This window comes from Coregonus lavaretus, assembly GCF_964263955.1.
Source record: "Coregonus lavaretus genome assembly, chromosome: 1".
NCBI lineage: Eukaryota > Metazoa > Chordata > Actinopteri > Salmoniformes > Salmonidae > Coregonus > Coregonus lavaretus.
The window spans coordinates 69,667,598-69,955,955 of record NC_139988.1 but is presented as its reverse complement, the minus strand read 5'-3'; the positions used below and the strand labels follow the sequence as shown (position 1 = coordinate 69,955,955).

The 288,358-nt window shown below is 42.9% G+C and overlaps 3 protein-coding genes across 3 annotated transcripts; 1 reads left to right on the top strand and 2 right to left on the bottom strand.

Moving 5' to 3' along the window:
• Positions 1 to 11,159: 11,159 nt before the first annotated feature.
• Positions 11,160 to 12,631, bottom strand: LOC311149104 (putative nuclease HARBI1). The gene is made up of 4 exons (XM_084186213.1): positions 12,419 to 12,631; positions 12,234 to 12,349; positions 12,026 to 12,137; positions 11,160 to 11,931 (listed from the first exon to the last, which is right to left on the bottom strand). The coding sequence occupies exons 1-4, from the start codon at positions 12,618 to 12,620 to the stop codon at positions 11,561 to 11,563; spliced, it is 801 nt and encodes a 266-aa protein (XP_084042339.1). The 5' UTR covers positions 12,621 to 12,631; the 3' UTR covers positions 11,160 to 11,560.
• Positions 12,632 to 75,407: 62,776 nt separating this feature from the next.
• Positions 75,408 to 84,135, top strand: tectb (tectorin beta; the record flags this gene model as incomplete). The annotated part of the gene is made up of 10 exons (XM_084183214.1): positions 75,408 to 75,477; positions 75,590 to 75,780; positions 75,939 to 76,090; positions 76,199 to 76,271; positions 76,565 to 76,668; positions 78,949 to 79,032; positions 79,230 to 79,392; positions 83,303 to 83,381; positions 83,703 to 83,735; positions 84,062 to 84,135. Exons 1-10 carry the CDS (start codon positions 75,411 to 75,413, stop codon positions 84,133 to 84,135), a joined length of 1,020 nt encoding a protein of 339 aa, XP_084039340.1. The 5' UTR covers positions 75,408 to 75,410.
• Positions 84,136 to 89,678: 5,543 nt separating this feature from the next.
• gucy2g (guanylate cyclase 2g) lies at positions 89,679 to 249,997 on the bottom strand (the record flags this gene model as incomplete). The annotated part of the gene is made up of 22 exons (XM_084167484.1): positions 89,679 to 89,957; positions 91,540 to 91,647; positions 99,086 to 99,177; positions 99,543 to 99,641; positions 110,460 to 110,634; positions 117,828 to 118,020; positions 118,239 to 118,379; positions 127,155 to 127,332; positions 127,584 to 127,739; positions 128,236 to 128,404; positions 128,499 to 128,570; positions 129,615 to 129,719; positions 132,785 to 132,868; positions 133,174 to 133,317; positions 133,430 to 133,596; positions 152,030 to 152,133; positions 152,291 to 152,426; positions 155,031 to 155,175; positions 159,652 to 159,834; positions 167,879 to 167,988; positions 204,391 to 204,739; positions 249,725 to 249,997. 22 exons carry the CDS (start codon positions 249,995 to 249,997, stop codon positions 89,679 to 89,681), a joined length of 3,462 nt encoding a protein of 1,153 aa, XP_084023610.1.
• Between the last annotated feature and the right edge of the window lie 38,361 nt (positions 249,998 to 288,358).

Genomic DNA, 288,358 nt, shown 5'->3' with positions numbered 1-288,358 from the left:
CGTGCATTATCATGCTGAAACAATACACATGTAATTACATTTGTGCACACATTTTGAGATAAATAAGCTTTTTGTGCATATGGAAAATGTATGGGATATTTTATTTCAGCTCATGAAACATGGGACCAGCACTTTACATGTTGCCTTCATATTTTTGTTCAGTATAATTGACTCCCTAAATGAGGTGGGAGGCAGTAAGCTCTGGTGCACCAAAGACTGCAGATTTAGTGATGTTATCCATTTAGTGCTAAATGGCCAAACACAAGCATGCTGAGTGTCCCTCATTAATTGCCACCTCCAATACCAGACCATATGAGGAAATATCAACTGCACTGTCTCTAGAAGATGGAACGATGGGGAAAGACAAGAGGGTAGAGAAAGAGAAAGCGGGACAGGGACAGGGAGAGTACGGGGAGTCAGGATGAGAGGAAATATCTCTGCTCTATGCTGTAAAGGGTATAGTAAATATTGAGTATAGTAATCATGTTATAGTCAAGTTCATGCCAAACACTGTATTCCAGTCTGTCCAAATACGTGAGTAAAGTTGTGACAGATATGTGAGTAACACATAGATTGATACTGTCACCCACAGAGCGGACAACATATTCAGCAACATCTGCATCTGTGAGCTTAGATAACCAGACTTGGGCCCTGGCATAAAACTGAAAAGCCAAAAAAAGACGTGACTCAAGAAAAGTCCAGATGTTAGAGAAACAGACAGCAACTCACTCCAGGTAGCCATGCTGCAAAGAACATTCATGAACATTCCTGCATCAAAAGTCAAGAAAGGGAACCTGTAAGACGGATTTTTTTTTGTAAACAGACAAAGAAAATACTTTTATTAATTCAAAATACACATATATTAAAATGTCAGACTTTTTCCAAATAGAGGGCTTAAGGTTGGACACACAACATCTTTAGCTGCCCATAATTGCTAAGAGATAGTGAATCAAATATGTCACACTTCATTGTCATGGCTCTTCCGAGCTACACATTTTTTTTATTATCAGAGGGGTGAAATACTTTTTATGTCGAATACCTATAAGTATTTGAAGGTGTGCTTGATTGAGCTATTGAAACAAAACAAGTATTAGAAAATATTTTTGATGATTTTGACAGGTGTGGTCATTATACATGAGAGTTTGGCCTCTATCGTGCAAGGCCAAAACCATAACTGCCCATCATCTTTAAGGCATTTAGTAGTACCCAAAACTGTGACAACAAAGGAAAGAGCTTCACAGGAGACCTCTTTTTATTTTTGTTTGTCAGTTGCTTCTTTATTTGGGATAATTAGAATCAACAATATTGTTTTGATCAAGTTTGATCATATACCTCCTGTAGCTCAATTGGTAGAGCATGGCGCTTACAACGCCAGGGTTGTGGGTTCGTTTCCCACGGGGGGCCTGTATGAAAAATGTATGCACTCACTAACTGTAAGTTGCTCTGGATAAGAGCATCTGCTAAATTACTAAAATGTAAATATACAATAACCAAATTAGTATGATTAGTGTCCTCACTCTGGAAATGTGGAAAAAGTTAGGAGGAAAACATAAGAGGAACAAAATCTATTAAATGGCAGCTTGAGAAAGCAAGCTGTCCCCCCAGTTCCAAGGAGTTTGATTCTCATCCCCACCCCACTGACAATAATGACGTTTAATGAGATATGGGGGACGTCTGCAGTGTGCACTGAAGCAAATTATTCCCAGGGGGGGGGACTGGGGACCAAGCGGCTTGTTTTTGTCCAGCACAGAGGGCCACTAGCCAAGGTCAACCGCATTGGCCTGTGGGGCTGCCACTCAGCGACCCAGGCCATGAGTCTGTGACATGTCGTGTCTGTCTGCTTTTGTATTCACACTCCCCACCTTGATTGTCTGAGTGAGATAAGCCTTGGAGGTGCCTGTCTTGCTCCATTGTGTGGCCCCTGTTGTCAATGTTGTCAACCCATCAAGCCCATTATCCCACCCCTGGACCAACACCCCTACTCTCCCCCTTTCTGCCTCCGCAGCTGATAATTTTGCCATCATTTTCTGGTCATAGGGGGTGTCTCAGTCAATTTTGTTAAGCCATTAACCACTAATTGTCTCCTCCCACATTGTGGCATGAACAAACAGCATAGCAGGGGGGAGAGAGAGGGGCCTCCAGGGCCTTTATAAGCCATGGGGCACAAGAGGAGCTTGATAGCAACCACTCCTGCCTGGACTGTACACACAGGACATCTATACTGGCTGAGACCCTCAGTTTTGAAAACTCTCTTCACTCTCTGTCTCAATACTTCTGCAACTCCAAACCCTCTCTATCTCACTCTCTACCAGTAAGGCATTCGGGCAAGCTCCTTTTTTCTCTCTTCCTCTGTCATTCTCTCTTTCTCTATGTCAACCAGGATTCTGTGGCTCCTGTCTCTCTGTCTGTGTATGCCCTTGGCCCAGGGCCGTATCTGGGCCTGGATGCTCAACATGCCCCACAGTCCCCCCAAGAAAGGAACCATGGCTCTAAGGGACAGCACCCCTCCAGCCAACACCAAAGGATCCACGGTAAGACACAGACCATCCTTTTTATGAGTTTGAAAGCATCTTGTTTGCTAAAACAGGTTTTGTCCTATTGACCTGTTCTGAAATGTTTCTGAATTTGATAATTGCTGATGTGATAATCTCTTGCTGTTTTACCTGAGCTTGAATTGACACACGTATATCTGCTTTTGCAGTATTTTCACATGGTCAATCTGGTCAAGAATGCAATATCCTAAAAGTATCTGTTGTCCAGCTAATAAAACACACACATATAAAGATTCAGGAAGTAGTTTAGTCAAGCATAAAGGCTGGATCTATTCAGTAGTAGCTCAACCATCGTCAATACTCCAGAGTTGTAAATAGACATTTGCATGTTAGTGTGGTGTGAATGGTGTGTTAGCATTACGCTAACAATTCATTAGTGACGGCGCTACTCTATTCCAGTAGCTTTCTCTGTTTGTATTGTGTTGTAAGTGGTAGAAGAAATTAGGACTTTAGAGCACCAATCTTCTACTGACAATAGCTCTAAATCACAGCAGCAGTAAATGGGCAGCAACACTGTGAATGGTATCATCATTGATCTTCCTTGGTTTCCTTTCTTGGTTTTCCTCATTGGTTTCAACTAGCTCAAATCCAGTTAAGCAAACTTAAATGTAGAATCAGCGCGACGTAGTTGCATGCATTAAGTAAACATAATATTGGGTCAATTTCCGCAACATCTAACAGCATTGAAGCCTGAGGCTAAACTTCTCAGCTGTTTTGCTCCCATAACTAACACGCTTTCGCATGTGCAATTACTCTGCGTGACTGAGTGAGAGCGGTCTTGACTCGCTCTCATCTCAATATCTGCGGTGCTGCTCATTGCAACAGCATCTCGCTCAGTCTGTAATAACACAACTTATTTTCACTTTATTTCCCATAAAACAAGACAATTACCGTTATTTTAATATTTGTTTCAAGAGAGTATATGTTCTACAAGATGTGAATGCAATGATTTGCTTATGAGTGTGTGTCATCATTATCCCAGTTTCTAAGCTCTTGCTCTGTTTTTCAGGGTGTATGTGATCATGACCGCGCCTGTGGTCGAAGCTTATTCTGTGACCGTCACTTTGGGCTTTGTTTCCCTCTTCGTGGGGACGGGCAGTACTGCAGGAGGGACGCCCAGTGTGTCCGAGGACTCAGCTGCATGTTCGGGAATTGCCACCACCGCATTCCTGAGGGACAAGAGGGTAGGCTAAGGGACAAGGGCATAGGACTCACTTCAACATTTGTGGGGGACACCGTACATTTTATTTAAGTAAATGTACCTCATGGTGCAAAAAAAATGTTTGTGCTACTTTCTTTGCTGTACTGAGTGCTGGCACTAAGGGAGGGTGTCTAGAGACCTGTCTGCTTTTAAAATAATAATACAAGAGATACATGTTTCAAGATGACCACTGGGTGACAGGATGTTTACTGACTAATTGATAAAGTAGGGATTTGTATAATTAATTAATTAACTAATTCATTAATTAAATTATTCACTTTCATTAAATTATTCACTTTTGGCTCTGTCTTGTCTAGGTGCTAGGTGTAAAGTGGACAGGGACTGCGGCGAGTCTATGTGCTGTGCCCGTTACCATGGTGAGCAGTTGTGTAAGCGGCGTCTGATGCGAGGCGTGGGCTGCTTTGTGCCCGAAGGCGGCCTAGCATTCAGCATCAACCAGATCTGCCCATGTGATGAAGGCCTGCTGTGTCGTGGCGCTGTTGAGCCCAAATGGAGAGAGTGAGCATACAATAAATGACTTAAGAATGACAGCAGAGCACAGGAGGCTGGTGGTACCTTAATTGGGGAGAACGGGCTTGTGGTAATGACTGGAGCGGAATGAGTGGAATGGTATCAAATACATCAAACACATGGTTTCCATTCCATTTGCTCCGTTCCAGACGTTATTATGAACTGTTCTCCCCTCAGCAGCCTCCTGTGCAGCAGAGGTCTATCTAAATCATAACAACATTAATAGTCATACAGTAACAATAAAACCCATGATCTATATCATTTATGGCATGATGTTAGACAGATTCTGACCACATTTTTCTTTGTTTCTCCAGGGAGGAGTTTGTCTACCACCCGGACACTACAAGTTGGACCTGTCAAGCCCCTAAGCCTTGATGAACGCTTTGATCAATGAATCAGTTATTTATTATGTCATTATCATGTGTATACCGATATGACTGTATATACTATAATGTAAATATCAACAAATAGGCAATATATTTTTTTTTTTACATTTGTTGCCAGTTTGTATTTTTTGACAAATGCACTATTTAGCTAGGCCAATAACTGTCATACTTTTCTTGTCAAAGGAAATCGTTACTAAAATCGAGTTCATGTCATCTGGTCATGTTAGAAAATGTCTGCTCCCCATGAATGATAAAATAAACGCTCAAATAAAAGCTGTTAAGTTGTATGGGTGATTTGTTTGCTTTTTCTCTGATGGTCACACTACACAGCTCTTACACTTACACTATCCATATTAGGACACCCTTAGAGTACACATATCCATTAAAGTTGACAAGACATAACCGTTCACAACCTGCTACAATGCCATTATGTAGAGTACATAAGAAGCCTATGATAATCATTTGGGGTTTTTAATACTTACATCATAATGGGCTTATTTGGGAGGTTTATATTTTTATTATATCCTTTGTAAAGTTTACTGCATCTAGCTTTGAGATATTTGTATGTTGTTAGTGGTACAGTTAAATGGATGACTGAGGATCATCAACAATGGGCTGAGACAGCAGATAGGAACAGACATTGTGAAAGAGAGACTTTGCCGCTCTCTAGTGGAGAGCAAATGTAGTTAGAGTGATGGTCTAGAGCAGGGTTCTCCACCATTTTCTTAAAGAGCTACTTAAAAAAAGAAAAATAATCCCGACCTACTATATTTTTTCTAGCTTTCAAATAGGCACATTCTTCTCTTCTCATCTCCCCTGCAACTCTTCCCCAGGTCCTTGATGTGTTGATATATCAGTCTGCTAATACAGGACTAATAAAGGCCCAGTGCACATTTTGTTTCAATTTTCGATTTTTCAGGGGATGCTGCAGCACCCTCAGCACCCTACTTCCCGCTGCATACTGATTGATACAAATAATCATAATATAACTCTGCCAGGTAGTCTTTCTGTCTACCATCTAACTGGCTACACAAAATGATCGATAAATGGCACACCACATTGACAGACCGGGGCAATATTGCTGGAAATGTATTGGCAGATATTGTGTTAAGTTTGGCTTTTTAAGCCAATTGTCGCTTACCAGGGGTGTGATAATGTTAATGTTATTTTGATTGGATAGTAGCTTGGAGCATACAGTGTCTGATACTTGTGAGATTTGTTCATGACAGTTTGTGTGTTTGGCGAGCTACTCATAGGTGGGCTGTGAGCACCTGGTAATTTTCGATCGACCTGTTGGAGAAACTTGGTCTAGAGCAGTGGTCACCAACCTTATCTGAGTCAAGATCACTTTCGCAGTCAAAAAGCAAGCCAAGCTTTACCACTCAGAATTTTTTTTTTTACCATTAACTAATAAAAACAGTTCTGTAAATAATAATAAGCCATTTAGCAGACACTTTTATCCAAAGCGACTTACAGTCATGCGTGCATACATTTTTGTGTATGGGTGGTCCTGGGGCTCGAACCCACTACCTTGGCGTTTCAAGCGCCGTGCTCTACCAGTTGAGCTACAGAGGACCACATAGGAATGAGGTTTGTGCATGAGGCCTAATACATTATCACCACATAATGGCTATATGCCTGGCCTGCCAATATTGTTCTTATCAGACCATATTATACCATAACCATATTATATTTCAAGCATTATTATGAGATAAGATCACGTTATTATGAAATAATAAATATATAATTATAATGAAATAATCCATGATCTCGTTATTACAATAAAATATTATTATTACAATAAATACATCATCATTGCAATAACAATATTGTTATTAAGAGAAATATATCATTATTACGATAAAGATCACATTATTAGGCTATAGCCTAGCAATTCAATAGGCTATTGATCGGACAATCGGACTGATGAACAACGTTAATCTCATCCAAGTGAAGGAGGCTAATAGGGTTTATCAGTTTCTGGTGGGTTATGGTAGCATTCAGGGCATAAACAAAAACATAATTTAGGTTCTTAGGGATGTTCAGGTACATGGAGTAGGTCCCAATATAGCAACTTTAACCAATTGGGAGAATGACGGCAGCAAAGACCCACCTGTTCTGCAATCGGAAATTACCCTCCCTGGGAAAAGAGAGGAAACATTGATTGAAATAAGAAAAACATCTGGTTAACTGGTAAGGTTATAGGTCCAGGACTGGCACTAAAAGCCCAATGCTAATAGGGCCTATAACTAACTATTAAGTAGCCTAACAATATATCATAACTGAATAAGACCTACATGTCCATGATGCAATCATGCAAATTCAGACATGCGAATTTCAGAGATTTTGCGAGCCTCTTCTTCCCGCTACCGTCAGTCATTCATGTATAAAGGCAGGCCATAAATCCAGTAAAACATGGCACCAGTAGAGCCAGGGTGTGTTCCAATTTTCAGGTATCTCCAGAGATGTTCGATCGGGTTCAAGTCCGGGCTCTGGCTGGGCCACTCAAGGACATTCAGAGACTTGTCCCGAAGCCACTCCTGCATTGTCTTTGCTGTGTGCTTACGGTCGTTGTCCTGTTGGAAGGTGAACCTTCGCCCCAGTCTGAGGTCCTAAGCGCTCTGGAGCAGGTTTTCATCAAGGATCTCTCTGTACTTTGCTCCACTCATCTTTCCCTCGATACTGACTAGTCCCCCAGTCCCTGCCACTGAAAAACATCCCCACAGCATGATGCTGCCACCACCATGCTTCACCGTAGGGATGGTGCCAGGTTTCCTCCAGACGTAACGCTTGGCATTCAGGCCAAAGAGTTCAATCTTGGTTTCATCAGACCAGAGCATCTTGTTGGTCTGAGAGTCCTTAAGGTGCCTTTTGGCAAACTCCAAGCAGGCTGTCATGTGCCTTTTACTGAGGAGTGGCTTCCGTTTGGCCAATCTACCATAAAGGCCTGATTGGTGGAGTACTGCAGAGATGGTTGTCCTTCTGGAAGGTTCTCCCATCTCCACAGAGGAACTCTGGAGCTCTGTCAGAGTGACCATCGGGTTCTTGGTCACCTCCATGACCAAGGCCCTTCTCCCCTGATTGCTCAGTTTGTCCGGGCGGCCAGCTCTAGGAAGAGTAATGGTGGTTCCAAACTTCTTCCATTTAAGAATTTTTTATTTTTTTTATTTCACCTTTATTTAACCAGGTAAGCCAGTTGAGAACAAGTTCTCATTTACAACTGCGACCTGGCATGATGGAGGCCACTATGTTCTTGGGGACCTTCAATGCTGCAGACATTTTTTGGTGCCCTTCCCCAGATCTGTGCCTCGACACAATCCTGTCTCTGAGCTCTACGGACAATTCCTTTGACCTCATGGCTTGGTTTTTGGGACCTTATATAGACAGGTGTGTGCCTTTCCAAATCATGTCCAATCAATTGAATTTACCACAGGTGGAATCCAATCTAGTTGTAGAAACATCTCAAGGATAATCAATGGAAACAGGATGCACCTGACTGTGAAGCAACACAAACATAGACACATGCATACAAACACACGATAACATACGCACTATACACAGGTACACATGGATTTTGTGTTATAGTTATGTGGTAGTAGAATAGAGGCCTGAGGGCACACACTTAATATGTTGTGAAATCTGTTATGAATGTATTGTAATGTTTTTAAAATGTTGCTGGACCCCAGGGAGAGTAGCTGCTGCCTTGGCTAATGGGGATCCATAAAAAAACAAATACAAATACCTGAGCTTAATTTCGAGTCTCATAGCAAAGAGTCTGAATACTTTGTCATTATGGGGTATTGTGTGTAGATTGATTACATTCTTTTTTTCTGATCAATTTTAGAATAAGGCTGTAACATAACAAAATGTGGAAAGGGGGAAGGGGTAGAATACTTTCCAAATGCACTGTACATTACACATAAAACAAAAGATAAAACAGTACATCATATAACATTATTACACCACTACATATCTACAATTCAAAATATAATACTACCATACAACGTTATTTCAATGTACATGTGTGTAGAGTGCTAGCGTTTGTGTGTGTATGCGTGTCTGTACCTGTGTGTCTGTCTCTTCACAGTTCCGCTGTTCCATAAGGTGTATTTTTATCTGGTTTTTAAATCTGATTCTGCTGCTTGCATCAGTTACCTGATGTGGAATTGAGTTCCATGTAGTCATGGCTCTATGTAGTACTGTGCGCCTCCCATAGTCTGTTCTGGACTTGGGGATTGTGAAGAGACCTCTGGTGGCATGTCTTGTGGGGTATGCATGGGTGTCCGAGCTGTGTGCTAGTAGTTTAAACAGACAGCTTGGTGCATTCAGTTTCTCAACAATTCTTACAAAAACAAGTACTGATGAAGTCAATCTCTCCTCCACTTTGAGCCATGAGAGATTGACATACACATCTTTAATTTTAGCTCCCTGTGTACATTTAAGGTCCAGCCGTGCTGCCCTGTTCTGAGACAATTGTAATTTTCCTAAGTCCATCGTTGTGGCACCTGACCACACAACTGGAAGGTAGTCCAGGTGCGACAAAACTAGGGCCTGTAGGACCTGCCTTGTTGATAGTGTTGTTAAGAAGGCAGAGCAGCGCTTTATTACTTGCGTTTCACTTTTTGCACATCTTTGCTAGATAGCTAGCATGCTAGCTACCCAGCTCACCCCTGTCCTGTGCAGTTAGTCTGCTCCACGTGGTGGTTCCATGGGCGCGTGTCTCATTTCAGCACCAAGCTTTTTTAGCCTCATGCTAGTTTGTTCTCTTTATTTCAGCTGCTTACTATATATTGAGGACTAATCTGATTGAGGTGAGTTGTTTATTTAGCCAAATTATACCTGCATTTTCGACTTGTGGTTGTTGCTTTTAGATAAATATTGTGGCCATTGCTAGTCTAGCTAACTGCGTTTCCAACTCGCTTTATCACCAGTTCATTTTGTCGGTCTTGTAAGACTGCTCCTAGAACATGACAACATAATATAGTGACTATCTGGAATTATGAGTGTATTTTACTGGACTAATTAGGCTGTGTCCATATTTCGGGACAGTGAATGCGAGTTGAATGGGCGGCAGGTAGCTTAGTGGGTAAGAGCGTTGTGCCAGTAACCGAAAGGTTGCTGGTTCTAATCCCCGAGCCGACTAGGTGAAAAAATCTGTCAATGTGCCCTTAAGCAAGGTACTTAACCCTAATTGCTCCTGTAAGTCGCTCTGGATAAGAGCGTCTGCTAAAATGTAAATAGTCTGTTTGCTGTAGTTTGGGACCTGCTTCAAGTAATATCAGACAAGTTGTGGTCATGATCCAATATTTTCATAATATACTTTGAAATTAGCATTGCTAATTTGTAGTCATCCTTATAATGTGTCATGATTGAAATACAAATGTAATGCTTTTTCATTCATTTTGGCCTTAACTCGTACAATTAACAGCTTTCAGACCTAGTCATGCTGATCAGGGTGAAATTCAACGGTGAACAAAAATATGTCAAGATCATTGACCTGACACTTGAAAACCTTATGCTTGGAGGTAAACTTTTAAATTTGTGATTGGAAATAAATGTATTGTTTTCATACATTTACAAGTCAGTCTGATTACTCTTACCATTACGATTGCAATTGTAATTGTAGGTTGTTGATTTAATGTTTGTCACAGCTTTCCTGAAATTTGAGATCCCACTTACTAGTTTATCAGAGGCAAAGCTGTATGATGGGTCTCGAACTGAAGTTGATGGGGATGTGTTTGAGGAGGTGGTGAAACGGCCAGGGGCCTGTTGCACAAAACTAGGATAAGGGATTAAGCCAGGATATCTTGGTGATCCTGGCTCAATTGATCCGTAATCCGGTTGCACTAAAGATGGATAGGGGGCAGGAGGATATGTTATGGTATAAATTACCATGGAGATTTATTCTGTGGAGCTAGCCTGCTCCAGACCAGGCTAAATTCCAGGATCTATTTAATCTCATCCCTAATGTCAGTCAGCAGTCACCACAAATGGAAACCAATAGTTATTTTACTGCTCACTATACATTGTTATCACATATAACTAGACCCACTGTCATTATTTAAACGTTTGTGATCATTAATTTCAATGATTTTGGATAAAAAATGATTTTTAGATGATGTTGCTATCATTAGATCATTTACAGTTTCCCATAGACTATAAGGCTATATATAAAATGATAGAATATTAGGGCCACAGAGGGGAAAAAAACACAAGTCATAATATTGTAACCAGTTGTTTTAAAGGAGGACAGTTGTTAAAATGACAGATGTGGGGCATTTCGTGAAATTGTACTTCAGTATGGTTTCATAAACAAAGACATGCTGATGTGCCAGAATATTAAGTATCACATTGTCATAAGTATCAAAACTGTAAAAACAATATGTAGCTTTTCTGCAGAAAGAACCAGCCTCATAAATTTATGACTTTATCCTTTTTCTTCAGTGTGGCCCTAGTACTCTGTCATATAAACAAATACACATTCCATATGAATATAAAAACACAATGTGTAACATTATGTTCCTTTATTGAATAAGGACAAAACAAAGCAGGTAAACCATCAGCTCCTTTCGAAACTGAAGTCACAGTGACTCTACAAGATGGAAAGCACAGAATCCAAGCATATTATACAAAATGATACATACACATTCAAAGGTCTGTATATAACACACCCTGCATGTCTGCACACTAAAATAAATGCAGGACAAATCCATACACATCAACTGAACAGACAAATGAATGGATGCAGTAGCCTCCCTGCAGCCTTGTATTACACACAGTATACCGCACAAACATCATAAGAGGCCAAATTCGTAAAAAAACGAACCCAAAAAAACCCAAATTCCTCTGCCACCGCAGGACATATTTAACCAAAATTGAAAGCACACATACTAACTAAAATAATTCAACACATATTGGTCCCTCAGCAGCCGACCACTGTCGTCATCAGGGAAGATTGCCGGATTGTCCCAGTCCATGGCTGGTGGCACTCTGGGGGCCCTCTCCTTCCTCAGGCAGGCCACATTGTGGAGGACAGCACAAGCCACAGTAATATCACATGCCCTAACAGGGCTGACCCTTAATTTGTGAAGGCAGTGAAAGCGTGCCTTCAGGAGGCCAAAGGTCATTTCAACTCTGGCCCTGGTCCTGGCATGGGCATGGTTGTAGGCCTGCTGTGCTTCCTGGGGGTCTGTGAAAGGTGTCAGGAGAAAAGGCTGGCAGCCATACCCCCTGTCTCCCAGCAACACACCAGAGAATTCACCTGTCAACACAAAATCTCATCATTACTACCTCATAAACACAGTGATATTCTTGACACAGCCATGATGGTTATAAATAGGGGTTGTGTGGCTTACCTTGTGATAGGCACTGATAGATTTCAGAGGCCCGAAAGATTCTGGAGTCATGGACTGAGCCAGGCCATTTTGCCACAACATTGCTGATCACACAGTCAGCATTGCAGACCATCTGAAATCATAAGATGAGGAATATTACACCAATCAATGCACATCACTGGCAATGCAGAGTGTTCGTCAATGGACAATATCAAAAAGTTATGTTCACCTGAACATTAATGCTGTGAAAGGATTTCCTATTCACAAAATCGGCCTCATGGGCACCTGAGGGGGCTTTTATCCTTATGTGTGTGCAGTCCACTGCACCAATGACATTGGGGAAACCTGTCACACAAAGTAATGAGTATCCTACTATGTGTTAACAGTTGTCCTGTAATTTGTAGATCCTCTTACCTGCAATCCTATAGAACTCCTCTTTGATGTCACAGAGTCTTCTGTGGCCAGGGAAGGAGATGAAGACATCTGCTAATGCTTTGATAGCCAGACACACACTCCTTATTGTGCGGCAAATTGTGGCCTTGTTCAGCTGTTCTGCATCCCCCACTGAGTACAGGAAGGCTCCACTAGCAAAAAAGCGCAAGGCCACACAAACCATTTGCTCCACACTCAGTGCATGGCTCCGTGCAGTGCGGTGCTTAATCCTGGGACCCAGTAGTCTGCATAGATACCTGATGCCATCTGCAGAAAACCTGTATCTTTCATATAGATGGTCATCAGGGAAGGCCAGTGGGTCCAACCGGTCCCTGAAGACCCTTTCTCGCCTGAAGGCTCTCCTCAGCACAAGTGCTTCTTCATCCACCACATCTCGCACGAATGGGCATGCCATTGTCAGAGCAGAAAGGAACACACAATTTTGGGCCTTCATACAGGCTAGTGGCCACACCTGGTGCTGGGGGGGTGGGCAAAAGAGGGCGATGCCTTATAACGATGACTTGGTTGTACTGATTGCTGGGAAAATAAAAAAAACCTTAGAAAGATGCCACCGTCCTGTGTGCTCACAATAAGAGCTCATATGTCATGGCTCACTTGACTTTACGAGAATATACCTAATTTTTATTTTGAGCTGTGTCATCTTCTTGGAGCTGGGGGAGGAAAGAAAAATAATGATTAATACATTTGTGTTACAGTTAGCATACAGTGTACATTGAAGGCATATCTCACCTCCCTCTCAAGTTTTTTTATTTCAAGGTCCAGTTTCCTAATTGTCCTCTTTTTTATTTCGGACTCCAGTGCAAGATTTTCCATCTTTTTCTTCTTGTACTGAATGTCTATGTCTGCCAGTTCTATTTGGCGCCAGAGGTGGTTGCCATACAACTTTCTGATAGCTTGTGAGCTCTGTGAACACAATACAATTAGCGCAGCTGGAATTTGGCAGGATGTGGTGTCCTTTTATTAATACGCACTATGTTGCCAGGCTGGTTTTCCCACTGTATAGCATCTGGGTCCTGTAAAATAAATTAGATTTTTTGATTTTGATGAGGACTCCTCACCATTGTAGAGTAAATAGTACTTTCACAGTCTTAACATGATACCTCATGCCTTCTGGAATCCAGAGAGATGGTCTCCTCCTCATCATCGTCTCCATCATGTGCTGTTGCTGCTGCACTGGGGCCTTCACCCTATCACATTTAATCGGATTCATATTGAAGCTAGTAGACAAGACATGCCAGGCCTACAGTATGCCTTTGATGGAGTACTCACTGGATCAGCATCGTCTGGTGCTTGTGCTGGTGGCTCTAACAGGAACACAGTGCTGCCAGACACTGCAAGGCAATAGGTAAACCAAAGTCAGACAGTCCAAATTGATTCAATATGAATGTGGTTGTATCCCATGTAGAGATGGAAGGACATACCTTGAATGAAGCGGGTGGCATCTTGGGAGGAACCTATGCTCGTCTCTTTCCCCCCAGGGATCCCCTCTAAGACGGGCCTGCCTTTATTTAGCTCCAAGGCCATGTCCTCTGCTGGGGTAAGGTCAGCCTTTGGTGACCCACCACCCGTGCCTTGTCTGTGGGTATTCTTTTTCACTGCTAAAACAGTACAGACAATGTGTGAGCAGGCACCTTCTGGGTACAATATATGCTTGTGCTTTGTTAAATATTAGTCAGGGACCATACCATTCTGCAGAATGTTCTTGTATTTGATTTTGACCTGCTGCCATGTCCGTTTTGGCCCGTTCATGTTTAATCTACACACACACACACACACACACACATTTAATGGAGTCACACTGCAAAAAATTACTTGGTATTTTTGTCTTGTTTTCAGTAAAAATATCAAAAAATTTATCATAGCTTTATACAGTGTGATGGAGTTACTTTACACAATTTCACTCATATCTGCAGTGCATTTCAATTACAAATTTAACCGTTTCATAATTACAGTACAACTGCATTTTTGGAGATGTGAATTAAATATTTGAATTGTAATTGTGATGTTTCAGCGGAGCGGTGAGTGTGTAATTGTGCACTACTTACGCATTCAGGCGGTCTGCAATACTTTGCCACGCTTTTTCTCTTTGCTTTATCACTGTGGCGGTGTTGCCTTTCTTCTTAATTATATCTTTTACCTCCTCGTATGCCTCCATGAGGATTTGTGCTTCCGACGGGGAAAAGTACGCGGCTCTAGTTGCCATGGTAAATCAGTTAATCTGTGATCTGTGGCGGGGTCTATTTGAGTGAGCCGTGAGCGCGCACCTATCCAGGATTGGTTTCACCTGGCTTAATGAATCCGTGTCTGCTCATCCTGGCTTGGTCTTTGTGCAACCAATTAAGCCTGGACGCACATGTTTTGGCTTCATTGAGCTCAGCTGAGTCATTTATCCCGGATGTCTTAATTCTACTTTTGTGCAACAGGCCCCAGATCTTGGTGTTTTCAAGCTCACACTGAACAATGATGCTAAAGGTATGTGCTGGTTTTCAAGTCTTGGTTACTTGTGGCATCACTTTCAATATAACCATACATTTAACATGCCTGTACTGTCATCTTTGTGTATTTCAGAATATTCCCTGATGAGTCCTGTCTCTGACAGTTCTGTGATGGGTGGCTCAGACCATGAGTCGGATGATACAATCATTTTGTGCGAGGATGGAAGCCCCTCACAAAAGCGTCAAAGATCTGATGACGAAGCAGAACATATACGTTTGTAATTTATTCTTCAATTCACTTGCCATCAAATTGATTTTTCACTGCTGTTTTTTGCAGCTTATAGAGTGGAAAGGTTGTCATCAAGGAATACTCCAAAACCAAAAGCCTGACTGACTGCACCAGACGAAAGATGATCAACATTCTTGTTTCGGCGATGACTCACGGGTAAGTTTAAAGGAAAGATTCATAATGAAAATGGTTGAGCATTACCTGCTCCCATATCTGCTGAATGTTAAAAATGACTTCTGTATCAGTATCTCAGTCACATAATTGGTTAGGCTACTGCTGACCATCCACTGTTATTTGTAGAAGATTTATCTTGCATCAAACTCGATGGGCATGATACCGCTTCAAAAATCACTCCTGATATTTAGCTGACTGGGGACCAATACTGCTTGTGGAGATTCTGATTGCCGCCTAAACATAACAGTATATTCTTGTCAGGACATCACCACCGTGCAGTGTGAGAGAAACATTTGCACAAGGCATCGTCTCCTTGTTCCCATACCTGAAGGATCCCTACACCGCAAATGGATATGTAAGTATACATTACAACTGATAAAGGGAATCTGCATTTAATTTGTCTGGTATGGTATCTGAGCAAATGGGACTTGGTTATTTGTTTTTCTTTCAAGATTAGCAACCATGTTCATTTTCTTAAGGAACATTATTATGACCCTAATAGTGGAGAAGGGTTCCTCTCGTATAGAATCAAAACCGTTCAGAGGAACTTTGCTTCCTCTGAGAAACGGCCCACTCAACTATACTCTGGAGGGCCAACTGCTGAGAGGGGGTCCAGTCCATCCACGTTGGTTACCCTGAGTGAAGACCAGTGCAGAGAGGCCATTTCTCTTATGAAGCATTCTTCTGATGATGAAACAGTCAAACAGCAGATGAAATTGACCTTTGAGTACAGGAAGAAGATGACCCACGACCCGAGTAAATGCTCCACCAACCTATCCGAATGTCCATGCTTTCTGGATGTGAAGGTCTTGGTAAGACTTTTTTTTAAGAACAGTTTTAAGTTGTATAAATTGCGTTTAATCTCTAGATGCCAATTCAGGTTGTCCAGTAAATGTAAACAAAAACAACACTTCCGTAATAGTAATTAAATTAATGTGTATGCTGGTGATTTACTCAATCTCTGTTTTGGAGGTTAAAGTGGAATGTTTTGTGAGAAAGAAATTGACTTGCATGAAACAAATGTTTTGTTGTCTTATTTGCTTCAGATTGAACAGGATTTTGTGCTGCTGTTTGGAGAGGAAACATCAGCCAAGTTTTTGGAGAGGTGGGCAACTACATTCAAGCAAAATATCATTGTGCTAAGCAAGAACCTAAGCAAGGCCACTCAGGGAGCTGAACTTCAGGAGCTGATCCAGATAGCAGAATCTGCAGTTGATGAGGGAGCTGACACGAATGCTGACGGTTAGATTATCATAATTTATCATTTATATTTCAAATAGCTCTGAAATGTTAATGTCACTGATGATGGAATTTACCATTTTAATCAGGATCTATTCTTTGTTTAGGATGGGACGGTGACCTTTCCTCCATCCTTCTCTTGCTCCATTTGATTCCTCCATCACAAGGCCACAAAAGACCAGGCAAGATGTCTGCATCCCCAGCTGAACAGCATCTTGTGATATTCCAAAAGGTTTGTATTGGCATTCTTATTCTTGGACAGTGCTGCAGCCGTTATGATGAACTAATGATGGTGTTCGTTTTTGTAGTCTTCAGGCAGGAACCAGTATCCAGGAGCACGTTGATGCGATTGACCAGAGCTGCCAACCATATCTTCTTGCAGTTGGGACCAGGAAGAGCAGCGTCCATGCTTACTTCATCATCCTGGACAAGCGAGCATTGCCGTGCAAGTCAATGAGTGCTCTTGGTGCCTTCGATGAGCTTTTCAAGACTCACTTTGTTTTTGGTACTGCTGACAATACAACGCTGCGCAACATGTACACCTTCATACAGACAACTGTGTACAACATAGACATTGGGAAGGTTAAGGAGACTCCAAGGGTTTCTGAGCTCAGAGCTAGACTCCTGCACTAATGCCGATTAAGTTAAGATGATATGTTTTGTTTGCCATGCTAGTCATGGAAGTACAACTTGCTCGTAAATTTATTACTATTATTGAAGAGACATCCTGTCTTTTCCAAAGAGATAAATGCATTCCAAATTCAACTTCTTTATGACGACTTTGAAACTGCTAATCCATTGGGATCAAAAATGGGTATTCACAAGTGGGAAGATATATACTTTACTTTGAGAAATTGTCCCCAAAAGTTTTATTCAATTTTGGTAAATATTCACTTATGTGCACTCTTCCATACCCAGGACCTTAAAACTTTTGGATTTGATTCCATTCTTGAGCCAATAGTAAGTGATTTGAAAGTGCTTGAGACTGAGGGTATTGAAGTTTCCTTCTTCAGTGGTCGTATACATGGCAGTACTGACCAAGTAACTGGAGATAAGGAGATAATCTTGGTATACATTGCCTGTTTGGTTTTGTGGAATCATTTAGTGCTCGTTATTGTTGCCGTTTTTGCCTCAATGAGAAAGTGGATTTTCAAACCGTGTTCTCTGAGGATGACCCAAGAGTGACTTTACAATCAAAACACGCACTCAGACCATTGTCAAACTCTTCAGTCAAACCCAACACTACCTCATGTGTATGGTGTGAAGCATGCTTGCTTATTGAACTCTCTGCAGTACTTCAATACTACAGACAATTTTCTGTTGATATAATGCATGACATTTTAGAAGGAGTTGCACAATTTCAGGTAAAACTTGTGTAACAGTATATACAAGCCAACTTTGTGACTGCTAAAGATGTGTACGGTAGAGTTCATTCATTTAACTATGGCTACACAGAGAGGAGGAATCATCCACCTGCAGTCAAATTGGATGATGGGCGCAATGATTTGGGTCTAAATGCTATTCAGTCTTGGTGTCTTCTCTGTAATTTGCCATTGATATTTGGTGATCTGGTACAGAAAGATGATAAATACTGTCAGCTGCTTCTGTTACTACTACAAATTGTAAATATTGTGTTTTCTCCTATACTAACAGAGGGCATGACTATCTACCTGAAGCACTTAATTGCTGAACATCATAGGCTTTTCAAGTATTTGTTTCCTGATAGAAATCTGTCACCGAAATATCACTTCATGATACATTATCCTCATCGTATAAGGAATATGGTGCCCATTCATCACTCGTGGTGTATGCACTACGAGGCAAAACGTAATTTCTTTAAAAAACAACTGAACAGTTTTAAGAAGGTCAGTATGACCTTAGCCAAGAAACACCAAAATTACATGTCATATAATTTGGGAAACGTTCAGCCAGGATAGACTAGCTATAGGTCCAGGAAAGATGTCAAGGCTCAATGACCTGAAAGAAGGCCATGAGATTGCTGCCAATTTGAACGTCTCAGTGCGCACAAATGTTTAGTCAGTTAAATGGGTAAAGCACCATGGTACAGAATACCGTCTTGATTTGGTCATATGTGGTGAAGTAATCATTGAAATGCCAGTATTTTACAAAATTAAGGCTATTGTTCTGAAAGAGGAAAATGTTTTTTGGGGTTGGGTCAGCTCTTGAAACCGTATGTTTTGATGATCATTTGCATGCATTTAAAGTTGTTTTGAAGCAAAGTCCACCATGCAAGGAATTTCATGTAAATGACATCATGTACCACAAACCTTTTGATTTGCTCATGTCATATGGAGCAAAGGATTTTCTTGACTACATTGTCCCCTACTGTCACTTGATAACAGTTTAAGCCAGGGCTGAGACTTATGGTTAGGTTGTGAGAAACATATTTGTTTTTAATGTAAATGTCATAATTTTCCAACAAACCTATTGATTTGCTCATGTCATATGGAGCAAGGGATTATTTTGACTACATTGTACTGTCACTTGATAACAGTTTAAGCCAGGGCTGAGACTTATGGTTTGGTCATAATAAACATATTTGAATGTTGAAACAGCTTTGCTTGAGTTGATTGTGAAATTCCAAGTGCTTTTACAAAATATAATTTCCATTTACATGGGGGAAGAGTAAATACATTAACACTGAATAGAGTAAACACATTCTTACTCTAATAGGAGTCACCCTAGATCAACACTAGTGAGTGTCACTATAACACTCAAAGTGTTGATCAACACCGGCCAGTGTAGTGCAGTGTTAACTTTTTGCACTCCTCAGTGTTAAATCATCACTAGAAATGTAACACTTTGATCAGTGTACTTTTTACTCTGTGTAGAGTGGGACCATATGTACTCAGTGACAATGTTACATTTAACATTTAAAGTGTTGATTTAACACTTTAAAATTTACTGTGTATCCATTTCCCAGAATTATTTACATATAAAAATATAAATATAGCTACGTGGTGTGATGTATATTTGCATCGATGTCCACAGAGGGGTAGAGGGGGAGCATTGAGGGTGGGGACACTGAATTAATGGGCATCTGTGCTGTGGGTGTGGGTGAGGTTGCAGTGTTCAACATAGACACTCTGCTGCTCACCGCTACTGTCACAGTGGGAGAGGGAGAGAGAACTGTTAGTAAGAGTCAACCTTCAAATTATACCTACATCAAATTACATTTAGAAGCAGTTTTGAATTATGTTGGAAATGTATTGAAACCATGTTCAGCATTAAGGAAAAGGATGGGGGACAGAACACTCTCCCTACTTTTTGTTAATAAAATAATAAGGAAAGTGAAGAACCAGCTTCTACAGTAACTGCTCACATACCTGCCATGATGTCGTCCAGCGGGTCTGTGACGGTCTGTGTGGGAAGGCCACTATGAGTATGTCGGGGGCTTGGGTGAGAAGGCCCGGTCCCAGGCCTGTCAACTGCAGCCCCAACATCTACTGCTGGCTCACCATCAGCCTCAGCATGTCAGGGCAGGAGCTGTCAGGGTAGTCTGCTGTACTCAAATCTAGAATGCTGGGTGGCCAAGGTAAGAAGCTTGGCTACAGGGGCAGGAACTGCCCTGGGTCATCCTTCAGGCCCTTGGCCTTCATGTACTCTTTGGTGAACTGCTCCTTGAGGATCTTCTTCTTCTGCAGCTCTGCCTTCTCTATGGCTGAGATCCTTTGGCTCAACAGATTCAGCTTGCTCTCCATCTCTTCCACAGTGCACTCAAGGGGGTGGTACAGGTAGAAGGGGGCAGCAGGTCTGGACTGTCTGCAGCGAGGGGGTTACCCTGTAAGGGGCTCAGCCTCTGCTTGGAGCCGCCCTGAGACAACCAGACAGGACAACACAACCAGTTAGCTACAAGGTTGTACAATACAATATTACAGTAATCATTATTACGCTTTCATGGTGTCTAGTTGTCTTCTTGGTTAGGGAATTAACGAAGTTAGAGCTGTATTTACAGTTCGACAGACCTTTTGTGATGACATGTGAAGGTGTTGTGATGTTGGAGGTTACTCTGTCTGGCTCTTGGGTAGGCACTACCATGGCTAGGGCTTGGAATGGAAGTCGTGGAGCCTGTTTGGGTTAGGGACGATATTACCAAAGTATATTTGGTATCAATATTTGGTATCAACTTATAAAAATTACATATCAATACAACTACATCCAGACAAATAAACATACATGTTTGTAGAAGTACAGTAGTTGTTTTTCTGTTAGTGGGCCAGCAGTCCCTACCTGAGAGGTGTCATCAGAGGGGGGTGAGAGCTGAGATAAGTCTGGCGCAGGGACCGAAAGGATGTTGTTGGGGTAGTCGAGGAGGTAGGACACCACAATGGCGTGACCACCCTTAGCACCTCCTTTTCCTCTTTGCTCTCCTTTCCTTCCTTGTCCTCCTCGTTGCTGCTGGAACATTCTAAGATCTCGCTCATGTCCATCTTCCAACTATCAGGGACCACCTTTATTTTGAGGAAATGCACTGCCCCATCCAACCCAGGGATTAGCCCGAACAAGTCAAGAGTTAGAGATAAATTGTAACTCAATTCAGTTGAATAAGACATTTCTCCATAAGAATGCCTATTCAGTTCCTGAACTAACTGGAATTGTGAGTGTAGAGCTCCCTAGGTGAGCCACCCTTACCTTTCCTTGACTAGAACTCAGGCTTAGAGATGCTGTCCTTGTTCACTTCATGGATCTCCTTTCTTAAATTCTTACATTTTAGTCATTTAGCAGACGCTCTTATCCAGAGCAACTTACAGTTAGTGAGTGCATACATTTTTTTTCATACTGGAATCGAACCCACAACCCTGGCGTTGCAAATGCCATGCTCTACCAACTGAGCTACATCCCTGCCGGCCATTCCCTCCCCTACCCTGGACGACGCTGGGCCAATTGTGCGCCGCCCCATGGGTCTCCCAGTCACGGCCGGCTATGACAGAGCCTGGATTCGAACCAGGATCTCTAGTGGCACAGCTAGCACTGCGATGCAGTGCCTTAGACCACTGCGCCACTCCCACAGTGTGACTGAAAAAACAACAACACACAAAAATATCTAAATGCATGTGCATTTTATTTAGCAATTGTGAGAATACTGTATTAGCAAAAAGACATGCCTATTTACATTGCCCTTGGCTATAACATGTATGACATGACAATATTTGTAAACTAAACCGAAAATCCTTATAACTTTATGACACAAAAGTAGGATGAACAATGCTTACAATTTGGTGTCTAAAAAATGACCTCACTAAACATTGGTCCTTCTTGACTTTCATTAGAGGGGTTCTGTCCCCCTCCAATTCATGTTTCTGCAAGACAAACAGAAAGACCGGAGTGAATAAAACGGACGCATGGAAACACATGAGCCTATTCAAGCAGTCATGCATCTAAACAACACCCAGTCTGCACCCTAAATGGTACTCTATTCCCTATAAAGTGCCCTACTTTTGACAAGAGCCCTATGGGCCCTGGTAAATATGGTGCCATTCTGGAAGCACACCCACATTTATGTAAATGTATGAACAACTCATGCTAAAAGGCTGTGTATTGACATGATCTGTGTTTCCCAGAGATGAGGCCAGGCTATAGGGTTAGGGAGAGGTCTCACCAGGTCAACCCCCGTCTGCAGCAGCACGTCAGCCATGTCTGTGTGTCTGCTCTCACATGGCATGCGTCAGCGCCGTGTCTCCCGTCTCCGTGGCTCCTGAGTATAAAACATTGGCTCCTGAGTACAAGAACACATGTGTAAATTATACCCCGAGGGTTGTGTGTGTGATCTGGATAGCAAAGAAAACTTGAGGAAATGTTGGTTTTGGTGATAGCCAAGTGAATTTCCATAATGAATGAATTGAGGATGAGATAATCTCAAACAGAGGTTGGTGGAGTTTGGTTTGAGAGAACCAAACTGAAAGGCTGTCCAGTTAGAAGAGGTTCTGCTCAGGCAGGGCCGTCTCCTGGGTCTCCTCTGTCTGAGTGTTGATGTTGGCACCTGCAGACAACAGAGACTACACTCTTAGAACAAAAAGTGTTATCTAGACCCTAAAAGGGTTGTCCCCATAAGAGAACCCTTTTTGGTTCTAAGTAGAACCCTTTTGGTTCCAGGTAGAACCCTTTTGGGTTGCATGTAGATCCCTTTCCATAGAGGGTATTACATGGTACGCAAAAGGGTTCTACTTGGGGAAAAATAGGGTTATCCTATGGGGACAACAGAATAACTATTTTAGAACCCTTTTTTCTAAGAGTGTACAGAGAGAGGATTGAAGATGGCATTGCTGGGAATGCACTTACTAAAGGGGTACTAATCTATTCACACTGTTGGCTAGTGAAAAATGATTTCAATTTGTTTTGGAACAGCCAGCTTGTCTCTTTTGCATCAACTCAACAAGATCATGAGCTTAAAACTGAATATAATCATATCACTTGATAATTTTGTTTCCAAAAGAGGGGTTTCGTATTTTGCCTCAATAATGAGCTTAGACGGTCAATATGGTAGGTAACATCTCGAAACAGAAGCACTAGTTTAATTCAAACCCAGAGAGAGAGCCCATACCTTGTGCCAAAAGCATCGCCACCATGTCCTCTTGGCCGTCTTATGCAGCCTCTATGAGTGGAGTGTATCCCTCATCATTGACCTCCTCCAGGTTGGTGCCCCTCTCGATCAGCAGGGCAGCCAGCTCTGCATGTCCCCTTCAGGGCACCAGCATCAGGGGAGACTCAAACGAGTTAGGAGGCATGTTGACCTGTGCCCCGCTGTCCAATAACTGAGTTTGGCCCGAGTTCTGGTGCTAGCTGGGCTCTGTTACAGATGAGCTAGCATGTAAGTCCGTAAGAACAAATACAATTTGATAGCTTCGCCGGGAGTAGTGGGTGGATGCAGATTGTTCTCTGCCACTGCAAGGCATGAAATGTCAAAAACAGTCTCATGATAAGGGTATTGACCTCTCTGAAGGCATTCCTCTCTACAAGCCTGTATTTGTTGTTGAGAGACTCCTTTCAGGTGATCCCTGGCCCCTTACAGCTGTGGATGGCTGTACATAAGCAGAGGACAGCCATTAGGAGCTACAGCGTTTCTGCAGGGGCTGATTCTGTGAGTGTTCCAGAGGTGAAAAACGTTCTACAATTCTTCATATAAGATAAAAAACACAAGGAAAAAATTATTTGGTTAGTCACAATATTTCAATAAATATACCTTTCCTGCCTTAGTTAAGGGTAAACTGTGATGGTTAGTTGTGAATTATTAATCTATAATTTTGGCATAAGTATAGCTGTGCAGATAGGAATCATCCTTTTATTCTATTCAACCCACATAATCATTATTTTTAGACTGACAAATTATTGAAAAGCTTTTGGTGAAATATGCCCTTCTTTGACCAATAATGTATTGACAATATGTCTGGACCCATTTTAAGGGACCCATTTTGGCTTATGAGCTCCCACAGAGGCAAATCTTACACATAACAGTATAATTTCTAATCGATAGAATCCGGCTTTGCGTTCCGGTAATCCCAAAATTGCTGCCTATAGGCTATTATTCTATTGCCTCTGTGTGAGGCCTCTCTTATTAACCTGTGGTTCCGGGATCTGCAAACAATGGTCATTTCGATTAATGATGGTGTTGCCTGTATAGGCCCATTGAATAGCAAAGTGTAGAAGGTTTATTTCTCCATATTTCTCCATAATTAATAAATAACATACATTTGGAAAACTATAGGCTTTCAATTTGCCCTTTATAATGAAGTATGGGTTACACTTTATATGGATAGTCCCTATGATCTACAGATGCTCAAACTACAGATGCTCAAACTATTAACTGCAACTGTTGATATGCAACAGTTTGGTGGGGTTATGGTTAAGGGTTAGGGTAAGGGTAAGGGTTAGAATAAGGATGAACGTTATAGAGTTAGAGCTAGGTTATAAGGTTAGTGGATAGTTGACATTTTGTTGACTGTTACTTGAACATAATTTCCCTTACCTCAACTATTTGTTCAACTATTTGTAAAATTATTGTCCACAAAGTCACCAAAAAATGGTCTGAGTCAAATCTTAAAATCTGTTCATCCAGTACTGAGCATGGTGTTTCCTTAAAAATACCCACCAGCTCTCAATCTGCTGGTTGTGGTTGCTGGAGCCATATATATGGCATTTTCTAGCGAATTCGTCCCCATTGTCATGTCTCAAAAACAACTGCATCTGCTCCATACAACTGTTTTCTGTTCCCAGGTCAGATCGAATTCGAGTAGCAGTTCCCATCCTGGATCCCACCTCATCCGTAACCAGCGATAACTTTTGGATTGCTATTGGTAGAATAGGAATGGAGTCAAATAACCATTTGAGAGAACCCATCAATTGCGCCATTACTACAAATGCCATATGGCTTCAGTTTATCATAGGAGTCATCATGCCACAAAAAAATTAGGACCTGGATTCCTGTAAGGATGTCGTCTAAGGTGATTCTTGCATCTCTGTTGCACTCCATAGGGGTCTAGAATATGAAGTAAACGCCTGATTGTGTTTTGAGTCACCACATATCCCGATTGCATGCATTTAACATGCATTAATTTGTATCCACTAATCGTTCCATGTAGGCTCAGTTGATCAAGAAGGAATAACGCTATGTCAAGGAGGTCTGATTGTTTTTTCCGTCTGTAGAGCCTTAGAGAACTCAGAATTATCCGTAATGTACGTAAGCTAATGACACCATCTATATTGCTCAATGACACTAATATCTCCCAATACCTCAAACCAAGGGGAAAATAAAAGTTGATAAACTCAAGCAAACCGGCCATATTGTCAACCTGTGCATGAGAGGAAGCAATGCTTGCCAAGTAGCCTATGTACGGTGGCATATTGGTGCGCTATATTGGGACCTACTCCATGTACCTGAAAATCCCTAAGAACTTAAATTATGTTTTTGTTTATGCCCTGAATGCTACCATAACCCACCAGAAACTGATAAAGCCTATTAGCCTCCTTCACTTGGATGAGATTAACGTTGTTCCTTAGTCCGATCAATAGTATTGAAATGCTAGGCTATAGCCTAATAATGTGTTCTTTATCGTAATAATTATATATTTCTCATAATAACTATATTTTTATTGTAATAATGATATTATATTGTAATAACAAGATAATGTATTATTTTATTATAATAATAAATTAAATTATTTAGTGGCAGCAATACAATTATTATTGAGTGGCAGCAATACGCCACCGTACAAAATAGATCCGTTGGTACAGCACTTGCTAGGCACAGCTGAGCATGAATTGAAATCATTTGCAAATCATTTGCTTTTTTATTTTACTGGAATGATGGTACCTGCATCTGATGGTCATGGTGCTTTCAAGACAACTGGGAACTCGAAAAGAAAACGAGGTCAAATCATGACGTCAGTGATCTTCAGGTCAGAAAGCCGGAGCTCTAGAAAGTTCCCGACTTGGAATTCCAAGTTGGATGACCGTTCAAAAAGATTTGTCGGATCTTGTTTATTTCGTGTTCCGACTTCCCAGTTGTTTTGAACACGGTATTGGTCTCAGCGGGGAGGGCGAAAGCAGCAGAGGGTCCGCCTCTCACGGTCCCTGCTCTTCCCTTCCTTTCCTCAGGTGAGACTGATGGTGAAACTGGAGTTGCACCGCATCTGCCTCATGCACAAATGCTTGTTGTTCTTATGACCAAAGAAAGTGAACCATTCCTCAATATAAAAATAGACACGATGAGCTGCTAATAATGATAAAAACGCAGGGCTATCAACAGTGGTGGAAAAGTACCCAATTGTCATACTTGAGTAAAGTAAAGGTACCTTAATAGAAAATTACTCAAGTAAAAGTGAAAGTCACCTAGTAAAAGTCTAAAAGTATTTGGTTTTAAATATACCTAAGTATCAAAAGTAAATGTAATTGCTAAAATATACTTACAGTGAGGGAAAAAAGTATTTGATCACCTGCTGAATTTGTACGTTTGTCCACTGACAAAGACATGATCAGTCTATAATTTTAATGGTAGGTTTATTTGAACAGTGAGAGACAGAATAACAACAAAAAGATCCAGAAAAACGCATGTAAAAAATGTTGTAAATTGATTTGCATTTTAATGAGGGAAATAAGTATTTGACCCCTCTGCAAAACATGACTTAGTACTTGGTGGCAAAACCCTTGTTGGCAATCACAGAGGTCAGACGTTTCTTGTAGTTGGCCACCAGGTTTGCACACATCTCAGGAGGGATTTTGTTCCACTCCTCTTTGCAGATCTTCTCCAAGTCATTAAGGTTTCGAGGCTGACGTTTGGCAACTCGAACCTTCAGATACCTCCACAGATTTTATATGGGATTAAGGTCTGGAGACTGGCTAGGCCACTCCAGGACCTTAATGTGCTTCTTTGTTGCCTTGGCCGTGTGTTTTGGGTCATTGTCATGCTGGAATACCCATCCACGACCCATTTTCACCCAAGATTTGACATTACATTGCCCTGTCCATCGTCCCTTTGATGCGGTGAAGTTGTCCTGTCCCCTTAGCAGAAAAACACCCCCAAAGCATAATGTTTCCACCTCCTTGTTTGACAGTGGGGATGGTGTTCTTGGGGTCATAGGCAGCATTCCTCCTCCTCCAAACACGGCGAGTTGAGTTGATGCCAAAGAGCTCGATTTTGGTCTCATCTGACCACAACACTTTCACCCAGTTCTCCTCTGAATCATTCAGATGTTCATTGGCAAACTTCAGACGGGCCTGTATATGTGCTTTCTTGAGCAGGGGGACCTTGCGGGCGCTGCAGGATTTCAGTCCTTCACGGCGTAGTGTTTTACCAATTGTTTTCTTGGTGACTATGGTCCCAGCTGCCTTGAGATCATTGACAAGATCCTCCCGTGTAGTTCTGGGCTGATTCCTCACCGTTCTCATGATCATTGCAACTCCACAAGGTGAGATCTTGCATGGAGCCCCAGGCCGAGGGAGATTGACTGTTATTTTGTGTTTCTTCCATTTGCGAATAATCGCCACAACTGTTGTCACCTTCTCACCAAGCTGCTTGGCGATGGTCTTGTAGCCCATTCCAGCCTTGTGTAGGTCTACAATCTTGTCCCTGACATCCTTGGAGAGCTCTTTGGTCTTGGCCATGGTGGAGAGTTTGGAATCTGATTTATTGCTTCTGTGGACAGGTGTCTTTTATACAGGTAACAAGCTGAGATTAGGAGCAATCCCTTTAAGAGTGTGCTCCTAATCTCATCTCGTTACCTGTATAAAAGACACCTGGGAGCCAGAAATCTTTCTGATTGAGAGGGGGTCAAATACTTATTTCCCTCATTAAAATGCAAATCAATTTATTAAATTTTTAGACATGTGTTTTTCTGGATTTTTTTGTTGTTATTCTGTCTCTCACTGTTCAAATAAACCTACCATTAAAATTATAGACTGATCATTTGTTTGTCAGTGGGCAAACATACAAAATCAGCAGGGGATCAAATACTTTTTTCCCTCACTGTAAGTATTGAAAGTAAAAGTATAAACCATTTCAATCAATCAATCAATCAATCACATTTTATTTATGAAGCCCTTTTTACATCAACAGATGTCACAAAGTGCTGTACAGAAACCCAGCCTAAAACCCCAAACAGCAAGCAATGCAGATGTAGAAGCATGGTGGCTAGGAAAAACTCCCTAGAAAGGCAGAAACCTAGGAAGAAACCTAGAGAGGAACCAGGCTCTGAGGGGTGGCCAGTCCCCTTCTAGCTGTGCCGGGTGGAGATTATAACAGTACATGGCCATTAAGGCCAGATTTTTCTCCAAGATGTTCAGACGTTCATAAATGACCAGCAGGGTCAAATAATAATCACAGTGGTTGTAGAGGTTGCAACAGGTCAGTACATCAGGAGTAAATGTCACTTGGCTTTTCATAGCCGGGCATTTAGAGGTTGAAATAGCAGGTGCGGTAGAGAGAAAGAGTTGGAAACAGCAGGTCTGGGACAAGGTAGCACGTCCGGTGAACAGGTCAGGGTTCCATAGCTGCAGGCAGAAGAGTGGATCAGGTGGACTGGGGACAGCAAGGAGTCATCAGGCCAGGTAGTCCTGAGGCATTGTCCTAGGGCTCAGCTCCTCCGGGATGGGAGGGAGAGAGAGAGAGAATTAGAGGGAGCATACTTAAATTCACACAGGACACCAGATAAGACAGGAGAATAACACCAGATATAACAGACTGACATCACATCAGTGACTCAACCCACTCAAGTGATGCACCCCTCCTAGGGACGGCATGGAAAGCACCAGTAAGCCAGTGACTCAGCCCCCGTAATAGGGTCAGAGGCAGAGAATCTCAATAGAGAGACAGGCACCGTCCAGGCAGAGACAGCAAGGGCGGTATGTCGCTCCAGTGCCTTTCTGTTCACCTTCGCATCCCTGGCCAGACTACACTCAATCATAGGACCTACTGAAGAGATTAGTCTTCAGTAAAGATTTAAAGGTTGAGACCGAGTCTGCATCTCTCACATGGATAGGCAGACCATTCCATAAAAATTGAGCTCTATAGGAGAAAGCCCTGCCTCCAGGTGTTTTCTTAAAAATTCTAGGGACAATAAGGAGGCCTGCATCTTGTGACCGTAGCGTACATGTAGGTATGTACGGCAGGACCAAATCGGAGAGATAGGTAGGAGCAAGCCCATGTAATGCTTTGTAGGTTAGCAGTAAAACCTGATGTCACGCCCTGGCTCTGGGGACTCTAGTATGTTGAGCCAGGGTGTGAGTTTTCATTTGTGTTTGTTCTAGTTGTTGTATTTCTATGTTGGCCAGGGTGGCTCCCAATCAGAGACGGCTGTAGCTCGACTGTACAACCATCAAGATTAATTAGGTTCGTTAACTGATTTTTGTACTCCGACGTCCTTGAGTAAGTGGAGGGAGTTAGGAAGGGCCTCTAGGAATCTTTGGGTTGTCCGAGAATTTATAGCATGGCTTTTGATGGTCCTTGGTTGGGGTCCGAGCAGATTATTTGCTGCATACATAATAAGATGGTGGTCCGATAGTCCAGGGTTATGAGGGAAAACATTTAGATTATTTCAAATTACCTATATTAAACAAACCAGATGGCACCATTTTCTTGTTTTTTTTATTTACGGATAACCAGGGGCACACTCCAACACTCAGACATAATTTACAAACAAAGCATTTGTGTTTAGTGAGTCCACCAGATCAGAGACAATAAGGACGACCAGGGATGTCCTCTTGATAAGTGTGTGAATTGGACCATTTTCCTTTCCTGCTAGCCATTCAAAATGTAACTAGTATTTTTTGGGTGTCAGGGAAAATGTATGGAGTAAAAAGTACATTATTTTCTTTAGGAATGTAGTGAAGTAAAAGTAAAAGTTGTCAAAAATATAAATAGTATAGTACAGATCCACAAAAAACTACTGAAGTAGTACTTTAAAGTGCTTTTACTTAAGTACTTAAGTACCACTGGCTATCAATACACTTGGCTACTCATTCATTGCAGCTGCAGCGGGAGTAGGGAGAAGCGAGTTTAATAAAAACAGTGTAGACAGTGCTGAATAAAAACGTAGACATGAACTCATAAAAATAGCAGCTCTTTGCTAGATTCATTGACAGTCTCTCTCTAGTCATGGTTTAAAAAGTTATGACATTTAATGTAGGCTAGTTTTAAACTTTGCTGTGGCCTGGGTCGTGGAAGCTGTAGGCCCAGTGATTTGAGCTACCTGAACGGCCAGTGCAGTAGGTGCAGTTGATTTAGCCACAGATCTCCAGGTTATCCAGGTAGGCGGAGTTAGTCTTTTCAGACAAATTAAATGGTTGAAAATGGGAACACTTTGCCTACCCGGTGTGAAGGGCTTCTGCATCAAGTGCACCTACCTCCAACAACGCAATAAAAAAAAGAAGAAAAAAAGGAGCGCAAGCCTTTATGCAAGGTTTATTCAACTCTTACCCTACAAGGTCTGGAGCCTACTGGTTTTCTATTCTACCCAGGTCTATGTCAGTCCCTGATTAGAGGGGAACAATAAAAAAATGCAGTGGAATTGGCTTCGAGGTCCAGAGTTGAGTTTGAAGGCTTTATGCCTTTATCTTTGGCTTTTCTACAGAAGTGTTTGTGAATTGACTAGGAATGCCTTGAAGATCGGCCAGTCGATTACGATTGACCGGTTGGTGACCACTGGTCTAGAGGTACAGTGGGGAAAAAAAGTATTTAGTCAGCCACCAATTGTGCAAGTTCTCCCATTTAAAAAGATGAGAGAGGCCTGTAATTTTCATCATAGGTACACGTCAACTATGACAGCCAAAATGAGGAAAAAAAATCCAGAAAATCACATTGTAGGATTTTTAATGAATTTATTTGCAAATTATGGTGGAAAATAAGTATTTGGTCAATGACAAAAGTTTGTCAATACTTTGTTATATACCATTTGTTGGCAATGACACAGGTCAAACGTTTTCTGTAAGTCTTCACAAGGTTTTCACACACTGTTGCTGGTATTTTGGCCCATTCCTCCATGCAGATCTCCTCTAGAGCAGTGATGTTTTGGGGCTGTCGCTGGGCAACATGGACTTTCAACTCCCTCCAAATATTTTCTATGGAGTTGAGATCTGGAGACTGGCTAGGCCACTCCAGGACCTTGAAATGCTTCTTACGAAGCCACTCCTTCGTTGCCCGGGCGGTGTGTTTGGGATCATTGTCATGCTGAAAGACCCAGCCACGTTTCATCTTCAATGCCCTTGCTGATGGAAGGAGGTTTTCACTAAAAATCTCACGATACATGACCCATTCATTCTTTCCTTTACACGGATCAGTCGTCCTGGTCCCTTTGCAGAAAAACAGCCCCAAAGCATGATGTTTCCACCCCCATGCTTCACAGTAGGTATGGTGTTCTTTGGATGCAACTCAGCATTCTTTGTCCTCCAAACACGACGAGTTGAGTTTTTACCAAAAAGTTCTATTTTGGTTTCATCTGACTATATGACATTCTCCCAATCCTCTTCTGGATCATCCAAATGCACTCTAGCAAACTTCAGACGGGCCTGGACATGTACTGGCTTAAGCAGGGGGACACCTCTTTCACTGCAGGATTTGAGTCCCTGGCGGCGTAGTGTGTTACTGATGGTAGGCTTTGTTACTTTGGTCCCAGCTCTCTGCAGGTCATTCACTAGGTCCCCCCGTGTGGTTTTGGGATTTTTGCTCACCATTCTTGTGATCATTTTGACCCCACGGGGTGAGATCTTGCGTGGAGCCCCAGATCGAGGGACATTATGAGTGGTCTTGTATGTCTTCCATTTCCTAATAATTGCTCCCATAGTTGATTTCTTCAAACCAAGCTGCTTACCTATTGCAGATTCAGTCTTCCCAGCCTGGTGCAGGTCTACAATTTTGTTTCTGGTGTCCTTTGACAGCTCTTTGGTCTTGGCCATAGTGGAGTTTGGAGTGTGACTGTTTGAGGTTGTGGACAGGTGTCTTTTATACTGATAACATGTTCAAACAGGTGCCATTAATACAGGTAACGAGTGGAGGACAGAGGAGCCTCTTAAAGAAGAAGTTACAGGTCTGTGAGAGCCAGAAATCTTGCTTGTTTGTAGGTGACCAAATACTTATTTTCCACCATAATTTGCAAATAAATTCATTAAAAATCCTACAATGTGATTTTCTGGATTATTTTTTCTCATTTTGTCTGTCATAGTTGACGTGTACCTATGATGAAAATTACAGGCCTCTCTCATCTTTTTAAGTCGGAGAACTTGCACAATTGGTGGCTGACTAAATACTTTTTTCCCCACTGTATGCTGAGAGAGACGTAGACGGCATGTGAGGCAGGGGCAACTGCGCCTGATCTAGACAGAGGAAAACACAGTCATTTCACTCAGTCTAAGTAGACGCAGAAGCAGTTGCGCCTCCATTGCATGCCACCTGCCTCACTTGGGACAACTTTAGAGATTCCTTTTTTTCTACAGTCAAAAGACTACAATAGATTTACCGCCCCCCCCCCTGCTGCACTGACAGATGCTGTTGATAATATTGCTGAATATTTAAATCCTTAGTTATTTTAGGAGATTTTACCTGGATTGGTTTACCCCAGCCTCTGATCATTAGAATAATATTTGTCATGACTTTAACCTGACTCAACTAATCTCCAAACCTACAGTAGAATGATTAATTTAAGAAAACCAGCAAACTCCTCACTGATTGAAGTAAGTTTGACAAATAGTCCCCACAAGTACTTATTGCGTGTTATACAACGGGTTGGTCTAATCCTGGATGCCGGTTGGTTAAAACCGTATTCCAGCCGGTGTCTAATCCACAAGTTACCACCGGCTAAATCTATGATGTTGAAATGCCTATTTACTCTGTTCCATCTGACTGCACAATCCACTGTCGCATCAGCTCAGCCAGGCAATTTAAATAATAGATCCACACTTTAAAAAGCATCTAGACATTATCTCCCATTTCCTTAAGACTAGCATTGGGTTTTCAAAAGCAGAGATTTGTAATAACCTTGCTCTCTGTCTCTCCGACATTTGAAACATTGTTTCAATATTAAAATTCGATCTCCAATTGTCCTATGGTAATGAATGTGTCAATGAGTCGGGACGAGACAGGCTGGCAGCTTTTCTCAGCCAGTCGAAATCATGAATCAGCATAATGTTTATGGATATATACAAAGAAATGTCAATGTAAAAACACGACATACAGCTAGTTTGTTGTCAATCCAGCTTCAGTTTGAAGTGATTGTGTTAGCTGTGTAGTTGGCTATCTCTTCTGAACAGTGGCCTAGCAAGAGAGTAAATGTTCTATGCCAGGCAAAATCATTAGCTCATTGTTATGGATATATCAACAAATAAATCACTAGAAAACAGCTTGAACAAACGCAAATGCAACTCCTTTGCTGTTATTCTGGCTGCACTGTTTGACATGTCTGTGTTATCCAAAATTGGCTAGCTAGCAAGCAAGGGATTATGGATAATTTTCTAGTACATACAGTGGGGAAAAAAAGTATTTAGTCAGCCACCAATTGTGCAAGTTCTCCCACTTAAAAAGATGAGAGAGGCCTGTAATTTTCATCATAGGTACGCGTCAACCATGACAGACAAATTGAAAAAAGAAAAATCTAGAAAATCACATTGTAGGATTTTTAATGAATTTATTTGCAAATTATGGTGGAAAATAAGTATTTGGTCACCTACAAACAAGCAAGATTTCTGGCTCTCACAGACCTGTAACTTCTTCTTTAAGAGGCTCCTCTGTCCTCCACTCGTTATCTGTATTAATGGCACCTGTTTGAACTTGTTATCAGTATAAAAGAAACCTGTCCACAACCTCAAACAGTCACACTCCAAACTCCACTATGGCCAAGACCAAAGAGCTGTCAAAGGACACCAGAAACAAAATTGTTGACCTGCACCAGGCTGGGAAGACTGAATCTGCAATAGGTAAGCAGCTTGGTTTGAAGAAATCAACTGTGGGAGCAATTATTAGGACATGGAAGACATACAAGACCACTGAAAATCTCCCTCGATCTGGGGCTCCACGCAAGATCTCACCCCGTGGGGTCAAAATGATCACAAGAACGGTGAGCAAAAATCCCAGAACCACACGGGGGGACCTAGTGAATGACCTGCAGAGAGCTGGGACCAAAGTAACAAAGCCTACCATCAGTAACACACTACGCCGCCAGGGACTCAAATCCTGCAGTGCCAGACGTGTCCCCCTGCTTAAGCCAGTACATGTCCAGGCCCGTCTGAAGTTTGTTAGAGTGCATTTGGATGATCCAGAAGAGGATTGGGAGAATGTCATATGGTCAGATGAAACCAAAATATAACTTTTTGGTAAAAACCCAACTCGTCGTGTTTGGAGGACAAAGAATGCTGAGTTGCATCCAAAGAACACCATACCTACTGTGAAGCATGGGAGTGGAAACATCATGCTTTGGGGCGGTTTTTCTGCAAAGGGACCAGGACGACTGATCCGTGTAAAGGAAAGAATGAATGGGGCCATGTATCGTGAGATTTTGAGTGAAAACCTCCTTCCATCAGCAAGGGCATTGAAGATGAAACATGGCTGGGTCTTTCAGCATGACAATGATCCCAAACACACCGCCCGGGCAACGAAGGAGTGGCTTCGTAAGAAGCATTTCAAGGTCCTGGAGTGGCCTAGCCAGTCTCCAGATCTCAACCCCATAGAAAATCTTTGGAGGGAGTTGAAAGTCTGTGTTGCCCAGCGACAACCCCAAAACATCACTGCTCTAGAGGAGATCTGCATGGAGGAATGGGCCAAAATACCAGCAACAGTGTGTGAAAACCTTGTGAAGACTTACAGAAAACATTTGACCTGTGTCATTGCCAACAAAGGGTATATAACAAAGTATTGAGAAACTTTTGTTATTGACCAAATACTTATGTTCCACCATAATTTGCAAATAAATTCATTTTAAAAATCCTACAATGTGATTTTCTGGATTTTTTTTCTCATTTTGTCTGTCATAGTTGACGTGTACCTATGATGAAAATTACAGGCCTCTCTCATCTTTTTAAGTGGGAGAACTTGCACAATTGGTGGCTGACTAAATACTTTTTTTCCCCACTGTATATATATATATATATATATATATATATATATATATATATATATATATATATATATATATATATATATCATTGCAGACACTGGAATGTAGTCCAGTACACTGCATCTCCTCAGCAGTGTCGACTTTCAATGCAACGTCGATGATGGAATCTGAACATTTCCACACCTTCCTTGTTCCACTTCCTTCAGTCCATTCATATTGTCCATGTTTGAGTATTTGAATCCCACTCTACACATCCACATATACTTCTGGAAGAAAATAAAACACCAACTAGTATCTTTTGCAAAACAACACATGCATATTAAACATCAATATAAAAAATAATATAAAAATGATATATAAAAATGAATCACATTCCATTTCCCCCCTTTGATTCATAAGAAAACACTAAATCTCACAACAACATGCAAAGAAATGTGAAAATTATCTCTCAATCAGATATTCAAAATTTCCTAGAGTTACTTCAACCCTAGTTTTCGTAACATTTTGGTCTGACATTTTTCCCCAATTTTTATTTTTATTTTTTAGAAATCAATTTCACTGATTTATCCACTAAACTCTTTCCCATTATCTAAGGATTTTCGATCGGGAAGTCCCCACCTGCTTATGACTTCTTTACACAAGAACTTAGCAACCGACTGAGCATATATTCGCTTAGTTGGTTAGTTGGTATGCACCTCTTGGTGTTGGGATGTAACCAGGAATAACAGTCACACCCCTGCGAACATTATTTTTTTTGACAGATTTTGCACCTGCCTATGACATAGTCAACATGTTCAAGCAAATATGGTGCCCAAAAACCATACTCCTTTGTGATCTTTCTCCTAACCTCCCCCCTTGCAACATGAGCTAACCCATGTGCCTCCTGAATCATCAGACCTAATAGGTCTAGAGGCGCTACTATCAACCCCTCATGGTTTCTCCAAAGACCAGTAGCATCTTTGACGGCACATCTGTCTAGCCATAACTGTTTGTCGATCGTAGAAGCAGCTTAGAAGCAGCTTCCTGCATCAAAATCATCCTTAAGCGTAATTTTGTCTTCCAAGTCCACTCCATGAGTGACCAGAAAAACTTTGCCCAATTTGTCCGCTCCTGTGACGGCTTTTGCAGCAGCTTCATCAGCAGCTTTGTTCCCTTGTGTGACTTTTGACACATCGGTTTTATGAGCTGCACACTTAGCTATCGCTATCTCTTTAGGCTTCATCATAGCATGCAACAATTTCATTATTTGCGCATGATGTTGTATTGGAGAACCATCCGTTTTCTTAAACCCTCGACCTTTCCACACTGCTCCAAACAAATGACATACACTATGTGCATATGCTGAATCAGTGTATATCGTCACTCGCTTTCCTTCTGCTAACAAGCCCCACAAGTTCAGCAAGTTGTGCAGACGCAGGCTGTGGTATTACTTCAGCCTTTTCAACAACAAATCCAGTTCCTTGGGCTTTAACTTCTGCATAGCCAGTACACAATTTATCTCCCACACGATAACAAGACCCATCAGTCCAATACTCCAGGTCTGCCTCACGTAATGGAAAGGCTTGCAAATCTGATCTAAGCCTCAAGTATTTCTCTGCTTCTTGAACACAATCATGTGGCTCACCATCCTCTGAAGTTGGCAAATTCTCGGCTGGATTCACCGTATCACACTTCACTTGGGTGACATCTTCCTGCTCTAAGAGCCTATGATAGTCTCTGAGCCTATGCATAGTCATTGTATATTTCCCATAGTTCAGAAGATTTCTGAGACTATGATGGGTAAGAATTGTTACTGGGTAACCCATCGTAACAGATGATGCTTTGTCATACATTGAATATACTCCCACCATTGCTATATAGCACAGTGGTAGCCCTAGTTCTACTTCTGAATAGGCAGTAGAGTAGTAGGAAATAGGCTGAGGATTCATCCCTGTACCTGTCGGCTGACAAAGAACTGCACATGCATATTTACCTCCAGTAGAAGTAGACACAAATAGCAAAACATTCTTAGAGTAGTCTGGTAGTGTGAGTGCAGGTGCCTCCTGTAACCTCTGTTTGATCGTTTCAAATGCCACAAGGCCTTCCTGTGTCCAGGAAAGATTGCTATGGAGTTGACCACTCCCAGTATCTTTAACCATAGCTCTCAAAGGTCCCTACTTCATTCACTGCTCTCAAATCATGAACCATTCAAAGGCAACAAAGGCGTGTTACTCTGAGGATTTTTTGTTGTCCTCAAAACACCTGCTTTCGAAAGTCCTTCAATTTGTGGTTCAATCCCTTGGATTGCTTCATCTTTCAATGGATACTGATTCTTCCAAGGAGGTCTGGCTCCTGGTCGAAGTTCAACTTTCACCGGTTGGGCAGATTTCACAAGTCCAATATCGGTACTGTGTTGAGACCACAAACCTTCTGGAACTTGTTGCAACATCTCCTCTTTCATAGGGTCTGAATCCATCTTCGCACTGCAAATAGATTAATGTGTCATCCGTACAGCTTGTGGCTGTCCTTGTTCTTGAGATGAAATCATGATTTTGAGAAATCGCTGATCTTCACTCCTCCAAATCGCCAAATTCTCTTTCATCGGTACAAAAACAGCTTTCTCTGCTTCTGTCATCATTTCTCCTATTTGCTTCTGCTCATAGCCTTCAGAAACCAACAGGGTCACATGTGGCACACTCTTCTCAATCTCAAATTCTTCATCCAGATAATCGTCTGTGTTTATTTTCATAGCTGCTCCTTGTGGTCCTAAAATTATGCAACATGAGCTGAGTTTAACTTTCTTTGGTTGATGACTCAACCATTCCTCTGAGTTCGATTGGGCAGCATTCTTGAAATACTTGAGCGTACAATGAAATGGATATTCTGGAAGCCTCGCACCTGGCATGTTTGCCACAATGAATTTCTCCCATGTCTTAGCCTGCTTCAAAAAATCTGCACTGAGATTTCCAATCCAAAATACTGAAGAAGAATCCATCTCTGTCTTCATCAGCAATTGGTAAACCTTTTCTTTTGGCACTTCTACCAGACAGCCGTCTGGCGTACATTTTATTGTACAGTTCAATCTACACAATGCATCTCTTCCCAACAATGCAATAGGTGTATGTTCCGATACCAGTATGGGTATTGTAATTTTCTGATTTTTATAGCAGAGCTCAATTGGTTCCGTAAGAGGAATCAGCTGTTTCACTCCCTCAAATCCGATTGTCCTAATTAGTTGATTGGACATAGGGAGATGTGTAGCATCTTTAGGCCGAACACAGGTGAAAGCAGCTCCGCTATCCGCCATCACCTCCAATGGTCGGTTGTTTACTTTCACCTCAATTGTTGGATATTTTTCCGGTCCTGACGCTACCAGCTGACATCCCCCTTTCGGATCTTCTGGGCACCTCTAGAATCCTTGCTCCGGGCCCCTAATAGGGTTCACCGGTCCTCCAGATGATCTTGACTGGCCCCTGTATCTTCCTCTGAATTTCCCTCTGGTGTTTCCTCCAGGCCCATTACACTCACGGGCAAAGTGACCAACCTGTCCACAATTATAACACACTTCTGAAGATTGCTGGAAATATGGCATACATCTTTCTCCTCTTCCTCTTCCTAAACCTTCTCGTCCTCTTCCTCTCCAATTCTGTGTCTGTCCAGAAACTTGCTGTGGATATGAAACAACTGGTCCCACTAGTGGTGGCTGGTACAATTGCAGTTGGACCTGGCTCGGTTAAAGCTGTGGCAGTGATTAATGATTTGGTGAACACTGATTCTGCATAACCAAAGCCTGTTTCTTCTCCTTCTTATTCTCCACCAGTTGTATTTGATTGAGTTTTCTGAGAGTTTCTTGGTCCTGTTCTTTCTGGTTGTGTTCCTTTTTCCGGTACAGATCCACTTGATGGGCTATATGATCTGTATAGACACCTTTTGTCATGCTTCCAAGTCTAACCACCTCTGCCAGTTTGCTCCTTACTGGTGAGGGCAGTCCCATCTGCAGTTTAGCTCGCAATATTGACTGCTCTATTTGACTCACATCTGGATCATTTCCGGTAATATTTCTCCACACTTGATGAACTCTTGACACATAGGCTCTCTGATTTTCTTGTTGTCCTAGTGGGTCAATCAGAATGTTGTCAGGATGCACATTTGTTGGAAACGTATCTTTCAGTGCTCTCCACAGCCGATTTCTACTTGCAGCTAACAACTCAGGATCATTCACCGCAGTCCCCACATATCGATGAAGTCCAGCTCTCTGAAAAATGTCTTCCATACCTGGAATCCCAAGGAGATTAGCCAAAAGTCTCTTAATGTCTCCTATGGCAGACTGTGTTCCCACCGTAATTTCTTCCAACTTTGAAATCCAAGGATATGCTCCATCTTGAAGAGTAGGCAGCTTCTCAAGTATATCTGACATATCGGTATTCTGCAAAGGCTTATACTCCAGGTTCTGTCCTCGAATTATCACTGGCATCATCTTCTTACTTGTGTTCCCTTTTCTTGGCCTCAATATGTATTTCCTCTCCAATTTTTGAGATTATTTTACAGCAGTTTTTCCTTCTGTATCTTCAGCTTTTTTAGTTGTTCTTCCAATCTTCTTACTTCTTCTAAATTATTCGCCTTATCCAAGCATGATATGCATCAATCTATATCTCTTTCTATTTCTTCTGTGCTAGTCATTGTAGGATAAAATCCTCTTGAACATGAAGCACCTTTAATCTCCAAATCTTCATCACTGTCTTCATCTTGACTTTCATCAGAGCTCGGATCTCTTGTATCCTTCTCCTTCCAACTTCCATCACCCCTTCTTTCCGCTCTGGCCAACCTCTGTCTGATCACAGGGTCATATCCACCCATGATCTTTTCTGAATCACTCTGATCATCATCATCATCATCTTCAAATTCCATCCTTCTTAACCTCACTCTACCCTTAGTTTCCAGACATGTCGTTTTCTTCTTACTTTTGGAGTTTGGATTCATCTTTATGGTCGTTTCTGCTTGTCCTCTCTCTATTATTCATTCATCTTCATCTCTGATGCAATAATCACCCTCCTGAATGATCATTGGAAGCTGAGGATAGACGTCCTTAAACTCTACTTTTTCCTCATGAGGTGGGGGCCTTTTTGCTGATCCGTATGTGAGAAAGGTGTATTGACTTCTGCCATTAGTTTTTCTGTTACCTTCACCTCTTTTGCCATTTTTCTATATATCTGTCTCTTTTATCTTTTGTATCTTTTATCAGTTTTTGTTCCTCATTTTCAAACAACTTAAGAACCCCCAGCTCTCTTTGTCTCTTTTCTTTATGTTGTTCCCCTTTTTCCCCCTTCCTTTGATCTGCCTTATACGTCGACACAAGCACTTGCATTATCTTGATGATGTCTGGGTTAAGAGTCCCTTCCACTGGCCATGGTTGTTCAATGTCAGGCCAACGTTTATTCCATTTTCCAGATAACCTTGCAATACCATTAACTAGAGGATTACTATTTTGTACTACATCAACAGGAGTAATTACTTTCATAGTTTTGATGTCCTTTTTCTCCATTGTAACAACTCTTTTATATTCATTTAGTGTGAATTATTTTATTATTATTATTATTATTTTAAACCAATTAATTAGTAAACCCAAAAAACTTTAAGCTATGTAGCTTATCATTCCCTCCTTTTATTTTTTAAAATTAATTATTCTAATTTTAATTTTTATTTTTATTTTTTATTATTCTACCAAGTTATTGATTAGTGGCAATCTTACCACATCCGATCAGGAAAAGTAAAGGAAACTAGTCAACTTCAGAGCAATCAAAAAAGAAAGACCTGCAATCCAGCAACACTACAGCACCCACAAACCAATTGTTTAATAAGCACCCAATCACCTTAATTTTACAGAATAATCTCAGTGCTGGATTTCCAACACAACTCTAATCAAAACAACTCATGCACAAAAATGCACAAAATGCATAAAAATGCAATTCTCAATTACATCAATTGATCAGTCTGTTGCCAAGTCCCTGCTAAATGGTCACAACATGAAATATTCTATGCATACACAATGTATCTATTACAGTGGGGAAAAAAGTATTTAGTAATTGTGCAAGGAATATTATAAATAGCGCAATAATATTTTTATATTTTTTTATTTTTTAATCCGTCAACATAACTCTTATTTATAAATTCAATGGATCTCAATCAAATAGTTTCATAATTAAGCAACAGCCACTTAACAAACAGAATACTTTACTCGTGTGTATTCAGTCTCCCCCTTTCTTTTTTTCAGCTCTAAGTCTGCGTGTCACAGCAGCGCTAAGTCTGCTGTGGCAGGTAGCTTAGTGGGTAAGAGCGTTGTGCCAGTAACCGAAAGGTCGCTGGTTCTAATCCCCGAGCCGACTAGGTGAAAAATCTGTCGATGTGCCCTTAAGCAAGGCACTTAACCCTAATTGCTCCTGTAAGTCGCTCTGGATAAGAGCGTCTGCTAAATGATGTAAAAAAAAAAGAAGAAAAAAACAGCAGCTCAGTGCAGGCAGGGGAGTGGCACACTCACTCCGCGCAACTCTAAATTACTAAAATCCCACACATGCGCAGCTCATTCACCAGTGCGATTTCATGGTGAGAGGAGCTCTCCCACAGTAACTTTTCTCTAAGTCAGACAGCAGACAGACCAGCTGTCCCTCCGTTTTCTCCAAAACAGACAAACAGTAACACTGAACAAAACGCACAAACCAACACAAAACATAGAACACAAATCCTACTTAGAAGTTTCTTAACTTTATTATCTTCACTTTTTCTACTCTAATCTGCAGATGTATAGTTATTTTCTTATCCATTACAAATCATCTCTATACAATCATAACGTCCTCCCGGGGGCTCATATATTTTTAACAATTCTGGAAACGTTCTATCAAATGGAGACTCATAAGGTTTTAACCGTAATTAACATATTTCCTTACAAAAAAACTAAAACCCCTGTTCTCAACCAAAACATATATATGTATATATCTCTAACATAAAATCTTATCATAGCATGAGTCGAGCATATAACTCTCTGCACAATCCAAACAGCTCAAACACAGCAGAGACATCTTTGTTTGCGCACACACACACATGAAAACCATTCAATCAACAAGGATGCATCCATTCATACAATTCCAAAAGCATGCTTACGTCGCTCCTATTTCCTTTATATTCCTTCCTAGATTTATGCTACCTTGAGTTGCAGATATTCAATGAGAGGCTACTTCGGACATATACCTCGTCAACTATATTCCGAGAGGTAATATGCAATTGAATGTGTATTCTACAATCTCACAGTTCCCAGAACTGACCCGAAAGTCAACCTAGTGACTTTCCTAGGATTTGCGGCCCATCTTAATGATCGCCTCATTTGAGGGCTTCCGTAGATCAGCGACGTCTTAACAGTATACTTTTTCCTTATTTCCTTGTCTTATTCCTTCATTCTATTCCTGGACACTCTTTTAATTTTATTCAAGCCAAATATCCCTGTGCCCAGTGTTATCAATTCCTATAGACACTCCCCCCTGTTTGCGTTGTTTTCAATGCAAACACATTTAGAAATTTAGAACGGATTGTCATTCCACAGCAAATAACAGCAAGGCGCACACACAAGTTCTTTAACGGTACATCCCCTCAACGCACACACACAGCCACACGAACTGACCAGCGCCCAAAGTTGTGAGAAAGCTCACCTTATCTGTCGGCCTCTTTAGCGGGAGTCAGCTCGTAGCCCATGAATGAAACGCTGAGAACAGACGCAACTCGTCCCAAATCCTCGTCGCCAATTAATGTGGTGTCGAGACAACGATGCTGATATGCTGTGTAGACAAGGAATCCGCTGACACTGTACTTGATTATAAAGATTTATTATATCAAAGGTTCCAGCATCAATTTACAGATTTCTGCAGAAATCCGGAGAACAACTAACCCAATCTAAAAATGATTATTCTCCCAGTCCTTTGTTCAAACATGGTATTTATCCTATGTAACATAATATGGGTGTTTTGAATAGACCAATCCCTGGCTTCCACATATCCAAGTCTCCTCTGTTTCAGGGGGCCCCTATAATAATGCTTTCCAGATGTTTCAGCAAGGCAAAGTAAAGTTAATCTAACACACCATTTGAAAACGTCAGCCAAAATTATAAACTGTTCAGATACTACAGTTGTATAAGCATGACTATGCATGTTGTGTAAGCATGAAACTGTATAAAAGGAGAGCTCCAAGTCAGGGCAGGCAGTTTCTCCATGGACCAGCTCGGCTTTGTTACGTTGTAATAAAGTTTATTCTGAATTCACAGGCTCCGGAATCTGAGAGATATTATTGAGTTAAATATTTCTTCCACCGGATAAGAACGTTGCCAGCCAGCATGGCTACGAAACATTTAGAACGATCGACTGGGTTGTGTCCTTAGATTTAGAACAAAAATACTTAACAACTGGGTTAGGTCTCTTGCAGCCGAACCGATAGGATGAACGACCAGCTGGCTTGGGTAGCAACCCTAGATTTGTGTCGGGACTACACTACCATTTAAAAGTTTGGACACACCTACTCATTCCAAGGTTTTTCTTGATTTTTAAAATGTTTTACATTGTAGAATAATAGAGAAGACATCAAAACTATGAAATAACACATATGGAATCATGTAGTATACAAAAAAGTTTTAAACAAATCAAATATATTTTATATTTTAGATACTTCAAATAGCAACCCTTTGCCTTGATGACAGCGTTGCACACTCTTGGTATTCTCTCAACCAGCTTCACCTGGAATGCTTTTCCAACAGAAGGAGTTCCCACATATGCTGAGCACTTGTTGGCTGCTTTTCCTTCACTCTGCCGTCCGACTCATCCCAAACCATCTCAATTTGGTTGAGGTCGGGGGATTGTGGAGGCCAGGTCATCTGATGCAGCACTCCATCACTCTTCTTCTTGGTAAAATAGCCCTTACACACCCTGGAGGTGTGTTGGGTCATTGTCCTGTTGAAAAACAAATGATAGTCCCACTAAGCCCAAACAAGATGGGATGGCGTATTGCTGCAGAATGCTGTGGTAGCCATGCTGGTTAAGTGTGCCTTGAATTCTAAATAAATCACATACATTGTCACCAGCAAAGCACCCCCACACCATCACACCTCCTCCTAAATGCTTTATGGGGGGAAATACACATGCAGAGATCTTCCATTCACCCACACCGCTTCTCACAAAGACACGGCGGTTGGAACCAAAAATCTCAAATTTGGACACATTTCCACTGGTCCAATGTCCATTGCTCGTGTTTCTTGGCCAAAGCAGGTCTCTTCTTCTTATTGGTGTCCTTTAGTAGTGGTTTCTTTGCAGCAATTCGACCATGAATGCCTGATTCACACAGTGTCCTCTGAACAGTTGATGTTGAGATGTGTCTGTTACTTGAACTCAGTGAAGCATTTATTTGGGCTGCAATTTCTGAGGCTGGTAGCTAATGAACTTTTTCTCTGCAGCAGAGGTAACTCTGGGTCTACCATTCCTGTGGCGGTCCTCATGAGAACCAGTTTCATCATAGTGCTTGATGGTTTTTGCGACTGCACTTGAAGAAATGTTCAAAGTTCTTGAAATGTTCCGGATTGACTGACCTTCGTGTCTTAAAGTAATGATGGACTGTCATTTCTCTTTGCTTATTTGAGCTGTTCTTGCCATAATATGGACTTGGTCTTTTACCAAATAGGGCTATCTTCTGTATACCCCGCCCTACCTTGTCACAACACAACTGATTGGCTCAAACGCATTAAGAAGGAAATAAATTCCACAAATGAACTTCTAAGAAGGCACACCTGTTAATTGAAATCAATTCCAGGTGACTACATCATAAAGCTGGTTGAGAAAATGCCAAGAGTGTGCAAAGCTGTCATCAAGGCAAAGGTTGGCTATTTGAAGAATCTCAAATATGAATTATATTTTGTTTAACACTTTTTTGGTTACTACATGATTCAATATGTGTTATTTCATAGTTTTGATGTCTTCACTATTATTCTACAATGTAGAAAATATTACAATTAAAGAAAAGCCCTGGAAGGGTAGGTGTGTCCAAACTTTTGACTGGTACTGTATATCTCGTGGAAGGATGAAATAGTATAAATATATTGATGAAAATAAATAAAAATATGGAAATATGTCAGTCATTATTTGAATATATTCGTAACCCATTGTATAAAAGTGATAATGCCCTCGAAGCTGGTGTTTGGAGGATATATTGGCACGGTTTGCCAACACCCGTGCCAATATTTTCTCTAAACACCGGCAACTTTGCCATTATCACTTAAGTGTCTTTGGTGATGACAACAGTGATCACTGTCCTATTGCATCTATTATGCATCTATTCTCCTTTCCCCCTTCTGATAACCAGGTGGCGAATCGCATCTCTGCATGTCTGGCAGACATATCAGTGTGGATGTCGGATCACCACCTCAAGCTTCCTCCCGGGGAAGGACTGCCCGCTCCATGATCTCGCCATCACGGTTGACAACTCCATTGTGTCCTCCTCCCAGAGTGCAAAGAACCTTGGCGTGACCCTGGACACCACCCTGTCATTCTCTGCTAACATCAAAGCAGTGACCTGATCCTGTAGGTTCATGCTCTACAACATTCGCAGAGTACGACCCTACCTTACACAGGAAGCGGCACAGGTCCTAATCCAGGCACTTGTCATCTCCCGTCTGGATTCCTGCAACTCGCTGTTGGCTGGGCTCCCTGCCTGTGCCATTAAACCCCTACAACTCATCCAGAACGCTGCAGCCCGTCTGGTGTTCAACCTTCCCAAGTTCTCTCATGTCACCCCGCTCCTCCGTACACTCCACTGGCTTCCAGTTGAAGCTTGCATCTGCTACAAGACCATGGTGCTTGCCTACGGAGCTGTGAGGGGAACGGCACCTCCTTACCTTCAGGCTCTGATCAGTCCCTACACCCAAACGAGGGCATTGCATTCTTCCACCTCTGGCCTGCTGGTCCCCCTACCTCTGCGGAAGCACAGTTCCCGCTCAGCCCAGTCAAAACTGTTCGCTGCTCTGGCACCCCAATGGTGGAACAAGCTCCCTCACGACGCCAGGACAGCGGAGTCACTGACCACCTTCCGGAGACACTTGAAACCCTACCTCTATAAGGAATACCTGGGATAGTATAAAACTAATAATTCTACACCCACCCCCCCACCCACCCAAAAAAAAAACATATATACACTGCTCAAAAAAATAAAGGGAACACTTAAACAACACAATGTAACTCCAAGTCAATCACACTTCTGTGAAATCAAACTGTCCACTTAGGAAGCAACAGTGATTGACACATTTCACATGCTGTTGTGCAAATGGAATAGACAACAGGTGGAAATTATAGGCAATTAGCAAGACACCCCCAATAAAGGACTGGTTTTGCAGGTGGTGACCACAGACCACTTCTCAGTTCCTATGCTTCCTGGCTGATGTTTTGGTCACTTTTGAATGCTGGCGGTGCTTTCACTCTAGTGGTAGCATGAGACAGAGTCTACAACCCACACAAGTGGCTCAGGTAGTGCAGCTCATCCAGGATGGCACATCAATGCGAGCTGTGGCAAGAAGGTTTGCTGTGTCTGTCAGCGTAGTGTCCAGAGCATGGAGGCGCTACCAGGAGACAGGCCAGTACATTAGGAGACGTGGAGGAGGCCGTAGGAGGGCAACAACCCAGCAGCAGGACTGCTACCTCCGCCTTTGTGCAAGGAGGAGCAGGAGGAGCACTGCCAGAGCCCTGCAAAATGACCTCCAGCAGGCCACAAATGTGCATGTGTCTGCTCAAACGGTCAGAAACAGACTCCATGAGGATGGTATGAGGGCCCGACGTCCACAGGTGGGGGTTGTGACATTTCTTTGGGGGGCCGCACAGCCCTCCATGTGCTCGCCAGAGGTAGCCTGACTGCCATTAGGTACCGAGATGAGATCCTCAGACCCCTTGTGAGACCATATGCTGGTGCGGTTGGCCCTAGGTTCCTCCTAATGCAAGACAATGCTAGACCTCATGTGGCTGGAGTGTGTCAGCAGTTCCTGCAAGAGGAAGGCATTGATGCTATGGACCGCCCATTCCCCAGACCTGAATCCAATTGAGCACATCTGGGACATCATGTCTCGCTCCATCCACCAATGCCACGTTGCACCACAGACTGTCCAGGAGTTGGTGGATGCTTTTGTCCAGGTCTGGGAGGAGATCCCTCAGGAGACCAACCGCCACCTCATCAGGAGCATGCCCAGGCGTTGTAGGGAGGTCATACAGGCACGTGGACGCCACACACACTACTGAGCCTCATTTTGACTTGTTTTAAGGACATTACTTCAAAGTTGGATCAGCCTGTAGTGTGGTTTTCCACTTTAATTTTGAGGGTGACTCCAAATCCAGACCTCCATGGGTTGATAAATTTGATTTCCATTGATAATTTTTGTGTGATTTTGTTGTCAGAACATTCAACTATGTAAAGAAAAAAGTATTTAATAAGATTATTTCATTCATTCAGATCTAGGATGTGTTATTTTAGTGTTCCCTTTATTTTTTTGAGCAGCGTATATATATATATATATATACAGTGGGGAGAAAAAGTATTTGATACATTGCCGATTTTGCAGGTTTTTCTACTTACAAAACATGTAGAGGTCTGTCATTTTTATCATAGGTACACTTCAACTGTGAGAGACGGAATCTAAAACAAAAATCCAGAAAATCACATTGTATGATTTTTAAGTAATTAATTTGCATTTTATTGCATGACATAAGTATTTGATACATCAGAAAAGCAGAATTTAATATTTGGTACAGAAACCTTTGTTTGCAATTACAGAGATCATACGTTTCCTGTAGGTCTTGACCAGGTTTGCACACACTGCAGCAGGGATTTTGGCCCACTCCTCCATACAGACCTTCTCCAGATCCTTCAGGTTTCGGGGCTGTCGCTGGGCAATACGGACTTTCAGCTCCCTCCCAAAGATTTTATATAGGGTTCAGGTCTGGAGACTGGCTAGTCCCCTCCAGGACCTTGAGATGCTTCTTACGGAGCCACTCCTTAGTTGCCCTGGCTGTGTGTTTCGGGTCGTTGTCATGCTGGAAGACCCAGCCACGACCCATCTTCAATGCTCTTACTGAGGGAAGGAGGTTGTTGGCCAAGATCTCGCGATACATGGCCCCATCCATCCTCCCCTCAATACGGTGCAGTCGTCCTGTCCCCTAAGCAGAAAAGCATCCCCAAAGAATGATGTTTCCACCTTCATGCTTCACGGTTGGGATGGTGTTCTTGGGGTTGTACTCATCCTTCTTCTTCCTCCAAACACGGCGAGTGGAGTTTAGACCAAAAAGCTCTATTTTTGTCTCATCAGACCACATGACCTTCTCCCATTCCTCCTCTGGATCATCCAGATGGTCATTGGCAAACTTCAGACGGGCCTGGACATGCGCTGGCTTGAGCAGGGGGACCTTGCGTGCGCTGCAGGATTTTAATCCATGACGGCATAGTGTGTTACTAATTGTTTTCTTTGAGACTGTGGTCCCAGCTCTCTTCAGGTCATTGACCAGGTCCTGCCGTGTAGTTCTGGGCTGATCCCTCACCTTCCTCATGATCATTTATGCCCCACGAGGTGAGATCTTGCATGGAGCCCCAGATCGAGGGTATTTTTCCGTCATCTTGAACTTCTTCCATTTTCTAATAATTGTGCCAACAGTTGTTGCCTTCTCACCAAGCTGCTTGCCTATTGTCCTGTAGCCCATCCCAGCCTTGTGCAGGTCTACAATTTTATCCCTGATGTTCTTACACAGCTCTCTGGTCTTGGCCATTGTGGAGAGGTTGGAGTCTGTTTGATTGAGTGTGTGGACAGGTGTCTTTTATACAGGTAACGAGTTCAAACAGGTGCAGTTAATACAGGTAATGAGTGGAGAACAGGAGGGCTTCTTAAAGAAAAACTAACAGGTCTGTGAGAGCCGGAATTCTTACTGGTTGGTAAGTGATCAAATACTTATGTCATTCAATAAAATGCAAATTAATTACTTAAAAATCATACAATGTGATTTTCTGAATTTTTGTTTTAGATTCTGTCTCTCACAGTTGAAGTCTACCTATGATAAAAATTACAGACCTCTACATGCTTTGTAAGTAGGAAAACCTGCAAAATCGGCAGTGTATCAAATACTTGTTCTCCCCACTGTATATATATCACACACATATTATTATACATACAGTATATAGTTTGACACATATTTAACCCCTTATTTTTGTTTGCACAAAACTACCTCCATACTTCCCTTCATTTGTATGGGTTACCTTCAGACGACTTCCGTGACACTTGTGGGGGTCGTAGAGCAAAACGGAGAACACCATCGAGAGTGCGTAGAGAATGTACATGTTCGTGACAGTCTCATCATTCCATAGAGTGGTCATATTAGTTTATAGTTCAAACCGTTCGGATGCTACAGACGTTTTTGTGAGAAGACTGTCTCCTGGTCTGACAAACAGCGTTGAAGTTCTGCCACTTTCCACCACCGATGCGGAAGGGTGACATAGGCGGATGTGGTGGATTGAGACGCAGCCCATGCAAACAGTTCTCTAGCTTAAACAAACACATTTTAATGGGGATTTTTTTAACTATTAGATTGACTCACGGGTGCTTCAATAGACTCTTAAGGATTTAATATGTGTCATAAATGTAGAATTTCCTCACTACACACAAATACGAGCTTTTCTGCATCTTACTGGTAGAAACGGACCAGCTACATTTCCTGGTTGTAAGCAAACCACAATATCCAGAATTCATAGCAATTTCTGGATGCGGAGGACCGCCCCGTGGAAGTATATCCAATTGATGTGAGAAATATCAAAATGTCTGTGTTTGTAGCCAGCAATTTCAGCCAGAGGATTCTCAACTGATGGGGAATGTCGTCACAAGTTAAAAAATTATGGTACAGTAATCCATCAATTTTCCCCTTCACTTCAAAGTGGAAGGCATCCGATCAGTCAACATCAGCGCAGCATAAAATAAGTCAAACTGAAGTAACATACACTGGGCAAAAATGGTCAATATCAGGGGATAACTTTATCTATATATTTCCGGATATCTGACATTTTATTAGATTTAAGGAGTAGATATGCTCCAGATACGCATGTCTTTAATTTCATATACGGAGATATGATATTCTCCATAATGGGACAGTTTCTACATGCATCCAATCCGGACCTCAGAAATCTCCCTGCTACCGTATGAGTCCAGGGAGAAATTTGGGGTGAGATATGTTCATGACACGCACCTGATGTGCGTGCACCTTCTTACATATTTGTAGAATATTCTAACAACCAAAAGGGTACTGCAATGAATACTCAGGGAGAAAAAGGTGTAGATTCACACGTAGAGCGCGGCAGGTGTTTATTTCACCTTCGCAGAAGGCAGGAATCGTGGTCACAGGCAGGCAATGGTCATACACAGGTAGGCAAACAGGCAGGTGAATCAAAACTAGGACTGAAGGCTATAACTGGTTCTCACAAACGAGCTAGGAAAAGGCTTAGTAGAGTCAAAATGAATAATACCTCACAAGGCACAAACAGAATGAACTGAACTAAATAAGGAGCGGATGAGACCAGGTGAGTAACTAACACAGGTGAAATCAATGAACAAAAATGAAAGACAGGGCTACATTCAAAACCACAAAGAAACAGGGCTACGTTCAAGAACACAAGGTGAACTAAGACAATAAATACAGAACCTTACAGGTATGTGTCAACATGCTGACATATCTAAGCCCTTATACTTAGGCATGAACGAATCCACATATTTTCAGACATGTATCATATCTGTAGTCATTACCTGATCATATATGTATCCGTATAAAAAAATTATAATCATAATTTCAATAGATATCCTTACATGATATGTAATATTCATCCTGGTATGTCTGATCGAAAATGGGCTAAATCCGACTCATGAAATTTCCAACAGCCAAATTATTTTACCTGATCATGCGTCGAATCATTGTGCTTCTTTACATGAAGGTGACATATCTGAGCTTATGTGTGAACCACCACCTGGATCCGGTCCTATGTAGCAAAATTAGATGTATTTTTTTTATTTTTTACATTGGATAAAAGTAAAGACTCAGAGCTAGAAACTGGTATATCATACACTGCAGTTGAGGAACAATGGGAAGGTAATTCTGCTTTGAAAGTTAATAAACTTGAAACCCCACTTTTGAGAAAATGGCCCGCGATTGTTTTGGTACACCTACTGGAGAGCTCTTCTTTGTCTACACCCATTCAGCATTATTCACACCCTATTAGGCCTTAGCCCCACCCATCTCTTTAAGGATTCACATGTGAGGCCATGTGCTAAACAGAGTGAATAACGTAGTGTAGTAAAGAACCAAAGGTTTCAAGACTAAACGTGGTGAAAGTAGTAGCAAAAAGTAAAAGTAAAAATACACTTTATCTATTCCTTGGCCTATATTATAATCTAACTTTGGTGCAGGTCATGTTGTTCTTCACATTAGTGTCTCTGGTAAACACACACTATATCAAATATAATAAAAGTTTATTTGTCACATGAACTGGATACAGAAGGTGTAAATGGTACAGTGAAATGGTTACTTGCATAGTTGTACTTGTTTAGACATATAGCTTGCTAGCTAGCTAGCTAAACAATGATCCATTACCCCAACTCATACTACCATGCACCATGCATGGTCTGCAGGTAGCTAAAGCTAACCAACTAGGTTCAATATTAGCTAGCTAACATTAGGCTATAACTAGCAATGCAAATGGCTTCCTGTGTTAAGAATAATATTACTACACAGATCATACACGTAACGTTAGCTAGCGAGCCAGACAGCTAACGTTAGCTAGCTAGCTAACAGTACGCTTTAAAACGACTTTCTGACCAAATTAGAAAAGTATAATATCTGAAAATGTAGCTAGACTCTTACCCTTATACATGGATGAACACTTCTCCATCTGTCATGGATGCCATGGTTGCCCTTAGTTTGAAGATGTAATCCGGAGACAGGTGTTTTATACAACAGCTTTCTGTGTTCTCTTTTCGACTCTCTCTGCATTTGGCAATCATCTCTCTGCTTCCACCAGGCATTCCACTGATTTGAAAACTCGGTCAACTTCTTCCGTGACAACACTGTTGATAGCTGTTTCTTCCCCATCACTTTCATCAGAAGACTCTACAATGTCTGGTTCAATGAAAATGTTTTTCCCAAAAACAAGGATTTCCTCATCGTCTGATTCATTTTCAGAGTCAAAGAGAGTCAGCATGGCACGATCGTCCTCCAGAAAGTGGAGCACCGTAGCAACACTTTTGCAGTTCTTCGTGATATCTTTTAAAAATAGCTGCTATAGAAATGATTACCTACACATACTGAGCAGCTCATGTTATAGACAGAAGCATGCTACATGGCAGACCAATCCGAACTCATCTCACGGCATGTCCAGCCCATCCATTATCTCAGTCAATCATGGCTAGCGGGAAGGTTTCTGTCTTTTTCCCTGGCTAAACCAACTAGGCTCGGAATTTAACAATTTAATTCATATTTACAGATGGCATTTAATAAAGTTCACATGTTCCAGAAGGCATTTCTGCCAGAAAACGTATTTTGATTAAATATAAATGTTTACGTTCAAATGCCTCTCCTGTGAAGTAGTGACATGGGACATATGCCTAGTTTCCTGAAACTAGTCACATATTGATGTGTATACAGGGCTCATCTGTAAAAGAGACATTGGTCTCAGCATGACTCCCTGTCAAAAAAAAGGTTAAATCAATCAATAAAATAAAAATAATAATTATTTTCACCATGATTTAACTTCTAAGTGGTCCGTCTGTGAAATTAGGAAATCGTATTGTGCCGCGTCATCACAATAAGGTACTATCACATTTCATAACGCTTTTAAAACAATTACCTGCACTTCCAATCACCAAATCAGCCAATAGATGGTGTAACCCTATTTATTTGACTTAATTATCTATCACCTTCTCCGAAGGGCCCTCAGTGGGTTCGATGATAAAGAGTCGGGTTACAATCAAGTTCCTTTCTATAGTTTAATCCGTCCAAGTAACAGCAGCACAAACATTAGTGGAACAACAGGTTACATCTCCATCACATCACTTCTCTGTCACTCACATCACTCATGTGAATCTCTTCTCAGGCGCAGGTCAGTATGGGAAGGGTATTTTCAGAATAAGAGACCCAACATAAGTTCAATATGGCGATGCCATAATAAAAGTATCTGATATACCTTACATATAATGAACAAAATTATAGTGTTGGTCCCATGTTTCATGAGCTGAAATAAAAGATCCCAGAAATGTTCCATACACACAAAAAGCTTATTTCTCTCCAATTTTGTGCACAAATTTGTTTACATCCCTGTTAGTGAGCATTTCTCCTTTGCCAAGATAATCCATCCACCTGACAGGTGCGGCATATCAATAAGCTGATTAAACAGCATGATCATTACACAGGTGCACCTTGTGCTGCGAATAATAAAAGGCCACTCTAAAATGTGCAGTTTTGTCACACAACACAGGGCCACAGATGTCAAAAATGTTGAGGGTGTGTGCAATTGGCATGCTGACTGCAGAAATGTCCACCAGAGCAGTTGCCAGAGAATTGTATGTTCATTTCTCTACCATAAGCCACCTCCAACTGTCACGCCTGCTCCCGCTCCCCATCCCTGGCGCTTGAGGGCGCCAGGCTGCCCATCATTACGCACACCTGTCACCATCGTTACGCGCATCAGCGCTTCATTGGACTCACCTGAACTGTTTAATTACCTTCCCTATATCTGTCTGTTCCTCTGTTTGATCCCTGTGTCTGCATTGATGTTGTTTTGTTTCTCTCGTCCAGATGCTGTTCTTGCTTTGTTTAGATTTACATTTTACATTTTAGTCATGTTTCATGTCTATTTATTATTAAATCCTCACCCTGTACTTGCTTCCTGTCTCCCAGCTTCTGTCATTACACCAACGCCGTTTTAGAGAATATGGCAGTACGTCCAACCGGCCTCACAACCGCTGACCACGTGTAACCACATCAGCCCAGGACCTTCACTTCCGGCTTCTTCACCTGCGGGATCAACTGAGACCAGCCACCCAGACAGCTGATGACACTGTGGAGTATTTCTGTCTGTAATAAATCCCTTTTGTAGGGAAAAACTCATTTTGATTGGCTGGGCCTGGCTCCACAGTGGGTGGGCCTATGCCCTCCCAGGCCCACCCATGGCTGCGCCCCTGCCCAGTCATTTAAAATCCATAGATTAGGGCCTAATGAATTTATTTAAATTGACTTATTTCCTTATATGAACTTTAACTCAGTAAAATCGTTTAAATTGTTGCATGTTGCATTTATATTTTTGTTCAGTATAGTTCTGATTGCTAAGCATATATTTCTGAATCCAAAACTATGGCTGCAGTCATCCCCCCCTACAAAATTAAACGTCGCTGTTTCAATTTCCCTATACAGAAGAAATAGCTAGGCTGTGTACTGGTGAAATAACTGCAGTGATGGAAACTCGAGTCTGAGACTCGGACTCGAGTCGCACTTAAGTCGCACTTAGACTCGTGATCAATTCACTTGAGACTTGACTTGGACTCTAGATGAGAGACTCGTGAACAATGCAAGTCAGTACTGGGATAAGTTTTTGTTGTGCATTCTGTCAGATATCATGGAACAGGCGGCATTGTAACACAGAGAAAGTAGTTTAATACAGAGGGCTGAAAAGCATTCTAGAACGTCTGTATTATTTGTACGTCACTGTAGTACTACAGCTAAACAGTCGTAATCAGCAACAATGTCATCAGGTGGTGAGGCTTTCGTTGTTCAATTTGGTTACAAGAACCTGCAGTATAATGCCAGTGGCAAAAAAACGAAATGCTGTTTGCTAAACGTGTGGAATTAACATTAAAGATGCTGGCGCAACTACATCTAACTTCATCCAACATTTGAAAACTCAGAAAGGTCAGTTAGGCTAGCTAGCTAACAACGTTACAATGTGGTTAGACTAATAATAGCTTGTTTAGCAGATTCCAGCTTGATATAGCTAGCTTTCTTGTATGTCATCTTTTATCTAACAGGAAATGTATTATTGTCTAATATTTCTTGAAAGGTTAGGGGTGGGTTGTCAGAAAGCTAGGCCTACTTGTTAGCAGAGATTATTAAGTTACATCTCGGCGATATGCATATCACTCTGAGATTGAATATACTTTCTGTTGTAGCCTGGTCCTAGGAAGTAACTTAGTATAAAACAAGAGTTCAAACATGCAACTTCTTGGACATTTCTGCTGAAAAATCCCATAGACCATGTATATTTGTTTGTGTCCTTGTACTTCCATCTCAAGTCAACAACAACTATCCATCATGTTGTTCATCTGCAGGTTCACTGAATTCTGCAAAGCAAAGGTGACCAGCACAGGGACAGCAGGACAGAGCAGCATTGACTCATTCTTGACCACCACAGGTGTCCGTGTGTACAGCCAGGGCCACCCCAGGCAGAAGGCCATAACAGAGGCTATACCGCAAGACCTGATAATTTCCTCCAACCTACCTATGTCCTTAGTGGACAACCCTCACTTTAGGCATTTCATATCAGTGGTAGATGACAAATATAGACCAGTAAGTAGGCCCACGTTGACCAGGCACCTGCATGACTTAACACTGAACAAAAAGGCTACAATCAAAAGTGCACTAGAGAAGACAGAATCAGTGTCTGTCACTGTAGATAAATGGATTGACAGGACCATGAGGTGCTTCATGAGAGTAACGGCCCATTACATGGCCATGGAAGAGAAACAAACTCCCAGACTGGAGTCAGTTCTGTTGAGCTGTGATAGATTCACAGGGTCACACACAGGGGAAAGAATCAGTGATACATTTGAAGTAATATGTGATAATGTTGGCATAAAACATAAATTAGATGATATCATATGTGGTAACTCTGCAAATATGAAAAAGGCCTTCACAGTTTGTTTCCCCAAAGCAAGCAATGATCATGATGATGATGTGGATAACCCCAGCCTATGGGAAGAATTTTGTGAAGAGTACAATGCTGAAGCTATCCAAACCAACTGCAGGCAACAGCGCTTACAGTGCTTTGCCCATTTATTACAACTGGTGATTAGAGATGGACGAAAGGAAACAAAAATCATAAACAGTGTGATGGCTAAGGTAACTAAACTTTGCAGCTTACTATATACTACCTGTGGTCTGAAAGAAGCATTTGAAGCTGAGTTTGGAGCTAATCGTAGTATCCCTGCGGCTGTGTCTAACAGATAAAATATCATCCTCCGGCTTGTTAAAGCAGTCACCAATCTGAATCAACAAAGTCTCAATACTCTACTTGAGGCCCAAGGACACAAGGTGCTCTGCTTATCACCAAGGCAATGGAGCCAGCTATTGGAGTTATTGGACATTTTGGACCCTTTTGTCCAGGCCACGACCTAACTCAGGGGGAGAACGTGGTGACTCTCAGTGATGCCCATCCTTGTGTACTGTCACTCAACTATCATCTGCAAAGTATACTGAGCACAAGTCGTCACCTAGTCAGTCTAGTAAAAGCACTGCAGCAGTCACTCAAACGCAGATTCCAGGGGGTGTTTGTGAATGTCAGAATGGAGCACTCGGATGAACAGTCAACAAAACTTCCATTTGGTGACAATATATACATAATGGCTACACTGTTGGATCCATCTTTCTGCCTGTTCTGGCTTGATCATGATGTCCTCATGCCACATGAAGATAAAGCTGAATTGAAGGAGAGTCTGATTGGTAGGGACAATGCATTGCAACATGCAATGTTTTCTATGTCACTTGCATTCAAATTATAATGATTTGTTGTCATGTATAATGTATACTGATATAGTCTTGATTATTTACATAATTGTATGATTATTTTTTTTGGACCTTGTTTTGGCTGAGACATGGAAAGTCACCGTTACGGAGAGCAGTAGTGGATAAGAAGAAGAACAACCACCTGCCAAACCCTCCAGACTGTTCTCTGGCTACCGCAACAAGTTCAGCAAGAAGAAAGGAGACATAAAGTCATCTGTAAGAGCAGAGATTATTCGCTACATTCAAGTATCTTCTGATGAAAATGAAGTTGATTGCTTGGATTTTTGGAGAATCCATGCAAAATACTTTCCAAGGCTCAAGCATATTTTAGGGATAAAGGTCTTTACGTTTGATATATTGGACACTTTAGTAGTGCAGTAATTGAACAGTTGTCAGTCAATTTAGTTTACATTGATACTTGTCATTTATCTTCCCTCACCTCCAGATTTTCTGTTTGTGTGACAGAATTAAGTGAAATATAGACAGTGTCTGCCACAAAATACCATGCACTTTCAAATGTTATGTTTGCTTTTTTCCATATCCAGTACAGTTACTTTTATTAATGTAAACTGTCTACACTTGAAATTTCTTTTTTTTTTTAAATAGTGCCTGATGTGCTTTCTTTCATACAAGTATAAACTAATGAACAAGGGAGTCTCTTCAAATAATTTACAAGGTTTATAGACAGCAGGCAGAAAGCCATTGCCAAAAGGGACTTGAGACTTGACTTAGACTTGACCCTAAAATACTTGAGACTTGACTTAGACTTGGCCCTAAAAGACTTGAGACTTGACTTGGACTCTAACTCAAAGACTTGTGAACATCTCTGAATAACTGTCTACTAGGTGAAAGGTAAACAACATGAAAACAGTAATAAACATTTTATAACAACAAGTGTGAAATAGGCATGTAATTAGGTACAGTAAGCATGTAGTATCTGAGGTTTTCATATTGTTGGTTAGATGAACTTTACTCTACTTTGCTGAAACATCTGGAAAGTGTTAATATAGGGGCCCCCTAACACAGTGGACATTGGGCTATGTGGAGGCCAGGGATTGGTCTATTCAAAACACGCCATCTTATGTTACATAGGGCATAGGATATATATATATACCATGTTTGAACAAAGGAAGGAGAGAGTGATCATATTTGAGATTGGGTTTGTTGCTCTCCAGATTCTGCAGAATCTGTAAATTGATGCTGAAATCTTTGATATAATAAACCTTTATAATCAAAGTACAGTGTCAGCGGATTTCTTATCAACACATCATCGCAGCATCATGGTTCGGACACCACAGAAATTGCCAAAGAGGATTTTGGGACAAGTTGCGTCTGTTTCAGCGTTGCATCATGGGCTCCAAACTGACTCCCGCTCCAGAGGCCGGCAGATAAGGTGAGCTTTCTCACAACTTTGGGCGCTGATCAGTTCGTGTGGCTGTGTGTGCGTTGAGGGGATGCACCATGAAGAACCTGTGTGTGCCATGCTGTGATTGCTGTGTGATGAGATTCCGTTCTAAATTTCTAAATGTTGTTTGCGTTGGAAACAACGCAAACAGGGGGGAGTGTGAATATAATACAAGATCTAAGAAAAAAAGGAATTGATAACACTGGGCCCAGGTTTACAGTTACACAGAACGAATATGCCACTCCCCTGCCTGCACTGAGCTGCTGTGACACGCAGACTTAGAGCTGCAAAAAGAAGGAGGGGGAGACTTTGAGTACACACAAATAAAGTATTCTGTTTGTTAATCGGCTGTTGCTTAACTATGAAGCTATTTGATTGAGATCCATTGAATTTATAAATGAGAGCTATGTTGACGGATTAAAAATAAAAATAAAGAAATAAAGAAAATAAATTGTTATTGCTCTATTTATAATATTCCTGAGTTAAGCTGTTTGCTTATTTCTTAGCGCGAATGTGAACATAGGTATGTCTAAAAGGGTATTTTATGGTTGAAATAACCCAGTGAGTACATAAAATACTAAATTGTTGTCTGTTTCTTTTGTTCTCCTGTGGTGTGAGAGACGAGAAGGAGGAGACAGACAGAGAGAGAGGAGGTGCTGACCAGTGCGTCACGCGATAGTGTGTGCTGTCCCGGATCCAGTCCAATTAAGGCCAGTACTGTTCTATCCACAAACTTACTTTCCCTTACAGGATATTATAGATGAAGGGCATTTACAGTGGGGAGAACAAGTATTTGATACACTGCCGATTTTGCAGGTTTTCCTACTTACAAAGCATGTAGAGGTCTGTCATTTTTATAATAGGTACACTTCAAATGTGAGAGACGGAATCTAAAACAAAAATCCAGAAGATCACATTGTATGATTTTTAAGTAATTAATTTGCATTTTATTGAATGACATAAGTATTTGATTACCTACCAACCAGTAAGAATTCCGGCTCTCAAAGACATGTTAGTTTTTCTTTAAGAAGCATTCCTGTTCTCCACTCATTACCTGTATTAACTGCACCTGTTTGAACTCGTTACCTGTATAAAAGACACCTGTCCACACACTCAATCAAACAGACTCCAACCTCTCCACAATGGCCAAGACCAGAGAGCTGTGTAAGGACATCAGGGATAAAATTGTAGACCTGCACAAGGCTGGGATGGGCTACAGGCCAATAGGCAAGCAGCTTGGTGAGAAGGCAACAACTGTTGGCGCAATTACTAGAAAATGGAAGAAGTTCAAGATGACGGTCAATCATCCTCGGTCTGGGGCTCCATGCAAGATCTCACCTCGTGGGGCATCAATGATCATGATGAAGGTGAGGGATCAGCCCAGAACTACACGGCAGGACCTGGTCAATGACCTGAAGAGAGCTGGGACCACAGTCTCAAAGAAAACCATTAGTAACACACTACCCCGTCATGGATTAAAATCCTGCAGCGCACGCAAGGTCCCCCTGCTCAAGCCAGCGCATGTCCAGGCCCGTCTGAAGTTTGCCAATGACCATCTGGATGATCCAGAGGAGGAATGGGAGAAGGTCATGTGGTCTGATAAGACAAAAATAGAGCTTTTTGGTCTAAACTCCACTCGCCGTGTTTGGAGGAAGAAGAAGGATGAGTACAACCCCAAGAACACCATCCCAACCGTGAAGCATGGAGGTGGAAACATCATTCTTTGGGGATGATTTTCTGCAAAGGGGACAGGACGAATGCACCGTATTGAGGGGAGGATGGATGGGGCCATGTATCGCGAGATCTTGGCCAACAACCTCCTTCCCTCAGTAAGAGCATTGAAGATGGGTCGTGGCTGGGTCTTCTATCATGACAACGACACGAAACACACAGCAAGGGCAACTAAGGAGTGGCTCCGTAAGAAGCATCTCAAGGTCCTGGAGTGGCCTAACCAGTCTCCAGACCTGAACCCAATAGAACATCTTTTGGAGGGATAAATATTACAGACCTCTACATGCTTTGTAAGTAGGAAAACCTGCAAAATCGGCAGTGTATCAAATACTTGTTCTCCCCACTGTATCTGTTTGTGTATGCCTAAAATATTTCATGTTGTGACCATTTAGCAGGGACTTGGCAACAGACTGATCAATTGATGAAATTGAGAATTGCACATTGAAGTTTTCTTTGTGCATGGGTTGTTTTGATTAGAGTTGTTTTGGAAATCCAGCGCTGAGATTATTCTGTAAAATTAAGGTGATTTGGTGCTTATTAAGCAATTGGTTTGTGGGTGCTGTAGTGTTGCTGGATTACAAGTCTTTCTTTTTTGATTGCTCTGAAGTTGACTAGTTTCCTTTACTTGTCTTTATCGGATGTGGTAAGATTGCCACTAATCAATAATTTGGTAGAAATAAAATAAAATAATAATAATAAAAATTATAAAAAATAGGAGGGAAAGATAAGCTACATAGCTTAAAGTATTTTTTGGTTTACAAATTAATTAGTTTAAAATAATAATAATAATAAAATAATTCACAATAAAGGAATATAAAAGAGTTGTTAAAATGCGGAAAAAGGACATCGAAACTACGAGAGTAATTACTCCTGTTGATGTAGTACGAAATAGTAACCCTAGTTAATGGTATTGCAAAGTTATCTGGAAAATGGCATAAACGTTGGCCTGACATTGAACAACCATGGCCAGTGGAAGGGACTCTTAACCCAGACGTAATTAAAATAATGCAAGTGCTTGTGTCTACGTATAAGGCAGATCAAAAGAAGGGGAAAAAAGCGGAACAACGTCAAGAAAAGAGACAAAGAGAGCTGGGTGTTCTAAAGTTGTTTGAAAATGAGGGTCAAAAACTGATAAAAGATACAAAAGATAAAAGAGACAGAGGTATAGAGAAAATGACAAAAAAAGGCGAAGGTAACAGAAAAACGAATGGCAGAAGTCAATACACCTTTCTCACATACGGATTCAGCAAAAAGACCCCCACCTTACGAGGAAGAAGTAGATTTTAAGGACGTCTATCCTCAGCTTCCAGTGATCATTCAGGAGGGTGATTATTGCATCAGAGATGAAGATGATCGAATAATAGAGAGAGGACAAACAGAAACGACCATAAAGATGAACCCAAACTCCAAAAGTAAGAAGAAAACGACATGTCTGGAAACTAAGGGTAGAGTGAGGTTCAGGAGGATGGAATTTGAAGATGATGATGATGATCAGAGTGATTCAGAAGAGATCATGTGTGGATATGACCCTGTGATCAGACGGAGGTTGGTCAGAGCGGAAAGAAGGGGTGATGGAAGTTGGCAGAAGAAGGATACAAGAGATTCGACCACTGATGAAAGTGAAGATGGAGACAGCAATGAAGATTTGGAGATGAAAGGTGCTTCATGTTCAAGAGGATTTTATCCTGCAATGACTAGCACAGAAGAAATAGAAAGAGATATGGATCTATGCATATCATGCTTGGATAAGTCGAATAATTTAGAAGAAGTAAGAGAATTGGAAGAACAACTCAAGAAGCTGAAGATACAGAAGGAAAAACTGCTGAAAAAATAATCCCAAAATTGGAGAGGAAGTATACATTGCGGCCAAGAAAAGGGAGCACAAGTGAGAAGATGATGCCAGTGATAATTCGAGGACAGAACCTGGAGTATAAGCCTTTGCAGAATACCGATATGTCAGATATACTTGAGAAGCTGCCTACTCTTCAAGATGGAGCATATCCTTGGATTTCAAAGTTGGAAGAAATTACAGTGGGAACACAGTCTGCCATAGGAGACATTAAGAGACTTTTGGCTAATCTCCTTGGGATTCCAGGTATGGAAGACATTTTTCAGAGAGCTGGACTTAATCGATATATGGGGACTGTGGTGAATGATCCTGAGTTGTTAGGTGCAAGTAGAAATCAGCTGTGGAGAGCACTGAAAGATATGTTTCCAACAAATGTGCATCCTGACAACATTCTGATTGACCCACTAGGACTCAATAGAAATCAGAGAGCCTATGTGTCAAGAGCTCATCAAGTGTGGAGAAATATTACCGGAAATGATCCAGATGTGAGTCAAATAGAGCAGTCAATTTTGCGAGCTAAACTGCAGATGGGGCTGCCCTCACCAGTAAGAGCAAACTGGCAGAGGTGGTTGGACTTGGAAGCATGGCAAAAGGTGTCTATACAGATCATATAGCCCATCAAGTGGATCTATACAGGAAAAAGGAACACAACCAGAAAGAACAGGACCAATAAACTCTCAGAAAACTCAATCAAATACAACTGGTGGAGAATAAGACGGAGAAGAAACAGGCTATGGTTATGTAGAATCAGTGTTCACCAAATCAACAATCACTGCCACAGCTTCAACCGAACCAGGTCCAACCGCAATTGTCCCAGCCACCACTAGTGGGACCAGTTGTTTCATATCCACAGCCAGTTTCCGGACAGACACAGAATTGGAGAGGAAGAGGACGAGAAGGTTTAGGAAGAGGAAGAGGAGGAAGATTTAATCCATACTTCCAGCAATCTTCAGAAGTGTGTTATAATTGTGGACAGGTTGGTCACTTTGCCCGTGAGTGTAATGGGCCAGGAGGAAACACCAGAGGAAATTTCAGAGGAAGATACAGGGGCCAGTCAAGATCATTTGGAGGACCGGTGAACCCTTATAGGGGCCCGGAGCCAGGATTCTAGAGGTGCCCAGAAGATCCGAAAGGGGGGTGTCAGCTGGTAGCATCAGGACCGGAAAAAGATCCAACAATTGAGGTGAAAGTAAACAACCGACCATTGGAAGTGATGGCGGATAGCGGAGCTGCTTTCTCCTGTGTTCGGCCCGAAGATGCTACACATTTCAATCAACTGATTCGGACAATCGGATTTGAGGGAGTGAAACAGCTGATTCCTCTTACGGAACCAATTGAGCTCTGCTATAAAAATCAGAAAACTACAATACTCATACTGGTATCGGAACATACACCTATTGCATTGTTGGGAAGAGATGCATTGTGTAGATTGAATTGTACAATAAAATGTATGCCAGACGGCTGTCTGGTAGAAGTGCCAAAAGAAACGGTTTACCAATTGTTGATGACGACAGAGATTGACTCTTCTTCAGTATTTAAGCCGGCTAAGATATGGGAGAAATTCATTGTGGCAAACATGCCAGATGCTAGACTTCCGGAATATCAATTTCATTGTACGCTCAAGTATTTCAAGAATGCTGCCCAATCAAACTCAGAGGAATGGTTGAGTCATCAACCAAAGAAAGTTCAACTCAGCTCATGTTGCATAATTTTAGGACCACAAGGTGCAGCTATGAAGATAAACACAGACGATTGTCTGGATAAAGAATTTTAGTTGAGAAGAGTGTGCCACATGTGACCTTGTTGGTTTCTGAAGACTATGAGCAGATTCATATAGGAGAAATGATGACAGAAGCAGAGAAAGCTGTTTTTGTACCGATGAAAGAGAATTTGGCGATTTGGAGGAGTGAAGATCAGCGATTTCTCAAAATCATGATTTCGGCTCAAGGACAAGGACAGCCACAAGCTGTACGGATGACACATGAATCTATTTGCAGTGCGAAGATGGATTCAGACCCTATGAAAGAGGAGATGTTGCAACAAGTTCCAGAATGTTTGTGGTCTCAACACAGTACCGATATTGGACTTGTGAAATCAGCCCAACCGGTGAAAGTTGAACTTCGACCAGGAGCCAGACCTCCTTGGAAGAATCAGTATCCATTGAAAGATGAAGCAATCCAAGGGATCGAACCACAAATTGAAGGACTTTCGAAAGCAGGTGTTTTGAAGACAATAAAAAATCCTCAGAGTAACACGCCTTTGTTGCCTTTGAAGAAACCCGATGAGACTTATCGTATGGTTCATGATTTGAGAGCAGTGAATGAAGTAGTTACTGATTTTCCAGCACACGATTTGGTAGGGATAGATCAGATATTGTAAAGCACTGTCATTCAGTATGTGGATGATATAATTATCTGTTCACAGAATGAGGAAACATGTCATAAAGACTCAATTAAATTGCTACAGATATTGGCAGAAAAGGGGCATAAGTTTCACAGAAAAAGTTGCAATATTGCCAGGAGAAGGTCGTTTATTTGGGTCAGAAAATAACGCATGGACACAGAAGCATTCCTGGCAGTCAATTGGAAGCTATTCGTAAGGCTCTGAAGCCTAGAATTGTCAGAGAGATGATGACATTTCTTGGTATTGCTGGTTATTCTTCAGCCTGGGTTGAGGGCTATGCTAGTTTGACGGGACCTTTGAGAGCTATGGATAAAGATACTGGGAATGGTCAACTCCATAGCTATCTTTCCTGGACACAGGAAGGCCTTGTAGCATTTGAAACGATCAAACAGAGGTTACAAGAGGCACCAGCACTCAAACTACCAGACTACTCTAAGAATTTCTTGCTATATGTGTCTACATCTACTGGAGGTAAATATGTATGTGCAGTTCTTTGTCAGCCGACACGTACAGGGACGAATCCTCAACCTATTTCCTACTACTCTACTGCCTATTCAGAAGTAGAACTAGGGCTACCACTGTGCTACAGAGCAATGGTGGGAGTGTATTTAATGTATGACAAAGCATAATCTGTTATGATGGGTTACCCAGTAACAATTCTTACCCATCATAGTCTCAGAAATCTTCTGAACTATGGAAAATATACATTGACTATGCCTAGGCTCAGAGATTATCATAGGCTCTTAGAGCAGGAAGATGTCACCCTAGTGAGGTGTGATACAGTGAATCCAGCCGAGAATTTGCCAACTTCAGAGGATGGTGAGCCACATGATTGTGTTCAAGAAGCAGAGAAATACTTGAGGCTTAGATCAGATTTGCAAGCCCTTCCATTACGTGAGGCAGACCTGGAGTATTGGACTGATGGGTCTTGTTATCGTGTGGGAGATAAATTGTGTGCTGGCTATGCAGTAGTTAAAGCCCAAGGAACTGGATTTGTTGTTGAAAAGGCTGAAGTAATACCACAGCCTGCGTCCGCACAACTTGCTGAACTTGTGGGGCTAACAGAAGCGTGTTTGTTAGCAGAAGGAAAGCGAATGACGATATATACTGATTCTGCATATGCACATAGTGTATGTTATTTTTTTGGAGCAGTGTGGAAAGGTCGAGGGTTTAAGAAATCAGATGGATCTCCGATACAACATCAAGCGCAAATAATGAAACTGTTGCATGCTATGATGAAGCCTAAAGAGATAGCGATAGCTAAGTGTGCAGCTCATAAAACAGATGTGTCAAAAGTCACACAAGGGAACAAAGCTGCTGATGAAGCTGCAAAAGCCGTCACAGGAGCGGACAAATTGGGCAAGGTTTTTCTGGTCACTCATGGAGTGGACTTGGAAGACAAAATTACGCTTAAGGATGTGATTTTGATGCAGGAAGCTGCGTCTACGATTGACAAACAGTTATGGCTAGACCGAGGTGACGTCAAAGATCCTACGGGTCTTTGGAGAAACCATGAGGGGTTGATAGTAGCGCCTCTAGACCTATTAGGTCTGATGATTAAGGAAGCACATGGGTTAGCTCTTGTTGCAAGGGGGGAGGATAGGAGAAAGATCTCAAAGGAGTATGGTTTTTGGGCACCATATTTGCTTGAACAGGTTGACTATGTCATAGGCAGGTGCACAATCTGTCTGAAAAATAATGTTCGCAGAGGTGTGACTGTTCTTCCTGGTCACATTCCAACACCGAGAGGTCCTATGCGTGCCTATCGACTTTGTTGATATGATAAAACCAATTGAAGGGAAAAGATACATGCTGGTGGTTGTGGATAGATTTTCACGATGGCCGGAGGCCTGTCCAACCAAGCGAAAAGACGCTCAGTCGGTTGCTAAGTTCTTGTGTAAAGAAGTAATAAGCAGGTGGGCACTTCCCGATCGAATATCCTCAGATAATGGGAAAGAATTTGTGGATAAATCAGTGAAATTGATTTTGCAAAAATTGGGAATTAAGCAAGGTCTAGGAGCAGTTTACCACCGCAAAGTCAAGGGATTTGTGAAAAAAGAATGGCGTTTTGAAAAATCGCATTGTCAAAATTTGCCAGCATACGGGTCTAAACTGGATAGCGGCGCTCCTTTTAGCATTAATGGTGTGTCACTCAAGTGAGTTGCGTGATCTACGTATGACACCCCATGAACTGGTCACAGGAAGAAGGATGCCTATGCCTTGTTTGCGAACAAGCGGAAAGGGTCCAAGTTTGGCTCTTTTGGAAGATGAAATGAGAGCGTATGTTACATACAGTGGGGGGGAAAAGTATTTAGTCAGCCACCAATTGTGCAAGTTCTCCCACTTAAAAAGATGAAAGAGGCCTGTAATTTTCATCATAGGTACACGTCAACTATGACAGACAAATTGAGAAAAAAAATTCCAGGAAATCACATTGTAGGATTTTTTATGAATTTATTTGCAAATTATGGTGGAAAATAAGTATTTGGTCACCTACAAACAAGCAAGATTTCTGGCTCTCACAGACCTGTAACTTCTTCTTTAAGAGGCTCCTCTGTCCTCCACTCGTAACCTGTATTAATGGCACCTGTTTGAACTTGTTATCAGTATAAAAGACACCTGTCCACAATCTCAAACAGTCACACTGCAAACTCCACTATGGCCAAGACCAAAGAGCTGTCAAAGGACACCAGAAACAAAATTGTAGACCTGCACCAGGCTGGGAAGACTGAATCTGCAATAGGTAAGCAGCTTGGTTTGAAGAAATCAACTGTGGGAGCAATTATTAGGAAATGGAAGACATACAAGACCACTGATAATCTCCCTCGATCTGGGGCTCCACGCAAGATCTCACCCCGTGGGGTCAAAATTATCACAAGAACGGTGAGCAAAAATCCCAGAACCACACGGGGGGACCTAGTGAATGACCTGCAGAGAGCTGGGACCAAAGTAACAAAGCCTACCATCAGTAACACACTACGCCGCCAGGGACTCAAATCCTGCAGTGCCAGACGTGTCCCCCTGCTTAAGCCAGTACATGTCCAGGCCCGTCTGAAGTTTGCTAGAGTGCATTTGGATGATCCAGAAGAGGATTGGGAGAATGTCATATGGTCAGATGAAACCAAAATATAACTTTTTGGTAAAAACTCAACTCGTCGTGTTTGGAGGACAAAGAATGCTGAGTTGCATCCAAAGAACACCATACCTACTGTGAAGCATGGGGGTGGAAACATCATGCTTTGGGGCAGTTTTTCTGCAAAGGGAATGGGGCCATGTATCGTGAGATTTTGATTGAAAACCTCCTTCCATCAGCAAGGGCATTGAAGATGAAACGTGGCTGGGTCTTTCAGCATGACAATGATCCCAAACACACCGCCCGGGCAACGAAGGAGTGGCTTCGTAAGAAGCATTTCAAGGTCCTGGAGTGGCCTAGCCAGTCTCCAGATCCCAATTATTCACCCCCCTTGGCATTTTTCCTGTTTTGTTACCTTGCAACCTGGAATTAAAATTGATTTTTTTTGGGGGGGGTTGTATCATTTGATTTACACAACATGCCTACCACTTTGAAGATGCAAAATATTTTTTCTTGTGAAACAAACCAGAAATAAGACCAAAAAAATGAAAACTTGAGCATGCATAACTATTCACCCCCCCAAAGTCAATACTTCGTAGAGCCACCTTTTGCAGCAATTACAGCTGCAAGTCTCTTGGGGTATGTCTCTATAAGCTTGGCACATCTAGTCACTGGGATTTTTGCCCATTCTTCAAGGCAAAACTGCTCCAGCTCCTTCAAGTTGGATGGGTTCCACTGGTGTACAGCAATCTTTAAGTCACACCACAGATTCTCAATTGGATTGAGGTCTGGGCTTTGACTAGGCCATTCCAAGACATTTAAATGTTTCCCCTTAAACCACTCAAGTGTTGCTTTAGCAGTATGCTTAGGGTCATTGTCCTGCTGGAAGGTGAACCTCCGTCCCAGTCTCAAATCTCTGGAAGACTGAAATAGGTTTCCCTCAAGAATTCCCCTGTATTTAACGCCATCCATCATTCCTTCAATTCTGACCAGTTTCCCAGTCCCTGCCTATGAAAAATATCCCCACAGCATGATGCTGCCACCACCATGCTTCACTGTGGGGACTGTGTTCTCGGGGTGATGAGAGGTGTTGGGTTTGCGCCAGACATAATGTTTTCCTTGATGGCCAAAAAGCTCATTTTTTGTCTCATCTGACCAGAGTACCTTCTTCCATATGTTTGGGGAGTCTCCCACATGCCTTTTGGTAAACACCAAATGTGTTTGCTTTTTTTTTTCTTTAAGCAATGGCTTTTATCTGGCCACTCTTCCGTAAAGCCCAGCTCTGTGGAGTGTACGGCTTAAAGTGGTCCTATGGACAGATACTCCAATCTTCGCTGTGGAGCTTTGCAGCTCCTTCAGGTTTATCTTTGGTCTCTTTGTTGCCTCTCTGATCAATGCCCTCCTTGCCTGGTCCATGAGTTTTGGTGAGCGGCCCTCTCTTGGCAGGTTTGTTGTGGTGCCATATTCTTTCAATTTTTTAATAATGGATTTAATGGTGCTCCGTGGGATGTTCAAAGTTTAGGATATTTTGTTATAACCCAACCCTGATCTGTACTTCTCCACAACTTTGTCACTGACCTGTTTGGAGAGCTCCTTGGTCTTCATGGTGCCGCTTGCTTGGTGGTGCCCCTTGCTTAGTGGTGTTGCAGACTCTGGGGCCTTTCAGAACAGGTGTATATATACTGAGATCATGTGACACTTAGATTGCAAACAGGTGGACTTTATTTAACTAATTATGTGACTTATTTTTTGGTTGCTCCAGATCTTATTTAGGGGTTTCATAGTAAAGGGGATGAACACATATGCACGCACCACTTTTCCGTTATTAATTTTTTCATAATTTTTTGAAACAAGTTATTTTTTTCATTTCACTTCACCAATTTCGACTATTTTGTGTATGTCCATTACACGAAATCCAAATAAAAATAAATTTAAATTACAGGTTGTAATGCCACAAAATAGGAAAAACGCCAAGGGGAATGAATACTTTTGCAAGGCACTGTACTTTAAAAGCTGGTTATAAATGTCTGAATAACTAGCTTTCTAATATTTACAAATGTGGGAGTAATGATTAATAAATATTGAATAAAATACAGTATTTACTAATCCATTATAAATGCTTTATTACAAGGTGTTATTATAAAGTGCTACCATTAAATCATATGAAATAATATAAATAAATAAATTTGCTCTTTTGTAGCTATGGCAAATATATGTGTGTGTTTTCTATCCCAGTTCGCCCCTCTCCCTGTAGGCTTTACAGACACTCCCCACCCCTTGGCTACAACCCTTCTAATTTGTCAATCACTTTCAAAAGAAGGTTGACGACATCCACTCCTCATTCACTCAACATATTGAGTCCACTGGTCTCACTCACACAGAACTACCCTACGCCTTGACCTCTTTCTCCCCTCTTTCTCCAAATGAAATCCTGCGACTAGTGAGGTCCGGCAGCCGGCAACCTGCCCGCCCGACCCCATCCCCTACTCCCTTCTCCAGACCATCTCTGGAGACCTTCTCCCATTGCTCACTTCCCTCATCAACTCATCCCTGACCACTGGCTGCGTCCCCTCTGACTTCAAAATTGCCCGAGTCGCTCTCTTCCTCAAGAAACCAACACTCGACCCTTCTGACGTCAAAAACTACAGACCGGTATCGCTGCTTTATTTTCTTTCCAAAACATTTGAGTGTGCTGTCTCTGACCAACTCTCTCGCTGTCTCTCTCAGAACGATCTTCTTGACCCTAACCAGTCAGGCTTCAAGATGGGTCACTCAACCGAGACTGCTCTTCTTTGTGTCACGTACTCTCACTACTAGTGTCCCCCAGGGATCAGTTCTAGGCCCTCTTCTCTCTATACACACAGTCACTTGGCTCCATCATATCCTCACAAGGTCTCTCCTATCATTGCTATGCGGATGACACTACTTTCTCTTTCCCCCCTTCTGACACCCAGGTGGCGACACGCATTTCTGCATGCCTGGCAGATATCTCAGCTTGGATGTCGGCCCACCACCTCAAGCACAACCTCGATAAGACGGAGCTGCTCTTCCTCCCGGGGAAGGCCTGCCCACAACAAGACCTCTCCATCTCGGTTGACAACTTCACGGTGTCCCCCTTCCAGAGTGCAAAGAACCTTGGTGTGACACAGGACAACACCCTGTCATTCTCTGTACAACTCCCTGTTGTTTTCCCCACACACTCCACTGGCTTTCAGTTGAAGTGCACATCCACTACAATACCATGGTACTTGCCTACGGAGCAGCAAGAGGACCTGCCCCTCCCTACCTTCAGGCTCTGCTCAAACCCTACACCCCAAGCTGAGTATTTAGTTCTGCAACCTCTGGTCACTTGGTCCTCCCACCCCTTACAGGAGGGCATCTCCCACTCAGCCCAGTCCAAGCTCTTCTCTGTCCTGGCACCCCATTGGTGGAACCAGCTTCCCTGTGAGTCCCTGCCCATCTTCCGAAAAACATCTGAAACCATACCTCTTCAAAGAGTATCTTAAATAATCCCCCCCCCCCCCCCAAAAAAAAAAAAAAAATGCTTTTTGTGAACTAACACTCGCACTTCACCCTTATTAGCTCTGACTTTGCTGATAGCTTTGCTGATAGCTACTTTATTGAGGACAATTTGACTTACTATGACAGTGATATGTGGTTGTCCCAACTAGTTATCTTAAGATGAATGAACTAACTGTAAGTCGCTCTGAATAAGAACATCTGCTAAATGACTCAAATGTAAAAATGTAAAATAAGTATACCTGAACAAGTATACCTGAACTTTGAAACATGCTTCTCTTTGTTGGGCTATTGGCTACGGCTGATGACTTCTACCTTAGCACATGGCACGTGGTAATTTCCTGCAATTCACACCTCCCGTGTAGAGGGCAATAACAAGCATTACACTCTGAGCTGGAGTTTGTAGAGAAACGTTTCTGCTTAAGCCAGGCAGTGGAGAGCTACTACAGCGCTGTGCAGGGCACGGCCATTTCAGCGACACAGGCAGTGGAGAGCCACTACAGCGCTGTGCAGGGCACGGCCATTTCAGCGACACAGGCAGTGACGCTATGACAGCTGGGACACTTTTTTTGGCTATGAACCCAGCATGAACCGGCAGAAGTCCACCCATTGGTTGATGCAATCCAATGCCTGAGCAGGGGAGCACGGCCATAGTGTTCCAGGCGGCCGGCCACAGAAAGTAATGCAGTCCGTAGGCATTGTGGATCCTTTGTGCAGCGCTAACATAGCAGCTTTGTTTGGTGAGAGCACATTGCAAATGGAGTTTGTGCTTAGTTGAATAATGAAACAAAATGTCCACCTGCCTGCTAGCTGTGCCACTTCCTGTGTCCCTTTTTGTTTTCTGTGTAATTTGTATGTTTGAGATTTTAACTTGCATGGTTTTTAAAGTAAAAGCCGAATGGCAATAGAGTAACTGATAAAAGTGAAAGCAAAGGCTGCAGAACTAACTAAACATTGGTGTGTTTGCCTCTACTTCATGCTGCCTGCTCAATCCAGATCCACCATTTCACAAAGTATGGTTCCCATACAGCCCTGTGTTACAGGACCTGAATTACCATTGACTCTGGAATGTACCCATTTATTTTCGACCCATGCAAATAACGTTTATTTGATGTGATCATAGATTTAATGGAACATATTGTACATACTGCATACATGAGGAAGTCAAAGTACAGACCTTTCAGCATTCCTGTCAAGTCACCGACTCGGACAGACTGATAGTGATCAGTACCTCTCAAGGGAACAAACACAAGAAAAGCAGGGACCGCCACACAATAATGACATCTTCATTACTTGACCAATCTTTAAAAGGTATCAGGAATAGAACACCATCTTAGTGGTGCAACACTGCAAACAGGCATGTATGGATATCCCTGAACTGCGATGGAGGCTCTGATAAGACAAGACACACTACCAATGAGTGTTTCAAAGTGGAGATGAGATGGGCGACTGTGTTTCACAGACATTTCACATCATTCAGAAATATAGGGTTTCACAGAGCCCAGTGGGATACAATGAGATAGAGGCAGCTTTTGTCCCTGGTCTGGTGTCCCTTTCTTTTATGTATGAGGACAGAGGGAGTGGGGGAAAGTGTCCTAGTTGACCCCTCTCTCCATTCATATTTAGTCAGCCATGATGACGGCCCATATCATGCTCCTTACAGGGTTTGACATTCCAATTAAATTCTTGAAGTCACTCATGAAGTGGACAATTTACGATGAATTACATTTTAATTAATGGAATTGAAATTGAAATTAGACTGTTAGAATTGGAATTGCATTGGATTTGCAAAAACATTTAATCTTTGGAATTGAATGTTTGTAACAAGGTGAGTAGGATGGAGCCAGGCGCAGGAGGTGTGAATCAAAGGATAGGGTTTATTTGGCCAATACAGCAGTCCGTAGCAACGCGTAAACCAATTACAGTGCGACTTAAATTCATACTAGGAAAACAAAACACACGGGTGAATATCCGGCGATAAAAGTAACATAATGCTCAACACGAGCTAGCGACACCTCCACATGGAACAATAACACACAAAGAAATGGGGGAGCAGAGGGAATAATTATACAGAGACTGATGAGGAGATATGTACCAGGTGTGTGTGAAAAACAAGACAAAACAAATGGAATGATGAAAAGAGGAGCGGCGGTGGCTAGAAGGCCGGTGATGACGAATGCCGAAGCCTGCCCGAACAAGGAGATGAGGCAGCTTTGGAGGGAGTCATGACAATGGTATTGGAATTCAATATTTATGCATTTCCCAGTTAATGGAATTAATGCATTTAGTATAAAAAATTCACTGCATGATTTGTTTAAAATAATTTCAACTTGAATTTCTATATTTCCAGCTAGGCTGTCTCAACAGTGACATGATCAGCCTGAAAGTCTGAGGGAATTGAATTGGAATTGGAATATGTGAAATTGTTGGGGATAATATTGAATTGGGAATTGAATTCTTGGAATTTACCTAACATTGGAATTGAGAGGAATTGAATTATCGCTGAATTTAAAGACTGACCTGCAATTTGAATTTAATTGAATGGAATTTACAGTGAGCGGGAATTGAATTAGAATGAATTTGTAGAATTAACCCCAACCCTGGTCATAACATTGTTTGTCAAATGTTTTTAGACCTCAGAAGCAGTCTAATGTCAAATTGGTAAAGGTCCTGTATGGCTCACTTGATAGAGCACAGCGCTTGCAACACCAGGATGGTGGGTTCAATTCCCGGGTCCACCCATTCGCAAAATGTATGCATGAATGCCTGTAAGTTGCTTTGGATAAAAGCATCTGCTAAATGGCATTTATTATATGATTATATATAATGTGGGATCGAGACGTAGCTGGATCCACACAACCGATGGCTTGGGACGTGGACTCGAAATGAGATGACTACATGATAGACAATGTCCTTTTTACCCATGGTAACGAAACGCTACATCTATTAAAAATCCTGTTCTGAACAACTGTCGTCTGGTGTGACAGAATAGGCAATTACCACTAAACAAGTGTAAAATGATAGGAGCAGATGAAGACACTGATGTCATTCATATACCAGTTTGGGAAACATTACAGCGCTATTGAAGAGGCAAAGATGGCTGCATAGCGTTAGCATTAGCATCAGAATAGAGCATTGGGGAATTCTTGGAGGGGGATCCATGGAAGATACAAATCAGAGGAAGGGTCAGGGGACAGGTAGCGTTACAGCTATTTAGCCATGCTAACAATGAGAAGCCCCCAGATTCCATCATGTTATGTAAGGTTGGCGTCCCACACTTCCAGTCGCAAAACCATGCTAGGTGATCTACAAAGAGCTAGGAAGAGTGACAGTGTGTGTGTGTGCGCGAGTGAGGGAACCTCTCCATTGCAGAGCATCAAACTTGCATAGAATCTTTAAGCTGATAGCATGCTTAGAACCATCACAATACTGATTCAAATATGTCACTGGACACAACACAGTCATGCTCAAGCCTTGATTATCGAATATCATTTTGAAGTATCAGAATAGAGTAAGACATAAAAGGAATGTTAAAGACTAATGCAATGTTGAGTGTGCTGCAGTGATCCCCTGAGAGGTTTGTCATTTGAAAGTCAATGTCGTTTCCTTCACAGAGAGCTTTTGTGAGTAGCTCCACAATGGGGTTACCAATTTGCCACTGCCAAGTAGGGGACTTGAGGAGAGAGGACAGGTGAGTGAGGTGGGGGGTTCCTCTTACCTGTAAAAGTATAAAATCCACCCCCTTGGCTGTCCAGCTGTCAGTGGTGGCTAAAGTTCCCAGTCAGTCTATACAGACCATGAAGACCCTCTGACGGAAACCTAGCCAGACTAGAACTAGCCGTCTACCCTTCATGAAACATCTATGGTAAGGTTAAAGAGATTTTACCTTATTTTGGCCTTACCTAGGGTGTTGTCGTTTCATTCCATTTTTAAGTCTCTTAGCTTGTTTAAAAAAAAAAAAACATCCAACATCTCCCTGCGAGCATTTTTAGACCATGTAGAAATGCTAATGTAAACGGACGTTATCAGCTAATGCCAATTAATACTAGAACTGTGTATTAGTCATGTGTGTCTGTGACTGTGCAGTGGTTGTGAAGGAGTGGCTGGTTATTAAACCATGATTAAACCAAACAATGGCTTGGGACCTGACTCCCTTGGCTGCTATCGCGATCCCCCCTCCGTTCAGAGACCAACGATGCTTCCTCCCGCCATTCAAGTCCCGAACTGTTTTAATCAACATTTCAATCAACTTAATTTCCCCCTAAAATCTTCTTATTTTTCTTTCCTTTTTGTCTGTATACTGTAATTCAGCTATTAGCTGTGCATGTGTCCAAGCTTAAATAAACCTTACTATATATGGGGAGATTATACGATTTTAAGTTCTTATTGACTTAGCATAGCAATGTGTTACAATTGAATTCTGATATTTATTTTCAGCCTTTGACAATGGCTGCTGTAAGCGCTCTACTACTTCTACTGCCTGTAGCATGGACTTGTGCCCCCCAGAAAGCAGGTGAATATTTTTTTCCTTAAGGAGAGTGGAATCCCTATCCATATGACACCATGGAACAGGTTCCATCAGCATCCTCTAAGATTGGCTTTTCTCTGTGCTTGTTGTTCATCAGACTATGTGATGGTGTCATGTTTCCCCAATGCCATCATTGCTAACGTCCCAGAGTGTCCCTACGGCTGGGAGATCGGCCAGCTGTCCCTGGGAGGGCTGTGTTACAGCGGTGTCAACAGCCCAGGATACTTTCGCTTCACCATCCCTGACCTGACACCCAAAAACAACTCATACTGTGGCACTCACGCCGAGGTGATATACTGAACATAGCTTTAATGGAGGGGGTAAGCTTGCCTGAGACCTGAAGAGTTGCAGGTCTGAGCAAGGTATTCCAGCTAAATGCAAAGTGATAGGCCTAAAGAGTCAACAACCCATCCTCATTCTTTGGCGTGTCTGCTATTTTTTCCCAGTATATTGGTGGTAAAGACCCCAAGTATGTCTTCTACAACTCCATTGTGTCCAATGACACTTCACTAACAGTCAGAAACCAGCCGGTCAACTACACGTTCAGCTGCACATACCGGGCCGCCTACTTGGTCAACAACGCCGTCTTCAGCCAAAGGTAAGCACCAATCCTGGCATTTAGGTCACCGCTGGTACCTTCTGGAGAGCGTTTGCATTCTAACCCAATGACTTGCAGTGTTTTTACTAAACCCTTTGCTTCTTTCAGAGTGGCTACAGTTTTTGTCAACAACGGGAGTTTAGGCACTTTTAGTTCACAGTTGTCTATGAACGTGTTCACTGTGAGTACCTCAAGGTTTGGTTCTTATCAACTTCCTGGACAAAGATTAAGCCTAGTCTAGGACATTAAATGGATATTCTCCATAAAGCATGCTTTTTAGTCCATGACTAGGCTTAGTCTGGGCCTGGAGAAATAGGTTATTAGCTGCTTGAGTGTAAAATGTAATACTAACATTAGTTTAGTAATATTATGGAGATAATAATTTGTCCATTACTTGTAAGGATCACTCAAGTCGTAAAAGTAAACTCAATGTGAATATACATATAACTGACTAACCTGTGTTCATGTCTTTAGAATTCCAAGTTCCTGTATGCCAAAGACGCCCCCTATGTGATTGACACATCAGAGATTGGCTCTGAAGTGTTCATTGGGATTGAAGCCAAAGGACTCAGCAACAGGTACTCACAACAGACAGTATATTTGTATATATAGTTTGCACATTTGTATGTCTACTGAACAAAAATATAAAAACAACATGCAACAATTTCAAAAATGTTACTGAGTTACAGTTATGTAAGGAAATCGGTCAATTGAAATAAATTCATTAGGCCCTAATCTATGGATTTCAAATGACTGGGCAGGGGCGCAGACATGGGTGGGCCTGGGAAGGAATAGGCCCACCTGCTGGGGAGCCAGGCCCAGGCAATCAGAATGAGTTTTTCCGCACAAAAGGGCTTTATTACAGACAGAAATACTCCTCAGTTTCATCAGCTGTCCGGGTGGCTGGTCTCAGATGATCCCGCTGGTGAAGAAGCCGGATGTAGAGGTCCTGAGCTGGTGTGGTTACATGTGGTCTGCGGTTGTGAGGCCGGTTGGAGGAACTGCCAAATTCTCTACAACGACGTTGGAGGCGGCTTATGGTAGAGAAATTAACATAAAATTATCTGGCATCAGCTCTGGTGGACATTCCTGCAGTCAGTATTCCAATTGCATGCTCCCTCAAAACTTGAGACATCTGTGGCATTGTGTTGTGTGACAAAACTGTACATTTTAGAGTGCCTTTTATTGTCCCCAGCACAATGTGCCCCTGTATAATGATCATGCTGTTTAATCAGCTTCTTGATATGCCACACCTGTCAGGTGGATGGATTATCTTGTCAAAGTAGAAATGCTCACTAACAGGAATGTAATCAAATTTGTGCACAAAATTGGAGCGAAATAAGCTTTTTGTGCATATGGAACATTTCTGGGATCTTTTATTTCAGCTCATGAAACATGGGACCAACACTTTACATGTTGTGTTTATATTTTTGTTCAGTATAGATATTCCTCACCCTGCATAAAGCAAATACACGTGACCAAATATGACAAGATGCGAAAGTGGGGGAAAAAACATAGGTGTTGGAGACAAACAGTGCCTTCAGAAAGTATTCATACCCCTTGACTTACTCCACATTTTGTCGTGTTACAGCCTGAATTCAAAATGGATTAAATGCATTTATTTTCTCTCACCCATCTACACACAATACCCCATAATGACAAAATTAAAATATGTTTTTAGAAATGTTGGCAAAAGTTATTGAAAATGAAATACAGAAATACAGTATCTCATTTACATAAGTATTCACACCCCTGAGCCAATACATGTTAGAATCAACTTTGGGCGCGATTACAGCTGTGCGTCTTTCTGGGTAAGTCTTGAAGAGCTTTGCACACCTGGATTGCACAATGTTTGCACATTATTATTTTTTTAATTCTTCAACCTCTGTCAAATTGGTTGTTGATCATTGCTAGACATCATTTTCAAGTCTTGCCATAGATTTTCAAGTTGATTTAAGTCAAAACTGGAACATTCAATGTTGTCTTGATAAACAACTCCAGTGTATATTCGGCCTTGTGTTTTTGTTTATTGTCCTGCTGAAAGGTGAATGAATCTTTCAGTGCCTGGTGGAAAGCAGACTGAACCAGGTTTTCGTCTAGGATTTAGCCTGTGCTTAGCTCTATTCCGTTTCTTTTTTATCCTGAAAAACCTCCCAGTCCGTAACGATTACAAGCATACCTATAACATGATGTAGCCACCACTATGCTTGAAAATATGGTGTGAGGTACTCAGTAATGTGTTGTATTGTATTTTCCCCAAACATAACACTTTGTATTCAGGACAGAAAAGTTAATTGCTTTGCCACATTTTTTGCAGTATTACTTTAGTGCCTTGTTGCAAACAGGATGCATGTTTTAGAAGAAAAAATAATCTGTACAGGCTTCCTTCTTTTCACTCTGTCAGTTAGGTTAGTATTGTGGAGTAACTACGATGTTGTTGATCCATCCTCCGTTTTCTCCTACCACAGCCATTAAACTCTGAAACTGTTTTAAAGTCACCATTGGTCTCATGGTGAAATCCCTGAGCGGTTTAATTCCTCTCCGCTTTTCATTTTAAATTCATTTGTAAAAAGTTCTAAAAACATAATTTCACTTTGACATTATGGGGTACTGTGTGTAGGCCAATGATGCAATCTCAATGTAATCCATTTTAAATTCAGGCTGTAACACAACAAAATGTGGAAAAAGTAAAGGGGTGTGAATACTTTCTGAAGGCACAGTATTTGTATCATGCAACATCCATTCACCCTTGAAAACAGCACTTCTCTGGATAGAAATGAAGAAAAAGAAGGGGATGACAATTCAAAGCAGATCCCCTTCTCTTGAATATAATTGTCCAATATTCTTTGCTCTCCCAGATTCAAAGTGGTGATAAGCAACTGCTGGGCGACACCCACTCCTTACTCAACAGACAAGAAGAGGTGGAATCTTATCATCAACAGGTATTTCAGTGAAAATTTGCAAATGTGGGGGGCGGTTACCAACCTAATTCTCACTGCATGCTGATCAAAACCCCACTTTGTGGAATAAACAAAATTAATACTGAATTGCATTGAACTTTCGTACAGGTGACACAGCTGTTCCTATTTTCCCAAACATTTAATCAAACATTCAATCAATTGAGGTCTCTCATTCACAGCTGCTCGTATGACAAAACTGTGACCATTTTCGAGAACGCCAAAGACAGCCGCTCCATGTTTAAGTTCAACTCGTTCCGCTTCCAGCGCCAGGAGAAGGTGTCCACTGTTTGGCTTCACTGCGAGGTTGGGGTTTGTGACGGGGAAAAACTCTCATGTCAGCCAGTAAGTATGACATTTTACCGTCCTACACATGTAACATGGGAGAATTGTGATAAATAAGCAAAACTAACGGAGGCAATATTTGCCTAGTCGCCAGGATGTCGACACTGGATAAGGGTCTTTCTATAAACTAGGGTACCAGTGAGCATTTCTTGTAGTGGACAACTGTTTGGAGCTGTTACAAAGTCATTAATAATAATTAGCAAAACATATTCATTTGAATACATTAAGATATAAAGGGGGAACATAGATAAATTCAATTCAACATTCATGAGTTGAATCAAAACCTATGTTTCTTATGCTTTCTCATGCTTGGAGTCTTCAAAGATTTGGCAAATATCATGCGACATAAAACATTACCTTTCTTTCCTTACATTTATGATACTGTTGTTTGTCGTTATATCATATACTAACCGTTTAACAATTAAATTACACATTGAACTTGATCCTGTAAAATTCCTGGATATTGCTGTTGGACTCTTTTTTTGTATGGAGATCTCGGAAGTGTACTGTAACCTCATAACATTTCATATCTCCCTATGTTACGGATTGCAAACAGTTGTCATGGGCACACACATCCAAAATAATTATGCGATTGCAGAATGGAATGCTTCTAACAGAACGAGTAACTTTAACATGACTAATAAAACAAAAACCTATACTGTCATTAAGTGGGTTTTTCAATAATCACGCATAATAGTTGTTTGATGCGCGTTTGATGTCTAGCTGTTTAGTTACGGACATTATCGCGCAATATCAGCTGATTCAGGAAAGGATTTTATGAATGACAGTCAAGTGATAAAGAGCTCGTGTGATACTGCACAAGAACAAGACTAAACAACAGCCAAAGGGAATGAATGTGGATCTCGAGGATTGACAGAACATTTTGGTGTCTATGTTGTTAGGTGGTCAAGATAATTAGTCTATGTCATGGCCAAAATGAAGTCAAGATTCCTAAGATAACATAATAATGGCTTATTTTTTTATTTTTTGCATGTGAAACCAAAAAACTACTTGATATTTAAATGTTCACAAGTGGGTGGGGTTACATTTGGAGGGCCTGTCATTGGTCAAGTGCACAGCCAATACTTCCTGTCCTTTCAAAGTAGGTAGCCTAGCGGTTAAAGAGCATTGGGCCAGTAACCTCCGGCCGCCAATAACGTCGATTAATTCAGCCCCTCGCACCACTCTGATTCAGAGGGGTTGGGTTAAATGCGGAAGACATTTCAGTTGAATGCATTCAGTTGTGCAACTGACTAGGTATCCCCTTCTAACTCTATTATATGAATCTATTAAATAATTGATTCATAGTTGCCCATACAGTGCCACAGTGCCAAGATAAGGTAAGATTTCTCAATTCCTGCACAAGATTTAGTGTGTATTGACTTATTAATGAACTACTGTTACTGTAAATGGTTAGCTGACTGATATATCCTAGCTACCTAGCTACCTAGCTAACCATTGGTAATCCTATTCAATGATGCCATACATCCAAAACAACAGTATATATTGCTAGATTAGAGATATGCGAAGTGGTTGCACATTGAACTAGCTGGAATGAAGCAAGGGTGTGAATAGTAGACATGTAAATATATCCTTTCACTGTTTACAGCAGGTCTCCAGCTACCCAGAACTGTCTGATCAGCCTGATAGGGTGACGTGGGTGTGTCCCGCTTACACCTGTGCAAATCTGTGTGTGTATAGCAATGGAATGAAACATTCAAACAAGGCCTCAAGTGTTGTGCCTTAGGTCCACCACACACCCAAAGGGTTGTGGGGTCCTGTCCAGAAACAACCCCTAGCTCCTACTCCTAAACACTTATGGAGATCTGAGAGGATTGGACAGGAGTAAGCAATACCGCCAAAATTCCACCAAGCCTATCAGAGGGTTAGATGGAGCTCTCACCATGTCACCACCCATCAAGCCCTCTCAGATCTCCACAAGTGTCCAGACTTAGGGCAGTAATAATAATAACAATGTATTACATTTGTAAAGCACTTTTCATGATACTGTACATGAATAAACTCAAAGTGCATGAAAAAAATTAAACTGTGTGCCCTGAGATTGTCAGGAAGGGAGTTCCAAAGGCATGGTGCATTGGGGAGAAAAGTACCCCATTGTTCGGAGACCGGTCCTGGGTGCATGAAGCAGTTTGGCATGGCTTGACCGTAGGGTGCATGGAGGTTCATAGGGGGAGAGTAGATCTGACAGGTACTCAGGTCCAATGCTATTTAGGGCTTTGTAGACCAGGAGGAGAATTTGAAAGTCAACTATTTGAGGGACAGGTTGCCAATGGAGGTCAGCAAGGATAGGGGTGATGTTGGCAGACTTTTTTGTTTGTGTCAGAATCCTTGCAGCACTGTTTTGAATGAGCTATAATTTATTAATTGAGTTTAAAGGTAGGCCCCCAAGTATTGCATTCCCGTAATCAATTCTGGAGAAGACAAATGCATGGATAAGCTTTTCTGCATCAGAAGTGCTGAGAGAGGGTCTTAGGCGGTAGATGTTCTTCAGGTGAAAGAATTGTGTTTTACAGATGTGACTAATGTGGGCATCAAATTTCACACCCAGGTTGGTGATGACTGATGAGAGGGGAATGATGTGGCCATCTTTGGCAGGGCAGATGATGCAGGAGTCGGTGATCTGCTGGGGGTGCCTATTAACATTGACTCTGTCTTGCTGCTGATTAATTGAAGTTGTTCTGCATCCAAGACTTAACCTCTTCCAGACAGTTGGACAGAGCAGATATTGAGGGGCAAGGGGTTGTTTCTGGACAAGCCATGGGTATTATGGTAGCTCAGTCTATAAGTCAGTCAGTCAGTCTGACACTGTCTAAAAATGTTAATAGCTGTCAACTACTTGCATCCTCTGTCCTTGGGAGAATCTCAATTGCATGATTTGTCACATCCTCGCTCCTCATCTTCTTCTCAAAACCCATTGGATGAGAAGGTCAGAGGTCCCTCCCCTTTCACCTTCTTATCCAATGGATTTTGAGAAGGAGGCGAGGAGAGAGGATGTGAGGAATCAAGGAAATGCAATTGAGATTCTTCCCTTGTTCCCTTTATACCTCACCTCCCTCTCAAAGCACATTGTGGGAGAGGATTGAAGGTTCCCCCCTTCGGGCTCCAATGCACTTTCAAAGAGAGGCAAGTAGTGGAGGAATCAAGGACAGAGGAAGCAAGAATTTGACGGCTAGTTTTCAGATACAGACTCACGCATGCACGCATGCACATACACACACACAATACTTGAAGAGTTTACTGATTATAATGATTTCATTATTGGTTATTATTATTGTCAATTATTTTGCTGACAGAACCCATTGTATTATATTATTATATGAAATTATTACATTAACTATTAAAAAATATAGAAATGCTGTTGTTGATAATTTTCATTCTTCAGGAATGTTTAGCATGGCTTTAAATGATAGAGAAGTTGACTAAAGCACAAACAGACCTGGCTACTAGGCATGACAAAGAAACATGTGGTGTCCATGTTTTATGTGACATTTTGAATGACATGTAGATATTTTGTTGTTGCTAGGTGTTATGGCCTCATTGTGCCTATCTAGACTGTTATTCTTGTAACTACACATGTGAAGCTGCAAGAAAATCATGTTTAAATGTATATCAAACCATTTTGAAATGTTGACCCTGACGTCACACATTGGCCACTTTATTTATAGAATGAACCATAAATGCAAACTCTGTCATTGCACCTAAAAACGGTTTAGGTGCAATGCCTTCCACTCACACTGTCCAATTAAAATACATACTTTTTACTTATATGCATATTCCAGTTTATTGCATCCACAACACACCTAACCCATTACATTTATCAGGAGTTGGTTGGATACAGCTCTGATCAGCAAAGAGGTCATTAAACACTATATCCTCTAATCTTTTTAAGGGCCCATGCACGGCCAGAAGCATCCCTTCTGAAGCAGAGCCAAGTGGCGGTATCCTCACCACAGAGTTCCACCTTAAAGGTACATCTTTTCATCTTGATGTAACATTTCCTGACCTATCACTTGTGGTTCCTCTTTGCCTATGTAACAACTAAGGGGTGGTATAGTCTACACATGCAATATAATGTTACATAGCATTAGAGGCTCCTTTTTTGTTTTTGTTTAATGTTTTTATATTTTTTATAATTGAAAATCAATTGATAAATTGGTCATCATTTTTAAAAATGTTTTTAACACCAGCAAGGTGCCAAAGGTCTTGCTTGTGCTGTATGGTGTAATGTTTGACTTCCATCATTATTTGCTGTCTGCCTTTCTCTATATGTCTCACTGTGTTTCCCACAGCTAATGAGTCTTCCAATAATGAACACATCACAGGTAATTATCTAAGAGCCGATCCCATGGAATAATTACAATAAAAATCTATATTGCCTATTATCAATCAGTTGACCACTGTTACTGTTACCACTGAGTTGATGTTGTGTTTTTAATGCTGCTGCTGACTCAGAAATAGAAAGCTTGCTGAAGTGACACATTTATGCTGATACAGTAAATTTATGCTTTAAAAAAAGGCTCGCATACCCTTTTTTATTATCCCACCAGTTAGTACTATTGTAGTCTATTGCAATTGCACTTATGATGTCCTCCTATTTGTGTTTCTCCTATTTCCTGTTTCTACCCTGTCTCTTTCTTGTTTCTCTCAGGCACATCTCTATGTATCCTGTGTATAGTCCTGGTAAACACACTGTTGGGTTGTGTGAATCTACCTAAAATGTAGAAGATATAATTGTTTTAGAACTATATGTGTGAAAAACTACTACACTTTTGGAGCGGATATGAAACTACATAGACATGCTGCTCACATATACTGACATGCTAACACACGTGGAAACAAAGATACATACATTTTACATTTTAGTCATTTAGCAGACGCTCTTATCCAGAGCGACTTACAGGAGCAATTAGGGTTAAGTGCCTTGCTCAAGGGCACATCAACAGATTTTTCACCTAGTCGGCTCGGGGATTAGAACCAGTGACCTTTTGGTTACTGGAACAACACTCTTAACCACTAAGCTACCTGCCGCCCATGTACACATGAATGTGTACGTACACTCCCTGTATCCATGTACACATGCTCACCAGGTCTCAGGGAGTGTACGTACACATTCCTCTTTATTCATACTCTATTAAGCTTTACAAACTGTACAGTACATTCACAGTGGCATTACAGTAACATCCACCCATATTGTCATCGCTTCTAGTTATCAGTACATACTTTTACAATTCTAACAATATTCATGTTAAATGTAACCTACAGTACAAATATCATTTTTCAAAATAATAAAGAAGTACAATAATTGTTCCCCATTAGTCTATTTTATATATATATATATATATATATTAAATTCATTGTAACCTTGTTTACAAAAAGTACACATCTCCACGTACATGTAACTACATTCCATTCGAAAGACGTGACAACAAAGATCAAAACCTTTTGTTGTCTGAAAACATATAAAAAGCCCTTTCTGTAAAGAAATTATTCTGCAAAGAAATTACCTGTTTTCGTGTGAACAAATCCAGAAACCAGTAATGTGTATACTAATTAATATTTGTATTAATGTACAAAACAAGATAATTACTAGAAAAATAGCTGCCATTAACAACCATGTTGGCAACAAAAAAAATTACTTTTTGTGGCCGGAGTTTGCCTGAGGGTCATCGTCTTCCTGCGGTCAACATGCGTGTCTTGGTCATGTGACTGTGGTCAGAGTTCTCTGTGTTCTTCACCTCGCTTTGCTCTCTTGGTCTTTGGATGTTGCTGGTTTGACTTAACAATAAAATGACCAGGGCTCTGTTCCGAAGGGTGTAATGTTACAAAACATTTAGATATCATAGAACTGTATTGTGTAGAACATCTTTATCTAAAATCATGTTAGCTCTCTCTATTCATTACATTTCAAACTCACATCATTGAATACACCCCAGGATTATCACCATACACTATTTATTTTGGTTCACATCAAACATCTACATTTACTCAAGAAAGGTGTTACCATAACATTTCACATAATCATCATATGTTGTCACTAGGGACCTTTTCAGACTTGAGATAAGTTGGCTTAACATGGCCTTAAAGACTCAGTGTGGTAAACATTCTGTTTTTCCTGTGTTTTGTATCATATTGTACAACAGCTGATGAAACTAACACTGTAAAAGTGTGAGGAAATTTGATCAGTGTTATATCCTGATAGTTGCTGGTTGCAAATATAATCTACACAGGACATTCTAATCAGCAGGTTTGCAAGATGGGAGTTTTGGCTTTCCATGGTGACATCATCATGTGGTAAACTGGTTAATCAACCAATAACAAAGAGAGTTCCAAACCTCTCTGCCAATAACAGCTAAAGTGCCTTCAGAAAGTATTCACACCCCTTGACTTATTCCACATTTTGTTTTGTTACAAGGTCAGATAAAAATGAATTTAATTGTCATTTTTTTGTCAATGATCTACACAAAATACTATGTAATGTCAAAGTGGGTGAAAAATTCTAACATTTGTAAAACATATAATGAAAAATCCAACACTAATATCTCTTGATTACATAAGTATTCAACCCCCTGAGTCGATACATGATATAATCACCTTTGGCATCGATTACAGCTGTGAGTCTTTCTGGGTAAGTCTCTAAGAGCTATGCACACCTAGATTGTACAATATTTGAACATTATTCTATTAAAAATTCTTCAAACTCTATCAAGTTGGTTCTTGATCATTGCTAGACAGCCATTTTCAAGTCTTGAAATAGATTTTCAAGCCGATTTACAGTACCAGTCAAAAGTTTGGAAACCTACTCATTCAAGGGTTTTTCTTTATTTTTACAATTTTCTACGTTGTAGAATAATAGTGAAGACATCAAACCTATGAAATAACACATATGGAATCATGTAGTAACCCAAAATTTGTTAAACAAATCAGATTATTCAAAGTAGCCAACCTTTGCCTTGATGACAGCTTTGCACACTCTTAGCATTCTCTCAACCAGCTTCACCTGGAATACTTTTCCAACAGTCTTGAAGGAGTTCCCACATATGCTGAGCACTTGTTGGCTGCATTTCCTTCACTCTGCGGTCCAACTCATCCCAAACCATCTCAATTGGGTTGAGTTTGGGTGATTGTGGAGGCCAGGTCATCTGATGCAACACTCCATCACTCTCCTTCTTGGTCAAATAGCCCTTACACAGCCTGGAGGTGTGTTGGGTCATTGTCCTGTTGAAATATAAATTATAGTCCCACTAAGCGCAAACCAGATGGGATGGCGTATTGCTGCAGAATGCTGTGGTAGCCATGCTGATTAATTGTGCCTTGCATTCTAAATACATCACAGACAGTGTCACCAGCAAAGCACCATCACACCTCCTCCATGCTTCACGGTGGGAACCACACATGTGGAGATCATCTGTTCACCTACTCTGTGTCTCATAAAGACACAGTTGGAACCAAAAATCTCAAATATGGACTCATCAGACCAAAGGACAGATTTCCACCAGTCTAATGTCCATTGCCCGTGTTTCTTGGCCCAAGCAAGTCTCTTCTTATTATTGGTGTCCTTTAGTAGTGGTTTCTTTGCTGCAATTCAACCATGGAGGCCTGATTCACGCAGTCTCTTCTGAACAGTTCATGTTGAGATGTGTCTGTTACTTGAACTCTGTGAAGCATTTATTTGGGCTGCAATTTCTGAGGCTGGTAACTCTAATGAACTTATCCTCTGCAGCAGAGGTAACTCTGGGTCTTCCTTTCCAGTGCCGGTCCTCATGAGAGCCAGTTTCGTCATAGTGCTTGATGGTTTTTGCGACTGCACTTGAAGAAACTTTCAAAGTTCTTGACATTTTCCGTATTGACTGACCTTCATGTCTTAGAGTAATGATGGACTGTCGTTTCTCTTTGTTTATTTACGCTGTTCTTGCCATAATATAGGGCTATCTTCTGTATACCACCCCTACCTTGTCACAACACAACTGATTGGCTCAAACACATTAAGAAGGAAATAAATTCCACAAATTAAACTTTTAACAAGGCACACCTGTTAATTGAAATGCATTCCAGGTGACTACCTCATGAAGCTGGTTGAGAGAATACCAAGAGTGTGCAAAGCTGTCATCAAGTCAATAGGTGGCTACTTTGAAGAATCTAAAATCTTATCACGGATTCCCCCGGTACTGCTGCTCATTCCGTTCACCAGCTCCGGAGGTCTACGTCACCAACCTTCTAGGCGTCAATGACCTGGTTCATTACCACCAACCCTGGACTGTCTTGTCTCATTACGCACACCTGGTTCCCATTCCACCTTATTAGTATGTGTATATATGTGCCCTCTGTTCCCCATTGTTCTTGTCGATTATAGTCCCATGTCCGTTGGTGTCATGAGTACCGTGTATTGTGCTCTTGTTATTATGGGTCTCGTTCCGTGTATTGTGTAGAGGTTACACCTTGCTCTTTTGTTTGGGTCACAACCCTTTGTTATATATTTACGTGTTTGTTTTGGGCTTCATCCCCATCATTTTCCATGACGTACCTTGTGTTGGGTGGAGTAAATAAAATCCCTAATACGTATTCCTGTGCCTCTCTTCTAATCATTATACAATGTGACAAATCTAAAATATATTTTGATTTGTTTAACAGTTTTCTGGGTCCTACATGATTCCATATGTGTTATTTCATAGTTTTGATGTCTTCACTATTATTCTACAATTTAGAAAATAGTATACATAAAGAAAAACCCTTGAATATGTATGTATGTCCAAACTTTTGACTGTTACTGTAAGTCAAAACTAAGTAGGCCACTCAGGAAAATTCAATGTTGACTTGGTAAGCAACTCCAGTGTATATTTGACCTTTTTGGTTATTGACCTGCTGAAAGGTGAATTACTCTCTGAGTGTCTGGTGGAAAGCAGACTGAACCACGTTTTCCTCTAGGATTTTGCCCCTGCTTAGCTCTATTCCTTTTTATTTTTATCCTAAAAAACTCCCTAGTCCTTGCCGATGAGAAGCATACCCATAACGATGCAGCCACCACCATGCTTGAAAATTTGAAGAGTGGTACTCAGTGATGTGTTTCGTTAGATTTGCCCCAAACATAACTCTTTGTATTCAGGACATAAAGTTTTCAGGACATTTTTTGCAGTTTTACTTTAGTGCCTTATTGCAAACAGGATGCATGTTTTGGAATATTTTTTATTCTGTACAGGCTTCATTTAGGTTAATATTGTGATTTAACTAAAATGTTGTTGATCCATCCTCAGCTTTCTCCTACCACAGCCATTAACTCTGCAACTGTTTTAAAGTCATCATTGGTCTCATGGTGAAATCCCTGAGCGGTTTCCTTCCTCTCCGGCAACTGAGTTAGAAAGGACGCCTGTATCTTTGTAGTGACTGGGTGCATTTGATCCACCATCCAAAGTGTAATTAATAACTTCACCATGCTCAAAGGAACATTCATTGTCAGTTTATAAAAAATAAAAATAAATGTTTTACCATCTACCAATAGGTGCCCTTCTTTACGAGGCATTGGAAAACCTCCCTGGTTTTTGTGGTTGAATCTGTGTTTGAAATTCACTGCCCGACTGATGGACCTTACAGATAACTGCATGTATGGGGTACAGAGATTAGGTAGTTATTCATGTTAAACACTATCATTGCACAGAGAGTGAGTCCATGCAACTTATTATGTGACTTGTTAAGCACATTTTTACTCCTGAACTTACACTGAGTGTACAAAACTTTAGGAACAAAACACCTGCTCTTTCCGTGACATAGACTGACCAGATGAATCCTGGTGAAAGCTATGATCCCTTATTGATGTCACCTTTTAAATCCACTTCAGTCAGTGTAGGTGAAGGTGAGGTGACAGGTTAAAGAGAGATGTTTAAGCCTTGAGATGATTGAGACATGGCTTGTGTATGTGTGCCATTCAGAGGGTGAATGGGCAACTCAATATTAGGAAAGTGTTCCTAATGTTTGGTATACTCAGTGTAATTGCATAATGGAACTGTATTTGATTTGTATGTGAACTGTATGTCCAATTACAAAAAACCTTGTTCAGTAATCATCTCACTTGTTAGCTGGCAGTGAACTATGTGGCTGTTGAGGACAGCAGTGTCGATCAGATGTAAAAATATGTTCTTATACCACTTGGTGGTTTTCAAAGCGCATGCCACAAAGCTGTTCATCATGTCCACCTTATCCACTGCCCCCTGTTTACAATTAAAGTCAAGCACACAGTCTGGTTAGATCTTTCCCTGCCGTCAGGTGGTCCACCTTCACTGTGGCTCTCTCTTCTCCTGTAGCTCCAAGGCATAGTGATTGGTCTCCTCCACTATGTCTCCCACCAGCTCCTCTGTCAGAAACAGCTTAAAGCACTCCGCCTCAGAGGGAGATGGCAAGGGGCTTTGCACTCTAGACTGGGACTCATCAAAGCCAACAGCAGAACCAGGAGGGGTGAAATGGCTGGCTGCCTTCCAGCTACCGCAGACCTCCTGTACTTCACCCACTGTTGGCCAGCCTCCATCACCACCAGCATCTTTAGAGGGTCTTTGTCTCTGGGCAAGGGGTCCTCAGATTCAGGGTTCTCAATGGTCACAAGGTTGGGGGGCAGCTCCTCACTGTCACTGTCAGAATCTGCATTTGTGAGTTGTCTCCTTTTGAATGACATTGCTAATGCTACAGCTTATCCCACTTGCTACATACATCAACAACAACACTGAATGGCTCCAAGTGAGTATCAGGGTTGATGTGATTGGATGCCGGTGTGGTGATACTGATGATTTGCCTCCACAGATGGTTTGTTTACATAGCAGGTTAGGATAATTAACGTGGTAGGTTAGGATAGAAATTGTGGCAGGTTAGGTGAATTAACGTAGGAGGTTAAGAGAATGAGATTAAGGTTAGGAAAAGGGTTAGGGTTAGGCTTAGCTACAATGCTACAGTTAGCTACAATGCTACAGTCAAACAACTGTTGTCCCACTAGATAGAGCTGTTGTAGGCCTAGCTCTCCATCTAGCCATAATGGAAGAGACGTAAACAAACCATCTGTGGCGACAAATCATCAGTATCATAACTCCACCCACTGTCGGATTACTTTTGACTTTTAGAAAGTGTTTTACTAAATTATTTAGATCACTGGTGAGCTCACCCGTCATGTGGTAAATTGTAAATAGTAATTGCTATTAGCTAATTCATATTATGGTTTCTGTCAGCCGAGAGTTAGCTAAATATGACTGCTTGTGTTAGCTCACTCTTTCCTCAGTTAGTGCTAGGATTAATGTAGCCTACATTTTCTGATTTGGATGAGAATTGTGTTATGCTGTTGCTACTTCTGTGACTGTCTGAACTTCTGCATCCCAAAATAAATAGCTCACTTTGAGGACATAAAGTTGTGAAGACTTTGTTTGTGCGAAATGTCTGTGAAAAAAACAGTGTGGTCACCTCAAATGCTGACTGTTGCGTCAACCGTAACTAGACATTCTAATCACACCGATTTGAGCTTATGCTGCAGGGACCATTGGAGAATGATCACATATGTGTGCTTGTATAAGTCAAAGGGTTAATGACTTAAGTCCATTTATCTCAAGTCTGAATCGGGCTCTAAGAGAAACATATGTCGTGGATGGGATCTGAACCCCAGTCTCCCACTCGGAAAACCAATATCTTAACCATTAGACATCAGCTACACATAGACACAGGGCTCAAAAAATAAATAAAATGGTAGCACTAGTGCTCCCAACTTTAAAAGTTAGGAGCACAACCTAACATTTAGGAGCACCAGAAAATAAAGATATGGCCTCTATGAATTCTAGCTACTTCTGAAGCACATGTTGTGTCCTAGAAACTAATATGTAACTCTGTAAATACATGTGTTAATTATAAAAAGCTAAAATGTAGATACATCTTATTAACTGTTTGGGTTAGAAACAAGCAGTTTTCATTGTATTAATGGTGCATGTATGATGCTAACGAATCTGTGCTCGGGTAACAATGGTACAGCGAAGTGTTGGATTTTCTTTGGTCACACGGCGGTCCCAAATTAAAACTTCAGGTGCCAAATAAATTGGTCGCACTTTAGAGCCCCGCATAGGCATGGGTTCTGTTGAAAAGCAAGCAGAGGAATTAACTTGTAAGTACCTCAATTAGTGGTTTGAGACATGAAGCTGGGGGAGAGGTTTGGACTGGTAGAGGAGGTTTGAAGCCTTCTTTATCCAACAGCCAGAAGGTCTTCTGACTGCCCTTTCCCTTATGGCATGGATGGATACACACAGAGTTTGTGTCACTCACACAAATTACATTGAGGTAACATTATATTTGAGGGGTACCTACATCAGGACATAACATTATTATTATTATTATTATTATTATTATTAATAACACATTTATAATAAATCCATAAGCCATATAAGCATTCATTATACTTATGTCAACAACCACAAGCTAATATTTGCGTTGGTTGTACCATTTGTACCTCCATACTTACCGTAGTTGTATACGCAGAGCATCATGGGTAATATGTGTTGAGATGAACACATTATCATTATTGAATTGTTATAAAGACCTGGTTATGAAACCCACGAGACACAACAATAGATTGGCGAAGAGTAAGTCTGAACCTATGGTAACTATTCTGTCTGGAAGAAGTGGGTTTTACAAGTTTAAAACTGTTATTTTCTGTGGTACAGTCTAAGCTAATGTTAGCACAGTGTATTGCTAGCAGAGACAAGTGCATAACCGAGATACCTAGAAAGAGAGTTAGCGTCATCATGGACAGCAGAAAAGGATTCAAGAAGGACGTCGGAGCGGGAAAACAATGTGTTTAAAAAAGGAGGAATATACAGTTAGTAAAGGAAAGGACATTTATTCAACTGTGAAGACGAACTTTGGAAATAAAAACTGCTAAATGAAGGAACTTGAGGCTAAAATGTCAGTGAGTGAAGTGAATGAAGATCACGTCAGTGAGGAAAATATTGCCGTGGTTGAGGACAATATTGAAGTGAGGGACAATCAGGTGCACATTGAGAAAATAAAAATGGCTGGAATTGTTGGTTACATTGGACAGTTTGATGAAAATATTGAGCAGTGGAACTCATATGCAGAACGGTTTAAATATGTTGTTCTTGCAAATGACACTAACCACGTTTCCATCCACAGTTTTTATGCGAGTAAAGTCATATCATATTACAAAAAAGTCATGACAGCTGTGATGTTTCGGTGTAATTTTATAAATGCCGGCAGATAATTAGTTTGTTTGGCATGGTGGGATCTTTTTGTGTCTGTAAAATTAATTATGCGGGAACTGTCGGTGGAAATGCCTTTGTGCAAATATTGACATAATAACCATCATATCGAAGTCAATTTGGAGTCTCGCGATGATATGGTGTGTGGTCCTCCCACTACGACTCAGGAAACCATGCAGTTTATTAGGCTACAGATGAAATAAATTATGATGAACTTCACAGGTGAAAGTGCAAGGTAATGAGCTTGATGCTGCTTTCCAATAAATGTCGATGGTCTTGTTCTGGTGACATGATGATCGATGCTTGACTGCCATTTGACAAATAAAAATATTCTCGCTCTTATCCATAATAATCTCATCATGTAAACCACACAACCCGCACAACCTACCCGCACTGTATATGCAAGCTGTTAGAGCGCAGGTGCCAAGACCAGAGTAGGCACATTTGCTACTTAGCGCAACATGTTTTGTGACAAAACTATCGGTAGAGTTGAAAACTTTAGATTTTTATTCGGTACATGAAAACTTAAACTAAAAAATTAATGTTGTGTAGACTACGTCATCACGTACTGATTTTTATCTGCAACAAGTCCATTTGGTAGAAACATACAGTACCACTGGTGGGAAAATGCACATATTTTCTTTATGCAGATTCTAGAATATTTGCGTGAAAATCTGTCGCCAATTGGATGGGAACCTAGCTACGGATGAGGACAAAATTGTGCCCATTTTTCTTTGTGTAATGGGGCCAATTTCATTTACTATGCAGCCTGCTACAGCCAGACAGGCCAGGTAATAAGACGTATGGGGATATTGTGGAAATGGTAAAAGGACACTTTTCACCAAAACCACTAGTTATTGCTGAATGTTTATTTAATGCAGCAACAAACATTGTCACTGATTCTCCCTCTTCCTGATTTCTTCTGTGGAACCTAAACCTATCAGAGCACTGTGAGTTTAATTATGTTCTAAATGACACCATTAGAGACAGACTACTATGTGGGATACGGAGTGAAGCTACACAAAAGAGACTATTGATTGAAAGTAACCTGACCTTGGCAAAGGCTATTGAAGTCAGTGTGTCCAGGGAACTAGCTGCTAAAGAGGCTCAGCAGTTGAGTTCATTAGGAAAAGTGCATAGATTTGCAACAGAAAATCAGAGGCAGGGAAATCAAGGTACATGCTTCCGCTGTGGCAAAGCGGGACATCTGGCGTCTACATGCTGGTGTAAGGACATGGATTGCCGAGCCTGTTGTAAAAAGGGCCACAAAAAGAGCTCAGAGAAAACATCACAGACTGAAAACAAAAAAGAGACATTCCAACGAAAGAAAAAGAGACATGTTCACGCCAGTGGCGGCTCCTGAAAAAATTCTCAGGGGGGGCAATTTTTCTGATGATTTAGGTGACCTACACACATTTTAAAAAAGATATGTCCAGCAACAACATGAAGACAGGGGCAGCATATAAGTCAATACCAGAAGCATTTATTGACTGATCTCAAAAGTGTTGGCTTACCAGGGTTGGTGGAGCCCTCAGTTTCATCTTTGCCTCGCAAAGCTAACTCAAACACTCCGCAAAACTTGTCCACCAGTATCTGTCTTTTTATCTCACGTTGTACATCTCTTAAAGCCTGTCTATCACCCCCAGCATAAACTGCCTTCTTCCTATCAAGTAGTGATTTTAGATGTTTTGATACCCAAGGCTTGTTGTTAGGGAATATTTTACAGGTCTTAGTAGGCACAACTGACTCAACACAGAAGTTTACATAGTCTGAAATAACCTCTGTGAGTTCATCCAGATCAGAGCTGCTGTCCTCAAATACCTCCCACATTGTACAGTCAAAACACCCCAAGTGATACTGTTGTCATTCCAGATCTGGACAGTTTTAACTGTGGGTTTCTCCCTCTCCAGGAGGCGACAGTAAATTGGCCTGAGGTAGACCACATTGTGGTCTGATGTCCCCAGAGGAGGTCTGGTGGTGGCAGAGAACGCCTTTGGTATTGTCCCATAGCACAAATCAAGAGTCCTATTTTTCCTAGTGTGACATTTCACATACTGATGGTATGTGCGCAAGACTTTGTGCAAGGTACAGTTGTTAAAATCCCCTAAAATAAATTTGGGTGCGTCGGGGGAGATGGATTCCAGTTTCTGTGACAGATTATAAATCATCTCTGATGCCTTTGTTATATTAGCTTTTGGTTTAATGTACACAACGGTAACAAACAATTGGGGGAACTCACGGGGCAGATAGTAAGGTCGCAGTGACACAGAAAGCAGTTCAATGTCGGGGGTACAGAGTCGCTCTCTTACCAGGATCGATTTACACCACTGATCGCTGACAAGCAGGCAACTCATTCGCTGACAACTCATCCGCTTTCCCCCTCAGTGACTGGGCATTAATCAGCAAGGTGGTGGGTAAGGGAAGTTTGTTCTTAATTTTTTTTAAGTCGTTGTCTGATTCCCCCGCGTTTTCCACGTTTGCATTTGGGTTTGTAATCCACTCGCAGACAATCAGGTATTAGATGGGTGTCACGCTCTGGCTCCGGGACTGTGTATTTTGAGCCAGGGTGTGTTCATTTGGTTGTGTTTGGTATTGGTTGTGTTGTATTTGGTTGTGTTTCCTTGTTTGGTCGTGTGACTCCCAATCAGTGGTAACGAGTGTCAGCTGTCGGCTCGTTATCTCTGATTGGGAGCCATATTTAAACTGTCAGTGTTCACCTTAGGGTTGTGGGTTTTTGTTCCTTGTCAGTCATTTTAACTGAGGACTTCACGTTTCGTCATTGTTTGTTGTTTTTGTAGTGAGTACTTTAATTTAATAAAGTCATGTTCGCTCAACGCGCTGCGCTTTGGTCTCCCTCATTAGACGATCGTGACAGAAAAACCCACCAAGATGGGACCAAGCAGCGTGTCCAGGAGCCATCGCCAGGGAGATCCCTCACAGATCTCCTTCGCCTCCTGGACTGGGTCAAGCCGAGTGAGGAGGAGAAGGGCTTGACATTATGGCAGAAGGGCGAGAGGCTGGCGAGGGACATGGAGACCTGGTCCACGGGTAGGAGAGACGCCCCGAAAATTTTTAGGGGGGGGCTCACGACGTCGGACCAGCAGGAGGCCGCGATAGAGCGGCCCAGTGGGTTGCCGGAGAAGGCCTCCGGGTTACGGGGGCCACTGGTCGAAGAGGGGATGGAGGAAGTAGAGGCACGGCGAGAGGTACTGGCGTGTGTTGCCAGTCCGGTCCGGCCCGTTCCAGATTCCGGTGTAGGGCCAGTGGTGTGTGTCCCTAGTACAGTCCGGTCCATCCAAGCTTCCCGCACCGAGCCAGTGGTGTGCGTCGTCAGTCCGGCACGGCCCGTGCCTGCTCTCCGCATCAAGCCTGTGGTGCGTCTCGTCAGCCCGGCTCTGCCCGTTCCTGCTCTCCGCACCAGGTCTGTGGTGCGCGTCGCCAGCCCAGTCCGGCCCATTCCTACCACTCGCACCAAGTCAAGGGTGCGAGTCGTCAGCCGGATTCAGCCCATTCCTGCTACTCGCACCAAGCCAAGGGTGCGAGTCGTCAGCCGGATTCAGCCCATTCCTGCTACTCGCACCAAGCCAAGGGTGCGAGTCGTCAGCCGGATTCAGCCCATTCCTGCTACTCGCACCAAGCCAAGGGTGCGAGTCGTCAGCCGGATTCAGCCCATTCCTGCTACTCGCACCAAGCCAAGGGTGCGAGTCGTCAGCCGGATTCAGCCCATTCCTGCTACTCGCACCAAGCCAGGGATGCGAGTCTTCAGCCTGGTGAGGCCTGTTCTGGCTCCACGCACCATGCAAAGGGTGCGTATCGTCTGCCAGGTCCGGTCCATTCCTGCCTCACGCGCCAAGCCAGGGGTGCGCGTCGGCAGTCCTGATCCAGCTAACTGGGTCAGATCGGACTGGGGGCACTACGGGGGGATTGTAGTAGAGTGGTGGTCAAGCCCGGAGCCGGAGCCGCCTCCGAGGAGCAATACCCACCCAGCCCTTCCCTATTTGGGGTGTAGGCGCGGTCGGAGTCCGTGCCTTTAGGGGGGGGTACTGTCACGCTCTGGCTCCGGGACTGTGTATTTTGAGCCAGGGTGTGTTCATTTGGTTGTGTTTGGTATTGGTTGTGTTGTATTTGGTTGTGTTTCCTTGTTTGGTCGTGTGACTCCCAATCAGTGGTAACGAGTGTCAGCTGTCGGCTCGTTATCTCTGATTGGGAGCCATATTTAAACTGTCAGTGTTCACCTTAGGGTTGTGGGTTTTTGTTCCTTGTCAGTCATTGTAACTGAGGACTTCACGTTTCGTCATTGTTTGTTGTTTTTGTAGTGAGTACTTTAATTTAATAAAGTCATGTTCGCTCAACGCGCTGCGCTTTGGTCTCCCTCATTAGACGATCGTGACAATGGGCCATTGGGATATCCATCGCGTTCGTATTTGAGTTGCATTGTAGTAAAAACTCCCTGCTGTATTGGATTCCGCTGCCAGCAGCGTTTTCATTATTTAGTCCGTTCGTAGCGGGTATGTACACGATCAACAAGATCAGTCCAACACCGTGACCCCACCACTGGAAATCCATGGTTGGCAGAATGTTTGTAAACTAAGTGTACAAATTAAAAACATAAAATAACGCCACTAAGTGTACAAATTAAAAACATAAGATTAAAAACATAAGATAACGCCACACCAAACGTCACACACACTGCAGGTCGCAACAGAGACGCTGCTACCCGCTCTTTTCTTAGTTACGTTCATGGTTATGTTACGTATGACGAAAGCGCGTAAGTGCAAGCCCTCAGAAACCCATAGAGATTGTATTGAAAGCTCTGAAATTTGAAAAAAATAGATTTTACATGGGAGTCTATGACAGACTTCTGGGCGATTTTCAACCTGACTGAAATCGCCCCAAAAAGGGGGGGGGGGGCATTTGAAGCACGACTTTAGCCTGATTGGACATTTAGTGGCAGTGTGGCACTGTGGCAGATCAGACGTCTAGATTACAACACTGATAACTACTGTTGCCGTGATATAATTGATTAGAAAAAAAATCCCTTCCTTTTCCCGTTTGGCAGTGCGTCGCCCATATCGCCCTATTGAACACACCGCCCCTGGTTCACGCTATTGATCAGGAGAAAACTGAGGTGAGTGACTCATCAGACAAGGAAGTCACACTGAATATACTGACTGTTGCTGGGGGGCCGCACGGCTACTGTCTCTCCCTTGCTAGAGGGGCAGCCAGTGCGTAGCATGAAATACATTACAGTGAACCTTAGCATTAAGCCAGACAGTAAACCAAAGTTTCTGAAAGCAAAGTTTATGCTATCAGACCAAAAGTCAATGCCAGTCAGCGTGAGTGAATGGGCGACACCCATCATACCAGTCCTTAAGAAGGATGGTAGAATCAGGATATGTGGAGACTTTAAAGTCACATTTACATTTTACATTATTTAGCAGACACTCTTATCCAGAGCGACTTACAGTTAGTGCATACATTATTCTTTTTTTTTTTTTCATACTGGCCCCCCGTGGGAATCGAACCCACAACCCTGGCGTTGCAAACGCCATGCTCTACCAACTGAGCTACCTCCCTGCCGGCCATTCCCTCCCCTACCCTGGACGACGCTGGGCCAATTGTGCGCCACCCCATTGGTCTCCCGGTTGCAGCCGGCTACAGCAGAGCCTGGATGTGTGGGTTAACCCTGTGTTGTCTGCTGAGCAGTATCTGCAACAACACATCAACAACCTTTTCGCAGGTTTAGCTGGGGGTCAAACGTTCAGCAAAATCGACCTCAGCCAAGCCTACTTGCAGATGCACGTGGATGAAGTCAAAGGAGCTGCTGACCATCGTAACACACAAGAGGCTCTTCAGGTACTGTCGTCTACCGTTTGGAATCACAAGTGTGCTAGTGTTGTTCCAGAGGGCGATGGACCAGATCTTGAGTGGATTGCCAGGAGTACAATTATACCTGGATGACATCCTCGTGACTGGAGAGGACGAAAAGGATCATCTCCAGAACTTGGATTCAATCTTACAGAGATTGAATGACTACGGACTGGGAGTTCACAAATGCACAAATGTGCATTCTTCCAGTCATTGGTTGAATATCTAGGAGCTCACAGTCACGTTCTCAGGACACTGACGCAGCCGCACCCACACAAGTGTGTGACGTTGTTGAGAGTCAGGTTGACCACCATTACCCTACGAGAGGCAGGAACCTAGACACTTGGACTTGTAGAACAGATTCTCCCTACAGTTGTTGTGTATTAGGGTTGTACCATTTGCACCTCTATACTTACCATAGTTGTATAAACAGAGCATCATGGTAATATGTGTTGATATGAGCACGTTCAGATAAATGGTTGAACTAATTCCTGTCTCCCTTCTCATCATTATTTAAATGTTATAAAGTGTGGTTATGAAACCCACGAGACATAACAGAACGGTCAAATGTTCACCTTTATCTCAATGTCTCCTCTCTCCTCCAGCTCAAAGGATCCTATCTGAGTGAGGATCTCAGCTGTGCTCTGGGATATGTGGATCTTCAGGGCTGTGGAATATTTACAAAACAAATCAATAGGAGGGAAAAACTATTGTAATGTACCTAATACAACAAGATCATTACCAATGTATGGGATTGGGGAATGCACAATCGTATTAACTGGAGCTACAGCTAACTGGAGTTGGGATGAAACAATGCTATACACACACACAAACCATGGTTGAGGAAATTCTATTCTATTCAATTCAATTTGATACAACTTTATCGATCCCTGTTGGGCAACTATGAATTTGAACGTAGTCCAGAGCCACCAAAATGTAACTTCATATAATGTGGTTAAGATGATGTAGTATAATTTGAATTGATATCAATAGCGGTCCATTCGGTTTCAGGAGCAGGTGTATGGAACTCACGCAGGCTGTTGCTCTCCATCCTGGAAGCAGTGTTCACTGTGTCCCCAAACAGGCAGTAGCGAGGCATGGTGGTGCCCACCACTCCAGCAACCACTGGACCTACGCACACACACACACACACACACACACAAACACATCTGTAACTTGCAGATTTTGTGCACAAATGTCCCATTGACATCAATGTGTGATTCCTGCAACAGTCCAAGTTAAAGGTCAACTGCCCCTTAGAACCAACTTCTCTGGTTTTAAACAGCCTATGTGGCATTGATATGAGTCCGAAACATCAATTATAGTGTCAAAATGGACTACAAAGTGTAAATAGGATGATTTTGGTCATAAAGTCATTCTCGTCCAAAACAGATTTTTGTAAGTGAGTTTGTCACAACTTACTGGCGGGTTGGGTATGGATTACTTGCATGCCCACTTTTGCCAATGATGCCCGATTGCCCAGAGACAACACGTTGTGGTCCACCCCCAGCTGCCATGTGGACATTTGTTGTCAAGTCTGCATATGGGTGCCACGCACGCACATTTCGCTCGGCAAATTGGAGTGAAAATGGTCTTCCATAAACTTGGTGCAAACTTCCAATGCATTTCAACAATATTGCCAGATGGCCAGGAATGGATTACATCCGACACGGTCCCTTCTGCTGCCTGTCAACTGTCAAACCACTGGTGTTGGTGAGTATGTTAGCTAAGTAGATAGCTGGTACTTGCTAGCTAGTAGCTACTTTTGATTATACAACATTATTTGACAATGCTAGCGAGCCAGGCTAGCTAGCTATGATACCACAGATGCAAGGGGAATAATACTGTAGCTAGCTAAATACATCAAGCTAACGTGTAATGTGATGTAGCATGTCAGATGAAGATGTGCATAGCTCACGTTAGTTAGCTACCTTGCTAACAACAGGTAACTGTAGCCATTGGCATTTGTGACCGACCGGCTCGATTCAGTCTTATGTAGGAACATTTGAAATAGTATTTTTTACATTGGATAAAAGTAGAGATTCAGAGCTAGACAATGGAATATCATACACTACAGTTGAGGAACAATGGAAAACGAATTCTGCTTGAAAGTTTATAAACTTGTAACCTCATTTTTGAATGTTTAGGTAAATGTCAGGTGCAGGAGGGTAAATCACAGAACAAATGGTTTATTCGGTAAGACAGCAGTACGCAGCAGTACGTAAAACACTCCAGTGCGGTAAATAGAGCGCACTGGAGAAAACAAGGCACAATCAGATTCCAAACTCTCCACCATGGCCAAGACCAAAGAGCTCTCCAAGGATGTCAGGGACAAGATTGTAGACCTACACAAGGCTGGAATGGGCTACAAGACCATCGCCAAGCAGCTTGGTGAGAAGGTGACAACAGTTGGTGCGATTATTCACAAATGGAAGAAACACAAAAGAACTGTCAATCTCCCTCGGCCTGGGGCTCCATGCAAGATCTCACCTTGTGGAGTTGCAATGATCATGAGAACGGTGAGGAATCAGCCCAGAACTACAGGGGAGGATCTTGTCAATGATCTCAAGGCAGCTGGGACCATAGTCACCAAGAAATCAATTGGTAACACACTATGCCGTGAAGGGCTGAAATCCTGCAGCGCCCGCAAGGTCCCCCTGCTCAAGAAAGCACATATACAGGCCCGTCTGAAGTTTACCAATGAACATCTGAATGATTCAGAGGAGAACTGGGTGAAAGTGTTGTGGTCAGATGAGACCAAAATCGAGCTCTTTGGCATCAACTCAACTTGCCGTGTTTGGAGGAGGAGGAATGCTGCCTATGACCCCAAGAACACCATTCCCACCGTCAAAGATGGAGGTGGAAACATTATGCTTTGGGGGTGTTTTTCTGCTAAGGGGACAGGACAACTTCACTGCATCAAAGGGACGATGGACGGGGCCATGTACCGTCAAATCTTGGGTGAGAACCTCCTTCCCTCAGCCAGGGCATTGAAAATGGGTCGTGGATGGGCATTCCAGCATGACAATGACCCAAAACACAAGGCCAAGGCAACAAAGGAGTGGCTCAAGAAGGAGCACATGAAGGTCCTGGAGTGGCCTAGCCAGTCTCCAGACCTTAATCCCATAGAAAATCTGTGGAGGGAGCTGAAGGTTCGAGTTGCCAAACGTCAGCCTCGAAACCTTAATGACTTGGAGAAGATCTGCAAAGAGGAGTGGGACAAAATCCCTCCTGAGATGTGTGCAAACCTGGTGGCCAACTACAAGAAACGTCTGACCTCTGTTATTGCCAACAAGGGTTTTGCCACCAAGTACAAAGTCATGTTTTGCAGAGGGGTCAAATACTTATTTCCCTCATTAAAATGCAAATAAATGTATAATATTTTTGACATGCGATTTTCTGGATTTTTTTGTTGTTATTTTGTCTCTCACTGTTCAAATAAACCTACCATTAAAATTATAGACTGATCATGTCTTTGTCAGTGGGCAAACGTACAAAATCAGCAGGGGATCAAATACTTTTTTCCCTCACTGTATAACACATTGAAATGGAGATAGGTTAGTGGAGGAGTGGCGGAGAGAGTTCTGGGCATATTCTGCCCATGGCAAGACCACCGACCACTCCCCCGGCCGGTCCTGGCAGTAGGACCGCAGGAAACTACCCACATTCTGATTCACCCGTCCCACCTGCCCAATAGACTTGGGGTGAAACCCACAGGTCAGGCTGACGAAACCCCCAGACGTTCCATAAACGCCTTCCAGACCCTGGATGGAAACTGGGGACACCGGACAGACACTATGTCCTCTGGCACCCCGTAGTGCCGGAAGACGTGAGTAAACAGGGCATCCGCAGTTTGCAGGGCCGTGGGGAGACCGGGCAGAGGAAGGAGGTGGCAGGCTTTAGAAAAGTGGTCCACAATGACCAGGATGGTGGTGTTACCCTGAGAGAGGGGAAGATCAGTGAGGAAGTCAATTGACAAGTGGAACCATGGCCGTTATGGAACTGGTAAAGGATGTAACTTAGCTGTTGGGAAGTGCCTAGGTGCCTTACTCTGGGCGCACACCGAGCAGGAGGAGACATACAGTCGTGGTCAAAAGTTTTGAGAATGAAACAAGTATTGGTCTTCACAAAGTTTGCTGCTTCAGTGTTATGAGATATTTTTGTCAGATATTACTATAGTATACACTCGGGCTCCCGAGTGGTGCAGTGGTCTAAGGCACTGCATCTCAGTGCTGGAGGTGTCACTACAGACTCCCTGGTTCCAGGCTGTATCACAACCGGCCGTGATTGGGAGTCCCATAGGGCGGCGCACAATTGGCCCAGCTTCGTCCGGGTTTGGCTGGTGTAGGCCGTCATTGTAAATAATAATTTGTTCTTAACTGACTTGCCTAGTAAAATAAAAAAAAATAAAAAAAATACTGAAGTATAATTACAAGCATTCCATAAGTGTCAAAGGCTTTTATTGACAATTACATTAAGTTTATGCAAGTTTACGCTCACCTTGTCTTCTCTGGACAAGGTGTTTTCCGGATGCCCCAAACAATCGGAAAGGGGATTCATCAGAGAAAATGACTTTACCCCAGTCCTCAGCAGTCCAATCCCTGTACCTTTTGCAGAATATCAGTCTGTCTCTGATGTTTTTCCTGGAGAGAAGTGGCTTCTTTACTGCCCTTCTTGACACCAGGCCATCCTCAAAAGTCTTCACCTCACTGTGCGTGCAGATGCACTCACACCTGCCTGCTGCCATTCCTGAGCAAGCTCTGCACTGGTGGTGCCCCGATCCCGCAGCTGAATCAACTTTAGGAGACGGTCCTGGCGCTTGCTGGACTTTCTTGGGCACCCTGACGCCTTCTTCACAACAATTGAACCTCTCTCCTTGAAGTTCTTGATGAGCCGATAAATGGTTGATTTAGGTGCAATCTTACTAGCAGCATTATCCTTGCCTGTGAAGCCCTTTTTGTGCAAAGCAATGATGACGGCACGTGTTTCCTTGCAGGTAACCATGGTTAACAGAGGAAGAACAATGATTTCAAACACCACCCTCCTTTTAAAGCTTCCAGTCTGTTATTCTAACTCAATCAGCATGACAGAGTGATCTCCAGCCTTGTCCTCGTCAACACTCTCACCTGTGTTAACGAGAGAATCACTGACATGATGGCAGCTGGTCTTTTTGTGGCAAGGCAGTGGAAATGTTTTTGGGGGATTAAGTTCATTTTCATGGCAAAGAGGGACTTTGCAATTAATTGCAATTCTTCTGATCACTCTTCATGACATTCTGGAGTATATGCAAATTGCCATCATCAAAACTGAGGCAGCAGACTTTGTGAAAATTAGTATTCGTGTCATTCATAAAACTTTTGACCACAACTGTACACCCTCACGTCGTTAGCCAAGGTAGGCCACCAATACCTCCCGGTCAGGCAGCGTGCTGTACGGCCAATACCTGGGTGACCAGAGGAGGGGGACGTGTGTTCCCAATAGATAAGATGATCACATACAAGAGACGGCACGTACCGCAGCCCAGCTGGGAACTGAGGTGGAGATGGCTCTCTGCGTAATGCCCGCTCTATATCTGCGTCCACTGCCCACACTACCGGCCCCACAATGCAGAAGGCCGGGAGTATGGGGGTGTTGTCTATGGGCCTCTCCTCTGTGTCGTACAGCCATGACAGCGCATCTGCCTTCACGTTCTTAGTACCTGGTATGTATGACAACGTGAAATCAAACCGGGTGAAGAACAAGGCCCACCTGGCCTGGCGAGAGTTCAGCCTCCTCGCTGCCAGGTTACGGTGGTCAGTCCAGACGAGGAAAGGGTGTTTCGCCCCATCGAGCCAGTGCCTCCACGCGGTCAGGGCTCTGACATCAGCCAACAGATCCCGATCACCAACGTCGTAGTTCTGCTCTGCTGGGCTGAGCTTCTTAGAGAAGAAGGCACAGGGGCGGAGCTTGGGTGGCGTACCCGAGCGTTGGGATAGGACAGCACCTATCCCTACCTCGGACGCATCCACCTCCACAACGAGCGGTAATGATGGATCGGGATGGGCCAGTACCGGGGCTGAGGTGAACAGAGCCCTCAGGTTACTGAAAGCCCTGCCAGCCTCAGCAGACCAGCGGAGCCGGGACAGTCCACCCTTCAACAGAGAGGTGATGGGAGCTGCGACCTTGCCAAAGCCCCGGATAAACCTCCGATAGTAATTGGCAAAGCCTATAAAGCACTGCACCTCCTTTACCGTGGTTGGAGTCGCACTGCTGAAATGCAGTCTCCCTCCATCTCCACACCTGAGGTGGTGATGTGGTATGCGAGGAAGGAGACGGACTGTTGGAAGAATAGACACTTTTCTGCCTTGGCATACAGGTCATGCTCCAACAGTTGACCCAGCACTCTGCGAATCAGGGACACATGCTCGGCACGCGTAGCGGAATACACCAGAATTTCATCGATGTAGACCACCACACCGTAACCAAGTATGTCCCGAAACACCTCGTTCACAAAGGACTGGAAGACTGATGGAGCATTCGTCAACCCATACGACATCACCAGGTATTCGTAATGCCCCGTGGTTGTGCTGAATACTGTCTTCCACGCGTCCCCTTCCCGGACACGAACCAGGTTGTACGCACTCCGGAGATCTAATTGGAGATGAGGGGTAGAGGGTAACTATAGCGAATGGTAGTTTGATTAAGTGTCCGGTAATCAATGCAAGGGCGCAGACCTACGTCTTTCTTCTTCACGAAAAATTAACTTGAGGAGGCAGTCGAAGTGGAGGGACGTATGAACCTCTGGCGCAGGGACTCGGAGACGTATTTCTCCATAGCCTCCGTTTCAGCCTGCGACAAGGGACAGACATGACTCCTGGGAGGCACAGCGTCTAAACGGAGGTTAATCGCGCAATCCCCCGCCCGATGGGGTGGTAATTTGGTTGCCTGCGTTTTGGAAAACGTGTGTGCCAAGTCGAGGTATTCTGAGGGAAGGTGACGCATATGGTGAAGTACGCAGCAGAGGGCTCTGAATGAGTGTGGGTTTGCGCTACCTGGAGTGACATGAGAGTGCCCTGCCTGTCGCCTCCAGACCCAGAAGAACTCTGATGACACCATGCAGCAGAGTGTCCTCTCTTGCCACAAGAGTGACACTGGAGCTGTCATCCTTCGTTCTCCCGGATCGCTGCACCTCCCAGCTCCATCGGAACATAATCCGGGTTGAAGGGGGGTGAAACGGGCAGGCCCCTTCTAGGACGTCCTCTTGAAGCCAGCAGGCTGTCCAACCGGATGGCCATGTCCACCAGCTGGTTGAAAGTCAACGTGGTATGCCGGCAGGCTAGCTCCCGTCGGACGTCCTCTCGCAGGCTGCACCGGAAGCGGTCGATGAGGGCCCGCTCGTTCCACCTGGAACCAGCCGCTAGAGTTCTAAACTCCAGGGCGAAGTCCTGCGCGGTACTCGTCCCTTACCTCAGATGGACCGGCCGCTCGTCCGCCTCCCTTCCTTCAGGAGGGTGATCGAAGACTGCCCGGAAGAGGCGAGCAAACTCCTTGTAGTTGTCCAACGCGTCTCCTCCTTCACTCCAGACTGCTTTGGCCCACTCCAGGGCTTTTCCCGAGAGGCAGGAGACGAGGGCGGACACATTCTCCCGCTCAAATGGAGCCGGGCTGATAGTAGAAAAATAGAGGTCAGCTGCAGGAGGAAACCCTGGCAGCGGGCTGCTGTCCCATCATACTCCCTCGGTCGGGATAGGTGAATCCCTCTGGGTGCTGGGGTGTGGGTGGCTGGATCCGGTCGCTCAGCTGGTCCCAAAGGGTCGGGTCCTCTCCTCTCCAGGCGTTGGACGATCTGGAGAATCCAATCCATCGCTTCGCTCAAGCTGGCTAGCATGTTGGAATGCTCCCGGACCCGCTCCACGACTCCAGGCATATTCCCGTCTTCTGCTGACTCCATGCTGTTCGGGTGTGTGATTCTGTGGCGGGTGATTTGGATGGAGTCAGGCGCAGGAGGGTAAATCACAGAATAAATGGTTTATACGGTAAGACAGCGGTACACAGCAATGCGTAAAACACTCCAGTGCGCACTGGAGAAAACAAGGCACACAGGTGAATATCCCGGCGATACAAAATACAATATAGCTCCACCGAGCTATATTAACCTCCACAATAAACAATCACACACAAAGACAAGGGGGGCAGAGGGAATACTTATACAGGTACTGATGAGGGGATATGAACCAGGTGTGTGTAATAAACAAGACAAAACAAATGTAATGATGAGATGAGGAGTGGCAGTGGCTAGAAGGCCGGTGACGACGAACGCCGAAGCCTGCCCGAACAAGGAGAGGAGTCAGCTTCGGAGGAAGTCGTGACAGTAAACCTACTGGAGAGCTCTTCTTTGTCTACTCTACACCCATTCAGCATCGTTCACACCTTCTTAAGCCTGACCCATCTCTTTAAGGATTCACATGTGAGGCCATGTACTAAACAACCAAAGATTTCAAGACTAAAGGCTGGTTTATGCTACGTCTATCGACAGTTGTCGCATCATGAACATTCTATTGTCGTCCGACATCAGACTTGTCGTTGTCGTTATGAAAAAGTATAAACACAAAAACTACAGGCTGCCTGGTGTTCCAAAATAGCATAACTAGTGTATTTTAACACCAATAAACGCACCCGTTTAAAAATTAATTTAGTATATGTCAATCTAGCAAACCAGGCAACTAAAAGCAACTTTCTAAACAATGTTTTGGTTCGTTTCTAGCTTGTTAGCTAGCTAGCTAATGTTAAGTTAGCTGGCTAGCCAGTTCAAATAATGCCCATATAATATAGCTGACAGTGTCTTCACTTTAGCTAATTTGTTTTCATTATTACAAGAAAATAAATTCACAACGAGATCATTATTTACAAGTTAATGGCGAGCCAGAAAATAGCTAACGGTTGTGAGTGTGACGCAATAAAAGCAAGGCATTCTACCAGAGAATTTTAGAACTTGGACACTGTCTCGGCCTAACGTTATATCCTAATTTGACTTGGTGCAGGTCATGTTCTTCACATTACCATCTCTGGTAAACACATACTATATCAAATAAAATCAAAGTTTATTTGTCACATGCACAGGATACAGAAGGTGTTGTGAAATGGTTACTTGCATAGTGGAGTCTTTTGTTTAGACATGTAGCGAGCTAACTAAACAATGAACCATAATCCCAACTCATAACGTTATTACCCTGCATGAATCTGCAGGTAGCTAACCAACCAGGTTCAATGTTAGCTAGCTGCATATTTGCAATCAAACGGCAGAATTTTATCCATCTACTTAGCTATCATACCCTAATTCCACCGGGCATTCCACTGATTTCAAAACTCGGTCCACCAGAAAGTAGAGAGCAACACTTTTTCAAATTTACTACGTGATATCTTTTTTTTTTTTAAGCTGCGTTAGAAAGTATTACCTACACATACTGACCAGCTCATGTTATAGACAGAAGCGTACTACATGGCAGACCAATCCGAACTCATCTCTCAGCATGTCCAGCCTATTCATTATCTCAGCCAATCATGGCTAGTGGAAAGGTTCCTGTCTTTTTCCGTGGCTAAACCAACTAGGCTCGTAATTTAACCATCTCATTCGTCTTTACAGATGGCCTTAATTCAAGTTTGTTATTAAGGCACATGAAAGTTCACATGTTCCAGAAGGCATTTCTGCCAAAAAACGCATTTTGAAAAATAAAAGTTTACTTTCACATGCCTCTCCTGTGAAGTAGTGATGCGCGACATACGGCTAGTTTCCTGAAACTAGTCACATTTAGGGACAATACAGGGCAGGCACTTGGATACTAGCTTACTATCTAATCATAGGATGTAGCCAGCTGCTTTCAATAATGTTTCAACTTGAACTGGCTAGCTAACACTAGCCAACTAATTTCAACTCAGACAAAGATATGATAACTAACCCGGATTTGCAAGTTAGGTAGCTAGTTAGCTAGCATTGGGGCCTTCATATGCTAACCCAAAACAACATGTTCTCATAAAAGTTTGTTGTGTATTTTCTAGGGGGAAAATTAATTAAGGATAGTACTTGTCTACTACAAATATAGCTATGGCTCTGGCAGCAAATAGCAAAAAGTATCAGCAAGCATTCAGCAACGTACACAGCTGGTTGCATAGTAATGGCGTCAGCGTCACCGGTCTGAATCTATTCTGTAGTTACAGTCCCTCTATTAGCATATAAATTACTTCCAAACTAGAGAATGTTATTTTTCTCACTATACTGTATGTTAATTGAGTGATAATATTTTATATTATTCACAGGCTGCGTACAAAACCTGGTGGATTTGTTGTTCAGCAGCGTTGTGGGAATCCCTCTACCATATCAGGAGCTGTTACAGATGGCTGAGGCAGTGGCCAGAAACCAGTCCCGCTTCAGAGTAATGGAGGACACATGAATCAGGTGGTCACATTTGATCTGGTCAATGGTCAAAATAATATCTGTCCTGGAATTCACCTAACCACCATTGATAATGTAATCAGAGCTGTGTGTACATTAAGGTATGATATTTGCACTTTGTTATATTAGCAGAACACTGCTTCTACAGTATTATGTGAAGTATGGGTTATTCTACATGGAACTGTTACACTTGAAAGTTATCAACAGACTCTATTAAATCCTCCTGGAGGAAGCTTTGAATTGGCCAGTAGCCTACAGAGTTGTATGAGAAGAGTGCCATCCTCCTGCATCTCACATCTGCCTGTAGTTATTTAACTATGCCTGCTGGACCAATGGGTTGAGGCAAACTCTGTCTTATCCAGAATGGAGTGTCACAGCATCTTTTTTTTACCCAACTTTTAACCTAAATCCAATGATAGAGTGACATTTCTGGTTGATTTCATGTTGAATTCACGTTAGTTGACAACTCAACCAAATGTAAATCAAATCTAGATGCTGAACAGCCCTTGTGTGTGCATGTCAGTTTGTGGTTAGACAGCCAAATCCTAGTTCTGGTAAGACAGCTGAAGCTGTACTCTACACACAACATATTTTTATTTGCTAGGTAAGCATACTGTCTTTATAAGCACATCAATATGATATTTACAGCACCGAATGTTTTGTCTTTGTATCATAAACACACTCATTGATTTGTTTGTTGATAAATGTATCTACACTCAATCTGGGTGATGTTTGAGTAATGTCCACATTTAGCCTACACCTGTTGTAGGGATATTAGTAGTTCTGAGATATGTCCCCTGGGAAAGACATAAGGAGAGATGAGACTAGACAAAACTAGCCAGTTATAGAATATTGTGTTGTAGGACAGCTGAGCTGACCCAAGACCGGGCATACAACTCGCAGTTTCTACAGTTTCTACAGTAACACGTATTTACATGATATGATGAAATGTTGAAACTAAGTTGCAAGCAACTTTCGTAATAAGGTGTTATAGAATGAGTGTCTTACGAAACATATTCGACAGTGAAATATTAGCTAGATAGAATAGCCAGTTGCAGCTATCACCAAGCTATGCTAGCTAGCTGCTGTAGCTTGGATAAACACAGGGTCCGCGCAGGCTTTAGCCTACACATAGAACGGAATTAGCTGAACATCTTGAGATGGTGAGTCAATCTGGAGGGGAGAAGTCCTCAACTTCAAAACTTTGTTCTCTCCATAGCAAAGCTAGCTTAGCTTACCTCGCTGTACTCACTACTGGCTTTCTTTTTTGCGATTGAATAGCAAAAACACACCCAAGAAACCCCCACATCATACCACACCCCCAAGACAACTCTCGTTTGACTTCAGTCATGGCTGCTAGCATTTCTTAATGTGCAACTCCACCACTTATCAACATCATTTTCATTATCTCCAGCACAATACCAGTGTAAAAATATTATGAAAATGGTGCATTTCTAAGTTTCATGGCTGACAGCCGCTGTCTGGGTAATCGACTTGACACGTTGTTCGTACATACTGACCTGAGTTGATCCCAATGCGGAGAGCCAAGCTCTGATTGGGCAAGTGGCGAATCTTGAAGAGCTTGATGGCACACAGGAAGTGAAGAGCCATAGTAGAAATCTCAGATGCGTGCTTCATGCCGTTACTGATGGGCAGCCCGCTAGCCACCATGTAAGCATCCCCTATAGTCTCCACCTGATACATCATACACATACATTCCCACAATATACACCGTAAACTTTACATTTCTATTTCAAGGTTACCTGCAGTGCCTTCAGAAAGTATTCAAATCCCTTGACTTTTTCCACATTTTGTTGTGTTACAAAGTGGGATTAAAATGGATTTAATTGTCAGTTTTTGTCAATGATCTACAGAAAATACTTTAATGTCAAAGTGGAAGAAAAATTATAATATTTGTAAAAAATAAAATATAATAATAATAATTTTAAAAAAACACTTATATATCTTGATTAGTATTCAACCCCCTGAGTCAATACATGTTAGAATCACCTTTGGTAGCGATTGGGTGATTCTCATGAAACCAGTTTTTAAATGTCTGTAGCAAATTGTGTTATAAAACCATGATGCAACTGCAAAAATCAACTATCATTCTGAGGACTAAGATGTTTAGTTTTTGAGAAAATGTCTTATTTGAAATACATTAAAAAATTTCATCAGAATTTTGAAAATCTGTACCCAAAATTCTCATTACCGAAATGCGTCCGGCAACTTATTATGCAACTTGTTAAACACATTTTTACTCCTGAATTTATTTAGGCTTCCCATAACAAAGGGGTTGAATACTTATTGACTCAAGACATTCTTCCACTTTGGCACTATGGGGTATTGTGTCTACAGTGCCTTGCGGAAGTATTCATCCCTCTTTGTCACGACTTCCGCCGAGGCTGCCTCCCCTCCTTGTTCGGGCAGGTTTTGGCGTTCGGCGTCACCGGCTTACTAGCTACTGCCGATCCATTTATCATCACTCCATTTGTCTTGTCTTCAATCACACACACCTGGTCCTTATTCCCTCATTAGTCATTGTATAAGTGTGGGTGATTGTTTATTGTGGAGGTTAGTGAAGCTCGGTGGAGCGCGTGTATTTTGTATCGACGGGAGTATTTTCCCGTGTGCCTTGTATTTTCCAGTGCACCTGTTTTGTGCCCTGGTGTGTGTTTGACGCATTTCTGCGTAAACCTGTATTTTTGCGGATTAAAGGCTGTTATTCTGTGATTTACCCTCCTGCGCCTGACTCCTTCAACACCACCTCATCACAGAATCACCCACCTGAACAAGGAGTCAGCGGGAGAGACGCGCATGCCTGGAGTGGTGGAACGGGTCCAGGAGCATTCAACTATGCTAGCCAGCTTGGGTGAAGCGATGGATCGGGTTCTTCAGGTTGTCCAACGCCTGGAGAGGAGAGAGCCCGATCTGTCGAGACCAGCTGGCCAACCGGATCCCGCCACCTACACCCTGGCATCCGGAGGGATCCAGATATGCCGACCACGGGAGATCGACGGGACAGCGGCGCTGTGCCAAGGATTCCTTCTCCAACTGGAGCTCTACTTCTCCAGCATCCGGCCGGTCCCATCGGAGTGGGAGAAGGTGTCCGCCCTCGTCTCCTGCCTCTCGGGGAAAGCCCTGGAGTGGGCCAATGTGGTGTGGAACGAAGGAGGAGCCGTGTTGGAGAACTACGGGGAGTTCGCTCGCATCTTCCGGGCGGTCTTCCATCACCCGCCCGAGGGTTGAGAGGCGGGCGAGCGGCTGGTCCACCTGAGGCAGGGGACGAGGACTGCGCAGGACTTCGCATTGGAATTTCAAACTCTGGCAGCTGGGTCCGGGTGGAACGAGCGGGCCCTGATCGACCATTTCCGGTGCCATCTGCGAGAGGATGTCCGACAGGGAGCTAGCCTGCCGTGACACCATGTTGTCCTTCTCGCAACTGGTAGACATGGCCATTCGTTTGGACAACCTGCTGGCAACCAGAGGACGTCCTGGAAGAGGTCTGCCCGTTTCCATCCCAGCCGACTCGGATCCAGAACAGATGGAGATGGGTGGAACCACTAGCCGAGAGAGCGGAGGACGACAGCGCCAGTGTCACACTGGTGGCGCGAAGGGACATTTCACCCCACGTTTTCATCAACGCTTTTCAGGGTTTGGAGGCAGCAGGCAGGGCACTCTCGCATCACCCCAGGTATCGAACACCCACACTCGTTCAGAGCCCTCTGCTGCACACTGTAAAATACACATCTCTTTTCCTGAGCACATGGTAGTTTCCCAGTGTAAGGCGCTAGTCGATTCAGGCACAGCTGGGAACTTTATGGACAGGGCATTCGCACACCGTATAGGCATTCCATTGATTCCCCTATCCATTCCACGCCCCATCAGAGCACTTGATATAATCGACCATTAGGGTCCGGGTTGGTTAAGGAAGTTACTGCACCAGTCACCATGATTACCCAGAAGACTCATTGTGAGCAGGTTACTTTTTCAGAGGGTTCTCATGGGGTGGTCGCAAGAGTGTCAGGGTAGGTGTCTAGGTGTTTCCGTTGGTGCAACCACAGTGGAAAGTCCAGACAGTACCTCCACCGTGCGCATTCCCCCTGAATACCTCGATATGGTGCAAGCGTTCTCCAAAACGTAGGCGACTAAATTACCACCTCATCGGGCGGGGGATTGCGTGATAAAACTCTGGGTAGACGCTGTACTTCCCAGGAGTCATATATACCCCCTGTCACAGGCTGAAACAGTGGCTATGGAAACATACAGTATGTCACCGAGTCCCTGCACCAGGGGTATATACGTCCCTCCACTTCACCCGCCTCCTCGAGTTTCTTCATTATGAAGAAGGACGGAGGTCTGCGCCCGTGCATTGATTATCGACCACTGAACAGGGAGACGATAAGATTTAGTTATCCTCTCCCCCTCATTCCTTCAGTGATTGAATCAATGCATGGGGCACGCTTCTTCACCAAATTAGATCTCAGAGGTGCGTACAACCTGGTGCGTATCCGAGAGGGAGATGAGTGGAAGACAGCATTCAGCACAACCACGGGGCATTATGAATACCTGGTGATGCCCTATGATTTGATGAATGCTCTCTCAGTTTTCCAGTCCTTTGTGAACAAGATGTTTCGGGACATGCTTGGTCACGGTGTAGTGGTCTACATCGATGACATCCTGGTGTATTCCGCTACGCGCGCCGAGCATGTGTCCCTGGTTCGCAAGGTGCTGGCCAGACTGTTGGAAAATTACCTTTATGCTAAGGCAGAGAAGTGTATGTTTTTCCAGCAGTCCGTCGCCTTCCTTGGATACCGCATTTCCACCTCAGGTGTGGAGATGGAGGGAGATCGCATTTCAGCCATGCATAATTGGCCAACTCCAACCACGGTTAAGGAGGTGCAGCGCTTCTCTTGGCTTTGCCAACTACTATCTGAGGTTTATCCGGGGCTTTGGCAAGGTCGCAGCTCCCATTACCTCCCTGTTGAAGGGTGGGCCGTCCCGGCTCCGCTGGTCTGCTGAGGCTGACCTGGCCTTCAGCAAACTGCAGAGTCTGTTCACCTCAGCCCCAGTACTGGCCCACCCCGATTCATCACTACCGTTCATAGTGGAGGTGGATGCGTCCGAGGTTGGGATATGAGCTGTCCTGTCTCAACGCTTGGGTACGCCACCCAAGCTCCGCCCCTGTGTGTTCTTCTCGAAGAAGCTCAGCCCGGCGGAGCAGAACTATGGCGTTGGTGATCGGGAGCTGTTGTCTGTTGTCCGAGCCTTGACCGTGTGGAGGCATTGACTCGAGGGGGCAAAACACCCTTTCCTCGTCTGGATGGACCACCGTAACCTGGAGTACATTTGGGCAGCGAGGAGGCTGAATCCTCGCCAGGCCAGGTGGGCCCTATTCTTCACCCGGTTTGATTTCACTCTATCATACATCCCGGGTACGAAGAACATGAAGGCAGACACACTGTCCCGGCTCTATGACACAGAGGAGAGGCCCAGCGACAACACCCCCATACTGCCAGCCTCCTGCATTGTGGCGCCGGTAGTATGGGTGATGGATGCGGATATAGAGCAGGCATTACGCACGGATCCCTCTCCACCTCAGTGTCCAGATGGCCTACAGTACGTGCCTGCTCTTATCCATGATCGTCTGATCTACTGGGCACACACACGTCACCCTCCTCTGGTCACGCAGGTATCGGCCGTACAGAGCGCTGCCTGACCGGAAAATACTGGTGGCCTACCTTGGCTAAGGACGTAAGGGGATAGGTCTCCTCCTGCTAGTGTGCGCCCAGAGTAAGGGACCTAGGCACCTCCCAGCTGGTAAGTTACAACCTTTACCAGTTCCACAATGACCATGGTCTCACCTAAGTGTTGATTTTCTAACTGATCTTCCCCTCTCCCAAGGTAACACCACCATCCTGGTCGTTGTGGACCGTTTTCTATAGCCTGCCGCCTCCTTCTTCCTTCATGGTCTTCCCACGGTTTTGCAAACTGCGGAGGCCCTGTTTACACACGTCTTCCGGCACTACGGGGTACCAGAGGATATAGTGTCTGGTCAGTGTTCTTGCCATGGGCAGAATATGCCCAGAACTCACTCCGCCACTCCTCCACTAACCTAACGCCTTTCCAGTGTGTTCTAGGTTACCAACTGGTTCTGGCACCATGGCACCAGAGCCAGATCGAGGCTCCTGCGGTGGATGACTGGTTTCGGCACGCGGAGGAGACGTGGGATGCTGCCCACGTTTACCTGCAACGCGCCGTGTGTCGTTAGAAGGCCAACGCTGACCGCCACCACAGTGAGGCCCCCGTCTTTGTACCGGGGGATCGGGTCTGGCTCTCGACCCGGAATCTGCCCGCGGTTTGTGGAGCCGTTCAAAGTCCTGAGGAGAGTCAACGAGGTCACTTATAGGTTATTACTTCCCCCTGATTACCGTATAAACCCCTCGTTTCATGTGTCTCTCCTCAGGCCGGTGGTAGCTGGTCCGCTCCAGGAGTCTGAGGTGCGGGAGGTCCCTCCACCTCCTCTGGACATCGAGGGGGCCCCGGCGTACTCTGTCCGTTCCATCCTCTATTCGAGGCGTCGGGTGGGGGGTGGGGGGCCTTCAGAACCTTGTGGAGTGGGAGGGGTACGGTCCAGAGAAACGGTGCTGGGTCCCGGTGTGGGATATCTTCGATCCCTCCATGTTACGGGATTTCCACTGTCGCCATCTGGCTCGCCCTGCTCCGCATCCTCCTGGCCGTCCCAGAGGCCGGGGTCGGCGCGATCCTGGAGCCGTGCATCAAGGTGGGGGTACTGTCACGACTTCTGCCGAGGCTGCCTCTCCTCCTTGTTCGGGCAGGTTTCGGCGTTTGCTTCACCGGCTTACTAGCTACTGCCGATCCATTTACCATCACTCCAATTGTCTTGTCTTCAATCACACACACCTGGTCCTTATTCCCTCATTAGTCATTGTATAAGTGTTCCCTCTGCTTCCTTGTCTGTGTGGGTGATTGTTTATTGTGGAGGTTAGTGGAGCTCGTGTATTTTGTATCGACGGGAGTATTTTCCCATGTGCCTTGTGTTTTCCAGTGCGCCTGTTTTGTGCCCTGGAGTGTGTTTCACGTATTTCTGCGTAAATCTGTATTTTGCGGATTAAAGCCTGTTATTCTGTGATTTACCCTCCTGCGCCTGACTCCTTCAACACCACCTCATCACACCCTTGGTGTTTTTCCTATTTTGTTGCATTACAACCTGTAATTTAAATAGATTTTTATTTGGATTTCATGTAATGGACATACACAAAGTAGTCCAAATTGGTAAAGTGAAATGAAAAAAATGACTTGTTTCAAGAAATTCAAAAAAATAAATAACGGAAAAGTGGTGCGTGCATATGTATTCAGCCCCTTTGCTATGAAGCCCCTAAATAAGACTTGGTGCAACCAATTACCTTCAGAAGTCACATAATTAGTTAAATAAAGTCCACCTGTGTGCAAACTAAGTGTCACATGATCTCAGTGTATGTACACCTGTTCTGAAAGGCCCCAGAGTCTGCAACACCACTAAGCAAGGGGCGCCACCAAGAAACGTTTAACATCCCACGGAGCACCATTAAATCCATTATTAAAATTTTTAAAGAATATGGCACCACAACAAACCTGCCAAGAGAGGGCCACACACCAAAACTCACGGACCAGGCAAGGAGGGCATTAATCAGAGAGGCAACAAGAGACCAAAGATAACCCTGAAGGAGCTGCAAAGCTCCACAGTGGAGATTGGAGTATCTGTCCATAGGACCACTTTAAGCCATACACTCCACAGAGCTAGGCTTTACGGAAGAGTGGCCAGATAAAAGCCATTGCTTAAAGACATAAATAAGCAAACACGTTTGGTGTTCGTCGAAAGCCATGGGGGAGACACCCCAAACATATGGAAGAAAGTACTCTGGTCAAAATTGAGCTTTTTGGCCATCAAGGAAAATGCTATGTCTGGCGCAAACCCAACACCTCTAATCACCCCAAGAACACCATCCCCACAGGGACTGGGAAACTGGTCAGAATTGAAGGAATGATGGATGGCGCTAAATACAGGGAAATTCTTGAGGGAAACCTGTTTCAGTCTTCCAGAGATTTGAGACTGGGACGGAGGTTCACCTTCCAGCAGGACAATGACCCTAAGCATACTGCTAAAGCAACACTCGAGTGGTTTAAGGGGAACCAATCCAACTTGAAGAAGCTGGAGCCGTTTTGCCTTGAAGAATGGGCAGGAATCCCCGTGGCTAGATGTGCCAAGCTTATAGAGACATACCCAAAGAGCCTTGCAGCTGTAATTGCTGCAAAAGCTGGCTCTACAAAGTATTGACTTTGGGGGGGTGAATAGTTATGCACGCTCAAGTGTTCTGTTTTTTTGTCTTATTTCTTGTTTGTTTCACCCAAAAAATTATTTTGCATCTTCAAAGTGGTAGGCATGTTGTGTAAATCAAATGATACAAACCCCCCAAAAATCAATTTTAATTCCAGGTTGTAAGGCAACAACATAGGAAAAATGCCAAGGGGGGTGAATACTTTCGTAAGCCACTGTAGACCAGTGACAACAATCTAAATGTAAACCATTTAAAATTCAGGCTGTAACACCATTTTTTGGGGAAAAGTCAAGGGGTGTGAATACTTTCTGAAGGCACATGCAGAACCCATAATGTATTCATAAACAGTAGCCTACATCAACATTTCATAAGTTATTTATTAAAATACTAATTTACTGCTTATGCATTATGTAGGGATAATGAATTATGTAGGGAGCCTTCAATAAAGCTTTACCATACCCTAATAACTAAGTAAGTTAATGTACAGTGGTACCCCAAAAAACTGGGGTCTGTCTAACACTTTAAAATTATTGTACAGGTGTAATGTACCTTGTAGACATCGTAGAGCTTGATGATCTCATCAAAGAGACTGTAGAGGTCATTGAGGACGGTGACCACCTCCAGGGCGGAGCTAATGGAGCACATGGTGGTGAAGCCCACGATGTCCGAGAAAAAGATGGTCACCATGTCAAAACCCTGAGGCTCCACCGACTTCCCAGCCATCAGGTGGTCCGCTATGTACCTGTCAGTCAAGCCAGGAAAGTCATTGGAGATGGTTAAATATATACAAATTGTATGTTACACCAATGTTCTGACACTCAGGGCGGAGTTTCTGTCCACAAAACAGCACTGAATTCTGCAACAATAATATCTTAAAAATCACAATATTTGTAGCGCAATTATCTTGGAATGTTTATTTTTACAGAATCCAAGCGCTTGTAGGTACAATGCCTGTGTTACCTTGGTAACATACTGGAGAGAAGTTTGTCCGCCCGGGTCTTCTCTGCTGTAAGCTGTTTGGTTCTCTCTTCAACCACTTCCTCCAGGTGATTGGCATATCTCTCCAACTTGTTCACCATGTTGTCAAGGATATTCGCATGACTGAGAAGTATAACATTGATGAGTCGATAAACAGTATAGACTGATCTTACATGAGGAAAACAATAATCATAGTGAAAACATAATTAGCTTAGGCAGGGGCGGCCTGGGACCAAAAATCGGCTCTTGCATTTCTAACACTCTGGCCCATTTCTTCCCTTGAGGCCCCCACAACAGCAGATTTGTTTTCCTCTAGGCCCCCACACCAGCCCATTTTATTCCTTGAGGTCCCCATTATTAGCTAGATAATTATAATTTTGCGCAAAAAAACCCCAACAAGTTAGAAAGGCACACTAAGCAAAAAATGAACCAGCCCTTCTGGCATTTGCCTGAGTTTGGGGGTGACTAACTGAATGTTAATGTTTATGCTAATTATACCTTTGTTTGCATTAATCAGTTAAGTATGGCCATTGTAATGTGAATTGCACTTTCATATCGCCATTCAAATGTGGTATCACTGTTCATTGAGAATTTGCCTGTTTAAAGTCTGTGTTTAGCTAGGGTAACATTTTGTGGCAGCAGTGGGATCCAGTCTACAGATAGTGTGAGTTTTTTCAGACAGTGCAAGGACATCATTTTGTTCAACAAATCAATCAACATGGAGGACGAGTACATTGAGTACCAGTTAAGGAGTGGCTGTGGCCTGGTGGGAGTGGCTGCGAGGGGAGGAAGACCCCATCGACGCTACAGCTGTCATCATTGAGTTCCTCAGCCAGTCCTTCCCTTCATCATAGCGGGGTTGGTGTGAGTCCTACCCTACTGATTCGCCATGTGAGGAGTACCACCAAGTGCAGTGGTTTCTCCTGGAGTTTTTAGAAGGAGTGAGAGGGCCACCCCAGTTCCTGGTGTTCCAGAGCTGCAGGTGGAGCCGTCTGAGGCTCTGGTTACCATCGAGGAGATACCTTCTCCTGTGGGGGAGGTGTCCCCTACTCTTCCAGCTGAGGAGGAGCTGCAACTGCTTCCTCCTGTCTAGGGCTGTGGCGGTCATAACATTCTGTCAGCCGGTGATGGTCAAGCAAATAACTGCCGGTCTCACGGTAATTGATCGTTAATTAACATAATCACATTTAGCATCTCCTGGCTTCCACACATAGCCTACAAGCCACTGATGCAGACCTTTGGAACATCTACATTTTTAAAAAGTATAATAAATCTATAGCCTACACCATCACAATCAATCCCTTATGTATTTTAGACAGGTCTGAAGAAACATGATATGAAGAAAATGTAGTCTATTTCAGAAGAACAGAAGAGCATACTCCTTGTCCTTATGTTAGGCACTGGTCTGGCTATGCCAGTATGAAGAATACAATTGAACAATAGCTGAATAAAATAGAAAGGATGTTTTCTCCAAAATATTTCTGAGTGAGTGCGTACATGCGGCTATTATGTGTTGAGCGGCTAACAAAGAAACAGGTCTTCCTACAGTGAGGGAAAAAAGTATTTGATCCCCTGCTGATTTTGTACGTTTGCCCACTGACAAAGAAATGATCAGTCTATAATATTAATGGTAGGTTTATCTGAACAGTGAGAGACAGAATAACAACAAAAAATCCAGAAAAAAATGTTATACATTGATTTGCATTTTAATGAGGGAAATAAGTATTTGACCCCTCTGCAAAACATGACTTAGTACTTGGTGGCAAAACCCTTGTTGGCAATCACAGAGGTCAGACGTTTCTTGTAGTTAGCCACCAGGTTTGCACACATCTCAGGAGGGATTTTGTCCCACTCCTCTTTGCAGATCTTCTCCAAGTCATTAAGGTTTCGAGGCTGAAGTTTGGCAACTTGAACCTTCAGCTCCATCCACAGATTTTCTATGGGATTAAGGTCTGGAGACTGGCTAGGCCACTCCAGGACCTTAATGTGCTTCTTCTTGAGCCACTCCTTTGTTGCCTTGGCCGTGTATTTTGGGTCATTGTCATGCTGGAATACCCATCCACAACCCATTTTCAATGCCCTGGCTGAGGGAAGGAGGTTCTCACCCAAGATTTGACGGTACATGGCCCGTCCATCGTCCCTTTGATGCGGTGAAGTTATCCTGTCCCCTTAGCAGAAAAACAACCCCAAAGCATAATGTTTCCACCTCCATGTTTGATGGTGGGGATGGTGTTCTTGGGGTCATAGGCAGCATTCCTCCTCCTCCAAACACATCGAGTTGAGTTGATGCCAAAGAGCTCGATTTTGGTCTCATCTGACCACAACACTTTCACCCAGTTCTCCTCTGAATCATTCAGATGTTCATTGGCAAACTTCAGACGGCCCTGTATATGTGCTTTCTTGAGCAGGGGGACCCTGCGGGTGCTGCAGGCTTTCAGTCCTTCACGGCATAGTGTGTTACGAATTGTTTTCTTGGTGACTATGGTCCCAGCTGCCTTGAGATCATTGACAAGATCCTCCCGTGTAGTTTTGGGCTGATTCCTCACCTTTCTCATGATCATTGCAACTCCACGAGGTGAGATCTTGCATGGAGCCCCAGGCCGAGGGAGATTGACAGTTATTTTGTGTTTCTTCCATTTGCGAATAGTCACACCAACTGTTGTCACCTTCTCACCAAGCTGCTTGGCGATGGTCTTGTAGCCCCTTCCAGCCTTGTGTTGGTCTACAATCTTGTCCCTGACATCCTTGGAGAGCTCTTTGGTCTTGGCCATGGTGGAGAGTTTGGAATCTGATTGATTGATTGCTTCTGTGGACAGGTGTCTTTTATACAGGTAACAAACGGAGATTAGGAGCACTCCCTTTAAGAGTGTGTTCCTAATCTCAGCTCGTTACCTGTATAAAAGACACTTGGGAGCCAGAAATCTTTCTGATTGAGAGGGGGTCAAATACTTATTTCCCTCATTAAAATGCAAATCAATTTATAACATTTTTGACATGCGTTTTTCTGGATTTTATTGTTGTTATTCTGTCTCTCACTGTTCAAATAAACCTACCATTAATATTATAGACTGATCATATCTTTGTCAGTGGGTAAACATACAAAATCAGCGGGGGATCAAATACTTTTTTCCCTCACTGTATATGCTTAGTTTAGAGTTATTTATGCAACTTTAGTTGTGATCAAAATATATAGCCCAACGTTTGTATTTTTAATACATTTTAAGTGTGCATGATGCGACTCTAATGATGATTTGAAAAAAGTCTCATGAAAGGCATGAGCTCTCCTTTGTTATTTGCACAGGCTGTACATATTTAATCAGTCTCTCATTTACAATTTGACATGCACTTGATAATGCCTTGAATTTCCTGGCGGCATCCCCTTTGTGTGGCCGCAATGCCCCCTAAAAAAATCCATGCCTTTTGTGGCCAGTGGCCGTTGTGCCCTTGGGCTGAATAAAATAATTATAATTCCCTTCTCCTGGCTGCTTGCTCCGAAGCTCCTCTCACTCACATGGCTCTCTCAGATAGCTCAGTTCTGTCCACATTTACTTTCGTCAGGCTATGTCAATCTACTATCCCCCATAGTACAAAAGTTGACCTATTCTGTGCGAAAAATAAATATTCCAAACATAGTATGGGACAGTTGTGGAATGCGATAGATCCCAAATGAATACAACCACTAGCATCAAAAAACTTTTTTAAGCAATGAGGCTGATGCAACAGATCAGAACGTTTAGCTTAAAATGTTGATAAACTATTAGGCTACTTCCTCACATTATAAGCGCAGCAATGCCCACACGCCAGTAGGCTATAAGCTTGAATGTTCCAAAAATGCAATAAATTAGCAGGAAAACACCATCTCAGAAGTGACCGCAAATGTGATTATGCATGTAATGCTTTCATTAAAAAGGTGCATTTTTATTGTGAAAATTATCTTCCCCAAACTTGAAACTCAGGCGTTGCATATGTATGCCAGTGATGCTCTACACACGTTGTAAAGCGGATTAATGTGCTTAATCTTAAGAAGTTATTTGGCCACTTTAGTTGTGATACAAACCTTATCAAAACATATAGGCCTGTGGGCTAGAATACATGAGGTGCGCAACTATAATTTGAAAAAGTCGCAAATAAAAAGGCATGTGCTGTTTCTTGCCTTACTGCACACAAGCTGGGCATCATTATAATAATAAATAATAATAATAATAATATGCCATTTAGCAGACGCTTTTATCCAAAGCGACTTACAGTCATGCGTGCATACATTTTTGTGTATGGGTGGTCCCGGGGTTCGAACCCACTACCATGGCGTTACAAGCGCCGTGCTCTACCAGCTGAGCTACAGAGGACCACACGTGATAATATATAATTCACAAGTGATAGGCTAATATTGTCACCCATCAGACTGTTCTTGATTTAATCTTGTCTTTACATATACTAAATAATGTACACTACCAGTCAGAAGTTTGGACACACCAAAGGCTTTTTCTTAATTTGTACAATTTCTTCCATTGTAGAATAATAGTGAAGACATCAAAACTATGAAATAACACATGAAAAAAAAGTGCTTGTCCAACTGGCTATTATAAGTTGAATGCATCAATTTGTAAGTCGCTCTGGATAAGAGTGTCTGCTAAATGATGTAAATGTAAATGTAAATGTAAATATGGAATCATGTAGTAACCAAAAAAGTGTTAAACATATCTAAATATATTTTATATTTTATATTCTTAAAATAGCCACCCTTTGCCTTGATGACAGCTTTGCACACTCTTGGCATTCTCTCAGCCAGCTTCATGAGGTAGTCACCTGGAATGCATTTCAATTAACAGGTGTGCCTTCTTAAAAGTTAATTTGTGTAATTTATTTCCTTCTTAATGCGTTTGAGCCAATCAGTTATGTTGTGACAAGGTAGGGCGGTGTATACAGAAGATAGCCCTATTTGGTAAAAGACCAAGTCCATATTATGGCAAGAACAGCTCAAATAAGCAAAGAGAAACGACAGTCCATCATTACTTTGAGACATGAAGGTCAGTCAATACGGAACATTCCAAGAACTTTGAAAATTTCTTCAAGTGCAGTCGCAAAAACCATCAAGCGCTATGAAACTGGCTCTCATGAGGACCGCCACAGGAATGGAAGACGCAGAGTTACCTCTGCTGCAGAGGATCAGTTCATTAGAGTTACCAGCCTCAGAAATTGCAGCCCAAGTAAATGCTTCACAGAGTTCAAGTAATAGACACATCTCAACATCAACTTTTCAGAAGGGACAGGCCTTCATGGTCGAATTGCTGCAAAGAAACCACTACTAAAGGACACCAATAAGAAGGAGACCTGCTTGGGCCAAGAAACACGAGCAATGGACATTAGACTGGTGGAAATGTGTCCTTTGGTCTGGAGTCCAATTTGGAGTTTTTTGGTTCCAACCGCCGTGTCTTTGTGAGACGCGGTGTGGGTGAACGGATGATCTCCGCATGTGTAGTTCCCACCGTAAAGCATGGAGGAGGAGGTGTGATGGTGTGGTGGTGCTTTGCTGGTGACACTGTCTGTGATTTATTTAGAATTCAAGGCACACTTAACCAGCATGGCTACCACAGCATTCTGCATCAATATGCCATCCCATCTGGTTTGGGCTTAGTGGGACTCTCATTTGTTTTTCAACAAACACACCTCCAGGCTGTGTAAGGGCTATTTTACCAAGAAGGAGAGTGATGGAGTGCTGCATCAGATGACCTGGCCTCCACAATCCCCCAACCTCAACCCAATTGAGATGGTTTGTGATGAGTCGGACGGCAGAGTGAAGGAAAAGCAGCCAACAAGTGCTCAGCATATGTGGGAACTCCTTCAAGACTGTTGGAAAAGCATTCCAGGTGAAGCTGGTTGAGAGAATGCCAAGAGTATGCAAAGCTGTCATCAAGGCAAAGGGTGGCTATTTGAATATATTTTGATTTGTTTAACACTATTATTCTACAATGTAAAAAATAGTAAAAATTAAGAAAATCCCTTGAATGAGTTGGTGTGTCCAAACTTTTGACTGGTACTGTATGTGAAATTTGTTTTTATTTAGAAGGGACCATTATCATGCACCTGTCTCGAAACAGGGGCAGGGGGAAAAAATACATGTCATCTATGCACTTAAATAGCGAATGGAGGACACTATTCCCGTGGTTCATTTTCATGCTAGCCAGGTAGGCTATACTCCTGTTGTAAAGAGAAGCAATGTGCTTAATATTAGGAAAGTTGAGAAATAATTATGTTAGGCCTAGCCTATAGAAGGCTGAAGGGATCCTCCTATTTTGAATAGAGGCTATCATTCTGTTTTCTCACGCAATTGCATAACCTCTAGAAATGTTGCACAACATGAGCTCATGGGATCTCATGAAGTGTTTGATTAGATTTTCGAATTACATTTGCATTGATGTCAGAGTGATTAGCGGGACGATAGAGTGCTGAGTACCAGGCAGTTAGCAAGTTTGGTAGGCTACTAATGACCATCAGCAACATCAGAGTTTGGAGAAGCCTAGTTACCGTGACTAAACGGTCACGTGGAATTTGACTGCCGTCATGACTCGTGACTGCCAGTGTGGCGGTAATACGGTCACTGTAACAGCCCTACTCCTGTCACTGTTCCTGTCCCAGAAGAGGAGTGCCTACTTTCCGAGGCACAGGGCCCACTGGAGGGTCCTACTGAGCTGCTGGGTCTTAAAGAAGGCCCACTGCTACTCCTGTCTTAGAGGTGGAGGTTTCCATCTCCCCTAAATCACCAGTGCTGACTGGTGATTCCCCAAGTTCCTCTCTCTGTGCCCTGGGGAGCCCTGTGCTAAAATCCCATCACAGGTGAGCTATGGTTTGCCTATCCTGGGTGCTGCTGTTGGGCAGAGGGGCAAGCCCTTCTCTGACCATGGATTGCCTCTCGGTCCCCATCTACTGTACAAACATTGTGCCCATTTCCGCCCCTTAACAAACAATCTACAAACCCATTGGCAATCAATGCTGGGCCCTTTTTCACAGGCTGTCTGAGCCTTGGTACCCAAGTCCTGTGCTCAGCTACTAAAGAAGCTGAGACTTAAGGGGAGGGTGTGTGACAATGTGCCTGCAATAGCAGAACCACCTGTTCTGGCTTACTTCCACCCAGGTCGAATTACGTTCCTTACCTGCAATGCTTCAGGTGCAGTCCTATCACAGATCATGGATGGAGAAGAACAACCACTTGCTTATGCATCAGAGACCCTGTCAGCCACTGAACAGAGATACTCAGTCTGAGAAAGAGAAGTGCTGCCTTGTGTATAGAGCATGGAGAAATGGCACTTCTTAATTTGACCGTTTACCCTCAGAACAGATCCTCAGTCCTTGACAACCATTCTGCTGGCCTCAGGAAGAGGAAGATAGCCCATGAGAATCTCCAGATGGTCAGATCGGCATGCCCAGTACTCGTACAAAACAGAGTTTTGCCCAGGAAAGTCAAACAACGGTGCTGACTCCATTTCGAGAATGGTGCCACAAGACGATGGTACAGTGAATTCTTACTTAGATGAAGAGGAAGATGAGCTCTTCATTCAACATACCTTCATTGAGGAGTTACAAGCAGCCATCACACCTGAAAAGCTCTCAAGAGACACTACAAGATCCAGTACTAAGTGAAGTGCTACGCTAGATGGAAAAAGGATGGAAAGGTCCACCAAGAGAAAAACGACTAATTTCATACATAGTAAGAGACAAACTTTTCAGTGGAAAAATCATGGGTTGAAAGAGGAGACCGTACCATTTACAGATCACATTCAGACACAGAGTGCTCACCGGAGCACATGAAGGACACCCAGCAACAAGAAAGATGAAACAGTTTCTTCGAAGCAAAGTATGTTAGCCAAAGATGGATGACGATGTCACCAACTTTTTGAAAAACTGTGTGCCCTGCGCACTGAGTGAAAAATCGCTCAGACCAGAGAAACCACCACTATAACCAATGCCATGGCCTAAAGAACCTTGGGAGAAGATTCAAGTGGATATCTTCAGAGAACTACAAGAAGCTCTAGCTCTCCAGCAGTACCTGATCGTTGTGACAGACCTGTACAGTAAAAGGCTTGAAGTCATAGCCACAAGCGATGTGACCACAGCAACTGTGATCAATTGACTTTAAGATCTGTTCACATAAAAATGCCTCAAGTTCTAGTGACTGATAATGGCCAGCAATTCCATGCTGACTTCACGTCCTACTTTTACAAAAAAGGACAGAAGACCCTGTTATACTATCCACTAGCCAACGTAGATGTAGAGAGGTTTAATAAAGTCCTGAAGTATTGTCTTCGTGCCCTACTCCAAGAAGGAAAACAGTTCTCGGACGCCTCACAATGTAATGGGAAAAACACCCGTCGAGCTCATGATTGTAAGAACCTGGAGAGTCCCGCTGGATACAGTCAGTCCACCCTTTGTGGCTAACAAACCACCTGACGACGAAAAGCTAATGACGGAAGTACAGAAACATCAGGATGCTCAAAGGGAGTACTACGACAAAAGTAACAATGTCAAGGAGGATCCCTCACTGCAAGTTGGAGATTGTTTCTGGGTAAAGAGATCACTGAGAGGACATAAGCTGAAAACCAATTTGTCTGGCCCTTACAGGATAATCACTCAACCAGGCAGACAAACCTTTCAGCTACAACATGGAACCTTCTGGAACTCAAGAAGATTGTTTTGTACATACTGGTCCGCCGTATAAGGAATGTCTGGGCTGCCTGGGCTGGTTAGTCACTGTCTAGGTTGGTCTCTCCCTGTCTGGGCTGGCTGGTCTCTCCGTGTCTGGGTTGGTCTCTCCCTGTCTGGACTGGTCTCTCCCTGTCTAGGTTGGTCTCTTACTGTCCGGGCAAGTCTGTCCCTGTCTGGGCTTGTCTCTCCATGACTGACCTTTCTGGGCTGGTCTCCTTCAGCTTTCTTCTGATGGATCCAAAGGGGGGTCTGTAGTCAGGGTTCTCGCTCCAGCAGGCCTTCAGAAGGTCGGCCAACCCCTCGTTGCACATCTGGGGGCACAAGGTCGGCCTGAGGGGCTCCCCTAAGAGAGGGATCCGCAATTGCTTGATAATCTCTGGAGAAAACCAATGAGACACAAAAACCTTCTACACAACGTGATACCAAGTGCAACAAAACTGCCATGTCCCAGACCCAGTTTCTAATTAACTTGATACAGAACAATACAGACAGATTTTACACAATCTTAGATTTACTTCAGGTAGCACAAATCCAACATTTTACCTTCACATAATTATTTCCCCCACATAGGACTGATTATTATTTGTGGTGTTTTCGAGGACCTTCTAGAATCAATAAATAACACACCTTTTGGCTCCAGCTGGATATCGTGGTATGGACCCACCTCTGAGCTATAGATCAGCTCACGCATAATCATTGCAAAGCTGTAGATGTCCCCCTTGGGTGTGCCATTGAACGGGAGCTGATCTTGCCTCAGAAGTTCTGGAGCCGTCCAGTACATCTCTGGACAAAGTGGCATCAAACTATGGTTAATTCGACTTGTGGTAAGACTTTACTTGAGAGAGGTATACATTGAGCATTTATAAGACGTGGCATAAACACTTTATAACACATTCATAATGGATTTCATGACGTTTTATATAACATTTATGTCATTCATGTCAATTTAAGGTCCCACAAACAACAATTGATAAAGGCTTTATAGGGCATTCATTAAGTCTTATTAAGCACTACATGCTTAACAAATTACTTTAAGCAAAGTAATACTACATAATGGTTAATATAAAAGGTCACTACACCTGTTGCTTTGACAAATGTGGCATAACCCTTTTACCATACTTTATATAGCATGATATTTGCTTATGAATGATTTCTGAAGCATCTATAAAGGTCTTATTAAGGGTTTATGAAGACTTCATAAAAATCTCAAAATACTGGTCTGAATATTGATTACATCAAACTACTCAGTTCTACTCCCATGATCAAGTGATCTATTAACCTTCAAATTTAGGATTTTCCAGAGGGATGACTTTGTGTTTAGTGCCGTATTTGAACTCCCACAGTCCAAAGCCAGAGAGTTTGACCTGAAGTCTGCTGTCCACCAGACACGTGCTGGGCTTCAAGTTGCCATGGGACTTCAGGCTACTCTTGTGGATGTACTCCATCCCCTGCAAGTAAATCAACAGTGTCAAACTAAACCGGGAAAAAGTCTAGCCCTGTTCACATAAAGGAAATACCAGTCTGAAAGGGATTTTTACTCACATTAACAATATCATATGCAAAGGACAGTTTAAACATCCAATCCAGCTCAATGTCAGTGCATCTCAGAACATCCTACAGTCACAAACAACAAAAAGGATACATTTTGTAACAGTCCTTAAACCCAATAATTGACATCTGAGTCTTGTCCATTAGGGAGAAACAGAGTTAAATGGGAAGGTACTACCTGAACTTTCATTTTCTACTAAACACAACGCACCACATAATATTATTCATCATACAGAGCAGCACAAGAAAAGCAGCAGTGGTACCACTTTAAATGAACAACAACTTGAACCCTTCCCTTATGTTTGATTCAGCTATACACAAGTTATCTTCCAGGTCAATTTGATTCGGTACAGTGAACACAAAAAGTATGTTTCCCTTTTCTAAATATTGCTGAGAATGTCGTCTTTCAGATTATTTCCCCTGGGTTGATAGCCCCATCCTTTCAAAACATAGAGCCAAATGTTTGATGCATGTAAAAAGGTCATAAATCCGTCAGATCGTAAAATCATAATTTGTCAAAACTCCGTTTTAGCTCAACTTCAGATCAGTGTTGCTCAGCCTCAAGAGTTAGAAAAATGTCAAGTTCAAGGGTCAAATTGACTTCAGATCTGTGTTGCTCAGCCTCTGAGCATCATAGGGAAATAATACTGTGATCAGCATGGTTGCACCATTCCTGTGCAGAAAGCAGCTTGTTTCTAGGACACAACGTTCAAGAGATATATAGACCAAGGTCAAGTTGCAGGTCAAATTGACCCAGAACATTATGGATGTCACTTTTCTTGTACCGGGTAGTGTGTTTTTTTGTGTGTAAATGACACGTGTTACAAGTTTGAGACCCATACCTAGGAGAGTAGATGAAGTATTTTAGTGATTTCAAACAACAACAAAAAAGTCAAATTTTGAAGCCTTTATAAACTGTTTATAGGGCATTCACAGATGTTTGACAAATATAATTATATACACATGGTTATAACACAATTTATATAGTATGAATTTGCTTATAATCAGTTGTAAAGCATCTACAAAGGACTTATAAAGGGTTTATTGTGGCCTCATTAATTAAAGTTGTTGTCATTTAAATCCGGACCCTCACAGTCCCCACGCTGTTACCTTCAGGCTGCCTTTCTTGCAGTACTGCATGACCATACAGACATTTGGAGGGTCAATGCAAACCCCAAATAACTGCACCAAGTTCTCATGCTTCATCTCTCTCAACTGTTTTAGAAAGGAGCACAAGAGTCGCCAGAGCATTATTTACAGAAATACTTACAAATGGGGTTTTCAATAATAATGAATTATTCATAAATATTAAGATTAAATTTTTTCTTGAATTCATGCAAATTGTGCAATAAAAAAATTAAAAAAATTATCATAAGCATAAGCATACCACTTCAACTCCAAGCGGTTGTTTTGGACTCTATATTGGGTCCATGCGCACCTACTCCGTCATTTACGTAAAAATAAATATATATATACACTACCGTTCAAAAGTTTGGGGTCACTTTGAAATGTCCTTGTTTTCGAAAGAAAAGCAATTTTTTTGTCCATTACAATAACATCAAATTGATCAGAAATACAGTGTAGACATTGTTAATGTTGTAAATGGCTATTGTAGCTGGAAACGGCAGATTTTTTATGGAATATCTACATTGGCGTACAGAGGCCCATTATCAGCAACCATCAGTCCTGTGTTCCAATGGCACGTTGTGTTTGCTAATCCAAGTTGATCATTTTAAAAGGCTAATTGATCATTAAAAAACCATTCTGCAATTATGTTAGCACAGCTGAAAACTGTTGTGCTGATTAAAGAAGCAATAAAACGGGCCTTCTTGAGACTAGTTGAGTATCTGGAGCATCAGCAATTGTGGGTTCGATTACACGCTCAAAATGTCCAGAAACAAATAACTTTCTTCTGAAACCCGTCAGTCTATTCTTGTTCTGAGAAATGAAGGCTATTTCATGCGAGAAAATGTCAAGAAACTGAAGATCTTGTACAACGCTGTGTACTACTCCCTTCACAGAACAGCACAAACTGGCTCTTACCAGAATAGAAAGAGGAGTGGGAGGCCCCGGTGCACAACTGAGCAAGAGGACAAATACATTAGAGTGTCTAGTTTGAGAAACAGACGCCTCACAGATTAACTTTTAAGAAGCCATACCTGTTAATTGAAATGCATTCCAGGTGACGACCTCATGAAGCTGGTTGAGAGAATGCCAAGAGTGTGCAAAGCTGTCATCAAGGCAAAGGGTTGCTAATTTGAAAAATCTCAACTGGCAGCTTCATTAAGGTCCTCAACTGGTCCTCAACTGGCAGCTTCATTAAATAGTACCCGCAAAACAACAGTCTCAACGTCAACAGTGAAGAGGCGACTCCGGGATGCTGACCTTCTAGGCAGAGTTGTCCAGTGTCTGTGTTCTTTTGCCCATCTTAATCTATTATTTTTATTGGCCAGTCTGAGATATGGCTTTTTCTTTGCAACTCTGCCTAGGTCAGCATCACGGAGTCGCCTCTTCACTGTTGACGTCGAGACTGGTGTTTTGCGGGTACTATTTAATGAAGCTGCCAGTTGAGGACCAGTTGAGGACCTTAATGAAGCTGCCAGTTGAGATTTTTCAAATTAGCAACCCTTTGCCTTGATGACAGCTTTGCACACTCTTGGCATTCTCTCAACCAGCTTCATGAGGTCGTCACCTGGAATGCATTTCAATTAACAGGTATGGCTTCTTAAAAGTTAATTTGGTTGTTGGTTAAGGGCTGTAAGTAAGCATTTCACTATAATGTCTGAACCTGTTGTATTCGGCGCATGTGGCCAATAAAATTTGATTCGATTTGATTTGTGGAATTTCTTTCCTTAATGTGTTTGAGCCAATCAGTTGTGTTGTGACAAGGTAGGGGTGGTATACAGAAGATTATTTGGTAAAAGACCAAGTCCATATTATGGCAAGAACAGCTCAAATAAGCGAAGAGAAACAACAGTCCATCATTACTTTAAGACATGAAGGTCAGTCATTCCGGAAAATTTCAAGAACTTTGAAAGTTTCTTCAAGTGCAGTCGCAAAAGAGGATAAGTTCATTAGAGTTACCAGCCTCAGAAATTGCAGCCCAAATAAATACTTCACAGAGTTCAAGTAACAAACACATCTCAACATCAACTGTTCAGAGGATACTGCGTGATTCAGGCCTTCATGGTCGAATTGCTGCAAAGAAACCATTACTAAAGGACACCAATAAGATGAAGAGACTTGCTTGGGCCAAGAAACACGAGCAATGGACATTAGACTGGTCGAAATCTGTCCTTTGGAATGATGAGTCCAAATTTGAGATTTTTGGTTCCAACCGCCATGTCTTTGTGAGACGCGGAGTAGGTGAACGGATGATCTCAGCATGTGTGGTTCCCACCGTGAAGCATGGACGAGGAGGTGTGATGGTGTGGGGGTGCTTTGCTGGTGACACTGTCGGTGATTCATTTAGAATTCAAGGCACACTTAACCAGCTTGACTACCACAGCATTCTGCAGCGATACGCAATCCCATCTGGTTTGCGCTTAGTGGGACGATCATTTGTTTTTCAACAGGACAATGACCCAACACACCTCCAGGATGTGTAAAGGCTATTTGACCAAGAAGGAGAGTGATGGAGCGCTGCATCAGATGACCTGGCCTCCACAATCACCCAACCTCAACCCAATTGAGATGGTTTGGGAGGAGTTGGACCGCAGAGTGAAGGAAAAGCAGCCAACAAGTGCTCAGCATATGTGGGAACTCCTTCAAGACTGTTAGAAAAGCATTCCAGGTGAAGCTGGTTGAGAGAATGCCAATAGTCTGCAAAGCTATCATCAAGGTAAAGGGTGGCTACATTGAAGAATCTAAAATCTAAAATCTATTTTGATTTGTTTAACACTTTTTTGTTTACTACATGATTCCATATGTGTTATTTCATAGTTTTGATGTCTTCACTATTATTCTACAATGTAGAAAATAGTACAAATAAAGAAAAACCCTTGAATGAGTAGGTGTGTCCAAACTTTTGACTGGTACTGTATATATATATATATATATATATATATATATATATATATATATATATATATATATATATATATATATATATATATATATATATATATATATATTGTTTTACATAGGCCTACCATTCAAAAGCTCAGTTATTACCTTTCTAAATGTACTAACCATGGATTTATACTTTAGGAATGGTTAGAAGTTAAATAGGCAATGTACTAAATGTTGTGTCGCTTGAATCTAGTTAAGCCCAACTTTACCACGTTGAACTCTGCGATGATGGATGGCTTCTTGATGTCACTGACGGGTTGATTCTGCATGTATTTGATGGCCACTTGATTTCCCTGAACAAAAGAGAGGTAGGTACAGTGGCAGTAACACAGTGGCAATTAACACATCTATTATATTCTAATCTATTAGATTGTATCAGTTGCAGGTAGAGGCCTTTATGGATTACAACTTTATTTGAAAGGGGTATACATTATGCATTCATAACACCTGACATGATGAACAGTTCAAAACACATGAGTTTTGCTTCAACATTCATAATGGCTTTCATGCTAACATCTATGTCAGTTATGACATGGCTGTGGAACAGTATGCTTATTTAACCGGCAGAGTAGATAGATTGGATTCTATCAGTGTATACCTGAAAAAGGCCTATGGTGGAGTAGATGTGCTCTTTCCCTGCATTGTCTCTCAGGCCATAGCTAGTGGAGGAGAGGAGGGTCTGATAGGAGCCTCCACTTCCAGTCTTACTGGCTGTCGTGCTCAGAGATAGGGCCAGCGCTCCCTAGACGTTAACCATATTTCTGTTAGTTACACACATACTTTGGTTTCCATTTATACACAATGCTTCAGATGAGAGGAATCTCGGACATGTCTATTTTTTTATTGGCTCATACTTTAGCCTCTTTGATAATAGTGATTTCATTGTAGTCGATGATCCACCAGCAGGAGCCGTCCAGCCTGGTCTGCAGCCGCAACATCTGCAGCATGAGGAAGCCAATGAAGACCAGGGCTGACACACCGATGAGAGGGGACACCACCAGCAAGATCACCAGGGATATATCTGTTTAAAAAAGCCCAGGTTTGGATTTAAAGTGACATTAAAGGGACAATTCACTCCAACATAAACGTTTTCCCGATATTTTCAGACATCAATTGTAGACTAATATTGAGATACTACCACCTCCCAGGTCATCTGGTGTGTAGACACACTAATGTTTCCATCTGAAATAAATGTAAAAGATAAGCACCATATAATTTCCTGATTCTATTCTGCGCTGATCTTTTCCATTAATTTCGGGTTGAGGCATATAAGTGGATCTACACAGAATCAGAGACATGGGACGCGGATTCATGTTGACATTAGCATACTTTTGAGATTTAAAAACATTTGATCATCTTTGATTATGGAGTGTAATGTCCCTTTAACAGCAAGCTCACAATGTACAGCTATGGATATATACATTAATATGAGTATATCTATATTATAATACTGTTATAGGGGAATGGAAACACTTTAAGAGGTAACGCTAAGAAAATAGATGTATTCAATCCACCAATATTAAACATGCATTTTACATAGAAACATATATTTTATTTTTATTTTTATCTTGAACAATGGTTTATTAGTGTTATTGGTAGCACCATCTTGAATTGACATAGTATCGACTGATACTTGACCAAATTGTGAGTTTTAGTGAATGCACCCACCAAGAGGTGCCTCGCCTCCACTGGACCTGAAAGGTTTCTCACAACTTTGACAGCTATGTTGCTGAGATAAGGACAACAACATTAAGGTACAAAACTGTCCTGATACAATTCGTTTTTATGTTGGTAATTATATTTACATTTTAGAGTATTTTTTCAGATTAATAAGAGGAGTATCTGGCTAGCCTACTTGATTTAGCTAGCTCATGTCTTGTATTTTTGATGTTAATGTTTTCTTTGATAGCTGTACAAAATAAAAATATAATATTGACAAAAAGAGCATTTATCATTAGGTATTAGCTAGAGCTAAAACTAACTGGCTAAGTGATTTGAAATGTTGCTTGCCAGCCAGAAAGGGCTGGTGCAGTATTGCTATTTTACCAGTAAAATGTAGGTAGCTATGATCCCCATAGCTATAATTATTAGCTAGCTAGCTAGATAACTACATAGCTAGATATCTCATTAGGTGGCAGTAAATGGCAGTAAATGTGTGAGTGTGTGTGTGTTTGTGTCTGTTCTCTGTGTGTGGGAGTGGGGGAGAGAGAGAGAGTAAAATGATGATCACAATAACTTTAACATTAGAAAACATTGTCATGTCAACGTTGGCATGCTAACTGTGTGTGTGTGTGTGTGTGAGAGAGAGAGAGAGAGAGAGAGAGAGAGAGAGAGAGAGAGAGAGAGAGAGAGAGAGAGAGAGAGAGAGAGAGAGAGAGAGAGAGAGAGAGAGAGAGATTGTTGATGATTACAAATATAGGCTACTAAACATGTGTGTGAGAGAGAGACATTGTTAAATTGTTAGCTAACCTAGCTAATACTTGAAACTTGTACCCCACAATATGAATGTGAAGTTTGTCTTGATTCGTCAGGGATCCTTGCAATTTTGTGTATTTTCTATTTGACAAAACGAATACGATACATTTTGCCAATCCCTGCTACCCCTCAACACACCTCTACACCTCTCAACTGCCTTCTTTAAATTCTTGATTCTCTTTTTTTGTTGCAGGAATGATATAGCTTTGATGGAAGGGTGGAGGAGGGAACAAAGTGAAGGAGTAGTTATCCAGCCTGCTGACTAAGAAATGTAAATAGCCTATGTTTTGCTGTCTATCTGTCTTTCTATCTCTTTCCATCTGTCTGCCTGTCTGCCAGAATGCTGAGGGGCAACATAGTCAATGTACTTGCTAGGCGAAGACTAACTTAGTGAAAACCTTAGGTCTTATGTAGTAGATTAATTAATGTAATAGTTAATCATGAACTACCTCTGTCTTTACGATTCCTGAATCATGTCAATTAGCAGTGCCTTCAGAAAGTATTCATACCCCTTGACTTATTCCACATTTTGTTGTGTTACGGCCTGAATTCAAAATGGATTAAATAGATTTTTTTCTCACTCATCTACACACAATACCCTATAATTAAAAAGTGAAAACATGTTTTTAGAAATGTTTTCTAATTAATTGAGAATGAAATACATAAATATCTTATTATCGCCGCCAAAGGTGCTTCTACAAAGTATTCACACCCCTGAGTCAATACTTTGTACATGCACCTTTGGCGGCGATTATAGCTTTAAGTCGTCTTGGGTATGTCTGTATCAGCTTTGCACATCTGAATTTAGGTATTTTCTACCATTGTCCCTTGCAGATTTCCAAATGCTCTGTTAAGTTAGATGGGGAGCAGTGGTGAACAGCAATCTTCAAGTCTTTCCACAGATTTCAATGGGATTCAAGTCTGGGCTTTGGCTGGGCCACTCAAAGACTTTCACATTCTTGTTCTGAAGCCATTCCAGCATTGCTTTGGCTGTATGAGTAGGGTCATTGTCTTTTTGGAACGTAAATCTTCGCCTCAGCCTTATCATATCTAAGACTAAATGCCATTTGTAACATGTTTTGGTCCATATATAGTACCAGTCAAAAGTTTGGACGCACCTACTCAGTAAGGGTTTTTCTTTAATTTGACTATTTTCTACATTGTAGAATAATAGTGAAGACATCAAAACTATGAAATAACACATATGGAATCATGTACAGTGAGGGAAAAAAGTATTTGATCCCCTGCTGATTTTGTACGTTTGCCCACTGACAAAGACATGATCAGTCTATAATTTTAATGGTAGGTTTATTTGAACAGTGAGAGACAGAATAACAACAACAAAATCCAGAAAAAACGCATGTCAAAAATATTATAAATTTATTTGCATTTTAATGAGGGAAATAAGTATTTGACCCCTCTGCAAAACATGACTTAGTATTGGTGGCAAAACCCTTGTTGGCAATCACAGAGGTCAGACGTTTCTTGTAGTTGGCCACCAGGTTTGCACACATCTCAGGAGGGATTTTGTCCCACTCCTCTTTGCAGATCTTCTCCAAGTCATTAAGGTTTCGAGCCTGACGTTTGGCAACTCGAACCTTCAGCTCCCTCCACAGATTTTCTATGGGATTAAGGTCTGGAGACTGGCTAGGCCACTCCAGGACCTTAATGTGCTTCTTCTTGAGCCACTCCTTTGTTGCCTTGGCCGTGTGTTTTGGGTCATTGTCATGCTGGAATACCCATCCACAACCCATTTTCAATGCCCTGGCTGAGGGAAGGAGGTTCTCACCCAAAATTTGACGGTACATGGCCCCGTCCATCGTCCCTTTGATGCGGTGAAGTTGTCCTGTCCCCTTAGCAGAAAAACACCCCCAAAGCATAATGTTTCCACCTCCATGTTTGACGGTGGGGATGGTGTTCTTAGGGTCATAGGCAGCATTCCTCCTCCTCCAAACACGGCGAGTTGAGTTGATGCCAAAGAGCTCCATTTTGGTCTCATCTGACCACAACACTTTCACCCAGTTCTCCTCTGAATCATTCAGATGTTCATTGGCAAACTTCAGACGGGCCTGTATATGTGCTATCTTGAGCAGGGGGACCTTGCGGGCGCTGCAGGATTTCAGTCCTTCACGGCGTAGTGTGTTACCAATTGTTTTCTTGGTGACTATGGTCCCAGCTGCCTTGAGATCATTGACAAGATCCTCCTGTGTAGTTCTGGGCTGATTCCTCACCGTTCTCATGTTCATTGCAACTCCACGAGTTGAGATCTTGCATGGAGCCCCAGGCCGAGGGAGATTGACAGTTATTTTGTGTTTCTTCCATTTGCGAATAATCGCACCAACTGTTGTCATCTTCTCACCATGCCGCTTGGCGATGGTCTTGTAGCCCATTCCAGCCTTGTGTAGGTCTACAATCTTGTCCCTGACATCCTCGGAGAGCTCTTTGGTCTTGGCCATGGTGGAGAGTTTGGAATCTGATTGATTGATTGCTTCTGTGTACAGGTGTCTTTTATACAGGTAACAAACTGAGATTAGGAGCACTCCCTTTAAGGGTGTGCTCCTAATCTCAGCTCGTTACCTGTATAAAAGACACCTGGGAGCCAGAAATCTTTCTGATTGAGAGGGGGTCAAATACTTATTTCCCTCATTAAAATGCAAATCAATTTATAACATTTTTGACATGTGTTTTTATGGATTTTTGTTGTTGTTATTCTGTCTCTCACTGTTCAAATAAACCTACCATTACAATTATAGACTGATCATTTCTTTGTCAGTGGGCAAACGTACAAAATCAGCAGGGGATCAAATACTTTTTTTCCCTCACTGTAGTAATCAACAAAGTGTTAATCAAATCAAAATATATGTTATGTTTGAGATTCTTCAAAGTAGCCACCCTTTGCCTTGATGACAGCTTTGCACACTCTTGGCATTCTCTCAACCAGCTTCATGAGGTAGTCACCTGGAATGCATTTCAATTAACAGGTGTGCCTTCTTAAAAGTTAATTTGTGGATTTGCTTTCCTTCTTAATGCGTTTGAGACAATCAGTAGTATACAGAAGATAGCCCTATTTGGTCCATATTATGGCAAGAATAGCTCAAATAATCAAAGAGAAACAACAGTCCATCATTACTTTAAGACATGAAGGTCTGTCAATACGGAAAATGTCAAGACCTTTAAAAGTTTCTTCAAGTGCAGTCGCAAAAACCATCAAGCGCTATGATGAAAGTGGCTCTCATGAGGACAGCCACAGGAAAGGAAGACCCAGAGTTATCTCTGCTGCAGAGGATAAGTTCATTAGACTTACCAGCCTCAGAAATTGCAGCCCAAATAAATGCTTCACAGAGTTCAAGTAACAGACACTAAACATCAACTGTTCAGGGGAGACTGCGTGAATCAGGCCTTCATGGTGGAATTGCTGCAAAGAAATCACTACTAAAGGACACCAATAATAAGAAGAGACTTGCTTGGGCCAAAAAACACGAGCAATGGACATTAGACCGGTGGAAATCTGTCCCTGGTCTGATGAATCCAAATTTGTCTTTTTGAGACGTAGAGTAGGTGAACGGATTATCTCTGCATGTGTGGTTCCCACCGTGAAGCATGGAGGAGGAGGTGTGATGGTGTGGGGGTGCTTTGCTGGTGACTCTGTCTGTGATTTATTTAGAATTAAAGGCACACTTAACCAGCATGACTACCACAGCATTCTGCAGCGATACGCCATCCCATCTGGTTTGCGCTTAGTGGGACTATCATTTGTTTTTCAACAGGACAATGACCAAACACACCTCTAGGCTGTGTAAGGGCTATTTGACCAAGATGAGAGTAATGGAGTGCTGCATCAGATGACCTGGCCTACACAACCACCCGACCTCAACCCAATTGAGATGGTTTGGGATGAGTTGGACCGCAGAGTGAAGGAAAAACAGCCAACCAGTGCTCAGCATATGTGGGAACTCCTTCAAGACTGTTGGAAAAGCATTCCAGGTGAAGCTGGTTGAGAGAATGCCAATAGTGTGCAAAGCTCTTATCAAGGCTAAGGTTGGCTATTTTGAAGAATATAAAATATAAAATATATTTTGATTTGTTTAACACTTTTTTGGTTACTACATGATTCCATATACAGTGGGGAGAACAAGTATTTGATACACTGCCGATTTTGCATGTTTTCCTACTTACAAAGCATGTAGAGGTCTGTCATTTTTATCTTAGGTACACTTCAACTGTGAGAGACGGAAACTATGAAAATCAGAAAATCCAGAAAATCACATTGTATGATTTTTAAGTAATTAATTTGCATTTTATTGCATGACATAAGTATTTGATCACCTATCAACCAGTAAGAATTCCGGCTCTCACAGACCTGTTAGTTTTTCTTTAAGAAGCCCTCCTGTTCTCCACTCATTATCTGTATTAACTGCACCTGTTTGAACACGTTACCTGTATAAAAGACACCTGTCCACACACTCAATCAAACAGACTCCAACCTCTCCACAATGGCCAAGACCAGAGAGCTGTGTAAGGACATCAGGGATAAAATTGTAGACCTGCACAAGGCTGGGATGGGCTACAGGACAATAAGCAAGCAGCTTGGTGAGAAGGCAACAACTGTTGGCGGAATTATTAGAAAATGGAATCAGGTCAATCACCCTCGGTCTGGGGCTCCATCCAAGATCTCACCTCGTGGGGCATCAATGATCATGAGGAAGGTGAGGGATCAGCCCAGAACTACACGGCAGGACCTGGTCAATGACCTGAAGAGAGCTGGGACCACAGTCTCAAAGAAAACCATTAGTAACACACTACGCCGTCATGGATTAAAATCCTGCAGCGCACGCAAGGTCCCCCTGCTCAAGCCAGCGCATGTCCACGCCCGTCTGAAATTTGCCGATGATCCAGAGGAGGAATGGGAGAAGGTCATGTAGTCTGATGAGACAAAAATAGAGCTTTTTGGTCTAAACTCCACTCGCCGTGTTTGGAGGAAGAAGGACGAGTACAACCCCAAGAACACCATCCCAACCGTGAAGCATGGAGGTGGAAACATCATTCTTTGGGGATTCTTTTCTGCAAAGGGGACAGGACGACTGCACCGTATTGAGGGGAGGATGGATGGGGCCATGTATCGCGAGATCTTGGCCAACAACCTCCTTCCCTCAGTAAGAGCATTGAAGATGGGTCGTGGCTTGGTCTTCCAGCATGACAACGACCCGAAACACACAGCCAGGGCAACTAAGGAGTGGCTCCGTAAGAAGCATCTCAAGTTCCTGGAGTGGCCTAGCCAGTCTCCAGACCTGAACCCAATAGAAAATCTTTGGAGGGAGCTGAAATTCTGTATTGCCCAGCGACAGCCCCGAAACCTGAAGTTCTGTATGGAGGAGTGGGCCAAAATCCCTACTGCGGTGTGTGCAAACCTGGTCAAGACCTACAGGAAACGTATGATCTCTGTAATTGCAAACAAAGGTTTCTGTACCAAATATTAAGTTCTGCTTTTCTGATGTATCAAATACTTCTGTCATGCAATAAAATGCAAATGAATTACTTAAAAATCATACAATGTGATTTTCTGGATTTTTGTTTTAGATTCCGTCTCTCACAGTTGAAGTGTACCTATGATAAAAATTACAGACCTCTACATGCTTTGTAAGTAGGAAAACCTGCAAAATCGGCAGTGTATCAAATACTTGTTCTCCCCACTGTATGTTATTTAATAGTTTTGATGTCTTCACTATTATTCTACAATGTAGAAAATAGTAAAAATAAAGAAAAACCCTTGAGTAGGGGTGTCCAAACTTTTGACTGGTACTGTATGTGTTTAATATACTATCTAGATAAGAAAGTGTCTGATCACAGAACATTCCATAAAATACAAAAGAACAACAGTTGTAACACATTTGAAGTAAAAGGTATTACAATAACATTTTAGCAGACGCTCTTATCCAGAGTGCATACATTTTTTTATTTTTTTGAACTGGAATCGAACCCACAACCCTGGCGTTGCAAATGCCATGCTCTACCAACTGAGCTACATCCCTGCCGGCCATTCCTTCCCCTACCCTGGGCCAATTGTGCACCGCCCCATGGGTCTCCCATTCGCGGCCGGCTACGACAGAGCCTGGATTCAAACCAGGATGTCTAGTGGCACAGCTAGCACTGCGATGCAGTGCCTTAGACCACTGCGCCAATCAGTATTACTATTCTGATTTCAGATTATCAAATCTAAAAAAATAAGGAAGAATATGCTGTACGTCTTTCTCCATTTTCATTAGGAAGGTGTGTAAATGGCAGTTGTTTGCGAAAATAAACATTGATTTCCATAGAAGATACACATTTTCACGTGTTCTTTCTTGACTGATTACCATTTAATTGATGTTGTGCTATTGTATATCATATCATTTGAAAGGGCTGTTTCTCAGCTTTCAAAATATGTATCATGTTTTCATATATGGTTTGACACCAGCAAATATTGCTCATTAATGCACGCAGAGGTCATTGGTCTGAGTAAATTCAGGAATTCCCTCCTACCGGTGATGCAACAATGCCAGTATGGCATTTTACAGTTACAGTTAGCTGGTGTTCTAAAGCCTAGTGTTTTAATTCCTCTTTCCTCTCAACTGTGGGAGGGTCTTCATAGAATTAGGAACTTGAACTTTCTTATGATGGTATAAAGGTCAGCCATTTTAGTCAGGGAGTTGGTCAACCATGGTTTGCCAGTGCTGTGATAAGATATTGTGTAAAATATGAATTTGAAGAATCGATCTGCAATGTATTTTTGTTAGCTAGCCAGACAGTTTTAGAGGAATAATTCCATTCATTTTTCGAATTAATTGCAAATAGTCCCAGTCGGTATTAGATAGACCGTCGCGGCCCCGCCCGCCTGTGGGTAAAACAATCTCTGGTTTCCTAGGTTATGCCATTTGCTTACAGCAAATACTTGACCTTTTCAAATGCAACTTTCTTGTTGCCTTCTTGTTTTAGTCCATTACAAAACTACATTTAAGAAAAGTACAACATGTCTAAAGATAACTTTTAAACATTGCCTGCTCCCTTGCATTCTCACTACTTAGAAAAACGTAATATTGTAGGGCTTCCCTCAAGCCCCTTTTCATGACGGTGCTAGCAGCCACGTGTGTGCTAGCTAGTACAGACCGGAACATTAAGCTAGCCAAGACCAACAACACAAACAAACAGACTATACATGTATAAGTAATGAGTTGTCACGAATTCAGCCGAGGCTGCCCCTCCTTCTTGCTCGGGCAGGCTTCGGCATTCGTCGTCACCGGAGTACTAGCTGCCACCGATTGATGTTTTCTGTGTTACACTTGTCTTGTCTGTATTGATCACACCTGTTGCCCATTATGTTAATTAGTTTCCCTAATTTACCCTCTGGTTCCCTTATGGTGTTGTGCGTGATTGTTCGTTGTTTTGATGTCTTTTGGTGAGCTGGTATTTGCTCTTCCCTGCGTGGAGGATTTGCTCTGCTATTTTTGTTCCAGTAAAGAACTTCGTTATTATAGTTCTGTGTCCTGCGCCTGATTCCATCCTACCGCTACACCCAGACGCATGACAGAATCAAGCACCATTGTAATGGAGTCAGCAGGCACGTCCATTCCTTCAAGCTCAGTGGAGGAAGGCATCCAGCAGCACTCGACCATGCTACAAACTTTGAGCACAGCTATGGATCGAGTCCTGAACACCATGGAGCGATGGGAGAGAGGAGGTTTCCCAACATCTCCTCTTCCTCCAATTCCCCCCACATCGCTGTCCACCCATTCTAACACTGGTGCCAGTGTGATTCGGCTCTCGCTCCGAGGGCATATGATGGAACAGCTGCCGGGTGTCAGGGGTTTCTGCTCCAGGTGGAGCTCTACCTGGCAACCATCCACCCGGCTCCCTCGGGATACGAGAGCGTGTCCGCCCTCATTTCCTGTCTGTCGGGGAAAGCACTTGAGTGGGCCAACGCGGAGTGGGGAGGTATAGATGCAGAGTCTGTGCGCTATGAGGACTTTTCCCACCGTTTCCGGGCTGTATTCAATCATCCACCAGAGGGGAGAGCGGCGGGAGAGCAGTTGTTCCACCTCAGACAGGGCAAGAGGAGTGCACAGGACTTCGCATTGGACTTCAGAACCTTGGCAGCCAGCGCGGGATGGAACGAGAGGGCCCTGATAGACCACTACCGATGCAGCCTACGGGAGGACGTTCGTCGGGAGCTGGCCTGCAGGGACACCACTCTTAACCTGGACCAGCTGATATACTTATCTATGTGGCTGGATAACCTGTTGACCACCCGAGGACGTCCGGATCAGGGTCCGTCCAGTCCATCCCCCAGCACTTCCAACCCTACACCCATGGAGCTTGGAGGTGCTGATGTAAGGGGGACCGGTAAGGGGACTGTTTCCTGCACCAACTGTGGCCGCAGAGGACACACTGCTGGTCGGTGCTGGAAAGGGTCCTCAGGGAGTCGAGACAGCAGGCAGGGCCCTGGTGGACCATCCCAGGTGAGTAAGCACCCAACTCACCCAGAGCTCCCTGTTGCTCACGTGTGTGTGTGTGTGTGTGTGTTAGATTTCCTGAGTTTTCCTCACATTCCCAGCATAAGGCGCTCGTAGATTGCGGCGCAGCTGGGAATTTTATATACTGTCTGTTTGCACGTAGATTAGGGATCCCTATTGTGCCTGTTGATGTGGCCTTCCCCATACATGCCTTAGATAGTCGCCCTTTAGGGTCGAGCCTGATTAGGGAGGTTACAGCTCCACTCCGGATGGAAACGCCGGAGGGTCATGAGGAGAGAATCAGTCTCTTCCTGATCGATTCTCCTGTGTTTCCCGTGGTGCTGGGGCTTCCCTGGTTAGCCACTCATGACCCCAATATTTCGTGGCAACAGAGGGCTCTCAAGGGATGGTCACGTCAGTGCTCGGGGAGGTGGGTAGGTGTTTCCGTAGGTGCAACTACGGTGGAGAGTCCAAACCAGGTCTCCACGATGCACATTCCCCCCGAATATGCCCATTTGGCTCTCGCCTTCTGTAAAAGGAAGGCGACTCAATTACCACCCCATCGACAGGGGGATTGTGCGATAAATCTCCGGGAGGGCGCTGCACTTCCTCGAAGTCATGTGTATCCTCTGTCACAGGAGGAGACGGCGGCTATGGAAACATATGTCTCCAAATCTCTGGGACAGGGATACATTCGGCACTCCACTTCCCCTGCCTCCTCAAGTTTCTTTTTTGTGAAGAAGAAGGATGGAGGTTTACACCCGTGCATTGACTATCGAGGTCTCAATCAGATAACTGTAAAGTACAGTTACCCACTACCTCTCATTGCTAGTATGACGGAGTCATTGCACGGGGTGCGCTTCTTCACCAAATTGGATCTCAGGAGCGCGTACAATCTGGTGCGTATCCGGGAAGGGGATGAGTGGAAGACAGCATTTAGTACCACCTCTGCCGTACGGGTTGATGAATGCTCCCTCAGTCTTCCAATCCTTTGTCGATTATATTTTCAGGGACCTGCACGGACAGGGTGTAGTGGTGTATATAGATGATATTCTCATATACTCCGCTACACGAGCCGAGCATGTGACCCTGGTGCGCAAGGTGCTTGGTCGACTGTTGGAGCATGACCTTTACGTCAAGGCTGAGAAATGTCTGTTCTTCCAACAGTCCGTCTCCTTCTTAGGCCACCGCCTGTCCGAGTCAGGGGTGGAGATGGAGAATGTCCGCATTGCAGCCGTGCGTAATTGGCCGACTCCAACCACGGTTAAGGAGGTGCAGCGATTAATAGGGTTTGCCAACTACTACCGGAGGTTTATCCAGGGCTTCGGTTAGGTAGCGGCTCCCATTACCTCCTTGCTGAAGGGGGGACCGGTGCGCCTGCTGTGGTAAGCGGAGGCGGTCAGGGCTTTTGGTCACCTGAAGGCACTGTTCACTTCGGCTCCTGTGCTGGCTCATTCGGATCCCTCCTTGGCATTCATAGTCGAGGTGGACGCGTCCGAGGCTGGGATAGGAGCTGTACTGTCTCAGCACTCGGGTACGCCCACAAAGCTCCGCCCCTGTGCTTTCTTCTCAAAGAAGCTGAGCCCGGCGGAGCAAAACTATGATGTGGGGGACCGGGAGCTGTTAGCTGTTGTGAAGGCTCTAAAGGCGTGGAGACATTGGCTTGAGGGGGCAAAACACCCTTTTCTCATTTTGACTGACCACCGCAACTTGGAGTACATACGGACGGTGAGGAGACTGAACCCTCGCCAGGCAAGGTGGGTCATGTTTTTCACACGTTTTGAGTTCACCCTATCGTACAGACCAGGTTCCCAGAATGCTAAGGCAGATGCTCTGTCCCGGCTGTATGACACAGAGGAGCGGTCCAGGGAGCCCACTCCCATACTTCCGGCTTCTTGTCTGGTGGCACCGGTGGTATGGGAGGTTGACGCGGACATCGAGCGGGAGTTACGCACGGAGCCCACTCCCCCCCAGTGTCCAGCAGGTCGTGTGTACATTCCATCTGATGTTCGCGATCGATTGATCTATTGGGCTCACACGTCACCCTCTTCTGGTCATCCTGGCATCGGTCAGACAGCGCGCTGTCTTAGTGGGAAGTACTGGTGGCCAACTTTAGCTCAGGACGTGAGGGTTTATGTTTCCTCCTGTTCGGTGTGCGCCCAGTGCAAGGCACCAAGACACCTGCCCAGAGGGAAATTACAACCTCTCCCTGTTCCATAACGGCCGTGGTCACACCTATCGGTGGACTTTGTTTACGGACCTCCCCCCGTCACAAGGGAATACCACGATCCTAGTCGTTGTGGATCGGTTTTCTAATTTTCTCATTCCTTTGCCAGGTCTCCCTACAGCCCTAGAGACTGCGGAGGCCCTGTTTACACACGTCTTCCGGCACTACGGGGTACCTGAGGATATAGTGTCTGATCGGGGTCCCCAGTTCACATCAAGGGTCTGGAAGGCGTTCATGGACCATCTGGGGGTCTCGATCAGCCTGACCTCAGGGTTTCACTCCGAGAGTAATGGGCAGGTGGAGAGAGTAAACCAGGATGTGGGTAGGTTTCTGAGGTCATATTGCCAGGACCGGCCGGGGGATTGGTCAGTTTACATCCTGGGCAGGGATGGCACAAAATTCCCTCCGCCACTCCTCCACTGACCTGTCTCCCTTTCAGTGTGTACTAGGTTATCAGCCGGTCCTGGCACCATGGCATCAGAGCCAGATCAAGGCACTTGCGGTGGATTAATGGTTTTGGCGCTCGGAGGAGGCCTGGAACGCTGCCCATGTACACCTGCAAAGAACTATCAGGCGTCAGAAGGCGAGTGCCGACCGCCACCGCAGTGAGGCTCTGGTGTATGCACCAGGGGGCCCGGTCTGGCTCTCGACCCGAAACCTGCCCCTTCGCCTGCCCTGCCGGAAGCTGGGTCGGCGGTTTGTGGGGCCCTTTAAAGTCCTGAGGAGGTTGAACGAGGTTTGTTATAGGTTACAGCTTCCCCCTGATTACCGTATTAACCCCTTGTTCCATGTGTCTCTCCTCAGGCCGGTGGTAGCTGGTCCGCTCCAGGAGTTTGAGGTGCGGGAGGTTCCTCCGCCCCCATTGGACATCGAGGGGGCACCAGCGTACTCGGTCCGTTCCATTCTGGATTCGAGGCGTCAGGTGGGGGGCCTGCAGTATCTCGTGGAGTGGGAGGGGTATGGTCCGGAGGAACGGAGCTGGGTTCCCAGTAGGGACATCCTCGATCCCTCCCTGTTGAGGGAGTTCCATCGTCGTCATCCGACTCGCCCTGCTCCGTGTCCTCCTGGCCGTCCCCAGGCTGGTGTCGGCGCACGGCTGGAGCCGCGCGTCAAGAGGGGGGGTACTGTCACGAATTCAGCCGAGGCTGCCCCTCCTCCTTGCTCGTGCAGGCTTCGGCATTCGTCGTAACCGGAGTACTAGCTGCCACCGATCAATGTTTTCTGTGTTACACTTGTCTTGTCTGTATTGATCACACCTGTTACCCATTATGTTAATTTGTTTCCCTATTTTACCCTCTGGTTCCCTCATGGTGTTGTGCGTGATTGTTCGTTGTTTTGATGTCTTTTGGTGAGCTGGTATTTGATCTTCCCTGCGTGGAGGATTTGCTCTGCTATTTTTGTTCCAGTAAAGAACTTCGTTATTATAGTTCTGTGTCCTGCGCCTGATCCATCCTACCGCTACACCCAGACACCAGACATGAGTGGAGTTACAAAAAATATATACTTAAGAATATACTTAACAAATTTTCCCCACACATTGCCTACTTGGACACCTAGGCACTACATTTCCCACTCTCCCACGCCGAATAGCCTGAAGCCACAGGGCTCTTCTCGCAGGCTCTGTTTTACTACGTGGGAGTATTGCAAACTGTAGGTCGGGATTTTTGACCTGCTTACATGTACATTGAACAACAAAGCAACTTTTCTGAATGTTTTATTATTTCTGTATAACTAAAAATCTACAACGAAGTTGGCTCTTTTACAATGAGGGTCAATAGGAAAGAATGTTTGTTTTCCCCAATATGTGGGCATGGTCGAGGGGAATTCCTTATTATCACGTGAATATCGACTTGGAGTATATGCCAACATACCATTCAAACAATGCAGTGAATCCACAGCCATACACTGGCTGAAATCAGTTGATGATAGGACTTAGACACGTTGTATCATATAATAGCACTCACAGCTTTCCAAGAAATAAAGAAATTGAGACATTTATGGTATATTTACATATATTTTAGAGGCTATTTATACAGATGTTTTTTAATCATACCTGTATAAACTCTATAATTATATGATAATATTTTAGGTTGACAATAATTATATTATACAATTTCTGATATGTCTTACTTTTATTTTCCTGCATAAGTAAAATCAGGATTATGCCTCTACTGCCATTCATTCCAATTAGACTGGTTTGGATTTCTCCCTGACCAATACGGCTGCCATCTGCTCCCCATTTTGGAACTTTGAGGGTTTATGACATAGCCCCTCTAGTAATTTAATAGGATCTATATGATCTTCTGCTACAATTTTGCACAGCTATTCTTCATTTTAGGCTCAAAAGAAGTGTGTCATCCTGTTACATGCCACTGGCCAATTTATATTCTGTTGTGTTTTGTATTTTTGTTAATTTTCCCAGTTTTTGTTTTTGGAATGCCACGGTTGCCACGGTTGCCATGGGTAACAGTGCTGTCACAATGCATAGGATGCTTGCATTTGTAGGCCAATTTGGAAACTGTAGAATGACTTCATTATCCATAATGCTCATTGACTGAACGTTCCAAATTACCATGGCAATGATGTATCACAGTAGTAATTATATTTATATGGTGAAGGGCCTTCTATGATGTATGCACACGACTGTAAGTCGCTTTGGATAAAAGCGTCTGCTAAATGGCATATTATTATTATTTAGGGCAGGCCAGTAACTGATTTTACTGTGCATCACAATAGTAATCCTATTTCTATAGTAAACGGCCAGTCATTTTTGTAAACAAAACGTCTTATTGTCATACAAGATGCCACTTGTGGATTCAAAATGAGTAGCCTAATAATTATTTACATGGCCCAAGTTCCATTTGCAAACAAATTATTTTTCTGTATACATAATCATTTCATTCCGATCTCCTTTGCATTATTGTAGCCATTTTCTGCAGCCTGTCAACTATGCCTCTGTCTATCCCTGTTCTCTCCTCTCCGCACGGGCTATACAAACGCCTCACACCGCGTGGCTGCTGCCTCTCTAACCTGGTGGTCCCTGCACGCACCACCCACGTGGAGTTCCAGGTCTCAGGCAGCCTCTGGAACTGCCGTTCTGCTGCCAACAAGGCAGAGTTCATCTCAGCCTATGCTACCCTCCAGTCCCTCGACTTCTTGGCGCTGACGGAAACATGGATTACCACTGAAAACACTGCTACTCCTACTGCTCTCTCCTCGTCTGACCATGTGTTCTCGCATACCCCGAAAGCATCTGGTCAGCGGGGTGGTGGCACAGGAATCCTCATCTCTCCCAAGTGGACATTCTCTATTTTTCCCCTGACCCATCTGTCTATCTCCTCATTTGAATTCCATGCTGTCACAGTCACTAGCCCATTTAAGCTTAACATCCTTGTCATTTATCGCCCTCAAGGTTCCCTTGGAGAGTTCATCAATGAGCTTGACGCCTTGATAAGTTACTTTCCTGAGGATGGCTCACCCCTCACAGTTCTGGGGGACTTCAACCTCCCTACGTCTACCTTTGACTCATTTCTCTCTGCCTCCTTCTTTCCACTCCTCTCCTCTTTTGACCTCACCCTCTCACCGTCCCCCCCTACCCACAAGGCAGGCAAAACACTTGACCTCATCTTTACTAGATGCTGTTCTTCTACTAATCTCACTGCAACTCCCCTCCATGTCTCCGACCACTACTTTGTATCCTTTTCTCTCTCGCTCTCCTCCAACACTACTCACTCTGCCCCTAATCAGATGGTAATGCGCCATCGCAACCTTCGCTCTCTCTCTCTCCCGCTACTCTCTCCTCTTCCATCCTATCATCTCTTCCCTCTGCTTAATCCTTCTCCCTCCAATCTCCTGATTCTGCCTCCTCAACCCTCCTCTCCTCCCTTTCTGCATCCTTTGACTCTCTATGTCCCCTATCCTCCCAGCCGGGTCGGTCCTCCCCTCCCCTCCAGCTCCGTGCCTTGATGACTCATTGCGAGCTCACAGAACAGGGCTCTGAGCAGCCGAGCGGAAATGGAGGAAAACTAGACTCCCTGCGGACCTGGCATCTTTTCACTCCCTCCTCTCTACATTTTCTTCATATGTTTCTGCTGCTAAGGCCACTTTCTACCACTCTAAATTCCAAGCATCTGCCTCTAACCCTAGGAAGCTCTTTGCCACCTTCTCCTCCCTGCTGAATCCTCCTCCCCCTCCCCCCCTCCTCCATCTCTGTGGATGACTTCATCAACCATTTTGAAAAGAAGGTTGACGACATCAGATCCTAGTTTGTTAAGTTAAATGACACTGCTGGTCCTGCTCACACTGCCCTACCCTATGCTTTGACTTCTTTCTCCCCTCTCTCTCCAGATAAAATCTTGCGACTTGTGACGGCCGGCCGCCCAACAACCTGCCCGCTTGACCCTATCCCCTCCTCTCTTCTCCAGACCATCTCCGGTGACCTTCTCCCTTACCTCACCTCGCTGATCAACTCATCCTTGACCGCTGGCTATGTCCCTTCCGTCTTCAAGAGAGCGAGAGTTGCACCCCTTCTCAAAAAACTAACACTCGATCCCTCTGATGTTAACAACTACAGACCAGTATCCCTTCTTTCTTTTCTCTCCAAAACTATTGAGCGTGCCGTCTGTAGCCAACTCTCTTGCTATCTCTCTCAGAATGACCTTCTTGATCCAAACCAGTCAGGTTTCAAGACTGGTCATTCAACTGAGACTGCTCTTCTCTGTGTCATGGAGGCTCTCCGCACTGCTAAAGCTAACTCTCTCTCCTCTGCTCTTGTCCTTCTAGACCTGTCTGCTGCCTTTGATACTGTGAACCATCAGATCCTCCTCTCCACCCTCTCCGAGCTGGGCATCTCCGGCGCGGCTCACTCTTTGATTGCGTCCTACCTGACCGGTCGCTACTACCAAGTGGCGTGGCAAGAAGCTGTCTCCGCACCACGTGCTCTCACCACTGGTGTCCCCCAGGGCTCAGTTCTAGGCCCTCTCCTATTCTCACTATACACCAAGTCACTTGGCTCTGTCATATCCTCACATGGCCTCTCCTATCATTGCTATGCAGACGACACACAACTAATCTTCTCCTTTCCCCCTTCTGATAACCAGGTGGCGAATCGCATCTCTGCATGTCTGGCAGACATATCAGTATGGATGACGGATCACCACCTCAAGCTGAACCTTGGCAAGACGGAGCTGCTCTTCCTCCCGGGGAAGGACTGCCCGTTCCATGATCTCGCCATCACAGTTGACAACTCCATTGTGTCCTCCTCCCAGAGTGCGCAGAGCCTTGGCGTGACCCTGGACAACACCCTGTCATTCTCCGCTAACATCAAGGAGGTGACCCAATCCTGTTGGTTCATGCTCTACAACTTTCGGAGAGTACGACCCTGCCTTACACAGGAAGCGGCACAGGTCCTAATCCAGGCACTTGTCATCTCCCGTCTGGATTACTGCAACTCGCTGTTGGCTGGGCTCCCTGCCTGTGCCATTAAACCCCTACAACTCATCCAGAATGCCGCAGCCCGTCTGGTGTTCAACCTTCCCAAGTTCTCTCACGTCACCCCACTCCTCCGCACACTCCACTGGCTTCCAGTTGAAGCTCGCATCTGCTACAAGACCATGGTGCTTGCCTACGGAGCTGTGAGGGGAACGGCACCTCCGTACCTTCAGGCTCTGATCAGTCCCTACACCCAAACGAGGGCATTGCGTTCATCCACCTCTGGCCTGCTGGCTCCCCTACCTCTGCGGAAGCACAGTTCCCGCTCAGCCCAGTCAAAACTGTTCGCTGCTCTGGCACCCCAATGGTGGAACAAGTTCCCTCACGACGCCAGGACAGCGGAGTCACTCACCACCTTCCAGAGACATTTGAAACCCCACCTCTTCAAGGAATACCTGGGATAGGATAAAGTAATCCTTCTACCCCCCCAAAAAAAATAAAAATATAAAATAAAAAAAAACATTGTAAAGTGGTTATCCCACTGGCTATAATGTAAATGCACCAATTTGTAAGTCGCTCTGGATAAGAGCGTCTGCTAAATTACGTAAATGTAAAAATGGAAATGTAAATAATGTGAAAAGTTAGCAATTGGCAGTGAGCAGTGAGCAAAGTAACCATAGATGGCAAGTTGACAATGTATAAATAGTATTTATATGGTTGCAGTCCTCAAAGATTGAATTGCATTGAATTGTAATAATCAGATCCAATGATTTACCGCCTGTAGGGTGGGATGCCACTAGTGTAGATTATTGTTGGATGGTGGTATTGGGAATTACCATTGGAGAGCCATTGACAAAGCTCGTTGTCAAAGCCACAGTCAGGGTTATCAGTCGGAGGCTTTCCCTTTGGCCAGATCACAGATACAAACTTTGGGGTTGGTCTGCAAAGGAACAACATGACATGTAATCTACAAACCTACTATGCAATATTCATGGCGGTCACAATTCATTTTATGATGCAGAAATGGCCAGGTATTTGCAGAGAAATTACAAGGTAAAATGGCAATTTAATTTACAATAATTTATACATTGTGTCACCTGATAGATTTGGTGTGGCTGTCAAAATGAAGGATGGGCACAAATGTGGGGCTGTCATCAGTATGCTGCAGATTAAAAATGGAGTAGTCCAAGTTCCTCTCACCCTCCTCATCAAAGTGGACCAGTCCAGAGGCTCCTATAATACACAGGTCACCACATACAATGATTATGCTTACATTACACTCATGTATTAATCCTCCATAGCAGTGCAACACCAATTATTAATACTCTATAGATGGGTTAGCTGACAACGTCACGGAAAGCAATGTGCACGCGTCAATGGGGCAAAAGGCAGTGTGTTGTTATATGATTCTGGATGACCAGATACAGTGGGGAAAAAAAGTATTTAGTCAGCCACCAATTGTGCAAGTTCTCCCACTTAAAAAGATGAGAGAGGCCTGTAATTTTCATCATAGGTACACGTCAACTATGACAGACAAAATTAGAAAAAAAAATCCAGAAAATCACATTGTAGGATTTTTAATGAATTGTTTGGCAAATTATGGTGGAAAATAAGTATTTGGTCAATAACAAAAGTTTCTCAATACTTTGTTATATACCCTTTGTTGGCAATGACACAGGTCAAACGTTTTCTGTAAGTCTTCACAAGGTTTTCACACACTGTTGCTGGTATTTTGGCCCAATCCTCCATGCAGATCTCCTCTAGAGCAGTGATGTTTTGGGGCTGTCACTGGGCAACACAGACTTTCAACTCCCTCCAAATATTTTCTATGGGGTTGAGATCTGGAGACTGGCTAGGCCACTCCAGGACCTTGAAATGCTTCTTACGAAGCCACTCCTTCGTTGCCCGGGCGGTGTGTTTGGGATCATTGTCATGCTGAAAGACCCAGCCACGTTTCATCTTCAATGCCCTTGCTGATGGAAGGAGGGTTTCACTCAAAATCTCACGATACATGGCCCCATTCATTCTTTCCTTTACACGGATCAGTCGTCCTGGTCCCTTTGCAGAAAAACAGCCCCAAAGCATGATGTTTCCAACCCCATGCTTCACAGTAGGTATGGTGTTCTTTGGATAAAACTCAGCATTCTTTGTCCTCCAAACATGACGAGTTGAGTTTTTACCAAAAAGTTATATTTTGGTTTCATCTGACCATATGACATTCTCCCAATCCTCTTCTGGATCATCCAAATGCACTTCAGACGGGCCTGGACATGTACTGGCTTAAGCAGGGGGACACGTCTCGCACTGCAGGATTTGAGTCCCTGGCGGCGTAGTGTGTTACTGATGGTTGGCTTTGTTTCTTTGGTCCCAGCTCTCAGCAGGTCATTCACTAGGTCCCCCCGTGTGGTTCTGCGATTTTTGCTCACCGTTCTTGTGATCATTTTGACCCCACGGGGTGAGATCTTGCATGGAGCCCCAGATCGAGGGAGATTATCAGTGGTCTTGTATGTCTTCCATTTCCTAATAATTGCTCCCACAGTTGATTTCTTCAAACCAAGCTGCTTACCTGTTGCAGATTCAGTCTTCCCAGCCTGGTGCAGGTCTACAATTTTGTTTTTGGTGTCCTTTGACAGCTCTTTGGTCTTGGCCATTGTGAAGTTTGGAGTGTGACTGTTTGAGGTTGTGGACAGGTGTCTTTTATACTGATAACAAGTTCAAACAGGTGCCATTAATACAGGTAACGAGTGGAGGACAGAGGAGCCTCTTAAAGAAGAAGTTACAGGTCTGTGAGAGCCAGAAATCTTGCTTTTTTGTAGGTGACCAAATACTTATTTTCCACCATAATTTGCAAATAAATTCATTAAAAATCCTACAATGGGATTTTCTGGATTTTTTTTCTCAATTTGTCTGTCATAGTTGACGTGTACCTATGATGAAAATTACAGGCCTCTCTCATCTTTTTAAGTGGGAGAACTTGCACAATTGGTGGCTGACTAAATACTTTTTTGCCCCACTGTAGCTAGCAACAATGACAAGAAGCTGCCATGTGGGGAATCGTAGGTGGCTCGTTGCAGCTAGTTTTATCTTGTTCTTGATACCTTGTCTTGTTTTGAGGTGTTTTGACTGATGTCACGTCTGTGCTAATATGGCAAAACATTTGCTAGTTAGCTTACCAACAACTGTAACGATGTATTTGAGAGACAACAAGTGCTCATTGTGAAAAGTTATGTTTTCAATAAACATTGTAGCCGAAATATCGTTTACATGCTGTCAACAATCTAAGCCAACCCTGTCTGTTTTGCCCATAGTTGTGCACGTGTTGGTTTTGATGCTAAACAACCAACCTGTCTATATAAAGGTCAACCTTTATGAATGTTCAATTTGGTGCAACAGGTTCTTATTGATAATGGCAGCTGCTTCTCAAAAGAAAAATCTGTAAACAGGTCAATTAAATTAATGGATGAATGAATACAATTTAGCATACGCTCTTATCCAGAGTGACCTACAGGAGCAATTAGGCTTAAGCGCCTTGCTCAAGGGCACATTAAAATAATGATCCCCTTGTCAGCACAGGGATTCAAACCAGCAACCTTTCGGCTACTGGCCCAACGCGCTTAACTGCTAGGCTACATGCCATTATTATGTTGTCCCATATACTTGAGTGTAAACAGCTGCTCAGGGCTTGGATTTCTGAATGTCACTGCATTGTAATGGGACCAAATAAATTAAATGTTTAATTTATTTGACAGGGACAGTGAACATGAATCGACATTCCAGAGTCCAGATGTAAATGTGATGGAGTTTTTTTGTCTAATCATGAAGCTGAATTGAAGCTACCATAGAAGTGGATGTTGTTCTTGTTCTTCAGTCTCTGGAGTAGTTCACCGCCATCATGGGGGTCTTTGCCATCTTTGAGGACCTCCTTCAGCCCCATGGCGTAAAGCAGGACTGCATCGTGCAAGTAGGCAGAGTAAGGGCTAACCTGGAACACAACATAGCCCACAGCAGAATATCATGCTTTTACTGGATCTCAATGAAAAGGGTAACACTTACTTGAAGGGACTTCATAAAGCATTCAAAACCCATTCATAAGCAATACGTAAACAATGTGTTGTGTATTGAGTTACCTTCTGCCCAGCTACAAGGGGTTAATGGGGGCATGGTTTTGGGTGTCAAAGTTGAGACTGTTTTCTTAGTAAAAACCCTTGTCTTCAGCTGTCCTTTTTTACTAGTTGAGAGATGTTGTACAATGCTTATTGTCAACATCTGCAAGACATAATGAAATATCAACTTAAGTTGAAAAACTGCTAATGAATATGGTTAAAATGCTAATTAATGTGATATGTATGAGGTATGAATGTGTTATGAAGTCCTTATGTAGGTACTCATCAAGTGAAGTGTTACCTTAAAGATATTGGGTGCATTTGAGTGGTAAGACTAAAGCAACCGACTGTAGACAAAAGTCGAGGAGTGAAGTCGGACACTAATGTGGTTTTCCAACAGCAAGGCTCAGATCAACATGGCAGTGTTTCCATTGTTTATCAAAGTTTTTCTTTATAATGTTGAAATAAAATGTTTTCAACCCCATTCGGCTGAGCCCGGTGAAGCACGAGGCTAGCTAACCCACTGCCTGGACCAATAAAGCTAGCTAGCTAGCAGGTAGCTATTGGTAACTATTAGCAACTGTGGATAGTTGTTTCCAATGTTATTTCACGCTTAAGAGTACCTGTAATTATGCCAGCTAGCTACCTACCATTCAGCTGTTTTTCTAACCTCATTATCTGAAGCATTAACGTTAGGTAGTTAGTAGCTACTGTACTCGAAATGTAGCTAGCTTGTTGCTACCTGGATAGCTAACTAAACAATAACTGGAACGACCTAGCTGTAATATTAGGAGACGCTTTCTCTCCGTTGGAACAGACGCGAACTGGCTGAATCGATTCAGTGGCTAGCTTTGCACTTAACTGGCTAACAGTAGCTACTAAGGGTAAGTTATAACCTACATTTATTTTTGTTTTGTTTTTACATACTGGTAACCAGGAAATTCGGGACATGTGTGACTAGTTAACGTTAGCTTGGCTCTCTCTGTGTGTTTCGTGCTGTGGGAGGAGGGGTTGGTTCGTTGGCAGAGAGCAATGGCTAGCTAGTATGCTAACTATTCTAGCTAACTAACTGGCTGAATAATTTGACGACGTACTCACTCAAACTGTCAAAACTAACCCAAAACTTTACACAACGTTAGACACGGACACAAATTATCTGTTTGGCGTGTTAACACACTGGTGGTTTGTTGTAACCGAGTATTGGTGCTAAACCGTGTTATTGGAGGCTGGCATGCTAGTAGGCTATGGCGTCATAGGATTCGGTGCCCTGGACGGTTTTCACGGAAGAATACTGTACCAAGTTAGCTAGCTGAATAAACTAAGTTAGAGTCTATTCCTAGGAAACATTGAACCGCTGTAGTTTACAACAATTACAATTTCTAAAGTGGAAGTTGGGAGAGTTATATTTGAGTGTTTCAGTGAAACGTAAGTGAGGGAGGCCCCGCTCTCTCGCGTTCCCAGATGTTTAGTTCATTTCATTCTGATCTCCTTTGCATTAATGTAGCCTTTTTCTGTAGCCTGTCAACTATGTGTCTGTCTATCCCTGTTCTCTCCTCTCTGCACAGGCCATACAAACGCTTCACACCGCGTGGCTGCTGCCACTCTAATCTGGTGGTCCCTGCTCGCACGACCCACGTGGAGTTCCAGGTCTCCGGCAGCCTCTGGAACTGCCGTTCTGCGGCCAACAAGGCAGAGTTCATCTCAGCCTATGCTACCCTCCAGTCCCTCGACTTCTTGGCGCTGACGGAAACATGGATTACCACTGAAAACACTGCTACTCCTACTGCTCTCTCCTCGTCTGACCATATGTTCTCGCATACCCCGAGAGCATCTGGTCAGCGCGGCGGTGGCACAGGAATCCTCATCTCTCCCAAGTGGACATTCTCTCTTTTTCCTCTGAACCATCTGTCTATCTCCTCATTTGAATTCCATGCTGTCACAGTCACTAGCCCATTCAAGCTTAACATCCTTGTCATTTATTGCCCTCCAGGTTCCCTTGGAGAGTTCATCAATGAGCTTGACAAGTTCCTTTCCTGAGGATGGCTCACCCCTCACAGTTCTGGGTGACTTTAACCTCCCTACGTCTGCCTTTGACCCATTTCTCTCTGCCTCCTTCTTTCCACTCCTTTCCTCTTTTGACCTCACCCTCTCACCGTCCCCCCCCCCCCCCCCCCCCCCCCTACTCACAAGGCAGGCAATACGCTTGACCTCATCTTTACTAGATGCTGTTAATGACAAAGCAAAAACAGACTTTTAGAATTTTTTGCAAATGTATGAAAAATAAAAAACAAATACCTTATTCACATAATTATTCAGACCCTTTGCTATGAGACTCGACATTTTGCTCAGGTGCATCCTGTTTCCATTTACCTTTCTTGAGATGTTTCTAGAACTTGATTGGAGTCCACCTGTGGTAAATTCAATTAATTGGAAATGATTTGCAAAAGCATAAACCTGTCTATATAAGGTCCCACAGTTGACAGTGCATGTCAGAGCAAAAACCAAGCCATGAGGTCGAAGGAATTGTCCGTAGAGCTCCGAGACAGGATTGTGTCGAGGCACAGATCTGGGGAAGGGTACCAAAACATTTCTACTTCATTGAAGGTCCCCAAGAACACAGTGGCCTCCATCATTCTTAAATGGAATAAGTTTAGAACCACCAAGAGTCTTCCTAGAGCTGGCCGCTCGGCCAAACTGAGAAATTGGGGGAGAAGGGCCTTGGTCAGGGAAGTGACCAAGGACTCGATGGTCACTCTGACAGAGCTCCAGAGTTCCTCTGTGGAGATGGGAGAACCTTCCAGAAGGACAACCATATGGTAGAGGGGTTAGACGGAAGCCACTCCTCAGTAAAAGACACATGACAGCCCGCTTGGAGTTTGCCAAAAGGCACCTAAAAGACTCTCAGACCATGAGAAACAAGATTCTCTGATCTGATGAAACCAAGATTGAACTCTTTGGCCTGAATGCCAAGTGTCACATCTGGAGGAAACCTGGCACCATCCCTACGGTGAAGCATGGTGGTGGCAGCATCATGCAGTCGGGATGTTTTTCAGCAGCAGGGACTGGGAGACTAGTCAGGATCGATGGAAAGATGAATGGAGCAAAGTAAAGAGAGATCCTTGAGAAAACCTGCTCGAGAGCACTCAGCTTCTCAGACTGGGGCAAAGGTTCACCTTCCAACAGGACAACAACCCTAAGCACACAGCCAAGACAACGCAGGAGTGGCTTCGGGACAAGTCTCTGAATGTCCTTGAGTGACCCAGCCAGATCCCAGACAGGAACCCGATCTAACAACTCTGGAGAGACCTGAAAATAGCTGTGCAGCGACGCTCCCCAGCTTGTAGCATCATACCCAAGAAGACTCCAGGCTGTAATCGCTACCAAAGGTGCTTCAACAAAGTACTGAGTAAAGGGTCTGAATACTTATGTAAATTTGATATTTCAGTTTTTTATTTTTTATTAAATTAGCAAACATTTCTACAAACCTGTTTTTGCTTTGTCATTATGGGGTATTGTTTGTAGATTGATGAGGGGAAAACAATTTAATCAATTTTAGAATAGGCTGTAACGTAACAAAATATGGAAAAAGTCAAGGGGTCTCAATACTATCCGAATGCACTGTAAATAGTTAATAACTGCTAAATAGTTAACCAAATAGCTACCCGGAATATCTGCATTGACCCCCTTTGACTCATCACATACACTGCTGCAACTGCTTATTATCTAACCTGTTGCCTAGTCACTTTACCCCCACCTATATGTACATATCTACCTGAATTACCTCATACTCCTGCATCGACTCGGTACTGGTACCCTGTGTATATAGCCAAGTTATCGTTACTCATTGTGTATTTATTCCTTGTGTTATTATATTTCAGTTATTTTAAAATGTTTCTCTCTGCACCAGACATGTGAATAAAAAATAACAGCTGGCATTGATGCTTCCACGGCCAAGTTCAAATGCTGACATCAAATTCAAAGCAATCGGCGCACTGCCTAAACGGCTGACCGGCAAATCAAACTGTCTGGCACTGTCTCTGCTCTCTGCTTTCTTAACGTGAGAGAAAGACGCTCAGGCTGGAGGCTTCTCTCCGAGCGATGCTCCGCATGGTCCTAAAGCCAGCCAATGAATACGCTAAACAGCCGATACATTTGAATCGGGATTGGAATGATTTGTCTACTTTTTTGTAGCCTACTTGGACATTTTTGGTCTTAAGCTAGGGTATTGTGACTGCCATACCCAACTGACGCCCCTGCCCCATAATGCAACACACTTTGAAAGGCGGTGACTGACAAAAGTGATCCGCTCGCATGCACCCATTATGATGGATTAAGCAAAAAAACTTTTCTCTCACCTCTTTTTCTGATGTAAGTTTGGTGTAAAAAGGGTGCGTCTTCAGCCTCTCATAGACTTGCTCAAAGAAGTCATTGTAGTCGTAACCCTCGTTGGACTTCTGACCAATGACAAAGACCATGTTGAAGGCCCTCGTGGTCGCCAGGTCATTCCTGATGTTCATGGCATATTTCCACAGGTTGTCCTGTTCAAACCAAAGGTGGTGGACAAAGAAAGGTTTTCATGGCTGCATTCCAGTGTAAAAAGTTGTCCCCCTCTCCTCTGCTCTTGTTTATCGTACCTCTCACATTTGAGTAAAGTAAAGCCAGCACTGAGCTGGTTACACCTAACGACACATACCTCGGTAGAGTAATTAGATCATCGGGCTGATCTGTCAGGTTCACAAGTGGCATTGTTGTGATAAACCTTTGTGAACTTCTCAGCCACAATTATAATTTTTTTCAACTACAGGGTTGCCCTGGCTTCTTTTATTATACTGAACAAAAATATAAACGCAACATGTAAAGTGTAAAGTGAAATAAAAGATCACCAACATTTTCCATATGCCAAAAAGCGTATTTCTCTCCCGAGTGGCGCAGCGGTCTAAGGAACTGCATCGCAGCGCTAGAGGCGTCACTACAGATCCGGGTTCGATCCCGGGCTGTGTCGCAGCCGGCCGTGAACGGGAGACCCATGAGGCGACGCACAATTGGCCCAGCGTCGTCCGGGTTAGGGGAGGGTTTGGCCGGTTGGGATGTCCTTGTCCCATCGCGCTCTAGCGACTCCTTGTGGTGGCCGGGCGCATGCACGCTGACTTCCGTCGCCAGCTGTACTGTGTTTTCTCTGACACATTGGTGTGGCTGGCTTCCGGGTTAAGCGAGCAGTGTGTCAAGAAGCAGTGCAGCTTGGCGGGGTCGTGTTTTGGAGGACGCACGGCTCTTGACCTTCGCCTCAACCGAGTCCATACGGGAGTTGCAGCAATAGGACAAGACTGTAACTACCAATTGGATATCATGAAATTGGGGGAGAAAAATGGGTATATATTTTTTAAACAACTTGTGTTTTGACATGACAGGAATCAATAATTCCTGTAGTGGTCCTCTGTAGCTCTGCTGGTAGAGCACGGCGCTTGTAACGCCAGGGTAGTGGGTTCGATCCCTGGGACCACCCATACACAAAAATGTATGCACGCATGACTGTATGTCACATTGGATAAAAGCGTCTGCTAAATGGAATATTATTATTATATTATAATTCAGTTGGAGATAAAGATGCTGTTGGATTCCACCGGAGCAGACCGGCAAAATACGTGCACTCGTAATTACACGTTTGCTTTAATCCGTTATCTGTATTTGTATTTATTTTTTTACAAATAACAGATTAAAGAAAACGTGTATCAAATGACACCCGATCATTGTAAGAGAATGGACGTTTTACGGTAGTTCTGAATAGCTGATTGGCTGACATCAGATTAATCTGGGACACACCTCGCATATGCTCAGAGCACTACTCACACTTGACGAATTAAGACAGACATTTTCTAACATGTCTGAAAATTATCTGGACACATAGATCACCTGGGAGCCAGGAGTTGCACAGGGCCAGGAGTTTTTCCTGACCAGGAAATATTCTGGGCCCTAATTGTGGCCTATACTTAAGGCCCAGAGTTTTTCCTCGACAGCTGGTCAAGAAAAACTCCTGGCGTTTCCATGCATTTTTAAAGTGAACTTAAAATAGAACATGTCTCACGTCATGTTCACCTCTTCCCACAGATATCAAAGTCTATAGATTTCAAAGTGATGACAAACAAGTAACAACATTACACTCAAGGTCAATGAGAGCACAGAGGGCAACGTTACAATATCTTAATTTATGTTGTAATTGACTCCATTAACTAATCCTGACTTGAATTGAGTACAACAGTATGAGTTATAATACCCATAAAACCTAGCAGTCAAACACGGAAATGGTTCCGATCATTTTTCCATTGTTCATTTTCCCCATAGGGGATTTTAGAAACATGTCAAATAAGGGCTGTGTTTTGTGTAGACTCACCCTGTTGTGACGTTTTGATAACCATGTAAATCTCTTTCGGACAAGGTGACTTTTATCAATATATTCACTTGTATTTACCCCCCAAAATTAAATGCTAATTAGCTGCTAATGTGGCTATCATACAGAACTACAAATACCCGTCTCAAGATTCACATCACTCACCAGGGCCATGATGATCTGGACGAGAGGTAAGAATCTCTGGATTAGCTATCTAATGTTAGCTAAATTGAGTAATAAATAAATTGGCTACATTTGTTTAAATTTACAATTCTGTGAACTGTCTTGGGCAAGTTTTACATTTACACAATACATGTTATCTAGCTAGCTAGCTAGCTTATGGTTAGCTAGTTACCAACATTATCTGGGCTAGATGGCTACATTAGCCGTCTATTTATCTAGCCGTTTAAATGAATGAGAAATTCATAAAAACAAGTTTAGCTTTCTTTGGATATTATAAACCAACAGTCTAGCTTACTAGTTAACTAGCTAGCTAACTTAGATGGTGAAGCTAGGCGTTCTTGATAATGTTTGTTTGTGTCTGTGGGTGAGGGGTGGGTAGCCCACTTCAAGCACTACTTGACTTGTAACTACCCTACCTAGCTGTATTATTTTGGGCTGGCTTTTTGAGACATTTCAAAGATTAACTGAATAGCATCCTTTCTTTAGTCAACATCATGCTTACTTTACTGCAGGAAGACATTGATCTGTTTGCTGTTACACTCTGGACAGCAGATCATTACTATAGCTAGTAGGCAAAAGTGATGGGGTAAAAAAAATTGCTACAGTTACATATCACTATATTATTTTGGACATTATTATATCGATACTTTGAATCCAAGTATCGAATTGTAAAAGAAAAAAAAGAAAAAAGAAAAATATTATAATATATACAGTCGTGGTCAAAAGTTTTGAGAATGACACAAATACTAATTTTCACAAAGTCTGCTGCCTCAGTTTTGATGATGGCAATTTGCATATACTCCAGAATGTCATGGAGTGATCAGATGAATTGCAATTAATTGCAAAGTCCCTCTTTGCCATGAAAATGAACTTAATCCCCAAAAAACATTTCCACTGCATTTCAGCCCTGCCATCATGTCAGTGATTCTCTCGTTAACACAGGTGAGAGTGTTGATGAGGACAAGGCTGGAGATCACTGTGTCATGCTGATTGAGTTAGAATAACAGACTGGAAGCTTTAAAAGGAGTGTGGTGCTTGAAATCATTGTTCTTCCTCTGTTAACCATGGTTACCTGCAAGGAAACGCATGCCGTCATCATTGCTTTGCACAAAAAGGGCTTCACAGGCAAGGATATTGCTGCTATTAAGATTGCACCTAAATCAACCATTTATCGGATCATCAAGAACTTCAAGGAGAGAGGTTCAATTGTTGTGAAGAAGGCGTCAGGGCGCCCAAGAAAGTCCAGCAAGCACCAGGACCGTCTCCTAAAGTTGATTCAGCTGCGGGATCGGGGCACCACCAGTGCAGAGCTTGCTCAGGAATGGCAGCAGGCAGGTGTGAGTGCATCTGCACACACAGTGAGGCGAAGACTTTTGTAGGATGGCCTGGTGTCAAGAAGGCCAGCAAAGAAGCCACTTCTCTCCAGGAAAAACATCAGGGACAGACTGATATTCTGCAAAAGGTACAGGAATTGGACTGCTGAGGACTGGGGTAAAGTAATTTTCTCTGATGAATCCCTTTTCCGATTGTTTGGGGCATCCGGAAAACAACTTGTCTGGAGAAGACAAGGTGAGCGCTACCATCAGTCCTGTGTCATGCCAACAGTAAAGCATCCTGAGACCATTCATGTGTGGGGTTGCTTCTCAGCCAAGGGAGTGGGCTCACCCACAATTTTGCCTAAGAACACATCCATGAATAAAGAATGGTACCAACACATCCTCCGAGAGCAACTTCTCCCAACCATCCAATAACAGTTTGGTGACGACCAATGCATTTTCCAGCTTGATGGAGCACCTTGCCATAAGGCAAAAGTGATAACTAAGTGGCTCGGGGAACAAAACATCGAAAATGTGGGTCCATGGCCAGGAATCTCCCCAGACCTTAATCCCATTGAGAACTTATGGTCGATCCGCAAGAGGCGGGTGGACAAACAAAAACAAACAAATTCTGACAAACTCCAAGCATTGATTATGCAAGAATGGGCTGCCATCAGTCAGGATGTGGCCCAGAAGTTAATTGACAGCATGCCAGGGCGGATTGCAGAGGTCTTGAAAAAGAAGGGTCAACACTGCAAATATTGACTCTTTGCATAAACGTAATGTAATTGTCAATAAAAGCCTTTGACACTAATGGAATGGTAGTAATTATACTTCAGTATACCATAGTAACATCTGACAAACATATCTCATAACACTGAAGCAGTAAACTTTGTGAAGACCAATACTTGTGTCATTCTCAAAACGTATTACAATTACAAATCGATACTTGGATTCAAAGTATCGATATAATGATGTCCAAAATACTATATTACCAGTCAAAAGTTTGGACACACCTACTCATTCAAGTTTTTTTTAACCATTTTTACTATGTTCTACATTGTAAAATAATAGTGATGAAATAACACATATGGAATCATGTAGTAAACAAAAAAGTGCTAAACAAATCAAAATATATTTTGTATTTGAGATTCTTCAAAGTAGCCACCCTTTGCCTTGATGACAGCTTTGCACACTATTGGCATTCTCTCAACCAGCTTCATGAGGAATGCTTTTTCAACAGTCTTGATGGAGTTCCCACATATGCTGAGCACTTGTTGGCTGCTTTTCCTTCACTCTGCGGTCCAACTCATCCCAAACCATCTCAATTGGGTTGCGGTCGGGGGATTGTGGAGGCCAGGTCATCTGATGCAGCACTCCATCACTCTTATTCTAGGTCAAATAGCCCTTACACAGCCTGGAGGTGTTTTTTGGGTCATTGTCCTGTTGAATAACATATAGTAGTCCCACTAAGCGCAAACCAGATGGGATGGCGTATCGCTGCAGAATGCTGTGGTAACCATGCTGGTTAAGTGTGCCTTGAATTCAAAATAAATCACAGACAGAGTCACCAGCAAAACACCCCCACACCATCACACCTCCTCCATGCTTCATGGTGGGAACCACACATGCGGAGATCATCCATTCACCTACTCTGCGTCTCACAAAGACACGTTGGTTGGAACTAAAAGTCTCAAATTTGGACTCATCAGACCAAAGGACAGATTTCCACCGGTCTAATGTCCATAGCTTGTGTTTCTTATTGTCTCATCTTCTTATTGGTGTCCTTCAGTAGTGGTTTCTTGGCAGGAATTCGACCATGATGGCCTGATTCACGAAGCCAAAGATTGTTAACTTCCTCCATTTTGTACTTGACCTTTCTAGACGCAGACCTGAAGACATTCAAGCAGCTCTTTGAGAGCAAGCATCCCAAGTGGTCCAATGGTCCCAGTACTGTTTGACATACAGGCCTAAGTGACCACACACACTCAAATGGACCTACAGCTGGGGTAAGATTCTTCCACCATTCACACATAGCAGACATAGTGTAAACCACCATGTTGTCAACAAAATGCTGTCCTCAATGTTTAAGTTGTATTGGGTATGGCTACATTTTTGGAAATGCTGTGATGACTCATCGTCTTTAATGTTGTGATTCACAGACACACAAAGATCACGATTTGAATGCTGCAACCGAGATGGAATGACGTTGAGGTTCACAAGCTGAGACCTCAAGTATGACATGGGCCGGATATTTGTGACAAAGACCTAAAAGGGGTGCAGAAGCAGCCCTTATTCCACACACTGCCTTTTATGCCCTATGGTCCCTCAACTTCGGAAACTTTGGTACTCGCCATCTTATCTCAATAAACCCACCCTACCTTCACCCAATTTCCCTATGCTGCTTCCTTCACTTGTTCTTCTCCTGATTTGATAACATCTAGACTCATAACACGTTTAAAGGCGCTTACACACGGGCCGCGGTAAACTGTAATTTAACCACGAGAAAACGTGCCTACCGTGTGTAGAGACCAGCGGTCCCGGTTGTTGTGAGCTTTAATGTTGTCATTAAAACATTGCTTGATTTGTTGACAAGATGAACTCTGCTCATTGGTCGAGCATGCGCTGCGGCCACTCAAGACTTCAGTTAATTACAGCACAGAGCTAGCGGCGCAGCCTCACGGAAGCAAGCACCACGAACACGGCCGCATGCAAAACCGCCGCCCTACTCCCATTGAAGTCTATGAGACCTTTGCCACTTACCATGGGTCATATGTAAGCACCTTAAAAGTGTTGTGGTGTGCTGTTTTTTCTACCTCTTTTTCACCTGTGTAATGCTGTCCTCCTGCTTATTCTGGGGGTCAGACTGAATGCAGTGGTAAATGTGCTGCTCACAATTGACAGCAGGAACATGGACCTGTTAAATTGACAAAAAGGGTGTTGATATTGCTGCGTTTAGGCATGGCTTCCTTGTTTTTAGTCTGTTAAGTGTGTTTCTCATTCTGCTGGAGTTGACCTAGTATTTTATACTAAACCTACCTTACAGTTGTTTCTCCATTTGTAACTCACCCACCAAAATTCACAATATGCTGTTTATAAATTTAGTTAGTTCTGAATTGCTTTAATACAGCAGTGCATTCTGACACAATGAATTGAAATAGATTTCACCTCGTTTATATAGTTGGCAGAAATGATAAGGCTGGAGAAGAAGAGGATCTGGGAAAATAAGGGTGTGTTGCTAATATCCTCTAGGTACTGTAGGTAGCTAGGCAGCTAGCTTCTTTGCAAAAAAAAAACTAGCCTAGTATTCATGGCACGTTGTAAATATCTGACTGCTACTAGGATAGTATTCTGTACAAGACACAAGACCAAATGCATAAATACGGAACAGTAAATGAAAATGCTCAATATATCTTTCATTTTGGATCAAGGTATCTAGAAGCTAGCTGACAGCAAAGGTGTCAGCTATAGATGACATGCCAGATTTGTAGTCTTGCATGATGTCTACTCTGATACTAATTAGCATTTTCGAATGTGAGCGTAAATAGAGACTAATATATTGATGAAAGTCACCTTGTCCAAGAAAAATTTACATGGTTATCAAAATGTCACGCCAGAGAAAGCCTACATGAAACACAGACCTTCTTTGAAGTGGTTCTAAAATCCACATGGGAAAAATGAATGGTGAAAATATTATAGGTTTTATGGGTATTATGACACGTCCACTGTGGGGCTCTATGGCTCTACAATAAGACCATTAGAGGTCCCTCTTGAGCTGACATCCTGCCACCAGTTGACAGGTGTCTTGAATAACCTATGGCTGCTAAGCTATGACTGGAGTAGGGTGAAGTTTTCCATAAATGATGATCTTGGTTCAGTTTTTGCATTTGCATTTCCCCCACTAATGGTTAAGGTTAGGATTGGGGGAGGAGATGCTGATTGCTGATCCTAAATCTGTACCTAGGGTGTAAACATTGACAATAATACAGTGTACATTTCAGAAAATCCTGAGCCTCAAGGTCCAGGAGTTTTTCTTCTGATGACATGATCTGAGCAGGCAAAACGAACCTTTATAGGCACACTGTAGACACACTACAAATTATAAAGTCTTTATAGGGCATTTGTAAAGTCTTCATAAGCCATACATACTGTAGATGCTTCACAAATTATTTCTGAGGCAAGTCATACTACTTAAAAGGTGATATAAACAGTCAATTACATTTGTATGTAGGCCTACTACTCGCCACAATGATTAACATATTTTAACTAACCCTAACTTTAACTAACCCTACCTGTGGCATCAAGCTACACACTCACGCACAATGACACTCCAACACACACATAATAACATGCACACACATTTATACTGATACTACACACACACTCACATACAATCATAATTTACGCTGCTGCTACTCTGTTTCTCATATATCCTGATGCCTAGTCACCTTACCCTTATACATATCTACCTCTATCACTCCATGCACATTTTAAATATGGTGTTGGAACTGACCCTGTATATAGCTTCTTACTTTCTCGTATTTCTTGTATGTTTTTGTTCTACCTTACGTTATCGTTTATGCTACATTGATTTTGATTACTGCATTGTTGGGTTTGGAGCTTGCAAGAAAGGCATTTCACTGTACTTGTGAACATGGCATTAAAAACTTGAAACTTACTCACCAAATTGCCACTGACCTCAAAATGTTGCAGAAGAAAAAAAACATACTCTCCAGCCATCAGGCCCTGCCTCTCCGCCTCCATTAAAAGGTTAATTGCATCCTCGGCGTTGGTCATCACCACAATCACTAGGAGAAGATGGGAAATTATGGTTTCGGTAACGTGGGTTTCAGTAAGCTTTTTGGACCAGTTTCCCAGACAGATTAAACCTAGTCCTGGACTCAATAGTGCATTCAATGAAATCCATTCAGAATACTTTTTAGTTCAGGACTAAACTGAATCTGTGTCTGGGAAACCAGCCCATAATGTACAACTGGTTGGTAGTAGGAGCTTAGTCTCGCAAAATGAATATACCTGAGTCAAATTATGTCAGGTCAATACTTTCAAATGGTTTAGCTGTGCTTGATTATGTTCAGTGCATAGAGCCAATTAAAAACAAAAAACGACATTTTAAGTGAGAAGTAGGCATTGGTCTCAAGCCAAAGAAGAAAGGAAACTCACATGAACAACACAATGCCTATTCCACCCATGATCTACCAAGGTTTTCCAGCACACAGCTTTGGGCTTCTACAGTATCTATGTTGGTATTGTATTTCAAACTATATGTAGGCAGGTTTCTTAGGATTAAAACCTTCTTGATATTAACAGCTGATTTTCCAGAGGAAAGCAAAAAACCAGAAACCCATTTAAGCCAATAAGGAGTAAAGAGAATTGAGCAAGCTCCTGGAAAATACACAAATAATCAACATGTTCTCATTAACTATTTGCAGTGCCTTCAAAAGTATTCATACCCCTTGAATTATTCAACAGTTTGTTGTGTTACAGCCTCAATTCAAAATGGAATAAACTGATTTTATTCTCACCCATTTACACACAATACCACGTAATGACAAAATGAAAACATGTTTTCCGAAATTTTTACTAATTTATTGAAAATGAAATACAGAAATATCTAATTTACATAGGTATTCACACCCCTGAATCAGTACTTTGTATAAGCACCGTTGGCAACGATTACAGCTGTGCGTCTTCTCGGTAAGTCTCTAAGAGCTTTCCACAGCTGGATTGTGCAACATTTGCCCATTATTCTTTAACAAATTCTTCAAGCTCTGCCAAATTGTTTGCTGATCATTGCTAGACAACCATTTTCAACTCTTGCCATAGATTTTCAAGTAGATTTAAGTCAAAACTGTAACTCTGCCACTGAGGAACATTCACTGTCTTCTTTCTAACCAAGTCCAGGGTAGATTTGGCCATGTGTTTTAGGTTATTGTCCTGCTGAAAGGTGAATTCATCTCACAGTGTCTGTTGCAAAGCAGACTGAACCAGGTTTTCCTCTAAGATTTTCAGTTTCTTTTCATCCTGAAAAACTCCAGAGTCCTTAACGATTCACAGCATACCCATAACATGATGCAGCCACCACTATGCTTGAAAATATGGAGAGTGGTACTCAGTAATGTGTTGTATTGGATTTGCCCCAAACATAACACTTTGTATTCAGGACAAAAAGTTAAATGATTTGCCACATTTTTTGCAGTATTACTTTAGTGCCTTGTTGCAAACAGGATGCATGTTTTTTAATATTTTTGTTCTGTATAGGCTTCCTTCTTTTCACTCTGTCAATTAGGTTAGTATTGTGGAGTAACTAAAATGTTGTTGATCCATCCTCAGTTTTCTCCTATCACAGCCATTAAACTGTAACTGTTTTAAAGTCACCATTAGCCTCATAGTGAAATCCCTGAGCAGTTTCCTTCCTCTACAGCAACTGAGTTAGGAAGGACACCTGTATCTTTGTAGTGACTGGGTGTATTGATACACCATCCAAAGTCTAATTACTAACTTCACCATGCTCAAAGGGATATTCATAGGAATAGGTGCCCTTCTTTGCGAGGCATTGGAAAACTCCCCTGGTCTTTGTGGTCGAATCTGTGTTTGAAATTCACTGCTCGACTGAGGGACCTAACAGATAATTGTATGTGGGGGATACACACCCTGATCTGTTTCACCTGTCTTGTGCTTGTCTCCACCCCCCTCCAGGCCCATTATCCCCTGTGCATATATACCTGTGTTTTATGTTTGTCTGTTGCCAGTTCGTCTTGTCAAGCCTACCAGCGTTTTCCCCGTAGTCATGTTTTCTCTCTAGTCCCTGTTTTCTAGTTTTCCTGGTTTTGACCATTCTGCCTGCCCTGACCCTGAGCCTGTGTGCCGTTCTGTACCTTATGACACTGCCCTGGATTACTGACCTCTACCTGACCCTGACCTGTTACTTGCCTGCCCCTGTTGTTGTAATACACTTTTGTTACTTCGAACTGTCTGCATCTGGGTCTTATCCTGAGGTCTGATCGATACAGAGATACGGTAGTCATTCAAAAATAATGTCAAACACTATTATTGCACACAGAGTGAGTCCATGCAACTTATGTGACTTCTTAAGCAAATGTTTACTAATTAACTTATTTAGGCTTGACATAAGAAAGGGGTTGAATACTTATTGACTCGAGACATTTCAGCTTTTAACTTTTAATTAATTTGTAAAAATTTCAAAAAACATAATTCCACTGACATTATGGGGTATTGTGTGTATGCTAGTGACAAATCATATCCATTTAATCAATTTTAAATTCAGGCTGTAACACAACAAAATGTGGAAAAAGGCAAGGGTTGTGAATACTTTATGAAGACACTGTACAATAAAATTTACCTAAAAGTTTACTGAAGAAAGGCCTAGTTCTACATTACCTGTAAACAAAAGTGAGTTATCACTAAATATAAAATGTGCAACCAAATGTACATTCATCAGATATAGTCAACGTATAAGTACAATTCAGGGATGGCCACAATTGCTCTTGACAAGCTACAGGTTTAAGCACAGTTCTACCACACCTGATTCTACTATTCATGGTCAAATTGAACAGTTGAGGTCTTGATGACCAGCTGAGTAGTAGAATCAGGTGTGGTAGCCCTGGGCTTGAATAAAAAAAATACATGCATAACCCAGTTGCTTGTCATGAGCAATATTGGTAACTGCTGATATAAACACTGCTGAGAAACACCTGTAAAATAAAAAAGTCATTAGACAAGTACAAAACACTCTTAAGTGGATAGGTGCGCTAAATCCTTTAGCTACAAATGTTCTTAGTAATTCTGTACCCAGCTGTCCAACTCCAGTAAAAGAGCATACATTCCCACATTTATAAATGGCAGTATAAATATGAAAACAGATGGGAATACTCACAGATTTGCACCAGAACAAGTATTGATAGTGTGCGAAGTACCATGTGTACTGCGTGCATTTGAATTGCCATAAGTCGTTTGTCAGCTCCACATGCGCAAGCTTGCATTTCTCCGTGACAGAATCATGCCCACAATCCACCACTCTGCCATAAAAAACTCTGTCCCTGGGCAGTACCGTAGGGAAGTTATTCATCTCACGGATGAGGGCAACGACTCCTTCCTTTAGAGTCTGAGGGCTGGTCTCTACAGCAGTTCTAGCAAGACAGACGCAGTACTACACATCACCACACTCACTGCCACTTGCCTGCCATTCAACGAACCCAAAGCCTCTTTTAAGAGCCACCTAATAAATTAAAATAAGTGTGTGTGTCAGGAGCGGGCAGTCAAAACAATAAACTAAATCATGGTCAAAATGTATCCTCCAGGAGGCAAACCCACAATCTTCACAGGCGGTAACTCTAACCATTACACTACAGTCGTGGTCAAATGTTTTGAGAATGGCACAAGTATTGGTCTTCACAAAGTTCGCTGCTTCAGTGTTATGAGATATTTTTGTCAGATGTTACTATGGTATACTGAAGTATAATTACAAGCATTTCATAAGTGTCAGGCTTTTATTGACAATTACATTAAGTTTATGCAAAGAGTCAATATACACTTCTTTTTCAAGACCTCTGCAATCCGCCATGGCATGCTGTCAATTAGCTTCTGGGCTACATCCTGACTGATGGCAGCCCATTCTTGCATAATCAATGCTTGGAGTTTGTCAGAATTTGTGGGTTTTTGTTTGTCCACACGCCTCTTGAGGATCGACCACAAGTTCTCAATGGGATTAAGGTCTGGGGAGATTACTGGCCATGGACCCAAAATGTCAATGTTTTGTTCCCCGAGCCACTTAGTTATCACTTTTGCCTTGTGGCAAGGTGCTCCATCATGAAAATGACTTTACCCCAGTCCTCAGCAGTCCAATCCCTGTACCTTTTGCAGAATATCAGTCTGAATCAACTTTAGGAGACGGTCCTGGCGCTTGCTGGACTTTCTTGGGCGCCCTGACGCCTTCTTCACAACAATTGAACATCTCTCCTTGAAGTTCTTGATGATCCGATAAATGGTTGATTTAGGTGCAATCTTACTAGCAGCAATATCCTTGCCTGTGAAGCCCTTTTTGTGCAAAGCAATGATGACGGCACGTGTTTCCTTGCAAGTAACCATGGCTAACAGAGGAAGAACAATGATTTCAAGCACCACACTCCTTTTAAAGCTTCCAGTCTGTTATTCTAACTCAATCAGCATGACAGAGTGATCTCCAGCCTTGTCCTCGTCAACACTCTCACCTGTGTTAACGAGAGAATCACTGACATGATGGCAGGGCTGAAATGCAGTGGAAATGATTTTTGGGGATTAAGTTCATTTTCATGGCAAAGAGGGTCTTTGCAATTAATTGCAATTCATCTGATCACTCTTCATGACATTCTGGAGTATATGCAAATAGTCATCATCAAAACTGAGGCAGCAGACTTTGTGAAAATTAGTTTTTGTGTCATTCTCAAAACGTTTGACCACGACTGTACAAACCCTGTTCTCAAAATATTAATTTAGACAGACGCGAAGTCCAAAATAATTTTGTTCATTCATATCAAGTTTTTATCAAAAGCAATCACTTATGCATGTGAAATAACAGAATCCTTCTCTTTTTTAAATATTTTTGTTATTATATACAATTATCAACTACTTACATCCCTACATCAAAAATGTCTAGCAAAACAAAACACAGGTATAAACAAGAAAATACTAAATACATACAATATATATACAGTTGAAGTCGGAAGTTTACATACACCTAAGCCAAATACATTTAAACTCAGTTTTTCACAATTCCTGACATTTAATCCTAGTAGAAATTCCCTGTCTTAGGTCAGTTAGGATCACCACTTTATTTTAAGAATGTGAAATGTCAGAATAACTGTAGAGAGAATTATTTCTTTCAGCTTTTATTTCTTTCATCACATTCCCAGTGGGTCAGAAGTTTACATACACTCAACTAGTATTTCTTAGCATTGCTTTAAAATTGTTTAACTTGGGTCAAACGTTTCGGGTAGCCTTCCACAAGCTTCCCATAATAAGTTGGGTGAATTTTGCCCATTCCTCCTGACAGAGCTGGTGTAACTGAGTCAGGTTTGTAGGCCTCCTTGCTCGCACACGCTTTTTCAGTTCTGCCCACAAATGTTCTATAGGATTGAGGTCAGGGCTTTGTGGCCACTACAATATCTTGACTTTGTTGTCCTTAAGCCATTTTGCCACAACTTTGGAAGTATGCTTGGGGTCACTGTCCATTTGGAAGACCCATTTGCAACCAAGTGTTAACTTCCTGACTGATGTCTTGAGATGTTGTTTCAATATATCCACATCATTTTCCTTCCTCATGATGCCATCTATTTTGTGAAGTGCACTAGGCCCTCCTGCAGCAAAGCACACCCACAGCATGATGCTGCCACTGCCGTGCGTCATGGTTGGGATGGTGTTCTTCGGCTTGCAAGCCCCCCCTTTTTCCTCCAAACATAACAATGGTCATTATGGCCAAAGAGTTCTCTTTTTGTTTAATCAGACCAGAAGACAATTCTCGAAAAAGTACGATCTTTGTCCCCATGTGCAGTTGCAAACCGTAGTCTGGCTTTTTTATGGCGGTTTTGGAGCAGTGGCTTCTTCCTTGCTGAGCGGCCTTTTAGGTTATGTCAATATAGGACTCGTTTTACTGTGGATATAGATACTTTTGTACCTGTTTCCTCCAGCATCTTCACAAGGTCCTTTGCTGTTGTTCTGGGATTGATTTGCACTTTTCGCACCAAAGTACGTTCATCTCTAGGAGACAGAACGCGTCTCCTTCCTGAGAGGTATGACGGCTGCGTGGTCCCATGGTGTTTATACTTGCATACAATTTTTTGTACAGATGAACGTGGTACCTTCAGGCGTTTGGAAATTGCTCCCAAGGATGAACCAGACCTGTGGAGGTCTACCATTTTTTTATGAGGTCTTGGCTGATTTCCTTTGGTTTTCCCATGATGTCAAGCAAAGAGGCACTAATTTTGAAGGTAGGCCTTGAAAAACATCCACAGGTACACCTCCAACTGACTCAAATTATTTCAATTAGCCTATCAGAAGCTTCTAAAGCCATGACATCATTTTCTGGAATCTTCCAAGCTGTTTAATGGCCCATCAACTTGGTGTATGTAAACTTCTGAAGCACTGGAATTGTGATACAGTGAATTATAAGTGAAATAATCTGTCTGTAAACAATTGTTGGAAATATACTTGTGTCATGCACAAAGTAGATGTCCTAACCGACTTGCCAAAACTATAGTTTGTTAACAAGACATTTGTGGAGTGGTTGAAAAATGAGTTTTAATGACTCCAACTTAAGTGTATGTAAACTTCCAACTTCAACTGTATATATACACTGCTCAAAAAAATAAAGGGAACACTTAAACAACACATCCTAGTTCTGAATGAATGAAATCATCTTATTAAATACTTTTTTCTTTACATAGTTGAATGTGCTGACAACAAAATCACACAAAAATTATCAATGGAAATCAAATGTATCAACCCATGGAGGTCTGGATTTGGAGTCACCCTCAAAATTAAAGTGGAAAACCACACTACAGGCTGATCCAACTTTGATGTAATGTCCTTAAAACAAGTCAAAATGAGGCTCAGTAGTGTGTGTGGCCTCCACGTGCCTGTATGACCTCCCTACAACGCCTGGGCATGCTCCTGATGAGGTGGCGGATGGTCTCCTGAGGGATCTCCTCCCAGACCTGGACTAAAGCATCCGCCAACTCCTGGACAGTCTGTGGTGCAACGTGGCGTTGGTGGATGAAGCGAGACATGATGTCCCAGATGTGCTCAATTGGATTCAGGTCTGGGGAACGGGCGGTCCATAGCATCAATGCCTTCCTCTTGCAGGAACTGCTGACACACTCCAGCCACATGAGGTCTAGCATTGTCTTGCATTAGGAGGAACCCAGGGCCAACCGCACCAGCATATGGTCTCACAAGGGGTCTGAGGATCTCATCTCGGTACCTAATGGCAGTCAGGCTACCTCTGGCGAGCACATGGAGGGCTGTGCGGCCCCCCAAAGAAATGCCACCCCACACCATGACTGACCCACCGCCAAACCGGTCATGCTGGAGGATGTTGCAGGCAGCAGAACGTTCTCCACGGCGTCTCCAGACTCTGTCACATCTGTCACGTGCTCAGTGTGAACCTGCTTTCATCTGTGAAGAGCACAGGGCGCCAGTGGCGAATTTGCCAATCTTGGTGTTCTCTGGCAAATGCCAAACGTCCTGCACGGTGTTGGGCTGTAAGCACAACCCCCACCTGTGGACGTCGGGCCCTCATACCACCCTCATGGAGTCTGTTTCTGACCGTTTGAGCAGACACATGCACATTTGTGACCTGCTGGAGGTCATTTTGCAGGGCTCTGGCAGTGCTCCTCCTGCTCCTCCTTGCACAAAGGTGGAGGTAGCGGTCCTGCTGCTGGGTTGTTGCCCTCCTACGGCCTCCTCCACGTCTCCTGATGTACTGGCCTGTCTCCTGGTAGCGCCTCCATGCTCTGGACACTACGCTGACAGACACAGCAAACCTTCTTGCCACAGCTCGCATTGATGTGCCATCCTGGATGAGCTGCACTACCTGAGCCACTTGTGTGGGTTGTAAACTCCGTCTCATGCTACCACTAGAGTGAAAGCACCGCCAGCATTCAAAAGTGACCAAAACATCAGCCAGGAAGCATAGGAACTGAGAAGTGGTCTGTGGTCACCACCTGCAGAACCACTTCTTTATTGGGGGTGTCTTGCTAATTGCCTATAATTTCCACCTGTTGTCTATTCCATTTGCACAACAGCATGTGACATTTATTGTCAGTCAGTGTTGCTTCCTAAGTGGTCAGTTTGATTTCACAGAAGTGTGATTGACTTGGAGTTACATTGTGTTGTTTAAGTGTTCCCTTTATTTTTTTGAGCAGTGTATAATAACAAACAAAAGATAAAAATGAATCTGACAATTCTTGTGCAATTGTATTCACTCAGAAAACATCTCATTATAATGATTCAGGAAGATGTTATTCTTTTTGTTATTGACTATGGATAATGTCTTAACAAGATGATTAAATTCAATCAAAAATATCTGTAATTTTGGTATAAAATTCTGGAATTTTTTAAAATAAGAAAATAAAAAATCACAATCATTTCAATGGTCTTGTTATCATTGCAGTAGTAACATATTATATCCTTCATGTCAAAAACATGGGTAGTGTTCAAAAAGGTAAATAAGTATTCTGCAAGGTTTTTCTAAAAATCGATCACAGATTTACAGTACCAGTCAAAAGTTTGGAAACAAATCAAATCAAATCAAATCAAATTGTATTGGTCACATGCGCCGAATACAACAGGTGCAGACATTACAGTGAAATGCTTACTTACAGCCCTTAACCAACAGTGCGTTTATTTTAAACAAAAAAAGTAAGAATAAAACAACAACAAAAAAAGTGTTGAGAAAAAAAGAGCAGAAGTAAAATAAAGTGACAGTAGGGAGGCTATATATACAGGGGGGTACCGTTGCAGAGTCAATGTGAGGGGGCACCGGCTAGTTGAGGTAGTTGAGGTAATGTGTACATGTGGGTAGAGTTAAAGTGACTATGCATAAATACTTAACAGAGTAGCAGCAGCGTAAAAAGGATGGGGTGGGGGGGCAGTGCAAATAGTCTGGGTAGCCATGATTAGCTGTTCAGGAGTCTTATGGCTTGGGGGTAGAAGCTGTTGAGAAGTCTTTTGGACCTAGACTTGGCACTCCGGTACCGCTTGCCGTGCGGTAGCAGAGAGAACAGTCTATGACTAGGGTGGCTGGAGTCTTTGACAATTTTGAGGGCCTTCCTCTGACACCGCCTGGTATAGAGGTCCTGGATGGCAGGAAGCTTTGCCCCAGTGATGTACTGGGCCGTACGCACTACCCTCTGTAGTGCCTTGCGGTCAGAGGCCAAGCAGTTGTCATACCAGGCGGTGATGCAACCAGTCAGGATGCTCTCGATGGTGCAGCTGTAGAATTTTTTGAGGATCTGAGGACCCATGCCAAATCTTTTTAGTCTCCTGAGGGGGAATAGGCTTTGTCGTGCCCTCTTCACGACTGTCTTGGTGTGTTTGGACCATGATAGTTCGTTGGTGATGTGGACACCAAGGAACTTGAAGCTCTCAACCTGTTCCACTACAGCCCCATCGATGAGAATGGGGGCGTGCTCAGTCCTCTTTTTTTTCCTGTAGTCCACAATCATCTCCTTTGTCTTGGTCACGTTGAGGGAGAGGTTGTTGTCCTGGCACCACACGGCCAGATCTCTGACCTCCTCCCTATAGGCTGTCTCATCGTTGTCGGTGATCAGGCCTACCACTGTTGTGTCGTCGGCAAACTTAATGATGGTGTTGGAGTCGTGCCTGGCCATGCAGTCATGGGTGAACAGAGAGTACAGGAGGGGACTGAGCACGCACCCCTGAGGGGCCCCCGTGTTGAGGATCAGTGTGGCAGATGTGTTGTTACCTAAACCTTACCACCTGGGGGCAGCCCGTCAGGAAGTCCAGGATCCAGTTGCAGAGGGAGGTGTTTAGTCCCAGGATCCTTAGCTTAGTGATGAGCTTAGAGGGGCACTATGGTGTTGAATGCTGAGCTGTAGTCAATGAATAGCATTCTCACGTAGGTGTTCCTCTTGTCCAGGTGGGAAAGGGCAGTGTGGAGTGCGATAGAGATTGCATCATCTGTGGATCTGTTGGGGCGGTATGCAAATTGGAGTGGGTCTAGGGTTTCTGGGATTATGCTGTTGATGTGAGCCATGACCAGTCTTTCAAAGCACTTCATGGCTACAGACGTCAGTGCTACGGGTCGGTAGTCATTTAGGCAGGTTATCTTAGAGTTCTTGGGCACGGGGACTATGGTGGTCTGCTTGAAACATGTTGGTATTACAGACTCAGTCAGGGACATGTTGAAAATGTCAGTGAAGACACTTGCCAGTTGGTCAGCACATGCTCGGAGTACACGTCCTGGTAATCCGTCTGGCCCTGCGGCCTTGTGAATGTTGACCTGCTTAAAAGTCATACTCACATCGGCTACGGAGAGCGTGATCACATAGTCATTCGGAACAGCTGGTGCTCTCATGCATGCTTCAGTGTTGCTTGCCTCGAAGCGAGCATAGAAGTGGTTTAGCTCGTCTGGTAGGCTTGTGTCACTGGGCAGCTCGCGGCTGTGCTTCCCTTTGTAGTCTGTAATAGTTTTCAAGCCCTGCCACATCCGACGAGCGTCAGAGCCAGTGTAGTATGATTCAATCTTAGACCTGTATAGACTCTTTGCCTGTTTGATGGTTCGTCGGAGGTCATAGCGGGATTTCTTATAAGCGTCCGGGTTAGAGTCCCGTTCCTTGAAAGCGGCAGCTCTACCCTTTAGCTCAGTGCGGATGTTTCCTGTAATCCATGGCTTCTGGTTGGGGTATGTACTTACGGTCACTGTGGGGACGACATCATCGATGCACTTATTGATGAAGCCAGTGACTGATGTGGTGTACTCCTCAATGCTGTCTGAAGAATCCCGGAACATGTTCCAGTCTGTGCTAGCAAAACAGTCCTGTAGCCTAGCATCTGCGTCATCTGACCACTTTTTTATTAACCGAATCACTGGTGCTTCCTGCTTCAGTTTTTGCTTATAAGCAGGAATCAGGAGGATAGAGTTATGGTCAGATTTGCCAAATGGAGGGCGAGGGAGAGCTTTGTATGCGTCTCTGTGTGTGGAGTAAAGGTGGTCTAGAGTTTTTTTTCCCTCTGGTTGCACATTTAACATGCTGGTAGAAATTAGGTAGAACGGATTTAAGTTTCCCTGCATTAAAGGGTTCTTCAATATTTTTACTATTTTCTACATTGTAGAATAATAGTGAAGACATCAAAATTATGAAATAACACATATGGAATCATGTAGTAACCAAAAAAGTGTTAAACAAATCAAAATATATGTTATATTTGAGATTCTTCAAATAGCCACCCTTTGCCTTGATGACAGCTTTGCACACTCTTGGCATTCTCTCAACCAGCTTTACCTGGAATGCTTTTCAAACAGTCTTGAAGGAGTTCCCACATCTGCTTAGCACTTGTTGGCTGCTTTTCCTTCACTCTGCCGTCCGACTCATCCCAAACCATCTCAATTGGGTTGAGGTCGGGGGATTGTGGAGGCCAGGTCCTCTGATGCAGCACTCCATCACGCTCGTTCTTGGTAAAATAGCCCTTACACAGCCTGGAGGTGTGTTGGGTCATTGTCCTGTTGAAAAACAAATGATAGTCCCACTAAGCCCAAACCTGATGGGATGGCAGATCGCTGCAGAATGCTGACGTAGCCATGCTGGTTAAGTGTGCCTTGAATTCTAAATGAATCACAGACAGTGTCACCAGCAAAGCACCCCCACACCATAACACCTCCTCCATGCTTCATGGTGGGAACCACACATGCAGAGATCATCCGTTCACCCACACCGCATCTCACAAAGACACGACGGTTGGAACCAAAAATCTCCAATTTGGACTCCAGACCAAAGGACACATTTCCACCGGTCTAATGTCCATTGCTCGTGTTTCTTGGCCCAAGCAGATCTCTTCTTATTATTGGTGTCCTTTAGTAGTGGTTTCTTTGCAGCAATTTGATCATGAATGCCTGATTCACACAGTCCCCTCTGAACAGTTGATGTTGAGATGTGTCTGTTACTTGAACTCTGTGAAGCATTTATTTGGGCTGCAATTTCTGAGGCTGGTAACTCTAATGAACTTATCCTCTGCAGCAGAGGTAACTCTGGGTCTTCCATTCCTGTGGTGGTCCTCATGAGAGACAGTTTTGTCATAGCGCTTGATGGTTTTCGCAACTGACCTTCATGTCTTAAAGTAATGATGGACTGTCGTTTCTTTTTGCTTATTTGAGCTGAAATTTGGACAGCATAGAATTACATGGATATATCTTATGTAGAATCTTAAAGTGCACTTCCTTAAATGTGTTTGGTATACAATATTTGTAAGGCATCAACCAAGCTTTTTTACAGACAATGTCAGGAATAAGCATGTTCCAGAAAAATGTTCCTCTAGGTGTAAGTTGGTTTCGTGAATGGAACATTTATGTATTTGTTACAACAGGATTTCTCAAGTAAGCCTACGCCTTCCAAACTGAGTTCTGGATAAGCTCTGTGATCATCATCAAAGCTAAGATTAGTTTTCATTAGTGTAGTTAGACCACTGGGAATCGCTTTGATCACAGAAATAAATTATCTGAAAGGTATTGGAAACTCATTCAATGTTATTAATTGTTCATATGAAAGAATATTACCCATGTTGTCGAAAACATCAAGAACAAAATCTATATTCCTCTCATGCCAGCTAGGGTAGAACTGACTTATTCCTTACAGTTATGTCTGAATTATTATTAATTATTAATTCAACTGACAGGCCATCAGGGCCAGGTGATTTCCTTTTTTCATTGAATTCAGAGCCTCTCTAATTTCTTCTATTAACACAGGTGAATCGCAAACTGAGTGGAAATCATCCTCAATTACAGGGACATAATTCTGAATGTGGCAAATGCAGCTTTCACAACCATCTTCCTGAAATTGTGAGTTGTAACGGTTTTCATAAAAGGAATTGACAAATTTTGATATTGTAATGGGATCTTTGCAAAATATATCATACATTTTGAGTGCCGTTATAGATTTTTTAGTAGCTTGTAAATTCAGGGAAATCAAATGATGATCAGAAAAAGGGAGCCAACTGATGATCTACATCTATAACAAATTGTAACAAAAAGGGGGAAATTAGCAATACATTTATTCTAGATTTTCGTGACATAGTTTTGTTGGTCCATGTATAACCCTTTGCATCCAGATTGAAATAACGCCAGGCATCATCAACAGAGAGATCCTTGCATAATGTTGTGATGATATTGCTATTTTGAGAGCTTTGACTCATTCTGGGAGGAAAACGATCAGCAGAGTCATCAGGTGTTTCGTTAAAATCCCCTGAGAGAATTAGAAAAGCCTCTGAGTATTTGCTCCATACATCCTGTCATTTTCTGGTAAGTTGGGCCAAAACGGTCTTATTTGGAGCATGTGAGTTATGTCCATACACATTACAGATGATGCAAATAGCATTGTCATGTTTAACAGTTACCCATCTCCGATCCTGTGAAGATGTGGATTCTAGAATGTCGCCTTTAAACTTGCGGATAAGCATCAAAACACCAGCAGAATGGTTTGATCCATGACTGAAATAGGCCATGTCTCCCCATTGTGACTTCCAAAATGAAAAGTCACTTTCACACAAATGAGTTTCCTGAAGAAGGACAAAATCTGCGTTACTGCTTTTACAATATAAAATAAGACTTTCCTTTTTGTAAGATCTCTCAAAACCCTAGCATTCATGCTAATGTTATTGAGTGAGTTGAAAACAAACTCCTGCATTAAAAAAGAAAGAGACACAAACTAGACAGCAGATGTAGTAATGTGAACAATAAAACAAACAGTAAACCTTGAGTGGGTTACTCCGACGAAAAACTACACTCAGTTAAGGTACAGTATAACAAATCCCTTCTTTTCTTGTTTTGGCAAGTGTTCCTAAATTATAGTTCAAACGGTAAATTTACTTGTGGCAGTACAGTAAATGTACTCTTGGCAGTACTCACAGTTCAAACGTGGTCCATGTCATCAGAGTTAACCGGTAATCTTTCTTCCTTCGATGAATGCGTGTGGGCCCTTGAACCGAGCCTTCTTTCAATCTTGTCGTGCATTCTGTATAAGAGGCCACAGTTTCTCCCTGGCAGTCTGAACCTGCGGTATCAGAGCCTCTTTGATGCTGAGCTTGGCCATTTTCCAGATTATGTCCCTGTAGTGGCTCCTGTAAGTCGCTCTGGATAAGAGCGTCTGCTAAATGACTAAAAATAAATAAAAATAAAAATAACGGCGCATAGTGAAGCCTCGACAGAGATGGCATCCTCGCTACTAGCTCTTAGGAAACTTTGTGGTATTTTGTTTTTTTATGTATAATTTTATATATTTTTAGCTCAGGAAATATTTTGTGTCATTACATAGAGCCGGGAAGAACTATTGGATATCAGAGCGGCGGTAACTCAACAGAACTACCAGCATTACGACCAGGAATACGACTTCCCCAAAGCATATCCTTTGTTCGCTCTCCCCAGAGCAATTGAACTGATTCCAGAGGCTGACCCAAAACATCGCCGGTGGAGGAGAGGCACTCGAGGCGGCCTGCTGGTTCGCGCACACCACCCACCGCTTCCGAGTATTTTACTCGCTAATGTTCAGTCTTTGAATAACAAAGTTGATGAGCTCAGGGCAATGATTTATTTCCAGAGAGACATGAGGGCCTGTAACATACTTTGTTTCACGGAAACATGGCTCTCTTGGGATACTCTTTTGGAATCGGTCCAGCCAGAGGGATTCTCAGTTCATCGCGCAGATAGGAGGTGTGTGTTTCATGATTAACGACTTATGGTGTAATTGTAGTAACATACAGGAACTCAATTCCTTTTGTTCACCCGACCTAGAATACCTCACAATCAAATGCCGACCGTATTATCTCCCAAGATAATTTTCCTCCGTTATAGCCATGGCCGTTTATATCACTCCTCAAGCCGATACCACGACGGCCCTCAAAGAACTTCACTGGACTTTATGCAAACTGGAAACCACATATCCTGAGGCTGCATTTATTGTAGCTGGGGATTTTAACCAAGCAAATTTGAGGACTAGGCTGCCGAAGTTCTATCAACATATCGACTGTAGTACCCGCGCTGCTAAAACACTGGACCACTGTTATTCAAACTTCCGCGATGCTTACAAGGCCCTCCCCCGCCCTGCTTTCGGCAAATCTGACCACGACTCCATTTTGCTTCTCCCTTCCTATAGGCAGAAACTCAAACAGGAAGTACCTGTGCTAAGGACTATTCAACGCTGGTCTGACCAATCGGAATCCACGATTCAGGATTGTTTTGATCACGCGGACTGGGATATGTTCCGGGTAGCTTGCGAATTTTTTTGGGACTAATACACCGATACGGTAACTGAGTATATCAGGAAGTGTATAGGAGATGTCGTACCCACTGTGACTATTAAAACCTACCCTAACCAGAAACCGTGGATAGATGGCATCATTCGTGCGAAACTGAAAGCGTGAACCACCACATTTAACCATGGCAAGGTGACTAGGAATATGGCAGAACACAAACAGTGTAGTTATTCACTCCGCAAAGCAATCAAACAAGCAAAACGTCAGTATAGAGACAAAGTGGAGACGCAATTCAACGGCTCAGACACGAGACGTATGTGGTAGGGTCTACAGACAATCACGGACTACAAAAGGAAAACCAGCCACGTCGCCGAGACCGACATCTTGCTTCCTGACAAGCTAAACACCTACTTCGCCCGCTTTGAGGATAACACAGTGCCACCGACGCGGCCCGCTACCAAGGACTGTGGGCTCTCCTTCTCCATGGTCGACGTGAGTAAAACATTTAAATGTGTTAACCCTTGCAAGGTTCTTGGCCCAGACGGCATCCCTAGCCGCGTCCTCAGAGCATGCGCAGACCAGCTGGCTGGTGTGTTTACGGACATATTCAATCTCTCCCCATCCCAGTCTGCTGTCCCCACATGCTTCAAGATGGCCACCATTGTTCCTGTACCCAAGAAAGCAAAGGTAACTGAAGTAAACGACTATCGCCCTGTAGCACTCACATCTGTCATCATGAAGTGCTTTGAGAGACTAGTCAATAATCATATCACCTCTACCTTACCTGCCAACCTAGACCCACTTCAATTTGCTTAACACCCCAATAGATCCACAGACGATGCAATTGCCATCACTTGCAGTTAATTGACTATAGCTCAGCATTCAACACCATAGTACCCTCCAAACTCATTAAGCTCAAGGCCCTGGGTCTGAACCCCGCCCTGTGCAACTGGGTCCTGGACGTCCTGGACTTCCTGATGAGCTGCCCCCAGGTGGTGAAGGTAGGAAACAACACCTCCACTTCGCTGATCCTCAACACTGTGGCCAAGCATGCCTCCAACTCAATCATCAAGTTTGCAGACAACACAACAGTAGTAGGCTTGATTACCAACAATGACGAGACAGCCTACAGGGAGGAAGTGAGGGCTCTGGGAGTGTGGTGCCAGGAAAATAACCTCTCACTCAACGTCAACAAAGCAAAGGAGATGATCGTGGACTTCAGGAAACAGCAAAGGATGCACCCCACCTATCCACATCGACGGGACTGCAGTGGAGAAGGTGGAAAGCTTCAAGTTCCTTGGCGTACACATCACTGACAAACTGAAATGGACCACCCACACAGACAGTGTGGTGAAGAAGGTGTGACAGAGCCTCTTCAACCTCAGAAGGCTAAAGAAATTTGGCTTGGCACCTAAAACCCTCAAACTTTTACAGATGCACAATTGAGAGCATCCTGTCGAGCTGTATCACCGCCTTGTACGGCAACTGCACCGCCCGCAACTTCAAGGCTCTCCAGAGGGTGGTGCAGTCTGCACAACGCATTACCTGGGGCAAACTACCTGCCCTCCAGGACACCTACAGCACCCGATTGCATAGGAAGGCCAAAAAGATAATCAAGGACAACAACCACCCAAGCCACTGCCTGTTCACTCCGCTATCATCCAGAAGGCGAAGTCAGTACAGGTACAGACTGAAAAACAGCTTCTATCTCAAGGTTCTCAGACTATTAAACAGCCATCACTAGCACATTAGAGGCTGCTGCCTATAGATATAGACTAGAAATCACTGGCCACTTTAAGAAATGGAACACTAGCCACTTTAATCATGTTTACATATCTTGCATTACTCATCTCATATGTATATACTGTATTCTATACTATTCTATGGTATCTTAGTCACTTTAATAATGTTTACATATCTTGCATTACTCATCTCATATGTATATACTGTATTCTATAGTATTCTACTGTATCTTAGTCCATACCGCTCTGACATCGCTCATCCATATATGTATATTTTCTTAATTCATTCCTTACTTCGATTTGTGTTTATTGGGTATATGTTGTGAAATTGTTAGATATTACTTCACTATCTGAGCTAGAAGCACAAGCATTTCACTACACCCGCAATAACATCTGCTAAACACGTGTATGGGACCAATAAAATTTGATTTGATTTGAGGATGACATTGCGAGGGGGTCCATCAGATCTTCGTTTCCCAAGTCGATGTACCACGTCACGGAGCCACCTTTCCCAGGATATTGATGACTGCTTCCCTAATATCCTCTCCCTCTACCTCTCTTACATCTTGAATTTTCAGATTCCACCTGCGAGAGTACCGTTGAAGTTCAGCTACATTCTCACACAGCTCATTATTTTGGGATTGCAGTTTCTTCAGCTTGTTCTCTAGGAACGTTATCATTTCCTTGTTCTCGCTCACAACTGTTTCTTCGGTAGCCCGCTCTATGATGGACACTTTGGAGAACGTGGCGTCTTGTTTAGTAGTCAGGGTCTGGATTGCAGAGAAAAGTTCAGACATGGAAATGTCCTCTTTCACTTTTTTCTCCGGTGGATTTTTTATTCAGGTCTGAGGTAAAGAGGTTGCAAGGATCTTGTCCTGGTCCGTCTTGTTCTTTCGCTTGCTTGAGCTCATGACATCTTGTGTATCCATGCTGCTCTGGCTCTCGTCGTAGCTAGCTAGCATGCCTGCCATCTTCTGTGAGGCTTGGATATTCCGTCTTCTGTTGTCTTTCTGTCATGTTCTTCCCATTCAACTTGACAAAATCAAACTCTGAACTTGCCATATCTAGCTTGAACAAGTTAGAGTTAGTTTCTTGCTACATTGATAGCCAATATTAGACCGTTAACCCCCTAACCCTCAAAGTTGCTTGGACAAGCAAGAAAACACTCCCTCTCACAACGACACCATCTTGGCTCCCCCAAAATCCTACTCATTACTACACATGCTTAATTATGTCACTTTTGTTTTGAGATGACTTTGCCTGTTGGATACACCCGGACAGGCAGCCCGGTTCCAAATAAATCAAATGCAATCAACTTTCAGCCGGTACAAAACACGCCTACCCGGGCGAGATTAATCTAACCTCCTCAATGATTCTGATGTTGTTTTACCTTTTTGACAACGTTTTACTTATGGATGTCGACTTCAGATTTTCCGGGAACACACTGAAAAGGAACTTCACACTGTGTTAATCAGTCAGCACAAATGTGGATTATAATAATGACAAGGAGGCAGGAGAGGGAGCGTAAACCGGAGCTGGAATGTATTCTACATATTTGAAATAGCGATGCTGTCAGTCGAGTCTGGTAAATTGTCTGAGGCTAGCATGCACTTGCATACTAGCAGTGCACAACTGAACAGAGGCTCTGTTTACATGCGCGTTTGGGGTTCAACCATTGATTATTATTTGCAAAAGTATTCACCCCCCTTGGCATTTTTCCTATTTTGTTGCCTTACAACCTGGAATTTAAATTGATTTTTTGGGGGTTTGTATTATTTCATTTACTCAACATGCCTACCACTTTGAAGATGCAAAATATTTTGAGTGTAAAAATAATAAAATTGAGTGTACATAACTATTCACCCCCCCAAAGTCAATACTTTGTAAAGCCACCTTTTGCAGCAATTACAGCTGCAAGTCTCTTGGGGTATGTCTCTATGAGCTTGGCACATCTAGCCAATGGGATTTTTGCCCATTCTTCAAGGCAAAACTGCTCCAGCTCCTTCAAGTTGGATGGGTTCCGCTCGTGTACAGCAATCTTTAAGTCATATCACAGATTCTCAATTGGATTGAGGTCTGGGCTTTGACTAGGCCATTCCAAGACATTTAAATGTTTCCCCTTAAACAACATGAGTGTTGATTTAGAAGTATGCTTAGGGTCATTGTCATGCTGGAAGGTGAACCTCTGTCCCAGTCTCAAATCTCTGGAAGACTGAAACAGGTTTCCCTCAAAAATGTCCCTGTATTTAGCGCCATCCATCATTCCTTCAATTCTGACCAGTTTCCCAGTCCCTGCCGATGAAAAACATCCCCACAGCATGATGCTGCCACCACCATGCTTCACTGTGGGGATGGTGTTCTCGGGGTGATGAGAGGTGTTGGGTTTGCGTCAGACATTTTCCTTGATGGCCAAAAAGCTCAATTTTAGTCACATCTGACCAGCATACCTTCTTCCATATGTTTGGGGAGTCTCCCACATGCCTTTTGGCAAACACCAAACGTGTTTACTTATTTTTTTCTTTAAGCAAAGTGGTCCTATGGACAGATACTCCTATCTCCGCTGTGGAGCTTTGCAGCTCCTTCAGGGTTATCTTTGGTCTCTTTGTTGCCTCTCTGATTAATGCCCTCCTTGCCTGTTCCGTGGGTTTTGGTGGGCGGCCCTCTCTTGGCAGGTTTGTTGTGGTACCATATTCTTTCAATTTTTTTATAATGGATTTAATGGCGCTCCGTGGGATGTTCAAAGCTTCTGATGTTTTTTTATAACTCAAACCTGATCTGTACTTCTCCACAACTTTGTCCCTGACCTGTTTGGAGAGCTCCTTAGTCTTCATGGTATGGTGGAGCTTGCTTAGTGGTGTTGCAGACTCTGGGGCCTTTCAGAACAGGTGTATATATACTGAGATCATGTGACAGATTATGTGACACTTAGATTGCACACAGGTGGACTTTATTTAACTAATTATGTGACTTCTGAAGGTAATTGGTTGCACCAGATCTTATTTAGGGGCTTCATAGCAAAGGGGGTGAATACATATGCACACACCACTTTTCCGTTATTTCTTTTTTAGAATTTTTTGAAACAAGTTATTTTTTTCATTTCACTTCACCAATTTGGACTATTTTGTGTATGTCCATTACATGAAATCCAAATAAAAATCCATTTAAATTACAGGTTGTAATACAACAAAATAGGAAAAACGCCAAGGGGGATGAATACTTTTGCAAGGCACTGTACCCATCATGAGGTTGCTACAACCTAGCCTATAAATTAAAGTTTACAATGTAGGTGCACAGAGGTCGAGAGAAAGATTTGAGGTGACAGACAGCGACACATATTTCGTTCCATTTGCTTCTATTTAAGAAACATTTTTCAACAGAATCGGCAAAATGAATACACCCCTGATCACACGCAAACAGTTCATTTTCATAGCGATATTTCATAGCTTGTTGTATTCCTTCTCGCATCTACGCGCTCTCCTCCTCTCACGTTTTCCCTTCACTTGTGGGCTTCAATGCACAACGGATCAGCTGTCTGTGACCAGGCAAAAAAAACTATCCAAACCAAACCTTCATATCATAACCGCTACACACAGCCTACAGTCTTTGTCACCATATTAGCTAAAGTGAACCTACTACAATCATGCAGTACAGTGTAAAGTCAGTAAGCAGTTTAGATGTTACCCCGGAAGGCCCCGGTGGCTATAATTTACTTGGAAGAGTTCCAGTGTTGGATAGTCATAGCCAGCTACCTAACATAGCATCCCTCTGTTTGAGCCGGGTGTTTGAGTAGGCTAAAGTAGCTAGCTGCATTTGCTACCTAAGTAAGTGACAGTGAAAGTATTTGTTTATTTTTTATATAGCCCTCGCTCTCTCTCTTGCTCCTCCTTCAACTATTGTTTTTCCTCTCTCTTTGAGTCAACTACTCCCCACATTTTATGCACTGCAGTGCTAGCTAGCTGTAGTTTATGCTTTCAGTACTAGATTCATTCTCTGATCCTTTGATTGGGTGGACAACATGTCAGTTCATGATGCAAGATCTCTGATAGGTTGGTGGATGTCCTCCGGAAGTTGTCATAATTACTGTGTAAGTCTATGGAAGGGGGAGAACCATGAGCCTCCTAGGTTTTGTATTGAAGTCAATGTACCCAGAGGAGGACTGAAGCTAGCTGTCCTCTGGCTACACCATGGTGCTACCCTACAGAGTGCTGTTGAGGCTACTGTAGACCTTCATTGCAAAACAGTGTGTTTTAATCAATTATTTGGTCATGTGAATATCATTTGAATAGTTTTATCTAAAAATGATTACTTTTTAAATGTTTCACTATTTGTATTTTTATGAAATTCACTGAGAAGGATGGTCCTCCCCTTCCTCCTCTGAGGAGCATCCACTGCTCTGATTACACACAAGTGTCTAGGTCAGCAGTTTACACATGATGACTTCAGCCATATATGAAAAACCTTACTTGGCTAAATATAGCTAGCTTTCCTTGCTTGTTGGATAGCTACCTAGCCAACGTTAGCTCTCATCTGACTGGTATAACGTTACATTAGCTAGCTAATCAAAACAAAACCACATTCATTGGCTAACTAGCTAACTTTCTTTGCCTGTTTGTTAGCTAGCTAGCTTTCAGCTGACTGGTAAGTCTAATAGGTCTTCCATAACGAGTTGATTTCACTGGTGTGTCAGCGTTTACATTGTTGCTTTCCACTGTTTGTTTTGGTGTCGTTGGTGCTGGAGAACACAAAGGTGAGTCATTTTCTTCCAGGCTGACACTTGTTTCAGGTTCTCGTTCCACTGGATAAGGTAAGTCCATTATGGTTTCTGAGTGTCTCTCTGGGTGTGTTGTTTCATGTGTTTTTAACAGGTGTCTCCGGTTCCTTCTGTAGATTATCACTTTTGGTGTTTGTACTATGTATGACCTTGGCTTGTCATGTTTTCCAAGTACAATTGCTGATTGCCATTTGTTGTTTTGTCTGATCCTTACTCGTTCTCCTTCCTTCATGACCGAAAGCTTTCATGTGCCTTGGTCAAATTAGTGTTTTTGTCTTTGTTGTCTGCTTGTGAGACGGCTCCTGACATGCTGATAGAGTCCTGGCTTTAACAATATTTGTCTTCAGCCTTCTTCCCATTAATAGTTGTGCAGGTGAGAGACCTACTCCATCCAGGGGTGTGTTTCTGTACTCAATGAGAGCTATGTAAGGATCTTTGTTACTGTCTCGTGCTTTTTTCAACAGGTGTTTGAACTCCCAGCTGGTACAGAACTCGGATATTTCTTGACTCACCAACTGTCTTCCATTGTCGTAGCACAAAACGTCAGGCACCCCATGCCTTGCGAAGAACGACTTTAGTGCTGTAATGATGTGTTTACTTGCTGTCCCACTGAGCTTGGAGATTTCTGGGTATTTTGAGTAGTAATCCACACATAGTAGATATTCTGTGTCGTTGTAATGGAAGAGGTCCATTCCAACTTTGGCCCAAGCGCTCTCTGGGACTGGCTGAGACATGAGCGGCTCTCTTTGGTTGTTGTTTTTGTGTGTTGCCGACTACACATTTTGTTACAACATCTTCAATCTGTTTAGCCATGCCTGGCCAGAACAGAAAATCCCTTGCTCGTTCCTTACATTTTATGATTCCCATGTGTGCTTCATGGACCTTTTCCATAATTTCTCATTTTCTGAGGAACAACAAGTTTTGAACAGCAGTCCATCTGAGTATGTCAAGTCCTCTCTGAAGGTCCAGTAGTGGTGTATTTTATTTGCAACTTTCCCTCTCGTGTCTGGCCATCCTTTTTTAACTGTTTCTGTGACCAGTTTTAACTCTTAATCTTCTGCTGTTGCAGTTTTGAATTGCTGCAGTTTCTCTTCTGAAACAGGAAGTTGATGAGCAATGTAGTTTACATCCAACTCACCATCCAGCAATTTCTCTCTCTGTTCCTTTAGGTATGCTCGGCTCAGTACATCAGCGATGTGCATCTCCTTTCCTGGTTTGTATGTCATGTGTAGACTGTATCTCTGTAGTCTCATCAGCATTCTCTGCAGTCTGGCAAGTGCTTTCTGGAGCGACTTCTTGAAGATCGTTTCCAAGGGCTTGTGGTCTGACTCCACCTGGATCTGTTTTCCATTCAGGTATTGATGAAACTTCTCGCAGCCATACACTATCGCCAGTAGCTCTTTTTTAATTTAGCTGATCATCTTGCAGGATCACAGCTCCCAAGCCTTCTGAGCTTTTGCATCCACAGATAGTGTCACTGTTTTTATCAGATCGTAGTACTTTAACACTTGCGCATTGCTGACAAGTGTTTTCAAGCTTTTGAAGCTCTGTTCCTGTGAAGAGTCCCAGTAGTGTCTCAGTGGTGCCCTGACATCTGAGAGATTTGGGATGAACTTTGCGAGATACTGCAACATTCCCATGAACCTCTGAAGCGCTGCTTTGTCTTCTGGTTCTGGCATTTCTTGTATTGCTCGGACCTTTTCGGAGTCTGGTTTCAGGCCTTCTTTGCTCAACAAAAGTCCAATGTAGCGAATTTCTGTCATTCTGATTTTTCACTTGTCCTTATTCAGTTTCAAGTTGATGCTTCTCAGTCTGTCTAGTAGCTGTCTCAGTCTCCGGTCTTGCTGCTCTGTGTCATCACCCCAGACAAGAATGTCATCTATGATGTTCACGACACCTTCCAGACCTTCCAAATGCTGGGTGAGGCACCTCTGGAACACCTCTGGAGCGGATGCGATTCCGAACGGCAGTCTCTTGAATGAATACTTACCAAACGGCGTATTGAACGTACAGAGTCGGGAGCTCTCTTCATCCAGTTGTATTTGCCAGAATCCTTGGTTTGCATCAACTACTGAAAATACCTTGGCTTCAGCAACTACCTCTTCAATGGTACGTAAAGGATAATGTTCTCTCTTGATGGCTTTGTTTAGATCATACCCATATTTTTTGGGGCTTCACGATTGTCACCAAGCTGTTTACCTATTCAGTAGGCTCAGTTTGCCTGACGACGACATCCATGTTTTCCATGCGGTTCAGTTCCTTTTCAAGTTTTTATTTTAGTGTTACAGGCACTTTTCTGGGTGAGTGAACCACTGCTGTGACTTCTGGGTCTATTTGTATGTGATGAACTCCTGGAACACATCCAAGTCCTGTGAATACATCTTCACATTCAATCAAAATGTCAGTCTCTGTTCTTTGTTCAAGCTTGAATATTCTCTGTATTGAGCCCATTTGCAGACAACCTGATCTTCCAAGTATTGCAGGTGCATCTTGTTCTATCACTTGAAATTCCAGTTCAAACACTTTCTCTTTGTAATTATGTTTGAGTATTTTGACCTTTGGCTCCATCTGGTGGCAAAGCATACGTCACTAGCTTGCAGTTGGATTTTTGCATGGAATCAACACTCACTTTCACTTTCAGCGTTTTCAAGTCTCTCATGGATAAGACCTTATACTCAGCTCCTCTATCTAGCTTAACAGTTTCTGGTTGTTTATTTTCAGTGTTTTCTGTCCACTGCTCTTTTTCAGTATTTTTCTCATTTACATTCACTAGCTGAGCTACACATTGTACTTCACTGTGCTTCACTTCAATTGTCCCAATGAACATGTCCTCATTTCCTGCTGCCATCTCCATGTCAATGCCGTGAATCCTCTGGTTATCTGCCCGTGTGTGTGCGTGAGGAGCACATTTTGGCATAATGATTTTTTCTGTGACATCCTTTGCATATCTGACCATATGCTGGACACTTTTTTGGTTCATGTTTCCACCCACAACGTGAGCATTCTCCCTGTGATCTCTCTTTACTAGCTGTGCATTGTCTTCGTCTTTTTGCCATTTCTGTGGTTTCTTTTGCTTATGCACCTTGTGAACGGGTACCTCGACTTACTCATGAAGCATTATCAGCTGGCTCTGGCTCACTTCACTAGCACGGCAAATGTATATTGCTCTAGCTAGCAGGAGATCTGGTTCTCTGAGTAATCTGCCTCACACTTGGTCATTTGTGATTCCACACACAATTCTGTCCTGTATCAGTGACTCGGTATGCTTATTTTTTTAGATCAGTCACATAAGTATCAATTGACTCTGTTTGTCCTTGCACTCTCGTAAAAAATATATGCCTCAGGTATGTCCAATTTTTTTCTTGGCTCACAGTATGTTCGGAAAAGCTTTTTTAATACATCCAAGTCATCTACATCATTGTCAAAATCAAAAGTATTGAATAACTTGATTGCATAATCTCCGGCTATGTGCAGGAATGTGGCACATTTCACTTTTTCGGATTTCTCTGAGATGCCACTGGCGATGATATAAAGGTTGAATTTCTGGATCCAACCTCGCCAATTTTCTGCTAGATTTCTCTCTATGTTCAGAACAGTTGGTGGTCTCATTTGTTCCATGTTTAGTAATGTTGAGCGTTCCTTTGTATTACATTTTAACATCTGACACCATGTAATACACTACCAGTCAAACATTTGGACACACCTACTAATTCAAGGGTTTTTCTTTATTTTTACTATTTTCTACATTGTAGGATAATAGTGAAGACATCAAAACTATGAAATAACACATATGGAATCATGTAGTAACCAAAAAAGTGTTAAACACACTCTTGGCATTCTCTCAACCAGCTTCATGAGGTAGTCACCTGGAATGCATTTCAATTAACAGGTGTGCTTTGTTAAAAGTTAATTTGTTGAATTTATTTCCTTCTTAATGTGTTTGAGCCAATCAGTTGTGTTGTGACAAGGTAGGGGGATATACATGAGCCCTATTTGGTAAAAGACCAAGTCCATATTGTGGGGATCTATTTTCTTATAACTAGATGTGATGCCTAGCTTAGAAAGAATACATTAATGATTAAACATAATAGGTTTGTGCTGTACTGATATAGACTGTTTAACATAACAAGCTGTGATTCATGTGAGGAGCTGTTAGGGAGTAGGGGGAGATAAGAACTTGTGTCTCACATACACAAACACTGCCTCTTTGTTAAACCGCGCTCAAGGACGTGTACTGCAAAAAGTGCCGACTCTCTGGACAAGTTGTGATGATAACAACTTATGCCTGGCAACAGTGTGCAACAGTGAAGCGCCAAGGGGCTGGGACCAGCCTGTGCGCCAACAATAGGCTGAGTAAGTCTAAACCACACTCAGCCTCTACCCTGATAGGCCCAGCAAGGAGCGGGAACAATCACTGTCAGGGTATTTAAAGAAGAGCCTGTAACAATGGATCAGTTCTCTGTCTTCCCTGCATGGTATTTCAGTGAGCCCGTATACGAACCTTCATACTTATCATATATACATATAATAAATTTAGCTTGAATTGAATAACTCTTGATCATGTTTTCTCTTATTCCAATACCAGATTTGAACTAACGCTATTTCTAACAATTGGTGACTTCCGACTGTGATCTGGTAGCGGAACTTCGCTGGAATTCATCCAGCCCATTGAACATCGCTGTCGTCGGACGGTGTGTTTCACAAAGTGCCCGGGCTTCTAAAAACAGGTAAGCAGACACCTATTGTTATCTAACTAAAGTTCTGCACATTGGCTTTATCCAAATTAATTTTGTGAAGCACCTGTTTGATGTAGGTGAACCCTTGTCACGCCCTGACTCTGAGGACTTGTATTTGTTGAGTCAGGGTGTGTCTTTTCCGTGTTGTGTGTTGCTATGTTGATTTCTATGTTTTAGATCTAGCATGTGCAGATCTATGTTGGCCGGGATGGTTCCCAATCAGAGGCAGCTGTAGCTCGTTGTCTCTGATTGGGGACCATACTTAGGCAGCCTTTTGGCACCTGTTAGTTGTGGGATCGTGTTCCGTATAGGTTTGTTGTGTGTAACCTTAAGACTTCACATATCGTTTGTTTGTTGTTTTGTCGTGTGTGCACAGTTATAATAAACATGTACGCTTATCACGCTGCGCCTTGGTCCTTCTCGTCCGTAAACGATAGTAACAGAAGATCCCACCAATCCTGGATCATGCAGCGTGACGAGGAGAGAGAATGGACTTGGGAGGAGATGAGCGAGAGTCTGGCAAGAGGGATGGAGGCATTGATCACGGGGGAGAGACAATCCCCAAAAAAATATAGGGGGGGGGGGGGCTCACGCCGTGGACGACGAGGCAGCAGGAGGCCGCGATAGAGCGGTTCCGCTGTTTAGCAGAGGAGGTCACCAGATTAGGGGGGTCATTGGTTCAGAGGGAGCAGAAGGAAAGTGTAGAGGCACGGCGAGAGGAGCTGGTTAGGCAGCAGAAGGCGCGGGGGTTAATGAAGGAACCCAGTCCCGCTCCTCGCACCAATCAAGTGGTGTGTGTCACCAGCCCGGTCCGGCCTGTTCCTGTCCCTCGCACTAAGACAGTGGTGCGTGTTCCCAGTACGGTTCGGCCCGTTCCTGCTCCTCGCATCAAGCCAGTGGTGCCCGTCGCCAGCCCGGTCCGGCCTGTTCCTGTCCCTCGCACCAAACTAGTGGTGCGCGTCGCCAGCCCGGTCCGGCATGTTCCTGTCCCTCGCACCAAGCCAGTGGTGCGCATCGCCAGCCCGGTCCTGCCTGTTCCTGCCCCTCGCACCAAGCCAGTGGTGCGCGTCGCCAGCCTGGTCCGGCCTGTTCCTGTCCCTCGCACCAAGCCAGTGGTGCGCGTCGCCAGCCCGGCCCGGCCTGTTCCTGCCCCTCGCACCAAGCCAGTGGTGCGCGTCGCCAGCCCGGTCCGACCTGTTCCTGTCCTTCGCACCAAGCCAGTGGTGCGCGTCGCCAGCCCGGCCCGGCCTGTTCCTGCTCCCCGCACCAGGCCAGTGGTGCGCGTCGCCAGTCCGGTACGGCCCGTTCCTGCTCCCCGCACCAAGCCAGTGGTGCGCGTCGTCAGCCCGGCCCGTTCCTGCACCCCGCACCAAGCCAGGGGTGCGTGTGTCCAGTCCGGCACGGCCCGTGCCTGTTCCACCGGTGCCTGGTCCAGCACCGGTCAGCTGCTCCACTCCGGAGCCAGTGCAATCCGCTCCACCGGGGTCCAGTCCAGCTCCGGTCAGCGGCTCCACTCCGGAGCCAGAGTAGTCCGCTCCACCGGTGCCTGATCCAGCTCCGGTCAGCGGCTCCACTCCGGAGCCAGAGCAGTTCGATCCACCGTCGTCGGGTCCAGGTCCAGTCAGCGGTTCCAGTCCAGACCCAGACGTCAGCCCCTCTCCAGATTCGGGGTCTCCCACACCAGGGTCCAGACAGGGCTTGGTACGTCGTGGGAGGAAGGAGAGGGGAAGCAGCGCGCCGAGGTCCAGATCAGACCAGGGGCGCAACGGGGAGGTGGAGAGTAAGTGGTGGTCACACCCGGAGCCGGATCCGCCTCCGAGGCAGAATGCCCACCCGGCCCCTACCCTGTTATGTTTATGTGGTACTGTCACGCCCTGACTCTGAGGACTTTGTTGAGTCAGGGTGTGTATTTTCAGTGTTGTGTGTTGCTATGTTGATTTCTATGTTTTAGATCTAGAATGTGCAGATCTATGTTGGCCGGGGTGGTTCCCAATCAGAGGCAGCTGTAGCTCGTTGTCTCTGATTGGGGACCATACTTAGGCAGCCTTTTGGCACCTGTTAGTTGTGGGATCGTGTCCCGTATAGGTTTGTTGTGTGTAACCTTAAGACTTCACGTATCGTTTGTTTGTTGTTTTGTCGTGTGTGCACAGTTATAATAAACATGTACGCTTATCACGCTGTGCCTTGGTCCTTCTCGTCCGTAAACGATCGTGACAATCCTATTGTACTATAAACAACGATTACAGTAAACTACTTCGATTCCATTGTATATTATCCAAATGTTTGATAATTGTGATGGTTAAACCCATGGGAATTGTAGGATTGGACAGTGCGACGCTATGACTGAGGCTCATGGGAGGTACTTTAAATAGTTAGACAGTGCGACGCTATGACTGAGGCTCATAGGAGGTACTTTAAATAGTTAGACAGTGCGACGCTATGACTGAGGCTCATAGGAGGTACTTTAAATAGTTAGACAGTGCGACGCTATGACTGAGGCTCATAGGAGGTACTTTAAATAGTTAGACAGTGCGACGCTATGACTGAGGCTCATAGGAGGTACTTTAAATAGTTAGACAGTGCGACGCTATGACTGAGGCTCATAGGAGGTACTTTAAATAGTTAGACAGTGCGCCGCTATGACTGAGGCTCATAGGAGGTACTTTAAATAGATAGGCAGTGCGACGCTATGGCACATATCAGTTCAGACTAGATATGACTAGGTTCATAGGAGGCACTTAAAATTCTTTAAGAAAGGGGTGACGCTATTGACACGTATCAGCAAAGGCTAGGTACGGCTAGGATCAAAGGGACACTTTAGAGTATAGGGTGTTGTCGTATGCATGAGAGTGCGAATGATCCCAGTGTAATAAAAGAGTGTTTGCAGACGAAATAAAAGAGTGAATGCGGGTTACTAAAATTAATAAACCTGTATACCTTGATAGAAAACTAATTAGGAATTAAAGACGTCTGTGGCTGTCCAAACTGTATAATTTGTGAATAACTATATGGTTTGTGGTTGTTTAAACCGTAGAATTTGTGAATGATAATTGGGAATAGATATACTAAGGTAGAGAAATTTAAATAAAACGTATTAAAAGTGAGAAATAGAAACTTTAACCTAAAATTTTAAAACTTTTAGAATAGAAATAAAAAGAAGGAAGCGTCGTGTACATTAATATGGCAGGACACACAGAGGCGGAACGAGTGCTGAAAGTACTGAAGTCCAAAAGGAGGGAGGGGCTGGAGACAGCGAGAGTGTGGCTTTTGGAGAGTCAGGAGGGACTAGGGGGTGATTTGTGTCGTTTGGGAGTTGGCTGGGAACACCACGGGGCGATTGTTTGAGAGGTGCCTGTGGGTTTCTGACGATATATACGTATGGGCTTGCTCGCCCGAACGTAGACGTACGTAATGGGCGAGAAAGTAGAGAATATGAGTTTAAGGTTGTACCGTTGTTTGATAATGTGATGGGGTTTGATGGGTGATCGGACCATGACTGGTGTGGTTATGGAAGTAATGTATAAATAGTGGAGAGCCAGTAGGGGGCTCCATTGAACTATTATGTTTTGTTGGGCATTTCGGTGGCATGGGGTGGGGTCTGTGTGAATGAGTGAATTCAACGGCTGGTTTGGGTAGTGACCGGATACTACTGAGTATTTGGTTTGTTGATGTTGAATGGAAGATTTGTAGCATGGTTGGGGTTAAATAGAAAGACTCACTTATTCAACCGGAATAGGTGCGGGGAGAGAGTTGTGTTGCTGAATGAGGTGAGAGTTAAATTACTGAGAATAGAGAAGTATTATGGACACTCCGTAATAATAAACTGAACCAAACATGACGTTACTACAGCAATATAGGATGGTTAATGTTGTTACGTTAGTTTTTAAACCCGATAATAGAGGTAAATGCAGAACGCTGTTTGAGAGTGTGTTTTATTTTTGCTACTAGGGGATTTAGTGTTTGAGATGAAAGGGCTGGCTAGTAGGGAGTGATGACGTGGCTGGTTGTGCGACATGGAAGTGGTTGTTTGGCGTGCTTTGAAAGCATCGCGGAATGTGTGGCGTGACTGGCAATGTATGGAGAGGGTCCCGGGTTTGAACACAGGTAGGGACAGTGGGTAAAGCTTTCGCATTGGGGCTATAGACCTAGATTACTATGTGGATTGATAAATGTGAAAGTTTGAATTAGATAGCTTAAGTAGAAGTATTCTAGAAAGGTCTATGAAAATATGTTAAAAGGTCCGGCGCCTTCCCCGTTGTGTAGGAAGGAGCAAGGGGAGGGGTGAGAGACAGTACATAGTTAAAAAATGATAGGGATATGAATTAAATGTGTGCTGGTAAATTATAGCCAGTATTTGTTTTATTAATTAGGGCCTAATCAGAGAGAACAGTTAAAGAAATTGAATAGCGAACTGAAATGGCGATAGAGCTGTGAAAATTATTTAAGTTGAGGACAAAGGAAAATAATTTATGATTCTAGTTCCCGGGTAAAAGGGTTGTACTTGCTTGACTAGATCGAGCAGAAGTTTAATAGTTGAATGAAAAGCATTTCTTTGACGAAATCTAATGGTTATTACTTTATTCGATAGGTTGCTTAACACCAGTGGTGTATGCAAATAGTTGGTGAATTCTAGAACGATAATTTATTTTCGTTACGGGGACCAGGGGATGCAAGTGGCTTTGGCTGATAATTTATTTTCGTTACGGGGACCAGGGGATGCAAGTGGCTTTGGCTGTTGTGCTGGGGGAATAGCGCCAGCCTGTGGTGGGTTCTGGATTTGTTAAATAAACAAACGTATATTTTAAACTAAAGTAATGCAATAGGCTACAATTATAACATTATCAGAAAAAGGCACAATTTAATGTGAAATAGTTATTACAATTATTATTAATTGTTATTACAGTTATTATCATGGCCAAAGGAGGGAACATTTGATGTAACCGTGATTGTATTGGCTAAAAAAATGAAATATGACATTTACAGGGGGGACAGGAACAATAGAAGGGGAGACAGATTTTCCTAGGGGGTTGATCAAATAATTGATAATGGATCATTTGAGATGAGATCACATGTAGCAGATTTAGGGTAATCAATTAAATAATCATCGTATACTCTAGGAATTTTGAGTGGTTTTATGGATTAGTTATGAGGAATTAGATTGAAACAAACAATTATTGATGGGTTAGGAATGGGGATATCTGTATCATGTTTTGTGTGTACTGCCATCTTTAGATTATAACCAGGAGAAAGAGATTAGCTTTAGAATGTTGCCCAGGGCTAGGGGGAGCAGTAGTGAAGTTAGGCAGTATTTAAGTGGGGCCTGGCTATTTGTGGTTGTTGTTTTTCAAATTGGGTTTTTCAAACAAAAAACAACACACCTAGTATGATGTTTATAAAGCCTTGATTGTTTCAATTTTGGGGGGTTTTCAGCAAGTCAAGGGTGATAGGTCTTGGAGGAGCACGCACAGTGAATTTTATGGAGTTTTTCGGTTTTGGCTGAATTTGGGGTATATATGATTTCTTATGAGAATGAATGTCATGAGGACTTAATGAACACTTGGGATAAGTAACATTTATGAAATATTTAGAATAATGGTAATGTTTGGTATACTATGGGATGGAACAGTTCGTTGAATAATTTCAAGAATTCCAAGAAGGATGACCTGGCCTCCACAATCCCCCGACCTCAACCCAATTGAGATGGTTTGGGATGAGTTGGATGGCAAAGTGGGAAAAGCAGCCAACAAGTGTTCAGCATATGTGGGAACTCCTTCAAGATGGTTAGAAAGGCATTCCATGTGAAGCTGGTTGAGATAAATCCAAGAATGTGCAAAGCTGTCATCACAGCAAAGGGTGGCTATTTGAAGAATCTCAAATATAAAATATATTTTGATTTGTTTAACACTTTTTGGTTACTACATGATTCCATATGTGTTATTTCATAGTTTTGATGTCTTCACTATTATTCTACAATGTAGAAAATAGTAAAAATAAAGAAAAACCCTTGAGGTGTGTCCAAACTTTTGACTGGTACTGTATATTAGCACACTGAGGCAGGGATGCAGGTAAAATAACAACATTTATCTGATGTCATGGGTCAAGTGCAAGTACAGATGATCACATGTAGTAATTATTAACAGCACCACCCTCAGGCACTCCAGATAAGTACATGTACATACATGATAGTTGTCATCGATGAAACATTTGATCTCAATTCAGTTTTCTGTTCCCAAAACTAGAAACTGTTATGAAAAGAGTGGACTAAGTTTTGTAGACTTTATCCTTTGCAAAATGTTGTAAAAAACATTGTGCTTGGCTCTGCCCACCTCCTTGCTTGTTCTGCCCACTATGACTAATTTGTTCCCATTGGAAACAACAGGCTGGTTTAGTTATACAAATCTTTGCTAACGTTTGCTAACATTCGCTAGCTACCTAGCTAATCAAAATATCTGTTTGCATTTATTGATTTACCTCAGCTTGAATACAATCATATAGCTAGCCAACTACAGCAGCCTAGGTTTGTTCGCGTATGACTGGCAGCCTGGTGCAGTGTTGCCAACTTAGCGACTTTGTTGCTATATTTAGAGAGAATTCAGACCCCTCTAGCAACACATTTTCAAAAAATCGACTAGCGACAAATCAAGCGACTTTTTCTGGAGTTATTGGAGACTTTTGGAGACTCTGACGTGAAAGCACGTATCGTTCTTACTCTTCTCAACGAGCAGCGGGTGCTGCCATGGGCCCCACCCCCATCCCAAAGCACTCACAGGCGGCCCAGTCCTCACGCAGCAGTCCCTCCCAGCTGCAGTCAGAGCAGGAGATGTTCACCCCTCAGCGTCCAGACTGCAAATAAATCGTGCATGCGTGAAGCCGCCGCTGGCTGATCCCGCCCTGGCTTACATTCAGGGTGGGATGTAAATGTAAAATGTTCTTTGTCTAAAATAAATCACTGCACAAAAATAAATCACTGCATTTGACTCACACAGCCTCAGTCACTTACTCACCTCATCCACTGTGTGTGTGCCTCTTTGTGACATAAGCTAAACATCTACCTGGCTAGCTCATCATGTCTCAGTCTAAACTGTACACTCAAAAATAAAGAAAGGAGTGGGAATCAAACCCTGAATTCAAAGGCTGGTTGAAACCGTTTATTGGAGATGATACATGACAACTCAAAAACATACTCAAAAGGCAAAGCCTTATAACAGTTCCACCCAAAACAAGCTATATGGTAAAAAAAAATGACTGAGGCCACCAAAAAAGGCTGAGGCCACCATGGCATTAGCTATCGCTGAACACTGTTCCATGCTGGCATGTGATCACATTGGAGAAGTATGTAGAGCTGCTTTCTCAGACTCCACTGCTGCTACCCACTTCAAAATGCACAGGACAAAGTGTACAGAAATTATTAATGGTGTTCTAGCACCATACTTTCTGAAAAAGTTGGTCGCAGATGTGGGTGACCAGTGTTTCAGCCTCCTCCTCGATGAGTCCACGGATGTAAGTGTTTCTAAGTACCTGGGGGTTGTGATAAGGTACTTTAGTGACACCAAGCAGACAATTGTATCAACATTTCTGGGGCTTGTTGAGTTGGAGGTAGGAGATGCCAAATCTATAGCCTGTGCTGTTGTGGCTTTCCTCGAGAAGTGTTGTCTTAAAAAAGAGAAACTCCTGGGGATAGGGACTGACAATGCCTCTGTTATGACAGGGATTAACAATGGGGTCCATAAAGTGCTGAAAGAGGAGTATGGCCTCAAAGATCTGGTACTTATTCGCTGTGTGTGCCACTCGCTGCAGCTTGCTGTAAGTCATGCTTCCAATGACACCATCCCCTGTAGTGTGGAGTACTTGGTACGAGAGACTTATAACTGGTTTTCAGTGTCTCCAATGAGACCATCAACTGTGGGGAGAAACCTTTACAGATAACCAAGGTGTGTGCCACACGTTGGCTCTCCATTGAACACGCGGTTTCATGCATTTTGGACCAGTGGGAGGAGCTTAGGCTGCATTTCGCAGTCACCAAGTCCAGTGAACACTGCTACATGGCTGAAGTTTTATACTCCATGTACAGTGATCCTCAAAGCATATTGTATCTGACTTTTTTGAAGTCAGTGCTGGGTGAGGTACAGTTGGCCATCAAGGCTTTTGAGGGAGAGCAAGTAGATCCTCTTAAGCTACTTGACAGCTTGGTTAGCCTGATCAAGTCTGTGAGCAGCAGGGTGCTGAATCCACTGGCAAATGTTGATGTACTCAAAGGGCCAATAGATGGATACATCAGTCCCAAACCGTACCTTGGTTACCTTTTTGAGTCTAAGGCAGCTGAGCTCCACCTTGCACCTGAGGATGAAAACAATGTCCAAAAGCGTTGTGTAGCCTTCACCATCTCCCTCACTAATGAGTTGAGGGTGAGACTGCTGGACAACATCGAAGCATTGCAGTACATGTCAGTTTTCAATGTGGAGGAAACTCTAAAGCACAATAAGAGCCCTGGAGAAATAGACAAAATAGCCAAGCTCCTTGGCTACTCCCCTGCAGAGATAGACAAGATTGTCCAGCAATGACGTGCCATCCATCCTAGTAAATGGAATGAGACAAAAAACACACTGGGCTTCTGGAGTGAGATTTGGAAGTTCAGGGATGCAGCTGATATCAACCCGTTTCAAGAACTTTCCATGGCTGCTGTGTCTGTGTTGTCCTTGCCACACTTGAATGCTGAAGTCGAGAGAGTATTCAGCCAGAGAGTAGCAAGCCTCACCAGACAGCTTCAGTCCATATCGAATGTACAGTGTGGTAAAAAGCAAACTTAGAAATCGGATGTCCTTGCAGACCCTTAACTCCATCCTGTACATTCGATATGGACTGAAAGCTGTCTGGTGAGGCTTGCTATGAGCACCAGCTGCCTGATAATGTTTTGCAGCTGTTTGGCACATCAGCTGCTTACTCATTAAAGTCAGCTCCCTCAGTTGCTGAACCTGCCATAGAGAGCCTTGACCAAAATGACGATGACCCACTCTTTCTGTGAGCCAGCACAGCCTGTGTGTGTGTGGAGGGGGGTCTGGAAAAAAACGAACAATTAACCTGAATTAGGGCCAGACTAGTTACCATCATTTTCTCACATGGCCATTGACAATTTTTTCTATTGTCTCTTTTTGGTCCATTTAGATTGTTAATGTAGATTGTATACAAATTTTTTTTTGAAATGTTGTGGTTAAAAATGTTCATGTTTTACTGTGACTTTTGGGTCACTTTTGCCGGTCCCATAAAGGAGGAGGGTAGGAATTGTGACATAAAAAAATAAGAATCGACAGAAGAAAGTTCATTTGTAGTTCTAAACATATTTAGGGTGTTTTTACTCACTTTTTGTCTCTCCCACGACGTTATTCCTCTCTCCTACAGCTTCCATCACAATTAAATGCACATGGCCAATTATGCATATTAGGTGATGACGTCATTTAGCGACTTCTAGCGATGTTTAGGACAACCAATAGCTACTTTCCTTACTGAGGAGTTGGCAACACTGGCCTGGTGAAAGCAGCTGTGTTGTTGCCGAGCAACCGACCCGGTGTTAGAACTCTGAGCTTTGGCTAAAAAATATGTTAGCATTGTCAGAAATGCTGCAAAAAGGTAGCACATCATTGGTTCTTAATGGATAGAAATTAGCAAGTGGAAGAGATAAATTATAAATGTAATGTTGATTTGTGAATTTCCATCGAGATTGGTGTCATTTTTGCTTAGATATGATGGTAGGGAGATCTGAAATTAACATTGAGCTTCAATCAATGCCAATGTAATAGAATAGGGAGATAATGCAAGTCTTCAGGTCTCAAGGAAGGTTACTCATTATGCAAGCATAGTTCATCAGGCCATCTGCAATACACACCCACTTACCACATTAAAATACAATACAGCACTACAGCACTATATAACTGATGAGTAATAGAGGAGGAACATTTATTTGCTTACCTCTTGCCACTGTCGAGATGTACTTGATATTCCTGTGGACGAGTTCCAGGTTGGTGGTGTCAAACTTAACACTTGCCGTTACGGTGAGTTGAGCTCTGAGCTGATCCTCGACAGACTTCCATAAAGCATCGACTTTGTCCCAAGTGTTTGAATCTAACCCCCCTCCAATCAGAGCCACATGGTTCCACCCAAAATATTGCAGTGTCCTAACTAAGACCTCTCCACTTCTTTTAAGGGGGGGCACAACTTTGATGTAAGTATCGTAAATGGCAGTATTGTCCATCTTGGAGGATTGTCCGACAAAGCCAAACATCGGGATGTTCCAAGTAGATGCAATAAGACCAGTGACCTGTAAAGCAAAGAGTAAAATTATTATTATTATATTCATAAACTAGTGAATCAGTAAGTCTGCAAAATATATACATTTTAAAGGATACTATAGAGCCTCTAAAAGTGAATACATAGTCATTAGGGACTGTTCGATAATTACTGGGGGGGGCAAAATAGTGGAGGGGGGTGCAACCTTTATTTTTTTCCTTTGGGGAGTGTTGCATGTTTTTCTATTGGGCACAGGGGAGGGCTGTGCATTTTTTCCCCAGTTTAAAATTCACCGTTTTGCAGGTTTTCCTATATAATTTATTCCAACCTAGCCAAGTTTACCCATATACTTGCATATTTTGGTTCGACCATTAGAAAGTGTTCTCTAGGACAAGTGTTCTGCCACCGACAGGTTCGTTGTTGAATGAATGAATTTCCTCTGTTTCTCATGTAGGCTACGTTTATAATGCATCAGTACTGCAATGTACTGTATCAATGTATCACCACCAGACTATATGATCATATTAGGCCTACCCCAGAGCTACACACTCTGGCCATTCAAACTTCCCTGCCAGTTCATTGCCAAAGATGTAGCCTATTTTATATTCAGCAAACAAGAGTACTTCTTGTCCTCAAACATTAGTTTGAAAAATTGCTCAAAATAAGTGACCAAACTATAGGCCTATTCAGTGCTATTCAGGTCCAATGCAGCCATTTTATCTCAAGATCAAATCATTTATGGGTAACAATTAAGTACCTTACTGTGACTGTTTTCAATTAAAATAGTCAAAAAGAAACAAAAATAGCTTCTTAGCAAAGAACAATTTCTGAAGTAAGAATTTTGCTAGGATTTTCTGGGAGTGGTCTGAGTGGGGAGGGGAAAACTGAAAACTAGCTGTTATTGGCAGAGAGGTTTGGAACCCTCTTTCTTATTGGTCTTAACTAATCTACCGCCTGGTGATGTCACCAGGCAGGCCAAAACTCCATCACAGCCAAAACACTCTGAAATTTCAGGCGGTCTTTTCAAACAGCTCTTACACTAAAAGGGCATTATCATAATTTTCACAATTTCACAGTATTATTCCAACCTCATAGTGTGGAAATATATATAAAACACAGTAAAATCACGTTTTTGACTGTATTGGGCCTTTCATTTGTAAATTGGGAGGCACAAGAGGTGGTTGACCTGGGGGCTCAGAGGTACCATAATGCATGAGAAAAATGTTCTACCAACACAATGTGCAGTGGACAAATTACATTAGGCTACTATCTATGGTGTTACTGGAATGGACAGCGCTCTCTAAGGTGCTGATTAATTCAAAGCATTTTAGACATCACTACAGAACACCCATATCCCCAAAATTCAAGCCTGACCTTACCAGAGTCCTACATGGAAAATATTTGATATGCCCATGCCAGAATGATAAAACATGATTGTGCCGTTATACATAGGCATACCACATATTACGAAGAAAAACATAAAAGCCCATAGATTTAGGATGTCTTTGGTAAGTATTTGCTCTACTGCAAAATTAAACAAACTCAAGGAATCATTTTTGACTGTGAACTGTATTATATTATGCATATACTGTATGGACTAGTTAGGGTAATCAAACGTTCTATCCATGAGCATAGCCACGGGAAGTAGGGTTGCTGAGGATGCTGCAGCACCCCCTGAAAGATCTGAATGAAAAAATTAATAATAATAACAAATATATTGTTTTATTTTTCATGTTTTATATTTGTTCACATAAGTAGTGCACTGGGCCTTTAATAGTCCTGCATTAGTGGACCGATATATCCTTCTGCAGTTCTGTACACAATAAGCGTTTTCTAAACAGTTTCTATACATTTCTATAACTTTCTTATATCAACCAAAATAAGTTCTACACTGTGTGCACAATTATTAAGCAAGTCAGTATTTTGACCATATCATCATTATTATGCATATTTCCCAACTCCAAGCTGTATAAACTGGAATGCTTATTGGATTTAAGCATATCAGTGTAATGAGGGAGGGTGTGGCCTAAGGAGATCAACACCCTATATCAAGGTGTGCATAATTATTAGGCAGCTTCTTTTCCTCAGGCAAAATGGGCCAAAAAAGAGATTTAACTGACTCTGAAAAGTGAAACATTTAAAAAAGTATTTCAGAGGTATGCAGCACTCTTGAAATTGCTAAGATATTGGGGCGTGATCACAGAACCATCAAACGTTTTATTGCAAATAGTCAACAGGGTCGCAAGAACCGTGTTGAGAAAAAAATACGCAAATTAACTGCCAAAGATTTGAGAAGAATCAAACGTGAAGCTACCAGGAACCCATTATCCTCCAGTGCTGTCATATTCCAGAACTGAAACCTACCTGGAGTGCCCAGAAGTACAAGGTGTTCAGTGCTCAGAGACATGGCCAAGGTAAGGAAGGCTGAAACCCGACCACCACTGAACAAGACACATAAGTTGAAACGTCAAGACTGGGCCAAGAAATATCTGAAGACAGATTTTTCAAAGGTTTTATGGACTGATGAGATGAGTGACTCTTGACGGACCAGATGGATGGGCCCGTGGCTGGATCAGTAACGGGCACGGAGCTCCACTTCGACTCAGACGCCAGCAAGGTGGAGGTGGGGTACTGGTATGGGCTGGTATTATTAAAGATGAGCTAGTTGGACCTTTTCGGGTTGAAGACGGACTCAAACTCAACTCCCAAACCTACTGCCAGTTTTTAGAAGACACTTTCTTCAAGCAGTGGTACAGGAAAAAGGCTGCATCTTTCAAGAAGACCATGATTTTTATGCAGGACAGTGCTCCATCGCATGCATCGAAGTACTCCACTGCGTGGCTAGCCAGTAAAGGCCTTACAGTTTTTTACAATCACTTTGGCACTAATTTCAGAACCTTGACGTCATCAACTCTAGACACAAAACTCACAACCAATGATCAAAATGCACATTTTTCAAAACTCTAACACTTTTTTCAATTGCTTGGATACAATACACATAAAACTAAGATCATTTGTTCATTTAACAAAAGTCACCTGTTCAATATGACACAACTTAACATCAAAGTACTACTATTTCCAAAGGCAATTCACATTACATTTCAGATGAGTGTCTATTCATTTCATTACAATTATCCAACTATCAATTGATACAACTGCTCAAAATGATAAGTAACTGTTGCATTGCTCTTAATGCATAGTTGTATGGAAACAGACAAACAATATTCCATGTTTAGATCCTGAAAGTTTCAAAGTAACGAGATTCATTGTCACCAATTAGCGTGGAGCATGAACCAATTAGACTACATTATCTATGGATGTAATATTTCATCATCATTCTTTATCAGACACCGTTTCTATGGTCCCCTTGTAACCTTCCTTGATGAGCTCGATCAGGCCTGTAGAGCTGGTGGCGTGACCTATGTCATTGTGTGGGATAATGTCAGGTTCCACCATGCTCATATGGTGCAAGCATGGTTTTCAGGCCCATGCACAATTTACCACCCTGTATTTACCCCCATACTCTCCTTTCCTTAACCCGATTGAGGAATTTTTCTCCACATGGAGATGGAAGGTTTATGATAGGCGCCCTCATGAACAAGTCACTCTTCTCCAGGCCATGGATGACGCATGCAATGACATCACGGCAGACCAGTGTCAGGCCTGGATTCGCCATGGCCAAAGGTTTTTTCCAAGATGTTTGGCTAATGAAAACATCCATTGTGATGTAGATGAGAACCTGTGGTCAAAACCACAAGACAGAGTTGATGAAAATGTAGAAGTACAGTAATCACTCCTATGCTTAGCTTTTTACAGTACAAGCAAGCAAGTTGAGGAACACTGCATTTGATGTTTTACAGTACTGTATTGTTTTTCATCAATATATTTCAGATTTTGTTCAATGGTTCCACTGTGTCTGTAGTATTCTCTCTACTACTGCAGTACTTTTACAGGGATGTATTTACATGTAGTACCATAATGAAACATGTATCACCTATTTTGTACTACAATATTTAATGATCGTACGAACAATGACACAGTGAAACTATCGGTTGCTTGTGTGTGGGTGATCTAAATTAACGTTTCATTGGTATTTCACAATAAATTTGTTTTTTGAACCAATGATTGTGCAAGTGCAAGATTTCTTTAAAGATATGAATGCACAATGCAATGTTTTGAACATTGGACAGCCTGTGTTACAAGTGATGACCGTTTTGAGTTTTGTGTCTAGAGTTTTGAAAAATGACGTCAAGGTTCTGAAATTAGTGCCAAAGTGATTGTAAAAAAACTGTAAAGATGGAAGAATAATGACATGGCCCCCTTCCTCACCTGACCTAAACCCTATTGAGAACTTGTGGTCTCTTCTTAAACGGTCGATTTACGGTGAAGGAAAACAGTGTCTGGGAGGCTGTGGTTGCTGCTGCACAAAAAGTTGATCGTCAACAGATCAAGAAACTGACAGACTCCATGGATGGAAGGCTTATGACTGTTATTGAAAAGAAGGGTGGCTATATTGGTCACTGATTATTTTTAAATGTCAGAAATGTTAATTTGTAAATTTGGAGTTGTTTGTTTATTATTCTCAGTTTAACAGATGAAAATATACAAGTGAGATGGGGAACTTTTCATTTTTTCATTTAGTTGCATAATAATTCTGCACACTAATAGTTGCCCAATAATTGTGCTCACACAGATATTCTCCAAAGAAAGCCAAAACCTCACTTTTACTTTCTTAAATATTCAGGTTTGAGGTTTATTAACATTTTGGATTGACTGAGAGCACTATAGTTGTTCAATAATACAATTAATCCTCAAACATACAACTTGCCTAATTGTGCACACAGTGTATACATTTTCTGTACCATACCAAAATGGCTCGAACAGGCACATCATACAAATAAATATGGTAGACTAAAGGTGTCCCACGGGGGGCCAGTATATATATATATTTTTTTTTATGTATGAAAAATGTATGCACTCTGGATAAGAGCGTCTGCTAAATTACTAAAACGTAAAAATGTAAAATGTATTCACCCCTGAGTTAATACTTTGTAGAAGCACCTTTGGCAGAGATTACAGCTGTGAGTATTTCTGGGTAAATCTCTAAGAGCTTTTCATACCTGGATTGTGCAACATTTGCCCATTATTCTTTTCAAAATTCTTCAAGCTTTGTCAAATTGCTTGTTGATCATTGCTAGACAACCATTTTCAGGTCTTGCCATATATTTTCAAGTAGATTTAAGTCAAAACTGTAACTCGGCCACTCAGGAACATCATTGTCTTCTTGGTAAGCAACTCCAGTGTAGATTTGGCCTTATGTTTTAGGTTATTGTCCTGCTGCAAGGTGAATTTATCTCCCAGTGTCTAGTGGAAAGCAGACTGAACCATGTTCTCCTCTAGGATTTTGCCTGTGTTTAGCTCCATTCTGTTTCTTTTTTATTCTGAAAAACTCCCTAGACCTTAATTATTACATTAAAGCATACCCATAACATGATAAAGCCACCACTATGCTTGAAAATATGGAGAGTGGTGCTCAGTAATGTGTTATATTGGATTTGCCCCAAACATAACACTTTGTATTCAGGACAAAAACATATTTGCTTTGCCACATTTTTTGCAGTATTACTTTGGTATTTGGTATTTTATTAGGATCCCCATTAGCTTTTGCAAAAGCTGAGATGCAATGCCTTAGAGCACTGTGCCACTCAGGAGTTCCTCAGAAGTTGTGCGGTGAGGTGTCGCTTTATCTGTTTTTTGAAACCAGGTTTGCTGTTTATTTGAGCAATATGAGATGGAACAGAGATCCATGCAATAATGGCTCTGTATAATATTGTACGCTTTCTTGAATTTGTTCTGGATTTGGGGACTGTGAAAAGACCCCTGGTGGCATGTCCTGTGGGGTAAGTGTGTGTGTCAGAGCTGTGTATAAGTTGACTATGCAAACAATTTGGGATTTTCAACACATTAATGTTTCTTATAAAAAGAAGAAGTGATGCAGTCAGTCTCTCCTCAACTCTTAGCCAAGTTAGACTGGCGTGCATAGTATTTATATCAGCCCTCTGATTTAAATGAAGAGCAAGATGTGCCGCTCTGTTTTGGGCCAGCTGCAGCTTAACTAGGTCTTTCCTTGCAGCACTGGACCACACAACTGGACAATAATCAAGATTAGACAAAACTAGAGCCTGCAGAAATTGCTTTTTGGAGTGTGGTGTCAAAAAAGCAGAGCATCTCTTTATTACGGACAGACCTCTCCCCATCTTTACAACTATTGAATCTATATGTTTTGACCATGATAGTTTACAATCTAAGGTAACGCCAAGTGATTTGGTCTCCTCAACTTGTTCAACAGTCACACCATTCATTACCAGATTCAGCTGAGGTCTAGAACTTAGGGAATGATTTATACCAAATACAATGCTCTTAGTTTTAGAGATGTTCAGGACCAGTTTATTAGTGGCCACCCATTCCAAAACAGACTGCAATTCTTTGTTAAGGGTTTCAGTGTCTTCATTAGCTGTGGTTGCTGATGTGTATATGGTTGAATTATCAGCATACATGGACACACATGCTTTGTTTAATGCCAGTGGCAGGTCATTGTTAAAAATAGAAAAGAGCAGAAGGCCTAGAGAGCTGCCCTGTGGTACACCACACTTTACATGTTTGACTTTAGAGAAGCTTCCATTAAAGAAAACCCTTTGAATTCTATTAGATAGATAGCTCTGAATCCATGATATGGCAGAGGTTGAAAAGCCATAACACATACGATTTTTCAACAACAGGTTATGGTCAATAATATCAAAGGCTGCACTGAAATCTAACAGTACAGCTCCCACAATCTCTTTCAACCAATCATCAGTCATTTGTGTCAGTGCAGTACATGTTGAGTGCCCTTCCTTATAAGCATGCTGAAAGTCTGTTGTTAAGTTGTTTACAGAGAAATAGCATTGCATTTGGTCAAATACAATTTTTTCCAACAGTTTGCTAAGAGCTGGCAGCAAGCTTATAGGTCTGCTGTTAGAACCAGTAAAGGCCGCTTTACCATTCGTGGGTAGCGGAATTACTTTGGCTACCCTCCAGGCCTGAGGACAAAAACTTTCCTCTAGGCTCAGATTAAAGATATGACATATAGATGTGGCTATAGAGTCAGCTACCATCCTCAGTAGCTTTCCATCTAAGTTGTCAATGGCAGGAGGTTTGTCATTATTGATCGATAACAATAATTTTTCCACCTCTCCCATACTAACTTTACAATATTCAAACTTGCAATGGTTTTCTTTCGTTATTTGTTTTTTTATGCATGAATATGATGGCTCACTGTTCATTGTTGGCATTTCCTGCCTAAGTTTGCCCACTTTGCCAATGAAGTAATCATTAAAATAATTGGCAACATCAAATGGTTTTGTGATGAATAAGCCATCTGATTCAATGAAAGATGGAGTTGAATTTGTCTTTCTGACCATAATTTAATTTAAAGTACTCCAAAGTTTTCCATCATTCTTTATATCATTGATCTTGGCTTCATAATACAGTTTATTTTTCTTTTTGTTGAGTTTAGTCACATAATTTCTCAATTTGCAGTAAGTCAACCAGTCCGATGTGCAGCCAGACTTATTAGCCACTCCTTTTGCCCCATCTCTTTCAACCATACAGTTTATCAATTCCTCATCAATCCATGGAGCCTTAACAGTTCTAACAGTCAGTTTCCTAACAGGTGCATGTTTATCAATAATTGGAAGAAGCAATTTCAAAAATTAATCAAGAGCAGCGTCTGGATACTCATTATTAATCACATCTGACCAACAAATATGAGTCACAGCAAAATATTTTTTTAGGCCCAGCTGTTGGAACTTTGGCTTTCCTGGATATACTTTAGTGCCTTGTTGTGAACAGGATGCATGTTTTGGAGTATTTTTATTCTGTACAGGCTTCCTTCTTTTCACTCTGTCAATTAGGTTAATATTGTGGAGTAACTACAATGTTGTTGATCCATCCTTAATTTTCTCCTATCACAGCCATTCATTTCTGTAACAGTTTTAAAGTCACCATTGGCCTCATGGGGAAATCCCTGAGCGGTATCCTTCCTCTCCGGCAACTCAGTTAGGAAGGATGCCTGTATCTTTGTAGTGACTGGGTGTATTAATATACCATCCGAAGTGTAATTAAGAACTTCACCATGCTCAAAGGGATATTCAATGTCTGCTTTTATTATTTTTACCCATCCACCTAAAGGTGCCCTTCTTTGCGAGGCATTGGACAACTTCCCTGGTCTTTGTGGTTGAATCTGTGTTTTAAATGTACTGCTTGACTGAGGGAACTTACAGATAATTGTCTGTGGGAGATTCAGAGATGAGGTAGTCATTTAAAAAATCATGCTAAACACTATTATTGCATTACATATACGTTTTACATTTTAGTCATTTAGCAGACGCTCTTATCCAGAGCGACTTACAGTTTAGTGAGTGCATACATTTTTCATACACACAGAGTGAGTCCATGCAACTTATTATGTGACTTGGTAAGCACATTTTTACTCCTGAACTTATTTAGGTTTTCCATAATAAAGGGGGTGAATACTTATTGACTCAAGACATTTCAGCTTCTCATTTTTTATAAGTGTTTAAATATTTCTAAAAACATAATTCCACTTTGACATTATGTGGTATTGTGTGTAGGCCAGTGGAAATAAATCTATATTTAATCCACTGTAAATTCAGGCTGTAAAACAATAAAATGTTGAAAAAATCAAGGGGTGTGAAAACTTTCTGGAGGCACTGTAACTAGCTATCTAGCTAACTTTTGTTAGCTGTCAAATTAGTGAAATTCAGAAATCACTGGACAGTGGGGATTCAGGCTTGCCCAAGTTCGCCATTGTTGACTGTACTCGAGAGGACTAGATGACCACGCCTTTGAGCGACGCTGATGGAAGAAAGGGAGCCTTCCTGTCAGACAACAAAAGATAGACCGGCTGCAATTTTGTGTGGGTCCCATACATTGTTTGGGTGAAAATATATGGTGAAACACTATCATTCCACTGCATATATATCATGGACATTTTCTGATTTTACAATGCAATGCAAAATTCGTACAAAATTAGCTTCTTAATAAAAAAAAGATAAGTCAGATACAAAATAGTTACAAAGACTGTCAATAGGTTAAACAGATCGTCACAGCAAGCTGCTAAAAGCTATAGCCAAGATGATCTATATGCTCGTGGCGTGTTGTTGTTTTTTGCTCATGTTGCGGCGTGGCAGGGAAATCTTGGGACATTATGTCTGTCAAGGGAAGTCACAGTCAGTCAAAAAAGGCACATGCTAAGTGATTTTGCAGCGTTTAGCGGCTAAACAGCTATCATATAGCCATACTTGGCATACTTATTATTATGGCATACAATAATGCGTGTTTCTGTTTCACATTTAAATATTTACCAATGTCTTAACAAATTACGGTAGTTAGATTATTAGCAGATGTGTTAAAGCAGATTTTTTGGTGGGAAATCGTTAGGATTCTTGGTACAATATGCTCCACTGTATGGCAAAACAGCTGTGCGACTCACAGCTGGTCTGCTGTCGTGACCAGTGGTCGTGACACTGTCTGTCACATTTGTGAATAAAGTTCGGTTTGATTTGATTTAAATTTGTAACAGATAAAAAGTCCTGCTCTGGAAGGCCTACAGGTTAATAAAATCATATTTGGATATATTTGGCTGTTTCCACAAAATAGTGTGAAATCCACACAAATAAACACTATACATGTAGGCCAGAGGTACTCAAGTAATATTTGAGAAGGTCCGGTCACACACATTTCCTAGGTGGCAAAGGTCCGAATGGATAATGTTGTTTATTGGCGTAGTAACAAACCACCACCACGCAACCCATGTGATCCCAAACTGTTGAAACTGTTCACACCCCTCTTGTTGGCGGAGAGAACATTTTACAGTTTTTAATGCTCATTTCTTGCAATTCTACACTTTTTGCCATGTCTTATTTATGTTCATGTGATACCAAGGGTCCAAGCCAGACTGAGTTTTCTTTATTTTTTACACCTGTTGAGTATGGGGGATGTTGGCTAATGTTGTTGTGATGTAGAAAGATGATTGAATTGCCATTCAAATCAATCAAATAAAATTGTATTCGTCACATGCTTCATAAACAACAGATGTAGACGAACAGTGAAATGCTTACGGCCCTTCCCAACAATGCAGAGAGAAAGAAAATAGAAAAAGAATAGAAAAGTAATAACACGTAACAATAAATAAATGAATAATTAAAGTAATTCTTGTTTTCTGTCAACAATGACAAGCCACCGGGGTCTGACAACTTGAATGGAAAATTACTGAGGATTATAGCGAACGATATTGCCACTCCTATTTGCCATATTTTCAATGTAAGCCTACTAGAAAGTGTGTGCTCTCAGGCCTGGAGGGAAGCAAAAGTCATTCCACTACCTAAGAATAGTAAAGCCCCCTTTACTGACTCAAATAGCCGACCAATCAGCCTGTTACCAACCCTTTGTAAACTTTTGGAAAAAATTGTGTTTGACCAAATACAATGCTATTTTACAGTAAACAAATTGACAGCAGACTTTCAGCACGCTTATAGGGAAGGACATTCAACAAGCACAGCACTTACACAAATGACTGATGATTGAGGGGGCTGTTTTGTTAGACTTCAGTGCGGCATTTGACATTATCAATCATAGTCTGCTGCTGGAAAAACGTTTGTGTTATGGCTTTACACCCCTTGCTACATTGTGGATAAAGAGTTACCTGTCTAACAGAACACAGAGGGTTGTCTTTAATGGAAGCCTCTCCAACATAATCCAAGTAGAATCAGGAATTCCCCAGGGCAGCTTTCTAGGCCCCTTACTTTTTTCAATCTTTACTAACGACATGCCACTGGCTTTGAGTAAAGCCAATGTGTCTATGTATGTGGATGACTCAACACTATACACGTCATCTACCACAACGACTGAAATGACTGAAACTCTTAAAATAGAGCTGCAGTTAGTTTCAGAGTGGGTGGCTAGGAATAAGTTGGTCCTAAATATTTCAAAAACTAAAAGCATTGTGTTTGGGACAAATAATTTACTAAACCCTAAACCTCAACTAAATCGTGTAATAAATCATGTGGAAATGTAGCATGTTGAGGTGACTAAACTGCTTAGAGTAACCCTGGATTATAAACTGTCATGGTCAAAACATATTGATACAACAGTAGCTAAGATGGGGAGAAGTCTGTTCATAATAAAGTGTTACTCTACCTTCTTAACAGCACTATCAACAAGGAAGGTCCTACAGGCCCTAGTTTTGTCGCACCTGGACTACTATTCAGTCGTGTGGTCAGGTGCCACAAAAAGGGACTTAGGAAAATTACAATTGGCTCAGAACAGGGTAGCACGGCTGGCCCTTGGATGTACACAGAGAGCTAACATTAATAATATGCATGTTAATCTCTCCTGGCTCAAAGTGGAGGAGAGATTGACTTTATCACTACTTATATTTATGAGAGGTATTGACATGTTGAATGCACCAAGCTGTCTGTTTGAACTACTGGCTCAAAGCTTGGACACCCATACATAACCCACAAGACATGCCACAAGAGGTCTCTTCACAGTCCCTAAGTCCAGAATAGACTATGGGAGGCGCACAGTACTACATAGAGCCATGACTACATATAATTCTATTTCACATTAAGTAAATGATGCAAGCATTAAAATTAGATTTAAAGATAAAAATACACCTTTTTGGAACAGTGGGGACTGTGAAGCAACACAAACATAGGCACAGACACATGCATACACATACAAGATAACATACGGACTATACACACATGTACACATGGATTTTGTATTGTAGATATATGGTATTGGTGGAGTAGGGGCCTGAGGGCACACAGTGTGTTGTGAAATCTGTGAATGTATTGTAATGTTTTTAAAACTGCCTTAATTTTGCTGGACCCCAGGAAGAGTAGCTGATGCCTTGGCAGTAGCGAATGGGGATCCATAATAAATACAAATACAAAAGTAAAAATAAATACACAGTGAGTAACGATAACTTGGTTATATATACAGGGTACCAGTACCGAGTCGATGTGCAGGGGTACGAGGTAATTAGGGTAGATATGTACAGTGGGGGAAAAAAGTATTTAGTCAGCCACCAATTGTGCAAGTTCTCCCACTTAAAAAGATGAGAGAGGCCTGTAATTTTCATCATAGGTACACGTCAACTATGACAGACAAATTGAGGGAAAAAAATCCAGAAAATCATATTGTAGGATTTTTTATGAATTTATTTGCAAATTATGGTGGAAAATAAGTATTTGGTCACCTACAAACAAGCAAGATTTCTGGCTCTCACAGACCTGTAACTTCTTCTTTAAGAGGCTCCTCTGTCCTCCACTCGTTACCTGTATTAATGGCACCTGTTTGAACTTGTTATCAGTATAAAAGACACCTGTCCACAACCTCAAACAGTCACACTCCAAACTCCACTATGGCCAAGACCAAAGAGCTGTCAAAGGACACCAGAAACAAAATTGTAGACCTGCACCAGGCTGGGAAGACTGAATCTGCAATAGGTAAGCAGCTTGGTTTGAAGAAATCAACTGTGGGAGCAATTATTAGGAAATGGAAGACATACAAGACCACTGATAATCTCCCTCGATCTGGGGCTCCACGCAAGATCTCACCCCGTGGGGTCAAAATGATCACAAGAACGGTGAGCAAAAATCCCAGAACCACAAGGGGGGACCTAGTGAATGACCTGCAGAGAGCTGGGACCAAAGTAACAAAGCCTACCATCAGTAACACACTACGCCGCCAGGGACTCAAATCCTGCAGTGCCAGACGTGTCCCTCTGCTTAAGCCAGTACATGTCCAGGCCCGTCTGAAGTTTGCTAGAGTGCATTTGGATGATCCAGAAGAGGTTTGGGAGAATGTCATATGGTCAGATGAAACCAAAATAGAACTTTTTGGTAAAAACTCAACTCGTCGTGTTTGGAGGACAAAGAATGCTGAGTTGCATCCAAAGAACACCATACCTACTGTGAAGCATGGGGGTGGAAACATCATGCTTTGGGGCTGTTTATCTGCAAAGGGACCAGGACGACTGATCCGTGTAAAGGAAAGAATGAATGGGGCCATGTATCGTGAGATTTTGAGTGAAAACCTCCTTCCATCAGCAAGGGCATTGAAGATGAAACGTGGCTGGGTCTTTCAGCATGACAATGATCCCAAACACACCGCCCGGGCAATGAAGGAGTGGCTTCGTAAGAAGCATTTCAAGGTCCGGGAGTGGCCTAGCCAGTCTCCAGATCTCAACCCCATAGAAAATCTTTGGAGGGAGTTGAAAGTCCATGTTGCCCAGCGACAGCCCCAAAACATCACTGCTCTAGAGGAGATCTGCATGGAGGAATGGGCCAAAATACCAGCAACAGTGTGTGAAAACCTTGTGAAGACTTACAGAAAACGTTTGACCTGTGTCATTGCCAATAAAGGGTATATAACAAAGTATTGAGAAACTTTTTTTATTGACCAAATACTTATTTTCCACCATAATTTGCAAATAAATTCATTACAAATCCTACAATGTGATTTTCTGGATTTTTTTTTTCTCATTTTGTCTGTCATCGTTGACGTGTACCTATGATGAAAATTACAGGCCTCTCTCATCTTTTTAAGTGGGAGAACTTGCACAATTGGTGACTGACTAAATACTTTTTTTCCCCACTGTACATATAACTAGTAATAGAATGACTAGACAATAAACTGTAGCAGCAGCGTATGTGAGTCAAAAAAGGGTCAATGCAGAGAGTCCGGGTAGCTATTTGGTTAACTATTTAACAAACTATTTAGCAGTCTTATGGCTTGGGGGTAGAAGCTGTGCAGGGTCCAGACTTGGTGCATCGGTACTGTGCGGTAGCTAAGAGAACAGTCTATGACTTAGGTGTTGTAGGGCCTTCCTCTGACACCACCTGGTACAGAGGTCCTGGATGGCAGGGAGCTCGGCCCCATTGATGTACTGGGCCGTATGCACTACCCTCTGTAGCGCCTTGCGGTCGGATGCCAAACAGTTGCCATACCAAGCGGTGATGCAGGCAGGCAAGATGCTCTTAATGGTGCAGCTGTAGAACGTTTTGAGAATCTGAGGGGCCATGCCAAATCTTTTCAGCCTCCTGAGGGGGAAGAGGCGTTCTCATGCCCTCTTCACGATTGTTTGGTGTGTGTGGACAATGATAGATCCTTAGTGATGTGGACACCAAGGAACTTGAAGCGCTCTACCCGCTCCATTATGGCCCTGTCGATGTGAATGGGGGCGTGCTCGGCCCTCCGTTTCTTGTAGTCCACGATCGGCTCCTTTGTCTTGCTGACGTTGAGGGAGGGGTTGTTCTCCTGGCACCAGACTGCCAGGTCTCTGACCTCCTCCCTATAGGCTGTCTCATCATTGTTGGTGATCAGGGCTACCACCGTTATATTGTCAGCAAACTTAACGATGGTGTTGGGGTCGAGTGCGGCCATGCAGTCGTGGATGAACAGGGAGTACAGGAGGGGACTAAGCATGCACCTCTGAGGGGCCCCCATGGCGGATGTGTTGTTGCCTACCCTCACCACCTGCGGGCAGCCCTTAAGGAAGTCCAGGATCAAGTTGCAGTGGGAGGTGTTCAGTCCCAGCGTCCTTAGCTTAGTGATGAGCTTGGAGGGCACTATGGTGTTGTACGGTGAGCTGTAGTCAATGAACAGCATTCTCAAATAGGTGTTCCTCTTGTCCAGGTGGGAGAGGGCAGTGTGGAGTGCAATAAAGATTGTGTCATTTGTGGATCTGTTGGGCCGGTATATGAATTGGAGTGGTTCCAGGGTGTCTGGGTTGATGGTGTTGATGTGTGCCATGGCCAGCCTTTCAAAGCATTTTAAGGATACAGATGTGAGCGCTACGGGCGATAGTCATTTAGACAGGTTACCTTGGTGTTCTTGGGCACAGTGACTATGGTGGTCTGCTTGAAACATGTAGGTATTACAGACTGGGTCAGGGAGAGTTTGAAAATGTCAGTGAAGACACTTGCCAGCTGGTCAGTGCATGCTCTGAGTGTGCGTCCTGGTAATCTGTCTGGCCCTGCGGCTTTGTGAATGTTAACCTGTTTAAAGGCCTTATTCACATCGGCTACAGAGAGCGTGATCACACAGTCGTCTGGAACATCTGGTGCTCTCAAGTACGGTTCAGTGTTGCTTGCCTCGAAGCCAGCATAGAAGGCAATTAGCTCGACTGGTAGGATCGCGTCACTGGGCAGCTCTGGGCTGGGTTTCCCTTTGTAATACTCCTGAGTGGCGCAGTGGTCTAAGGCACTGCATCGCAGTGCTAACTGTGCCACTAGAGATCCTGGTTTGAATACAGGCTCTGTCGCAGCCGGCCGCGACCGGGAGACTCATGGGTGGCGCACAATTGGCCCAGGGTAGGGGAGGGAATGGCCGGCAGGGATGTAGCTCAGTTGATAGAGCATGGCGTTTGCAACGCCAGGGTTGTGGGTTCGTTTCCCACGGGGGGCCAGTATAAAAAAAATTAAAAATATGTATTCACTAACTGTAAGTCGCTCTGGATAAGAGCGTCTGCTAAATGACTAAAATGTAAATGTAATCCGTGATAGTTTGCAAGCCCTGCCACATCCGACGAGCTTCAGAGCTGAGGTAGTAGTATTTGATCTTAGTGTTTGATGGCTCGTCGGAGGTCGTAGCAGGATTTCTTATAAGCACCCGGATTAGTGTCCCGCTCTTTGAAAGCGGCAGCTCTAGCCTTTAGTTGGCATATATACGTACAGTCGCTGTTGGGCGATGTCGTCGATGCACTTATTAATGAAGCCGGTAACTGATGTGATAAACTCCTAAATGCCATTGGATGAATTCCGGATCATATTCCAGTCTGTGCTAGTGAAACGGCCCTGTAGTTTAGCATCCGCTTTATTGGACCACTTCCGTATTGAGCGTGTCACTGTGTCACGCCCTGACCTGTAGAGACTGTTATTATTAGGGTAGTTTGGTCAGGGTGTGAATCTATGTTTTGTAGTTCTATGTTTGGCCGGGTGTGATTCCCAATCAGAGGCAGCTGTCGCTCGTTGTCTCTGAATGGGGATCATACTTAGGCAGCCAGTTTGCCTGCCTGGGTTGTGGGATCTTGTTTGTGTTTCGGTGTGTTTGGCTTGTTAGTGTATAGCCTTCCGACGTCACGTTCCGTTGCATTTTGTTGTTTTGTCAGTGTTTATCCAGTTTAATAAACATGTTCGCATACCATGCTGCACCGTGGTCTGACCCGTCTCTCAACGATCGTGACACACTGGTACTTCCTGTTTTGAGTTTTTGCTTGTAAGCAGGAATCCGGAGGATAGAGTTATGGTCAGATTTGCCAGATGGTGGTAAATAGAGAGCTACAAAAAATATAGATGAAAAACTCTCTTGGTAAATCGTATGGTCTACAGCTTATTATGAGGTATTCTAACTCAGGCGAGCAGAACCTCGAGACTTCCTTAATATTGCTTCATCTTTTCTACAGCACATGCCAGCATGCCGCAATCCTATTGGCCACAGACACACAGCAAGAAAAGTTCAGTGCTACAACATGCTAGTCTTTTGGTCAGGACAATTGTTTGTTGTTTGCCTTGAGCGCAATTGGATATTGTTTGGTTCAGCTAGGTTCAGCTCAGGTGAAACATATTGCAGCTAGTTTATTAGTTTTGAGTAAGTTAGCTGTAAAGTGCTTGTGTTTCATCAGGTCTATACATTTGGATATTACGTTGGCATTAACGTTACACACACTGTCTTGACAGAGATGGGCACAAGGTGGTAGTCTAGCCAGATTCTAAATCAGATTACATTTGATTTTTAAGATCTGCTGCCCCAAGTAGCTAAAGTTAAGAAAAACACATATCTGACTTTCTATCTTTCCTTTCCGTCTCGTCAGTTCAGACCCCTTCAGAGCCGACTCTTAGACCTACTCAGGCTTTTCTAAAGTTAGCGAGCATCAGTTAGCTTCACATTCAAGGTCAGGCTTCATCCTTAATACGACGGTGGATATTGCCCGCCTGCCGCTAACTCTAGCAGGCTTGTAACTGCGCGTACATGTCGCACATGGCTAGTCGAGCTCCGAACTCTTCATTGAGACAATGCTGAAACATCAATTCATGGGCGAGTCAGTGCTACATTTTCATTTGTGCCCAAATCAAAATGAGTGAAAAATTATCTTGCAATTTCAGCAGGCTATGGTGTGAAATAGGCTTTTAGAAGTGTTGTTTTTATTGTATTACTTATTGTTAATGCTGTCTTTGGTGTCCCCGAGGAAGAGTAGCTGATGCTTCTGCAAAAAATAATAGGGATCCAAATAAATAAATAAACTGCTTTGGTGTGCTTATCAATGCATGAGCACCTTTTTCCCACTCCTATCTCTCGTTCTATCTGTGGAACAGCTTGCTGCATTGTGGCCATAGACATATAATCCATAGAAGGGTTTTGGAACCTCTAAGTGTTAAACTCATGGGTACACTAGCAATGGCTGCCAGACTTGACGTGAATGGGAACCACTATCTATGGATTGATTATATGTTTATGTTGGTTGCGGCTGTCAGTTTGCCTTTCGCAAATTTCAAAATACGGTCACGCGAAAAACGTACAGTTTGGAAAGCAAATACTGTCATTACTAAATGTGTACAGTCGTGGTCAAAAGTTTTGAGAATGACACAAGTATTGATCTTCACAAAGTTCGCTGCTTCAGTGTTATGAGATATTTTTGTCAGATGTTACTATGGTATACTGAAGTATAATTACAAGCATTCCATAAGTGTCAAAGGCTTTTATTGACAATTACATTAAGTTTATGCAAAGAGTCACTATTTGCAGTGTTGACCCTTCTTTCTCAAGACCTCTCCAATCCGCCCTGGCATGCTGTCAATTAAAATCTGGGCCACATCCTGACTGATTGCAGCCAATTCTTGCATAATCAATGCTTGGAGTTTGTGACTTTTTGTTTGTCCACCCACCTCTTGAGGATCGACCACAAGTTCTCAATGGGATTAAGGTCTGGGGAGTTTCCTGGCCATGGACCCAAAATATCGATGTTTTGTTCCCCGAGCCACTTAGTTATCACTTTTGCCTTATGGCAAGGGGCTCCATCATGCTGGAAAAGGCATTGGTCGTCACCAAACTGTTCTTGGATGGTTGGGAGAAGTTGCTCTCGGAGGATGTGTTGGTACCATTCTTTATTCATGGCTGTGTTCTTAGGCAAAATTGTGAGTGAGCCCACTCCCTTGGCTGAGATGCAACCCCACACATGAATGGACTCAGGATGCTTTACTGTTGGCATGACACAGGACTTATGGTAGCGCTCACCTTGTCTTCTCCAGACAAGGTGTTTTCCGGAAAGGGGATCCATCAGAGAAAAAGGGGATCCATCAGAGAAAATGACTTTACCCCAGTCCTCATCAGTCCAATCCCTGTACCTTTAGCAGAATATCAGTCTGTCCCTGATGTTTTTCCTGGAGAGAAGTGGCTTCTTTGCTGCCCTTCTTGACACCAGGCCATCCTCTAAAAGGCTTCGCCTCACTGTGCGTGCAGATGCACTCACAACTGCCTGCTGCCATTCCTGAGAAAGCTCTGCACTGGTGGTGCCCCAATCCCGCAGCTGAATCAACTTTAGGAGACGGTCCTGGCGCTTGCTGGACTTTATTGGGCGCCCTGACGCCTCTCTCCTTGAAGTTCTTGATGATCCGATAAATGGTTGATTTAGGTGCAATCTTACTAGCAGCAATATCCTTGCCTGTGAAGCCCTTTTTGTGCAAAGCAATGATGACGGCACGTGTTTCCTTGCAGGTAACCATGGTTAACAGAGGAAGAACAATGATTTCAAGGACCACCCTCCTTTTAAAGCTTCCAGTCTGTTATTCTAACTCAATCAGCATGACAGAGTGATCTCCTGCCTTGTCCTCGTCAACACTCTCACCTGTGTTAACGAGAGAATCACTGACATGATGGCAGCTGGTCCTTTTGAGGCAGGGCTGAAATGCAGTGGAAATGTTTTTGGGGGATTAAGTTCATTTTCATGGCAAAGAGGGACTTTGCAATTAATTGCAATTCATCTGATCACTCTTCATGACATTCTGGAGTATATGCAAATTGCCATCATCAAAACTGAGGCAGCAGACTTTGTGAAAATTAGTATTTGTAATGTAAATTCTAAACACTTTTGACCAGGACTGTAATGTGATCGGTATTTTACCATTACTATTTTGTACACACAAAAAAGCATAGGATTAATAAAATATTTAATCAGTCGTCTTCCTAAACTGAAGGGGATGATGTCACAATCTTTGCGAGAGGGAGGGTATCTGATTTCATTGGTCCTCAACTGGTGGCTCAGACCATGGCCGGCCTGTTCATTAGCCGGACACACCTACTCATACAAGGGTTTTTCTTTATTTTTACAATTTTTTACATTGTAGAATAATAGTGAAGACATCAAAACTATGAAATAACATATATGGAATCATGTAGTAACCAAAAAAGTCTTAAACAAATCAAAATATATTTTATATTTGAGATTCTTCAAATAGCCACCGTTAGCCTTGATGACAGCTTTGCACAATCTTGGCATTCTCTCAACCAGCTTCACCTGGAATGCTTTTCCAACAGTCTTGAAGGAGTTCCCACATATGCTGAGCACTTGTTGGCTGCTTTTCCTTCACTCTGCCGTCCGACTCATCCCAAACCATCTCAATTGGGTTGAGGTCGGGGGATTGTGGAGGCCTGGTCATCTGATGCAGCACTCCATCACTCTCCTTCTTGGTAAAATAGCCCTTACACAGCCTGGAGGTGTGTTCGGTCATTGTCCTGTTGAAAAACAAATGATAGTCCCACTAAGCCCAAACCATATGGGATGGTGTATCGCTGCAGAATGCTGTGGTAGCCATGCTGGTTAAGTGTGCATTGAATTCTAAATAAATCACAGACAGTGTCACCAGCAAAGGACCCCCACACCATAACACGTCCTCCTCCATGCTTTACGGTGGGAACTGCACATGCGGAGATCATCCGTTCACCTACACCGCGTCTCACAAAGACACGGCGGTTGGAACCAAAAATGGTCTAATGTCTATTGCTCATGTTTCTTGGCCCAAGCAGGTCTCTTCTTATTATTGGTGTCCTTTAGTAGTGGTTTCTTTGCAGCAATTCGACCACGAAGGCCTAATTCACACAGTCCCCTCTGGACAGTCTGTTACTTGAACTCTGTGAAGCATTTATTTGGGCTGCAATTTCTGAGGCTGGTAACTCTAATGAACTTATCCTCTGCAGAAAAAGTAACTCAGTAACATTTATTTGGGCTGCAATCTGAGGAAACTCTGGGTCTTCCATTCCTGTGGCGGTCCTCATGAGAGCCAGTTTCATCATAGCTGTCACGATCGTCAAGCATAATGGAGGACCAAGGCGCAGCGTGTGCAAAATACATCTCTTTATTTTGGAAGAGAGAAAACACGAAACCGAACACTATCCAAAACTTACAAAACAACAAACGACCGTGAAGCTAAATAACGTAAGTGCACAGACAAGCAACAAACGTTCAACATAGACAATTACCCACAAACACATGATGCCCATGGCTGCCTTAAATATGGCTCCCAATTAGAGACAATAAACCACAGCTGTCTCCAATTGAGAACCAATCTAGGCAGCCATCAACATACAAACACCTAGACAAGACATTACCCCATAAACCTACAAACCCCTAGACAACCCAAAACACATACTTCACCATGTCACACCCTGACCTAACTAAAATATAAATGAAAACAAAGATAACTAAGGCCAGGGTGTGACATAACCCCCCCCTTAAGGTGCGAACTCCGGGCGCACCAGCATAAAGTCTAGGGGAGGGTCTGGGTGGGCGTCTGTCCACGGTGGCGGCTCTGGCACTGGTCGTGGTCCCCACCCCACCATAGTCACTACCCGCTTTCGTAGCCTCCTCCAAATGACCACCCTCCAACTTAACCCCACTGGATTAAGGGGCAGCACCGGACTAAGAGGCAGCACCGGACTAAGGGGCAGCACCGGACTAAGGGGCAGCACCAGGATAAGGGGCAGCACCAGGATAAGGAGCAGCACCAGGATATGGGGCAGCACCAGGATAAGGGGCAGCACCGGGCTAAGGGGCAGCACCGGACTAAGGGGCAGCACCGGACTGAATGGCGGATCCTGGCTGGCTGGCGGATCCTGGCTGGACGGCTCTGGCGGATCCCGGCTGGACGGCTCTGGCGGATCCTGGCTGGACGGCTCTGGCGGATCCTGGCTGGACGGCTCTGGCGGATCCTGGCTGGACGGCTCTGGCGGATCCTGGCTGGACGGCTCATGGCTGGCTGACGGATCTGGCTGCTCATGGCTGGCTGACGGATCTGGCTGCTCATGGCTGGCTGACGGATCTGGCTGCTCATGGCTGGCTGACGGATCTGGCTGCTCATGGCTGGCTGAAGGATCTGGCTGCTCATGGCTGGCTGACGGATCTGGCTGCTCATGGCTGGCTGACGGATCTGGCTGCTCATGGCTGGCGGAAGGCTCTGGCTGATCCTGTCTGGCGGAAGGCTCTGGCTGATCCTGTCTGGCGGAAGGCTCTGGCTGATCCTGTCTGGCGGAAGGCTCTAGCGGCTCCTGTCTGGCGGAAGGCTTTAGCGTCTCCGGTCTGGCGGACGGCTCTGAAGGCTCATGGCAGACGGGCGGCTTAGCAGGCTCAGTACAGACGGGCAGTTCATGCAGCGCTTGGCAGATGGACAGTTCAGACGGCGTTGGGCAGACGGGCAGTTCAGGCGCCGTTAGGCAGACGGCAGACTCTGGCCGGCCGAGACGCCCTATAGGCCTGGTGCGTGGTGCCGGAACTGGAGGTACCGGGCTGAGGACACGCATCTCAGGTCTAGTGCGGGGAGAAGGAACAGGGCATGCTGGACCCTGGGGACGCACATAAGGCCTAGTGCGTGGTGCCGGAACTGGTGGTCCCGGGCTGAGGACACGCATCTCAGGGCTAGTGCGGGGAGCAGCAACAGGACGCACAGGACTCTGGGGACACACAGGAGGCTTGGTGCGTGGTGTAGGCACTGGTGGTACTGGGCTGGAGCGGGGAGGTGGCGCCGGAAATACCGGACCGTGCAGGCTTACTGGCTCCCTTGAGCACTGAGCCTGCCCAACCTTACCTGGTTGTATGCTCCCCGTCGCCCGACCAGTACGGGAAGGTGGAATAACCCGCACCGGGCTATGTAGGCAAACCGGGGACACCATGCGTAAGGCTGGTGCCATGTAAGCCGGCCCGAGGAGACGCACTGGTGGCCAGATGCGTTGGGCCGGCTTCATGACATCCGGCTCAACGCTCAATCTAGCCCGGCCGATACGTGGAGCTGGAATGTACCGAACCGGGCTATGCACGCGTACAGGAGACACCATGCGCTCTACTGCGTAACACGGTGTCTGCCCGTACTCTCGCTCTCCACGGTAAGTACAGGGAGTAGGCGCAGGTCTCCTACCTGACTTCGCCACACTCCCTTTAAGGCCCCCCCCAATAAATTTTTGGCTAGTGCTCACGGGCTTCCAGCCTTGCCTCCGTGCTGCCTCCTCATATCGCCTCCTCTCGGCTTTAGCTGCCTCCAGCTCTTCACGAGGGAGGCGAACTTCTCCCGGTTGTGCCCAAGGACCCTTTCCATCCAGTATCTCCTCCCATGTCCATGAATCCTGTGTAGGTGGGTCCTGTTGCCGCTTGACACGCCGCTTGGTCCTAGATTGGTGGGTAATTCTGTCACGATCGTCAAGCATAATGGAGGACCAAGGCGCAGCGTGTGCAAAATACATCTCTTTATTTTGGAAGAGAGAAAACACGAAACCGAACACTATCCAAAACGTACAAAACAACAAACGACCGTGAAGCTAAATAACGTAAGTGCACAGACAAGCAACAAACGTTCAACATAGACAATTACCCACAAACACATGATGCCCATGGCTGCCTTAAATATGGCTCCCAATTAGAGACAATAAACCACAGCTGTCTCCAATTGAGAACCAATCTAGGCAGCCATCAACATACAAACACCTAGACAAGACATTACCCCATAAACCTACAAACCCCTAGACAACCCAAAACACATACTTCACCATGTCACACCCTGACCTAACTAAAATATAAATGAAAACAAAGATAACTAAGGCCAGGGTGTGACAATAGCGCTTGATAGTTTTTGCGACTTCACTTGAAGAAACTTTCAAAGTTCTTGAAATTTTCCGTATTGACTGACCATGTCTTTAGGTAATGATGGACTGTCGTTTCTCTTTGTTTATTTGAGCTGTTCTTGCCATAATATGGACTTTTACCAAATACGTCTATCTTCTGTATACCACCCCTACCTTCTCACAAAACAACTTATTGGCTCAAATGCGTTAAGAAGGAAATAAATTCCACTAATTAACTTTTAAGGCACACCTGTTAATTGAAATGCATTCCAGGTGACTACCACATGAAGCTGGTTGAGAGAATGCCAAGAGCGTGCAAAGCTGTCATCAAGGCAAAGGGTGGCTATTTGAAGAATCTCAAATATAAAATATATTTTGATTTGTTTAACACTTTTTTGGTTACTACATGATTCTATATGTGATGTTTCATAGTGTTGATGTCTTCACTATTATTCTATAATGTACAAAATTGTAAAAAAAGAAAGAAAGAAAAACCCTTGAATGTGTAAATCATGTAGCAGATATAGGATACGGTAGAAAGAGTATGTGGAATTTTCTGTAGCCTACACGTTAGAGATAAAATGTATGACAATGTAATGAGATGGACACTTTTTACATCATGCAGGTTTCTCCGATGAAAGCCTCCTAACCTAAATGGTGCTCAATCAACTAAAACATGTGCTGTCATGTTAACAAACAACATATCCTAAAAACAGGATAGGTCAAAGTAAAATGGAGAATATGTAATGGAGAATCACAACTCTTCAGTGGCGATTTTAGCATGTAAATCTTGGTGGGGCAAACTCCCACAATTTTTTTTAGATGCATGCCAGCAAAGCCAATACACAACACTAAACAATACATTATTTGCACTATAACGGTGACAAACGATGCCCACAAACTGTTAGGGATTACATAATGTTGTCCCAACAGCAGAGCTTTCTTTTCAGCACCATGGAGTGAATCCTTACCACCGCTACACCTGGCTATCAGCGGAGACTTGTCTGGCAGCGAAACTGTTAATTCAGCTTAATTTACTGCCTTTTTAAAAAACATAGCTGATATGGCTGACTTGCTTAAACAAATGTGGTGTCTACTGACAATTGAAATGTACAAACTATGACATAAGGGAAAGACGAGCAGATAAGAGGCAATCCGTAATTTCGATTAAGACATTAATGAGCGAGCTAGGATGGACGTAGACAGTATAACTATTTATTCAGCACATTTTACAGTGACAGAATTCAGAACATGGGCCGTTCTTACAGTATTCTTCCTGTACAACAAGTCAAAACCGTAGGATAAATACAGGGGACGTCACCGGGCTTCTAGACTCTGCCGCTCCTCATCTCATCATTCCATTTGTTTTGTATTGTTTATTACACACAACTGGTTAATATCCCCTCATCAGTACCTATATAAATATTCCCTCTGCCCCCCATGTCTTTGTGTGTGATTGTTTATTGTGGCGGTCACTATAGCTCGGTGAAGCTATATTGTATTTTGTATCGCCGGGATATTCACCTGTGTGCCTTGTTTTCTCCAGTGCGCCGCACTGGAGTGTTTTACGCATTGCTGCGTACCGATGTATTGCAGAATAAACCATTTATTCTGTGATTTACCCTCCTGCGCCTGACTCCGCCCAAAATCACCCGCTACAGAATAACACACCCAACAGCACGGAGTCAGCAGAAGCGGGGAATATGCCGGGAGTCGTGGAGCGGGTCCGGGAACATTCCAACATGTTAGCCAGATTGGGCGAAGCGATGGATCGGGTTCTCCAGGTTGTCCAACGCCTGGAGAGGAGAGGACCCGACCATTCGGGACCAGCTGAGCAACTGGATCCAGCCAACCACACCCCAGCGCCCAGAAGTATTCACCTATCCCGACCGAGGGAGCACGACGGCACAGCAGCCTGCTGCCAGGGATTCCTCCTGCAGCTGGACCTATATTTTTCCACCATCAGCCCGGCTCCATCGGAGCTGGAGAAGGTGTCCGCCCTCGTCTCCTGCCTCTCTGGGAAAGCCCTGGAGTGGGCCAATGCAGTCTGGAGTGAAGGAGGAGACGCGTTGGACAACTACGGGGAGTTAGCTGCTTCCGTTAGTGCACCCACGGTGTTGGAGCATGACCTGTATGCGAAGGCAGAAAAGTGTCTGTTCTTCCAACAGTCCGTCTCCTTCCTCGGATACCACATCACCACCTCAGATGTGGAGATGGAGGGAGACCGCATTTCAGTGATGCATAATTGGCCAACTCCAACCACGGTAAAGGAGGTGCAGCGCTTTATTGGTTTTGACAATTACTATCAGAGGTTTATCCGGGGCTTTGGCAAGGTCGCAGCTCCCATCACCTCTCTGTTGAAGGGTGGGCCGTCTCGGCTCCGCTGGTCTGCTGAGGCTGACAGGGCTTTCAGTAACCTGATGGCTCTGTTCACCTCAGCCCTGGTATTGGCCCATCCCGATCCATCATTACCGCTAGTAGTGGACGTGGATCCGTCCAAGGTAGGGATAGGCGCTGTCCTATCCCAACGCTCGGGCATGCCACCCAAGCTCCGACCCTGTGCCTTCTTCTCTAAGAAACTCAGCCCGGCCGAGCAGAACTTCGACGTTGGTGATCAGGAGCTGTTTGCTGTTGTCAGAGTCCTGACTGCATGGAGGCACTGGCTCGAGGGGGCGAAACACCCTTTCCTCATATGGACTGACCACTGTAACCTGGAGTACATCCAGGCAGTGAGGAGGCTGAACCCTCGACAGGCCAGGTGGGCCTTGTTCTTCACCCGATTTGATTTCACGTTGTCATACATACCAGGTAATAAGAACGTGAATGCAGACGCACTGTCACAGCTGTACGACACAGAGGAGAGGCCCATAGACAACACCCCCATACTCCCGGCCTCCTGCATTGTGGCGCCGGTAGTGTGGGCGGTGGACGTGGACATAAAGCGGGCGTTACGCACAAAGCCATCTCCACCTCAGTGCCCAGCTGTGCTGCGGTACATGCCGTGTCTTGTCTGTGATCGTCTTATCTATTGGGCACACACGTCCCCCTCCTCTGGTCACCCAGGTATTGGCCGTACAGTGCGCTGCCTAACCGGGAAGTACTGGTGGCCTACCATGGCTAAGAATGTGAGGGTGTATGTCTCCTCCTGCTCGGTGTGCGCCCAGAGTAAGGTACCTAAGCACCTTCCAGCGGGTAAGCTACATCTCTTACCAGTTCCGCAACGGCCATGGTCCCACTTGTCAATTGACTTCCTCACTGATCTTCCCCTCTCTTAGGGTAACACCACCATCCTGGTTGTTGTGGACCGCTTTTCTAAAGCCTGCCGCCTCCTTCCTCTGCCCGGTCTCTCCACGGCCCTGCAAACTGCGGAAGCCCTGTTTACTCATGTCTTCCGGCACTACGATGTGCCAGAGGACATAGTGCCTGACCGGGATCCCCAGTTTACATCCAGGGTCTGGAAAGTGTTCATGGAACGTCTGGGGGTCTCGGTCATCCTGACCTCTGGGTTTCACCCTGAGTCTAATGGGCAGGTGGAACAGGTGAATCTGGATGTGGGTAGGTTCCTGCAGTCCTACTGCCAGGACCGGCCGGGGGAGTGGTCGGTGTTCTTGCCAAGGGCCGAATATGCCCAGAACTCTCTCCGCCACTCCTCCACTAACCTATCTCCATTTCAATGTGCTTTAGGTTATCAGCTGGTCCTGGCACCGTGGCATCAGAGCCAGACCTAAGCTTCTGCGGTGGATGACTGGTTCCGGTGTACGGAGGAGACGTGGAACGCTGCCCACGTCCACCTCCAGTGTGCCGCGCGTTGCCAGAAGGCCAACGCTGGCCGCCACCGCAGTGAGGCCCTGGTCTTTGTACCGGGTGATCGGGTCTGGCTCTCGACCCGGAATCTGCCCCTCCGCCTTCCCTTCCCGGAAGCTGAGCCCGCGGATTGTGGGGCCATTCAAAGTCCTGAGGAGAGTAAACGAGGTTACGTATAGGTTACTACTCCCTCCTGATTACCATATTGACCCCTCGTTTCACGTGTCTCTCCTCAGGCCAGTGGTGGCTGGTCCGCTCCAGGATTCTGAGTTGCAGAAGGACCCTCCGCCCCCTCTGGACATCGAGGGGGCCCTGGCGTACTCCGTCCGTTCCATCCTGGATTCGAGGCGTCGGGTGGGGGGCCTTAAGTATCTCATGGAGTGGGAGGGATACGTTCCAGAGGAGTGGTGCTGGGTCCCGGTGAGGGATATCCTCGATCCCTCCCTGTTGTGGGATTTCCACTGTCACCATCCGGCTCGCCCTGCTCCACATCCTCCTGGCCGTCCCCGAGGCCGGTGTCGCACGCTGCTGGAGCTGCGCATCAAGAGGGGGGTACTGTCACGACTTCCTTCAAAGCTGCCTCCTCACCTTGTTCGGGCAGGCTTCGGCGTTCGTCGTCACCGGCCTTCTAGCCACTGCCGCTCCTCATCTCATAATTCCATTTGTTTTGTCTTGTTTATTACACACACCTGGTTCATATCCCCTCCTCAGTACCTGTATAAGTATTCCCTCTGCCCCCAATGTCTTTGTGTGTGATTGTTTATTGTGGAGGTCACTATAGCTCGGTGGAACTATATTGTATTTTCTATTGCCGGGATATTCACCCGTGTGCCTTGTTTTCTCCAGTGCGCCGTATTACAGCACTGGAGTGTTTTACGCATTCTGATTACCGCTGTATTGCCGAATAAACCATTTATTCTGTGATTTACCCTCCTGCGCCTGACTCCGTCCAAAATCACCCGCAACAGCTCTAGAAAGAGGCCAGAGTTCCCGACTTGGAATTCCGAGTTGGATGACCGTTCAAAATGTATTTTTACAGTCGGAGCTAATTTCTTTCCGGGTTCCCAGTTGTCTTGAACTCACTGAAGTCTGAGATTTCCCAGTTCCGAGTTTCCAGTTGTTTTGATCGTGGCAGAAGTCATGCTAGATTGACAGCATGGCCAATGTATTCAACCTTTTCTGGCCCATGGTGTGTTGCAAGTGAATGTTTATCCTTTTAAGCTTGGAAAGGAGACCCTTAAACCCATACTTGGACCACACACCCTCTCCACTGAATAACAGGCTAGTGATTGCTTTGCAAATCTTGCAGTTAGCCACTGATTATTGAATTTGCAATTTCCAACTTGTTGTGTAATGTTTCTGTCCAATGGCCGATGAGCACCGATACGTTTTATCTGTAATTTCTCTTCATAGGATTGAAAAAGATTTGCCAGTAAATTGTCGACTTGATTCATGATGATGACTGCTTGTCTAGTTTGCTAGCTAAGATTTTGAAAGTATGATGTTGACATGATCAGTCCAATCAAAGCTACTGGAGATATAACATGATTTGACGTCATTTTATCCGTGGCCAATGACCTTGAGCCTTCTTGGATGGGCACTTCTAATGTAAATCAATGGCAGCACCCAAGGGGCTTGAATTTTCGAGCTCTCCCCGTAGATTTTGCGGTGTCCCCATGAGTGACAGAACACTGAGCCAATTACAGCGCAACTATAGAACATTACCAACCCGTATGCTCCGTATTTTCTGCTGGCTGCACCACCACCACAGAAAGCGCTGAGCTAGGCTGAAACACCTGCATTTTGGAGCTGCCTTACTCAAGAATGCAAAAAAGTGACCTTGTTTGTATGCAGATTAATTAACTCAAGGATTTTTTTTTTTACATTGTTTGCAAACTGATATGTGACGTATTAATGCCAAAACAACATGCACAAAAAAAAAAATATATATATATATATATATATATATATATATATATATATACAGTTGAAGTCGGAAGACCAAGTCCATATTATGGCAAGAAACGACAGACCATCATTACTTTGAGACAAGAAGGTCAGTCAATCCAGAAAATTTCAAGAACTTTGAAAGTTTCTTCAACTGCAGTCACAAAAACCATCAAGCGCTATGATGAAACTGGCTCTCATGAGGACCGCCACAGGAAAGGAAGACCCAGAGTTACCTCTGCTGCAGAGGATATGTTCATTAGAGTTAACTGCACCTCAGATAGCAGCCCAAATAAATACTTCACAGAGTTCAAGTAACAGACACATCTCAACATCAACTGTTCAGAGGAGACTGCGTGAATCAGGCCTTTATGGTCGAATTGCTGCAAAGAAACCACTACTAAAGGACATCAATAATAAGAAGACACTTCCTTGGACCAAGAAACACGACCAATGGACATTAGACCGGTGAAAACCTGTCCTTCGGTCTGATGAGTCCAAATTTGAGATTTTTGGTTCCAACCGCCGTGTCTTTGTGAGACGCAGAGTAGGTGAACGGATGATCTCCGCATGTGTGGTTCCCACGTGAAGCATGGTGTAGAAATTGTGATGGTGTGGGGGTGCTTTGCTGGTGACACTGTCTGTGATTTATTTAGAATTCAAGGCACACTTAACCAGCATGGCACTACAGCATTCTGCAGTGATACGCCATCCCATCTGGTTTGCGCTTAGTGGGACTATCATGTGTTTTTCAACAGGACATTGACCCAAAACACACCTCCAGGCTGTGTAAGGGCTATTTTACCAAGGAGAGTGATGGAGTGCTGCATCAGATGAGGAAATGCAGCCAACAAGTGCTCAGCATATGTGGGACCTCCTTCAAGACTGTTGGAAAAAGCATTCCTCGTGAAGCTCGTTGAGTGAATGCCAAGAGTGTGCAAAGCTGTCATCAAGACAATGGGGTGGCTACTTTGAAGAATCTCAAATATAAAATATATTTTGATTTGTTTAACACTTTTTTGGTTACTACATGATTCCATATGTGTTATTTCATAGTTTTGATGTCGCTCTCAAAACAGGTGGGGCTCTGCCCTGAATGATGGGTTGCCACTACAACTGTTGTCCAGGAGATTCAACCCATTGTCATGATCAGTGGTTTCAAGTTTGTATCTGCCAATTCTTTTGACAGGCTGATCATAGTGAAAAATAAAATACTTCTGCATTTCCCGCTGTGTAAACACATTGCAAATAGGCTCTTGATAACTCCTGATAAAGTTGGGTTGCTGATATTCAGAGCTTAAATCGCCAAATTGATTAGTCATAGGAATCAGGACTAAAAAAGCCAATGCAATGGCCTCTTTTACAAACAGTGGGCCTACCACAACGATGGGCAATCCTAAAATTCAATCTCAGGCAACACTGTAGGCTACACCCCAGTAAGCACGGACCGACGCCGACGCCTTTTGGACATATTTTTTTGGTGCAGTTCCGGAACGGCCTTGATCCACATCCACGGACATTGGTTTTTGGTCTGGTCCGGACCAAATCTTAACCAATCATAGTTGTCTATGTTTGTTCAGATTTTCTCCAGTCTGGATCGGCCTTCATTTGGCCTATACATAGAAGTCTACTTTTCAACTTTCATTCAGAACCAAAAATGTGCCTGATTTCAACATCCGGAAAATACATATTTTCAACGTCTATAAAATACATATTTTCAATATCTGGAAAATAAATATTTTCAACTTTCATTCAGAACCGAAAATTTACCTGATTTCAACGTCCGGAAAATACGTACGTCCTCACCCTCCTTGCCTCTCCACAATGTTGCAGATGTGCAAAGAGTGTGGTTTCTCCACAGACTCTACCCCAGCATTAATAAAGCATGTGAAGAAACACAGACATTTTGCCAATTATATATTTGTCTGTGGGGTGTCTGAGTGCCTCTGCACTTTAAAAAACATAGCCTCTTTAAAACCCATGTGTGTCGATACCACAAGATGGCAAAAACAACACAAAATAGAGAAAGAATGGAGGATGTGAATCTGACATGTGAACTTGATGGGTGTACTTTCATATCACCCAAATTTCAATGTTTTGTGAGCACTTAAAAGACATATCAGTTATGTGAAAAAAAATCCAATGTCATCTTTCACATCACATTCATGCAGAAAACGTAAATACTCGGTAGAGCACCCTGACTGTGGGGATAGGGGTAGGCCCACAGGTAGCGGTAATCTGCAACACACTGAGTTGTGAGAGTGCCGGTGTAGAGATAGAGAAGACACATTTGATGCCGTTGACAATGAGGAATATTTGAATAATAATTGATATCTTAGAATGCAAGCTAAAATGCTGTTACCAGCCACCACCATTCAAACAATAATACAGGAGTTCCAATAAATAATGATGGTATGGCACGCGCTATCAAAAGTTCATGAACAACTGACAAAACTGAACACTTCGGACATGATATCAGACTAATCATGAATGACTTATCAAAAGAGAATCTACTGAAACAGAATAACGGGGATCTTTTTTTTTTGTTTTTACAAAACTCACTTCAATTACAGTGAGCTCCAAAGGTATTGGGACAGTGACACATTTGTTGTTGTTTTGGCTTTGTATTCCAGCACTGTGAATTTGAAATGATACAATGACTATCAGGTTAAAGTGCAGACTGTCATCATTAATGTGAGGGTATTTCCATCCATATCGTGTGAACTGTTTAGAAATTACAGGACTTTTTGTACATGGTCCCCCCATTTTAGGGGACCAAAAGTATTGGGACAAATTCCCTTATGTGTATTAAAGTAGTCAAAAGTTTAGTATTTGGTCCCATATTCCTAGCACCCAATGATTACATCAAGCTTGTGACTCTACATACTTGTTGGATGCATTTGCTGTTTGTTTTGGATGTGTTTTAGATCATTTTGTGCACAATAGAAATGAATGGTAAATAATGTATAGTGTCATTTTGGAGTCACTTCTATTGTAAATAAGAATAGAATATGTTTCTAAACACTTCTACATTAATGTGGATGCTACGATGATTACAGATCGTCCTGAATTAATCGTGAATAATGATGAGTGAGAAAGTTACAGATGCACAAATATCATAATAAGTCAGAGTAGCAAATACTGCGTGCACTATGTGTTAATAGGCAGAACTTTGAACCTGATAGTCTGGGACTTAATACTATGGAACTCTGTGCCCGGACCAGAGGGGTACAAATAGCCTGTGAAGTTGCTGTTTGTGCTACCTCATATTTTATGACCTGTTACTACTTCCCTTTTATTCTAGATAATAGTGCTCAGGAAAGCCAGCAGCCAACTCCCTGTGTGTAATCCCCTGCTGTCTCAGACAGCCCCAGGCAAAATCTACTCCCCAAGGCCTGCTTTCTGGTTGGTGGGCAGTTGTAATGTCCTGTGGGACAGGATGACCACAGCTTTCACAGCCGCAATAAGACCGGAGAAGCAATATAGACTACACATGATTAGAGTTTTTGTAGATGGTATCCAAAAGGTTTGCTTGAACCCTACATGCAACCAATGTGCAGTAATTGCCAAGGCAATCGTGCAAACGCACCCTGACAGCTTTCTGGATAACAAAGTTAGTTTATGCAACAAAAAAAACGAGTAGAGAACATAAACAGAACTAATACAGTTGCCCGTCTCCAAAGAAAAACGTGCACTAACACTAAAGATAGCTAGCCCAAACCTTCAAATTGTGCCTAAACAGACAGCTATGGCTGCATTAACTGGCAGCCTGAAGATCTGCCAGATGAAGAGACGTCTGACATCATGGAAGAGGATGGAGATCGTCAATATTTTTTTAAAAGAGGGGTCCCAGAGGTGCGGACCAAAGAGTGGAGGAGCTCATGCAGATCACGTATGCACAGCAGAGTGAACTGCAATGGCGCAGTGGTCTGAACAGCTCGTATGCACAGCAGCACAACGCAATAAATGGAAGCTTAGAAGAACTCAAAAGCAATGGCCTTTTCTGTTCACTGAGAAGACCCACACAGGGATAGAGCTTGATTCACAAATGAGAGAAAGATCCTTGATCTCTTCCAGAGCGAAAGGTTTCGATGGAGCAAGGGGGTGAAGATGGCACTTGACAGAAGTGTAAAGGAATGCAGAGACAGGGCATGCCTACTGGGCACAGATGCCAGTTCAACGTTTACATTTGGTTGAGTTTTCAACTAATGTGAATTTCAACTAACGTGAAATCAACAAACAATGTCACCATATCATTGGATTTAGGTTAAACGTTTGGTGAAAAAAATAGGAAATGCACTTATGTTGATGACTTTTTGCAAATCCAACTCAGTTTTTCACGTTGATTCAACGTCATCACATAGATTTGTTGGATTGAAATGACGTGGAATCAACGTTGACTCAAACAGTTTTTGCCCAGTGGGTAGGTACTATCTTGGCAATGATGGCATACTCCCAAGAGAATGAAAAACAACTATTTATTATTTTTGACATAAGTAGTTTTCTTTATTTATGTAGTGATAACATTGAGATACAGAAATATTAAATATTTTCAGTCTTGTTGATATGAAATTTGTATGATCACAGAAAGGTACATTTAACTAGCTACTGTTTAATTTTTGTGTTTTGTAGGTCACCAGCAGAGGCAGAAGCAGTACACAAGTACACAAAGGATAATCATGCTGGGTAAGTTTGTCATTTTATTCATTTATATTATATACATTTATTAAGCTTGACATACCAAGTTGCTATTAGAGTGGTGATATTAACATGCATAATTAAAAGATAACTGTAGAATTACAGTAAATGCATGTTTTTCAGGCGATTCCATTTTGACTGCCAAAAAATGGATGTTGAAGGGACAATTGCCATTACCACAACAGCCCCCCCCTTCAGACTGTACTGCAGCCCTGTCATCAATCTTTGCGACCTACTTTGTGTTCATCACCTTGGAATTCATACAACAGTAAGTGTTATGCATTATGGATATTTACAGATTTGTACTACGGCGGGCAAGTGATGCGTTCCTACTTCATACTTTCGTGTTCATGTCCCTGGTCTTTTGAATGGGCTTGACATTACATCATCAAATTCATGAAAAAACGATCATATAAGATATTTAAAAAATTATATTTGTGTTTGTGGGTAAACATATTTCTGCCAGATGCCCTTCATTAATTTGTTTGCGCTAAAAATCATTGTGCTACATTTTTGCCCGTTGAAAAACATTCAAAAAGCCTACAAAGGTTACAAGGCTACATGCCTCTCATTTGCATAGCATATAATATGTAAGATGTTCCTTTACATAGCTCAGCTGGTAGAGCACGGCGCTTGTAACGCCAGGGTAGTGGGTTTGATCCCCGGGACCACCCATACACAAAAATGTATGCACGCATGACTGTAAGTAGCTTTGGATAAAAGCGTCTGCTAAATGGCATATTATTATTATTATTATTACATGACCAGCTCACCAGCGACACATAGGAAAAAATAAAATAAAGCAAAACCTGATGTAATTGTCTTCTTTGCAGATTCCTTGTCAGGATCAACCCTGACCACATCAAATGCACTGCTAAATTACAAGTGAGAGGCAGAAACGGCAAGCTAGTGCAGTGGAAGAGTTCTGCCATCAACCCCCATGTGCTCCGATTGATGCGAAAGCTTGTGGGATTTGTCTGGACAAATTAATAAATGCAGGTAAGGCTTCGTCTCTTTTTCTCTCTTCCCCTTCCTTTCTCTCTCCCTCTCCCACTGCCTTCCTCTCTCTGTGCACCCCCCCCCCCCCCCCCCCATCTCCCTCTCTCTCCTATGCCCCCCTCTCGCTCCCCTATCTTTCTTTCTTCCACTCTGTCTCTAATTTGATTGATGGCTAATTGTATCCTATACTTTTATTTTCAGGTTTCAGTGACCAGACCTACTTTTTTCCAGTGGTGTAAAGTACTTAAGTAAAAATACTTTAATGTACTACTTAAGTCGTTTTTTGGTTATCTGTACTTTACATTACTATTTATATTTTTGACTACTTTTACTTTTACTTCACTACATTCCTAATGAAAATAATTTACTTTTAACTCCATTTTCCCTGACACTCAAAAGTAATCGTTACATTTTGAATACTTAGCAGGACAAGAAAAGGGTCCTATCGTATATGAAGATTATGTCTTTGTTAAATGTTTTTCATGAAGAAATGGAATGTTGTTTATGTTAGTATCAAGAGGGAATGTTTTAGTGTAACGCCACATACAACAGACAGGAAGTGTGTTGTAGACAGGGGAGACTGGTGATTGGCCAGAAGAGGGAGCCCATCTTTTTGCATTGTTTATAAATAGGGGTTAAACGATGAAAGGGCAGAGCAGTCATTAGAATTGGAGGGCACTGCTCTCCAGACCTCGCGAGTCTGTAAACTTATGCTGTAAGCTTGTGATAATGAATAAAGACTTCTAATCAAGGTACAGCTTAAGTGGACTCCTTTGTTCATCAGCAATAATTGCCACCATTCATCCGATACGACAAATGGCGCCCAACGTGGGGCTGGTCTGCAATCCTCCTTTGCTCATTCGTAGCCGCCAAGCTAACTTCGGTCTGAAGTGCCAGAAAAGGGTGAGTTTTCCTCACAGCTTTGGAGATTGTTAGTTTTGGATGCTATGTGATTGTACACTGGAGGAATGTACCATTACGACCGTGCCTCGGGTGGCGTTTTTGCTGATGACTGGGGGGTCTGGCTAATCATTATAAATTTTTAAAAACAGCGCAAAAGTGGGTAGAGTTTATGGATTGTTTATAGAGATGTGTTGCTTGAATAGTAAGTCAAGAACAATCGGGGCCAAGATATGTATACAAGTTAGGACGTTGCAGGATTTGATAAGCCCTCGTGACAAACGGGGCGACCGCATGGTGGGCCATAAAATCCTGGGAACGCGTTATGGGTTTCAGGTCAGTCTTGGACTGGGGTTTGGTTGAAAATTTATTGGGGGTTGCTTGCCCATCTTCTGTCCGACGGGATATCTGCGTGGGGGGGACCGCTCATATAAATAGCCATACTCACGGCAGAATAAATTTAGGAACATAGAAAAATGAATTAAAGACGCAATGTCGGGTACATTGTTTTTATGCTACATGGTGCAAACAGGCTAAGGCTAAATGCTAATGCTAATATGCTGCATGCTAACATGTGACCGTAGAGGTCCACTGCGATGGTAATAAAGCCTCTTAAATTATGTTTGTATGTGGAATTTCGGTTCTATGTTTTGTGAGCGCTGTTAAATGTTGTTTGACTATGAGGGGGAAACGGGAGTTACAGCTGGACTGTTAACCGTCTATTTGGGGATTGGGGAGAGGTCTAAAATCTCCCTTCCACGGTGAAAAAGTATTTTTGAATGGATTTGCGCATGCGTTTAATTTTGCGACACTACACTACAGAAAGGGGGAGTTTATGGCACGAGATTAGGACACGTTTTGGTTTACGGTACTAAACTACAACACGTTTTTGCTAATGGGTCATATTTCTGTTGGGGGCTGCAGGGGGAGACAGAGAAATAGACAGACAGAGGAGAAATTTTAACACGAATCTTCTAGTTGTTACATCGGCGGATGGTTAAAGATGAAACTTGTTTTGTGACCTATTGAATTTATAAATTAGATGTATGGTAACGGATTATAATAAATTGAATTAAATAATTAAAAGACGATTAAAATTAAATAAAATGTTTTTGAGCGATCGATAATTATTCCTGAGTTAATTCTTAGAGCGAATGTAGAACGAACGAATATTGAATGGTTGGAAATACTCAGTGATTGCATTAACTACTAAAATGTTATTCTGTGTTTCTGTTCTTCTGTCATATGAGAGGAACGATAAGCGAGGGGAGAGAGGAGATACAGGAAGTGATGACGTGACATCACGTGACGCGGCAGAGGACCGGATCAGATATCAGGCTAGTTCACAAAATCATCCCTTACAAAATATGTGATGTTATGACAATTTTACATAGGCTTGGCAAATGATTCATTAAAAATTGCATTTTGGAGGCTCTGTGCATCACTGTGGTTTGATTGGAGTTGTGTTGGGAATCAAGGACTGACATTATTCTGTAAATTTAAGATAATTAGGGGTTATAGAGCAAGGGGTTACAGGCTTTGTTTTTGGGATTGCTTTGAAGTTGACTAACTTACATTTACTTGCATTTGATGGGTTGTGGTAAGATAGCCAACACTAATTGATAAATTGGTGACATAGGATATAGGAATAAAAATTGGTTTTAATTATTCATGATTTTTAATTGATTTATTTGGAGTTGTTAGGTTTATATTAATAATTAGAGGGGGGAAGCCATAGGCTATACAGTCTAAAATAAAATAATTCACGATAAAGGAATATAAAAGAGTAGTTACAATGGGGAGAAAGGACAGCAAGGCTATATGAAGGTGATTACACCGATTGATATAGTACAAAATAGTGACCCTTTAACTAAAGTATTGCGAGGTTATCCGGCAAGTGAAATAAAAGTTGCCCTTCATTCTCAAACAAAAACTGATAAAAGATTCCAGCGATAAGATAAACAAAGCTATAGAGATAAGGCTAAGGGAAGGAGAGCTTAGGGATGTTTATCCTCAGCTTCCAGTGATCATCCAGGAGGGTGATTGTTGCATCAGAGATGAAGATGAATAATAGATAGAGGACAAGCAGAAACGACGATAAAGATGAATCCAGAACTCCAGAAGGAAGAAAATGAGATGTCTGGAAGAGAAGAGTGAGGTTAAAGAAGACGAGGATGATGAAGATGAGTGATTGAGAAGAGGTCATGGGTGGATATGACTCTGTGATCAGAAGGAAGTTGGCAAGAGAGGAAAGAAGAAGGATACTAGAGATTTGATCTCTGATGGAAGTTGAAGGAAGAAGGATACACGAGATTTGATCTCTGATGAAAGCAAAGATGAAGAAAGCGATGAAGATTTGGATATTAAAGGTGCTTTATGTTCAAGAGGATTTTATCCTACAAGGACTGGCACAGAAGAAATAGAAGGAGATATAGACCGATGCTTATCATGCCTGGATAAAGCAAATAGTTTAGAAGAAGTAACACAGCTGAAGATACAGAAGAGGAGAAACTGCTGAGAGGATCCCAAGAATTGGAGAAGAAGAAGGAGAAGAGAAGCTTTGGTTATGAAGAATCAGAGTGAACCAAATCAACAATCACTGTTACAGCTTCAACTGAACAATATCAAATGCAATTGTACCAGCCAAGGGGGGTACCAGGTGTTCCATATCCACAGCCAGTTTCTGGACAGACACAGAATTGGAGAGGAAGAGGACGAGAAGGCTTAGAAGGAGGAGGAAGATTTCAGCTACACTTCCAGCAACTTTCAGAAGACTGTTATAATTGTGGACAGATTGGGTACTTTACCTGTGAGTGCAACAAGTCAGGAGGAAAAACAGAGAACATTTTTAAGGAAGATACAGGGGCAATTCAAGATCACCTGTTCTTCAGGTGAACCCTAAAGATTCTAGAGTGCCTAGAAGATCCGGAAGGGGGGTGTCAGCTGATAGCATCGATTAGAGAAGAAGAGAAAATAGCTAACAATTGAAGTAAAACCAGAGGACTATGAGAAGTGATAGTGAATAGTGTAAAAACTTATCTGTGTTGAGCCTAAAGAGGTTAAACATCTCACTATGTAAAATTAACTAATTAGGATAGGGATTGGAGGTAGTAAAACAGTTAATTACTCTTAGGGAACCAATGGAGCTCAGCTATAAAAATCAAAGAGAAATTAAAATAGACATACTAATATTAGAGCATATACCTATTGCAGTGTTGGGAAGAGATGCATTGTTTAAATTGAATTGTACAATAAGATGTACACTAAACGGCTGTCTGGTAGAGGATTTTAAAAAGTAGGGTTTTTGGGAATCGTATTTGCTTAAAAAGATAATATCATAGGAAGGATGATAATCTATTAGACTGCCTATTAGACAATCTGTCTGAAAAATAAAGTTAAAAGGGGTGACTGTTATTCTGGGTTACATTCTTACACCAAGGGATTTCAGGCTAGGCTAAAAGGTGTTTAGTCGTTTGCCAAGTCTGTGTAAAGAAGTCAGAAACAGGTGGGGACTTTCCCAATCACATATTCTGAAAATTGGTGGTAAAGGGATTTTGTGAATAAATCAGTGGAAAAGGTTTTTAAAAGGTTAGGAGGAAAAGATTAGATTAAAATAAGTTAGGAGAACTAGGTTGAAGGAACTCTAAGACAGTAAGCTAAGTTTCAAAGTTAGTAGTAAGAGAGAGAGAACAGTAGTGAAGGACATTTTAAAGTTTAGTGGGAAGATATGGTAGGAGTTTAGATCTGTTAGGAGCAGATGCGTTGAGAAAGTATGTGTTGCTGAATGATAAGAGAAGATTGAGGGTGATTGAGTATCTATAGTTACAGTTCCCAGCAGGGAGATCAAGGTAATTATAGGTGTATTTTTTATAATCAAAAGTTTGAAAGTCAGGGATTAGAGATAGGACTGAGAGTTGGGAAAAAGTGACACTAGTGGTGATAGATGGAAGTACAAGCAAAGACAACTTTTCTTTGGGGAAAAACTAGAAGTAACTAAGGACATTTACACTTCAGTCTATTATAACAACAGTGAGAAGCAATTTAACTCTTTCAACATTGATAGTTATTAAAGCCATAAATATATCGCATTTGATTATAAGGGAACCAATACAGCACCAATTTTAGGGGAAAAAATACTTATTAGGGTTAGGATGGGGACGTTTCTCCCCCATGGAGAGATAATTATGGAGAAGAAGTATACTTATCTAGTGCAAGCATTCGAATTTGTTCCGGTTAAGAATTATTGGTTAAAAGGCTATGTAATTCATAAAGTAACGCTTATGATGGAAGATTTGAAATCTGTTGAAGTTCCACAGTCACCAAAGGAGTTCAGGAAGAATATGTTACAGTAGTCACTCCAACAGTGAATAATACACATAGGATATCGGTAGCTTTGCCACTAGAAATAATTAAGGTTAATACATCAACTACTTTAATGGTAACTTTGGAAGGGATTAATGATACGATGGCAATAGCAAATGTAGTAAGTATGACACCGACAACAACTTTTCTGAAATTAAAGGGGGTAGCAAGACGAATAGGGTTAAAATAGGAGAGCAGATAGTAGTAGAGAACAATATAGATTCATCTGAAATAGTGATACTATCATGGAGGTACAGGATGAGGTCTTTGATTTTAATGACAGACAAGGAGAGGTATCTGATCAGTACCGCTCGTTAGGGGAGAGAGAAACTAAAGGGAGTGGTTTGATTCTTCTGTTGTGAAAGTTAAAGATAAATGGGCAGGTAGGAATCTTTGGTTCCAGCGGTTAACTCATTTTGTAAGATCAGTGAGGAATCTTGAGGGTCCATGTCTGTTGAGAATTCCAGCACCAAACATGTTAGAGACGGTCGTTCGACCTCTATCAAGTATGTGTCAATCTTATGCGTTGTCATGACTGTTGTATCAGCAGCAACAGTCAGTAACAGATAAAATAATGTCGTTGTCAAAACATTTGTTTAAGCCTAGGTTTAGGTGTTATTGGGTTAAGTGAATTAACTTGTGTGAATTTGTTGGATGGTAAAGAAAATCAGGTAACAGCGTAACTGAAGCATTTGAGGTGTAACCATTGAGGGCTAAAAGTTGTTTTTGTTCTAATAAAACATATGAGGTAAGGGGTATGTTTATGGGAATATCAGATTGTGATGTTATATGATAACTTTGGGTATGCATGACCTTAAGGGTAGTAATGAGAAATATGTAACTTTTTATGTACCAGGTAGTAAGAACAGCAGGACTTTGATGGTTAGAGGATTAGCTTTTGCCTGACAATGTGACTATGGGGAATTTTAGAGATATTTAGAGGGTTTGTGGTGATAAAGCATATTCTTACCCTATGGATAGACAGGATGTTGTTACATGTCAACGTTGAAGCTTCCATATGAGGTTTCTACCATTATAAGAGGGGTAGCACCGGACACAGAAATCTGAAGCTATATTTGAAATTGGATGAAAAAAGACATGGCTACATGTCATAGTCTTCAAGCCTATCATTGAAGGATAAATCTAAGGGAGAAGGGGGGACTTTTTCCATGGTATGGTGTAACATTTGGAAAGATCATATTGATAATATTAGGTATACTTTGAGTCCAGATAGTTCCGATAATATCACGAGTGTTATATATGCATTGAAGAATATAAGGGATGCGTTTGGGAGATCTGAGAAGACTTGGTTGCAAGATCAGGTAGGCCAGTAGGGGCAGTGATGGGTTACATTTAATGGCAGCTTTGATAGCACTGTGTGATGTTTGTAATTTGTTACTGACCTTTGAGAAGGCTATGATATTGAGATAGGTTGGAGAGTGATGCCTGGAGACAACACTCAGATGCCGGTGTTGACTGTTCCTGATCTGGATAAAGATGGACAAGTGGAACTGAATGGATAAATATCATTTTTGATTATTTGATCATTTTTCAATTTTTTCAATATTGGTGTGATTTTTAGTATGATTTTATGAATCAAGGGGGGAATGGGTTTATGTGATTCATACATCATTTATATATCATTTTTATATTCTTAGTTGATATTGATGTTTAATTTGAAAGTGTTTGTTTTGCAAAAGATACTGTTTGGTCGTTTCTTTTTCTTCCAGAAGCATTTGGGGGAACATGGGAAGGGACAATATGACTGGAGGAGATGAAACAAGGAGGGTGTGGCCGATTCCATCATCAACAGTCCATTGGAAGAGGAGACTACAGGGAGATGAAGTGTAGTGGACTACATTCCAGTGTCTGCAATGAAATATAGACATGTGTAATACATAATTGTGTCATATTCTTAGGGATTAATTTTTGTAGAAGGATATTTGATGTTATTGAATACATGTGAGGATCTTAGATGTTTTTGTTTATTTCGTGAATGTTTAGGGACAGGGAATTTAGGCAGGGAGAGGTTCACTGTAGGGTCCAATGGGTTGACCAGCCTTACAATGGATATTTATTGGATAGGATTTTGTTTGCAGGGGCTTACATGTGTATTTAATTGCATCATAGTTTCAAATGCATTTACATGGTTTATGAGGTTATCTGGAGTACCGAGGTGGTTGCCTGGGGCAGAGGGACCGTGAGAGAATTTTACTGTCTTGATTGATGGATGGAAGGTTGCCGGACAGTTTTTCGCTCTTACACTCCATAGAGATTTGTTCATATTTCATAGTAATGTATTCACACTTCATAAACAGTTATTTCATAGAAAGGTATTTACACTCTAGAGAAGAATGTTTTTGGTTTGATGTTAAAGATACTCAATAAGATAAATTGTTACTAGTCATAATCCTATTCTGTTTGTTTTCGAGACTGTTCGTCTCGAAGGGGGGAATATCGTATATGAAGATTATGTCTTTGTTAAATGTTTTTCATGAAGAAATGGAATGTTGTTTATGTTAGTATCAAGAGGGAATGTTTTAGTGTAACGCCACATACAACAGACAGGAAGTGTGTTGTAGACAGGGGAGACTGGTGATTGGCCAGAAGAGGGAGCCCATCTTTTTGCATTGTTTATAAATAGGGGTTAAACGATGAAAGGGCAGAGCAGTCATTAGAATTGGAGGGCACTGCTCTCCAGACCTCGCGAGTCTGTAAACTTATGCTGTAAGCTTGTGATAATGAATAAAGACTTCTAATCAAGGTACAGCTTAAGTGGACTCCTTTGTTCATCAGCAATAATTGCCACCATTCATCCGATACGACAGTCCAATTCAGGTGCTTATCATGAGAACATCCCTGGTCATCCCTACTGCCTCTGATCTGGTGGACTCACTAAACACACATCCTTTGTTTGTAAATTATATCTACGTGTTGGAGTGTGCCCCTGGCTTTCCTTAAATAAATAAATAAAAAATAAAGTGCCGCAATCTGGTTTGCTTAATATAAGGAATTTGAAATTATTTGTACTTTTACTTTTACTTTTGATACTTATGTATATTTGAGCAATTACATTTACTTTTGATACTTAGGAATATTTAAAACAAAATACTTTTAGACTTTTACTCAAGTAGTATTTTTCTGGGTGACTTTCACTTTTACTTGAGTCATTTTCTATTAAGGTATCTTTACTTTTACTCAAGTATGACAATTGGGTCATTTTTCCACCTCTGCTTTTTTTTTTAGGTGTTCCTAATATTTGGTATACTCAGTGTATTTTACCTGTGATAAGACCACACGGAGGGCTAGAGATGATTACAGACACAAATAGTTATTCACAGTGCTACTGGGATGGTATGCTTCAAGAAATACGTTTCTTCTAACATGTCCAAGCAGGGATGTATGATCAAGGTACTTTGATGTGCTACCTAAACCAGTGATTGTCATGAATTTGGGTTGATAATGGGGCTATTTGCTATATTTTTCTCTCAAAATAGGGCTCAAAAATTGCAGAATTATTTTGTTCAATAGAGATTTATTTGCATACATATTTTTGTGTACAAATATCACAGGCTAAAATATGTCTTTCCCACGATTGCATTTTGAAATGTTGTGCATTTTTCTCTCCCTCTCCTTCTCTCCCTCTCAGAGGGCTCAGTGAGAAACAGGCACAGGGCAGGGCAGACACTTTCATGCAGGAATCAGGATACTAATGCACTTCAGGCTATTGTTTGACAATACTAAATGACCGCACTCTGGAGCCCTGCTTGTTCTTTGTACAGAGAGTAATAAATGCATCTTTTGAAAAATGATTGGGATTCTTGTCTTCTGTGATTGACTCAAGGTATCTTTTCCTCAAAGTAATTGATCTGTTACTGTAAATAGACTACAGTCACAGCATTGGTAGCGTACAAAAGATGACAGTAACTGTGTTAGTACCGTACAAGTGATTACAGTAATTGTTTGTACCATACAATAGATTACAGTAACTGTGTTAGTACATACAATAGAGTACAGTAACTGTGTTAGTACCATACAATAGATTACAGTAAGAGTATTTGGTAGTAAAAAGACTACGGTATTGTTATTGGTACCGTAAATGAATAACAGTAACAGTATTGGATACTGTAAAATACTGTATGGTAACATACTGCATATTTTTTTACGGTAATGTACAGGTATCTGGCTGCCAATAAGTTACTGTAAAAACAACAGTTGAACAGTTTATGTGCAAGGAATGACGACAGGTGCCAGTTTTGCATTTCCTCTCTTCCTAAATCGGATGCAACTAAAGCAAACGCTCCTGTCGTGATTTACAATTCGTAATATCTTCAGTAACATAGATTATTTCTCTATCATTACAGTGTCCTCTCTAGCCACTTTGAACAACATATTGCATTGCCACTGCCTTCTAAAAGGCAAGAGAATGACTGCAGCAGCAGCGTTTAGTTTGTTGATGTATGAATATTTCAGAAAAGTGGGGAGAAAACGCATCAGACTTGGTGGGAAAATGCATTTACTATGGTGGTAAACATTATTTTAAATGAATTCCATGTTGTTGTTTTTTTCTCAAAAGTTTCCTAAATGTCAAGATGAATCCACGTCCCACACCATCGATTGTGTAGGTTCGTTAAAATGCCTCAACCCTAAATGAATGGGGGAAAAAAGCACTGAATAAGGTCTAAGCGATGTGGTGTTTATCTTTCCCATTCATTTAGGGTAACTGGATATACATAACACACACAATGACCTAGGATGTGGACTTATCTCAATATAAGACCACAATTGAGGTCTGAACATTAGACAAACTTTGATTTAAATGTCCCTTTAAACAGTGTTTTTTAAATATATTTTTTGCCAGCATAAAGATCTATCTTATTGTATATCTCCATGTAAAAGTATTCATTTATATATGGTCCACTACATAGAAATTTTATAGAATTGTAAATTGTAAATCAATCTGAAATAAACTCTAACTATGCATTCAAATCAATCAAATACTAGATACTTTTTTTTTATTACATTGAAATGAAATAAAATTAATTAAACTGAACTGAATTGATTTGTATTGTACCTCCGCCTCCTCGGGACAAGCCGGACCAAAGAGCGCCGACACGTTTTCTTTCCACACCTGCTGAATGAAGGCTCCTATGGAAACCTTGGCGTCGCACTCCGAGTCCATGTAAACAAAATCTAGGCTGTAGTTCCCCAGATATGACGGGTTGCTATTGACCTTTTCCACAGCCATCTGTATTGCGGAGCCTAACCGGCGGGCACTGAAGGGATAGGACAAGTTCAAGGGAGCCTGGAAGCCAATCAGTAGCCGGTAAGACTTGGTCCCATTCATGCCATTGCTGAGAACTGAGGTAGCAGCTAAGAGCAGCAGCAGCAGAGGAAAATACAGGGATCTATGGCTCAGGCTGCAGAGCGGTAGGGGTAACAGGGTGTGCATTCTCCCTGTCATCCTCCTAGTCCTTCTAGCACAGGCAGAGACAAGCAGAATATGCGCTCTCGTACGGTGAGAGGTTTAAATACACCTGACACTCCCCTGACGTTGCTCCTCTACCTTCACAGGGGGAATAATGATCGAACCCTCTCAGAGAACCTGTGAAGAGGGAGTGGTTAGCACTCAAGGTACAGCTGTTGACCTGTTGTTTATATCCTAACGGACAGCCACAAAATACAATCTTTATTTCACATAAATTAAGCATCTCAGTGTGCAAAATGCTTCTACCCATAATTGTTTTCTCCCCCATTTCCTTTCCTCCTGACCTTTCAATGAATGATGCAAAAATGATGTTGCACAGTAGGTGATTTTTCTTTATATTTTCCTCCCTTTGTTGGTTACACACAAAACAACATTGCAGTCATGTCAGGTTGTACTACAATAGGTATCCCTATAATATCTGGTAGTTACATAGGCATGTATCGTGTGAACCTGTATAGGGTGAAATTACAGGAAGTCCACATTGCTACATACAGTGAGGGAAAAAAGTATTTGATCCCCTGCTGATTTTGTACGTTTGCCCACTGACAAAGAAATGATCAGCCTATAATTTTAATGGTAGGTTTATTTGAACAGTGAGAGACAGAATAACAACCAAAAAATCCAGAAAAACGCATGTAAAAAATGTTATAAATTGATTTGCATTTTAATGAGGGAAATAAGTATTTGACCCCTCTGCAAAACATGACTTAGTACTTGGTGGCAAAACCCTTGTTGGCAATCACAGAGGTCAGACGTTTCTTGTAGTTGGCCACCAGGTTTGCACACATCTCAGGAGGGATTTTGTCCCACTCCTCTTTGCAGATCTTCTCCAAGTCATTAAGGTTTCGAGGCTGACGTTTGGCAACTCGAACCTTCAGCTCCCTCCACAGATTTTTATGGGATTAAGGTCTGGAGACTGGCTAGGTCACTCCAGGACCTTAATGTGCTTCTTCTTGAGCCACTCCTTTGTTGCCTTGGCCGTGTGTTTTGGGTCATTGTCATGCTGGAATAACCATCCACTACCCTTTTTCAATGCCCTGGTTGAGGGAAGGAGGTTCTCACCCAAGATTTGACGGAACATGGCCCTGTCCATCATCCCTTTGATGCGGTGAAGTTGTCATGTCCCCTTAGCAGAAAAACACCCCAAAAGCATAATGTTTCCACCTCCATGTTTGACGGTGAGGATGGTGTTCTTGGGGTCATAGGCAGTATTCCTCCTCCTCCAAACACGGCGAGTTAAGTTGATGCCAAAGAGCTCCATTTTGGTCTCATCTGACCACAACACTTTCACCCAGTTCTCCTCTGAATCATTCAGATGTTCATTGGCAAACTTCAGACGGGCCTGTATATGTGCTTTCTTGAGCAGGGGGACCTTGCGCTGCAGGATTTCAGTCCTTCACGGCGTAGTGTGTTACCAATTGTTTTCTTGGTGACTATGGTCCCAGCTGCCTTGAGATCATTGACAAGATCCTCCCGTGTAGTTCTGGGCTGATTCCTCACCGTTCTCATGATCATTGCAACTCCACGAGGTGAGATCTTGCATGGAGCCCCAGGCCGAGGGAGATTGACATTTATTTTGTGTTACTTCCATTTGCAAATAATCGCACCAATTGTTGTCACCTTCTCACCAAGCTGCTTGGCGATGGTCTTGTAGCCCACTCCAGCCTTGTGTAGGTCTACAATCTTGTCCCTGACATCCTTGGAGAGCTCTTTGGTCTTGACCATGGTGGAGAGTTTGGAATCTGATTGATTGATTGCTTCTGTGGACAGGTGTCTTTTATACAGGTAACAAGCTGAGATTAGTAGCACTCCCTTTAAGAGTGGGCTCCTAATCTCAGCTCGTTACCTGTATAAAAGACACCTGGGAGCCAGAAATCTTTCTGATTAAGAGGGGGTCAAATACTTATTTCCCTCATTAAAATGCAAATCAATTTATAACATTTTTGACATGCGTTTTTCTGGATTTTTTTGTTGTTATTCTGTCTCTCACTATTCAAATAAACCTACCATTAAAATTATAGACTGATCATTTCTTTGTCAGTGGGCAAACGTACAAAATCAGCAGGGGATCAAATACTTTTTTCCCTCACTGTACATAGTAACTGTTACACCTGTATGTGGCATGCAACATTCCAATGATTTATAATGCATTATGGGGAGGGTATACGTAGGAAATGTTGTTACCAAACTTTTTAAATAACTAACTGCTTTCCCATTCACATTGATTGTATATACTCACTCACACTCTGAGACGCTTTATGAATACAGGCCCTGGTAATATACACTGAACGAAAATATAAACGCAACATGCAACAATTTCAAAGATTTTACTGAGTTACAGTTCATATAAGGAAATCAGTCAACTGAAATAAATTCATTACACTATTAGAAAAAAGGGTTCCAAAAGGGTTCTTCGGCTGTCCCCATATAATAACCCTTTTTGGTTCCAGATAGAACCCTTTCGGGTTCCATTAATAACCCTCTGTAGAAAGGGTTCTACATGGAACCCAAAAGGGTTCTACCTGCAACCAAAAAGGGTTATTCAAAGGGTTATCCTACTGTATGGGGACAGCCGAATAACCCTTTTAGGTTCTAGATAGTACCTTTTTTTCTAAGAGTGTAGGCCCTAATCTATGGATTTCACATGACTGGGAATACAGGTATGCATATGTTGGTCACAGATACTGTACCTTAAAAAAAAAGGTAGGGGCGTGGATCAGAAAACCAGTCGGTATCTGGTGTGAGCTCCATTTGCCTCATGCAGCGCGACACATCTCCTTCGCATAGAGTTGATCAGGCTGTTGATTGTGGCCTGTGGAATGTTGTCCCACTCCTCTTCAATGGCTGTGCGAAGTTGCTGGATATTGGCGGGAACTGGAACACGCTGTCGTACACGTCGATCCAGAGCATCCCAAACATGCTCAATGGGTGATGTCTGGTGAGTGTGCAGGCCATGGAAGAACTGGGACATTTTCAGCTTCCAGGAATTGTGTACAGATCCTTGTGACATGGGGCCGTGCATTATCATGCTGAAACATGAGGTGATGGCGGCGGATGAATGGCACGACAACGGGCCTCCAGATCTCGTCACAGTACCTCTGTGAATTCAAATTGCCATCGATAAAATGCAATTGTGTTCATTGTCCGTAGCTTATGCCTGCCCATACCATAACCCAACCGCCACCATGGGGCACTCTGTTCACAACGTTGACATCAGCAAACCGCTCGCCCACACGACGCCACACGACAGCTCAATACAGTTGAAACCGGGATTCATCCGTGAAGAGCACACTTCTCCAGCGTGCCAGTGGCCATCGAAGGTGAGCATTTGCACACTGAAGTTGGTTACGACACCGAACTACAGTCAGGTCAAGTCCTTGGTGATGATGATGAGCACGCAAATGAGCTTCTCTGAGACAGTTTCTGACAGTTTGTGCAGAAAAAGCATGCCAATTGAACGCTCCCTCAAAACTTGAGACATTTGTGGCATTGTGTTGTGTGACAAAACTGCACATTTGGCCTTTCATTGTCCCCAGCACAAGGTGCACTTGTGTAATGATCATGCTGTTTAATCAGCTTCTTGATATACCACACCTGTCAGGTGGATGAATTATCTTGGCAAAGTAGAAATGCTCACTAACAGGGATGTGGTCCTCTGTAGCTCAATTGGTAGAGCATGGCGCTTGTAACGCCAGGGTAGTGGGTTCGATCCCTGGGACCACCCATACGTAAAAATGTATGCACACATGACTGTAAGCTGCTTTGGATAAAAGCGTCTGCTAAATGCCATGTTATTTATTATTATGTAAACACATTTCTTGACAACACTTTAGAGAAATAAGCTTCTTGTGCATAAGAACATTTTCTAGGATGTTTTATTTCAGCTCATGAAACATTACATTTACATTTTAGTCATTTAGCAGACGCTCTTATCCAGAGCGACTTACAGTTAGTGAATACATATTTTTTATTTTATTGACTTTTTCAAATCTTTTTATTTTCATTTTTTTATTTTTTATACTGGCCCCCAGTGGGAATCGAACCCACAACCCTGGCGTTGCAAACGCCATGCTCTATCAACTGAGCTACATCCCTGCCGGCCATTCCCTCCCCTACCCTGGGCGATGCTGGGCCAATTGTGCGCCGCCCATGAGTCTCCCGGTCGCGGCCGGCTGCGACAGAGCCTGGATTCGAACCAGGATCTCTAGTGGCACAGTTAGCACTGCGATGCAGTGCCTTAGACCACTGCGCCACTCAGGAGACGCAGTGGTCTAAGGTGGCTGTACATGGGACCAACACTTTACATGTTGCGTTTATATTTTTGTTCATTTTAAGATGAAGTTCACCTGAGTTGACTGATTACCATACATACTGAGTTGACCTGTATCTGTATCTCTGCTGCGCTGTGTCAGCACAATGGACAGAGCGTTCTGTGGTGTGTGTATGGGGGCTATGGAAAGCCACTGGGGCGGTTAGGTATGACTCCTTTGGGTTTCCATAAAAAAGCAGGAAAAAATGCTTCTCATCTGTGGAAGAGTAAGTGAATAACGTGATACTGTAATATTTGATTTTGATTTATAAGGGCGAGGTCAAGTTTACCGTTAAATAATATAATATAATATGCCATTTAGCAGACGCTTTTATCCAAAGCGACTTACAGTCATGCGTGCATACATTTTTGTGTATGGGTGGTCCCGGGGATCGAACCCACTACCTTGGCGTTACAAGCGCCGTGCTCTACCAGCTGAGCTACAGAGGACCACAAAGCTGCTTCACTCAACTCTGGCTCACGCCCCACCACTACAGAGATTAGTTAGCTTCTTAGCTAGCTGTAAAAAGTGTTAGCTAAATAGGCTAAGGCTAATAACACTATCTCAAACCAGTTACTATGCCACTGCCACAATGGATATCAGAAATGGGCTTCGCCAAAGTACTCAAACAAAGCCAATGGAGAAGGGGACACCTGGCTACTGTGTCAGTGGTTGTTCAAATTTGTGAAAGCATTGTGAAGTTCCTCTCTGACATCGAATGCACACGTTCGTACAAAGCAGAAGTAAGACTCGAGGCTACAGGGCTGATGAAGGCGGTGACGAACCCCAGCTTTAACTTTACAGCCACCATGGTGCACAGAATCCTCAGTCTTCTCAATCCTCCAAACAAATTACTCTAGGCAAAAGCATCAGATCTTTACAATGGAGACAAAGTGGTCCGCAGTTGGAGTGCGTCGAGAAGCTGAGGAGCAACAGCGAGTTCAAACCCATTTAAGTACAGTGCAGTGCTAGTGGCTCTGACGCAGCACCACCAGCTCCAAGCAAACAACGATGTTATGTAAGTACAAATCTCCAGCAATACGTGGTGGAGAATACATTAGGCTTGCAGGATAGAGGAGAAGAGACTGAGTGTACAGTGGGGAAAAAAAGTATTTAGTCAGCCACCAATTGTGCAAGTTCTCCCACTTAAAAAGATGAGAGAGGCCTGTAATTTTCATCATAGGTACACGTCAACTATGACAGACAAAATAAGAAAAAAAAATCCAGAAAATCACATTGTAGGATTTTTAATGAATTTATTTGCAAATTATGGTGGAAAATAAGTATTTGGTCAATAACAAAAGTTTCTCAATACTTTGTTATATACCCTTTGTTGGCAATGACACAGGTCAAAAGTTTTCTGTAAGTCTTCACAAGGTTTTCACACACTGTTGCTGTTATTTTGGCCCATTCCTCCATGCAGATCTCCTCTAGACCAGTGATGTTTTGGGGCTGTCGCTGGGCAACACAGACTTTCAACTCCCTCCAAAGATTTTCTATGGGGTTGAGATCTGGAGACTGGCTAGGCCACTCCAGGACCTTGAAATGCTTCTTACGAAGTCACTCCTTCGTTGCCCGGGCGGTGTGTTTGGGATCATTGTCATGCTGAAAGACCCAGCCACGTTTCATCTTCAATGCCCTTGCTGATGGAAGGAGGTTTTCACTCAAAATCTCATGATACATGGCCCCATACATTCTTTCCTTTACACGGATCAGTCGTCCTGGTCCGTTTGCAGAAAAACAGCCCCAAAGCATGACGTTTCCACCCCCATGCTTCACAGTAGGTATGGTGTTCTTTGGATGCAACTCAGCATTCTTTGTCCTCCAAACACGACGAGTTGAGTTTTTACCAAAAAGTTATATTTTGGTTTCATCTGACCATATGACATTCTCCCAATCCTCTTCTGGATCATCCAAATGCACTCTAGCAAACTTCAGACGGGCCTGGACATGTACAGGCTTAAGCAGGGGGACACGTCTGGCACTGCAGGATTTGAGTCCCTGGCGGCGTAGTGTGTTACTGATGGTAGGCTTTCTTACTTTGGTCCCAGCTCTCTGCAGGTCATTCACTAGGTCCCCCCGTGTGGTTCTGGGATTTTTGCTCACCGTTCTTGTGATCATTTTGACCCCACAGGGTGAGATCTTGCGTGGAGCCCCAGATCGAGGGAGATTATCAGTGGTCTTGTATGTCTTCCTTTGTCAGCTCTTTGGTCTTGGCCATAGTGGAGTTTGGAGTGTGACTGTTTGAGGTTGTGGACAGGTGTCTTTTATACTGATAACAAGTTCAAACAGGTGCCATTAATACAGGTAACGAGTGGAGGACAGAGGAGCCTCTTAAAGAAGAAGTTACAGGTCTGTGAGAGCCAGAAATCTTGCTTGTTTGTAGGTGACCAAATACTTATTTTCCACCATAATTTGCAAATAAATTCATAAAAAATCCTACAATGCAACCACTAGCCAGCTATACAGTGGAGTGGGTGTGTGGTCCTAGTCTGGGTTTAAGGGTCTCTTTTACAAGCTTAAAAGGATAAACATTCAACATTGATTTCTGCCACGTTCAAAACAACTGGAAACACGGAACTGGGAAATCTCAGACTTCAGTGAGTTCAAGACAACTGGGAAATGAAAAAAAAAAGCTCAGACTGGGAAAATACGTTTTGAACAGTCATCCAATTCGGAATTGCGCTACGCGCACCGACCACGTGTCCCTGGTTCGCAAAGTGCTGGCCCGACTGTTGGAACATGACCTTTATGCCAAGGCAGAAAAGTGTCTGTTTTTCCAACAGTCCGTCTCCTTCCTCGGATACCGCATTACCACCTCAGGTGTGGAGAGGTCCTGGGGGAGATCGCATTTCAGCCGTGCGTACATTTACATTTACGCCATTTAGCAGACGCTCTTATCCAGAGCGACTTACAAATTGGTGCATTCACCTTATAGCCAGTGGGATAACCACTTTACAATATGTTTTTTTTTCTTTCTTTCTTTGGGGTGGGGTAAGGGGGGGTAGAAGGATTACTTTATCCTATCCCAGGTATTCCTTAAAGAGGTGGGGTTCCAAGTGTCTCCGGAAGATGGTGAGTGACTCCGCTGTCCTGGCGTCGTGAGGTAGCTTGTTCCACCATTGGGGTGCCAGAGCAGCGAACAGTTTTGACTGGGCTGAGCGGGAACTGTGCTTCCGCAGAGGTAGGGGGGCCAGCAGGACGACTCCAACCACGGTCAAGGAGGTGCAGCACTTTATTGGCTTTGCCAACTACTATCGGAGGTTTATCCGGGACTTTGGCAAGGTCGCAGCTCCCATCACATCCCTGTTAAAGGGTGGGCCGTCCTGACTCCGCTGGTCTGCTGGTCTGCTGACAGGGCCATCAGTAACCTGAGGGTTCTGTTCACCTCATCCCCGGTACTGGCCCATCCCGATCCATCACTACCATTCGTAGTGGAGGTGGATGTGTCCGAGGTAGGGATATGCGCTGTCCTATCTCAACGCTTGGGCACGCCACCCAAGCTCTGCCCCTGTGCCTTCTTCTCCAAGAAGCTCAGCCCTGCGGAGCAGAACTACGACGTTGGTGATCGGGAGCTGTTGGCTGTTGTCCGAGCCCTGACCATGTGGAGGCGTTGGCTCGAGGGAGCGAAACACCCTTTCCTCGTCTGTACGGACCACCGTAACCTGGAGTACATCCGGGCAGCGAGGAGGCTGAACCCTTGCCAGGCCAGGTGGGCCCAATTCTTCACCCGGTTTGATTTTACTCTATCTTACATCCCGGGTACGAAGAACGTGAAGGCAGACACACTGTCACGGCTGTACGACATAGAGAAGAGGCCCATAGACAACACCCCCATACTCCCGTCCTCCTGCATTGTGGCTCCGGTAGTATGGGTGATGGACGTGGACATAGAGCGGGCGTTACGCACAGAGCCATCTCCACCTCAGTGTCCAGCTGGGCTGCAGTAAGTGCCTTCTCTTGTCCGTGACCGTCTGATCTAATGGGCACACATGTCCCCCTCCTCTGGTCACCCAGGTATCGGTCGTACAGTGCGCTGCCTGACCGGAAATCACTGGTGGCCTACCTTGGCTAAGGACGTGAGGGTGTATGTCTCCTCCTGCTCGGTGTGCGCCCAGAGTAAGGCACCTAGGCACCTTCCAGCGAGTAAGTTACAGCCCCTACCAGTTCCACAACGGCCATGGTCTCACTTGTGTATTGACTTCCTTACTGATCTTCCCCTCTCTCAAGGTAACACCACCATCCTGGTCATTGTGGACCGCTTTTCCAAAGCCTGCCGCCTCCTTCCTCTGCCCGTTCGCCCCACGGCCCTGCAGAATGCGGAGGCCCTGTTTACACATGTCTTCCGGCACTACGGGGTGCCAGACATAGTGTCTGACTGGGTTCCCCAGTTCACATCCAGGGTCTGGAAGGCGTTCATGGAACGTCTGGGGGTCTCGGTCAGCCTGACCTCTGGTTTTCACCCCGAGTCTAATGGGCAGGTGGAACAGGTGAATCAGGATGTGGGTAGGTTCCTGCGGTCCTACTGCCAGGATTGGCCGGGGGAGTGGTCAGTGTTCTTGCCATGGGCCGAATATGCCCAGAACTCTCTCCGGCACTCCTCCACTAATCTAACGCCATTTCAATGTGTTTTAGGTTATTAGCCGGTTCTGGCACAGTTTCATCAGAGCCAGACCAAGCACCGGAGTGTTTTTACGCATTACTGCGTAACTCTGTTATTCTGTGATTTACCCTCCTGCGCCTGACTCCTTCAAAATCACCTCATCACACTAGATCTCCGACCTGAAGATCACTGACATCATGATTCAACCTTGTTTCCCAGTTGTCTTGAAAGCACAATCAATCCAGAGAATGCCAGACTTTGATGACAAAGTTTGATGACAAAACTTGCCCACGAAGGAATGCTGTGCCACCTTCCTGTTCAAGTGAGCACAGCACAACAAGGTGAGTCCAAAAATGTTTTTTATGCTGTTGCATAAATTATGTAATATGCCAGGGAGATATGTATACTGTAGCTAAGAAAGTAATACTAAGTGTATGTTGTGTAGTAAGCTGTTAGCTGTTGGTGGTGCACATATAGCCTATAGCCTGTTTTAGAGAAATGTCATCATTGAATATTGTAAGAGCTTTCATTGTCTGCTTACATGCCCCTTTAATTTATCCTACGGTTTTGACTTGGTGTACAGGGATAATACTGTAAGAACGGCCCATGTTCTGAATTCTGTCGCTATACATTTCAAAAGTGCTGAAAAAATTGTTATATTGACTACGTTCGTCCTAGCTCGCTCATTAATGCCTTAATCAAAATTACATATTGTCTCTTATCCGCTCGTCGTCCCCTTATGCCATAGTTTGTAGATCTCAATTGTCAGTAGAAACCACATTTGTTTAAGCAAGTCAGCCATATCAGCTATGTTGTTTTTTTTACCAGTAATTGAGGCTGAATTAACTGTTTTGCTGCCAGACAAGGCTCCGCTGATAGCCAGGTGTAGCAGTGGTAAGGATTCACTCCATGGTTCTGAAAAGAAAACTCTGCTGTTGGGACAGCTTTATGTAGGCCCTAACAGTTTGTGGGCACCATTTGTCACCGTTATAGTGCAATTCATGTATTGTTTAGTGTTGTGTTGTGTAGTGGCTTTGCTGGCATGCATCTAAAAACAATTGGGGGAGTTTCTCCCACCAAGATTTACATGCTAAAATCGCCACTGATGTCATCTATGCAATTAAATAGTGAATGGAGGAGGTTTTTCCCATTGTTCTTTTTCATTCCAGCCAAGTAGGCTGTACTCCTGTTGTAAAGAGAAGCAATGTGCTTAATATTAGGAAAGTTGAGAAATAAATATAGTAAGCCTATAAAAGCTGATGGGATCCTCCTCTTTTTAACCTCTTAAGAATCAGACCCTTCTTTTCAATTTCCGCCTAAAATGACATACCCCAATCTAACTGCCTGTAGCTCAGGATGTGAAGCAAGGACATGCATATTCTTGATACTATTTGAAAGGAAACATTTTGAAGTTTGTGGAGATGTGAAATTAATGTAGGAGAACATAACACAATAGATCTGGTAAAAGATAAAACAAACATAAAAACATATGTTTTCTATTTTTATGTTTGTTGCATCATCTTTGACATGAAAAATAAAAGCCATACATTCAGATAGGAAGCTCGAGGGAATTTAGATGTTGTCTGAAAGAGGGCATCAGTGTATGTGCAAAGTTTCAGACTGATACCTTCAAGAATGAGGGAGCGACATAACATTTAGTATGAAGTCACCCAGGTGTCCCTCACGAGTTTGCCCAAATGTACCCAAGTGGCCTCAAAGTGGACGAACTGGTAAATTGATACATTTACAAGTACATAACTATAGAGAACATACCAAAATTCTATGGTAATAAAAAATACAAGTTTACACACTCCCAGGAATGTCATACATGATGATCATTATCTTCCCTACATAAAAGGTACTAACAGGAGATGCAACGAGAATGCTGATCCATTGCCTCCCAACACAGAAGTGAACTACACTGCTCAAAAAAATACTTAAACAACACAATGTAACTCCAAGTCAATCACACTTCTGTGAAATCAAACTGTCCACTTAGGAAGCAACACTGATTGACAATACATTTCACATGCTGTTGTGCAAATGGAATAGACAACAGGTGGAAATTATAGGCAATTAGCAAGACACCCCCAATAAAGGACTGGTTTTGCAGGTGGTGACCACAGACCACTTCTCAGTTCCTATGCTTCCTGGCTGATGTTTTGGTCACTTTTGAATGCTGGCGGTGCTTTCACTCTAGTGGTAGCATGAGATGGAGTCTACAACCCACACAAGTGGCTCAGGTAGTGCAGCTCATCCAGGATGGCACATCAATGCGAGCTGTGGCAAGAAGGTTTGCTGTGTCTGTCAGCGTAGTGTCCAGAGCATGGAGGCGCTACCAGGACACAGGCCAGTACATCAGGAGACGTGGAGGAGGCCGTAGGAGGGCAACAACCAAGCAGCAGGACTGCTACCGCCGCCTTTGTTCAAGGAGGAGCAGGAGGAGCACCGCCAAAGCCCTGCAAAATGACCTCCAGCAGGCCACAAATGTGCATGTGTCTGCTCAAACGGTCAGAAAACGACTCCATGAGGGTGGTATGAGGGCCCGACGTCCACAGGTGGGGGTTGTGCTTACAGCCCAACACCGTGCAGGACGTTTGGCATTTGCCAGAGAACACCAAGATTGGCAAATTCGCCACTGGCGCCCTGTGCTCTTCACAGATGGAAGCAGGTTCACACTGAGCACATGTGACAGACGTGACAGAGTCTGGAGACACCGTGGAGAACGTTCTGCTGCCTGCAACATCCTCCAGCATGACCGGTTTGGCGGTGGGTCAGTCATGGTGTGTGGTGGCATTTCTTTGGGGGGCCGCCAGAGGTAGCCTGACTGCCATTAGGTACCGAGATGAGATCCTCAGACCCTTTGTGAGACCATATGCTGGTGCGGTTGGCCCTGGGTTCCTCCTAATGCAAGACAATGCTAGACCTCATGTGGCTGGAGTGTGTCAGCAGTTCCTGCAAGAGGAAGGCATTGATGCTATGGACTGGCCCACCCGTTCCCCAGACCTGAATCCAATTGAGCACATCTGGGACATCATGTCTCGCTCCATCCACCAATGCCACGTTGCACCACAGACTGTCCAGGAGTTGATGGATGCTTTAGTCCAGGTCTGGGAGGAGATCCCTCAGGAGACCATCCGCCACCTCATCAGGAGCATGCCCAGGCGTTGTAGGGAGGTCATACAGGCACGTGGAGGCCACACACACTACTGAGCCTCATTTTGACTTGTTTTAAGGACAAAGTTGGATCAGCCTGTAGTGTGGTTTTCCACTTTAATTTTGAGGGTGACTCCAAATCCAGACCTCCATGGGTTGATGAATTTGATTTCCATTGATAATTTTTGTGTGATTTTGTTGTCAGCACATTCAACTATGTAAAGAAAAAAGTATTTAATAAGATTATTTCATTCATTCAGATCTAGGATGTGTTATTTTAGTGTTCCCTTTAATTTTTTGAGCAGTGTATTTACGATAAGGGCCAAGCTAGCAGCCAACACTGATCTAATGTCATAAGTGAACACACCACAAACCACACACAAATAGAAAAAATATATATAATATATATATATATATATATATATATATATATATACAGTGGGGAGAACAAGTATTTGATACACTGCCAATTTTGCAGGTTTTCCTACTTACAAAGCATGTAGAGGTCTGTAATTTTTTATAATAGGTACACTTCAACCGTGAGAGACGGAATCTAAAACAAAAATCCAGAAAATCACATTGTATGATTTTTAAGTAATTAATTTGCATTTTATTACATGACATAAGTATTTGATCACCTACCAACCAGTAAGAATTCCGGCTCTCACAGACCTGTTAGTTTTTCTTTAAGAAGCCCTCCTGTTCTCCACTCATTACTTGTATTAACTGCACCTGTTTGAACTCATTACCTGTATAAAAGACACCTGTCCACACACTCAATCAAACAGACTCCAACCTCTCCACAATGGCCAAGACCAGAGAGCTGTGTAAGGACATCAGGGATAAAATTGTAGACCTGCACAAGGCTGGGATGGGCTACAGCACAATAGGCAAGCAGCTTGGTGAGAAGGCAACAACTGTTGGCGCAATTATTAGAAAATGGAAGAAGTTCAAGATGACGGTCAATCACCCTCGGTCTGGGGCTCCATGCAAGATCTCACCTCGTGGGGCATCAATGATCATGAGGAAGGTGAGGGATCAGCCCAGAACTACATGGCAGGACCTGGTCAATGACCTGAAGAGAGCTGGGACCACAGTCTCAAAGAAAACCATTAGTAACACACTACGCCGTCATGGATAAAAATCCTGCAGCGCACGCAAGGTCCCCCTGCTGCAGTGTGTGCAAACCTGGTCAAGACCTACAGGAAACGTATGATCTCTGTAATTGCAAACAAAGGTTTTTGTACCAAATATTAAGTTCTGCTTTTCTGATGTATCAAATACTTATGTCATGCAATAAAATGCAAATTAATTACTTAAAAATCATACAATGTGATTTTCTGGATTTTTGTTTTAGATTCCGCCTCACAGTTGAAGTGTACCTATGATAAAAATTACAGACCTCTACATGCTTTGTAAGTAGGAAAACCTGCAAAATCGGCAGTGTATCAAATACTTGTTCTCCCCACTGTGTATATATATATATATATAGATATATATATTTACACACTATTTACAATTACAGTATTTAGAACACCCTCTACACATATTTTGCTGCTGATGCCAAGTCCCATAGCAGTCTCTTTCTGCTGTAAAGCAGAGGGTAACAGAAAAAAGTGCAGCTGATGGGAGATTTCTTGTGAAGCCACCTGGGTGACTTCATACTAAATGTTATGTAGCTCCCTCATTCATACACCTTATAGAACAGCGGAGACTGTGAAGCAACACAAACATAGGCACAGACACATGCATACAAACACACACACGATAACATACGCACTATACATTTTACATTACATTTTAGTCATTTAGCAGACGCTCTTATCATTTTTTTTGTTATACACACACGTACACATGGATATTGTACTGTAGATATGTGGTAGTGGTGGAGTAGGGGCCTGAGGGCACACAGTGTGTTGTGAAATCTGTGAATGTATTGTAATGTTTTAAAAATTATATAAACTGCCTTCATTTTGCTGGACCCCAGGAAGAGTAGCTGCTGCCTTGGCAGCAACTAATGGCGATCCATAATAAATACAAATACAACGATGCCCCCCTTCTGTGCTCTTTTGGCCCTGAGGCACATTCATGTAACTTCGGCAGGTGAACACAACTGGTGGCAGGAGTAGAGGGGTGACGACGAAGGGGGCTGTACTTTCCAGTAATGTCCAGCAGATGTCCTGGCTGCCTTTTCGGTCTAAATATTGGTGGAAGTGGCTCCACATCATCTTCTGGGCTGGCCTTTTCACACCTCTAGATGGACGGGTGGGGGTAGGTGTGGAGCCAAAGACAGCAGCAGAGGTCGGACTGAATAAATAAATAAATTCAGTAAGAATACTTTTACGGATGAGCCCTGCATCAATACATCAAATAAACAACACATATCTATAAACACTATATATTATATAGAGTAGGGGGAACACAATCACTGTGGTGAAGTGTGTGTACCAATGTTAAATAAGGTGAGGGGAGGACGGCTCGTAGTGGTGGCCGGGGTGAGTGGAATGGTATCAAGCACATGGTTTTCGTCTGTTTGGTGCTGTTCCATTCACTTCATTACGGCCATTGTTGTGGGCCGTCCTCCCGTCACCAGTCCCCACTGGCTTTTATATATACAGTATATATATATAAACTCAGCAAAAAAATAAACATCCTCTCACTGTCAACTGCGTTTATTTTCAGCAAACTTAACATGTGTAAATATTTGTATGAACATAACAAGATTCAACAACTGAGACATACAGTGGGGGAAAAAAGTATTTAGTCAGTCACCAATTGTACAAGTTCTCCTACTTAAAAAGATGAGAGAGGCCTGTAATTTTCATCATAGGTACACGTCAACTATGACAGACAAATTGAGAAAAAGAAATCCAGAAAATCACATTGTAGGATTTTTAATGAATTTATTTGCAAATTATGGTGGAAAAAAAGTATTTGGTCACCTACAAACAAGCAAGATTTCTGGCTCTCACAGACCTGTAACTTCTTCTTTAATAGGCTCCTCTGTCCTCCACTCGTTACCTGTATTAATGGCACCTGTTTGAACTTGTTATCAGTATAAAAGACACCTGTCCACAACCTCAAACAGTCACACTCCAAACTCTACTATGGCCAAGACCAAAGAGCTGTCAAAGGACACCAGAAACAAAATTGTAGACCTGCACCAGGCTGGGAAGACTGAATCTGCAATAGGTAAGCAGCTTAGTTTGAAGAAATCAACTGTGGTAGCAATTATTAGGAAATGGAAGACATACAAGACCACTGATAATCTCCCTCGATCTGGGGCTCCACGCAAGATCTCACCCCGTGGGGTCAAAATGATCACAAGAATGGTGAGCAAAAATCCCAGAACCACACGGGGGGACCAAGTGAATGACCTGCAGAGAGCTGGGACCAAAGTAACAAAGCCTACCATCAGTAACACACTACGCCGCCAGGGACTCAAATCCTGCAGTGGCAGACGTGTCCCCCTGCTTAAGCCAGTACATGTAAAGGCCCGTCTGAAGTTTGCTAGAGTGCATTTGGATGATCCAGAAGAGGATTGGGAGAATGTCATATGGTCAGATGAAACCAAAATATAACTTTTTGGTAAAAACTCAACTCGTCATGTTTGGAGGACAAAGAATGCTGAGTTTCATCCAAAGAACACCATACCTACTGTGAAGCATGGGGGTGGAAACATCATGCTTTGCGGCTGTTTTTCTGCAAAGGGACCAGGACGACTGATCTGTGTAAAGGAAAGAATGAATGGGGCCATGTATCGTGAGATTTTGAGTGAAAACCTCCTTCCATCAGCAAGGGCATTGAAGATGAAACGTGGCTGGGTCTTTCAGCATGACAATGATCCCAAACACACCGCCCGGGCAACGAAGGAGTGGCTTCGTAAGAAGCATTTCAAGGTCCTGGAGTGGCCTAGCCAGTCTCCAGATCTCAACCCCATAGAAAATCTTTGGAGGGAGTTGAAAGTCCGTGTTGCCCAGCGACAGCCCCAAAACATCACTGCTCTAGAGGAGATCTGCATGGAGGAATGGGCCAAAATACCAGCAACAGTGTGTGAAAACCTTGTGAAGACTTACAGAAAACGTTTGACCTGTGTCATTGCCAACAAAGGGTATATAACAAAGTATTGAGAAACTTTTGTTATTGACCAAATACTTATTTTCCACCATAATTTGCAAATAAATTCATTAAAAATCCTACAATGTGATTTTCTGGATTTGTTTTCTCATTTTGTCTGTCATAGTTGACGTGTACCTATGATGAAAATTACAGGCCTCTCTCATCTTTTTAAGTGGGAGAACTTGCACAATTGGTGGCTGACTAAATACTTTTTTTCCCCATGGTAAACTGAACAAGTTCCAAAGACATGTGACTAACAGAAATTGAATAATATGTTCCTGAACAAAGGGGGGGTCAAAATCATAAGTAACAGTCAGTATCTGGTGTGGCCACCAGCTGCATTAAGTACTGCAGTGCATCATCTCCACCTCATGGACCAGATTTGCCAGTTCTTGCTGTGAGATGTTACCCCACTCTTCCACCAAGGCACCTGCAACTTCCCGGACATTTCTGGGGGGAATGGCCCTAGCCCTCACCCTCCAATCCAACAGGTCCCAGACGTGCTCAATGGGATTGAGATCTGGGCTCTTCGCTGGCCATGGCAGAACACTGACATTCCTATCTTGCAGGAAATCACGCACAGAACGAGCAGTATGGCTGGTGGCATTGTCATGCTGGAGGGTCAACAGGCCTACAAGCCCTCAGTCCAGCCTCTCTCAGCCTATTGCGGACAGTCTGAGCACTGATGGAGGGATTGTGCGTTCCTGGTGTAACTCGGGCAGTTGTTGTTGCCATCCTGTACCTGTCCCACAGGTGTGATGTTCGGATGTACCGATCCTGTGCAGGTGTTGTTACACCGTCCTGTCTCCCTGTAGCGCTGTCTTAGGCGTCTCACAGTACGGACATTGTAATTTATTGCCCTGGCCACATCTGCAGTCCTCATTCTGTAAGCCGTTAGTGTCTTAATGACCGTTCCACAGGTGCATGTTGATTAATTGTTTATGGTTCATTGAACAAGCATGGGAAACAGTGTTTAAACCCTTTACAATGAAGATCTGTGAAGTTATTCTGATTTTTACTAATTATCATTGAAAGACAGGGTCCTGAAAAAGGGACATTTCTTTTTTTGCTGAGTTTATATATAGAGTATATAGACCCACAATGTATAGCCAATGTGTATTTCATGTTGACTTTGACATGCTGTGGCTGTGGTTTTCGGGAGCATTGTTTGCTATTCATGCACATATTTCATTAGCGATTATATATACAGTATATATACAGTACCAGTCAAAAGTTTGGGGTTTTTCTTTATTTTTACTATTTTCTACATTGTAGAATAATCAACATCAAAACTATGAAATAACACAAAAAAGTGTTAAACAAATCCAAATATATTTTATATTTCAGATTCTTCAAATAGCCACCCTTTGTCTTGATGACAGCTTTGCACACTCTTGGCATTCTCTCAACAAGCTTCATGAGGTAGTCACCTGGAATGTATTTCAATTAACAGGTGTGCCTTCTTAAAAGTTAATTTGTGGAATTTATTTCCTTCTTAATGCGTTTGAGCCAATCAGTTGTGTTGTGATAAGGTATACAGCAGATAGCCCTATTTGGTAAAAGACCAAGTCCATATTATGGCAAGAACAGCAAATAAGCAAAGATAAACAACAGTCCATCATTACTTTAAGACATGAAGGTCAGTCAATACGGAACATTTGAAGAACTTTCAAGAAAGTTTCTTCAAGTGTAGTCACAAAAACCATCAAGCGCTATGATGAAACTGGCTCTCATGAGGACCAACACAGGAATGGAAGACCCAGAGTCTGCTGCAGAGGAAAAGTTCATTAGAGTTACCAGCCTCAGAAATAGCAGCCCAAATAAAAGCCACAGACACATCTCAACATCAGCTGTTCAGAGGGGACTGTGTGAATCAGGCCTTCATGGTGGAATTGCTGCAAAGAAACCACGACTAAAGGACACTAATAAGAAGAAGAGACCTGCTTGGGCCAAGAAACACAAGCAATGGACATTAGACCGGTGGAAATCAGTCCTTTGGTCTGGAGTCCAAATTTGAGATTTTTGGTTCCAACCGCCGTATCTTTGTGAGACGCGGTTGGGTGAACGGATGATCTCTGCATGTGTAGTTCGCACCGTAAAGCAAGGAGGAGGAGGTGTTATGGTGTGGGGGTGCTTTGCTGGTGACACTGTCTGTGATTTATTTAGAATTCAAGGCACACTTAACCAGCATGACTACCACAGCATTCTGCAGTGATACGCCATCGCATCTGGTTTGGGCTTAGTGGGACTATCATTAGTTTTTCAAAAGGACAATGACCCAACACACCTCCAGCCTGTGTAAAGGATATTTGACCAAGAAGGAGAGTGATGGAGTGCTGCATCAGATGACCTGCCCTCCACAATCCCCCGACCTCAACCCAATTGAGATGGCTTGGGATGAGTTGGACCGCAGTGAAGGAAACACAGCCAACAAGTGCTCAGCATATGTAGGAACTCTTTCACTCCTCCTGAGTGGTGCAGTGGTCTAAGGCACGGCATTGCAGTGCTAGCTGTGCCACTAGAGATCCTGGTTCGAATCCAGGCTCTGTCGTAGCCGGCCGCGACCGGGAGTCCCATGGGGCAATTGGCCCAGTGTCATCCAGGGTAGGGGAGGGAATGGCCGGCAGGGATGTAGCTCAGTTGGTAGAACATGGCGTTTGCAACGCCAGGGTTGTGGGTTCGATTCCCACGGGGGGCCAGTTAAAAAAAGTAATAATAATGTGTGCACTCACTACTGTAAGTTGCTCTGGATAAGAGCGTCTGCTAAATGACTAAAATGTAAAGACTGTTGGAAAAGCATTCCAGGTGAAGCTGGTTGAGAGAATGCCAGGAGTGTTCAAAGCTGTCATCAAGGCAAAGGGTGGCTAGTTGAAGAATCTCAAATACATTTTGATTACTAAATGATTCCATTTGTGTTATTTCATAGTTTTGATGTCTTCACTATTATTCTACAATGTAGAAAATAGTAAAAATAAAGAAAAACCCTGGAATGAGTAGGTGTGTCCAAACTTTTGACTGGTACTGTATACCTTGACTTTGACTTTGCTTTTCCAGTGTTAGTAGCCATATTGTACTTTCAGAATTTGCAGAAAACATTGTTTACTAAATCGAGCTATGCATAACGCGATGCGCCACTTCCTTGTTTAGATTTCTGATGGACACTAAACCACGTTGCGCGCGTGCTGAATACGCTGGCTTTTCCTCAGACAAGGACCATTTCATACTCCTGTATAGCCCAGCTAGTTATGTTTAAAAACAATAAGTGGTCATTGGACCAAGATACAGTCAATCAAGTTTAACACCGCCCGTCTCATCGGCACGTAATGATGTTGTGTCTTCGTGGCTAAAATTGTTTCTGTATCGGATATACCTAATGCAGAATGATGAAGGAAATGCTGGTTACCTTCTGGAGTGTCTGAAGAATAAATAGGAACCTAACTTGACTGGCTGAAACAAGGTTTAGCATTCGATTTTCACAGATTTCTTTCTTTGCAAGTTGAACGAGTGGGAATACAACATCGATCATCCATACAACATGGATTGTGTTAGGATATAAACATTTATTTTATCAAACAAAACTACGCTATATTTTATCTCTGGAACCCTCAGGATGAGAGCAAGATTACTGAATGTAAGTACATTATTTACCTTCAGATGTGAATGTATCAAACCTGTCGCCGTGATAAAAGTGTTTTGTTGTTGTGCACTATCCTCAAACAATAGCATGGTATTTCTTCGCTGTAATACCTACTGTAAATTGGACACTGCAGTTAGATTAACAATAATTTAAGCTTTCTGCCCATATAAGGCATGTACAGTTGAAGTCGGAAGTTACCATACACTTACGTTGGAGTCATTAAAACTTGTTTTCAACCACTCCACACATCTCTTGTTAACAAACTATAGTTTTGGCAAGTCGGTTAGGACATCTACTTTGTGCATGACACAAGTAATTTTTCCAACAATTGTTTACAGACAGATTATTTCACTTATAATTCACTGTATCACAATTCCAGTTGGTCAGAGGTTTACATACACTAAGTTGACTGTGCCTTTAAACAGCTTTGAAAATTCCAGAACATGTCATGGCTTTAGAAGCTTCTGATATGCTAATTGACATCATTTGAGTCAATTGTAGGTGTACTTGTGGATGTATTTTAAGGCCTACCTTCAAACTCAGTGCCTCTTTGCTTGACATCATGGGAAAATCAAAAGAAATCAGCCAAGACCTCAGAAAAAATTGTAGCCCTCCACAAGTCTGGTTCATCCTTGGGAGCAATTTCCAAACGCCTGAAGGTACCACATTCATCTTTACAAACAACAGTACGCAAGTATAAACACCATCGGACCACGCAGCCATCATACCGCTCAGGAAGGAGACACGTTCTGTCTCCTAGAGATGAACGTACTTTGGTGCGAAAAGTGCGTATCAATCCCAGAACAACAGCAAAGGACCTTGTGAAGATAACCTGAAAGGCCGCTCAGCAAGGAAGAAGCCACTGCTCCAAAACCGCCATAAAAAAGCCAGACTACGGTTTGAAACTGCACATGGGGACAAAGATCATACTTTTTGGAGAAATGTCCTCTGGTCTGATTAAACAAAAATAGAACTGTTTGGCCATAATGACCATCGTTATGTTTGGAGGAAAAAGGGGGGCTTGCAAGCCGAAGAACACCATCCCAACTGTGAAGCACGGGGGTGGCAGCATCATGCTGTGGGGGTGCTTTGCTGCAGGAGGGACTGATGCACTTCACAAACTAGATGGCATCATGAGGAAGGAAAATTATGTGGATATATTGAAGCAACATCTCAAGACTTCAGTCGGGAAGTTAAAGCTTGGTCGCAAATGGGTCTTCCAAATGGACAATGACCCCAAGCATACTTCCAAAGTTGTGGCAAAATGGCTTAAGGACAACAAAGTCAAGGTATTGGAGTGGCCATCACAAAGCCCTGACCTCAATCCTATAGAAAATGTGTGGGCAGAACTGAAAAAGCGTGTGCGAGCAAGGAGACCTACAAACCTGACTCAGTTACACCAGCTCTGTCAAGAGGAATGGGCCAAAATTCACCTAACTTATTGTGGGAAGCTTGTGGAAGGCTACCCGAAATGTTTGACTCAAGTTAAACAATTTAAAGGCATTGCTACCAAATACTACTTGAGTGTATGTAAACTTCTGACCCACTGGGAATGTGATGAAAGAAATAAAAGCTGAAATAAATCATTCTCTCTACTATTATTCTGACATTTCACATTCTTAAAATAAAGTGGTGATCCTAACTGAACTAAGACAGGGAATTTTTACAAAGATGAAATGTCAGGAATTGTGAAAAACTGAGTTTAAATTAATTTGGCTAAGGTGTATGTAAACTTCCGACTTCAACTGTATATGTCTGTGAAAATGTGCTTTTGTTTACAACGTCATTGTAGTCACATTATCCGTATTGAGCAACAACTGTCCCGATTTCAGGACACCCATCCAGTAGAGGTTAATAGAGGCCATCACTCTGTTTTCTCACGCAATTGCATAGCCTATTGAAATGTTGTGCAACATGAGCTCATGGGCTCTCATGAAGTGTTTGATTCGATTTTCGATTACATTTGCATTGAATTCAGAGTGATTAGATGGACAATAGAGTCCTGAGTACCAGGCCGTTAGCAAGTTTGGTAGGCTACTAACAACCATCAGCAGCATCAGAGCTTGGAGAAGCCTAATTACCATGAGTAAACGGTCACCTGGAATTTGACTGCCATCATGACTCGTGACCGCTGGTGTGGTGGTAGTACTGTCACCGTAACAGCCCTAGTCATGACTTTATTGATCTGATATTGTCAGGTGTTGCTGTAGATTGGTGTGGTGTGGAATCAGGCGCAGGACGCAGAAGTTAAGTCCAACAAATACTTTTAGTAGAGCACACAAAAATACAATCCAAACAGCCCGGAGGCGAGAAAAGCGCACACAGGCGTAAACAAACGAGCGCACAAAACATGTGCGAAAATCCTCTCCTAAAAAATAAACAAGGAGGAAAGCTACAAATAGCGCACCGAAACGGGTAGCGCAACAACACGACAACGGGAACAATTACACACAACACCTAAACTCACAACAAGGAACTAAATAGGGTGCTTAATGAGACATAACACAAAACAGGTGTGACAAACAGACAAAACCAATCAAACATGAAACATAGAACGGTGGCAGCTAGTACTCCGGAGACGACGACCGCCGAAACCTGCCCGAACAAGGAGGAGGGGCCGCCTCGGCCGAAACCGTGACAGATATTTTGTTTCTTACGCGTACTTGGTACCGCTGTTTTGTTCTGATCGCATTCATTTGTTCGCATTCGCAGCTGTGTCGGTATTCTAAGCCAAACTGCTGTTCAGTGTTTTTGTCTGCATGCATGAATAACTAGGCTACAGCTTTCAGCATTTAGTTTGCATTATTTTGGTAAGACAGCTGTGTGTACGGCTGCATTCACATAGGCTGTTAATAATAGGTTCATTAATTACCATATCTATCTTGTAGCCTATATTCATGACCAAAACGGCTTTGCTTTAGTGTGTAGGGCGCGGTCAATTGTGCCGATACAGCACAGCAGAGATAGGCTACAGATTTCACACCAACCTGTCACTTCAAATGCACTCAATGGTCTCGGAGTCTCAGCATTTGAACATTATGTTTATTGTGGTATAGCGTGATTTAAGCAGAATTCAATATAATTCCAATGCAAGAACCCCAAAACATTTTCCACCCTTTCCGATTTCAACTGCCCCCTTATTCACTTTATCCTGGCGTCTGCCTTGGCTCTTTATTGAAAGGCAATCATAATCCAAAGTTGTTCTTCTGTCATGACCGGGTGAAATCATTCCATGTTTTCTAGGGCCTGTAGGGCCTACCTTGATAGCTTTGTTAAGAAGGCAGAGCAGAGTTTTATTATGGACAGACCTCCCCATTTTAGCTACTGTTGTGTGTTTTGACCATGACAGTTTACAATCCAGGGTTACACCAAGCAGTTTAGTCTCCTCAACTTGCTCAATTTCCACATTATTCATTAGAAGATTTAGTTGAGGTTTAGGGTTTAGTGAATGATTTGTTCCTAATACAATGCTTTTAATTTTTGAAATAATTAGGACTAACTTATTTCTTCCCACCCATTCTGAAACTAACTGCAGCTCTATGTTAAGTGTTGCAGTGATTTCACTTGCTGTGGTAGCTGATGTGTATATTGTTTAGTCATCAGCAAATATAGACACATAGGCTTTACTCAGAGCCAGCGGCAGGTCATTAGTAGACATTGAAAAAAGTAAGGGGCTTAGACAGCTGCCCTGGGGAATGCCTGACTCTAGATGGATTATGTTGGAGAGGCTTCCATTAACCTCTACGGGATCAGCGTCCCTATAACGGGACGGTTGCTGGTCAATATCCGATATGTGACTAGAATGGCGTTGTAAACAACAGCCAACGTTCCGGGACATAGGCAGAAAGCTTAAATTGTTGTTAATCTAACTGCAGTGTCCAATTTACAGTAGCTATTACAGCTAAAATAAAATACCATGCTATTGTTTGAGGATAGTGCACAACAACAAAACACTTATGTCACGGCAACTGGTTTGATACATTCACCAAATAGGACTATCTTCTGTATACCCCCCCCCCCCCCCCCCCCTTGTTACGACACAACTGATTGGTTCAAACACATTAAGAAGGAAATCAATTCCACAAATTAACTTTTAAGAAAGCACACCTGTTAATTGAAATGCATTCCAGGTGACTACCCCATGAAGCTGGTTAAGAGACTGCCAAGAGTGCAAAGCTGTCATCAAGGCAAAGGGTGGCTATTTGAAGAATCTGAAATACAAAATATATTTTGATTTGATTAACACTTTTTTGGTTACTACATGATTCCATATGTGTTATTTCATCATTTTGATGTCTTCACTATTATTCTACAATGTACAACATCTTAAAAATAAAGAAAAATCCTTTAATGAGTAGGTGTGTCCAAACTTTTCACTGGTAGTGTACATTCAGTAATCTTGCTCTGATTTGTCATCCTGAGGGTCCCAGAGATAAAATGTAGCATAGTTTTGTTTGATAAAATCCATTTTTATATTAAACTGTAGGAACTGGGTTCTACAGTCTGACCCCCCGGCCATCTAGGTTAGTGTATTTTCTGGAGGGAAGCTAATGATCCATCATGTATGACATTCCTGGGAGTGTGTAAACTTAAATGTTTTATTACCATAGCATTTTTGTATGTTCTCTATAGTTATGTACTTGCAAATATATAAATTGAACAATTCTGAACATTTGAGAAAACTCCTGGCAGACTTCATACAAAATATTGTGTAGTGATGTAATCCTTCACTGGATCAGTCTGGAACTTTGCACACACAATTGCACCATCTTGTGGACAAAATCTAAATTACACCTAGATTCCTACATCACTGTCTGGCCTTTCTCTTGCATTTCAAAGATGATTCAAAAAAGAAGAAAAAAAGAAAATGCATGTTACCAGATCTAATGTGTTATGTTCTCCTACATTAATTTCACATTTCCACAATCTTCAAAGTGTTTCCTTTCAAACGATATCAAGAATATGCATATCCTTGCTTCAGGTTCTGAGCTACAGGCAGTTAGAATTGGGTATGTCAAAATGTATGATCCTTAAGAGGTTCCATTAAAGAAAACCCTCTGTGTTCTGTTAGAAAGGTAACTCTCGATCCACAATATAGCAGGGGATGTAAAGCCATAACACATACGTTTTTCCAGCAGCAGATTATGATCGATAATGTCAAAAGCTGAACTCAAGTCTAACAAAACAGCTCCCACAATCTTTTTATTATCAATTTCTCTCAGCCAATGATCAGTCATGTTGAATGCCCTTCCCTATAAGCATGCTGAAAATCTTTTGTTAATTTGTTTACAGTGAAATAGCATTGTATCTGGTCAAACACAATTTTTTCCAAAAGTCTACTAAGGGTTAGTAACAGGCTGATTGGTAGGCTGTTTGAGCCAGTAAAGCGTGCTTTGCTATTCTTGGGTAGCAGAATGACTTTTGCTTCCCTCCAGATCTGAGGGCACACACTTTCCTGTAGGCTTAGATTGAAGTGATGGCAAATAGGAGTGGCAATATCATTCACTATCATCCTCAGTAATTTTCCATCCAAGTAGTGAGACCCAGCTGGCTTGTCATTGTTGAGAGACACCAATAATATTTTCACCTCTTCCACACTCATTTTACGGAAATCAAAATTACAACACTTGTCTTTCATAATTTGGTCAGCTATGCATGGATATGTAGGTTCAGAATATGTTGTAGGCATGTGATGTCTAACTTTGCTAATCTTGCCAATGAAAAAAATAATGAAAAAGTTTTGTGATGAATGAGCCATCTGATTCAATGAATTCTAGTTTGACTTTTTACTATCATTATTTATATAATTTATCTTTGTTTCATAGTACAGTTTCTTCTTCTTTTTGTTCAGTTTAGTAACATGATTTCTTAATTTACACTATCTTTGCCAAATGGCTGTGCAGCCAGACTTAGTGTTTTCGGAAAGTATTCAGACCCCTTCACTTTTCCCACATTTTGTTATGTTACAGACTTATTCTAAAATGGATTAAATACATTTTTCCCTCATCAATCTACACACAACACCCTATAATGACAAAGTGAAAACAGGTTTTTAGAAATTGACATAAGTATTCAGACCCTTTGCTATGAGACTCGAAATTGAGCTTAGGTGCATGCTGTTTCCATTGATCATCCTTGAGATGTTTCTACAACTTGATTGGAGTCCACCTGTGATAAATTCAATTGATTGGACATGATTTGGAAAGGCAAACACCTGTCTATATAAGGCCCCACAGTTGGCAGTGCATGTCAGAGCAGAAACCAAGCCATGAGGTCAAAGGAATTGTCCGTAGAGCTCAGAGACAGGATTGTGTCGAGGCACAGATCTGGGGAAGGGTACAAAAACATGTCTGCAGTATTGAAGGTCCCCAAGAACACAGTGGCCTCCATCATTCTTAAATAGAAGAAGATTGGAACCACCAAGACTATTTTTCTAGAGCTGGCCGCCTGGCCAAACTGAGCAATCGGGGGAGAAGGACCTTGTTCAGGGAGGTGACCAAGGGCTCCAGAGTTAATCTGTGGAGATGGGAGAACCTTCCAGAAGGACAACCATCTCTGCAGCACTCCACCAATAAGGCCTTTATGGTAGAGTGGCCAGACGGAAGCCACTCCTCAGTAAAAGGCACATGACAGCCCAATTGGAGTTAACCAAAAGGCACCTAAAGGACTCTCAGACCATGAGAAACAGGATTTTCTGGTCTGATGAAACCAAGATTGAACTCTTTGGCCTGAATGCCAAGCATCACGTCTGGAGGAAAACTGGCACCGTCCCTATGGTGAAGCATGGTGGTGGCGGCATCATGCTATGGGTATGTTTTTCAGCGGCAGGGACTGGGAGACCAGTCAGGATCGATGGAAAAATGAATGGAGCAAAGTACAGAGAGATCCTTGATGAAAACCTGCTCCAGAGTGCACAGGACCTCAGACTGGGGCAAAGGTTCCCTTTCCAACAGGACAATGACCCTAAGCACACAGCCAAGAGAACGCAGGAGTGGCTTCGGGACAAGTCTATGAATGGCCCAGCCAGAGCCAGAGCCTGGACTTGAACATGATTGAACATCTCTGGAGAAACCTGAAAATAGCTGTGCAGTGATGCTCCCCATCCAACCTGACAGAGCTTGAGAAGAATGGGAGAAACTCCCCAAATACAGGTGTGCCAAGCTTGCAGCGTCATACCCAAGAAGACTCGAGGCGGTAGTCGCTGCTAAATCTGCTTCAACAAAGTACTGAGTAAAGGGTCTGAAAACGTATGTAAATGTCATATTTCATTAATTTATTTGTTATACATTTGCAAAAATGTCTAAAAACCAGTTTTTGCTTTGTCATTATGGGGTATTGTGTGTAGATTGATGAGGGGAATAAAACAATTTAATCAATTTTTTGAATAAGGTTGTAACGTAGCAAAATTTGGAAAAAGTCAAGGGTTTCGAATACTTTCCGAATGCCATTCCTCTTGCCTCATCCCTCTCAACCATACAATTTTTCAATTCCTCATCAATTCACGGCAATTTAACAGTTTTTACAGTAATTTTCTTAATGGGTGCATGCTTATTAGTACCTGGAATAAGCAATTTCATCAATGTGTCAAGTGCAATGTCTGGTTGCTCCTCATTACACACCACAGACCAACAAATATTCATTACATCTTTAAAATACAAATCACTACAAAACTTATTGTATGACCACGTATACACTATATTAAGCACAGCCTTTGGAACTTTGGTTTTCCTAGATACTGATACTGTATTATTTTACTACATCCAATGGATTTGGATACTGGTTCAGATTTCTGCAGCATTAGTAAAGATGTGATCAATACATGTGGATGATTTAATTCCTGTGCTGTTCGTAAATACCCTGGTAGGTTGACTGATAATCTGAACCAGGTTGCAGGCACTGGTTACAGTGAAGCGTTCTCTTTAGTGGGCTGCTTGATGAAAGCCAGTCAATATTTAAGTCACCCTTAAAATATACCTCTCTGTTGATATCACATACATTATCAAGCATTTCACACATATTATCCAGATACTGACTGTTAGCACTTGGTGGTCTACAGCAGCTTCCAACAAGAATGGGCTTTAGGTGAGGCAGGTGAACCTGTAGCCATATTACTTCAACAGCATTTGACATGAAATCCTCTCTAAGCTTTACAGGAATATGACTCTGAACGTTAATGGCAACTTCATCCTTACAACTAATTTGTATGCTCAGGTCTCATTAAGTCAAGCAGTGTTCAAGCGTGATCTGATTGAATCCCAGCCTAAGAAAAAGGAAAATAACAACAAGCGGTATCAATTAATATTTGTTGGAGAAGCTATATCCGGTACATGTATTTATCTTAAACATGCATGTACTGCATATATAGTAGGTCTTTGGTGCTCCCTATTTACCCTATTGATGTATGACATTTTGAATGTGTTTGTTGTTGGTTCTTAACCTCAACAGTCTGGTGAACTGACCAAAACAATTCAGTCAGGTTTATGTCATATACAATTTTATCAGAAGATTAGAAATGCCAAAGGTGCTTTCAGTCTATGTCTCTGCCTATTGCACCTTCATATGTCAAATCTCAAAGTTCAACTCTCTCTCTCACACAAACACACGCACATTCACACACACACACACACACTTTCTCTGTATGTGCTGTCATGACTACAGAGTAGTTTTAAAGGGTGACTGCACTTCCTGATTTAGCCTTGTTTTTCATCAATATTCATTAAGAAATGCTAGCGGCCATGACTAAAGGCAAACAAGAGTTGTCTTTGTGGTGTGGTTTGAAGTGGGTGTTTCTTGGGTGTGTCTTTGCCATTCAATCACAACAAACAGTAGTGAGTACAGTGAGGTAAGCTAAGATAGCTTTGCTATTGAGAGAACAAAGTTTTGAAGTTGAGGACTTCTCCCCACACTGGTGTGGTTCCTGAGTTAATTAAGCAATTAACATCCCATCATGCTTAGGGTCATGTATAAAAATGGGTTAGTGCTATCTGTGATCCTTGGGACATCCCTACCCTAACCCTTACCTAGCCCTAACGTTAACCCTTACCAGAGAGGAAGAGGTTAAGCGAGAGGGTTTACTCCACCCAAAATATGTCCACGAAAATAAAACCATGAAGTCAGCCATTTTTGTATGGAGGTCAATGAGAGAATGTCGAATTTGGTCAAAATAAATGTTTTGCTAAAATTGTCTTAATCTGTTTGTTACTACATAGCTTCGTCAGCGAGGTGCCGAGCTGCTTGGGAGTCCTACCAAAGAGTAGGAAGCGACGACGCCGACAGATAGGTAGACATGGCCGGGTCTTGGTGAGATTAAGACGCCAGCGACCCGTCCTCCATTACCGAGCATACTACTCACCAATGTTCAATCATTAATCAACAAACTTGACAAACTCAGAGCGAGGATCTCCTTCCAGAGGGACATCAGATTCAAATCAAATCAAATCAAATCAAATTTTATTGGTCACATGCGCCGAATACAACAGGTGCAGACATTACAGTGAAATGCTTACTTACAGCCCTTAACCAACAGTGCATTTATTTTAAACAAAAAAGTAAGAATAAAACAACAACAAAAAAAGTGTTGAGAAAAAAAGAGCAGAAGTAAAATAAAGTGACAGTAGGGAGGCTATATATACAGTAAAATAAAGTGACAGTAGGGAGGCTATATATACAGGGGGGTACCGTTGCAGAGTCAATGTGCGGGGGCACCGGCTAGTTGAGGTAGTTGAGGTAATATGTACATGTGGGTAGAGTTAAAGTGACTATGCATAAATACTTACTTAACAGAGTAGCAGCAGCGTAAAAAGGATGGGGTGGGGGGGCAGTGCAAATAGTCCGGGTAGCCATGATTAGCTGTTCAGGAGTCTTATGGCTTGGGGGTAGAAGCTGTTGAGAAGTCTTTTGGACCTAGACTTGGCACTCCGGTACCGCTTGCCGTGCGGTAGCAGAGAGAACAGTCTATGACTAGGGTGGCTGGAGTCTTTGACAATTTTGAGGGCCTTCCTCTGACACCGCCTGGTATAGAGGTCCTGGATGGCAGGGAGCTTTGCCCCAGTGATGTACTGGGCCGTACGCACTACCCTCTGTAGTGCCTTGCGGTCAGAGGCCAAGCAGTTGCCATACCAGGCGGTGATGCAACCAGTCAGGATGCTCTCGATGGTGCAGCTGTAGAATTTTTTGAGGATCTGAGGACCCATGCCAAATCTTTTTAGTCTCCTGAGGGGGAATAGGCTTTGTCGTGCCCTCTTCACGACTGTCTTGGTGTGTTTGGACCATGATAGTTCGTTGGTGATGTGGACAGATTCTGCAACATACTCAGTTTTTCTGAGACTTGGCTTTCCTTCGACATCCAAACAGATTATATTCAACCAGAGGGTTTTACAGTTTTTCGAGCGGATAGGAAGCGGGCTCTCTCTGGCAAGAGCAAAGATTGTGGGCTCTGCTTTATGACCAACAACACGGAGGAAATGTACAGGAACTCCCGACTTGGAATACTTGATCATTAAATGTTGCTCTTTTTATCTTCTGAGAGAGTTCTCAGGGATTATCGCCATGGCTGTATACATCCCGCCCCAAGCCAACACCAAAAAGCCTCTCAAAGATCTTCATTGGATCCTGAACAAACTGGAGACCACATTCCCGGAGGCAGCGTTCATTGTTGCGGGGGACTTTAACAAAAGTAATTTGAGAACCGTGCTCCCAGATTATGACCAACACATCGACTGTCTAACTACTGGAAATTCTACTCTCGACCACTGCGACACGCTTTTTGACACGGGTATAACGCAATCTCCCGTCCTCCTTTCGGCAAATCCGACCATGACTCCATCTTACTTCTCCCCACCTACAAACAAAAACTCAGGTGGCCAGGTCTGTAACGCGTTGGTCCGACCAATCAGAATTCACTCTCCAAGACTGTTTTGATCACGTGGACTGGAATATGTTCCGGGTCGCCTCTGGAGATAACATCAATGAATACGCCTATTCAGTCACTGGATTCATAAAAAAATGCACAGATGACGTGATACCGATAGTGTCTTTCAAAACGTTCCCGAATGAAAAACCGTGGATTGATAGCAGTCTTGTAGGAAAACTGAAAAAGAGAGACGCTGCTTATTAACAGGGAAAGGTGACCGGGGACAATAGTTTGGTTAAACAGTACAAATACGACCTATGCAGATCAATCAAGATGGCGAAACACAAGTATAGGGACAAAGTGGAGGTGCAATTCAGCGGGTCGGACACAAGGCGTAACGATCACAGATTGCAAAAAGAAAGCCAGCCACATTGCGGTCACCAACGCCACCCTACCGTAAGAGCTAAACACCTTTTTCCCATGATTCGAGCACAATGACCCTGAGCTACCGAGGAGATGACAACGTGGGCAACACACTCACATTCTCCACTGTGGTGAAAGTAGGCAACATTACCTCCTCTACACTGATTCTCAACACGGGGGCCCCAAAAGGGTGCATCCTCAGTCCCCTCCTGTAGTCCCTGTATACCCACAACTGAGTGGCCTCACACAGTTCTAACTCCATCATCAAGTTCACTGACGACACAACAGTAGTAGACCTGACTACCAACAACAACGAGACAGCCTACAGGGAGGAGGTAGGCACTCTGCTGGCGTGATGCCAGGTAAACAATCTCTCCCTCAACGTTAGCAAAACAAAGGAGATGATTGTGGACTTCAGGAGGAACCAGGCTGGACACGCCCCCATCCTAATCAACAGGGCTGTCTTGGAGATGGTCAATATCTTCAAATTCCTTGGTGTATACATCGCAGAGAAGCTGAAATGGTCTAACCACACGGAGACTGTGGTGAAGAAGGCATGACAACGACTCTTCAACCTCAGGATGCTGAAGAAATTTGGCCTGTCACCGAGGGCCCTCACAGTGTTCTACAGGAGCACCATCGTGAGCATACTGTTGGGCTGCATCACAGTCTGGTACGGCAACTCAACCGCCACAGACCGCAAGGTGCTTCAGAGGGTGATACGTGCAGCCGAACGCACTATTGGGTGCACACTGCCTGTCCTACAGGACACCTACAACACCAGGTGTTGCAGGAAGGCCAAGACGATCATCAGGGACTCCAGCCACCCAAACCATGCCCTGTTCTCCCCGCTTCAATCACTCAGATGCGGGCAGTACAAGAGCTTTATGGCAAAAACTGGAAGACTGGCCAATAGTTTCTACCCTCAGACCATCAGGCTGCTGAATGCCACCACTAGTCAGCTACCTGCTCCCCCCTCCCACTGCTACAACGGTCACTTACATTACATGCTGCTCCCCCATGGACATTCATCAGTGTTGCAGTTGTTAATATGTATATTATAGATTTTTTAATAATAATTTATATTGTTTTTATTTCACTCAGTCCCCACACTCCCTCAATGTTCATGCTGCTCCCCCTATGGTCATTCCTCCACACCCACTAAACAGTCTTTACTCAGCCTCCACCCTAATGGACATTTATTTATTCGTCACTGCTACAGTTATGATGCGTACTGAACAAAAATAAAACTCAACATGCAACAATTTCTAAGATTTTACTGAGTTACAGTTCAAATAAGGAAATCAGTCAATTGAAATAAATTCATTAGGCCCTAATTTATGGATTTCACATGACCTGGAATACAGATGTGCATCTGTTGGTCACACAGATACCTTAAAAAAAGGGTAGAGGCATGTATCAGAAAACCAGTCAGTATCTGGTGGGACCACCATTTGCCTAATGCAGCGTTATACATCTCCTTCACATAGAGTTCATCAGGCTGTTGATTGTGGCCGGTTTAATGTTGTCCCACTCCTCTTCAATGGCTGTGCGAAGTTGCTAGATATTGGCGGGAACTGGAACACGCTGTCGTACACGTCAATCCAGAGTATCCCAAACATGCCCAATTGGTGACATGTCTGGTGAGTATGCAGGCTATGGAAGAACTGGGACATTTTCAGCTTCCAGGAATTGTGAACAGATCCTTGCGACATGGGTCCATGCATTATCATGCTGAAACATGAGGTGATGGCGGCGGATGAATGGCACGACAATGGGCCTCAGGATCTCGTCATGGTATCTCTGTGCATTCAAATTGCCATCTATAAAATGCAATTGTGTTTGTTATCCGTAGCTTATGCCTGCCATAACATAACCCCACCATGGGGCACTCTGTTCACAACTTTGACATAATCAAACTGCTCGCCCACACGACGCCATACACGTGCCCTGAGGTTGTGAGGCCAGTTGGACATACTGCCAAATTTTCTTAAACAGTGTTAGAGGCAGCTTATGGTAGAAAAATTAACATTCAATTCTCTGACAACAGCTCTAGTGGACATTCCTGCAGTCAGCATGCCAATCGCATGCTCCCTCAAAACTTGCTTGAGACATCTGTGGCATTGTGTTGTGTGACAAAACTGCACATTTTTGAGTGGCCTTTTATTGTCCCCAGCACAAGGTGCACCAGTGTAATGATCATGCTGTTTATTCAGTTTTTTTATATGCCACACCTGTCAGGTGGATGGATTATCTTGGTTCACTAACAGGGATGTAAACACGTGTGCACTAAATTTGAGAGAAATAAGCTTTCTGTGCATATGAAAATGTAAATGTATATTTTTGTTCAGTGTATATAGTGTTATTTATATTTATATTGTTGTTGTTTTACCATTTTCATTATTTTATTTAACTTAATCCTGCATGTTGGAGCTCAGAGCCAAAGATTTTCACTGTACCCTGAAATCACACATGCAACCCTGTACATGTGACTATTAAACACTCTGAATCTGAAGGATTTTTAGCTATAGGGAAGAGGCGTCCTGGGGGGCGGGATGGGACGGTTCGATCAGGTCGTGCAGCCTCTGCCTTTTAATTAACCTAGGAATCAATTATCATGGTGGCACTTCCTGTACTGATGACTTCGGTGACAACTATTGTGTTTCCAAGGTCATGCTGTGTCACACTAACAATGTGTTAACCAAGTGCTCATCATGTGCTAACGACCAAAGGTGAATAGAACAGAATACAGGTGATGCTGACTGAAGAAGGTGTGCTTAATCCCCACAGATTTCCCATCGTTAGCCCCACCCAGAACACTATCCTGTTTAGCTAACACTAGAATCGATAATTTCCTAGTGTTGATGCTGGCTAATAGCTTATACAGTGCCTTCAAAAAGTATTCACACCCCTTTACTTTTTCCACATTTTGTTGTGTTACAGCCTGGATTAAAAATGTATTACATTGATATTTTGTGTCACTGATCTACACACAATACCTCATAATGTTAATGTGGAATTTTGTTTGTAGAAAATGTTCGAAATTAAGAAAAAATTAAAAGCTGAAATGTCTTGAGTCAATAAGTATTCAACCCCTTTGTTTTGGCAAGCCTAAATAAGTTCAGGAGTAAGAATGTGCTTAACAAATCACATAAAAAGTGTTTAACATGATTTTTAAATGACTACCCCATCTCTCTACCCCACACATACAATTATCTGTAAGGTCCCTCAAACGAGTAATGCATTTCAAAAAGTGATTCAACCACAAAGACCAGGGAGGTTTTTGAATGCCTCGCAAAGAAGGGCACCGATTGGTAGATGTAAAAAAAAATATAAAAAAATAAAACAGACGCTGAATATCCCTTTGAGCATGGTGAAGTTATTAATTAGGCTTTGGATGGTGTATCAATACACCCAGTCACTACAAAGATACAGGCGTCCTTCCTAACTCAGTTACCGAAGAGGAAGGAAACTGCTCAGGGATTTCACCATGAACACAATTGTGATTTTAAAACAGTTACAGAGTTTAGAGGTTGTGATATGAGAAAACTGAGGATGGATCAACAACATTGTAGTTACTCCACAATACTTACCTAAATGACAGAGTGAAAAGAAAGAAGCCTGTACAGAATACAAATATTCAAAAACATGCATCCTCTTTGCAACAAGGCACTTAAGTAATACTGTAAAAAAAAATTGGCAAACAAATTAACTTTTTGTCCTGAATTCAAAGCGATATGTTTGGGGCAAATCCAACGCAACACATCACTGAGTACCACTCTTCATATTTTCAATCATGGTGGTGGCTGCATCATGTTATGGGTATGCTTGTCATCTTCAAGAACTAGGGAGTGTTTTTGGGATAAAAATAAACTTAAAACAGCTAAGAACAGGCAAAATCCTAGAGGAAAACCTGGTTCAGTCTTCTTTCCAACATACACTGGGAGAAAAATTCACCTTTCAGCAGCACAATAATTTAAAACACAAGGCTAAGTCTACACTGGAATTGCTTACCAAGATGACATTGTGTCACGATCGTTGACTGAAGACACGGACCAAGGCGCAGCGTGATAAGCGTACATACTTTTATTTAACGTACTTAACGACAAAAACAACAAACAAACGATACGTGAAGTCCTGAGGTTATAACACAACAAACCTTTACGGATCAAGATCCCACAAAGACTAGTGCAAAACAGGCTGCCTAAGTATGGTCCCCAATCAGAGACAACGAGCTACAGCTGCCTCTGATTGGGAACCACCCTGGCCAACATAGATCAAACGATCTAGAACAAAAACATAGAAAAACTAAACATAGCAAATCTACACCCTTGCTCAACATTTAAGAGTCCCCAGAGCCAGGGCGTGACACATTGACTGTTCCTGAGTGGCCTGGTTAAAGTTTTGACTTAAATCGGCTTGAAAATCTATACCAAGACTTGAAAATGGCTTTCTAGCAATGATCAACAACTAACTTGACAGAGCTTGAAGAATTTAAAAAGAAAATATTGTACAATACAGGTGTGCAAAGCTCTTAGAGATTTACCCCTTAGGCAGCTGTGTAGATCGTTGACCAAAAATTACAATTAAATCAATTTTAATCCCACTTTGTAACACAACCAAATGTGGAAAAAGTCAAGACTACTTTTTGAAGGCACTATATATGTAAACATGCTGCCTTGGATCTTCTGATAAGCTTGCATTTCAAAACAATGCTATAATAACCTCAGTCATTCTTGTGTCCTTTTGGAGACACCCTGATCCACCTAGCATAGCTAGCTATGCATTGATAGCATCATTGCTGTCTGGCTAGCGTAAATAATTAAATCAAAGAGGTAGCTTACATTATCCTCGGTACATTGAACGCTTACATCTTGAGGTCAACGTACATCACTTTCCAAGGTTATTCAGAATTTGGCCAAATACAAAATATTTGTTTCACTAATACTAAAATCACATGAATGTTGTTAGTCTATCATGGAATCTTCAGTAGAAGTTTCATCTTAGTTTGACCTTTGAGGTCAAAAACACTACACTCATAGGCAGTGCAGTACTGTGTCAAGATTAGCTCAATCACAACAGAGTGATTATCAAGTATTTTTCAAGTCAATAACACATTTACATGACCTTGCTTCCCCAGTCGATAAGGACACATGTAGCCTATACAGTACAGAGTATTAACTAAGGTATGGATTTTGTGTTAGTTGAGATATTGGAATGGAAAGGTTAGGTGTGAACAGTATACGAAGGAGGAGATTATAAGAACTTGGCTAGAAACCTGTACAACCTTTCACCTAGTGACCAATCCAGTACATTATCGGTTATTGGAAAGCATATTTTATACATTATGTAGACATATTGTATATCATGCATTAGCAATGGTACCAAAAATTGAGAGGGAAGGTGAGGAGCAGGATGATAAGAACTTGGCTAGAAGCTGCACCTAGATGACAACCTTTCACCCAATGACCAAATCAAATCAAATCAAATTTTATTTGTCACATGCACCGAATACACCTTACCGTGAAATGCTTACAAGCCTTAACCAACAATGCAGTTTTAAGAAAATAGAGTTAAGAAAATATTTACTAAATAAACTAAAGTAAAAAAATATAAAAATAAAAGTTACACAATAAAATAACAATAATGAGGCTATATACAGGGGGTACCGGTACCAAGTCAATGTGCGGGGTACAGGTTAGTCGAGGTAATTGAGGTAATATGCACATGTAGGTAGAGTTAAAGTGACTATGCATAGATAGTAAACAGAGAGTAGTAGCAGCGTAAAGGGGGGGTGTCAATGCGAATAGTCCGGGTGGCCGTTTAATTAATTGTTCAGCAGTCTCATGGTTTGGGGGTAGAAGCTGTTAAGGAGCCTTTTGGACCTAGACTTGGCGCTCCGGTACCGCTTGCCATGCGGTAGCAGAGAGAACAGTCTATGACTTGGATGACTGGAGTCTTTTACCATTTTTTGGGCCTTCCTCTGACACCGCCTAGTATATAGGTCCTGGATGGCAGGAAGCTTGGCCCCAGTGATGTACTGGTCTGCCTTACGGTCGGTGCCGAGCAGTTGCCATACCAGGCGGTGATACAACCGGTCAGGATGCTCTTGATAGTGCAGCTGTATAACTTTTTGAGGATCTGGGGACCCATGCCAAATCTTTTCAGTCTCCTGAGGGGGAGAGGCGTTATCGTGTCCTCTTTACAACTTTCTTAATACCAAAAATATTAAATCAACACAATAAATGAATAGCCCTGATAAATGTGGGGACAACTAGGTCAGAGAAATACAATTTAGATTATGTATACAGTCAAAAGGATATATTTTGTGTACATGCTGAGTAGAACTGATAAGAGGGAAGCACTTCATACTCTCTCACCTGGGGAGGGGTTCATTGTGCGATACACTCCCCTCTATTTTGTTGTAAAGGGCCCAAGCTATGTTGATGTCTGTGCTCATTTTCAGTTATGAGTTTGAAAGATAGTGGCCAAGGTTCAAAAGTCACTTGCTATCAGCTCAGTTTTATGGGAGCTTTGGTTATGACTTCCTCACTCACCCCAGTGTCACCGAGCAGACCAGTGGATGAGGCTTGGTCCTACACACACACATAGACACACACCTGTCATCAGTGAGTGGAGCCCCCAAAGAGCAGACAGTGAAATTGGAAAGGACGGCAGAGACACCGAAAGATACCTGGGAGAAAGACAGGTAGGGTGTCATGTTTTGTGTGCTTGTTAGGTGTAGGGGTTAGATTGTTGACATTGGTAAAACAAATGTGTCGTTAACATTTTATTTGCATAACCCCTCTCAGGTGATCTAAATATCTTCAACTAAGTATTGACACACTGTCAGTATGATGAATTCAACTGCAACATGCTTCAACTAAGTTTAAAGAAAACATGTTAACAGAGATAGCCTAGCTAAATGGTTTTAGACTGTTTGAGTATACAGATATGTAGTCCTGACTATGGTTTCGCGCAGTTAAAACTGTAAAAAACTGGGTGTACGTTATTGGCTGGTGATGCTGATGGGTTAATTGAGTCTTTGTATTTGCCCCTTTATTTGCATAAATGGCATATCAGATGGATAGTATTAACCACAATGCACCATTTTGACCAT

Coding starts and splice junctions, on each gene's coding strand:
- LOC311149104 (XM_084186213.1), bottom strand. CDS start 12,620: ATGGTTTGTGTGGCCTTGCGCTTTTTTGCTAGTGGAGCCTTCCTGTAC. Junction 12,350..12,418: donor GGAGTTCTATAGGATTGCAG/GTAAGAGGATCT, acceptor TTTGTGTGACAG/GTTTCCCCAATGTCATTGGT. Junction 12,138..12,233: donor TTCACAGCATTAATGTTCAG/GTGAACATAACT, acceptor TTATGATTTCAG/ATGGTCTGCAATGCTGACTG.